Source organism: Lutjanus erythropterus, chromosome 21 (assembly GCF_056507025.1).
Source record: "Lutjanus erythropterus isolate fLutEry1 chromosome 21, fLutEry1.hap2, whole genome shotgun sequence".
Taxonomy (NCBI): domain Eukaryota; kingdom Metazoa; phylum Chordata; class Actinopteri; order Lutjaniformes; family Lutjanidae; genus Lutjanus; species Lutjanus erythropterus.
The window spans coordinates 872,247-1,127,500 of record NC_139337.1 but is presented as its reverse complement, the minus strand read 5'-3'; the positions used below and the strand labels follow the sequence as shown (position 1 = coordinate 1,127,500).

General features: G+C 39.7%; 6 protein-coding genes, 1 long non-coding RNA gene and 2 pseudogenes across 12 annotated transcripts; 4 read left to right on the top strand and 5 right to left on the bottom strand.

Annotated features, from left to right (window-relative positions):
* Positions 1 to 11,719: 11,719 nt before the first annotated feature.
* pde1ca (phosphodiesterase 1C, calmodulin-dependent a) lies at positions 11,720 to 86,673 on the top strand. Its single transcript, XM_084747640.1, has 17 exons — positions 11,720 to 11,804; positions 18,342 to 18,392; positions 18,527 to 18,686; positions 21,093 to 21,206; positions 23,561 to 23,743; positions 30,793 to 30,859; positions 35,485 to 35,601; positions 37,304 to 37,444; positions 38,287 to 38,387; positions 40,666 to 40,794; positions 42,877 to 42,978; positions 44,037 to 44,157; positions 53,024 to 53,105; positions 67,967 to 68,087; positions 79,243 to 79,406; positions 85,495 to 85,764; positions 86,210 to 86,673. The coding sequence occupies exons 1-17, from the start codon at positions 11,720 to 11,722 to the stop codon at positions 86,368 to 86,370; spliced, it is 2,169 nt and encodes a 722-aa protein (XP_084603766.1). The 3' UTR covers positions 86,371 to 86,673.
* A 4,818-nt stretch (positions 86,674 to 91,491) lies between these two features.
* Positions 91,492 to 94,425, top strand: LOC146307166 (E3 SUMO-protein ligase ZBED1-like). Its single transcript, XM_084747464.1, has 4 exons — positions 91,492 to 92,359; positions 92,521 to 93,028; positions 93,231 to 93,417; positions 93,588 to 94,425. The coding sequence occupies exons 1-4, from the start codon at positions 91,756 to 91,758 to the stop codon at positions 94,056 to 94,058; spliced, it is 1,770 nt and encodes a 589-aa protein (XP_084603590.1). The 5' UTR covers positions 91,492 to 91,755; the 3' UTR covers positions 94,059 to 94,425.
* A 2,659-nt stretch (positions 94,426 to 97,084) lies between these two features.
* On the bottom strand, positions 97,085 to 102,020 carry ppp1r17 (protein phosphatase 1 regulatory subunit 17). Its single transcript, XM_084747479.1, has 4 exons — positions 101,713 to 102,020; positions 100,558 to 100,648; positions 99,771 to 99,929; positions 97,085 to 97,239 (listed from the first exon to the last, which is right to left on the bottom strand). The coding sequence occupies exons 2-4, from the start codon at positions 100,625 to 100,627 to the stop codon at positions 97,169 to 97,171; spliced, it is 300 nt and encodes a 99-aa protein (XP_084603605.1). The 5' UTR covers positions 100,628 to 100,648; positions 101,713 to 102,020; the 3' UTR covers positions 97,085 to 97,168.
* Positions 102,021 to 103,211: 1,191 nt separating this feature from the next.
* itprid1 (ITPR interacting domain containing 1) lies at positions 103,212 to 146,639 on the bottom strand. 5 transcript variants are annotated; one of them, XM_084747507.1, is made up of 17 exons: positions 146,507 to 146,639; positions 145,880 to 146,027; positions 142,900 to 142,951; positions 142,642 to 142,679; positions 137,584 to 137,637; positions 134,122 to 134,170; positions 131,770 to 131,847; positions 131,413 to 131,615; positions 130,023 to 130,540; positions 125,851 to 125,911; positions 121,706 to 121,818; positions 119,167 to 121,590; positions 109,918 to 110,045; positions 109,294 to 109,405; positions 105,539 to 105,814; positions 105,196 to 105,246; positions 103,212 to 103,666 (listed from the first exon to the last, which is right to left on the bottom strand). In XM_084747507.1, exons 2-16 carry the CDS (start codon positions 145,989 to 145,991, stop codon positions 105,199 to 105,201), a joined length of 4,266 nt encoding a protein of 1,421 aa, XP_084603633.1. In that variant the 5' UTR covers positions 145,992 to 146,027; positions 146,507 to 146,639; the 3' UTR covers positions 103,212 to 103,666; positions 105,196 to 105,198. The 5 variants fall into 5 exon arrangements, with proteins under 5 accessions (XP_084603633.1, XP_084603634.1, XP_084603635.1 ...); XM_084747508.1 differs by having other exon boundaries at positions 105,539 to 105,769; XM_084747509.1 differs by having other exon boundaries at positions 105,539 to 105,694.
* Positions 146,640 to 184,437: 37,798 nt separating this feature from the next.
* LOC146307163 (uncharacterized) lies at positions 184,438 to 186,810 on the bottom strand. Its single transcript, XR_014772763.1, has 2 exons — positions 186,537 to 186,810; positions 184,438 to 184,908 (listed from the first exon to the last, which is right to left on the bottom strand). It is a non-coding gene; the product is annotated as an uncharacterized LOC146307163 (long non-coding RNA).
* A 2,929-nt stretch (positions 186,811 to 189,739) lies between these two features.
* neurod6a (neuronal differentiation 6a) lies at positions 189,740 to 193,708 on the top strand. 2 transcript variants are annotated; one of them, XR_014772762.1, is made up of 3 exons: positions 189,740 to 189,964; positions 190,280 to 191,384; positions 193,338 to 193,708. XR_014772762.1 is itself a non-coding variant. In XM_084747724.1 (2 exons), the coding sequence occupies exon 2, from the start codon at positions 190,286 to 190,288 to the stop codon at positions 191,222 to 191,224; it is 939 nt and encodes a 312-aa protein (XP_084603850.1). In that variant the 5' UTR covers positions 189,740 to 189,964; positions 190,280 to 190,285; the 3' UTR covers positions 191,225 to 191,475. The 2 variants fall into 2 exon arrangements, 1 of the variants encoding a protein (XP_084603850.1); XM_084747724.1 differs by lacking the exon at positions 193,338 to 193,708 and having other exon boundaries at positions 190,280 to 191,475.
* Positions 193,709 to 231,077: 37,369 nt separating this feature from the next.
* On the bottom strand, positions 231,078 to 235,972 carry LOC146307161 (uncharacterized). The gene is made up of 9 exons (XM_084710376.1): positions 235,904 to 235,972; positions 235,574 to 235,708; positions 235,291 to 235,425; positions 234,634 to 234,702; positions 234,440 to 234,534; positions 232,968 to 233,094; positions 232,575 to 232,692; positions 231,611 to 231,687; positions 231,078 to 231,188 (listed from the first exon to the last, which is right to left on the bottom strand). Exons 1-9 carry the CDS (start codon positions 235,970 to 235,972, stop codon positions 231,078 to 231,080), a joined length of 936 nt encoding a protein of 311 aa, XP_084566502.1.
* Positions 235,973 to 240,575: 4,603 nt separating this feature from the next.
* On the bottom strand, positions 240,576 to 247,911 carry LOC146307160 (uncharacterized; annotated as a pseudogene).
* A 1,613-nt stretch (positions 247,912 to 249,524) lies between these two features.
* On the top strand, positions 249,525 to 250,785 carry LOC146307159 (uncharacterized; annotated as a pseudogene).
* The last annotated feature ends 4,469 nt before the right edge of the window (positions 250,786 to 255,254 follow it).

Genomic DNA, 255,254 nt, shown 5'->3' with positions numbered 1-255,254 from the left:
AAACTGAAGCTCAAGGATCAGTACCGACTGTTTGTGACCCAACTGCAGAGATGGGAGTGGTAAGTTTCATCATGTTTATGCTGCTTTTCTATGCATTTAGCTGTTCGATCCTGGTGTTAGCATCACTGTTAATAGGGGTAGCATCTACTGTATGCTCACGCTGGAGTATAATATTGAGGGAGAGTTGAGATAATCTGTGTGAACGTTAAGCCTCATATGAAGCCAGTTAACTAAACAGAATAGTAAGTTGGATGCTGGTGACTGTTTTTCATGTCAGTTTTTGTGTGACCTTATACTGCCAGGTTTGTGTTATCGGCTCTGTTATGGACGCCTCCTCTCTCCTCTGCCTGAGGGGTGTACTACGAAGTGAGATTAATGGGTTAGTGAGCTATGTTGAGTGTAAAGCCAGACTTTTCAGTGTCATTGAACTGGCTCTCTTTTAACCTGGCTAGATCACCATGGTAACTGATGTTGAAATCATAACCTGGTTGGGAGCAGGTTATGTTCAGAGTTTCAGATTGGCTATAAAAGCTCCACCCTTTCACTGTTAAACTCCTTTAAACTTCACTGGAAATGGCGTCACCATTTGTGGACAAACGTACGGAGCCCCTCTGGTGACATTGGATGAAAAAAAAAAAAAAATGCGTGGCCACGTATTAGTATCTCGTGGCCACGAGATAATAACGCGTGGCCACAAGATAGTTAATGCGCGGCCACGAGATAATTAATGCGTGGTCGCGAGATAGTTAATGCGTGGTCACGAGATAGTCATTGTAGTCATCCCATGCAGACTGTTGGTTTTATCATGGACAAGTTTGATTTCATTTCATTTTATTTTAATATAGGAATGAATTACAATGACATACTTCAGTCACTTGTGGCAAGGCATGGAGTAATTCTTAGCAAGAGACTCGGAGCCCCTATGGTGACATTGGATGAAAAAAAAATAATGCGTGGCCACGCATTATTTTTTTTTCATCCAATGTCACCAGAGGGGCTCCGTACAAATGTGCTGGATTAGTAAGAGGATAATAAGAGGATCACTACAGAGGGAGCGAGTCTTCCATGATCGCGCTGACCCGCTGGCTTTTCCTGATGATATTCTCTCTCAGCTATATAGATTCTCAGCTGAGGGAATACGATACATATGCGTGCTGATTGAGCTAAACATCAGGAATGCCACAAAGAGAAGCTGTGCACTTACAGTAGGCCAAACGGTGTGCGTGGCATTACGTTTTTTTGCCATGGGGACCTACATGCATTCATGTATGGTTCTACAAAATAGCCGGTAGTATACATTACTGTTTCCCTATATGAAGCAGTATGACGTCTACTCACGTGATGTCATTTAATATATAAATTGTATTCCTTAGTAGGATTCCCCAGGGTCCTAGGTGCAATCGATTGCACCCACATCCCCATCACAGGACCCTTGGGAGAACATGAGGGTGATTATGTGAACAGGAAATCCTTTCACAGTATCAAAGTCCAGGTGAATTACTTGGTACTCATTTTTGTTAGGTGATTGGTGGCACATATGCACATTGCATGCAGGTACACTAATAGTGCCGTACAGTAGTATGAACATTTGTCAGAAATATTCACTTGTAGCACACTTTATTATAGTTCTTTATAACATCTAATAAGCCTTATGAGTTCTTTTTAAAAAGAGATCACTAGTACCTTCATTTCACTGCTTTCATTGTGAAATTAGCCTGAAATGCATGTTGCAGGTGACTTGTGACCACCACCTAATGGTCACAAGTGTTGAGACAAGGTGGCCCGGATCTGTACATGATTCCAGAACTTTCAGAGTCTTTGCTGGGTCACCAGTTTGAGCAAGGTATGGCAAATATTCTAGAATCATTCTATTCTTGATTAATCATTAACAATGATGAAGTGATCTCCTCTCTCTTTGCTCCAGCAAGACCATTGTGTCCCTGTCAACTAGAAATCAGATGTAGACAGACATTGATATAGATATTTTCACACCTAAAAGCCACAAAACAGGCATTTAGTACCTTACCACCAAAGCCTCTATACATACCCTGAACATACAAATTAAGCTGGGAGCTGCCGGCACAGGGATCTGATTGGATGCTCCCTTCGATCCCTTCCATGATTGGGCACCCCTCATTGTTAGAGAGGTGGAGCTCGTCCCCCTCCAATATTCCTCATTTCATTTTTTTCCCTGTTTGCTTAAGGTAGTATTGCAAATTTAAAATGTGACACAGCATATTATCCACACACTGTAAAGAAAAAAATGAAGCAGTTACATACCGCTTTGCATGATCTTTTTATGCTTGACTTTGATTTGCTGCCAAGTCCGTTTAATTGTGCTGGTACCACAGCTAATAAATAAAATATTCATTTATCTATTGATATTTATCACAGATGATAATCAATCAAAAAATGACTTCACTTTATTTAATGTTTTAGACTTCTACCATGTTCAGCAGTGAGAAATGAACCACTTGGTCTTAGAATAAGTGTTATCTTACACGTTGACACAGTCAGCAATTTTCTGTCAGCATTCCTTTCTTGCCTTATTTGCAGCAACAGCGCTTAGACCAGCCAAAACCTGGTCGAAGCGCAAAGTCTGTGGTCTTTCAGCATAAGATAGCACCCGGCAGGCTTGGCCGGAACACACACACGTCTTTACAATCACAAAACACAGTTATTTATGGTCATTCTCTTCCTCACACGGGAATGTGGATTAGTTAAGTGTTATTTGAGCATATTTTTATAATTAAAAGCGTTCGCGTGTGTCTCGTGCTTGGCTGAGGCGCACACACATCTCCACAATCACAGAACACTTTTCATCAATGTTAAACAGCCGTGCGTGCATGCATCTTTAAAGTTAAACTCACTAATGAGGAAAAGAATTATAATTATAAAGCCTAATAAATCTAAATAGACCTGCAAAGTGAGCATGGCCGCGATCACAGCTGTCAGATAGTCTTTATGGGATGAGTCAGCATGACAGCTGGAGCAGCTGTAGTGTTTGTGTCTGCCTGTTTGTTATGATCCAGAAACACAATGATTGAACAATTATGATCAAGACACTATATTTGACCACAGGACTCCAGCCCAACAGAGAAAAAAGTTATGTTGCTTCTGTCAGAGCTGGTTGGATATATCTGTGCACACTCCAAACTTCAGAACAGAACAACTTGTTTCACAGCGGGACAGAGGAGCAAAGGATGAGAGGAGGAGATGAGGATTAGGTGGGAGAGGAGAAGAAGGAGGATCACAGACCTCCGTTTAACTGCTCCTCCACCTGGCTCAGGTGTGCCAGCAGAACCGGGAAGCTTCGTGGCTGGACTGGATCAGTTTGCCTCCCCTCTCTACTACACCATATCTCTCCCCCTCTCCTCAGCCAGTGAAATTAATAATGATGATGATGCTAATAATTAATGATAAAATACAACACAATTTCAAGTTGTTTCAGTGTAAAACATAACCAGTTACATATCTGCATGACATTTGCAGTTCATATTTATGGTATTGGTTTTTGCATGCGTTACTGTAAAGTAAACTATTTCAGCGTGAAGCTGTTTTGGAGACGTCCTGCTGTCTCCATATATTGCGTGCTCTTGCACATTCTCTTCTCGAACCAGGAGATCTGTCTCCTTGCTTTGAAAATCTTTTCTCATTGTTTCCTCCTGGTAAATCCGCCGTCATGCTGACACCGCTTGTGATGCTGGCGCACCTGCCTCTTAAAATGTGATGAGAGCTGACTTTCTGATTGGTTTATTGCATGTTCGGCCTAAACTATGTGAATTAATGAGATCACTTGGGCACGTCTGATAGGTGTATCCTGCTTTGCGCTGGTGGCACAAAGGGTGGGGCAGGGTGAAATATCACTCCCACCCCTAGCACAAGACGGCAAAGGTGGATTTGGACACGCCTTGAATAAATTAAATCCATTGCGCCTCCCACTTGCTTTCGATCAGCACAAGACACGACCCTATGGCACAAGCACGTTTTACTCCAATGCGCTGAGCACAAGATAGCAAACGCGCCCGGCCACACCTTCATTTTGCCTTCATGTTTAGACCTCCCGCCCACAGCGGCACAGACCCAGCGCAAGCACGTTTGCTATCTTACCTACATGGCAAAAATGGCACTTGTGCTGGCATAAGATAGAAAAATCACTTGCGCTGGCGGCGCAATGGCTTTGCGCTGGGTGTAAGATAGGGCCCTGAGTGTCTGTGATCTTTGACCCCTCAGGCAGCACTGCATTAAAAACTGCATTAATAGACCAAATAATTGTATAAAGCATATTACATGGGTTCAGGAGAGTCATGGTTTAGATTTTTTTCATAGTCACTTCCTGTTTTATTCTGGTGTGTCTTCCCTTGTGTGTCTTTGATGTTTTTACTTCATGTCTTTGTCTGTTTTCCCGCTCTTTTTTGATCACTGATTATTTTCACCTGTCCTTCACTGCCCCCACCTGTGTCTGGTTATCCTCACTTTCCCTAGTGTATTTAACCCTGTGTTCTTTTCTCCTTTGTTGCTGGTTCTTACTTACTTGTTGGTTTTGCTTTGTCCTTTTTTGCTCCTGGTATTGTGTTTGCTTGTGTTTTTTAGTTCTCTCTTGAATGGATTTTTTCCCGCTGCCTGGATTGAGGACTCTCTTGCGTTATTCATGTAAGATTTTGTTGGTTTTTGTTTATTAAATATCTTTTGAACTGCTCCCCTCTGTCTGCGTGGTCTGCATTTGGGTCCAACCCTGACAGTTCCTGAACTTGTAACAAGGAGCACATGAGAAAATGGTTGTTAGTCAACACAGTTTGTCACTGTATCTACAAATGCAAGTTAAGACTCTACCATGCAAAGAGAAAGACATATTTTAACAACATTCAGAAACACTGCAGACTTCTCTGGGCCTGAGCTCGTCATCTCCCAACTCAAATCCCAATTAATCTAGACTCAAAATACTTTGAGTATCAATCAGTCCAGCATCATTTATTATCAAAGCTATTTTTCTTCCCTCTCTTTAACATAATTATATGTAGGAAACCTGTCAGACGATTATTATATTGTATCTGTCTCTTAACTATGGAGCCCATTTCTGCCACTGAAAGAAAAAATATCCCCATAAAAAAAGTCAGTTATCAAATAATAAGTAATAATTATGAGCTAACACATTGAAATTATGAGATAACAATTCATAATTGTGAAGTAAAAAAGTCAATTATGGGAAAAAATCAAAATTATGTGATGAAAAGTTGAAATTATAAGATAAACAAATCTAAATGATGAGATAAAACATCATAACTATGAGATAGAAATATCAAAATAGTGAAATACAGGTTAAAATAATGAGATAAGTCATAATTTCAACCTAGCATGTGGATATTGAGATTCCATACTTATCTCTGGAGGATGCTTTCTTGCTCTTGCTTCCACCACGTCATTATCTAAGTATCTATAGCCTTATTGACCATTGTTGTTTCTCAACCTTGATGATATGTAGATGATGAAGGAACCTCGCTGACACTGGCTTACTTGTATAAAATAGGTTTATTACAAAAAGACCAGTTATCATACAGGTACCATGGTTTGCCTAGGAGATGACTTAAAGCCAGGATGAGTCTCTCTCCCAGAACTGTGGTTTCGACCAACCTTTATAGGAGTATGCATACATCTCTTTAACATAGAATTGAATTAAACAACAGGGCTTCTCTTAGCATATGGTTTCTGTCAATTCCAGAGCATCTCTTTCTCCAAACAAAGGAATTACAGATATATTGCCCCCTGTAAACAGGACCCCTATAAACCTACGACTGAACCCTCTACTATACCTAATTCACTTCCACCCTTTTAACCTTTAACCTTTTAACATTCCAACATGGTCACACATATACTTAATCTTAACTTCTTCTAAGATACACATCTATACATGCACAACTAATGAAACAACAGATTCTTCACCGTAATGAGGGCTGTACTCATCTCATATTCTTTTCCACCCTATCAGGTATCCATCCTCTCATTTAACTTTGTGGTCCTTTATAATTTGACCCTGCTGAAGGCTACAATGGCCATGAGACATCTATTGTGACTCAATCAAGCATACTGTTGGTTTCCTGGAATCATTCATCCCTGACAACAGTCCTCAGCATCTTCGCTTCCAATCAGCTCTGTTGAGGATCTATATTATTTCAGTATGATTTCTCATGTAATTTTTTTTGTTATCTAGTCTAGAGCAGATTTCAACCCTGTATTGTTCAAAATAGGTTTGTACTATGTTTGTGAAGTGATACTAACAGCTGATGCCTTACACATTTCTAAATTGTATGAAATACACCCTGTGGAAGAAGATATTTTATTTACTTCTATTTTTTTATTTTATTTTGTATGGTTCTGTTGAGTAAATTTGAGTGTGTCTGCTGAGAGTCAGCCTTTTACATTTATTAGCATTGCATGACATTGGCAATGTCCGAAACTTAATGTTTTACAGTGTACCAGGCATGCTGCATACAGTTGCAATGATAGTAGTAGTAGTCTTTATTTATAGAAAGATTATCACTATTGTCATAATAATGCATAGTGTCAAAAAAGATTAACCACGCATGAATCTCTAGTCACACAGATGATTTTTTTGTATGCAAATTTTAAGATGAGATGCGTCTTTAAAGGCGCAATTGCTACAGCGTCAGCAGAATATTAATTTGGTTGCTGTTTTGGGAGGCTGCTGTGGTTTGCTCTCAGGTCCACCAGACACTTGGCATTGGTGTGATGTGCCTTTCTCCCATACGATATATTTCTTTAGTACAGTACTGACCTTTTTATCATCATCTGCTCAGCTAAAAGGTGTATATAGGCCAGTGTATGTGGCTTTTCATTTCAATTTTTTATGTATATTTTATTTAGATTTTTATTTATCACTTGCTCTTCTGTTCTGATTTTGACTTTTGAGTTATTATAATGAGTGAATTTCTCAATATGTGATCAATAAATTCTTCAGTAATCATTTTACTGTAAATCCTGTTGAAATGCAGGTTTATGTCTAGTAACTCTCATTCTCAGTATGGACCAACTTAATATCTTATTTTTGTTTAGGACATGGAATTGTCATTGGTAACTTTTGGAATGTTTTAAGAGATGATACAGTGGGTTGGGCTGCTTTTTTCTTTCAATGAGGGAAGGAGATCAGAGGGCAAAGGTCTCAGAGTCTGGTTCACTATTAAATAGGGATGCACCAATGCCACTTATTTTCAGACTGAGTAAAAGTACTTACATTTGGGTACTTACTAATGCCATTAAAGTTCTTACAATAACTTTTAAAATATTTTATTTTCATTAGATGCTCACTTTCTAAATGTAACAAATCACTGTTGCTGTTTCCTGCCACAAGAGTTACCACAGATACACATTACATTTTTGAGCTATTTATAGTAAGTAAGTTACTTAGCTATTAAACTGTGCAGTTTATTGTGCACATGATATATTTCAGTATAATAATTTCACAACATGATTATGCACTTGCAGAATTAAGTTTACTGTTACAAATGGTGTTATATATGATAATTATTTTATTATCATTTACAGCACTTTAACCAGTATTTTATGTACTGTGTGTTTGCATGTGGAGTATTTAAGTTTCTTCTTCATGCCCCTCTTGTTTAAGAGCTGATTAGTTCCTACCTGTCGCTGATTAGTTCCTACCTGTCATTGATTAGGGGGGACAGGTATGAGTGTGGTTCCATGTGTGCAACGGTTTTGTATACTGTGCTGTGAACCTCAAAGAGTGAAGTTGGGTGCACTTGTGTGTGCTGTCAGGCTGTTTGGTGAACAGTAAGTACACAAAGAAAAGTTGTAGCAGCTTATTACAAAGAAAAGAGGGTTACAGACTGGTGGCAGCAGCGTTTTTTCTTCTTCAGATTAATTACTCAAGGCATTCAACTAGTTTACACCCGCCAGGACTTATTGGACAGCAGCTGGCTGTGGTCTACAGCTGCACTCTATGCAGTTATTTCAGTTTTACATGGACTTACATGGATTTTTACGAACAGTTTCCAAAGTTACTGCGGTCATTAGTGGATGATGGTGAGGACAATGAATCTCTCACTGATAATGACAACATGGCCAAAAAAGAGGAATCAGCAAACTCCTTGAACTCTGCGTCGCGTTGGTTCTTTAGATGTTTGCTTGTGTCGAGCGGCTATTTTTCGTGACGTGGTATCGGGTGTAGGGTATTGGAGTAGTTTTATGAGTACGAGTGCGAGTACGTGAGGACAGTATCGGACCGATACCCGATGCTGGTATCGATATCGGTGCATCCCTACTATCTCTACTAACATCACTAAATGTAATGTTTGGAAAAGGTCAGTTCTTTGGTGGTTATTATCTCCCCTTTATAGAAGGAGGGACATGCATTTACCCTGTCAAGGAAAAATATTTGTAGGGTCAAGATTTTAAAAAAAGCTCTTAAATGTCTTAAATGTAGGTGAGTTTCAACATATTTCACCACTAAAATTAAAGCATTTTTCTTTAGTAAATGGTACATGGACAATATATTGCATATATAGTACTTTTCTCCCTCAACAGACAAAGTGTTTTGCAGTTTTGTCTCTCTCTTTCCCATTCACACAGCGATGGTAGCAGGGCTGCTGTGTCAGGCACTGAGCTGCCCTACAGAAGCAACTCAGGTTTCAGTGTCTTGCTCAAGGACATTTGGAGAACAGGAAATCTCCCAAACAATCGAAGTGAATGGTGACCAGTTTTTAAAGAAAGAAACAACTAAAAAGAAACATAAAATGCCTCCATACAGCTTGTTTGGCATGATCCAAGTCTCCTAAAGCCCCAGCATGTGGTTCGGAGATTCACATCTCACACACCCAGTTCAGATTATGTGTACGCAGTGGCGTGTCCAGGACATTTTTACTGGGGTGGCCAAGGTGTACCATAGAGCTAGTGTGGGGTGGCTGTGGCATAGCAAACCTTAATGAATGGCAGGTGATCAAAATGTGTAATACAGATGTTACTATATATACTATATTACTTCAACCACTGCACAGCTGAATCATAATTACATTTCAAAACATACATTGTAATCTTCAGCAATTAATGAACAGTGCCATGCTCACCACCACCATCTACCATTCCATTAAATTTTCTATTCAAATGCCACCCATCACAGTCTCTGGGAAGCTGTGATTATTTTATCATGTCTATTTTAATAATCAGCAATTATGTTCAGGATAGGCTACACATTGTCCTGGAGCCACTTCCTTATAGTGGAATAAAGCCCTCATCTCTTCTCAAGTTAGTATAGCAAAATCCATCTGCTTTAACATGAAGTATACTGTATAATCATGAAAAATGATATATGTCAAACTAATGATTCAGTTTTCTGATTTTCATTTGAGCTATTCTATCTCCTGGCTGGGAAAAATATAATGCAGATCAAACATCTTAATTTACAGGACCCCAAATATCAAGTGGTTTATTTTCATGCAACAATCAATATTTTCTAATGGTTTATATATTAACACAGTAAAGACATTGCAAGTCAAAACATTAAGGGCATTAGAATGCAATTTGCTTTGCATATTGCTCTGTCTATGCATTAAACGTCCAATAAAGAAAACTGAAATTGAACATGCAGCCCAGTTGACAGAGAAAAAGAAACATTTGAGGCAGCGGAAAATTCTGCAAACCACAGGTGTAAATGACCCCCATTCACTGTGGTTAAATTAGGTAGAGTTTTATTTTGAAGTGTATTTGTTATGTTCTTATGTTGCTATTTCCAGTGAAAAAGGAAGTTTTCTTTTGAAAGGTCACTGAGCACATGTAGCGATACGAGAGTTAAAGACTGTAAACAGTGTTGGGATGGAAAGGAGCATGGGGAGAGAAACAAGTGATAACAAAGTCATAAACATAAACGGGAGAGTAAGCTGTTAAAAGGAGTTTAGCTCCAGTCGAGAGTGGCAACAAGTTATGTTAATTACATTTATGTGTCCAAAAATTTCAAGTTTATTGTATGTATTTTCAATTTTATATTGCTAAAAGAGTCCCATATTATTTGTTATGCAAGCTAATGTGCTATTTGTCTTGTGTTTGTTGTTAGTCTTCAGACTAGCCAGTCAGACTAGGAAGCTAATAATGGTATGGTGTAGTTAACGTTTGCCCTATGTACACAAACTGCTGTACTGCTGCATGCTACATAAAGTTTTCATACATTCAGAAGAAAAGTCAACTTAACTACACATTAACATTTCTCTCAATTGATAGATGTCCGTACTTTAATCCATCACAACGACCAGTGCAACATGGCATGTAGTATCAAATTACTCTCAGTGAAAAACTTTGCGCCACTCCACAGCTCTCATTGGTCAAAACTATGCTGACCGGAAATCAGTAGCTGGAAATGGCAAACTGACTGAATCAGTAGATCAGCGTTTGTGTCCTGTATGGCCGTATGGGTTGATGGACTTGACCAACTACAAATCAGAGTAGGGAATGCTCTAGGAGTGGCCACTGGAGTGGCCAGTGAGATTCTGGGGGTGGCTGTGGCCACCCCTGGCCACCCCTCTAGCCACGCCCCTGTGTGTACGCATATGTGAATAGGCTCTACAGTGAGGATTCAGGCTAAAACCATGGTGCAAATTACATCTTTCAAGTCAGCTTGGTATGTTAGGACTTTAGGAGGCTTGATTACACCAGACAAGCAGTATGGAGGTGTTTTATGTTTGTTTTTTTGTTATTTCTTTTTATTTGAAAACTGGTCACAATTCTGCAGTGCTGTTTTCCTATAAATCTCCAGCAGTATTTTGTGGACTAAAAAACTAAACCCAACCTTCAATTGGTGTGAGGGTGAGTAGATGATCACTGATATTTTATTTTTCTGTGAAATATCCCTTTAAAATTGAACTGATTTAGTTTGTACATCAGATTGGACTGCTAGAATTGGGAACCAACCCAACCCTAGTACAGATAGAGTGTGTGTTCATGGTGCATAAACAGCTAAATATACATATGAGTTTTGTGTGTGTTTTTGTCACAATTTTGTCACAAGAATTCATAGTTTTTAGAGAATCAGAGCAGTGTGTGTATGTGTGTACACATGTATACATACACACACGTATACAGTATATAAATATATGTATATTTATATACAAATATGTGTGTGTATACATATATATATATATATATATACACACACATACAAGCACATAAGATCCAATTATATACACAAATGATAAGATACACATAAAAATTAAAGGAGACAGATGAATGGAAATACATTGAGTTCTATTGAGAGACTAGGGGAGGTAGGCAGAGAGGTGGGGGTTTAATAAGGGGGCTGTGAAGCAAGAGACCAACGAATGTCCATATAGCAGACCACAGGGGAGAAAGAGACATATCTGCTGCTGAGTCAGGTGTGAATGATAGAGGTAAGAGAGAAGCAGAAGAGAGACAGAGGGAGGGAGCTGCTATTGTGAGTGCTCCTGCAGGATCACAGTGGCCTTGAGGGATGAAGAGCACGGAGGAGGAGGGGGGAGGACGCCAGCATTCCTCCTGAACACGTCTGCTGGAAGCTCTGCAACACCTCTAGCCTCCAGCGGGGCTGAAAGCACTGCCAGGGTTACAGCCACTCAGGGGCGAACAGCCTCTGGGTTCCTTCCTCTCCTGGGAAACAGTTCTCTGTTCTCCACACTCATCCACTGACTGACTGACAGCAGAGGAGTGCACATCAAGAGTCACTATGACAGAAGCAACATCTAAAAAGCAGGGATTTAAAAAGTGTCGGAGTGCCACTTTCAGTATTGATGGTTTCAGCTTCACCATTGGTAAGAGACTCTTTTTTACAATGTGGTATGATGTGTGTGTGTATGTGTGTATGTGTGTGTGTGAGAGAGAGAGAGAGAGAGAGGGAGAGAGGTTTCGCTTTGTGCTATTGTGTGTTGCTGAACAGATGGTGTTCTTTACTTAAGGTTATTGTATTATTATAGTATGGTGTAGAAAGCCCACCCATTTCAACTAGATAAAAGGGATTGCAACATAAAAGACATATATGCAACGAAAAAAAACAAAAAAAAAAATCTGTCTATCTCAGCCTTATGGTGGCTAGTGTGAGGTTGGTAAAAACATATCAGCAGCACATTTCACTACAGGTTGATTGGATTGGCAGCTGACAAACTCATTTTTTTATACAAAGCTTGCTTACTGTTTAATAACAGAATCTTATAAGAGATTCACTCTCAGTTGAACTACTTTTAAGCAAGAAGTGAAGGTGAATAGATCTGAACTGTTCTGATGATGATTAATAGTCAGGATTTTTACATAGCATGCCCTTCCCTTCATTGTTTGTCCATTACTTACTAGCTATTTTTAATCGATTTATTCAAATGGTCAAATATTGAAATTGATTGAACCATAGCCTGATAAATCTATTGTTCTAGTCTAGTTCTGGCATTGAATTCAAGGGAATTCACCAGGCTGGCATTGTCTCTTTCAGGTTTTTATAGACACACTGTCAAGACTCAAGTATAGACCAATTCCAATGTCACAAAATTCTTAGACTGGATCTTGTCCGAGGAACCTCACAGGGATGTGGAGCTATCCCTAGATGAAGACCAAAACAAAGACATGCAGCACTGATATGCCTTCTCAACCAAATTTCCTTTTGTTTGGCATTAGTAATCTGTGCTAGTTGGACTGGCCTAGCCACTGGCCGTGTGTACATTTTGTCCTTTAGATCTCTACCAACAGCACTGTAGCATTTGTTCCAAGGAAGTACTGGATTGCTTGGCCTATGTGATGATTGAACTTGTGGATCAATCATCATCACTACCTGACCAACCATGAGGAGTGTTGTGAAACAATGCCATTTCTATCCTCTCTGTAGTGTTGGCAGGGAGCCCCAAGTGGTTCTAAAAACTGAGCAGCAAGGTTTTGGCTGTCTCCACTGTCACTTGCGGATCTGACAAGAGGGACTGCACAGTCTCACCACCCCACTAACAAGAGGTTTTACGGTGACAGAGTAATAGGAGAACACATATAGGTATACCCTCCACCTCAATGAGCACAGTGGGAGGCACCTCTGCTTGTGTTACAAACTTAAGACAATTCAATCTGTTCCCAGGATTTTATACAGTTCTTACTTGGCTACCAAAGTTTGGAACAGCCAGGTGGATGGCTATCTACTGTTTTGCCAAATGAGCAATAACTTGTCTCAACTTCTTTTCCCCACCTCTGAATTTTGTGACCTGGTATGAATATAACTCAGAAGGGGACCTTCATCTGAGGGTAGTCTGGCTATCCAGGCATACACATTAGGCTTGGGCATAAAGGTATCAAGGTATACCAGGGTATTAAGAAATCCAGACAATATGTTATATGTTATATGTATATATATATATATATATACATAGATCTCATAAAGACAGATGCTCCTCTTTCTATTAAACTGATTAGGAGATGTAGTTGTTGTGTAGTTGTATTGGTGTAATGAATAGTAGTGTGCAGCACGTGCCACCAGAGGTTAATCTCTCAGTAGCTGAGCTGACAAACATGCTGTCTGGGGGATAAAGTTATAAGACTCACTAGTGTAAAAGAAAAATGCCCTTGCTCAGTCCTTAAGTAGTTTGGATTTAATCCTGATGATAAAGGTAAACCACTGATTGGTCAGAGTAGAGTGTAACTAGCAAGCACAAGAGAGCAAGTGGTAGAGTGACAGTGAATGCATGCTGAGCCATTTTTGTAGGCAGTGTTTTGTAGAGTTTAGACTTGTAATCTTGAATGAGGAGCTTCATTATAGGGTGAGTGGGATGGAGTACAACTGGATGCACAGCGGACTCAACACTTCAACTCACCTACCTAAGCTGACCCCCTACTCTGACCAGCTCTGTAGTCTTATCAAACTCTGGAACTAGGATGAGGATATGGCTGCGTGATGACACAGGTTGACAAGTTTTGAGCAGAGTATTCGTCAATGAAACTATCCTCCTGAGTTTGTGGGAAAATTCTGGCCGTATAATAACAGACTGCAGAGGGTCAGTAGTCATTTCAAGCTACCCTGCTCACCTGATGCACTATCAACTCAGGAGTTCACTTGTTCACGGTTGGAATTTCGCAGCTCTGTTATGGCTGTCATAGTGGTAATTCCAGTGGTCATGGGTTTCCTCAGCTCTGTAGTGTCATTCACATAACAGGAAGGTGGCCCCGACTGGCCAGACACTAGGAGGGTGCAGCAAGAGATAGTGTCGATAGGACTATCAATTAGCCCATGCCAGTTCGACTGTGCTTCCTGGTCCCTACAAAGACCTTGAACCTACATGACTTTGATTGCAGCTGGTGAAAGACAGCTATGGAGTGAGTCCAATACACAGTCTGCCTGATGGGTAGGTAGGTAATGTTCCTTCTCCAACCCCCAAAAACTCTCTTCCATCTTCTCTAACATGACAACTATATGACACCCACCATCTCCAATTCTTACTTCTCCTTCACCCTTCTCCCGATCACCTTTGCTTTTCTCACCCACCTCAATACCTCTTTGACAACTGGTTCATTTTTAACACTCTAAAAGCAGTTGAACCCTAGAGTTGAACCCTCTTTTAAAGAAACCCAAACTCAGCTCTAGACCTCTTCCATTCCTTTCCAGAACACTCAAGTGTTCTGTCTTCTTCAACTTTCTCCATATCTCCACCTGAACATCCTCCTTGATCCCCATCAGTCTGGGTTGAAGGCTAGCCATTCAACTGGTGCTGCCCTCCTTGCCATCACACAGTAACTCAACGTTGCTAGAACTGATTAAACAATTATAACCCTGCTGAACCTTTCAGCAGCGTTTGACAAAGTGAATCACCAGATTGTCCTCTCCCGGAACTGGGAAAATCAGGCTCTGCACTCTCCATCTTCACATCCTACCTCAGAACTGTGCTTATAGGGAAAGCTAGACATAATCTGTGTCTGAACCAACCTCACTACAGGGGTCCCTTAAGGTTCTGTTCTGATCCCCCTATTTTTTTCTATTTGCACCAAGTCACTTGACTCTGTTATTTGCTCACATATATTTTACTACCACACAGCACATAGGTGACACTCAATTAATTCTGTGTTTCCGATGGTCTGAAACACAGGTGGCAGCACGAACATCTCTGTGTCTTGCTGAACCTCGACAAGACAGAGCTGCTCTTCCATGGAAGTCATCTTCTGTCCATGATCTCTCCATTACTATTCAGAACTCTATGGTATCTCTGTGATTTTGTTGAGAGGCAGCAGGAAGTAGAAAACTGACTGGCAATCCAAACCAAAGGTTGTTGTTGTCCTGGCTTCCAAACAGTGGGACAATCTCTGCATTGATACCTGGATAGCAAAAACTCTAATCATCTTCTGTGGCAGAGTGAAAACTTTTGGGGTGTATTCAAATGGTGTAATACACTTATTGTCAAATTAAGAGTGAAAATGTTGAATCCTGTTATTTGCTTTGTATTATTATGTAGTTTAATCAAAGATGAAAGCTTGGGCATCTTTTTCACATTGCAGAAACAGAAACTCAGAGATCTTTTGTATTTCTTCAACTTGAGAACAAAAAATGTGACATCTAGCCCAGTGCTAGCACCACTATTGTGATTAATTGGCTCATTAACAATAGCTGCAGACTAACAAGCTCAGTGATAAAGTCCACCCAAGAGGGAGCAGTTAAAGTCCATGGTGCTTTTTCCATGATGCCCAAAGGACATTCCCACAACACCCAGCAGCCAGGACAACAACCTCCATCTCAACGTCAGCAAAAGAAAGGAGATGAATGTATAACACAGGAAGCAACAGGGAGAGGGACATTCTCCAATTACCATCAATTGCAAAACAACAGAGTCAGCAGTTTTATGCTCCTTGGGGTTCACGTCAGTGAGGACCTGACCTGGACTCACCACTTTTGACAATATAGAACTTGGTGTTACGGTGTAGAGCAGTGTTTCCCAATCCTGGTCCTCAGGGATCCTTGTCCTCTATGTTTTAGGTCAGGCATGTCCAAACTGTTCCATAAAGGGCCGAGTGGCTGCAGGTTTTCATTCCTACCAAGCCGGAGCACACCAGGCTCAACTCATTTAATCACCTGATGTCAGTCTTCAAACAGCTGATTAGTCGAATCAGGTGTGCTGTAGACTGGTTGGATCAAAAACCTGCAGCCACTCGGCCCTTTATGGAACAGTTTGGACATGCCTGTTTTAGGTGTTTCTCTGCTCCAACACACCTGATTCAAATGGTCAGCTTATCATCAAGACTCTGCAGAAGCCTGATTACAGCCTGATCATTTGAATCAGGTGTGTTGCAGCAGGGAAACATCTAAAACATGCAGGGCAGGGGTCCCTGAGGACCAGGATTGGGAAACTCTGGTGTAGAGAACTGCTCATTGATCCTTTTGTAGGGACTTTTTAACAGGGGTCCTGATTGTGCCTTTGTAGGCATCCATGATGTTACCATAACACTTGTCAACAACATGTTATTTCTTGTTTGGTAGATGTGGGTGAACATGTTAGTGAGAGGAGTATCTGCTTTGGTGGCTTTCAGATTTAGTGGAAAAGAAACATCACACACAGATGTTGGTGAATTCCCTTGAATTCAAGCAGTTGCAAGCTGTACATTAACTGACCATTTTGGTATTAGCAAAGCACTTGGAACCAGGCTAGATAAAATATAAAACAAGGGCCAGTACCATAATCTGTGTAGTGGACTGAGTCACTAGGCCTGAAAAGTGAAGCCAATGCTGTAGTGCCTGAAACCTCCATTCTTTCTAATTGCCAGCAACTCCAGTGGTTTCAAAAAGAGGTTAGATTGTTTCTACCCCATGTCAAAATGAGCCTACTTCTCACTTGATTTATGACCTCAGTAAACATTTTCCTGAGTTTATTGTCTCAATCGCTAGTTTCAAGTCTTAATCAATACAGCATGATGTTCATTTTGTAACATGGTTCCATTTAGAGTAAAAAAAATCATAAAGTAGAATATGCTTTAGGGCAGAGTTTGACAAGTCATCTTTTACTACATTATCTATTTCTCACCTCAAATGTTTTCAGGAACATGTTTTAGAGACTGTTAAGTTATAATATGAGACACTTTGTGACCAGGAAGGCCACTATTATGTTGTGCTGAAAGTAAGCACCACCTAAGTCACAGTATGCCATTCACTTCTAACCTCTCATTGATACTACACATGTTCTGGTTGCAAAAAACCAAGATGACAGCCCCCAGTATGCTTAACTCGATGCTTCAGAAAGGTAGTCTACAAACCAGTGGGTGATGCATCGTCATTACAATCCACAGTGACCCATGTGAGTCGTCTTTGATCAAACATCCTGCCACTGTTAATTCTTAGATGTGCATGGTATGCTAGCAGATTGTTAGAATGATCATCTGCTGCTCAAGAGGATGTCTGTATACATTATATTTTTAACAGAAAAAAAAATATTGCGAATCAGGTACTGAATCAGTCTGTATTCATATTTGTTGAACAGAAGGCCATGTACTTTTACAGTGTGTGTGTTTACTGACTGCTGTCTCTATGGGAACCAGAAGAGATAGGAAATGACTGTGACATCATTTTTACTGGAGCAAATAAATGTGCATGTGTGTGTTGTCAGTTGTTAGGGTGCTGAGCTCAGGGAGTCATTATCACTAATGAAGTGGCCTCTGTCACAGACCGTAATTTGGCTGCACTTTATTTACTCCCTCCCTGCCTGATTCCAGCCGCACTCCCATCCCCCGCATGCACACACACACACACACACACACACACACACACACACACACACACACACACACACACACACACACACACACACACACACACACACACACCTTCACATGCATGCACACATGCTTATTAATCCTTCACTCTTTCTGGGTGTCCTCCCATTAAAAATTGGAAAGGTTATGTATTTTCATGGGTCACAGATTTTTTTTGTATTAATCCTGATGTAGGACAGATTTACTTTTACTTATTATTGTTTTGCATGTATGTGCAATATGATTTGGATCTGTAGTATCTTTTGTGCCCACCAGACTACCAAGGGTACTGAATTAACCACATTAACCCTTATAGGATTTGTGGTTATAGTTTGGGACTGAAGCTGCACTCTCCAACTTTACTTGTTGGTAATTTCAAACAGTCAAATCAGTGTTTCCAGGTAGTCTGTATGATCTGACTTTTCACAGTTAAGGCAATACAGAGGAAAATTTCTTTTTTTTACAGCAACCATTTTGTTGGGAAATAATAGGGTAAACTGGTGTTACCAATGATATTAATTCCTAAGGTTCCTTTCCATCTGACCTATACTACCAATAAGAGTGTAAAATTAAAGAAATTCTGATTCTTCCCTTTACAGTTGCCAATGAGGCAGGGGAAAGCAACCGCCGTCCACTGGCCCGCTTTACACGTAAGTTCTCCAAAGTTGACCATTTTCAAGTTCAACACTGGAAGTTCTTCATGAGGTAGATGTGATGTGGTGGTGTGGTTTAAGATACATGGAGATGCAAACAAAGGATGTGTTTTTATGTGAAAAATGTCCAGGCTCACGGTCCCAGAATGCACTATGCACCGCCATCACAGCCTGCACCGGCATCACTGAACACAAAGGAATTCTGATGGACCCACGCAGTTCTGAGGAGATCCTGGCCGATGAGCTGCCAACCCCTGATGAACCTGATGCCATGGAGAAGACTGCTATCAGGTCACACATGTACACACAAACAACAAACAAACAGAAATTTATAAAGAAACACAAAGTGATCTGTGTTTCTGCTAACTTTTATTCATGGCTGCAGTTACAGTTGAAATGTCTTTAGGGCTTTTCACACTGCATACACTTAGCCCAGGGATATCCTTAGCCTTGGGCTAAGATTTAACTCTGTGATAACTGGGCCCCCACACCCACAGGCATTTTCAGTTAACCTGGCTGATTATGTTCTTCTGATCTTTTAGCCATGTTTCAAACTGGCAGCTTTTAGCTCTGGGTTTTGTTTATTTTCAGGGGATAACCCTGTGCACCCTGCTCTGGAGCAGGGCCAGCTAGCCCTAGGCTAACGTTGGAGCTCTTTTTGGAACGTGCCAGGATTTTGTCAGTGTTAAAGCTCTTTTAGCCTGGGGCTAATACCTCCCCTTAGTCTGGGGCTAAATGCAGTGTGAAAATGTGTGTTTAGTGAAAGGCAGCAGATCACAGAGTTCACTGTCAATCATCTCTGATGGCAGCATCAACTTGTAGGAGAAAAAACAAGCAGCCTGAGCTGACCAATCCCAGTTCTTGTCGTCGCTGTAGCCTCAACATGTAGCCACATTTCTGAGGAAAAGCATGTCAGCTACAGTTCTTCTACAGTTTAGGGTAGAGTAAGAGTAGAGTTACATGCATTTGTCAAATGTCATGATTCCAATGTAAAGAATTTCATTGTTTTCTGAGAGCGGTGCTAGAGGAAAGGCCAGGGCCATCACTTACGGCTTGAGTCCACTGGGCATGACTGTATCACAGCCACCTGAGTTGATTGCGACAATTCTACACAATACTTGTGATTCCACCAGACTAGGGCTGCAACTAATGATTATTTTCATTATTGAATGATTGGCCAAGTATTTTCTTGATTAATCGATTAGTTGTTCGGTCTATAAAATGTCAGAAAATGGTGCAAAAAATTCATCAGAGTTTCCCAGAGCACAAGATGACATCCTCAGATGTTTGTGTCCACACCCCAAAGGTTTTCAGTTTATTGTCATAGAGTAGTAAAGAAACCAGAAAGTATTCACATTGAAGAAGCTAAAATCAGAGAATTTTTACATTTTTTATTAAAAATGACTCTAACCAAATCATCAATTATCAGAATGGTTGGTGATTAATTTAATAATTGATTATTTGATGAATGATTGTAGTTTTCTCTATTTATTTCATCCCAGAAGGATGACACATCAAGCATACAGTTAATTATTTGAATTCAGAGTAGAACAGGATAAAACAAAAACAATTAAAACAATATATGCAGTTTACATATATACATATGCATTTTAAGTCCAGTCTGAGTGAGCATCCAAGCTCTCCTCCTTGTTTTCAGCATTAAAACTGAAAATATAATGCTTACAAGAGAATAGGTAGCAAAGTTTGAAGGAGCTACCAGCTGCGACATCAACGTGCACCACCATTGCCATTATTAGAATATGAGATTCTCTATCTCATATGTAAAGTTGTTGTTTTACTTTTATGGTGGCAATAGAGAATTCATGAAGTGGCCAAAGAACAAAGTGGACAGAAAAGATGTGCTCATTGTAGTCAGTGTCAGGAGGTCATCAATGATGATACATGATCCATCTTCTGGATTCCAAAAATATCCACAGCCAAATTACTGTAAACTGTCTGGTAGCTGTGAAGATCAAAATGTTAGACACATGGACTGACATCAGTCTGTGGCTGTTTGGGTCTACACCTGTGTGTAGTCATGGAATTATAAAACAGCTTCGTATTTGTCTTTGTGGTGAAATGAAGTGTGTTAGATACAACATCAGAACATTTGGCTTTGTTTCACTGCTTTGGCATCAACATTGCACCTTCACACTGTCGGCACTGACACTGAGTCTCCCTTGAGGTGCACACATTCAACTGCCAAGTTTGTTTTAATTAATCCCAAATTATGTGTGGGAAGTGGCTTCGGGATACAGATTTTAGACGTGAGTATTCAGAGCAATTAGTGCCACTTTAAAGGATAATAAAAACCATGGCTTCAAGCTCAAAATCAATATCTTTCTGTCCCACTGTTACTACAGTTTCTTATAATGTCCATATCCATTGCAGTAATTGAAAAATATCTATTATTCCTTGTCTATTATTGATTAAAGCTGCATTTTAAATATCACCCTGAATTTATGGACAAATTAGTGTATTCAGCAACACCTGTAACAGATTATTGTGAATTCTCAGATTAAGAACTCAAGATGAGAAAGTGATGGATGAGAGATCAAAGGTGGAGGTCGGTGTGAGGGACAGGTGTAATGCTTTTCTTCTCTCCCTCACTTCCAATTCTACAACCCACATCAAGCATGTGTCAGTGTTTAGATGAAGTGCTGATGCAGATGTTGATGTTTTAGCTTTGTGTTGCAGATTACGATGTCTCGTAAAGCAGCTGGAGAGGGGTGAGGCATCTGTGGTGGACCTGAAGAAGAACCTGGAGTACGCCGCCTCAGTCCTTGAATCTTTGTACATTGAGGAAACCAGGCAAGGAGCTCTCGGTTCAATTTGAAGTACTATACCTAAACATATTGTGTGATACCAAAAGTTCACATTTGTTTCACAAAGATTGAGAAAATCAGCTTTTTCATCCTGCTTGGTCCTGTAATGACTGGTCATGGAACTTTTGAACAGTGGTGCAAAAAGTATTGAGATTTTTTACTAAAATTCCTTCAAAATGTTAGATCTTAGATAAAATAAACACATACAATTTAATGTAAGTACTCATCATGCAGGATGGCTCCTTTGATCCATCCATCCATCCATCCATCTTCAACCGCTTATCTGAAGTCAGATTGCAGAGGTAACAGCTCTGGCGGGGGACCCCAGACTTCCCTTTCCCTGGCCACATTAACCAGCTCTGACTGGGGGATCCTGAGGCATTCCCTGGCCAAGATGAAGATATAATCCTCAGTCTGCCCTGTGGCTTCCTCCCAGGTGGATGTGCCTGGAACAACAGTCAGTCAATCTAATCAATCAAATTGTACTTGCATTGTTCAATATCACAAATCACAATTTGCCTCAAGGGGTTTTAAAATCTGTACAGTGTGTGATACCCCCTGTACTATAAACCCTCGAAAGAGTAAGGACCCCCCCTCAGAGGACGGATCCCCCTCCCAGGATGGACAGATGTGCAACAGATGTTGTGTGCACAGAACAGCATAATCACATAATAATAATAAACAATAATACATTAAACATTGTACAAAATATGTTCAGTCCATAGCTTCAGCACTAAATAAAATGTATGAGACATCTAAAGAATATTGGTGGATTAACTTCATCTTCCTCATTAGCTTCCACTTTAATTGGTGTTATGATGCAGTATTACTACACAGGAGTGGAAATACCTGGACAAAGTAAAATACTATGTTGTTGTTCAGTTACAAAATACTATACATAACTGCAAAATGTTTTGTGATTATTAGATCCACTGTGATCTGTAAGTTTAAATGAACATTTAATGACAGGAGACTCACGGAATGTGGAAAAATTGAGATGTTGAAATTGCTGAAATTTTTCAGCAGACAGAGACATCCCTTTTGTAACTGGACATTTTCAGAATGTAGTTTAAACACTAAAAAATGGAAAAATTTGGAGGTGTTATTAATTTGAAGGTTATGCAAAGGTTTTACTGGTCCAGTCCACATGAGATCAAATTGGGCTGTATACCATTTTTCCATCACAGGAACTTTCCCCAGGGATAAGGAACCTTTGGAGGAATTCAATGCATTTTCACCACAGAAACCGAGGTCTAAATGAAGACATATTAGCCAAAAGTTCCAGCTTGGGGGTTAGCATTTTTCAAAAGAACAGGAACTTTATGGGTGGGAAAAAAGTTCCAGGCCTTTTGAGCATTTATACTGAGAAAGAAATTCATATGGTGTCATCGCTGTTGTGTGATTACACACAAACATGACTTTTTAAAACAGCTGTCACTTTTTCATACAACAGTAGACTAATTTGCCTAACCTTCATGGATCTTTCTGCCATGGTGAAAATGCAGATAACAACAGGCTGAAGGAACCTTTCAGTTCCTGGGACTAAAAGTTCTCGCAACTTAACTAAAACATTGAGGGATAGTGGCAACATTCAAGATGCACTTGGGACTACCACAGTCCTCCACACATATTTGGGACACAAGACTAGAGGGGAGACCAGAAGAAGACCTATATTGAATTATAAAGATTGAGACTCATTAAGACTTGTTTTACACTTAAAACTATCGCTGACCTAAAGCTCTTGTCAGTATTGATGACACTGTGTTCATGACTTCTGACACATAACTGTATAAAAACAAAACCACATCATCAGTCGTGCTTTTAAAAAAAATTACAAGAGCAGGTCTTACTCTGTCACATGCTCTCAGGGTTTTAACAACTTCAGTGCACAAATACTGTGTTCTCTACATTCAAAAACAGTCATGAGTATCATCTGAATACAGTATTAATTCCAAGACCGCTGACAAGTCTAAACCTGTTTGTTATATAAACCAAAAGAAACTTCTACAAACCAAAGGAAATGTTGCTTAATCTAATCAATTGTATCGCATTAGAATTATGTTTGATGTTTGTGAATCATGTGGATTTGCTATGACAGCATGTAGTAGTTTTAACAACTTAATACAAATTGGCATCCTATTTTTTTTTTTTCACTTCTTAATGGTTTTGCAGATCAAGACAGAAAGCATCTACTTTACGGTAGGTTAAATCATCAACAACACCAGTGGAGAGAAACAGCGTTAAGTCAGATTATCATTTGTATGTTCATACAAAAAATAGCCCTCACCAACCGTACACTGTATGACTGTTGGGTGTTTGTGAATGTGCGTCTCCCTGCAGGCGGCTGGTTGATGCAGACGATGAGCTGAGTGACATCCAGTCAGACTCGGTGCCATCAGAGGTTCGTGACTGGCTGGCTTCCACTTTTACCCGGCAGAGGGGCCTAATGCTGCGGCGTAATGAAGACAAGCCTCGTTTCCGCAGCATCGTCCACGCAGTGCAGGCTGGCATCTTTGTGGAGAGGTTTGGTTTGTTTGGTTTAATTCAGTTTGTCATTATTGTTCCGGTTACTTGATGTAATAGTCCTGTGGGATTGTTGGTCCTTAAAGGGACAGTTCATCCCAAAATCAAAAATACATTTTTCCCCTCTTAGCTGTATTATTATTTATCCATCTAGATTTTTTTGGTGTGCATTGCAGAGTTTTGGAGATATTGGCTAGAGAGATGCATTAGAAAAATTCAACACCAGTCCCTCTTTCCAGAAATCATGACCTGATTACTCAAGGTAATCCATACACCTTGTTGTTAGCAGTTTCATGTAGGAACCACTTTCTCTCTCTAATAGAATCTAACAGATCTACTACTCTAATCTACCACTACCTTCCTACTAAAAAGAAAGTAGTTCCTATGTGAAACTGCTCACAACAAGGTATGTGGATTATTTTGAGTAACTGGGTCATGATTTCTGGAAAGAGACATTGCTGTTGAGTTCTCAAATGTATAATTTTGGTGCTTTGCCATTTAGTCCCATTATACTGGGGAGAAGGCAGGCATCTCTATGGCTGATATCTCCAAAACTTTACAACTCACACCAAAGTCGTCTAGACGGATAAATAAGAGGAAAAGTAGGCATTTTTGATTTTGGGGCAAACTGGCCCTTTAATAATGATTTATTAAATTATATTAATAATCTAGTTTTCACATTAATTTAATGTACAATTATTCAATTATACCTTGATGTGTTTGGACAAATTAATATAATTTTCAATAGTTAAAAACAGTTTACATACATGACAGGGTTCCATTCACATCCAGTGTTTGTTATTTTGTGACTTAAGTGTTTTTGTAACAAGTTCAACGAGGAGGAGGACTCAACAGCAAACAGCACAAGGGAACCAGCTCTATAAAGTTTTAATGAAATTGAACAAATGAAACACAGGCTTACACTGAATCAGGGAGGTAAAATCCAAAGACCAAACAGAACAGAATCCACAAAAGGCAAACTCAAAAAACAGTCCTGGGGGAAAAAACACAGAAGAAAACTTGGGGGGAAGACAAGGGCTGGCTGATGTGGAAACACACAAACAAACTGACAAAGTCACAGAGAAACACAGGGACTAAAAAGGCTGAACTAAGGAGACACAGGTGGGAAAACAGGTGAAACACATGACAATCAAAAGGGCGGGAAAACAGACAAAGACAGGAAGAGAAAACAACAAAGACACAAGGGAGAACCAAGCCTACAAAATAAAACAGGAAGTGTCCAACAAAATCCAAAACCATGACAGTTTTAAAGGGTTAAAGTCCAGATTCACCAAAATTACACAATAACAGAAATGCATGATATAACTAAAGTTTCTTGTTAGAAAAGTCTATCTGACAGCAATGTGAAACAGTGACAATATTCTAAAGACAGCATACAGAGCCTATAAAAAGTTTTCACCCCCCTTGGATGTTTTCTGTTTTTATTGCTTTTACAAAGGGAATCATAGTCGATATAATTTGACTTTTCTGACACAAAAATGTACAAAAAAAAATCTCTTTAATGTCAAAGTGAAAACAAATTTCTAAAAAGTAATGTCAATTAATTAAAAATATAATGTAAAATAAGTGATTGCATAAATATTCCCCCCTTTAAAGTGAATGACTAAATCAACAGTGGTCCAGCTAGCTGGTGCTTGTTGTCTCACAGTTGGAAATGGAGATCACCTGAGTGCAGTGGTAGATTGTAGTAAAGACATCTGTGTTTGGAAGGTCTGATCACTGGTTCATCAGTATTCCTGGCTGCAATTACACCATAAAAACAAAAGAACACTCAAAGCAACTCTGAGAAAAGGTTTTTGAAAAGTATAAGTCAGGGGATGGATACAAAAAAAATTCCATGTCACTGAACATCCCGTTCAGTTCAGTTAAATCTATCATTAAGAAATGGAAGGAATATAGCATGTGAAAATGTGCCTAGAGAAGGAGACTTCAGTCAGACAACTCACATTTTAGAAGGTTTTTATTCAGCAGCAGAACATGACTTGAGTTTGGCGTCTAGGCTCCGGCTTCATCACTCCCTGCAGGTTAAGTTACATAGAGATAAAAGGGGACCACCCAGCAACCACCCGATATGCAAGAAAGATTTAGGTTTCAGGCAGATACAAATATTTATTGTTAAGTGTTATGCGAGCTCATGAGCTTTTGTGCAGTCAGGCTCTTGAGCACCATGGCTTGAAGGGAATATATTACCTAGAGAGACTGCTATGTATGGCTATTCCCCCCAACAATACGCAAAGATGGATGAATATGCTATACCCAGCTACCAACTGATATGCAAGAGATTTAGGTATTGAGCAAATACAATGGTTTGATGGTTAGGGGGGGCAGAAACTCATGAGCTTGTGCAGACAAAAGTCATTTGGAGTCTGGCATAGCAGGTAAACGGGGGATTATCAGCGGACCAGGGACTTTAGGGTTGACGTAAGCAGGTGGAGCGCTGAAGTTGTAGCCGTGCCAGTTCCTTGGGAGTGAAGGGGAATAGCACTCAGGTAAGGATGCAGCTCAGGTAGGGATCACACAGCAAGGTGAGAACCATAATCTCATCATGGGTTTGCCACCATCAGCGATGAAAAGGGATGTCAACCAAAGCGTCAGGGATCGACAACGAAGGAATTTCATCATGGAAGAGAAAGGAGAGAAAGTGGTGTCTTTGCAAAGATAACTGAATGCCTAAGCAAGATCTATCAGACCTGAAGTGTTTGAGGAAATTCAGTACAAGTGCTCTTCTAAAGTAAAACAGAGTAGGTGACATCATGGTGAGGGTTAAAGGAGAGAAACTATAACCACCAAACCTGAGAAACCCATAGAAGCCATCAACAGAACTGCTTCCAGCATAGTCTCAGTATAGTGAGAAACAACCTTTACTTGAGCTGGACACCAACTAAGCACCAGTGGAATAGTGAGAAGGAGTCTTATCGTTACCTGAAGGGAGCCACTAGCATGGCTTGATATTTTGCAATAGAAGATGCCAGATTTAAATTAAATACAATAAATGCACAACCGTACAGATGTCTACAGGTAGAGGACTGTGGAGGAGGTTGGTGCAGAAAGATAGTAGAAAACCCTAACTGAATCAGAGGCTTAACTGCACATCTAAATCAAATCTCATGCATTTGGATGCAACAGATCCTACACCGGCTTCAATGTGCTTAGTCTAGAGTCACCTGATTAAACTTCAGGAGTATAAACTGTGTCCTGTAGTCCTACACATTATTTAAAGCATGAGAGCATAGCTACTCTAGTTCATTACGAGGGATGAAAGAGCTTGTTTAAAGAAGTTGTTCAAGACATGATATTGGCATATTGGCATTTAGAGCTGCCTTAATTATTTTCTTTAAGCTGTAGCTATATTGAATCAGACACACACCTATTTATTTCCCCAGTAAAATAGTGACTATATAGGTGCGTTCGAGATGAGCCAGGCCTGCGCAGAACTGATCAGCAGCGGTTGGCGCACAATGCATGCTGGTTAGATTTGTGGCCGACTTGATCCCGACTTGATCCCAACTTGCTCTGACGTCATGCACACGTAGGCAACGATAACCTCACGAGATCGAGGCGGCCGCAGTTTGTAGAGCCAGGCGCCGCAGCTGCCCTCCACCGACTGCAAACGCCTGGCTGTCACCTGATCGACAAGCTGACAGGCTCTGATTGGCTCTTAATTTTGACAACAAAAGAAAATGTTCTTTAGAAAATTAGTATATGTATGTATATATATATATCTTATCAAAAGAACAGTTTAGTGTTTTACAGATGCGTCAAAAGGAGGATCTCTTCTATTTTAACTTCAATCAATGATCAAGAATGCACTTTATTTCTTCAGCTATGGGCATGATCTGCAGACTACAGGTAACCTACAGGTGATCTAACAGGATGTTCGCGTCTCCTCCTCTAGTCTCTCGTAAGTCTGTTGAAAACTGTCCGACTTGACTGAAGTTTTTTTGTCTCCTCCCCCTGCTGCGGCCTCCTAATCTCGTCTACTCTTCAGGCGAGGCGAAGTTCATCTCGAACGCACCTAATATCAATACATTAAACAGGAATATTTTCCTTGTTCCCTTCTTTATAGTTAATATATGAAATAAGGACAGAACAGATTACCTGTTAAAATTTGATCCCTGAGGAAACAGGAATTGTCGCTGCAGAGGGCAGGAGCCGAGAACCCTTGGTGGAGTTGGAACTACAGTTCCCAGAGTCCTTTGGGGTGTGACGTCAGCAGGAATAGGGCGTCTTGGCCAATGTCAAAGGTTGCAGATGGTGACCCGGATTGTTTACATTCCAGCAGAATAGTTTGCTTTGTTTCAAGGAATTAGATTTGACATTCCTGATGCTGAGTGCTGATATGGACTCGAGAAGACAGGACAGGAAGGCTGACTCAGCGGAGGTACCGGGTTCTGTTCGTGTCGGCCTTTAGGGAAAACTGCAGGAGTGGGAGAAGCTGCATGGGAGGCTATTTGGGAAGCGGCTTGTTCTTGCTGGGGCTTCCCCGTTTCCTTGGGAGGAGCACTGTCGGAGTTTCCTTGAGTCTGGAGGTAATTAAAGTGCTCCTCTTGCTGAGACCAGGTGGAAGTGTAAAGCTGTGGGAAAGTTCTGCAGAACGTCATGTTCAGGCCATTCAGTCGGTCGGTAGCGGCAGGTGCGAGAGCTCCGACGTGGATGGAGATTATCCAAATTGTGTCTGAAGAGCCTCGGCTGACTGAGCTGGTGTTCAGGGAAAGACAACTTCTTTCCATGAAGGCCGAGACCCACACTCTGATGAATGAGAACGTAGCGACAACAGCAGGTAAAATGATAATCGCGTGAACAACAGTAGCCAATTACCAATACGCTGAGACGATGGTTAAAAGACCAGGCAGTGACAGTGTGCAGGGCAGCAATGTATTCAGGCAGAGAGAGAAATAAGAGGTTTAGCAGTTTAAATAGCCCGCCAGATTTAAAGGGTGCGTTCGGTATGTACTATCGAGAGTGAGGTATGTCACCTGTGATTGGCGATGCAGCTCGAGTTGTCTGCCTGAACTAGCTACCAGGCATTAGTGACGGAGACCACCAAGACGCCTATGACTACTTTAAAGGAGCTTTAAAGGTTCAGCAGCTGAGATGGAAGGAACTCTACATACAGCTGTTTCTTGGAGTTCTTCACCAGTTAAGGCATATGGGAGAGTGCGAGAGAGAAAGCCACTGTTGAAGTAAGGTCATTAAATCTGGGCTAGAGTTCACCCAAAGGCATTGTGGGAGACTCCATGGTCAAGTGGACGAAGGTTCTTTGGTCTGATTAGACCAAAATGGAGCTTTTGGCCATCAGACTAGATGCTATGTTTGGCGGACACTAAACACTGCACACACCATCCCCACTGTGAAGCATGGTGGTGGCAGCATCATGCTATGGGGATGCTTCTCACCAGCAGGCCTGGGAAGGCTTGTAAAGATAGAGGGTAAAATAAATGTAGAAAAATGTATGGACAGCCTGGAGGACAATCTGATTTAGTCTGCAAGAGAACTACGACTTGGGAGAAGATTTATTTTCCAGCAAGACAATGACCTGAAGCAGACAGCAAAAACTACACAGAAATGGTTTAAAGACAACAAGGTGAATGTTCTGGAGCGGCCAAGTCAAAGCCCAGACCTCAATCCAACAGAGCATTTGAGGCTGGACTTGAAAAGGGTTGCTTATGCCCGATCTATATGCAATCTGACAGAGCTTGAGCAGTTTTGCAACAAAGAATGGAGTAAAATTACAGTGTCCAGATGTGCAAGCCTGATTGAGACCTATCCACACAGACTCAGTGCTATGATTGCAGCCAAAGGTGTATCTACTAAATACTGACTTAAAAGGGGTGAAAATTTATGCAGTTGTAGCACCTGAGAAAAATATATTTTTTTTATTAGTGCATCCCCTATTATTTTATTTAACATTTAATTCAGGAATAGGCATGTATTTATAGTTCCTTTGTCTAATTAGTTGTAATTGAACTTGCTAGCAGGGAGCAGAGTGAAATTGTGTGTGGTTAATGACTGCCAGTCCAGTAGTAGAAGAAGCATAAGTTTTCAGTTGTTAGACGTTTGTCAGAGGTGTGTGTGTGCCCGGTGCTACATCGTGACTTGCATGTTTTACCTATCCTGCCGGTGAAGAATAAAAGTGTACTCTTTCTACACCCCGTCATTGTCATGTGAGTGGTGTAACACAGTCACTTATTTTACCATATATTTTTTTATTTAATTGACACTGCTTTGTAGAAATCTGTTTTCACTTTGACATTAAAGAGTTTTTGCACATTCTTTTTGTCAAAAAGCCAAATTATATTGACCATGATAGCATTTTATAAAAGCAGTAAGAAGGAAAAACATCCAAGGGGGTGAATATATTTTATAGGCACTGCACACTACATGTATTGAAATGTCATGTATCTAAAATAGAGCTTGAGATCTGTGCCCAAATCTGACAGGTTTTGGTCTTGTTGTTTTCTTATGTTGGGTTTAGGCTGTGTTGTTATTATTATTAACATTATTAATACTATTATTAGTAGCTGTTGTAGTAATAGTATTTTTTGTCATTAAACTGTCTAATTTGTTGAGGCCAATTCAAATTTGGACAGAATTTTGTCAGGCTTGGGCCATGTCGCGCTCAACTTTAAAACTCTGAAGTTCTGCTGCTGACCCTGTTCACAGAAGTACATTGTTAGTGCCATACAGTGGTACTCTGTGGCTGATTTTGAGGTCAAAGGTCACTGTCCCTGACAAATGTGTTTTATATATTTTGGGGGGCTTTTTATGCCTTTGATGGAGACTTACTGGAAAATATCCACTGGAATGTCAACATGTTAACATAGTGATAACTTCCATTTTGCCAAAAAATACACTTAACATACTTATTAAATTCCCTCAAAGTCTTCTCTACATACATTATATGAGTCTGGACAGACATGGATATGAACTGTAACTTGACTGGTTGTGGGAGGCTTACAAACACAAGGCAGTAATTGTAGTTTTGACATTGTGTTGATGTGTGTGTGTTTGTTATATCTCTGTGACAGGATGTACAGACGAACTTCCAACATGGCTGGTCTCAATTATCCACCAAATGTCATCACTGTGCTCAAGGTATGTAAATGTGTATGCATGTACACCGATCAGGCATAACATTATAGGTGAAGTCAATAACACTGATTATCTCTTCATCATTTTGTCCTCAAAGTTGATGTGTTAAAATAAGGAAAGATGGGCAAGTGTAAGAATTTGAGCGAGTTTGACAAGGGACAAATTGTGATGGCTAGACAACTGGGTCAGAGTATCTCCACACTGCAGCTCTTGTGGGGTGTTCCTGGTCTGCAGTGGTCAGTATCTATCAGGGCTCCAGACTAACTTTTTTTACTAGGAGCACAGTGGCCCCTAACTTAAAATTTTAGGAGCGCAAGCAGAAAATTTAGGGGTGCACACCAAAATCGACTTGCAAAGTAAATACTCACATTTCCTCTCATTTTCACTGTATTATATTATATCACAGTGTTTCCCCTAGCTTTTTTTGCTTTGGGAGGGGGGGGTGCCTGGGCTGGAATGAGCGTGGTCGTCATTGGGGTCCTTGCAGGACACTCTCGCCAAAGGACCCCATTACCATGATTACAGAGCAATTGGACCTGAATCCATCTATCATCCATCCATAAGGCGCAGTGTTATGGGTGGGCCTAACAAGCCTCGGCCCACCCACTTATACAACTGGCCCACCTCAAATGACTGGAAGAACGTACATTTTCTTAACTTTTATTTTGAATTATTAAAATCAGGATTTTTATACACCCTTAAGACAAAAAAAGTTTCCATTTGACAAAAAGACAACATTTATTCAACTAGTATCACATGTGAGGTCTGGACCAATCACAATGGACCATAATTCGTCGCACCAGATATGTTATGCTTGCGCATGCACCTCACACTATGGCAGTTGTTCAGCAGAAATGATGACCGGTGTACTGAGGAAAGCTTATTATCAAAATGGCTTTTTCATCAAAACTAGAACGTCTATAAAATATAGACAATACAGGAGGTAGAGCTGAATGTTGCTGCCTGACTTGATTGTCTTCAGATTACCTTCACAGCACAGATAGTTAAGTTTATGAATGAACAGCGCATCGCAGTGCGCTCTCTCTCCTGTTAAAAGTCATTGTAGCTCGCTTTGTTTCTCTCTCTCTTTACAATCAATCTAAAGAGTAATCCAGCCAGATCAAATGAAAATGCGTTAAAAGGAATAAAGTGACAGTTTTCTTAACGAACTGATATACTGATCTCCATGATCCACAGTGAAAACATAGATAAGGAGATATCCTGTGCCATCTGAAATAAATATAAACTACCGACTGAAACTGTTAAAAAGATTTTAAAAGTGTCATAATCAGCTGGAAGTGCTAGTTGCCATCCACAGTATAATACCAGTGATTTTTGTTAAAGTGAGATTATCAGTTGGAAACAGTGTTAACTTTTGTAATTAAAAGGCCCAACCAAAGTTACCGTGGGCCACCCAAAATTAAAATCCTGGCGCCGTGCTGCCATTCATCCATCCATCCATCCATCCATCCATCCATCCATCCATCCATCCATCCATCCATCTTCATTAATCAATTCACTCACCAAGTTCGGTCTTGTACAGCCATGCGGAGTATCTACAGTCTGACAGCCATGCTGGATCAAAGCCAGACTGATGGTGGTGACCCATCTGCAGCTTTTTACTGTGTGCTTCGGTGGGAGGGCTGGAACAGGTGTGTTTGGGTCTAGTCGTGGCGACGTTAACAGGGGCAGGAGATCAGCAAGCGCTGTGGTCAGGGCTGGGAGAGATGCTCTCATTTTGGCTAACACTGGCCGCAGAGCTACCTGTGCTTCCCGCCTCGCCACGTACGGTTCGTTTAAAAAACGCCGATATTTTTGCTTGGCGGGGCGAACAGCTGGGGAAGCTCTGGTCATCCATTTACAACTTTTGTTTGTTTGTTGTTGTTTTTTACCGTAACAGTCGGAAACTCTCTCTCCTCTGCTCTCTGAGTGTGGGTGGGTGCATCTGTACCAGTGCATCAGTGTGTGCTGTGAGAGAGGAGTGAGGGCGGAGAAATGCACAGAGGAGAGGAGAAATGCATTGTAATGAATATAATCAAACGATAGCAATGCAAACCAGCTCATTTGTGCATTACTGTCAACTACTGGGCTGGAGTGTGGAGCAGAAGTTTGTCAGCAACAAAAAATATTCAATAAAAAAAAAATCAATTGGCAAATTTACTGGTCGCACATGCACGAGTAGATGAAAAATTTACTCGCACTGTCTCAAATTTTAGTTGTAGTCTGGAGCCCTGTCTATCAAAAGTGGTCCAAAGAAGGAACAGTGGTGAACCAACGACAGGGTCATGGGCGGCCAAGGCTCACTGATGCACATGGGGAGTGAAGGCTGGTCCATGTGGTCCGATCCAACATACGAGCTATTGTTGCTCAAATTGCTGAAGAAGTTAATGCTGGTTCTGACAGAAAGGTGTCAGAATACACAGTGCATCACAGTTTATGGGGCTGCATAGCTGCAGGGCAGTCAGGGGGGCCATGCTGACCCCTGTGCACCACTGAAAGCGCCAACAATGGGCATGTGAACATCGGAACTGGAGCAATGGAAGAAGGTGGCCTTGTCTGATGAATCAAGTTTTCTTTTACATCACGTGGATGGCCCGGTGCATGTATGTCGCTTACCTGGCGAACACATGGCATCAGGATGCACTATGGGAAGAAGGCAAGCCTGTGGAGGCAGTGTGATGCTTTGGGCAATGTTCTGCTGGGAAACCTCGGGTCCTGCCATCAATGTGGGTGTTAATTTGACACGTACCACCTACCTAAGCATTGTTGCAGACCATGTACACCCTTTCATGGAAACAGTATTCCCTGATGGCTGTGGCCTCTTTCATGTAGCTGAGTCAGTGATCTCTTTTAAATCCACTCTTAAAACATACGTTTATTGGAGAGCCTTTCCTGATTTTATTGTGATTTTGTTTTTGAACTGTTTTTATTTCTTGATTTTTTTTTATTAATGCCAGTTTACACTATATTATTTTTGTATTATCAGCCTTTCAAAACTGTCTGTTTTATTTTTGCTGCCTTTGTGAAGCACTTTTTGATGTGAATTTTTGAAAAGTGCTCTATAAACAAAGATTACTATTCTTATAGTATTATTATTAAATCTTGTCTAGTGAAGTTTTGTGGGATCACATGGAAGACAACAGAGAAGATGCGAGTGGACCAACTTCAAAACAAGTTGTCCCCATCAAACACACACGCACACACACACATACGCACAAACACACACACACACACACACACACACACACACACACACACACACACACACACACACACAAGAAAAGCCCAGGTTGAAAATGCAGATATTGAGTGAAACTAGTACAAAAATAAAACCAAAAAGAGCTTGAAACATTGCTGTTTTTAATAAATTAGTGAGCTATAGAGCTTTAACACAAAAATTCAGTGACTTAAAGATGCTGAGACAAAAGTGTTACAACTAGAGATGCACCGATCGACCAGCCAGAGACCAGAACCGTCCGGTTTTCAGCGTGACCGGCCCTGACCGGTGACCGGCTGGTCAGCATCATAAATCCGATTCTGCGCACGTCATTGTCACACATGTTCTGCACGATGGTCACGTCATGCACTCAGCAGACAAACTGGCTGTGATATCAACACAGCGCTGATAACAGCTACACACTCTGACACATGCTTGCTTGAAGCTGGTGTCAGCGACAGATTCCAAGAACAGGATAAAGAGAAGACAGACAGTCTACAACGAGACAGAGCAGCTGACAATGTCACAAAACAGCCGTTAACTTTGTAGTTTTTCAGGCTAATGTTAGCCAGCAGCAGACTGCTGTTCACAGAGGGACAGTTAAAATCTCACCTCCTGTTCTGGCTGAAGAATAAACAACCTGTGTTGATGGGTCTCCTCAAACATTTTCTGATCCAGACTCCTTTAACCTCTGCATCTGTTTTTCTCATGGCAAAGTTTTACGGCAGCAAACTGTTGCACCGTGTCTGTCTCCGGTTTGTTTACATCTGCTTCCATGGGAGATCACGCGAAACCTGCAAGATCTGCAAGATGTGATCAAGTTATCACATTCAGTTGATTCATAATCTTAATGTAAAACTATAATAAGCTCTGGCTATAACATGGAGGATTTTGGAGAAAATTTAAATAGTATTTAATGAATATTTAATAGTTGGTGTCTTATTATGAACATCCAATTTAACTTTTACAAGAAAAGTTGCAAAAATGTTTGTGAATGCTGTTAATTACAGTTCTTAGAAAGACTGAAAATCGGAATTGGACAAAATCGGAATCGGCAGGTCAGACCCTTATAAAAACCGGAAATCGGAATTGGCTAACTGAGTCTAATTAATTAATTATTTTAATGTTGGGAAATTGGAAATTGAGACCAGTTGTGCAGTTTTATTGTTTAACTTACTGCTAAGCAACCAAGGTGCACACACAATATGATGGCATCTGGATGCTTTTTGTGTAATTTATTTAAAAAAACAGATTTTAATTAAAAATACTGACAGGAACAGTCAGGTACCAGCAGCATTGTGTTTTTTAATTCTGCAAAGTTATTTCACATATAAATTGAAATGTCAGTCAAAATGACCTCTTTTTCTGATCTAATGTGCAAATGAAACTTGTTTGTGTGTACCTGTCATAGCATGTGGACACGTGGTCCTTCGATGTATTTGCCCTCAACGATGCGAGTGGAGACCACGCCCTGAAATTTGTCTTCTATGAGCTGCTCACCAGATATGACCTGATCAATCGTTTCAAGGTTTGCCAACAAACTTTCAGTTCCTTTATCAGTCACTTCAGACAAGATTTGATTGTGTGTCATGTATGTGCGTAAATGTCCTCAAATTAGGGTGTGCAGAAGTTCTTGTTTTGCAGAGACAGTCTCGCCTTTTGAAGGTCTGCTGCAAAGAGTGAAGCAGTAAGAGTGTAGAAGAGAGAGGATGAATAGAAGAGAAAAGAATTAGATTTTTTTAAGTACTTATTTATTTTATTACATATTATATGCATTAATAATCAGTAACATGCATATGTGACTTAATTTTCTTCTCACATTAAGGGGCATTAATGTGTGTTCTGCCATCTTGCAGTGCTGCCATTACTACGGTAGTATGTCGCATCCAGTGTGTGAAATACGGGGGGTTCCGGGGGGGTCCGACCCCCCCGATTAACCCATAAGACCCCCAAAAGCCTCAAAAGCAAAAATTGAAGGGGGTCTCAAATTTTGCCAAAAGAAATATTTCATTGTCACTAATGGTCACTAAAATGTATTTTTAAGCTCACCATGTCCAGTATTCAGAATTCAAAAAAAAAAAATACTCACAAATATTTTTTGCCAAATGGAGCCAGCCAGTCCTGTGCATGTATGCAAATTAGCCATGTGTGCACCAAACAGAAGAAAGACGTAACATTGAGAAGTCATACTGGTCATACTAAAAATGGCAAGCAAGCGAAAGCTAAACCAGAGTGTATCACGCGCACACTTTGGGTTCACATTCAAAAAGGTGGCACTCAGAGATGAAGATGCTGGTGCAGGTAGCACAGTGGGACCAGAACCAGAACAGAACAGAGGATCCTCTCCCACCCAGTGACTCCACAGAAGAACATGTTGAAGTTGAGGCCAAGTGCTCCGAAGACGCAGCAGGTGCTGAGGTAACATTAGCTGCTACTGCTGCTAGCACAAGTACCTTGCCACCTGGTTGGACAACGAAGCAGGTGGACTAATGGAAATACCGCAACCTTTGGCTTGACATTAAGGCAGGGAAATGTGTTCAATTATGTATCTGTCTGTCATATTTGCTGTAGATGGATGGTTAAATTATGTCACACGATCAGTTATACTGCAGGCTCTCATTTGCAAGTGCACTGATTGCGTGCCGATAGCTATACCTGACATTTATTCAGTCAATTGCTCTTGTATGTGCGCCAGATTGGTGCCAATTGTTGTTGTGTCTGCATTGTAATGCACAACTTTGCCTCTCCTTGTTATAAAACAACGTGCATCCATACAACTTTAGCCAATGCAACCTCCTATGTCAGTGTTGCTTTGCGAATACTATGGGATTATCAAAAATTGTTAAGCGTGTGCCTGTGTGCTGTCACGTAGGCTATAGACTGATTGTCTTGGCTTGCATCCATGAAATATTGCAATGTTATAGGCCTGCAGCAAATTTAGATCGGTATTGCGCAACAATCGGGAGATGGGGACCCCCCCGAATATTGACGGGTGTTTCGCACACTGGTCGCATCCATCACCTTTGATGTCTGCTGGTTGGGTCTAGAAGGGAACCTCAGATTTGTGAGACTCGCAAGATTTTTCATGGTTTCGGTAAAAATTTTCACAATCCCGAGATCTTGTGGGTCTGGGGTTCCCCTCCAGACACTATATCTTGTATTGTACCTTTTGTGAGTTTGCGAAGAATGCTGCAGTATTTGTGATTGTGCTTGTGTTTCATCTGTTTCAGGTCCCTGTTTCTGCTCTCATATCATTTGTGGACTCATTGGAGGTGGGCTACAGCAAACACAAGAACCCCTACCACAACCTGATGCATGCTGCTGATGTCACACAGACCATTCACTACCTGCTCCTCAAGACTGGCATGGTGGTAAGTCTTGTGTTGGCCAAAGAACTGATTGAGGCATGTAGACATGGTCAAGATGACCTGCTGAAGAACAAACCAAGAATCAGAATGGAGAAGAAAGGTTATTCAAGTGACTTTGAACATGGCATGGTTGTTAGTGCCAGACAGGCTGGTCTGCGTATTTCAGAAACTGCTGATCTACTGGGATTTTCACACACAACCATCTCTAGGGTTTACAGAGAATGGTCTGAAAAAGAGAAAATATCTAGTGAGCAGCAGTTCTCTGAGTGGAAATGCCTTGTTCTGATACCAGAGGTCAGAGGAGAATGACCAGACTGGTTCAAGATGATAGAAAGGCAACAGTAACTCAAATAACCACTCATTACAACCAAGGCATGCAGAACACCATCTCTGAATGCACAACATGTCGAACCTTGAAGCAGATGGGCTACAGCAGCAGAAGACCACACCAGGTACCACTCCTGTCAGCTAAGAACAGGAAACTGATTGGAAAAATGTTGTTTGGTCTGATAAATCTCAATTTCTGCTGCAACATTCAGTGATAAACAAAAATTTTTGGACTGTCCAAATTTGCTTTTTGGAAAACCAGGAAAACTGTGAGTGTGAAAAATGTGAGGGGTTTGAGGACGTGGTATTGATGCTGACTGGGCTGCCAGCAGCTTGGTTCTGGGTAGAGTTTGAGTTTTTGTGAACATGTGGGGCATGCAGGATGTGCTGTGTTCAGTCAGACAGGACTCTTTGGTTCTGAATTTTAGATTTTTGCCTTTAGTTTTTCTGCTCTAGCTTTTTTCACGATTCTGTCTTGTAAACAGCACTATCTCTCTTTCTATCTCTGTGTCTCTCAGCATTGGCTGACTGAGTTGGAGATCTTTGCCATCATATTTGCAGCTGCCATCCATGACTTTGAACATACAGGAACCACCAATAACTTCCACATTCAGACCAGGTAGTTTCTATGCAGCATCATGTTAAATCACTGCAGCTGCTGATACTGAATGTTTGATATTTTATTATTGTTTTCTTGCATTGCGGTTAATTTCATCGTCATTATTATTGTTATTGTTATTGTCATTATTATTATTATTATTATTATTATTATTATTATTGATTATTTTGAACTAGAGCTGCACGATATATCGTTTGAGCATCGTACGTACGTGTGCGCAATAGTCACATCGCAGGTCCTGCGATGTAGGAGGCAAACGAACTAAACGTGTTCTCATCTAATTTCAAGGGTACCTGACACACACTGCGCGCAGCGATCCACCAATCACAATCGTTCTTAATCAGTTTGCCAAGCGGACCACACCCCTGCATATGGAGTGAGTTGCTGGTAACAAAATTGAAAAACGAGCAACAAACAAGAGAAAATCGCCGAAAACGAAGACTTGGTGCCAAAAAGAAAAGCAACGTCAGTTATCTGGAATTATTTCGGCTACAAGAAGGATGATATTGACCAAACACGTGTTCTGTGTCGACAGTGCCTTGCACCTGTTGCCACAACGAGAGGTAACACAACCATTTACGTCGGCACCACACAGCTCAGTACGATGAATGCAAAGCCAGATCTGAATCGGACCACATGTGAGCATCATAGTTTTACTGTCCATGTTACTTTTGTATAAGTTATAATACCCGACATCTCAATGCAGAGTTGCAGTGAAAAGACAGGACAGATGCTGCTGTGTGCAGCGCATCTCTGTGAAGAGCGACTGATTTAAAAGCCGTCACATTGTCTTGAGTGAAATCCAGACCATAACTTTTTTCACTGATGTAAATATGCTATCACCAAAGAAACAGATCATAAAACTGTGATGTTAATTGAAACTTTGGTGATATCAGCTGTCTTAACTTCTACACAGCTCCTCTCTGCTCACCAGAGCAGCTCTGTCTCACCCTGTCTGTGACACAGTGTGTCTGCTGATTGATTGATTGATCATGACTTCTAACCAATCAGATGTGCTGAGCTGTAGGTGGGACATTGAGCCAGACTACAGAGCATAGTTGTGTATTATACTGTACAGTGTATAATGATCTAATATATGTATAGTATATACATAGTACAGCACTGTATAAGTAATATTATTACCATTATCATTACTATTATCATTATTATTACATTACATAACTATGGTGATAATTACAGACAGACAAAGATCAAAGACAAATGCATTTTTTAAATAATTTAACCCTAATGCCACCCCTTTTTTCTTTTTTGCTGATCTGAATCATGATCTGATCCATGACTCAAAACCGTGATACGATCTGAAAAAAAACAATCCTGTATTTTTTCAGATCGCAATATTAGGCATGCCACAATTCACTCAACTCACGATACAATTCGAATCATGATTCAGCGTTCACGATACAATTCGAATCACGATTCGAATCATGTACAACACAAAATTAATTTACAGGCAAATGACTTTTTTCTTTATTTTTATTATTTCTCTTACACAAATCCAGCCTTTTCCTTTTTAACAATACTGTAGTGTTTTCTCTTATGCTCTTTTCAATACAGTAGATTAGAACTAGCAGCAAATGACAAAAAAAATTGTATCAGTTCTCTTCTTTTTTTTTTTTTTTTACAATACTGTTTTTTTTTCTTATCCTCTTTATACCTGCATAGCAAATGACTGGAAAGTGGATTTTTTTTGTAGGGAACCATCTTCTTGCATAGTTTGCATATTGTGTTTGTCTTGTCTATTGTCTTTTCTCCTTTTTCATTTACTGTCTTTGGGAAGCCAAAATGTTTCCACACCTCGGACTTGAAATTGCTCAGTGCGAGTTCGACCCCCGCCATGACTCACGTTTTTCTTTTCTCTCGCTCGCTCTCTGCTCGCTGGCTGCTGCACTGTTTGTTTATAACCTGCATAGGCACGCTGCGCACCCCGACTTCCTGTTGTAGCTGGAGCGGCGCTAGCACGTCACACGTAGCGCCGCATATAGTGACGTTGAACAAGAACGTAGTTTAACTCGAGTGCGCCCTCTGCTGGCCTGGAGGCCACATCGCGATTCATGGTTTAATTAAATCGATTCGAATCATATTTTAAAAAAATCGGTTTGAATCAATTTTTTCAAAAATCACGACATGCCTACGCAATATATATCGCAGGGTAAAAAAAAATCGCAATGTCAGTTTTTTCCAATATCGTGCAGCCCTGTATCAAACTATACGTTTTTGAATAAAGCCTGATGATGAAAGTAGCTGTGTGGATTTGCAGGTCTGACACGGCCATGTTGTACAATGACCGAGCTGTTCTAGAGAACCACCATGTCAGCGCTGCCTTTCGTCTTCTACAGAATGATGATGAAATGAACATCCTCTCTAATCTGTCCAAAGATGACTGGAGGTGAGACGAGACAATCTCCATATTCTGTTTCCTTATTGGCTGAATATCAATCAGACTTAAGAGTCCCAATGGAGCTGCCACACCGAACAATCAAACTAATGTCCCTCAGCTGTAGGCTACAACAGTGCTTTGAGCTAAATGCTAACATCAACATGCCAACATGCTTGTATAGTGTCAAATGAAACACAAAGTACAGCTAAGGGTAACTTATTAAACCAGGAGAAAAAATAACACAGTTCTGTGCTCTTGAATTGGTCATTTCTTCTTTTCTGTCCAAGTACTTAATTGTTTTGGGTGTGAAACAGAAGCTTCCATTCTCTCACCAGTCAAACAAAGTTATGCCCAGTGAAATGTGTCCAGCAGCTGTAGGTTCACTGCTGCCTCCACACACAGGACAACATCTGAACGTCTGGATTTATTTCCACACAATCCATCTTTGCATAAAAGCTACACTTTGTGTGGATTAAATTGGTGGAGGTCTGCACCCACATACCTCCAAAATTACAGAACACCATCAGGTCTGTTGAGTTTAGCCTCTTTCACTGTGTTGAGTCTGTGATCACATGTCTGTTTATTATTACATATTGAACAGCTGTAACCCACAGCGGCAAGATTGACACAAATGTCTTCAGAGATAAGAATGGACACTGATTGTGTTCTTACCTCTCTGAAACAGGGCACAGTGACTGAGTGTATATGTGTAATATTAATGCTAATATTCATGCATTTGTCATTTTGTGATACATCATCATTTCTTTTTCCCTGAGTTACAGAGCCACAGTTTGATTTCAGAGGTGATTGAACAAAGAAAATGTCAGAGTGGAGTCCCAGAAGAGCTCAATACTGGAGCAACTTATCGCAAAACTTCCTTAACTCATAGGTGATGTTTTAGAGTAGCAGCTGGAGGCTCAGAGGGATCAGTTTTATCTGGATAATTGAGCCAGAGGCCTCTGGATGATGCAGTGCGATTTGATTCGATTTGATTTGATGTGATTCAATATGATACAATATGTGCTTTATATAGTTTTTCTGGGAAATTTGCACTGGTAAAAAACAGTCCTGACAGAGTTGATGGTGGACGGCTGCTTTATTCCAAAAGACTGGACGGGATACACTTGTAATCTTACAGTTTATCTCTCTGGGTGGCATTTTCTGGGAGCTGCTAAGGTACATCGTAAGCTGTAAGCTATCTTTTGCCACAATGCATGCATCGGTTGATCGCTTGTAAAGGCTCATAAATGACTTTTTAACATAACAAGTGTTGCCATAAGTGCTGTCACTATACTGCAGCTTTCCAGTTGAAAAGCATAATGTTGGTCTAATAAAGCTAAAACTGTGACAGGATGAACAAAGTGCATCATCAAGGGACAGCTTACAAGTGCATCAGACCGCCCCTCTAAAGGTAAACCTTTCTGAAGGTATGCCTTAGCTAAGAGGACCCTGGGAAACAGCTTGTAAGCTTAAGGGAGACCTTAAGATATAGCTTACAAGCACATAGTGCTAAGGAGGCTTTGGGAAATGGGGCCCTGGTGTGTAGAAAAGTAAAGCCTCATTCACACATGCAGCCTTTCCCACAAATGTTCCAGCATTTTCTCTGGTCATGTATGAATGAGAGCCAGAATCGATTTTCTGGGAAATTTGCACTGCTAATTTCCCACCTCAAGACCTAGTAACATTATAGGGAATCTGCTGAGAAGGCTGTGTTGTAAATGAAAGCAGGAACATTGCTGGGAAGGGCTTTGCCCCACAGAGCTGAGACAGAGCTTGTCTGATGCAAAAAACAACCAACATTAAACCAAAATCAAGGATTAAGTAATCCATGTACACAAAAATTGAAAGCACACTACTTATTACTGATTTGAACACAAATTATTAGAGTACATTGTTTTGTTAGTGATGTTTTCCAGGCTACATAGGAACCAACAAATATTGGACAACTTGCAATTCTGACCTGATGATGGTGTGAGTTAGAAAAGTTAAAATCCCTTCAGTTATTTCAGTTCATTTGAAGGAAAAGGAATGCACATGGCAATCCATATGATAGTTGTTGAGATATTAAATGCTAATTTGCTCTGATTTCAGAGAACTGCGGACTCTGGTGGTGGAGATGGTGTTGGCCACTGACATGTCGTGCCACTTCCAGCAGATCAAAGCCATGAAAAGCCTCCTGCAGCAGCCTGAGGTGTGAGTAATGGATTTCACTTTTGAGTCACTGTCAGTTCTGTAAACTGACAAAAAAGGCCTCTGGATGGATCTAACAGGATGTTAGCATCTCTTCCTGTTTATTCTCTGAAGTCTGCTGGAAACTGTCCGACTTGACTGAAACTTTTTCGTCACCACCTCCTGCTGCACCTGCCTGATCTCGTCTACTCTCCAGGCGATGCACACTTCATCTCAAATGAGCCTGCTGTTATCCTTTTCGGTCTGAAAAGGTGACGCATTTGTGAGTGGTTATGTTTTGTAGGTTAATGTTTTTATTGCATGAATGGTGCACAGTGGCACATATTTCAGCAGCATTTACCATATGATTTGGCAACTGTAGACCACAATTATTGATTTCAAATAGCTTATAATACACATGGTATTTTCCAGACAGTATTAAATATTATCAGTTAATACATTTTGCTCCATTTTAACTGCTTAAATGAAAAAAAAACACCAAAAATTCTTATTTTCCATATATTAAATGCAATGGGATTTCATTGAAGGGGGTTATCATAGGCTTGAATATGTCAGTGATGAGTGGCAACTTTCAGTTTGAGGCATTATTAATTTTTACAGTGTCAGATTAAAAACAAAACAAAACCTCACACTCACCACCTTTGGGATGAAAAATGGTCACCGTACAAAAACTGCCATAAAAATTTAATACATGAACTCATGTATTTGTACATCTGTTTTAATTGTGTTTCTGGGTAGCACATTGTACGTCCATCTGGAATGAAATGTGCAATATAATTAAAGTTTTGCTTGCTTGCATTTTAATAGCAAGTGTAAATGGGGTGTGACTGCCTGGCAGCTGACAGCAGCCTTGTTTTTACATGCCCTGAAGAGTCAGAACACGTAGCTATGAAGCCCATTTACTAAAGGCTTTTTAAATTTTTCAAAGCAGTGTGCCTTGGATATTTTTTTTAGTTATGACACATGTAAAGTGGCACTCCTCAGCCATTTACTCTCACTATAGATCGGAGCGGCATTGACAGCAGCCCAACAGTGACTGACTGACTGAACTGTCTTTGCAGGATTGACAAACCAAAGGCCTTATCCCTCATGCTGCACACTGCTGACATCAGCCACCCTGCCAAACGCTGGGACCTCCATCACCGCTGGACCACATCTCTGCTAGAGGAGTTCTTTAGACAGGTAGTCAAACCAAAACACTCCTCACCTATCTTTGCTGTACTGGCCTGGGGGCTGTTAATACACAAAAGTAGTGGGTTAGCAAGTTAACTTTGTTTGGCTGTTACACAGACTTCACCTATACTCTGAGGTCTGCACCGAGGATTAGATCAAATGGACTTGGTCTCTCTCTTTTTTTTTTTCTTTTTTTTTGCAACTCTGTTGATTGTGGTTTTCAACAAAAATTACCGTACTATATGATACATATGTAAACATTATATGCAGGAATAAGAAGAAAACACATGGGAACATAATAACAATTACAGAAAAAACAAAAAACAACCAACACAAGGAAAATAATAAAGAAACCAACAAACAAACAAAAAAGCAAGCTCCCTCCCCAAATAAAAATAATAAGTAAATAAATAAATAGATCTGATTAATTAATAGATAAATCAAAAAGACACAATTGGGTACATAGCTACCTAGGGTACATAGGTTATTTGGTATATACTCATAAAGACAGAGAAAACAGCAGTGCATAAAACTGTGCAAAGTGAGCATGGCTGACTTTTTTTTCTCTCCTTGTTTATGAAACAGTGGGCAGTTGGACTTTCTCTTTGATGTAGTTAAGAATGGGACTCCATACTTTATAGAAATTCTTTGTGGAGCCCCTCAATGACTACTGTATTTTTTCTAATTTCAGAAAGTGCAATAAATCTTTTATCTAGTGAGTAAAGGAAGATGGGTATGCATCTTTCCATTTAAGTAAAATTAGGCGTCTGGCAAGCAGGGTAGCGAAAGCGGCATAGTCCGCCTCAGACTTGGACAGTCTATGGGGGAGTATAGGGTGCCAACAGGGTCAGTTTTGTTCAGGGATTCTGTGATAGTTTTTAAGATGAGAGACCAAAATTCTTGAAGCTTAGCACATGACCAGAACATATGGCCATGAGTAGAGGGAGATAAATTGCAATGGTTACATGAGGGATTAACATCTGGGAAGTATTTAGACAATTTCTGTTTTGTCCAATAAGCACAATTCAGGATTTTGCACTGTATCACACCATGCCTGGCACATACAGAGGTTGTATGAACTCATTTCAGGACAGACTGCCATAGTTCCTATGTGATAGCTTCGACCATATCCAGTTCCCATTTGCCTTAATATGAGAGCGATTTGGCTGATGTGCCTGTGTGATCCTGTTATAAAGTATGGAAATTATACCTCTGAATGATGGAGGCCACTCTAAGAGTGCATTGCCTGTGTTGCATAGAGATAGGGCAGGAAACTTGGACAGGGTTTTATGAACAAAGTCAAGAGCCTGATAACGAAAGAAGTTGCTGGAGACTGAATTTAAGGCAAAGTTGTTCAGATGACAAAAACACGCCATCAGAATACAAATCCTTGAAGAATTTAATGCCTGTTTTCTGCCAGTTTGTGAATGTCTTATCTAGTAAGGAAGGTTTGAAAAAGTGATTTGAGTGCATGGGGGATTTCAAAGATAAGAACAACCATCCAAAATGGCGCCACATCTGTGTCCAAATTTTAATGGCTGACTTCATAACTTTGTTTTCGGTGCAGTCTGCTGCAGGGGTGACAACTGGGCCATAGACCAAGGCTGGCAGAAAAGAGGGTAGACATGATGAGGATTCTGGAGTATATCATGATGGTGCATCTGCACGAGGGTCTTCATAAAGCCAGTGCACAATGGCACAGATGTTAACTGCCCAGTAGTACGCTAAGAAGTCTGGTGCTGCCATTCCACCCTGAAGACATTTTGTCGTAAAGTCAAAGTCATCATAAATTTTGATGTCGTAAAGTGTTTCTTGCTATCTTGGGAATTTTACCATTTCAAATAAAAGAGGAAAGGATGGAGTTCAGCCTGTGAAAAATGATTCGGGTATGAATACTGGGATGGATTGAAATAGAGGAGTGAATTTAGGGAGAATATTCATTTGTATCAAATTGATGCGATCTGCAGTAGAGAGTGGTAGAGGCATCCAACGTTTAAGAGTGAGCTCTGTCTGACCTATAAGAGGAAGAAAGTTAGCTGTGAAAAGTTTAGAAAATTGTCTGTAATACAAACACCAAGATATGTAAACTTATGTGTTACCTTAAATGGAAGGGACAAGAATGAATACTGATGAGCAGCATCATTAATGGGAAACAATTTGCTTTTCTGTAAATCTATAAATCTATATATGTATAGCCTGAGAGGTTATGGAATTGGTCTAAAGTATGAAAAATATGTGGAATTTGCAGAATCAGTGATGTATAGCAGCAAATTGTCTGCATACAAATGAGGTTTTTGTTCATGGCCTTCTCTAATAATACCTGCTATTTGTGTATTTTGTCTGAGTTTAAGTGCAAGAGGTTCACTGGCAATGTTAAAAAGTAGAGGTGAGAGAGGACAGCGTTGTCTCGTGCTGTGACCTACCTTGAAATATCTAGAAGTATGATTAGTGCGTATTGAGGAGACTGGAGATGCATATAGTAGCTTGACCAATGTTATAAACTTCTCACCAACACCAAAGCTTTCAAGGGTATGGAACAAGTAGCTCCACTCAACCCTATCGAAAGCCTTTAGGGCATCTAGGGAGACTACTACTTCAGGAATAGGGGATTCCGATGGGTGATATATATCATTAAACAGTTGTCTCACACTGAAGAATGAAAACCTATTTTTAATGAAGCCAGTCTGATCGGACGATATAATATCCAGTAACACTTTCTCTAGGCAGCAGGCAAGAGTCTTTGCAATAATATTAGCATAGACATTTATTAGTGAAATTGGGCGGTAGGAACCACAACAATCAGGGTCTTTATCTTTCTTTAGGAGAAGAGAAATTTGGGCCTGACATAAAGTTTTTGGAAGAACTCAATTCAGGTGATTCAGTATACATGTTTAGAAGGAGTGGCGCAAGCTTCCCAGAGAATCTTTTCATCATCTCTCAACGCCTCATCTTTCAAACTCCACTGGGTAACCATCGGGGCCTGGACTCTTGCCACTTTGTTAGACTACAGCTGCCTCAGTCACCTCCTCTAGTGTTATTGGTCTATCAAGAATTTCTGTTATATCCATGGCCACTTTGGGCATAGAGAGGTTCTCAAAAAACTTGTGCAGGCTGTCTGCACTGGGCTTCTGCTCCAAGGTATAGAGAGAAGCATAGAAATTTTGAAATGCATCATTAATCTTCTGTGGATCACGAGTAAGGCCATTGCTAGTATTGATTTCTGAACTTAACCAGGATTTAGAAGACTGTCTGAGTTGGTGTGCCAAAAGTTTACTTGGTTTGTCACTATATTCATAGTATATATGTCTGGACTTGATAATCATTTCTTCAGCCTTGTAATTAGAGAGGTTGTCAAATTTCTTTATAAATGTCTGCAGAAGGAGATGTATATTTATTCTCCATCTTTAGAATGCGGTTGGTAAGATTAGAAAGAGTAGAAGTACGTTGATGTTTTTCATATGATACATAGGAAATTAACTGACCTCGCATGTACACTTTAAATGTTTCCCAAAGTGTACTATGACTTGTTTCAGATGATGTGTTTGTTTCAATGATAAAAATATATTTGTTTGGAAACAAATTCCACAAAGTTGACATCAGATGGTAAACGTGTGTTCAATCTCCAGGGTGGGCAGGAGGTAGACTTGCTTGTAAACTTCATGTCCATTACAAGGGGTGAGTGATCAGTAATTACTCTAGCCTGATAACTGCAGCTTAGAATGAATGGTAGTAACTCATTATCAGCAAGAAAGTAATCTATATGGGAGATAGTGATGGGAATTCCGGCTCTTTTTAGCGAGCTGGTTCTTTTGGCTCGGCTCCCTAAAAAGAGCCGGCTCTTTCGGCTCCCAAGTGGCTCCTAAGATTTTTTGTTGCTCAAATTAATTTATTACCCAAAATAATGTAAAATGAATTACTAATGTAAAAAACATACATTATATCAAATGTTGATTATTTATATGGCTTTATTTATACACTCAACATACTCAACATGGAGGAGAGTACTACAATATTAAGCAGAGTGCTTAATTTTGACAACAAACACCACATATTATATTAATTACTAATTTTCTGTGTAATTGTAATATTTAACACTGGATATATCAGTCTTCTGTTGTGCAATGAAGTTTTAATCTGTCAACAAGCAGATATTTTGTCTGATAATAATAAAGATTATATATATATGACTTATATATGACTTGGTTTTACAAGGCAGATAAAAGAACAGATGTTACATGTATCAGAAGGAGGATCTCTTCTATTTTAACCTCAATCAGTGATCAAGAACGCACTTTATTTCTTCAGCTTTGATCGTGGTCTGCAGACTACAGTTAACCTACAGGTGGTCTCTTCCTCTATTCTCTCTTGACTCTGTTGAAAACTGTCCAACTTGGCTGTAGATTTTCGTCTCCACTTCCTGCTGCGGCCGCCTGATCTCGTCTACTTTCCAGGCGAGGCGCAGTTCATCTCAAACGAGTGTATTTTCTCACCTTTCAAGCGTGTTGTCTCTGTCTGTAGCGCATGTTCTCTCTTGTCTCCCTCCCACTTGCTTATGTGCTCACTGTGTTGTGTGTCTATAACCCCTCCCCTCCCCCTTCTACTCAGTGTGGACACACACACATGCCACCAATCATGTGCGACTTTAACAGAAAAAAAGAGGAGAAAAAAACAAATCGGCTCCCAATCAAGAGCTGGTTCCCGTCGTTCACTTCAAAGAGCCGGCTCTAAGATCCGGATCGTTCGTGACCGACACATCACTAATGGGAGAGTGTATAGTGAACAGGGGAGGAAAAAGAATATCCATGAGTATTGGGGTTCAGACAGCGCCACACATCTGTAACAGCATAGTCTCTGAGAAATGTATAAATCACTTTTGTAGATCTAGAATTTGCAGTTGCTCTTAGAGGATGTGTCCAAATTTTGAAGACAGCAGTTCAGGTCCCCCAATAATGAGGTGGTATGAGTCAATATTAGGATTCTAAGGATTCTAAGGATTCTAGTGTGGCCAGCCATGTTCAGTGTGTTGTGTTGGAGGAACACAATCTGCGCACCTAAGCTATTGAGGTGATGTAGTACTTTGTGAGCTTACCAAGACCCCTAACATTCCAGCTAACTAATCTAACCAACATGCCCACTGCTCCAGGAGTCAGGTTGTGATTAGCCAAAGCCAGTCATAAGAAAGTGTAAGTAGCATTGACAACATCGGCACATATACAATTCCCTCCCTCCTGTACACCTCCCTGAACTTGGTGTAATCATATTCCCCATGTAACAGGTCTGTAGATTAATCACTGTCCCAGTTACCTGTGCAAAACTGTCAACACAGAAGCAAGATAAGGTAAATGTCATGTTAGACATAGAAAATGTGCAGTAAACAGACGTACACAGAGAAATTAAGTGGAGAGTAAAACTCATCACTTTAAAGTTAACTAGCCTGCCATAGCTGAAGAACATAATAGAAAACTTTAACAGCAAACAACTGTCCAACTGATAAAAGTGGCTGCTATAGCAACAGGTCAGAACATAAACAAAATAGCGGCTTAATTTGTCAACAACAGACATTATATGTCACTGGCGCCCTTTTGTTGAGTAGACATTAGCCTAGGTTACAGGATAGATCATGTTACCTTCCAAGTCGAGTTAAAGTTATTAATCTGTAACCTTCACAGTCTCTGGATCATGTGTCTCCGACAGCAGCTCTGCCACTGGTGTTGTCGGGGGGTAGTGGCACCCTGGAAGTTACATACTCCATTGCGAGTTGAGGGTTAGTGAATGAGCGGTCCTCTTCGCCAGGTAAAGTAATCTAGAACCTTGCTGGATGGTGGAAGCCAAAGCAGGTGCCTCGGATGTCATGGAGCCATTTACTCACATCCCCTAAGGCGGCTCACCTTTTGGCCACGATGGTAGACAGGTTGGGGAAGATGTATATGGCCTGTCCATTGTGAGAAAGAGAGCAGATCTGGTGCGCCTGGTGAAGGAGGAGTTCACAGATATGGAAATAGTGGACCCTGACCATAAAAAACTGAGGTGGTTGTTTAGGTTTCGGTTTAGCTTGTAAAGTCCTGTGGGCTCTATCAAGCAGGGGTTTCTCCTCCAGTTTGAATATTTTCTACAGGAGAGTGGATACAAATTCCATGGGTAAAGTGCCTTCTTGGTCCTCTGGTATGCCCACCTAGACGTATGTTATTTCTCCTCAGTCTGTTCTTGAGATCTTCACACTTGACTTGGAGGTCCTTAACATCAGATTGGAATTTAGAGACCACGGCCTCCAGAGCAGATACAGAGTCACTTGTTGCTGTAGCTGATGATTCTACCTCTTTCAGGCATCTGTCTTGCTCCTCAAGGGACTGCTGTAAGGTGGCCACTGATAAAGTTAGCTTGTCCCTGACAGCAGCAATGTATTCCTCTAACAGCCGTCTCTGTCTTACTGCGAATGTCACATTTCAAGTGTCTAGAGCCTTTGTAAATATAGCTACAGTTAATGTGTCATCCTCTTTAGCGTAGTCTGGCTTCAGCTGTAGCACTAGCACTAGCATTAGCATTGCCAGTAGCACCACAAGTGTTGGATGGTTTGTTGGTTGGGGGCTTCATGGTTTGTTCTTAAAATCAGTCAGTCTATAGTATGGCAGTTTGTCTTGAATAGGAATGATGTTTCATGAGAATTGGGAGTTGAAAATGTCTTTTTAAAGTCAAATTAGAGAATCACCCCATGGAGCTTACAAAAAGTTCGTCTACATCTCTCCTGTGCAACAGCACCCTCCCAGACTTGTTATCTCTGAGGAAGATCCAGGATCCCAGTATCATCATGAGTGCTATTTACAGTCAAGTGAAGAGTCATAATGAGCGCAGAATGGAAGTTTAATCATTTTGTGATTCATGATGAAAATTGCTGAGTATTTCTACCCCAACCAGATGTCCACTTTGACTCTGGGTATAAAAAAAAGGCTTCTGACATCAGCTACAGAGTTAACATTTAGGGCTCCATTTTACGCTAATCGAAAGCACAAGTGGAAAGCACGAGGTGCTATGGATTTAATTTATTCAAGGTGTGTCCAAATCCACCTTTTCAGTCTTGCACCAGGGGGGCAGGGTCATTTTGTATGTTATAGATCATAATTGTTTAATCCTTGTTTTTGTGGATCACAATAAACACACAGACACAGACACTCCAGCTGCTCCAGCTGTCATGCTGACTTCTCTGATAAAGACGATCTGACAGCTGTGATCCTGTCCTGTGCACACTTTGCAGGTCTGTTAAGCTTTATCAGGCTTTATAGTTATAAAACAATTTCTTTTTCCTTATTATTGAGTTTAACTTTAAAGACACACACATGGCTGTTAAACATAAATGAAAGGTGTTCTGTGGATGTAGAGACATGTGTGTGCACCTCAGCCAAGCACAAACACACACCTGCATGATTTTAACTTCAATATTTACAATTTATTGCTGAGAAAAAATATATTCAAAGGACACTTAATTAACCAACACTCCTGTGCGGAGAAAAGATTGTGAAGGCATGTGTGTGGTTCAGCCAAATGCACGGGGTGCTATCTTGTGCTGACAGACCGATTGCACCATGGACTTCGCACCTCGACCAGATTTTAGCTGGTCTAAAGCACAAATGGTTTTTACTCCAATGTGCTGAGCACAAGATAGCAAATGCACTGGGCCATGCCTTCGTTTTGCCTTCATTTTTAGACCTCCTGCCTCCCACCCTGGATTTGCTCTGGTGGCTGTTATTTGAGGCAGTTCTTGTTAGACCTTATCCAGTCATATCTTTTTCTGTAGTGTAAAGGTAATTAAGCACTACATGTTTGGTTGTAAGCTTATTATATCAAAAAGCAAAATTGAAAGTAAGTAAAAGAGAATGAAAGTATGTGTAAGTCATCATACTCACGCATGGACTTTCCAGATGAGATATTTTGTAATACCTGTTCAACAAGCTAAATTCCAGCCAATCAGTAACATCAAATTGCTGGAGAGACAGTGGAGAAAACCATGCTGATTTCAGTCACCTCAACTGGTCTTGTCCAGTTTTAAAAATGTACTGGCTATTTTTTTTTTTTTTTTTTATAGAAACTGAAAATGACCTGAAAATTGATCTAAAAATAAGCCATGAGTTTATTCTGTTTGGAAAAATGCCAAAGGGGATGGTTGAATCTGAATGCAAGTACCTCATTAAAATCCTGAGGACAACTGCTCTTAAACTTTAAACAAAATAACTGGCTCCAGAAACTTAGCCCAAATGTAGAGAAATGGATGGGCCTAGTGGAACAAGTAAAAGAAATGGAGCAGCTAACATATAAAATCAGAGGAAATCTTAGAATGGGACTGTGGGCCAAATGGGAGACCTACATAGAAAATAAGGGACAACCATAAGATAGAACCATAATGCGCCTCAGCTAAATAAAAAGCACAGTATCTGTAGACACTCTGATACCACTTTTTTATTTATTTATTTATTTTAAATTATACTTTAATTTTTTTCATCTTTTCCTCTCTTATCAACATCATAGTTTCCAAGCTAATTGTTAACCTTATTATTTTGACAATTTGTTGATGAGTTATGAGTTATTCATTCATTTAATTGTGATTGTTCAGTGAACTTCTGCCCTAAGTTTCTAGGGGACCTAGTCACCTTTAATTATTTCTAATATAATATTTGCTACCTTGTTGAGGGTTTCTGTATGAGTGTTTTTGTTTTGTTTTTGTTTCCCATTTATTTGTGTTTTTTTTATTCATTTTGTTTATTTCATTGTTTTTTGTTTAACAAATGTCACAATGGTACATTTTGGGGAATTTAAAAAAAAAAAAAGATTCTACAGAAGTGCCCTGTAAGCTGACAACACCTTGTGATGTTGGATTTGTTTTCAGGGTGATAAAGAAGCAGAGCTGGGTCTACCTTTCTCCCCTCTCTGTGACCGCAAATCCACCATGGTGGCCCAGTCTCAGATTGGTAAGCAACACAAAAACAATTACAACTGTAGTGGGGGGTACATGCTGTTTACATACCTTTTCAAATACAAAATAGTGTTTACTGACTTTTTCACAGTGGTCTTCCCACCTGTCATTGCGTGATTTTTAATATAAACATATACAGGTTTGCATATAAATATACTGTGATGTATATATATTAGTGCTGTCAATTAATCGCATGACTGTCTGTAGTTAATTGGGATTACTTGCAAATTAATCGCACATTTTTTATTTGTTCATAATTTACCTTAAAGGGATATTTTTCAAGTGTTTAAAATGTAATTCAAATGTAACTTTATTAAATAAAATATATTAACAAAAAAACAATGTCAGGTATTGGCACTGCATTTGACATAGAAAATATGCTCAAATAATAACATGACAAACCCAAGTCCATCCACAACATTCATATGTTTTGGATGGTGAAGATAATTTATAGGATTAGCTATTAACAATTTGTCTCAAAAGCAGTATCTTAAATAATAAGTTATCTCAAAACAATGATTTATTATCTCAAAATAATTTAGCATCTCAAAATAATGATTTAGTAATGACTAGTATATAAGTATAATCTCCATCCATCCATCCATTTTCTATAACCGCCTATTCCCGAAGGGTCGCGGGCTGCTGGAGCCTATCCCAGCTGACATTGGGCAAGAGGCGGGGTTCATCCTGAACAAGTCACCAGTTCATCGCAGGGCTGACACATAGAGACAGACGACCACTCACACTCACACTCACACCTACTAGAGTCACCAATTAACCTGTGGGAGGAAGCCAGAAAAAACCCACGCAGACACAAGGAGAACATGCAAACTCTGCACAGAAAGGCCCTGCCCCAGGGGATTAGAACTCAGGACCTTCTCACTGTGAGGTGGCAGTGCTAACCCAAGTATAATCTCCTCAGTGATTATTTTTAGATACTCATTATTTTGAAATATTAACTCAATATTTTGAAATACTTATTCATTATAATGAATTACAGGATTTTGCTTTTTTCCATCATTCTTCTATGGGATGTATTATATAGACTAGCCAGGGGCGGGAGTGATATTTTGCCCTGCCCCGCCCTTTGCCCCCCCCCCCACCAGCGCAAAGCAGGATATACCTATCAGGTGTGCCAAAGTGCCCTCATTAATTCACAGATGAGTTTAGGCCGAACATGCAATAAACCAATCAGAAAGTCAGCTCTCATCACCTTTAAGAGGCATCAGCAGCGCAAGCAGAGGCAGCATGACTGCGGATTTACCAGGAGGAAACAAAGAGAAAAGAATTTCAAAGGGAGGAGACAGATCTCCTGTTTCCAGGAGTGAAAGCGCGAAAGCACGCAATATATGGAGACAGCAGGACGTCTCCAAAACGGCTTCATGTGTAAATAATTTATTTTACATTAACGCCTGCAAAAACCAATACAATAAATGAACTGCAAATGTCATGCAGATATGTAACTGCTTATATTTTAACCTGAAGCACGTTGAAAGTATGTTGTATTTTATAATTAATTATTATCAATATCATCATCATTATTACCTCTGCTGGCTGAGGAGCGGGGAGAGAGATGGTGCGGTAGAGAGGGGAGGAGAACAGATCCCGTCTAGCCATGAAGGTTCCCGGTTCCCCTGGTCCACCTGAGCCAGGTGGAGGAGCAGATATGTGGCAGTCCGTGCTCCTCCTTCTCCTCTCCCACCTAATCCTCCTCCTCCCATCCTCGCTCCTCTGACCCACTGCGAAACAGTCAGAGAGTTTCTGAAGTTTGAAGTGCACAAAATTATGCATGAATATATCCAACCAGCTCTGACAGAAGCACACATAACTTTTTCTCTCCGGGTTGGGCTGGACTCGTCAAATATAGTGTCTTGTATATTTTATATGTTATAGATCATAATTGTTCAATCATTGTTTTTCTGGATCATAACAAACACGCAGACACAAACACTACAGCTGCTCCAGCTGTCATGCTGACTCATCTGATAAAGACGATCTGACAGCTGTGATCGCGGCCGTGCTCAGTTTGCAGGTCTGTTTAGATTTATTAGGCTTATAATTATATTTTTTTCCTTTATTAGTGAGTTTACACGAGATACACGTGTGCACAACTGTTTAACATTAATGAAAAGTGTTCTGTGATTGTGGAGACGTGTGCGCCTCAGCCAAGCACGAGACACACGCAAACGCTTATAACTTCAATATTTACAATTTATTGCTGATAGAAAACATGTTCAAATAACACTTAACTAATCCACACTCCTGTGTGAGGAAGAGAATGATCATAAATGAAGGTGTTTTGTGATTGTGAAGACGTGTGTGTGTTTTCGCCTGCCGGGTGCTATCTTGTGCTGAAAGACCACAGACTTTGTGCTTCGACCAAGTTTTAGCTGGCCTAAAACACAAGCAGGTTTTACCCCACTGCGCTGAGCACAAGATAGCAAATGCGCCGACCTCGCCTTCGTTTTGCCTTTATGTTTAGACCTCCCGCCCACAGCGGCACAGACCCAGCACAAGTGCATTTGCTATCTTACCCACATGGCAAAAATGGCACTTGCACCAGTGAAAGATAGCAAAATCACTTGCACTGGTGGCACAACAGCTTTGTGCTGGGTGTAAGATAGGGCCTACTGAGTTTAAGTCAGCAGCTGTTAGTTTGTTTCCACAGAGGGAATATATGACTGACAGTATGAACACACGTGTCCTTTTATGTTTATCAGGTGAAGTCAAATATGAGTGAAGTTTGTTTAGAAAATATTACTGCAATCACAATGCTGATTGAATTGAATTGAATTGAATTGAAATCTTTATTTGTCATTACACAAGTGCAACAAAATTACCTTTGGTTACAACCCGTCCCAGAGGACACAGAAACACAAAGACGGTACGAATAATTGACATGGGAGGACAGGGACAGGAGGACCACGATGCAGCTGATCCCGGCGCTCCGCTACTTAGATGAAAAATAAATGAAAACAGGAGGGGAGGAAGAGGGGGAAAAAAAGGCAAATCCCAAACTATGCACCTGTTGAGGGGGGACACAGTGTGAGATTTGGAATAAAAAAACACCTCAGCACAAGCAACAGTTAAGACATTATAACAGGACTTGGACACCTGCACATGTCGGTGTGGGGGAAGGGGGGGGGGGGCGGTCACAGTGCAGTCGCCCGGGGAGGGCTGCAGCTCTTACACAGAGCGCTGCCCTCAACCTTCGCCTACTACGCTGCATGGGGGAGGGAGGGGGTGAGGGGCCAAGGAAGGTGAGGGGCCAAGGAAGGCATCCAGGAGAGTGGAGAGATAAGCGTCCTTGAGAAGGCCGTTATGTGTGGGAGCCAATGGAGATAACAGTTTGTTTTGGGACGGGCTGACACTGGAATTTTCCTGTCTGCCCTTGAGTCTCTCTGAGTCTCCCGGTGGCTTGCTTCAATATGTCCGAATTGGTGGCCAGATTCAGCCGAGCCGAGCCGACAACTTCTCCAAGTTGGTACCCATCTCGCTAAGGAGCTCAGGAAACGCATCCAGTTTGCGATTGAGCTCACAAATCGCTTGAGTCTGTGTGCTGGCAGCCCTGCACATTCCCTCGTTCAAGGCGAGCAGCTTGTTAATTGCAATAAATCAGGAAGCTGCTAAGACCAATCAGCAGAAAGCCTGAAATCATAAATCCAATTATGTATGCGTCTTCAACATCCTCCACGGAAAGGACCGACAGACACACGATCCTCCTCTTCTCCCAGGAGTCCATCGTGTAACCGGCTGCGAACGTTCCGTCGGGGCAGGCGGGTTCTCCTTTACCCATCTTCATTGTGGAGAAAATTTGGTCGATTGCATTGAGAGACCAGCTGACCAGATCCATCATTTTGGTTTTGGAGAGAGAGAGAGAGAGGCTCCGAGAAAGTTTAGACAGAGACAGCACAGGACAGAGAGCAATAGCAGGGCAGATAAGGGCAGGGAGGGAGAGAGAGAAAAAGCGTCTGCCTTCCTCGAGTGCCAGAGAAGAATCTCTGTCAAGTGTCCTCTCCCTGGACACTTCCTCCAGGTCTTCCAGGAGGATCCCAAGGCGTTCCCAGGCCAGCCGAGTGACATAGTCACCCCAGCGTGTCCTGGGTCTTCCCCGAGGCCTCCTCCCAGTGGGGCATGCCCGGAACACCTCCCCAGGGAGGCGCCCAGGAGGCATCCGATACAGATGCCCGAGCCACCTCAGCTGGTTTCTCTCGATGTGGAGGAGCAGCGGTTCTACTCCTCACCCTATCTCTAAGGGAGTGCCCCACCCCCCTCATTTCAGCCGCTTGTATCCAAGATCTTGTTCCTTGAGACCTTACGGCCACAGCTCCGAAAGGCCGCGTCAACAATGGAGAACATGGTCCATTCGGACTCAATGTCTCCAACCTACCCCGGGATCTGGTCAAAGCTCTCCCGGAGGTGACAGTTGAAGACCCCTCTGACAGAGAGTTCCACCAGACGTTCCCAACAGACCCTCACAATACATTTGGGCCTGCCAAGTCTGTCCAGTTTCCTCCTCCGCCAGCGGATCCAACTCACCAGGTGGTGATCAGTTGACAGCTCAGCCCCTCTCTTCACCTGAGTGTCCAAGACACACGGCTGAAGGTCAGTTGACATGACTGCAAAGTCCATCATTGACCTCCAATCTAGGGTGTCCCCATGCCACGTGCACTGGTGGACACCCTTATGCTTGAGCATGGTGTTCGTTATAGACAAACTGTGACTAGCACAGAAATCCAATAACAGAACACCACTCAGGTTCAGATTGGGGGGGCCATTCCTCCCAATCACGTCCCTCCAGGTAACACTGTCACCACCCATGTGGGCGTTGAAGTCCCCCAGCAGAACGACAGAGTCCCCAGTCAGAGCACTTTCCAGCACCCCTCCCAAGGAAAGCCGGGTACTCTGCACTGCTGCTCAGCCCATAGTCCGAAACAACAGTGAGGCACCTATCCCCGACCTGAAGGCACAGGGCAATGACCCTCTCATTCACCAGGGAAAACTCCAACACATGGCAGCTGAGCTGGGGGGCTATAAGCAAGCCCACACCAGCCCGCTGCCTCTCACCATGGGCAACTCCAAAGTAGAAAAGAGTCCAGCCTCTCTCAAGGAGTTGGGTTCCAAAGCCTAGATTATGCGTGGAGGTGAGCCCAACTATCTCTAGCCGGTACCGCTCAACCTCCCACATTAGCACATTAGCAGTTAACACTTATTTGTGTTCACATTTTTTTATTTTAGCAATGGAACACTGTTTTTATTCATTTATTCATTCATTTACTTATGTATGCATCTATCCATCCATCCATCAGGCGCAGCGTTATTAAATTATTAAAATCAGGATTTTAATACACCAGTAAGACAAAAAAGTTTCCATTTGACAAAAAGACAACATTTATTTGGCTATTATCACATGTGAGGTCTGGACCATGTCTGCATGTCACAATATGGCGGTTGTTGAAATGATGACCGGTGTACTGAGGAAAGCTTATCATTGTTTTATTTTATACCTGCAAATGCATTTTTCATCAAAACTAGAACGTCTATAAAATGTAGACAATACAGGAGGTAGAGCTGAATGTTGCTGCCTGACTTGATGTCTTCAGATTACCTTCACAGCACAGATACTCAAGTTTATGAATGAACAGCGCATCACACCATGCTCTCTCTCCTGTTAAAAGTCATTGTAGCTCACCCATTATTCTGATCACTTCACTTCTTTTAGGAGTTTCATTTTCAATCTTGGTTTCCTGCTGTTCCAAATGAATTTCATTGCAATAGAATCCCATTTTGTGAATGTATTGGATTCAATATGTATTGGAAGTGATTTGAAAAGGAACAAAACTCTTGGTAAAATATTCATCTGTATATTTTTTTAACTCTTTCCCAGGGGAGAATGGAATTATAGACCATCTGTTTAAAATCATACTTAATTTAACTTATCAATTCTCCAAATTTTCTTGTATACAAATTACTTGAATTCTTTGTTATACATATTGCAATATGTTTAATCCTTTCCACATCCCAATGAAGTACATATCTGTGCTTGATTTAATCACAAATCGTACAACCCATAACCGTTACTTCTGATTTAGTGACATTCAGTGTACACCCTGAAATAGCTCTGAATTCTTCAATTACCTTCATTAGTTCTTCAATTGACTGTTCAGGCTTGGATAAATAAATTATTATATCATCTGCATACACTGAAAGTTTATGATTTTCTCCTGCTATTTTTATACCTTTTTTTTTGTTCCATCCATCCATGTTCAATACATCATGTAAAAATCAATGGAGATAATGGGTCCCCCTGTCTGGTACCTTTAAAAATTTTAAACATGTGGGGCATTACCCCATTAACTTTAATTCTAGCATTTGGCTGACATTATTTTCAACCATTTTATAAAAGTGGAATGAAAGCCAAAGTTTGTTAAATTCTCAAATACATAAGTCCAAAAGACCTTATCAAAGGCCTTCTCAGTGTCCAAGGTAATCATAGCCACAGGGAGATTCTGTTTCTGAGCTTCCTCCAAAATGTTTAATGTTCGTCTTACATTATCAACAAGCTGTCTCCAAGCAATAAACCCAGTTTGATCTGGATTTATCAGCTGTGGTAAAATTTTTCTTAATCTGGTAGCTAATATTGATGGTAGAAGCTTATAGTCTGTAGTTAGTAGTTTGATATTTACCTGGCTGATGTAAAACTGTTATAATTGCTGAATTCCATGTCACTGCCCATGTTTCATTGTCCAATGCCCAATTGAATGCTTGACATAGAAGTGGAACAAGGTCAAACTGGAATTCCGTGTAAAACTTGTTGGTATATCCATCATTTCCAGGTGACTTATGTAATTTAAGGTTTTTAATATGTTCATAAATCTCCTCCTCAGTTATTGCCTTTGTAAGAGTGATGTTCTGTTCTTCTGTGATGATGGGTAGGTCTAATTTTTGGAAAAATTGCATTAGCTTGTCTTTGTCAACATGGTTTTGGTCAGCATCATCGAGATCCTGGTAGAACTGTGCAAATTGATTTGCTATCTCCTTTCAGCCCTTTATTATTACCTTTGAATGTTTTTCCCTTAGTTGTGTAACTGATGCCTTCTTTTGCTATTTTTTAGGTTTATACCTTAGCTGATTTCGGTCCTCCATCGTATGTTCTTTGTCGCACAATAGAGAGTTATTTTTCTACTTCCATATTTAAGTACTCATTTATTGCTGCCTTTGCCTCTTTAGGGTGCTTAAATACAGAGGCTCCTCCAAAAGATTTGTGAACTTTTTCTAAGTTCTTAATTTTCCTCTCAAGTGACTTTCTTGCATTTTCTTTCTGTTTTTTCCTAAAAGAGGCATAGGCTATTATTTCCCCCCTTAAAACAACCTTTGCCTCTTCCCATAGTATTACTGGATTAACTGTGTAATCCTTTTAATTTTATTTTGAAGTCATTTTCTATCAGGAGGGTTATTAAATATTCAGATATTTGCCCCTTTCTCTTTACTGCCCTTTAGCATCATTTGTAAGGGAGCATGGTCTGATAGATAAATTTGGCTGATTTTAATGCTATTGACCAAAGATAGATCTCTTGCAAGCATAAAGAAATAAGTCCTGAATAATTGCCTGTAATTGATGAAAAATATGTGTAGTCTTCTTGATATGGGTTTAAGGTCCGCCATACATCCACTCTTCTAATATCTTTAGAAAATTTCCTCATGAAGAGTGCTTGTTTTTGGGCCTTGTGTTTTGTACTACTTTGTGAATCCATTTTTTCACTCATTAATAAATTAAAATCTCTTCCTACTACAAGTATCCCTTTACTTTGCTCAGTTACTACATCAAAAATGTTCTCAATTGTACCTGGACCTTCCTTAGGAGGGTTGTATATGTTTAATAGTGTAATATAGTCTCCATCTATCTTCCTTACTACATGAACATATCTAATAATAATAATAATAATTCATTATACTTATATAGCGCTTTTCAAAATACTCAGACGCTTGACAAAAAAAGAAAAGAGAAAGGAAGAAACAACATACAATAATATAGCAAACAACAAAAAGAAAAACAAACAAGCAAAGGATGAGGAGATGAAACTGTCAGTGATTGAAAGTAGTGTTGAACAGGTGAGTCTTGAACGATTTTTTGAATATGGGGAGAGAGGGCGAGTCTCGGATGGCTTTGGGGAGTGAGTTCCAGAGCGATGGAGAAGGCCCTGTCCCCCCAGGATTTGTGCTTAGTCCGGATGGGTGGGGACAGGAGGTTAGCATCACCAGAGCGGAGTGTGTCGGTGAAGGAGTTCAGACAGTTAGGGTGGGGCCAGGATATTTAGGACTTTGTATGTGATTAGGAGGATTTTGAAATTAATTCTCTAGGTGCGGGTATGGGTATCTCTAATTCACAGGTGCGGGTATGGGTGAGTAGTCGGGCAGCAGAGTTCTGGATGTACTGGAGCTTATTGAGAGTTTTTGATGGTGAGCCATAGAGGAGACTGTTGCAGTCGTCCAGACGGGAAGTGATGAAGGCATGGATCAGGGTTTCTGCAGTTGTGGAGGAGAGGGATGGACAGAGACGGGCGATGTTCTTGAGGTGAAAGAAAGCTGTTTTGGTGATTTGTTTGATGTGCTGGTTGAAGGAGAGGGTTTGATCAAAAATGACGCCAAGATTACGGATGTGAGGGGAGGTTGGTACTGAGGAGCCGTCAATGTTGAGAGTGAAGTTATGGGTGGATTTGGTGAGTGCTTTTGGACCAATGATGATTATTTCGGATTTGTCCCAGTTTAGTTTGAGGAAATTGATTTGAAACCAGGATTTTATTTCAGTGATGCAGTTAGACAGAGTAGAGTGGGTGGCAGTGGAGATTGTCTTGGTGGAGATGAGGAGCTGGATATTACCAGCAAAGCAGTGGAACTGGAGACCATGGCGGCAGATAATGTGACCAATGGGGAACAGATACAGAATGAAGAGGAAGGGGCTGAGAACTGAACCTTGGGGGACACCTTGGGGGAGGGGAGCAGTGGGGGATTTGCAGTTGTTGATGGAGATGAATTGAAGTCTGCCAGAGAGATGACTTAAACCAGTTTAGGGCAGTGCCAGTGGTGTTGTAGACTGTTTCAAGTCAGGTGAGAAGGATGGAGTGGTTGATGGTGTCGAAGGCAGCGCTGAGGTCGAGGAGGATGAGGATGTTGAGGTTTCCGGCATCAGAGGAGAGAAGGAGGTCGTTAGTAATTTTAAGGAGAGCAGTTTCAGTACTGTGGTTTGATTGGAATCTGGATTGAAATTTTTCATACATGTTATTGGCAGAGAGGTGGCTTTTCAGTTGAGAGGCAACAGCATGTTCCAGTACTTTTGACAGGAAGGGTAGGTTGGAGATTGGCCTAAAGTTATTGGGGATGTCAGGGTTAAGTCCAGTTTTTTTTTTTTAAATCGGGGTGACAGCAGCAATTTTGAGAGATGGTGGGACAACACCAGTAGACAGGGAGGAGTTTATTGTTGTGGTGATTAGTGGGGAAAGAGCAGGAAAACAGGCCTTGACAAGACATGAGGGGATGGGGTCCATGGTGCAGGTGGCAGGTTTCATTCCAGTAATGAGCTTGAAGAGCTCTGTAGGGGAGACTGGAGAGAACTGAGACAATGGTTGGCAGGATAAGGGGGAGCAGGTGAACCGCAGTGGTGGTTAAGTTGCTGTAGATGTCGTCTATTTTGGTTTGGAAGAATGAGAGGAAGGAGGTGCATTTGTCGGCTGTAAATGACTGAGAACTGTTGTCCAGAGGGTTGAGGAGTTTGTTGATTGTGGAGAAAAGTGCTTTTGGGTTTCCAGAGCCAGAGTGAATCAGTTGAGAATAGCAGGTGGTTCGGGCAGAGGAAAGGGCATCTTTGTATCGCTGCAGATGGTCCTTGAAAGGTTCGAGATGAACTGTGAAACCTTTTTTATTGCAGGGTCTGTCGAGTTGCCGGGCACGAGTTTTCATCACACGGAGTTCGGGGGTGTACCGGGGGCAGAGTGGTTGAAGGAGACTGTTTTGGTTTTGAGGGGTGCAAGCTGGTCGAGGCATGAGGAGAGAGTGAGATTGTAGTAGTCTGTGAAGTCTGAAGGGCTGTGGAGGTCAATGAAGTGAGATGTGGATATTTTTTCAGAGAGGGAGGATGAGAGGAAGGTACGGGAAACAGAATTGAGATTACAGAAGGTGATCGTGCGTTTTTGCTTTGGCGGTGGGGTGGGAATGTCAATGGTCATGGTAATGGCTAAGTGGTCAGAGATGGTGAGGTCGGAGCCAGAGAGATGATACAAGGTGAGTCCAGTGGAGCAAACAAGGTCCAGAATGTGACCACGGTTATGAGTGGGAAAATTGACATGTTGAATGAAATTAAAGCAGTTGTGTATTTCAATGAAGTCGGTGGTTGTAGTGGAGTCTGAGGAGTTAATGTGGATATTGAAGTCGCCAAGGAGGAGGATTGAGGGAGAGGAAGAACAGAGCTGGGCCAGAAAGTCGGAAAAGTCAGAGAGGAATGATGGGTGAGGTTTGGGGGGTGGTAGACGATTGCCATAACTAACTGTGTGTGACCAGAGAGTTTAAGTACCAAGATGTTCAAATGAAGGAGCAGGTTAAATGGAGATGGGACAGGTTTTGATTTCCTGCCTGTGTTTCAGTGAGTCAGAGGAAGTCCACTTTGTTATCAAGAATGAATTCATTTAGAATGTGGCTTTTATTATTGAGGGACCGGGTATTGAACAGAGTGAGCTTCATATTGCTTTGCATGGCATGAGTTGACTGAGGAGCTTTTTCCAGGGCTTGCAGACAATGAGCACGTACATGTGTAGTGTTGTGATGACATAGACAATGAGTAGCAGGGTGCTCAGTTGACCAGAGAGTGGGGATGGAGTGACCTGACTGAAAGTAAACAAACTTGCGACCAGAGCCTCTGTGGATGTATCTGGGTCATCGTAGAAGTTCAAGGAGGTGGAGTACTTCAGTGCCATGCTGGTCGGGAATGAGTGTAGAGCCTGGAGAAGCTGGCCGGCAGCCATGGGCTAGCTGACCAGAGTGTCCAAGACAACAGGGTAATCCAGAGCATGGCATGTGAGGAGGACTGGATGATGAAGATGGGCAGCTTGAGAATTTGTTAGTGAGAGGAGAAGGCTTGCAGGCGGAGAAGGCAGCCAGGTAGCTGGTAGCGCCAGCAGTTGGCAACTTTCATGCAGCTTGATGGCTGCAACAGTGGCTACCAGGGAGCTAGCTAGCCAGCCACCCGCAGCGAGCAGGGAGCTAGCCAGCTTTCCAAGGCAACCCACCGAGGAGCAGTCCAAGCCTGCAAAAGGCCAACCACGACAGGTCAGGTGGTGAGATGTCCAGAAGTGGGTTGCAAACAGCAGTGGAAGAGCTTGGTCAGATAAAGCCGGGAAGATCGATTAAAGAGCAGAGGAGAGCTGACAGAGCAGCAGAACAAAGTCAGTGTTTCAGGTGTGTTAACAGGCAAGTAAACACCGTCTTTAATAATGACTGCCAGGTCCTAAGAGCAGCTTGATGGAGTGTTTACATATAGTTAAGTGTTCCAAACCTCTTTTCAAACCTTTTTTTTCTCTTGTAATTTGAGGGGAAATGACAATAGCATTAAGATCACCACCAAACAATACAAACAAAATAGATGCAAGGATCCTCATGACCAAGAGAGAGCACTTGTGAAATTCCATTTAATCTTCAATGTGTGCCCTTATTTCTACATCTAGTAATGTGCTAATAAAACAAAAATATTGGATAAAATTACCAAACCTTCTTCTATTACTACTTCTAATGATGTCCTTTTCAGAGTCAAATCAGTACCAGACTGTCAGTTTGTAGAGGATCCCAGTTTAGGCTTTTTCCCTCCCAAATAGAGCTGCAATGTCCTTAATAATTGGACGCTTCAGTTTGTTCATGGACCTTATGTCCCACAGAGCTGATCGACCCAGTCCATGCAGTTCTTTTCGGACCAGTTCTGTTTCAGACACCCTACAGTTTATTCCATATCCACATAGGCCATCTGCAGCTTCCCAGGCTGAGTTAAACACCACCACTCCAGTCTCAAGGAAAACTTTCAGCTTGCTTGGATAGAGTGACTGGAACCGAATTTCCTTCTGTCTCAGTTGTTTTTTTAATCTCAATATATTCTTTCTTTCTGTTCTGCAATGCAGTGGAGTGGTCATGATCAAAAAAGATCTGCTTCTCTCTGAACTCGATTTTCTTCTTTCTCAGTGCTCCATGTAGGACACTTTCTTTAGTTTGAAAGCTCGAAAATTTCACAATTGATCTGGGGGGGGGGGTCGGTCAGGTTCATCGGTTTCTTCTGGAGTGACCTGTGGGCTCTTTCTGTCCCCAGATCGGGTGAAGGATGCAGATTTAAAAGTCCTTTGATAAATGGGTCAATAAATTTGAGCATGTCTACGCTCTCAGTTTCCTCTCTCACTCTATATATTCTCAAGTTGATGCGTCTCTCTCTATTTTCCAGGTCTTGACATGGTCTTGTAGATACTGATTACTTTGCAGAATGAATGATAACAATCTCTCTGCAACAGCGCTCCGGTCCTCTGCTGTGCTTCTCCGAAATTCAGTGCCTTCAAGTCTGCTGTCAGGATTTTTAACCATTTCATTCAGCGTCATCACTTTCTCTTCCAGTCACTCAAATCCATGCTTCATCTCATCACGGACTGACTTCATTTCTGATTTCAACTTTGAGTTTAAAGTTCAACAGTGTCTTCACTTCAGCAAGTTCCATGGCTGCAGTCATATTGCAGTCTTTTTGTCACTGCTGTTGTCTAGTAGTCACTTTACTCATACATGTTGTCTTTCTCTAAGCTCACCCACACATATTATTTTCCAAAGTAGGGTACTTCACGTTATTTGTTATAATGCATCAAATTGTTTGTTTGTTTAAGGTGTAGAGAGCATGACTTGTCCTTCCTGCTTGCCACTTGACCCAGAAGTCATCTTTATGTTCTTAGCCAGCAAAGTGAACCTCCAAGCAAGATTGCAGGAAAATAGATACATTAGTTAAATCAACATTTGACAAGTTAAATACGTGAGATGTGCCAGTAGCTACTGACTGTTTTACTGTATACAGTAGCTGTACATAAAGAGCTGACAGGAAATCCTCATGTTCTTAGCTAGGAAAGTGAAGTATATGCCACGATCTTGGGCAAATAAATAAGAAATTAAATGCACGTTTGACAAGTTTAATATATGAGACACAAGATTGCGGGCAAATTTGAGTTAAATCCACATTTAACTTAAAAACACAAGATTTGCTTGTGATATACAACATGAGAAATATGAAAAACTTTGAATTAACTTACAGTGACAGGTGCCAGTGAGGAGAATTTTTTCTGCCAGCTCCGACTTAGCAAAAGCACACTGAACTGGGACTCTGATTGGCCAAAGCAGTGTTTGGATTGGTAAGAAATGGAGAGGAGGTGTCTTTTGATTGGCAAAAAATGGACGGTCAGTTGTTTGATTGGAGAGAAATGGACAAAAATGGAGTGTGGTCTTAGTAAAGTGTTATACTGGTGTGCAGATTTGAGACTTAAAAACATTTATTCCAGTATAGTAATTAATTACCTGTTTAAAAATGTCAGTAACACACATTTATAACAATATTAAAGTAATGTAACTTGATTACTTTCCAGTTAGATTACCTCAGTGTGAAATATGGTGTGATTGTTTAGCCTAATGTAATGTTTATTCAATTTGTTTTGGCCACAACTCAAAGATAGTCAGTTTACTGTCAGAGAGGAGTGAAGAAACCAGAAAATATTCACATTTAAAAAGCTGAAATCAGAGAATTTTGATATTTTTCTTTGTTTAAAAATGACTTAATTAGTTACTGACTTAACTTCAGGTTAAGTTAAAATTAATTTAACAGTTGATTGATTGATTGATTGATTGATTGATTGATTGATTGGATTAATCGTTGCAACTCTTAGTGTTTGATGTTTGTTGTTAGGTGTATTCATTTGTCTAGCTGTTCCTTTCTTGTTGTGCACAATTTTTATTGATTGATTGATTAAAGATAAAAAAAAGGCAAAAATGTCCACCCAGTGAAGCATTCTTTCAGTAGAATTGGCAGCTGTGTGTGCACTATGCATGCCAGTATATCATTCTTTATTTTAAACTTGTAATCTCACTAATAATCCCCATTTTTTCCTAAATGTATCTGTAATCTGATTACATGTTTTTTTATCTGTGACTGTAATGGAGTACAGTTACTTTCTTTTGTATCCAGATTAAAATACATTACATGTTACATGTAATCCTTTACTCTCCAAGCCTGCTGGTGTGATACAGCATTCACTCTAATATAAATTCTAACAACATTACTGTGAATGCTGTTTATTTCCCTGAAATGAAAACACAAAAATTGCAATGACGGTGTATTAGTGTTTTCATGATACTGGAATTTCTAATTTTGATACAATACCTTAAAACAAATCACTATTCAATACCATATATATATGATGTAATATACAATAATATCTATATCAGCACTGTGGTGCAGCGGTAAGGACTTTCGCCTCACATGTTCTCCCTCTGCCTGTGCGTTTCCTCTGGGTGCTCCAGTTTCCCCCACCATCAAAAAACCTGTGCATATGTTAGGTCAATTCTTCAGTCATCCCACTGACCAAACTGCTGCTGGCTCACAACAGGAGTTGGTCCCTGAATGCTGCACAAAAGCCGCCCACTACACCTAAAATGCAGGGACTGAATTTGACTGTATAATTGTACTCTGTATGATTGTATGATCACAGTAAGGTTGGCCTCATGATTTTCTGTTCTTGACAAAGAACAAGTAGAAGGTGTACAGTGAAATTTAATCTGTCGTGTTTGTGTTTCCTGCAGGATTCATTGATTTCATTGTGGAGCCAACGTTCACTGTGTTGACAGAGATGATTGAGAGGATTCTGACACCGCTCATCGAGGAGGCATCCCGCTCTGGACTGGCTAACTTCAGACGCTCTAGGTGACACACACAAGACCCTCACGTCCTGTTTTTGACACACCTGACACTGATATCATCATTAAAAAAAGACACATCTGTGATCTGAGATGTTTCTATGATGATGATGTTTCTGTGATGTTTACGACTTGATCACAGTCATTATATGATTTTGCTCAGTTATAAAACTGTATTATCGGTCGTAACACAACAGCATATTCCCATGCCCTGCCACTATAAACCTTAACAATAACATTCACATATCCTGCGTGGAAAAGTCAGACTGGACTGAGCCAGTTACTTTATTAAGTCTTTCCCTGCCAGCTTTTTTTAATCAAGTTGTCAGCCAGCACCAACATTTTTGACAAAATTCACTGATTTTTTCAACACCCACAGAATATTCAGTTCTCTGAATATGTTAACATGAAATACATCAAAAGAATGAACAGAACTTCTAGTTTAAGTTTTGATTGAGCTTCATTCATTCTTTTGTTATAAGCACTTGAATGTTGGTTGGTTGTATCAAAAACTGAGAAAATAGTGTTTTTGTGAACATCTTCACAGGTGACTTCACTTAACTCAGTTTATTTTAGCTCTTTTCAGGACTGTGGGTGTTTGACACTCTTGTTGCAGTCATTTATATGGGAATAATTACACCTTTAACATTCTTAATGGTGCATGGAGTTTGGTTTGACTTTACTGTATGAAAAATAGTATATACTTCATACCTTAGTTTGCAGTTTGTAGCATGGAACTGCAACATATCAAAAATTCTTGTAGATTGCTTTGACATTTACGTATTCTTAACTGTTTAGCTGACATTTTTGAGACCAACATTTATGATCCTGACACATCAAAACACACTGGTCATATTTTAACACTAAATTCAACAAGGAGTAATATGTATAAACCTGTGGGTTCCCAACCTGACCACTTAAGTGTGTATTTTGGATTGTTTCCATGTACTTATTCAGCATAAGTTCATTTATTTGTCTCCCTTAGGATTAATTGGTCTCATGTAAAGGGAAGATGCTACATCAAACCAGAAAATACAGTACAAAAAAGTAATAAATAACAACAAAAACAACACTCCCTCTCCATTACTTACAACTATGGAAGCTCATTTATGCAAAACTCACTTTTCAATTGCTTTAGCACCTGTATTGGGGAATCTTGGTGTCTACCAACCCACAAAATGTGAAATCAAACAACCCAGTCATTTTTTTTGTGGTCTGCTTGCATCTGAATACACAGGATTCAACACGCTGTTCAAGATTTGTTCGGCTTCTTACGTAATTTGCCAGCTCAGAATGCTCCTAATTTGAATATCTCCACCCACGCTTGACAACCACCTTCACGAACGTCCACTATTCATTTTCGTTGCAAGCATCAGGTAACCAGACCAGAGGGCACAAGTTATGTCTAGGCGAAATAACCATGGAAACTGCTCTGTTGTTGGCTGCACCAAGCAGCGCAACTTGCTACATTTGCTTCCAGCCTCAGTGGACAGAAGAGCTGAGTGGATACATTTGGCTCGTTAACGCTTCATTTCATGAACACACTTCATTTAAACTCGACAGAAAAACATGTAAAACTCACCTAAACCATCTTTGTTAGTCTGTCCACTCTTCCAACAATCACCACAACTCTGGTTTGGTCAAAATAATAAAAAAAAAAAAGAGCGTAAAGAGTCTGACTCTGCAGGCTGTTTTCCTCTCACTCATCATCCAGCTCAGAACACTCATGGTCAGCTGAGTGGGTGTACTTCGCCACTGAGTGAGAGCGTGGTGCAGAGCAGAGGCTGTCACTCTGCAAACTATTACATTACCAAATAAAATGACAAATATCACTCTAAAAATTGGGCAAGAAAAAGCTATCAGCGATGAATTCAGCCCATCATTGACAGACAATATAGTCGTCCAATCGCCCAACCCTAATCTTATCAACACTCTAAAATAACGTGAGAGTATGGATGTCCATAGTTAGTCTTTGGAGAGATTTGCATGAAAAATATGATTTGCCATTAAGCCATTTCCCCCCCCTCCCCTCTCCATTGTCGAGAAAACATTTGTGTGCATGACCTACAGCCTTTGAGCCTGAGTTTTTCTGTGGTAACATAAACAGATTCATGATGTGAACGTTACTTGCATTTATTTGCCATTTGCCAAAAACATAGTTTTGGATTACTGGTACATCAGTAACGCAGTACACATTCAAGTCACTTGTTGTAGGTTGTGAGTGATTTTACCACCACAATCAAAGACTGTATGACAGAGTCTGACTCTGGTTCAAACATGTATGGTTGAACTGATGTGTCCTCTCCGACAGCCATGTTTCACCCAGGGCCGACGCTCAACAGTTGTCATGGCAACGTGATGCAATACTCGTGTTGGCACACCCCACTTAAGAAGTGGGTGGAATTAGCAGTGGCTCATTTGCATTTAAAGGAACAGGCACTGAAACCGGCTGTTCTGAAACAGGGCTGTTTTCATAAGGTGAGAGGGGCTCTGGTGCCTGATACCTGAGGTACTTTGACCAAAGCATGGCACAGACATTGCCTTGAGACCTCAGGGACTTGTATTAACTTGTGGAAAAGGGGCATAATATCTCCTTTAAGTTGAAATTATAATTTTTTATTTACTCAGTTTTGACTCATTTATCTCATAATTATGACTTACCATGGGGATATTTTTTCTTTCATTGGCAGAAATGTGCTTCCATAAACAACAGATTGGCAGTTGGTGGGACTGCAGTTGTCTAAAAGGTATCCTGTGTTTCTGTCTGTCTCAACTACTTGCCCATTAATGAGTTAAACTGAAAGAGGAATGAATGAATGTTTGTACGATTGTCCTCCCAGAGATCATTAATTCAAACAAATTCAAAATTTCATACATGAGAAGTGTCAGATAGAATACTTATTGGCCTTCCTAATGGTGAACTGCTCAAAAAAATCCTGGGGTTGTGGCCTGGTGGTTCAGATGGTGGAGTATTGACCCCAGTAAAATATATATTTTTTAAAGATCCTTTGGGTTGAGGGCTGCGAGCCTTCCCAAAATCTTCCATGCTGTCTTGGCCAGACTGAAAATCTGAGATTTAGATTTGACTGTTAGGTTTCCAAACCAGCTGGTGATACTTTAACGTAAAATTAATAATTGATATTTATTGTCATAAAAAATTAATTAACACTGCTGCCAAAATAAAGATTAGCACTCTCTGGAGGCTGAGGCATTCTTACTGTTCTGTTTTTGGGATCCTTTCCTTTCCAGGATGGATGGGAGACCAGAGATCATGATGTATAATGTGCTGTATATTTATTTGTTTTACAACCTGCTACACAGTAGATTTTCAGCATTTTCCTGTTTTTCATTATAGGAAACTGTGATCTTTCACCCATAAGAGGGCATATCTTTGGCACCCTTGGCTCAATGACATATTGCTAGTCTGATGTATGATTTTACTGGTCTGATTTGAGATCAGATTGTGCTGTATGTGACCAATGGACTAAAATGAGTCTGATACCCATGGATTAGAGGCTACTGGTGTGAGCCTTCTACAGTTCTCAAACAGATATTGCGAACTCATCAATTAGTCAAAGTTAAAAAGCTTAGTTCTCAAAAAGCTGTCACTCACTTGGTGTGGGATTTTGGATGGATTCTTGGGTAGGTTATAGCTGTTTTTCTTCAGCACTGCTTTCAGGGAGGCACTTTTTGCTCTAATGGTTAATTTATATCTGTTATATGCTGCCATCACTGTCAGTATTTTTGGATCAAGTATGAATCCAGCGTTCCTACATACTTTGGGACTTCACTTGGAATTTTGTCTGAGAGTTCAGTTGTCACAGCAAACTGCTGGAAACTTCATTCCTCACTCATATCTGAGTCAAATTTTTGTGTACTGTGTTATTGTCACAAACCAGAGAGAATCCACAAGAGTGTGCTGGTGCGTACTGGCTTGATACGTGAAACATGAAAGGTAGGATGGATTCTTCGAAGGGTCCAGGGCAACTGTAAATGAACAGCAGAGGGATTAACAATTTTTTGACAGTGGAAATGGGCCAACGAGCCTGGGAGTCAACTTTCTGGAGACAGTCCGGAGGGGCAGGTTCCTGGACGACAACCAGACTCGTTGGCCTATCTGGTATCGGGGGGCAGCGGAGCGGTGACGGTCTGCCTGATCTTTTTGACAGGCTGAAGACCGCAGGAGTTGGGCACAAGCTTGTTGCCAGGTCTGGTGACATCTATGGACATAAGCTGGGCAGAAGGCACAAGTGTCTCCTCCTCTTGTGAGGGGAACAACGGGGGTTGATACCCAAAACAGACTTGAAATGGAGAGAGCCCCGTAGAGGAGACAGGTAGGGAATTGTGAGCATACTTCACCCAGGGAAGAACTTGACTCCAGGAGGATGGGTTGTGGCTGACAATGCAGCGGAGGGTGGTCTCAAGGTGCTGATTGGCCTTCTCCGTTTGACCACTGGTCTGTGGATGGAAGCCAGACGACAGGTCCACCGTAGCACCTATGAGAGTACAGAAGGCTTTCCAAAAACGAGAGATAAATTGAGGACAATTGGGTGTAGATGGCCAGCCAGAGGATGATTGGACGGCTTTCCCTGGGCGCAGTTGGGACAGGCAGCTACATACTCCAACACGTCCCTCTGCATTTGGGGCCACCAAAACCTCTGTCGAAGATTAGCCAAGGTGCGCTGGATCCCCGGGTGACAGGCAAGTTTGGATGCATGAGCCCACTGAAGAACCTGGGAGCGGACAGACACAGGGACAAACAGCCTCCCACTAGGCTCATTACCTGGAGATGGATGTTGACGGAGGGCCTCCAGTACCTCTTGCTCTATGGAAAACTGTGCAGTGGCAATGAGACACTGGCTTGGCAGGATAGTGTCGGGTTCAGAGGGTTCCCCCTCCTTGACAAACTGGTGTGACAAGGCATCTGGCTTCACATTTTTGGAAGTTGAACTGAGAGAAGAAAAGTGCCCACCTTGCTTGTCTGGAGTTGAGACGCTTAGCTGTCTTGATGTACTCCAGGATTTTATGGTCAGTCCATACCAGGAATGTTTTTTCCGCCCCCTCCAACCAGTGTCACCACTCTTCCAATGCCATCTTGACAGCCAACAGCTCCCAATTGCCGACATCATAATTTCTTTCTGTGGGAGACAGACGAGAGAGAAGAAAGCACAGGGTTGTAGCTTATCATCACTGGGGGGGCACTGATACAGGACTGCACCCAATCCCACGTCTGAGGCATCTACTTTAACCACAAACTGGAGCTGAGGATCAGGCATGACCAGGATGGGAGCAGAGGTGAAGGTCTTAAGTTTGCAAAAGGCCTCCTCTGCAGCAGCCGACCAGGAAAAGGAGGTAAGAGCAGTTAGTGGGGCAGCAACAGAACTATAACTGTGTATGAACCTCCTATAGAAGTTAGCAAACCCTGGGACTCTTTGAAGCTCCTTCTGGGTTGTGGGCCGGGGTGCTGCAGGACCCACCTCACGTGCTACACATGCTCCTGGGGGGACTTGGAGAATATCAAAATATCATCCAGGTACACATAGACAAAGCTATTAACCATGTCCCGCAACACATCATTCACCAGGGCCTGAATGACAGCAGGGGGGTTGTCAAGCCAAACAGCATTACCAGGTATTCATAGTGCTCACTGGGTGTATTGAAGGCCGTCTTCCACTCGTCTCCCTCACGTATGCGCACCAGGTGATAAGCGTTGCAGAGGTCCAGTTTGGAGAAGATGGTGGCTCCCTGCAAGTTTTCAAAAGCTGAAGAGATTAGTGGCAATGGGTAACAATTCTTAACAGTAATGTCGTTTAGTCCCTAGTAGTCAATGCAAGGCCAAAGAGACTTGTCCTTCTTCTCCACAAAGAAGAACCCTGCACCTGCTGGAGAGGAAGATGGCCAAATAATGCCTGCAGAGAGAGCCTCGTTAATGTACTTGTTCATGGCCTCCATTTCAGGTGCTGTCAGTGAGTAGAGCCTACCTTTAGGTGATGATTTTCCAGGCAGCAGCTCAATAGTACAGTGGTATGGCCAGTGTGGAGGGAGCGTGGTGGCACGTGACTTGCTGAATACAGGTTTGAGGTCCAAATATTCGACTGGCACTGCCGACAGGTCCAGATATTCCTCCAGAGGTTCCACCAGTTCCCAGTCTCTGGGTAAAGATGCCCAGCTGTCTGACCAGCGCTGTGTCAATCATGCTCTCATCTGCACCAGAGTCCAGTAAAATGGCAACCTCCAGCCGCTGATCTCTCCACTGAAGGGTGGCGGTTAATAGAGAGCATTTGACGGGAGATTCGGACAAGGGGTATCTGTGGATAGACAACTGAGGGCGCCTCTCCTTCTGCCTCTGTGTTAGCCTGCTATCAATGCAAATGGCTAGGTCAATGAGTGAGTCTAGCGTGGCAGGCAATTCACATGTGGCTAGCTCATCCTTTATAGTTTCAGAGAGTCCATTCAAAAAGGCATTGAACTGGGCATCCACATTCCAAGAACACTTAGCAGCTAATGTGCAAAAATCAATGGCGTAATCAGAGACTGACCTCCTTCCTTGGCGTGCCTGCAGAAGAACTCGTGCTGCCTCTCTGCCACTGACAGACCTGTCGAACACCTTCTTCATCTCCTGAGTGAAACTATCCAAGGAGGTACAGACAGGTGTATTGGCTTCCCACACCGAAGTTCCCCACTACCTCACTCTCCCATCCATGAGAGTGATTATGTAGGCAACTTGGGAGCGATTAGATGGGAATGTGTATGGTTGCAGTTCAAACACAAGGGAACAATGAAATAAAAAGGAATGGCAAAGGCCGGGCTCACTGGTGTAGTGACTGGGGGAGGCAAACGTGGCTCATGGTTAGGGTGTGGTGCTGGTGGGACAGACAGCGGCGCTGGTGAAGGAATTGCTTGGCTGAGCGGGGCTGTGATCTGAAGCTGCTGCACTGAGACGAGAGGTACTCAACGCTGTTAGACAGTGCTTGCAGATTCTGCGTCACCGTTGCCATCTCCTGCCGTTGAGTGCTGAGAGCAGAGCCTTGCTTGTCCACCAGTACACAGAGGTGTTGGAATTCTACTGGATCCATTCCTGGCCAGATCGTAAGAATCCACATGCAGAATCACAAGGCAGAGGCAGGAATAAGGCAAAAACTGAAATTTTACTGAGTCTTCTCAGTGGAACAGAGTACAGTCTGTAGCAGGAGTCAAAGCCAAAAATCAAAGTGATCAGGCGGAGGTACAGAGGCAACAGGCAAAAACACAAACCAGGTAAACAGGCACAGGTCATAAATCCATTAGGCAAAACAAGAAACAGGCATGAAAATCACTCACCTTTGGCGAAATTCGCCGTTTGGAATCCAAAATAGGTGACCTACGTGAATTGTGTTGATCTGATGAAAAAATATTTTTTTTGGGGGGGGGGGGGGGGGGAATATGGATGGGACATGGAGTGAATTAGGATTAGGACTTTGGTTTTATACATGAGAGCAGCGCTGAGCCATAGTGAGCTGCGAACGTGTGCACACGCCTGAAGGGAGCCTTGAATTCAACAAGACATTCCCCTACTAGCACTACAGCATTGAAATATTAGCGCAAATGTGGGGGAGAATACTGCTACCTGATTGGTTTGTGCTGACCTGAGGACAGACGACAGTTACAACTCATTCGCCAATTTGGGCGGACGCTGAGGGGACTGCCTTGAGAGGCTAAAGGTAACGTTGACTGATGCAGGGCAAAGCTGAAACGTGGCTAAACAGCGAAAGCGGGCCATGGAGACACTGGTCCAGGCAAAGAAGAAGAAGTGACAGACTTGAGTACTATCTTAATTGATTATCTTGTTTCGCCACTGAACACTGTATGAAAGCTGTGCTGTTGCACATTTCATTGGAGAAGTTGCTAGTCTCATTTCTTATACAGCATAGTTGTCGGTCTTATTTCTTATAACGCATAATGTGAATATTAGGGGTGTAATGATTCACTCATGCGTCCGATGCATCAGACTTAGATACGAGTGCATCGGTTCAGGCGGCCCTGCATCGGTAAAAAGCTGAACATGAATCAGAAACAAATTGATGCAGCACTAGCATATCGATACATCTCATTGGGATGCACATACGTTTAATTTTTCCTCCATCTTCTCTCTCCTCCTGTCTCTGCCTGCACTGCTGTCGCTGGACGCCTGCTGCCGCGCTCCAAAACAAGCGCTCCCTCCTCCCTCTCCTGTGTCTCCTCTTCATTTACTTAAAACAGACGGCACTGAAAACAGCGACAGAAGTGACATTGTACTGCGTCGCATCACCAAACTTTCATAATGCTTAAGTGTAGAATAAGTTTGGGTTTTATAAGAAAGATGAGAAACACTGCTGCATATCATTTATGTAAAATGTGTCTGACAGCAGAGAACAGAGACACGAGTCTGACCCACAGAGACGTCATGTCACTGTGAGAACAGGTAACATGGAGCATCACTGTTCCTCCACACTAATCAAACCCCAGCACTCTTCATAAGAAACACAGCAGCAGATCATCTTACTGCAGAAATACTGGTATTTTAAACAGTTTTAAAGTTTCTCATTTATCTCATCTCATTTACACATGAGACTCCTAATAAGATATAACCATCACTGTAATGTCTCTCTCTCTCTGTCTCTACTGTTACTATATTTAGTAAAACTATCAGGATTTTTTGGCAACTAGCAGCACTCGAACCGAATCATTGGCCATTTAAAGATTTATAAAATATATCATATCATTGAACATATATCGAGATACGTATCGAATCGTCTCAGTCAGTGAGATACACACCCCTAATGAATATGTATAGATACTTTATTATACATTCATACTGTCCTGTAAGTCTGCTTGATTTTTCTCTCAAAGTGCACCAGATTGATGCTTTTAAATATAAAATGTCCAAATTTTTTTTTCAGGGGAGCGTGCCCCCGGACCCCCATAGAGGGGTTGTATCCGTCTCACCTTTTGCACCCCTGACCTGTTTTCATGCCTGAAGAAAACAGGCAGGATACGAAGCAGGCATGAGCACAAACAATGATCTGGCAAAGAACAGGGGAAACTGACTGGTATAAATACTGAGGGGAGAACGAGCAGATAGGAAACAGGTGTGTGGTGGCTGAGCAGGCTGGTCACAGATTGGCACACAGACAGTCAATGCAGGGGGAGAGCAATGAGGTGTGGACAGAGTACTGGCTGGAAAAGCTAGCAGAGGCTGACTGGAGGATGAGCAGAGGGGTGTGAGCAGGAGGAGCAGCAGGACGGTGGGGCTAAGAAGCTCCAGCAGAGTCCATGACAGTTATAGTGTCTGTCTTTGTCACACAAACCTCTGATATTATTATTAGTATTATTTGGACACTAGATGTTAGTGTGGTGCCATGAGATGAGGAATAAACAACATGTCACTTTAGAAGGATATTCTTTCTATGATGAAACAGTTTACAGTTATAAATGACCACTTTTTATACTACTTGTAGGAGTCATGAAAAGTCAGGATAATTCAAATACTGCATGTAGTAGTATAAATAGCATACAGTATACACATAGATGCTATACATTTTAAAAACCTGTGTACGTCGCCATCACAATACTCTCTAGAACAGTCATTCCCAAACACTGGGTTGGGACCCACAGGTGGGTCACAGGAGATTTTATTTGGGTCGCCAAATTAATAAAAGACACAAGCAGAAATTTTAGTAGTATCTTAATGATCTTCTTATAATTCTGTAGTCTAAAATGTTTTATATCGTTTTCGGGATTAGAGGAAATAAAACCAATTTAGCCTAAATGCATTTATTTCTTATTGATGAACTTTTTTTTTCAGTATTTACCTGTGTATGTTTGCATTAACATGCATGAAGATTAATGCTTCAAATAATTTATTGCCAATCAATCTGTCCATTATATTCAAAATGTATTGATCAGTTGTTGGTGAAAAATGATGAAAAATATCAATCTGGCAATATTTTTTCCACTAGTCAATGAGTTGTTTCATAAAATGTAAGAAAATATTGATCAGTGTTACTTATTGTGTCCACAACTCAAAGATATTCAGTTTATTGTCAGAGAGGTGTAAAGAAACTAGAAAATAATCACATTGAAGAAACTCAAATCAGAGAATTTTGACCTTTTTTCTTTAAAAATTATTCAAATGGATTAATTGATATTGAAATAGTTGTTTAATTTAATAATTAGTCAGTCAGCTCAAGTCAAGATAATATAAGGTAATGCAAAACACAGAAGAAAAAATGGTGAGGAACATTGATTTATGCACAAATTCAGTCTTACCAACATTTATTAATAAGTTCTATTATGGATTGGGTTGTGATGGTTTGTCATTCTTTGAAAGTGGGTCCTCAGGAAAAAAGTTTGTGAAACACTGCTTTAGAGGATAAGACACAGAGATGAGAGTTAAGAGTAGAGAGTGAAAGTGTCTTTATGAGGTTAGGGTGATGCTTCGATTTCCAGGCCCTATAATTTCATGGTATATACATGGTAATTACCAAGTTATATATTTGAAATTTCTTAGAAAATTCATCACAAATGACCTTCAAATTACCCCCAAATTTCATGGTTATGGGGGTAATTTACAGGTAAATTCAGAGGAATTTCAAACAAACTGAAGCCAGAGTAGCACCCAGCTCCTCGGAGACAGTCTGTCACATGTTTGATCCTCACACAGTCCCACAGTTTTGACAGCTGCTCTACAATGGGATCCCATCCCACAATTATAAAATTCTCTGTTTTCCTCTGATATTCTTTTTTTGTATTTGGCATCCATAGCTAACCCACTTAAGACTAGCTACTGGCAAAGTCTAGAGGGAAAGGCACCAATCCATATATGTAGACTATGATAAACATTTTAATTAACAAAATATGAAAACATTTTTATAAATCAGTGTATAGATCACACATTTTTACAGTTTGAGAATGTAAGAATCTTTGACCTACAGCAATGATAAATGAAATAATAAATCAAAATGTTAAAATAGCTGTTATGTCATTTCCATAACATTTTTTGACAAAGCCACAGGGAGCCACAGGAGAGGAGCAAAAGAACCGCATGCAGCTCCCAAGCTTCAGGTTGCAGACCCATGATATGACTGAATGAATGTGTGTGTATGTGTTTGTGATGAACACACGCATGTCTCCACTGTCCACAGTGTCAACAGTATTAGTGGCAGTGATGGGAAGCATTCCAGTGTGAAGAGTACGGGCTCAGAGGGCAGCTGCTCTTTGACCACTGTCGACTTCAAGAGCTTCAAGGGCACATGGAACCAAGAGATCCATCACAACAAGGAGGCGTGGAAGATCCAGGCAACCAAAGGTAGCCACACTGACCTCTTCATATCACTCACTCTGTATTTTCAAAGACACATCTGAGAAATCGCTCCAGCTTCTTTGCAGATTACCTGTGAGTGGACATCCTGTGACCTGCACAAACGTTAGTGGCACTATTTTTTCCCACAGTAGCTCAACACACATGCACCACAAATGACCCTTCGCTAAGCCCCACCCTCCTTAGTTAGGTGCTACACCTGTCAAGCTTTCCATTCTTGCACTGCACATATCCAGTTTACAGTGATGATGTTGGCATATTTTACGTTGAAATTGGGTGTAATTGTTGAACCATGAGGTCTTTGATTCCACAGAGAAGTAAAGAAAAGCAGCTTCTTTTCTAGCTGATGTGGATTTTGATAGCTACAATGTGTAAAAAAAAGTTATGAGATAAAAAGTCACAATTTCACATTTTATCTCATAATTTTTTTTTTGTTTCAGTGGCAGAAATGGGCTTCCACAGTTCATTCATCAAAGTATGACATTTAATAAGACAAGTGCTTAGAGAGAGAGGACCCGTGTCCCAACCATCTGTGCTGAGTGCAGGGAGGATGTACCATGTAAGCTAACTCAAACTCTGAAGTTTTAAAATAAAATAAAAGGTTGTGCCAACCTATATTTTTTAGTTGAGATAACTACTGTTCTTCTTGAATGTTTGCGAAACTCAAAAACAATTGCATTTTAAAAGCAGAGAGCTCTGGCTATATGTAATTATTTAGGTGCTTGAAGTGTAAATGGTTTTAACTGAAAATATTAAAATTTTAACCAAGTTTACTCAATAATGTTTGTAAATAATTTTTTTAGGTTTAAAATTGAATGATTCAAGTTCATGTAAAGAAGAAAAGTAAATTATCTCAACTAAAGCTGAGTGAAGGTGACTGTGGCTCAGTGGTGGAGCAGGGTCATCCACCAGTCAGAAGACTGGCAGTTCAGTCTCCAATTCCGTCAAGCCTGCATGCCAAAGTATCCTTGGGCAAGACCCTGATCCTTTCACTGTTCCTGAAGGCATAGACCTCTGTGTGTGAACGAGTTAGATTTTGAGGAGCAGAGATTTTTTGCATTGGTGCCTCTGCCATTAGTGTGAGAACTGCTGAGTGTGGCATGTAGTGTAAAACACTTCATGAGGTTGGAACTAGAAACATGCTTTATAAATGTAGTCCATTCACCATTTAAACCTTTTCAAAACTGAAGAATTTGAGTTGAGCTTAAAGCTCAAAACTGTATAACAACCTTTTCAATTTTACAGTTTAGTTATAATGTGAAGATAACAGAGGGGTCACAGCAGTAGCAACAGAAAATACATACTAGAACTGAACTAAAGAATAGCATTAATGAAATAGTGCATTTACAGATTAAATGATCCCTCATATTCAAAGATAAATTGATCTCTGCTCTGATTCACTTTACATCATTCAAGAAGCTTGCATGCTCTTATTGTATAAACAGGAATAAATGGTCACAAACCGTCTAGATTTTCATTTTATTGATGGAATGTGGATCTAGCAAATGTCACACTGATTGACAGGTCCAAAAATGCAGCAAATGCATGATTTGTATAAAGATTGTTTTATAATAAATACCTGTGCTTTAATTTTAACTGTGACAGTTTGCATGGGGTTGAACCTACAGAGAGTCTGCAGCTCCTCTCAGCCTTATGGAGCTTTCTTCAGGTTCAGCTCATTGTGAAGCTTTCCAATCCACACATTTATTGTCAAAGTACAATGACTGTTGAACATATTAGAGCATTTATCAGCAAACATGATACTAAAAGTGTACATGTTACTGAATGATTTACATAAATTTATACATGGCTACACAGATCAATTATACAATCACTTCCTGAACAGATTTCATGATCTGCAAATGATTTATTTGCAGTTTAGCTTTTTAAACCACATACCTTTAATCATAAAATCCTGTGGTTCATTCATTTGCTTTCACACCCCAAACGAACCCCTAAATATTTTGCTTGTCAGTGGACTGAGACCCCCCTTTTCAAGCAGTCTCAGTTGTTTGGTGCACACCAGCATTTGATTAACAGCCTTCACAGCAGCCCAAACAAACTTTACTAACTGGGTGAACATACAAGACTTAGCTATTACTGCTTTACAGTTACTACAAAGAGTTTTTAACTGGTTATGAAACAGTCTTAATTCAGTGCTGATGCCTCTGTACGAGCTGTGTAAGTTAACACGTTTCCCACACCTTTTCTAAAGTCAAATTAGAGCGTTTTCAAGCTCCAGCAACTTATAGCTGTGGTAAATGACATATTTATATACATAAACATGTTCAAAATGTTTAAATCAGATGTTATTGTGTTATAAAAAAAACAAAATTGACAAAATTCTAAAACATAAAACAAGTTTCAGCTTTCAAAATGTGACACCTGTCTCTACTTGACATCTAGAGTGGCAGCAGTTAATCAGTTATTAATTGATTATTACATTAATTACCAACTATTTTGATAATTGATTAGTTGGTGAGAATATTTGTTTAAGGAAAAAAAGTCTAAATTCTCTGATTGCAGCTTTCTAAATATTAATATTTTCTGGTTTCTTTACTCCTCTCTGACAGTAAACTGAATCTCTTTGAGTCGTGGACAAAACAATTTTGAAGATGAATTTGAAGACGTCATCTTGGGCTTTGGGAAATACTAATCAACATTTTTCACCATTTTCTGAGATTTTATGATTAAAGAAAGACTTCAACTGTGTCTTCAAATATCCAAATTCTCTGATTTCACCTTTTGTGAACGTAATGCAATTACAATTTCAAGCAGTTTCAAGTATTTTCTCCAAAATCCAAGCACTTTTCAAACCTTAAAAGCACTACCTGAAAATTCTAGCATTTTCAAAGATTTCCAGCACCTGTTAGAACCCTGTGACAAGGCCTTTGCCAAGAAGATTTGCTGTTCCTAGGTATTTGTTCTTACTGCCTGCCACCGGGTTGGATTCTCTGTGAAGTCAGATGATATGAACATTTTCCCAGACAAAGTTCCAGTGAGTAGCACGTTAGCCAGTTACAGTGTAGCATTTAAAGTGTAACTTGCAGGTTCAATTTCTTAATATATGTAACCTTTTGCAAAATGACAATTTTAAAACTTAATTTAAGATTTTTTGGACATAAGGGCAAAATTTCAGATGAAACGGTGGTGAATTTGAGCAAGGTTCTTAAAAACACTTTTTTTTCTTTTTCCTTTTTTTTTTTCAAATGTTGCACCAGATTACATATGAAGAAAGTGGCTGTGCCTGAGTCTGCCTCTGACCAATGTGCAGAAGTTGGTGATATTGAGTCTGAGCGGTCATCTTTCAGTGAGTTGGTATTTTTAAGCTGGTTTTACAGTGCATTTCACTTTCAGTGACCATGTCAAGCCATTGTGTGTGCCATGTGTGCACTGACAGGAGAAGACTAGGCACCAGCTTTTGCTCCTGGGTGCGTTTCATGCAGGTGAAGAGGTGAGACTTCACTGCTGCCTCTGTAACTAGAACAGCAGTCATGTACAGCGCTTATTTTGGACAGGATGATTATGTCCCCAGCAATTTGCTCAAATCCAGGTTGGGAGCCAGAGGTGTGTGAGACTGATAGCTGGTGCAGTTTCCTTGAAACACACTGTTTCATCACCTCCAGCAGCAGCAGCAGCATCAGGTTCTGGCACAAAGGGATTCAGACAGAATACTACTGTAAATACTTATTATTAGGCAGAAGCCTTTTTTTTTCTTTTTTTTTGTGGTCATTTAATTTGTCATTCAATTATACTTTGTTTTTCAGGGAAATTAGAGTTAATTTAGAGTGTTTTGTTTGTTATTTTGGCCTTTTTCTCCCTCTGAGGAAAAATAAAAACTGCTTCATTTGAACTTGGCTTACTTGGTGTTGCTGGCTTTTGTTGGAGTGGGAAGATTCGGGGCGCACCTATTCATGTTGCATCAAGGGTTCCCCCACTCCAGGGCATAACATGGTTTGGACTTCTGTCCAGAACGTCTGTTCTTTGTTTCATCGTTCGTCGTTGTGTCCGGTAAGTTTGATTGATTTTCTTCCTCGTTGTCTCTATTTGCTGGTTGGCAGTTTTTTCTTTTGTGGGGGTGACGAATATGATTATTAATATGCAACAAAAATGATTTGATTCTGATAGCCAGTGCTTTTGATGTGATTGTGCTCCTAAACATTAAGAAGCAGGAGTTGAAACAGCTTCTGCATAAAAAGCTAAGTGAAAGGGGTTTGTTTGGTGGGCCAGCCCCTGCAGAGGGAGCCGAGCTCGGTGCTGTGTCTGCTATTCTTGCCCCACTCCATACCCTCCCAGTTCAACCTGGCATGATGGCAGAGGAGCTCAGACTAAGTCTAACTAAAATTTAGGAAATATGAAAAAACTGCCACCCAAACATATGTAGAGTTTACGAGGGAGAAAAGTGCTTTGTTTGATTAATGGTGTCAGACCAGTAAGGTTCAAACCTTTGATAACTTGCGTGAGCTCATGTTGATGGAAGAATTTGAGAATCAACTTCTTGAGAAGATTGTGATTTACTTGAATGAGCAGAAAACTGTGTGTCTCACTGACACTGCTGTGCTAGCTGATGAATTCACTTTGATGCACAACAATGTTTTCTCTCCACTTGTTCATTGTGATCCTGTCCCTGCTGGCCGAAAAATTAGAGCCCCTAAAAGTAACCGCTGCAACCCTGTTGCTGCCTCTGCTGCTACTGAAACCCATGAGTGTTTTTACTGTCACAAGCAGGGACATCTAATTGGCTCCTGTCCCACCCTTAAAAGAAAAGAGCAAACGAAAATTGTCAAAACTCCAATTCCAATTGGTTTAATCCAAACTAAATCTCCCTCCATACAAAGCATGAATTTGGCAGAACCCAAAAAAGACCAAATTGATGCTGGTTTCAGACCATTTATTTTGAATGGCTCTGTTTCACTGGTGGGAGATAAAGAGCCTGTGCCTGTCACTATCCTGCAGGATACTGGCGCAAAACAATTGCTTATTCATGGCGACGTTCTCTCTTTCTCAGCTGAGAAAGGGGTTAGATGTTTTAGCATCGGGAGTTAAAATGAGTGTGGTGCACACACCTTTGCATTTTGTGCATCTGACTTCCAGTTGTGTGTCAGGCAAAATTCAAAGTTGCCTTAAGGCCACAGCTACCAATAGCTGGGGTTGAGTTGATTCTCGGAAATGATTTGGCTGGTGGAAAAGTTTTCCCATTGCCCGTGGTAATTGAAAATCTGTGTGTAGATGTGTGTTTCTGACCTGGTTGGGCCAGACGTGTTGCCCCTGTTCTCTGTGTGTGCTGTGACCTGTGCTGGATCTTAGTGACTCTGATCACTAAGTTCCTCTGATCCAGCAAGCCCACTATCAGAGCCTAAAGAAAACGCACCTGTTTCTGTTGTGCTTCAGCCTGATGATGAAAACCTTACACTTTCAGTAAACAAAGAATAACTGATTGCAGCTCAGAAATCTTATGTTACCTTGTCCCATTGTTTTTCTTTGATGAAAAATCCCAAATGTGAAAAGTCTGTCTGTCCTACCGCCTTGATGAAGTTGTCCTAATGCGCCACTGGTCTCCTGGCTCTGGTCTTACGCACAAGTCTGTGTGCCAGATTGTAGTTCCACAGCCGTTCGATTCTCATCACCTGAGTTTGGCTCATGACCATTGCATGTCCGGCCTAAGAAAACGTACAGTCGTGCCCTCTGTTTTTTGTCCACAGGGGGCTCCAAAATCAACACAATATGAAAAGATCCTTGTAGCAGCTTTAGTGATAAAAATAGTGAAATGACAAAAGACAAGGCAGATGTGGCAGATATTCAATATGACCTCGTCAGCTGTTGTCATATCTTGCACCTTGTACAGTAGCTGTGGAATGGAGGGATAGTGCCTAGGCTCAAACATGAACATAGAGGTACAAATGAGCAGCAGCTTTATCACTCTGCTCTTCTGGCTCAGCACATCCTGGTACCCTCATTCTTCTGACTGTCTGACTCATTCAGTGTGTGCTACACCAGGTGATAATTATATATGTGTGTGTGTGTGTGTGTGTGTGTGTGTGTGTGTGTGTGTGTGTGTGTGTGTGTGTACTGGTAGACCTGGAGGAAAAGAAGGAGGCAGAGGAGGGAGTCCATGGTAAGGAGACAGAGTCAGTGAGGACTGCTGACAGACCCAACACCAAACAGGAGGACATGAAGACAGATGTCGAGGGACAGGAGGAGGTGGAGAACAGGAGGCAGCAGGAGGAGCAACAGACAAAAGAGGAGGAGGGAGGGGCTGCAGGCACCCAGCTGGGATCAGGTCCAGACCGCACAGATAAGAAGTCTGACAGCCACATGGAGATGCAGCAGCAGCAGTGTCAGAATGGTACGCACCCCAGCATGTGTAATTGGGAACAGTTACATGTGTGTGTACAGTGTGAATGTAACTAAGTACATTGGCTCATGTCCTGCTCTTAGGTACAATTTTAACTACATTTAGGTACATGAGAAATGTGTTTGATCAGCTGTTTTAGTCAGAAACTTTATCCATAGCCGACCTATCAAACTTTACTTTTCCAACCCATCAAACGATCTATCAAACTTTACTTTTCTAAAGATTTTAAAGATGGCGTGTGCAAACAAGTGTCCTTGTCAACATATATATATGTTTCACCATTTCACTGTTGAGTATAATGTTGTGTATTTGAGATTTTGTAGGTTTTTGGAAATCTGCTTAAGTTGCAAGAAGCTATTACAGTTAAATCAGAGACAGCTCTAAACTTAGACTAGAATGTGATGTCATGCTAAGTTAAGTGTTGCTGTCTCTGCAGGGCCTCAGCCTGACTGCCCTCTGATCCATTACTGCAAGAGGCCCAGCTACTGTGCCAGCTCCCACCGGCTGGCCAGGTCGAAGATCACTGACATACGGCCCATTGATGCAAGGGGAAAAGCCAGAAGACTGCAGCGTATCTCCTTGCGTCGCAGAAAGTGACCTTACAGTATGGAGTGTGATGACATGATCACATGATGATCAGTCTTTGTTTATATTTGCATATTGCAGCGTTGTATTCCATCTGATCTTCTGCTTTAGTTTAATCTGCTGTGATGTCTCTCCCCTTTAACATTGCCAAGGCCTCCTTTGTGTGGACCCCACAGATTTTAAATCTCTTCTCTTTTTTGTGTCTTTATCTATAAATTCTTACTTTTAATTTTATTATTATTTAAGTGTCCATTGATAAAAATGTTTAGTAGTTTTATGGTTATACTGGGGTGGCACGGTGGTGCAGTGGTTAGCACTGCCGCCTCACAGCAAGAGTTCGATCCCCCAGCTCCCCGGCTGGGGCAGGGCCTTTCTGTGCGGAGTTTGTATGTTCTCCCCGTGTCTGCGTGGGTTCTCTCCGGGTTCTCCGGCTTCCTCCCACAGTCCAAAGACATGCATGCTAGGTTAATTGTTGACTCTAAATTGGTGTGAATGTAGCTGTGAATGTGAGTGTGAGTGGTTGTCTGTCTATGAGTCAGTCCTGTGATGAACTGGCGACTTGTCCAGGGTGAACCCCGCCTCTCACCCAATATCAGCTGGGATAGACTCCAGCAGCCTGCGACCCTTACTGAATAAGTGGTTACAGAAAATGAATGAATGAATGGTTATACTGTATATCTATAGGCTTCTGCATTGCATCTGCTGGTTTGTTTTTACATTAGTGACATGTTTTTACATTGTGTGTTTGTTATGTTTAGAGTTGACAAGACAATGTCAATGCACTGCTGAAATGTCCCTCCTATTTTTCACTAATCTTTGTCATTTTAACTCCACAGTGTTACCAGTAAGACCTATGTAGTGTTGCCAGGTTTGTGTGCTTTCTGCCAGTTGTGGACTGTTTTAATGAAGAGTGAAAGAGTGGGGCGTGCCTGACATGATGATCTGGTAACCTGTTGTATTGCAAATTGTAGCTGCAACACTGTCAGTACTCTGCAAAAAGAAAGGGAAAGAAATGTTGAATAAAGTAAAGCTGCAAAGCCTTTTTGAGTTTGCTCAGCTAATTGCTGTCCCAGCCATAAGTTTGTCAAACTTAACACTATTACCGTTCACATCTATTCATGTAGTTAAATTGAGAAAACTTTACGTTGGATGAACTAGAATATTTTCTTAAACTTAACATTACTATACATAAGTATATCTGTATAGTGTAAAAGTAAAACTTTTAACGTAAGTCAACACAAAAATTATCCCTTTGTTGAGGAAATTCAAAAAGGCATATTTTTTAGCTGTTTGCCTTATTTTTTGAAGTTTTCTAAACTTTTCTTTTTGTACAGTGTAGTAGTAGCATCTATAGAGTGATGAATAGTGGTTTGAAGAGGGTAGTATTATACTTCAAACATTCCTGACAGCTTAACTGTTCTATAATCAATACAAGCATTTATTATCGTTGACATTAATGACATTTAAAATTGATAGAACTATTGTATAGGTCATTGTTTTATGGAAGTTGGAGGGTAAATACTCCACAGCTTGTCCAACCAAGCAGGTTGCTCCTGCTCTATTTTTGAGGAGAAAGAGAGAGATCAAAATAAAAAAGAGTGATTGGTTGAAATAAACCTTTACCAAATTTCAGTATAATTTATTAAGTTTCTCTCTTCTTTGAAAAAATTCTGTATTTCAAATTCTGATTAAAATGATTAAACAGTAAGACCTGCACAGCAGGTAGAGGGGATGAGCCTGTGGGAAGTTTTAGCAGAGGAGAACAAGCTGCTGCTGTATCTGTCTACTTATTTTTTCATGCTTAGCTCTGATTGGCCAAAACATGTAAAATGATTATTTTAACCAATCACGGCCTACGATTATGACATTGCGGTAGTCTAATGATTAATTCCAAATGTTATATTCAATTCTGTACCACTGTATTGTATGTGAGTGTGACAAACTGCTATTTAACATCCTAGAAAAGAAATATTAATTTGCTAAATACAAACTACATTTAGCCTTAAACCTACTGACCCCAGAGATTGACTGTTTGTCATATATCACAGATCCTTTATTTAAATTATCATTCATATATATCGTTCCAGTTTTTCATGACTGAGTCAATGACTTTGTTCCTAATGCTTTGATATCACTGTTTTCTGTTTCTGTTTTATTTTTTTAACTGTCTCTACAAGAAATGCCCGTTTTTTTCTCTGTCATTTGCCTGAGGAAGATCTAGAAGATCGAAACATTGCCTTAAAAGAGACTCTCCTTAAAGAGAATTAAATGATTTATTTGGAACCTACACAGTGTGCAGATCTTTCTCCTTTGTACCCTAATTTTCATGCAATCCAAATGAGTTTATGTTTGCCATGGATCCTTATTTAAATGATCACACACTATCAGGGGGACACAGACACAAATAAACTTTCCTAAAATAATAAGTATAATTTTTTTTTCTTCAGATAGCATTTTGATTTGAGAAGATCTTTTGATAAATGGTTGTTTCTTAGTTATTTTTAAGTTAGTAGTCCTTGGATGTTACATATGTTGGTAGGATGAGATCACTACAAAAATACAATTTTCCTTTATCAGATATAGTTTATTTCATTAAGCAGCAAGCTACATGCATTAGCCGCTTTTGGTAGTATACAAAACTTTTATATCTACATGTGCTCAGGAATTCACATGAATAAAAAAATGTCAACTTAAAATGCATAATTTCAATGACCAATGACGTTTGAGTACCTTACCAATCTCAACACATCATCAGGTTGAGACAAATGTGTTTTGCCACTTTTAGACAACCCTGCACCAATAAAAGCTTCAGAGCATGTGGGCAGGAAACATAACATGTTACTGAATATGTTACATTTGGATTCATAATGGCAGCCAGTGATGCTGAGCTTAGTGTGTATGGTGTATTGAGGTGAATTCCTGTAACATCACAGTTTATTTTCTCTGGGCTGGACCCTCAGTGGGACTGAAGTGGCGTGCAGCTGCACTACATTTACCTGGGAATGGATACCGATATGGGTGACAAACTCATGCACAGACTGGCCAACATAAAAGACATAACTTTTCTCCTGTAGAGAAATCTGTAGACATTTAAAGACAACTCTGGACAAATATCTTGTTGGAAATATATTTACTTGGAATGATTTTTCTGTTCATTTCCCCTGGTCACTTGTTTTATATTGATTTCAAAGTCTTTAGTTATAATTGTTACTAATTGAACACTGTCCCGCTGATGAGCTGTTATTCTAAAACCATGGTCATTAAAGAGATAGTTCACCCAAAAACGAAAATTCAATCATTATCTACTCACCCTCATGCTGACTGAAGGTCAGGTTTACATTTACATTTACATTTACATTTATGCATTTAGCAGACGCCTTTATCCAAAGCGACTTACAAAAAGAGGATTAACAATCAAGCTACATAGAAGAGGCCCTAGAAGAGTATCACTAGATCAGGACAGGAGATGCTCTCTGAAGAGCTGGGTCTTCAGGAGCTTTTTGAAGGCAGAGAGGGACGCCCCTGCTCTGGTAGCGCTTGGTAGGTCATTCCACCAGCGTGGCACAACGCATGAAAAGAGTCTGGATTGTCTTGTGCGAGGTGCTGGGACAGCCAGGCGGCTTTCCTTTGATGACCGGAGTTGCAGAGGGGTAACATGAGCTTTAATGAGAGCATTTAAGTAGGTAGGTGCAGAACCTTTGAGTACTTTGTAGGCTAGCATTAGTGATTTGAATTTGATGCGGGCAGCCAGGGGTAGCCAATGTAGCTCAATGAACAGAGGGGTGGCATGTGCCCTTTTAGGCTGATTGTAGACCAGACGCGCTGCCGCATTCTGGATCATATGTAGCGGTTTCGCAGCACAGGCCGGGAGGCCTGTTAGAAGTGCATTGCAGTAGTCGAGGCGAGAGATAACCATGGTTTGTATTAGCAGTTGGGCAGGTTTACCCAGATAGCACGCATACGTCTCCCCGACGTCGGCCTCAGATCGTGCATCAGCATTCTACTCCTGATGTCTGTAAATGCATCTGAGAAGCATCGGCCCATAGCAGGGACATGGTTTGCCAGAGGGCGGGATTATGCGCGCCATTTCAAAGTCGGCGATAGGTCAGCTATGGATCGATACATTGCACGTTATCCAGTTGGTGCCAACGGAACTGAGAGCAAGTGTTGGTAAGGTAAGCTCACTTAAAGTAAATATATAAAAAATAGCTGTTTTATAAATATGACATTCAGGGTTAGCAAGATAAGTCGGGATTTAGCAACAAAAGTTGTTAAGCCCTGACTGAGTATGTTAGCACAGGTGAAGAGCCCAGATGCTGACTCCTAACAGGCTAGCTAGCTAGCTTAGCAAACGTTAGTTGCTTATAAGTCACAGACCTGACCAGCAAATGTATCAACTAACTTAATTTATCCATTGCTAGGTAGCTATAGTCTAAGTCTTTCCAGCACATGAACAATCTCCATCTGAGCAACAAATCAGTGTTGAGTTTGGGAAAGGGTCAGGTAACGTTAGTTAGCGTTAGCCATTAGCTAGTAGCTGGTGGGCTTCTGTGTTTTTACAGCTGCGGAGCTAACTTTAGCGGTTAACTGGCAGCTATCGAAGGGAAGCTCTACTCTGCTCTATTTGTAAATATGGCTCAGTGTAACATTTTCTCATAGTTCAGTAGTGGTTATGGGCTATTGTTGGTGTGTTTACACTGTAAGTGAAGTTAATATCCACTTCATGTAGGTGTATCTGAGTTTAGTGCAGCGTCTCTGGAAAACACAACAGACTCCAGTTGTTTTTGTCATGTCCCTCCAGTCACACAAAATTAGGAAGCTATTTTGATGGTGAAGCATATTGTTTTTTTGTTGTCATATTGCCATATTCCTATCACATTATAAGTAGGATAGTGACATATTTGCTGATAGAATGATTCGACCTGAATAAATAAAGGTCATAGAAGCTGTAGAGAGCCTACGCTGTGCAGCTTTGATTCATCGTCCAAACATCCTCTGGAGAGCATTTTTGACCAAATGCCGACGTCTCTGCGACATCTTCCCAATGAGCAAACGCTTGTAGTGGTAAAATATATGCTGAACTATATTTTATTCCTTATAGTCAGTTCTCATGATTTGTACTTGTCCTTGAACTAGTGGTGGGCCGTTATCGGCGTTAACGTGCTGCGATAATGTGAGACTCTTATCGAGCGATATAAAAAATACCGCCGTTAATCTATTATCAAAATTGGGTTTGGAGCTGGGTCCTATAATAAGCAAACTGATGACTTTCACCATGATATTTTAGCGCGGATGTATACATAGCCGAATTGCACTGTAGGGGGCGAGAACTAGTTTTTGAACCTCTACGCGCCTGTGAATTACCCGAACTACCACACCAAACGTGATAGTCTTATCATGGATGCAGCCACGAAGCCGCAAGGCTTGCTTCAGGGAAAATTCATTTTTAAGAAGCTTCCCGATGGTGGCATTGACAAGACTAAGGTTGTGTGCACCTTATGCAATGCAGAACTGGTTTACTGTAGGAGTTCTTCCAGTCTCAAATACCACCTGAACGCAAAGCATCCCTTTGCTAATGCTGCGGATGCCGGTTCAAGCACTGATAAAACGCCGACAAAGAGTAGCCGCCAAACTTCTTTGTTTGAATGCACCCGAGGCAAGCCTGTCAGCACAGCTTTATCAGAGAAGCTAACTAATCTTCTCGCCCAGTGGATTGCCACTAGCTGCCGATCCATTAGCATGGTTGAGGACGAAGGGCTCGAGCTCGTTCTTCAGGCGGCCACAGGTGACCCATCTTATAAACTACCTGCGAGGCGAACTATCGTTAGGAGAATACATGACCTATACACCGCAGAGAAAGCCGCAAAGGACGCGAAGATGGTAGAGGCCAGGTGTGTTGCACTGACGGGGGACCATTGGACATCTGTAAACAACGACAACTACCTCGGCGTTACTGTGCACCTCATTGATGCCAGCTGGGAACTTCACTCCTTCGCCTTAGGTAAGTAACGTTATGCCATTTTAAATGACATTATTTAGCAATTGCTTAGCCTGTAATTGCGACGACATCACGAATTATCAACACGTTCTGTTTGCTTCTTGATTGCTATGGGTTTACTACTAGAAATGAACTTATTCTGATGTACTTTGTCTGTCCGTTAGGTGTGATGAAAACAGAGGAGCGTCACTTTGCAGAAGCGTGTGCTAGGCAGTTTCTCGAGGTCGCTAATCAGTGGGGGATCGCTGACAAAATCTGCACAATTGGAACAGACAGCGCTCCTAATATGATGGCTGCAGGAAGGATACTGCCTTTCGATCATTTGCCGTGTGTTGCCCATGTTGTACAGAGAGCAATTGTAATGTCACTTCGAGAAGGGGGCTTTGATGCAGCACTTGCCAAGTGCCGTAAAATGGTGGGGCATTTCAAACACAGTCCAGCCAACACAGACGAGCTGAAAGCCCAGCAAGCCTCGCTTGGACAAGATCAGGAGGCACTCGTACAAGATGTTCCGACACGGTGGAATTCCACCCTCGAGATGATCAAGCGCGTGGGGCGCAACAGAGACGCACTGCACACAACGCTGTCTCAACAGCAGCACCATCTGGCCCTCCCAACAAGTGCTGAATATGAGAGGTTGGCGAAGCTAGAGAAACTGCTGGAGCCTTGCAGGTATGGTTTACAAAGATAGCATGTTCATTAATTGCCGTACAATTTATTTTAAATGTCATTCACTTTTTATTTAAGAAACTCATGCCCTTAAATATCATCTGATTAAGGACTTGAAAACAATCTGCGTTAAATGAACCAGTCATTTTACTTATTTCTCTCTCTCTCTCTCTCTCTCACTCTCTTTCTCTTTCTCTCTCTGTAGGTACATCACTGAGCTCCTTGGTGGGGATAAGTATGTATCCTGCTCTGTGGTTCTACCTGCCCTGTGCCACCTCCAGCACGAGATGAAGATCTCAGATGAGGATCCAGCCTATATTGTGCGATTCAAGGCTGCCTTCACCAAGGACCTCAGTCAGCGGAGGGAGAAATTAAACCTGGAGTGGCTTAAGGTATGGCAGAATGACCAGAAGATAATGGCATTGTTTAACTATTAGGCCTATAGACTGTTAAGCCACTAGATCAGTCAATGAATAGATGAATGACTCATGAAGAAATATGGAGGCTGGATTTGGAAAGTGAATTTTTTTAATCTTTTTTTTTTTTTTTTAATTCCTCAAAGGTGGCGACTGCTCTAGATCCACGGTTTAAAGACCTCAAGTGCTTGCCCAGAGCAGACAGGGAGGCAGTGTGGGCGAAGCTACTTGAGTTGGTGAAGGGAGAAGAATCTGCTGTGCAGCCACTCGGGGAGGAGAACACTGCGCCACCCAAGAAGAAAGCAGTGCTAGTGCTGGGATCAGACTCTGAATCAGATGAAGAAACACCAGCTGACAATACTGTGGAGAGGTACAAGGTAGAGCCCAGTGCCAGTCTAGATCAGTGTCCACTGAAGTGGTGGTCGGAGCACACTGCTGTTTATGGTAAGATGGCCCACATTGCCCGTAAATACTTGGGGACTCCTGCCACAACTGTCCCATGCGAGAGACTTTTTTCCTTAGCAGGCCATATTGTGCAGAAGAGGAGATCTAGTTTGTCACCAGAAAATGTGAACAAGCTGGTCTGCCTGAGTGACTGGTGGAAGAAGGAGAAGTAGAGCTTGGACTCATTAACAAAAAGCTACTGACTGTAAACAGTTCTTCAAGCCGTCTAACTATTTGTAGGCTTACAATTCAAATTTTCATGTTCAACTGAATAAACAGTTTAACACAAGTACATCTTATTGAATATGTTGTTTTTTTCATCACCAAGTATCAAAGTAGAACAGCTTTCTCAAGCAGTCAGTGATGCATTTTGCAAACTGATGCATTTTGGCTCCTGTTCTAATGCATCCCCTGGCTTAAGAAACCCGTTCTCAAAGACTTACTTTTGGTCAGTACTTAGGTATTTCGCATTCTGAACGAGCCATTTTAATCTAGATTAATCTAGATTAATTTCAAGATTTCAGTGAGATTAATCTAGATTAAAAAAATTAATCTATGCCCACCACTACCTTGAACACACAGATGCTTCTTCGGAAGAACAACATCTGATATCACAAGAACATCCTGACCCCTTTGATAAGCACTTCATAATCATCCTGTCTCAACCCTTCTTTGTTTTCCTTATTCCTTAAGACAGAGGTACACTTGTGATTCTCTGTCAGTTCCTTTTACACTGTGTGACTGTGTACTGATCCTGTGCAAAGCTCTATTAAAACACCACAAAGACAGTCTTGGTCTTCGTGCCTGTTTTCATTTTCAGATTTTCCACCACACGCTCTCCATACGATGTTACGGCGATGCAACTTCATTCATCATGCCAACGTTGGCAAGACGTATGCATGCTGTCTGGGTAGTTTTGTAGTCCACAAAACACACTAGAGTTTCTTGACTTAAGGAGTCTTGGATTACACCACACAAATAGTATGGAGGCATTTTATGTTTTTTCCAGTTGTTTTTTTACATTTGATAACTGGTCACCATTCACTTCAATTGTTTGGGAAAATAAACCCGACCCTCAGTTGGCATGAGGGTGAATAGATAATGATTGAAATGTTATTTTGGGGGAACTATCCCTTTAATCTGCTACTGGAACCTCCATTCTTCTTCCAGCCTTCCACCACATGTTGAACCTGCTGCTGGGATTTGCTCCCAGTTAGCCACAAATGTATTCATTCAGTTCAATCTGAAATACAAATATGCTTTTTTCTTCCTTCAAAAACACAATTCAAGGCAAGCAAATGTGCAAACACAAACGCAAACAAACATTTTTCAATAACACACAAAAAAAAAACCCTAATGAAAAAAAAAAAAAATACAAAAGATATACAAAAGGATTAGGGTGAGTGAGTTCCAACACTGATGTTGGCTGACAAGATCTGTCTCTCAATCACTGTTTCATGAGACTGAGGTCAAGACTAGGGCCAGTACCAGTACCCTGAAAGTGATACCTTTACCAGTGGGATACTTCATTCAATACCTTTTTTCAAAGGTTCTTCTTTATGAAGAATGTGATGATTTGCTGCAAGCAAAACCAAATAAAAAGGATTTTTTTCTAGATCTGGGCACCAAAAGAATTGAATCCAGATATAGATAAGTTTCAATATTACTTGGTACCTGGGTTATTTTATTCAATAGCTTAAAGGTATTGAGTGCTGATGCCCAGCTCTAGTCAGGATTGAGGTCAGGCAGTTGTACTACACCAAACTGGGAAAACCATTTCTTTATGGAGTTGCCTTTCCTTACAGAGACAATGTTGAAACAGCAGAAGGCCAAATATATAATTATCTAAGATATCCCTGCAGGCAGGAGCCTTCAGAATTCACTACATTAGAGCTACGAGGCCTAAACCAAGACGAAATAATACAGACCCAGACAACAACAACAACAAAAACACTACAGCGGTGTCCAGGTACCTTTGGTTCTGTTGTGTGGCTTTCAGTTCCACTGTGTTTACCAGGGTTCCACAGTCACCATCAGAGTGAATCTGATACTCTGCACTGCCCTTGTATGTCAGTTCAGGGCTTGAACACTTTGAGGTGTAGTAACTACAAATTACCAGGAGTCCCTCTGTCAGTCTGAAATTCCTCATAAATACTTTACTCCACCACAGAAGTACCTTTCACAACTTCAGTCTAAGATGAATGGGTGTGGGATGAACCAATGATTGCTGTTATGTGAGTGACTAGAATGGACTTCTTTTACGTTCAACACTGGCTGGGGTCTCTGTTTAAACTTTGTTAATCCACGTGTGCTGAAAATGGCAATATCGTACACAGGCTTGGGGAGTAACAGATAACATGTAATGGGATTATGTAATCTGGATACAAAAAAAGACAACTGTATTCCATCAGAAAGTGTAATCAGACTATAGATTTGTTAAGTAAAAATGAGGATTATTAGTAATATTGCAATTTTAAGATAAAGAACAATATGCTACCATACACAGCTGCCAATTCATTATCATGGTCTCTATTGAAAATGCTTCACTGGCTGGAAATTCCACCATTATTTGTCTTTAAATCAGTCAATCAATCAATCAATCAATTGCACACAACAAAGGAAGAAACAGCTTGACAAACTAATAAATCTAACAATGAACATAAAACACTTACAGTATAGCTACAACTATTGATCTATCATTAATCAACAATTAATTAATTAATTAATTAATTAATTAATTAATTTAATCTGCATCTATTTTGATAATTGATAAATCATTAAAAGTAATGTTTTAATTTAAATAAAGTAAAAATTCTCTGATATCACTCTCTTAAATTTAAATATTTTCGGGCTTCTTTACTCATCTCTGACAGTAAACTGAATATTTTTGAGGATGTGATCTTGGACTTTGAGAAACACTGATCAACAATTTATCACATTTTATGGACAAAATATCTAATTGATTAATGGAGAAGATGGTTGACAGATTAATCAGTAATCAAGATAATCATTTCGGGAAAGACATATGGAGAACACTGGTGTACATGTGTTAAGCCAGTTGTGAATTCAGTGTTAACAATTAGATGTGTGTTTGTCCAGTGCACTAAAGTACCCACTGATGTCAAAAATCAGTCTGTTTTCATTCATAGTTCCTTTGCAGTGAGGAGAACAGAAAAAGAGCAGCAGAGAAAAATGAAGCTCAAATGTTTGGTCAAAGTAACATTTAATAAGACTTGTGAACATATAAACATATATCGACAAAAACAAAAATGAAGAAAAGGCTTTAATCCTTCACATCCTTTTCCTCATCCTCTAAGTGGACCATCTGCTTCTCGGCCTTCAGCAGTCTCACTCCTTAAGAGAAGCAAGACAGAGTTTAGATCAACAAACCAGTGCACTGTGATGTTTGCTTGGAGAGACATCCTGTTTTTCAAGGTGAATGCAACAGGAGGCAGCTGAGGACAACATAAGAGCCCTTACTCAATCCTGGGTGAAAGGGTCAGGTGGATATACCAATAAGATGTAACAGGCATTGTTTTCTATTCACTTACAAAACCCTAAATGGACACTCAAATGGACCATCATATATCACTTCCTTATTGAGATCATTCAATAGTCATTATTCAGCTCATTGAAGCAAATGGTGAATGCAATGTATCACTGAATATGGAAAAAATACTTCATTTTTTGTGCTGTGAACAGCTGGAACACATCACAACAAACATTCAAACTGAACATGCTCAGGGCCGTCTCTAAACCTTTTTGACTGGGGTGGCACAAGTGTGGCTTATGCAGGGGTGGCATGAAGTATGTGTATGTAGACCAAAGTGCACTTTTTGGACTGGCATCTTATGCTTCTCTACTTTGATTAGTATTTTCAAGTTTGTTATATTCCTCTTGAAAATGTTACTTTAAAAAGTAAAAAGTCCTACCAATCACAGTACAAGAGGGTGGCATCTTTACTTTTATTCTTTAAAGGGATAGTTCACCCCAAAATGAAATCTACTCACCCTCATGCTGATTGAAGGTCAGGTTTAGTTTTGTAGTCCACAAAACACTGCTGGAGTTTCACAGGAAAACAGTTTTCAAATGTAAAAAATCAACAGAATAAAAACATAAAATGCAACCATACTGCTCGTCTGGTATAATTTAAATTTCCTTAAGTCCCAACTTGCCAAGTTGGCTAAAAATGTTATTTACACCATGTTTTTAACCTGAACCTTCACTGTAGATCCTTAACTTGGAGCACTGTTCATGTGCACACTGTCTTAACTGTGGGTGTGTGTGGTGTGACGTATGCAAACACCATGTCAGGACTTTAGGAGAGTTAGATTATGCCAGATGAGCAGTATGGAGGCATTTTATGTTTTTTCAGTTGTTTTTTACATTTCAAAACTAGTCACTATTCACTTCACTTGTTTGGAAAATTCTGCAACACTGTTTCTGTTGTCTGTGAAACTTTTCAGACTAACAAAATAAACCCAGCCTTCAATCAGCATGAGGGTGAGTAGATGATGACCAAATTTTCATTTTTGGGTGAACTATCCATTCAAGTCCTCAAAAATAAAATATACCTCCATTCTACCACTGTCTTCAGCATTCCACCATAAAATAGTTTTATTTTTATTATTTATTATTTATTATTTATTATTTACTCATCCATTTGCTGTGTATAGTGTTTTATACACATTATTCATTCATTATGTGTTTTAAAATGATCAATAAAGTAAATTAACCTTAAATAAAGTAGCAAACATACAAAAGAAAACAAGACACATTTATATATTCTCATCAAAGAGTTGGTTCAAACTAATATACCTCCCCTCACTGGACCGATAGCCAATCATACCTGAAGATAATGGGATGGCATTTGGGGTGGCCAGTCAGATTTTAGGGGTGGCCAGTGCCTTCCTAGCTGTTATCAACCAGTTCCACCCATAGATCTCATGATGGTAACTGAACTAGGGATGTCCCGATACAACTTTTTCATATATGATACGATACCAATATTGCAGCCTTGAATATTGGCCGATACCAATATCGATACGATACGATATTAGCACATATCATACATACTTTTATTACTTATTTTGTAGTGTGGAATGTTAGAAAAGGCTTGATCAAGTGATGTTACTCAAACAGAGAACAATAATCAGCAATCAGAGTCACCTATGGATAGAAGTGCTGGAGCAGAAAATGGACTGTTTATCAGAGCGCTTATATCTAAGATTTTAGATGCAGTCTGATAAAATCCAATATTCGTTTTTTGGCTGATATCGGACCGATATCTGATATCAATATCGGATCGGGACACCCCTAAACTGAACCATTGTCATGAACTACTGACAACAGTGAGTGATGCTGATTTAAGATTATTTTGTCTCATTACAGTACAAGATCAAAACTTTTTTTATCCTCACAAATGACTTGTTCATCCATGAAGATGTTTCTGTAATGTTAACACAGCATTTATTCCAACTCAAACCACACTCTTTGCCTAAATATGATAAATTAACATTTTTGTAATTGTAATCTATGGTTTGGAAGGCATTGAAAATTATTGTTCTGCCGGTGATGTGAGGTCATAAAAAGTTCATATGTGTGGTTTGTATATGATGACAACAGAGAGGTCTTTAAAAAACATCACAAAAATATGATTTCTACAATCCAAACAAAACTCACACTTCTTAAATATGCACAGTTCATTGATTCTGATGGTTTTTAACATTTTCTCTGCTTAAGTCCCAGATATTGGGGGGGAGGAGCTGACTTTCTGAATTATAATGAGTAACTTCAGATAGAAGAAATATCTGTTTCCATCACATTATTTGTGCTTTCCTGAATAACATATTTGTATTTTGGTTTATCCCCAGCAGGGTGCTGACCTGGTATATGTGGAGGGGAGTTGAGGATGGGTGTGTCTTTTCTGCGAGGTTTCTTCAGTCGGTCTTCATCCTGATTCTCCACACAGAGAGCCTCCTCCACCTCTTCATCATCCTTCACCTCTGACTCCCTGTCCACCAAGCTGTCAAGCACCTCTTGGTCTGTCACACAGCCAGAGAAATGGTTATATTATCAACAACCTTCACCATACCTGTTTCCATAGAGACACATTTGTACAAAAGACCTTCAGTAACAGCTCAGTTCAGTTACACAGTCACACCTTTTACATGTGGATGAAACATGATGCACATAGTTACAGACTTCTGTCCAGACAGCAGTCTTGTCCAACAGATAATACTTTCTGGTTTACTAATCTATGTACCTTAATGTTCCACGAAGGTTTCAGAGGTATACCTTAGCAAAAGAACTTGTCTTTGAGTGTCTCCCAGACTATCCCTTGGCAGGTGCCCTTAAGAAGAACTATTAAAATTCATTGTAAGCTGTAGGCTCTTTTACTGCAGTGCATGCAATATATGAAATCAGTTGAAATAAAATTTTAAAAATTCAAACTGCAGCACCAGCACTTTTCAACCTAAACATAAAGACTAATGTACAGTTCAAACAAGCAGCTCATAAAAATAAAGAAAATCATTAGTTTTGATTATTTGATTATTATTTCCTTTGTGCCAGTATGTTTCATTCTGAAGCACAATTATCATTATCATATTATTATTATTGTTGTTGTTTTATTATTATTATTGTTGTTATTATAAAAAGCTCTGTGCTTACAGTGTGTGCTCTCCTGCGTCATTAGTCGATGTTCAGACTCCAGGGTCGTCCTCACACAGCCAGTCGTCATCTTGGAGGTCCTCTGGGCTTTCTACACAGATCACATAACACACACGCACACACGCACACACGCACACACACACACACACACACACACACACACACACACACACACACACACACACGCACATTCACAATCCATTATTCATTAGTGGACCTTATGGCACCAACAAAGGATAGAGCACTTCAGTCCTCTGTGTGTGTGTGTGTGTGTATGTGTGTGTGTGTGTGTGTGTGTGTGTGTGTGTGTGTGTGTGTGTGACACATCTGTTTCATGTTTAGAGAAAACTGCATCAACACAAGCTTTGATCAAACATAATCAAACATACAAACACTAATCTTTACCCTCTAGATCTTCATACAGAGGCTATAGCTTTTAAACAATTTATACTAAGTAAGAAAATATAATATCCATGTGTATGTATATGTACATATATATGCATTTTCCAGACAAGAATGACAGATGCACAAAAGGTGAGCTGTGTCTCCTGAAATTACATTTGTAAATTGTTTTTGTAGTTATGTTGTGGTGTCCTGCACTTAGTATGTTGGTACTAACACCAAAGCAACACTATGGCAACAAACACACTACCACTAAGGTTAAGGCTAGAGAAAATCACTATTTCAGTTAAATTTTAATAAATAATTTAATTTCGCAAGTGACTGCTGACTTTTAAACAACGCTGTACTTTCTATGACTGGAGAGTGTGATTGCAGCAAAGTGTCAGTGCCAGAAGACAAATGAAATTTGTTGTCACTGAACATTTTACAGTCTAACATTTTCTGTAACTTTCCAGGTACATTAATGAACAACACTTCTTCATTATGAAATTGAAAATTGTATTATTTTTTATGTATTTCGGTCAGCATCACAGTTCCCTAAAAGTTTGCTGTTGCACATTTGTTGTATATTAATGTCATTTCTAGGAGACAGGGAAAAATTGAAGATCTAAAAAGAAACAAAAGCGGTGATGAATTTAACTGAAAATAAATAACAGAAAAGAAAACAAAAGAAAACAAACCATAAAACCTAATGGAAGAAAAGAGAATAGAGCAAAATCAAGCTTGATAAATAAAGAATCAGTGTGTTCTTACCTCAGTCTCAGCAGTGTCACACAGACAGACGGAGCAGTGTGACTCTGGTTATGAAGCTTCGAGGAGGAGCATCCTTTCTCCTCTGCATCCATTATCTGCCACAGATACTCCCCAACCCCCACCAGCTGTTGGAGCTAGAGTTACAATTTTGACTGAGAGGCAGAGGAAGTCGTTATTTAACACTTGATGTACTGTTTCCTTTGGAATATACAAAAATCTCATATATTGTCATTTGCTTTCTATGTGACTCTCTTTTGAGCAGATTCTAAGTAGTAGTAATACACATAAGTGCCATTTACGACCTACAGGTAGTGGGTTTTATGACCCCCCCCAAAGTTGAAGTTTGGAGTTCAGCAACCCCCCCCCCCCCCCGCCCCCAATCAAAAAACATGCAGCTGTAAAATAGCCATATATTAAAAATTTAGCATTTGAAAGGACAATAAATGAAGTCATAACAAATACTATATTATTCTTAATATTTAATTTACATGATGTAGTGCTGTGTGTGTTTTGTTGCCTTTATGTCACACACTGACCACTTTCATTAAATTAGCAAGCACAAAGCACCATAAATTCAAACACCTCTGATCATTAACACTTGTGCAAGCAACTTGTGTCTCTCCCATCATCTCCCTACCAGCCTTGTGTGGAAATACATGTCTCCATTGTGTTTAAAGGCGGTTTTGATCCCTTGAGGCTGCTGTAGTTGGTCAGTGTGGAGTGTTGAAGCCAGAGTTACAGACTGAGTTAAAGTCAGCAGATATTAGTTTGTTTCCACAAACACAAGGTGGCGCCAGTAGGATGACATCAGATTTAATTTCATATTCTCAAGTTTATATAACCATATATTCAAACTTCATTATGAAGTATATATGTATATATATATATATATATATATATATATATATATATATATATATATATATATATATACATATGTATATACGTATGTGTGTAAAACAGACTAATTACAGACCGAGTTAAAGTCAGCAGATATTAGTTTGTTTCCACAAACACAAGGTGGCGCCAGTAGGATGACATCAGATTTAATTTCATATTCTCAAGTTTATATATCCATATATTCAAACTTCATATATATATATATACATGTGTGTGTGTGTGTGTGTGTGTGTGTGTGTGTGTGTGTGTGTGTGTGTTGTGTGTGTGTGTGTGTGTGTGTGTGTGTGTGTGTGTGTAAAACCTGATTGGTTGCTCCTGGTCACCAGAAGCAGCAGACTGTCTGTGTTCATGTTCTCTCTATAGCAGCTCTATTATATAAGCTCTTTTCCCTACAATCCTATGATGAAACACTCCTCATGGCCTCATGGTCCAATCAAGCTGCAGCCTTTTGAAGTCTTGATGAGGGATTGTACTCTGGTAATTAGCACATCCTGCTCTGAAGTGTGTGCTGTTCTTTTTGGAGCAATTGTTCCAAAGCTCCTTTGCAGCACAGCACAACCGCCTTCATGTGTTTTACACAATAAAACAACAAAAACATGTTTCACTGTTCAAAGCTTTATTGTAGTGGTATTATTCATAGGAAGCATTGTGCATTCACTGAGCAGAGGTGTGGTGTGTACACTAATAACATCTTCATTAAGTAACTAATTCTGAGGTTCATATTAACATATTTTACCTTGTAATTAAGCTGTTTAAATAGCATTAAAAACAGCCTATCCTATGCTGTTACAGTTGCTCTCATCTCAGGTCCTAAGATTATACATTTGTCTTGCATGTCATGCAGCTTGTAGTGGTCCTAGCCTCAGCACCACTAAAAAGCCAGTTTTACTACTGAGTCAAATGTTAAATATAACCACAAAATGTGATAAATACCCACGAAAGGCTTTTAAAACATAAAAATAAAAGATAAAAGATAAAGCACATGCTGCAGTGAACTGAAGAGTTCAATTTCTTATCAGTCAGATGCAGTCCCATGCAGCAACACATGCAACACCTGAAACACACAAAGAAGCACAAATCCAAAAATTAACACAAAAGCAAATAATCCACAACTATACACTCACTGAAGGTATGAATAAATCATTATTATCATTATTAGTGTAAACCTAGTTACTAAACATACTACATTTTTGGGTTATTTTAATTATTTAAGTTTATTATACTATTTATGTTGCTTATTAAATGGATAGTTAACCCAAAAATGAAAGTTGAGCCATTATCTACTCACCCTCATGTCAATTGAAGGTCAGGTTTAGTTTTGTAGTCCATAAAACACCGCTAACCAGGTTTCAAATGTAAAAAACAACTGAATAAAAGCATAAAGTGCCTCTACAAAGCCCCAACATGCCAAGTTGACTCAAAAAAATGTTTATATCATGTTTTTAGCCTGAGCCATGGTCATGTGCACATGCACACAGTCTGAACTGGTTGTGTGTGGTGTGACGGTGTGCAAACGGCATGCTGGGACTTTAAGAGACTTGGATTATGAGCAGTATGGAGGCATTTTATGTTTCTTTTCCAGTTGTTTTTTACGTTTGAAAACTGGTCACCATTCACTTCCATTGTTCGGGAGATTCTGCGACACTGTTTTCCTGTGAAACTCTTGCAGTGTTTTGTGGACTAGAAAAATAAACCCGACCCTCAATTGGGATGACTAGATAATAACTACATTTTCATCTATGGAAGTATTACATACATGAGTGGTTAATTATAATTATTTCATAATTATTCATAGCACTTTAACAATTATTTAGTTGATATATTTATGTGTAAAAGTAAAAACAGCCTCAAGGCAATATTGGTAGAGTGTGAATCTGCTGGTAACCCCAAAGATTGATGTTGGGTGCACACTGTCTCGCCATGTGGTATGAATTATATAATTGCTAAAGCTCGACAAGGATGTGGAGGCCATTAATTCCTGATAAAGAATACCTCATCAGACATCATTCTGCACATGGTCACCAGCCAAAGAACAACAATCAACAACAAGTGACAGGCCATTTGTACTGTCAGCTGCTGCTGGAAGTTGAGAGTTGAACAGTGAATGGGATGTGAGATGACTGATCATGTGATAGTGGGTGAGAGAAATATAGATTTAAACAAAGTTACATGAATGTGATTTATGTAAGTGAAATAATCAAATTTAGAATTTTCTGATGCTATCACAAGTTCTGGTCTGTTCTGTTCTGTACACTGATGAAGGATGGGTCTACATTTATTTATGGCAAAACTTTTGAAAGTGGAAATGAGGCTTGTACACAGTTTCACACTGACAGAGATTTATAACACAGGACCATTGTGTGTGCAAGGCTTTATAATTCTTTATCATTCTGACTAGAAAATTCATACTTGCAATGAATCTCTGTTTTTGTACATAAACAGAGTTTTAGTTGTGACCTTGCACTATAATGTGGTGCTCCCTTGTTTCAGATACACATGCTTTAATATATATATTAGGTTAGGTAAAAAAAAATAGAGCCTTTGGTCATGAGTTTTTATGAGAAGCAGTTGTTGCTAACTCACCTTTTATTCCAACGAGTCTGTGTTCACAGAATGACGCAAAGAATCCTTCAACTGGAAAACAAAACACACAGGATTCAGCATTTACAATGCAGTATGAATACATCTGATCTCATGTAAATACATTGATTGATCAAACAGCATATTCTGCATATACTGTGCTCAGCAATGAAACATCTTTTCTGTTTTGCAATTCACCTGAATATTTAATTAATATTTATATATTTTAAAAGCTCAAGGAATGTGAATTTAACTTTTAAAAAGATGTCATCTGTGTGAAGTGTTACAGGCAGCAGGAAACAATAGTCAACCGCTCACTCTACAGGTCAGAATGAGATGATCTTACTCTCTGCAGGAAGCTCACTATGTCCAGCTTGTCTGCCTTGGTGGGAGCACAGCCCAGACCCTCACACATGCTCTCAGATCCAGGAGGTGACTGTCTGGGGGAGTCCACATTCCAGGTGCTCCAGATGTGGCCGTTCTGCACATCAGCCAGAGGAATCTGTGGCAGCAGACAGCACTGAGTGGATACTGTCCTGTTGGAGGCGGGGCTAACTCCAGGAAGAAAGACTCTGAGCTGAGAGCAGAGCAGAGACTGCTCATCTAAGAGTCTGTGCATTTTCTACTCAAACACAAGGAAAACATACAGTAAAACAAATCATTAACAACACTACTTATACACAACACAAAAATGGAAAATAAATTGAATATCATTCTAAAACACCAAAAGAAAGTTAGCAACAAAAAGTCATTACAAAAATGCAAAGCTCTGGTGTACTGGTATAACCTGACATGTCAGATGATTCCACAGAACCATCTGAAAAATCATCCTTAGAAACTGTTTGGAAAAGGGCAGGCACTTTAAAAAAAAACACTTGGCAGGTAATTGGATGAACCATCGATCACATATGAAGCTCAGCATAAGTTCAGTCAGGAAGACCTTCTATTACACTGCCTTCATTCATAACTTTCCTTTACTCCGTCTCTCCCCTCCTATTCCCTCTAATCAGCTGTTTGTGGGCGTTCACCTTCGTCTTTACTATCCAATCAGATTTTGCCACGGTCGCGATAGCCAGTCAATTTGCTGCTGCCAAAACTTTAAATCGCCTCTGTCTTTGCTCCATCAGTTGTCATTCAGTCAGTCGCGCGACCCTCCTCCACCCCTCTCTCCTCCAGTCATTGGACCCAGGTAGCCAGAAGATGTTCACCTTGATCCTCCTCCTCCTCCCCTCTCTCCTCCAGTCTTCAGGTCCAGGCAGCAGGAGTCCGGAGCCACTTCACCTCACCAGTCTCTGCTTCGCACTTCTTCACCACCACCAGTGTCTAGACGCCGGGGGGGTTCTCTTCACTACAGCTTCATCACCCCCATATATATATATATACAAATTGTTTCACCTCAATGGGGTCTAACCGCCAAAGACTGTTCATGTTTCATATATCATGCACGTGCCATTAAAACAATTCTCTTTTACTCTTAGTCTCTCCTGATTGAACTAACACAGGCTAACGTCAACAGGTCAAATCAAACTCTTGCTGAAGCTGGGTGGGAGAAGAGCGAAAACATCTTCTCCATGGAGAAAATTCTTCAGAGCTGGTCATTGTTCTTCTTTCAATGACAAAAAACTCTCCAGTTCTGATGCTTTCACAGTATCTATACTAATCTCTTCAGAGTCGTGTCCATGGAAGCCTCTTGCTGTTGTCACACCTAAAACCATGCCTGTAGCTGCTAGTAGTCCCTCCTAGGATGCTGAGTGGCTGCACCACTTTGAAGCAGACACAAACAGAACTTAAACCTAGCTAGATGGTTTCTCACATGATTTTGTGATCTTGCAAATCCAGGTGCTTTGCAAGGTAAATTCTGGTGGTTGAGTGGTTCAGACCCTCACCATCCATGTCCCTTTCTCTGTCTCTGTGTTCCTTGTCGCTCTGTTATGTACCATCAAAGAAAGACAATATGGAACAAATTCCAACATGTTCATCGCTGTCAGCCACAATTTTTTGGATAAAAAATTTCAAAATTTCAATTTTGCGATTTTGAGAATAATGAACATTAACTTTGCTCCGATCAGTTTTCATATCAGCAGCACAACCTGAAACATTCTTATCAACACGACAACACACTTCAGGTCTAGTGAGGCCTTTTGGTCATTCCACTCACTTTCCCCAAGTAGCACCCTCAAGAAAACATGTCAGGCCACAAGGAAACCCTTAAACTTTACATGTCTAACTCCAGTCCTTAGTGTGTTCTGCTCAACGCTACTGTTTGTGGGGTCTAATGAATATGGTCACCTCAAAGGCCTCATAGTCAGTAAAATGATACATTATTTAATAACTGACAATAATTTATCACATTTTAATTATTATAGTTTACAGGATTAGTCAGGTATCATCAGTGCATATTGTGCCCAAGACTCAGTGTGTGGGTGTGACTAAGTGTGTGTGTGTGTCAGGCACGTGCAGAGGGGGGGGCGGAGGGTGCTGTAGCACCTGCCCCTTTGACCCTTGATGCCCAAAGTGCCCTTCTGTCAAAGTGTTTTTTGTTTGTTTGTTTTTTGTAAGTGTGTGTGTAAAAGTCTGTCTGTGTGGCCCAAAATAATAAATAAAACAAAATAATAATAATTCAGATCTACCCTCGGTTGGTCACGTGATCCACATAGATGTGCCCTCACTGCCCAGATGTGCCCTGTAGCTGCTAAGCAACGGATCGCCCTCTACAGTTCGGCACGCGTGTGATCCGCGGACCACATGTGAGCATCATAGTTTTATTGTCACTATTACTTTTGTATAAGTTATAATATGAGAAATCTCAATGCAGAGTTGCAGTGAAAAGACAGATGGTGCTGTGTGCAGCTCATCTCTGTGAAGAGCGACTGATTTAAACGCCGTCACATCGCCTTGAGTGAAATCCAGACCATAATTTTTTTCACTGATGTAAATATGCTATCACCAAAGAAACAGATCATAAAACTGTGATGTTCATTGAAACTTTGGTGATGTCATGTCTTAACTTCTACACAGCTCTTCTCTGCTCACTGGTGCAGCTCTGTCTCACCCCATCTGTGACACAGTGTGTCTGCTGATCGATCATGACTTCTAACCAATCAGATGTGCTGCTGTAGGCGGGACATTGAGCCAGACTACAGAGTGTAGTTGTGTAATATACTGTACAGTGTATAATGATCTAATATATGTATAGTGTATACATAGTACAGCACTGTATTAGTTTGAAGTTTTTAATATTATTACCATTATCATTACTATTATCATTATTATTACATTACATAACTATGGTGATAATTACAGACAGACAAAGATCAAAGACAAGTGCGTTTTTAAAATAATTTAACCCCAATCCCACCACTTTTTTATTTTTTGCTGATCTGAAAAATGATCCGATCCGTGACTCAAAACCGTGATACGATCCGTGAGCATCCTGCGTGTGTGCGTCTGACTCTGCACACACCTCGCATAAGTTATAGCCGCTAGTTAACCACACACAGTGTGCTGAGAGGAAAAAGTATGTCAGGCTTCTTTTTGTTTCTATATGTTTCTTTTGTCATGGGCAAAGTGCATTAGAGATCTGTATCATTTTAATGTCAAGTGAGTTGCAGTGTTTTTCCTATGTTTCTAGAGGCAATGAGGCATGGGCTGTTATTTCTCTAAAACTATGCAATGTACATGCATATTCACATAATTTTGGACTATTACAGTATAAATACAACAACAATAACAATAATAATTAGAAGAATTTGAATTGTGATTTTCTCAACCTCTCATTTAAACACATCAGTACTTGTTTCTAACATTTGTATATATACACACAAATTCAATATAATATGCATAAATATAAAATATATAACTTTTATAACCTTGCTGTCTTGTGCAAAGCGGATAGTCAAACTGAATAAAAGCACAAATACATTTAAATACATGATTCCTATATCATTTAATTCTTTTTTTACTTTATTTTTAGCACTACAAATAATAAAGGGCAGGTTATGAACCAGCACCATGGAGCAAATTCGTGGCCCCCTTTTAACTTTGAGCACCTGCCCCACCAAAGGTCTCTGCACAGCGCTGGTGTGTGTGTGTGTGTATTACCATTTTCAAGCTATCATCATAGTGATGGGCCAGTTCATTCAACTGCATCTCCAGCTCTGCAGCCTCCTGTTTCACTGCTCGCCTCAGTTCCTCGATGTCCCGAACCTTCTCCCTACATACACACAGACAAACAGATGGTTCAGTAAAGGAAAGAGCAGACTGGCTCTTCCTAAAGGTGATTTAATAAACACCAGTTTTAAAGGGTAAGATAAGACAGTGACTCCCAAATTTTTTCTGGTCTGCCCTGCTTTCAGAAGCCAGAAGTTTGCACCCTTATAAGAAAATATAAAAAAATATAGGAACAATATACACAATATGAACAATAGAAGACTCAACAAATGAAGTTTTATAACAAGATTCAGGAACAAAGACCACACCTCAGACGGATTCATTTCCGTACTTGGAGTACTTAAACACACCTCATCCGTTTCCTCACCCTTTGACTCTGTTTCCACATCCCTCCCTCCCCGACCCCCTCTTTTTCTTCTCTCTTTACTTGAATACACGAACCGGGGGGGGGGGGGGGGACAACTTCATAAACTGAAGAACACTAACACCCAAGTGTAAACTAAAGCCAAATATAGCATTGTAAACTGCTGGAGCTTTGTGAAGTCCAGTGTGTACCTGTCCTGGTCAGAGAGAGAACTGTAAACTGCAGCCTGGTCTTCAGAGAGCTGCTCCTCCATGTTGCTGAGCACAGAGCAGAACTGCTGCAGACACAGCATCATCTTCTCCAGTTCATCCAGAGAGTACTGTGGAGCAGTGCAACAGTTCACTTTTAGCCACAATTGCAAAGACATTCCAAAATACAAAAAAATCAAGATCTAGACCTGCACTGTAAAAAGCAACATAGTAAAAATTTTATTTTTTATTAATGAAAAGTTTTAGATTTTTCTGTTGATAAACTGTAGACAAGTTCAAGTAAAACGTAAAATAATGGAAAAATAACTGTAAATGTAATCAACATCAGGTTTTCAATCATTTCACATCTATGAATTGGATTTTGTCTCACATTAAAACTAGTTTTTCCTGCATTAAAACAATGTACTTTAATTTAACAGATATTTATCGTGATTTAATAAAAACATTCTTGCTATCATAATTTATTTACACTGTAAATGTACACTTCTTACAACAGATATAAATGATTTTATTTAACAGTCAGTGAAACTTAATTAAAACTTTGAATACATGACTTATAATGATATATTTTATACTTCTTTAACTACTAACTAACTAAACTAACTACTTAAAGGATCAGTGTGGAAGATTTAGTGGCATCCAATGGTAAACTTGCAAATTGCAAACATGTCACCTCACTCTCCCCTTCCAAGCATGGAGGGGAACCTATGCTAGCCATGAAACTTGTGCAAAGTGGTGCATGAGCCAGTGGTGCCAGTCTTTGGTTTTCCTATTACAGGCTATTACCACATTCTGTACAAGGAACAAACTGAACCTTAGTCCAGCACTCAGTTGATTTGGTTTTCATTTGGTTCAGTTTGAGTCTATTTACAGTATCTCTCATTGTATACGTGTGGTGGGCAGTCCTCCCCTAGCGCAGGTTAATGGGCCCTATCTTATGCCTGGCGCAAAGCCATTGCACCGCCAGCGCAAGTGATTTTGCTATCTTACGCCAGCGCAAGTGCCATTTTTGCCATGTGGGTAAGATAGCAAACGCACTTGCGCTGGGTCTGTGCTGCTGTGGGCGGGAGGTCTAAGCATGAAGGCAAAACCAAGGCGTGGCTGGGCGCGTTTGCTATCTTGTGCTCAGCGCATTGGGGTAAAACGTGCTTGTGCCTTAGGGTCGTGTCTTGTGCTGATCGAAAGCAAGCGGGAGGCGCATTGGATTTAATTTATTCAAGGCGTGTCCAAATCCACCTTTGCCGTCTTGTGCCAGGGGCAGGAGTGATATTTTGCCCTGCCCCGCCCTTTGCGCCACCAGCGCAAAGCAGGATACACCTATCAGATGTGCCCAGGTGCCTTCATTAATTCACAGGCGAGTTTAGGCCAAACATGCAATAAACCAATCAGAAAGTCAGCTCTCATCACCTTTTAAGAGGCAGGTGCCCAGCAGCGCAAGCAGAGGCAGCATGATGGCGGATTTACCAGGAGGAAACAAAGAGAAAAGATTTACAAAGCAAGAAGACAGATCTCCTGGTTTGAGAAGAGAATGTGCAAGAGCACGCAATATATGGAGACAGCAGGACGTCTCCAAAACAGCTTCACACTGAAATAGTTTACAGAAATGCCTGCAAAAACCAATACAATAAATATGAACTGCAAATGTCATGCAGATATGTAACTGGTTATGTTTTACACTGAAACACCTTGAAATTGTGTTGTATTTTATAATTTATTATTAGCATCATCATCGTTATTAATTTTACTGGCTGAGGAGAGGGGGAGAGAGATGGTGCAGTAGAGAGGGGAGGCAAACAGATCCAGTCTCAAATTGTTTCTAACCACGAAGCCACGAAGCTTCCCGGTTCCGCTGGCACACCTGAGCCAGGTGGAAGAGCAGATACGCGGCTGTCTGTGCTCCTCCTTCTTCTTCTCCTCTCCCACCTAATCCTCATCTCCTCCTCTCATCCTCGCTCCTCTGTCCCGCTGCGAAACAAGTTGTTCTGTTCTGAAGTTTGGAGTGTGCACAGATATATCCAACCAGCTCTGATAGAAGCACACATAACTTTTTTCTCTGTTGGGCTGGAGTCCTGTGGTCAAATATAGTGTCTTGATCATAATTGTTCAATCATTGTTTTTCTGGATCATAACAAACAGACAGACACAAACACTACAGCTGCTCCAGCTGTCATGCTGACTCATCTGATAAAGACGATCAGACAGGTGTGATCGCGGCCGTGCTCCCTTCGCAGGTCTATTTAGATTTATTAGGCTTTAAAATTATAATTATTTTCCTCTTTAGTGAGTTTATCTTTAAAGACACATGCGCACACGGCTGTTTAACATTGATGAAAAGTGTTCTGTGATTGTGGAGACGTGTGTGCGCCTCAGCCAAGCGCGAGACATGCGAACGCTTTTAATTTCAATATTTACATTTTATTGCTGATAGAAAAAAAAAATGTTAGAATAACACTTAACTAATCCACACTCCCGTGGGAGGAAGAGAATGACCATAAATAACTGTGTTTTGTGATTGTGAAGACGTGTGTGTGTTTTGGTCAAGCCCGCCGGGTGCTATCTTGTGCTGAAAGACCACAGACTTTGCGCTTCGACCAGGTTTTGGCTGGTCTAAAGCGCAAGCGCGTTTTACTCCAGTGTGCTGAGCACAAGATAGCAAACGCGCCCGGCCACGCCTTGGTTTTGCCTTCATGCTTAGACCTCCCACCTACAGCAGCACAGACCCAGCGCAAGTGCGTTTGCTATCTTACCCACATGGCAAAAATGGTACTTGCGCTGTCGTAAGATAGCAAAATCACTTGCGCTGGCGGCGCAATGGCTTTGCGCCGGGCGTTAGATAGGGCCCATTAACCTGCACTAGGGGAGGACTGCCCACCACAGGTATACAATGAGAGATACTGTAAATAGACTTAAGAAAGATAGCAAAATCACTTGCGCTGGCAACGCAATGGCTCCACAATCACCAAACACCTAAATTTACATGAGTCTTTATTCTCCACAGGAGTGTCGATTAGTGAAGTGTCCTTTGAACATATCTACCGGCAATAAAGTGTAAATATTGAAGTTAATAGTGCAGGTATGTGTGTGTCTTGCCCTTGGCTGAGGTGCGCACACTCATCTCTACAATCACCAAACACCTTTCATTTATGTTTAAAAGTCGTGCACGCGCGTGTGTCTTTGAAGTTAATCTCACTAATAAGTATAACAGTACTATTATTATAATTATAAAGCCCAATAAATCTCAGCAGACCTGCAAACAGGATCACAGCTGTCAGATCGTCTTTATCAGATAAGTCAGCATGACAGGTGGAGCAGCTGTAGTGTTTATGTCTGCGTGTTTGTTATGATCCAGAAAAACAATGTTTAATCAATTATGATCTATAACATATAAAATATACAAGACACTATATTTGACCGCACGAGTCCGGCCCAACCTGAGAGAAAAAGTTACGTGTGCTTCTATCATAGCTGGTTGGATATATCCGTGCGTAATTTTGCGCACTTCAAACTTAAGAAACTCTCTCTGATTATTTCGCAGCGAGTCAGAGGAGCGAGGAAGGGAGGAGGAGATGAGGATTAGGTGGGAGAGGAGAAGAAGGAGGAGCACGGACAGCCACGTATCTGCTCCACCTGGCTCAGGTGGGCCAGTGGAACCAGGAAGCTTCGCGGCTGGACTGGATCTGTTCTCCTCCACTCTCTACTGCACCATCTCTCTCCCCGCTCCTCAGCCAGCAGAGTTAATGATGATCATGATGAAAATAATTAATGATAAAATACAGCATACTTTCAACATGCTTCAAGGTTAAAATATAAGCAGTTACATATCTGCATGACATTTGCGGTTCATTTATTGTATTGTTTTTTGCAGGCGTTAATGTATATATCGCGTTTTCACTTCTCGAACCAGGAGATCTGTCTCCTGGCTTTGAAAATCTTTTCTCTTTGTTTCCTCCTGGTAAATCCGCCGTCATGCTGCCTCTGCTTTCGCTGCTGGCACACCTCTCTCTCAAAGGTGATGAGAGCTGACTTTCTGATTGGTTTATTGCATGTTCGGCCTAAACTCGCCTGTGAATTAATGAGGGCACTTGGGCATGTCTGATAGGTGTATTCCGCTTTGCGCTGGTGGCGCAAAGGGCGGGGCAGGGCAAAATATCACTCCCACCCCTGGCAAAGGTGGATTTGGACACGCCTTGAATAAATTAAATCCCTTGCGCCTTGCTTGCTTGTGTTGTGTAAGGGGGTGAATGCAGCCTTGGCCTGACTCCTCCAGCCAGTTCCCTAATCAAGGCCAGGCTATATAAAGCACCTATTGGCTTTTGTTCTCCTCCTAGCCTCCTGCTCTGTCACTGCTGTGGTTGTTAATGATGAGTGTCCCAGGTATGTGCCAAAAGAAACACTTTTCATGCACACTCACTGCATATTATAGTTAGCTACTCTTTGCTTTAGCAGTTGTATGATGTGTGGCTGGATGTGCGTGGAATCAATTTGTCCTCCTGCCCATTTGAGTTGAGCTAAAGACCCATACCAGAGGTAGTGAGTAGGCTAACTTAAAAATATATTTTAGAGTACAGTATGGTGAGCTGGGCTAATTCTGGTTTTCCAGCTCTTTTAGGTTCACCTGCTTTTGAGCTACTGCTGTTTTTGCCCATTGGTTCACCCATTATTGCATTCTGATAAACTTGGTAGTTATTATTATAGTTTTTTTCTCTCAGAAGGAGACTGCCATATTGTTGGGAGGCTCAGTACCCATGGTGAGGTCCTTTCACTTTTTGCATATGAATAAATGAGACACAATATAGACTACAGCATTTTTACTATGAGGCTTACTGTGTTACACTTGTGGTGAGTAGTGGTAGCACCCCAGGCACTCCTCAGTGTGGTATGACTCTCTACAAGTGGCCTCCACTTAGTTCTTCTAGTTTTGGTTGCTTTATGTTGGACTGAGTTATATATACTTTAATATTCACTTATGATTTTAGAATTAATATGAAGGCCTTTTTAAATTGTTAATTGTAATAAAGTACTAATTCTATACCATCCTGTCTAAGTCAATACCATCATAAATACAACGCTCCACTTTCTATTAAACTGATGGGGAGATGCTGCATTGTAGTGTGCAGCTTACACCACCAGGGGTCAGTCTCTGCACAGCAGAGCACCTAAACAGACAAGCATTCATAAGCTTTCATAAAAAGAACAAACATGTCGTTTTGGGGATAAAGTAACAGGACTTATTAGTTGAAAAGAAGAAAAATGCCTCTGCCCCTGTTCTGGATTATATTGGACTCAAGTCTTGATGAGAAAGGTAAACTAACAAGCACTGCAAAATTTGCAATTTAGGTTTGAGTTTGTCAGTGAATAAAGGCTGTGTCTTCTCAAAACTGAAGTGCAGCTCCCATATATGTGTGTGTTGTTTCCCAGCTGTGGGAAAAGTGAAGCTATGACAATCAGGTCTGCCTATGTTGGGAGGATTAAGTACAGTGGAGCACAAAGTAGCTGAAAAAGCTTTGCACAAATATTTACTAATACCATATACCTTGGTAAAATGTCAGGAACGTATGAATGTATGAAAAAAAGGATACTGCTCAAGCCTATTAAAAATGAAACATTTTGCCTTACTATCTACTTTGCAACATTCTTCAAATATTTCCCTAGGTGGCATTGTTCGACTTCTCCCATATTCTCCCCCTATTGCCCTCCTGGCCACATACAGGTAGCAACAGAAGTACTTTTTTTCATCTCATTTTAGCTTATGTTTTTTATTATAACAGATTCATTTATTATTTTTCTATTGAATAGCAACATTGTTGTACTTTATGTATACCTGACCCTCAAGAACTCCCTGTTCTCTGTCAGATAAATTTAATCCTTAAGGAAAGTTTTGTGCCCAATTATATCATAAGAATAACAATAGAATGTTAAACATAATATGTGAAAAAAAAAAAAAAAAAAAAGTAAATGCAAAAATGGTGCCTAATAGAATAACAAAGTAAAAAGTACTCTTGGAAATGTAACTGTAACTAGTACTGGCAGTGATATTAAGAATAAAGTTATATTGCACAATTATTTAATGAAAGTAACATTGATGATGAAAAGTAATACCATAAAGACATTTATAATGTAATAAAGGTTCAAGACTTCTAATGTTAAAATCGCTTTCATTTTTGATTTTTATGTATACAACTGAGGCTCCACTGAAATATTTCAGTGCAAGAGAGATCCATTTCCTGTGTTTCAATCGTCACACAGTTAATTTAGTGTCATTAATGAATATTAATGAATTACACTGAATTAAAGAGAAAAACAGGAGCATGGAGAGTAGAAGAAAGAGTGAAGAGAGAGCCCCACAGGCTCCACATGCAAATAAGACATTCATGTGGTAATATGATCCCAGCTTTGAAAGGCCACCATCTCAACAACTATGGTAACATGACAACAAATGTACTGTCTTTGTTAAAGTGCACACATCGTGACTCAGTGGAACATGGACTCCTCCTCACTGCTCACTCCTGTTTCTAACATTAATGAATACAAAAAAATCAAGATTAGTCTGAAGAAGCAGCTTCAGTGACCAACATGAAGTAGATGGGCTTTGTTGTTCATATCATTATTTCTATGCAGGACTTATTTTAATTCAGCTGTTTTGAGTCAACTCCAATATACATTACATAAAGTGAGTCAGAACAGGAATAAAACATCATTTGTTATTAATATAATGAACATCAGTTAGAGATTGTGAGGATGATATAAAGCACAGTGTCCTGCTACAGGTGACAGCTATGTTACAGTCATTTTAAAGATCTTTTCACAGCTGAGATTGTCATTAAGCTGTAGAAGCTTGCAAACACATTTTTAGAGTTTTTATCACAAATTAATCCTGCAGTGGCGGCTGAACTCATCTGGTTTAAAACAGGTTGAATGACCTCAACAATCTGTTATTTATGACAGCCTAATTAGTAAAATACAATAGAGATAGACAGTAGACAATGGACAATATTGGAATAGTGAAACACATCAATAATACTCCTACAGTTCATTTGTATACTTATCTACTTTTCCTCTCTTTTCTTTACTTTAGACTGTATTAACTGTGTTATAATAATAATAATAATAATAATAACAATAATAATAATAATAATAATAATAATAATAATAATAATAATAATAATAATAATTATTATTATTATTATTATTATTATTATTATTATTATTATTACATGAATGTCTTGGTTGATCATCCATTTGTTTATATATTTATTTTTAATTGCGATAATTTTCATCATTATTATTTCTTAATCTTAATTTAGGTATTTTTATTTATGTATGTATCTATTTACTATTACTATTTATAGTATCATCATTACAGTTCACATATTTTTCCTTTTTCCTTTGTTTTCCTTTCTTCATAATACTCCTGCATTATTATGAATTTTATTGCTTCTGTCATTATTATTGATGATATTATTATTGTTGTTATTACTGTCATAATTTCTATTATGAAACTCTCAATAAACACAATTGTGAAAAGAAGTTAAAATTTTTGCCCACATAAGTAATTTGAATAGAATATATTCACAAATTCATGTATTGCTCATATTTATTACTACAACAGTTCATTTGCCATGGTAGCACAACACTTTTTGCCATACCATCTAATGTGTTAAAGTATAATGTCAGTAGGGAGTGCTCAGCTTTGCACATGTAAATCCATTACCTAAATTCCACAAAATCCTAAATTTTGTGGGACAGAAATGTGTTGTGTGTCTTGATTTAACTGCATTTTACCTTTTTCAATACTCTCTGATAAAAAAAAAAAAAAAGTAATCCTGACAGCATTATTCTGTTGTGATTTAAATAGGAAAAATCTGTTAAGTATCCTGACATGCCTGTTTGTCTTCATCGTACTCTTGTCTGCTTTTACAACAGTCAAGTCTAATTGAAATAAAGTTAAATAAATAAATAAAATAAAATAAAATAAAATAAAACCATTCAAGAAAACTAGACCACATTTATATGTAACTTTCATTTAGGTGCAGATGGGTATTGTTTGGATCATTGTGATGACAGACAAAATTGTGCTCTATTATGCAAGGAAAACATGTCAAACATGGTGACATCCAGAAAAATTAATTCAACTAAAAAGAGTCATCACAATAGTCATCTCAAAAATTTTCCAATCGCAAGATCCAAACAGCATGTGACCTTGTTTTGGTACGGTTAGTTTTCCTACCTGATGTGAAGCATTCTAGAGACCACCTTTTCAAGTGGACCTAGGCATGGATTAACAAACTGTGCCTGGCTACGGTGCACACACTAATCAAACAAACTGGACTTTGGGATGAAGTGTGCTTGGATCTGGACCTGGGTCCCTGATGTGAAAGCCCCCTCAGGCCCAACCGACTTATTAGTGAACCTGAATGCAACCAAAATGTGACACACTGGGAAGCTATCAATGTTTAATATTAGGGTTGGGCAGTATCTATTTTTTCTCACCTTCATACTTTCCTGACAATTTGCCGTGGTATACGGTATCATGACTGTATTTGTGTAAAACTTGTGTTGAATGACTCAGCTCCACTGCAGACTATACTCCCTCAGTGTAGGCAGAGCAGATTATCCCTGCAGTTGGGAAACAACACATACTCACACTCTGGAGCTCTGCTTGAGGTTTCAAAAGTTGCAGCCTTTATTCACTGACAGGCTGTAACATACACCATACATTTACAGTGCTGCTACTGTACATTTACTGCCAGACCTGCAACTGCACAACTCACCTTTTTACTCAGTGTGCATTCACTGTCACTCTTTGCCAGCAGTAATCAGTAAACAGTAATCAGTCTGCTACTTCCCCTCTCTTGCACACACATACAGGCTTCCTTTATCATCAGGAGTACATCCAAACTACTCCAAGGGGTAAGGCATTTTTCTTTCTTACTGGTTAGTAAAGTCCCTCACATGCCATGTTTGTCAGCGCAGCTGCACTGTCTTGTCAACCCATAGACCGGACTGACCTCTGGTGGCACATACTGTACACTACATACAGCATCTCCATATCAATTTAACAGACAGAGGTGCATCTGTATTTTAGTTGAAAATTGTACTGCAGAATTTCTTAAAATACTGTTTTAGTATCAAACCTTTATACGGCCCAGTGCCATTTGATATGATTTGTGCATCTGACTTAATACACAGAGTAAAATAAGGAGACATTGTGGAGAGTGAGGTGTTACTCACAGGAATGTTTCCCACAGTCTGTTGCTTGTTGTAACTCTTCTCAGTACAGCAGGTACACTGATGGTCACAGGCGTAGTAACATGCCATGGTGGCTGACTGATCACTCTCCCAGAGCTTCTCCTCATCTTCATTCCTGTCCATCTCTTGCTCCTCATCAGGCCATAGCCCTTTATTCACAGAGACTGACCCAGGATGGTATTCTCTAGCTACTCCTGGGAGACAGTCATGTGACTGTTCATCATTACACAGCAGAGGGACGGATGGAGATGACGAAAAGATCAGTGTAGGTTTTTGTGTTGTTTCTAAGGCACTCATGGACACAGTTACTTTGTTTGGGACTATATGAAGAGGCCCATGTGATAATTTCTTGGTGAGAGCGTTTCGTTGAATCTGCAGGTCTGTCCAAGACTGGACAGCACGGAAAGGGGTGGAAGTGTCCAAAGGAGGAACACTAGGAAGGAGGATGGGTTTTGAGTCAGTTATGTAGGGAATATCCTTCCTCTGGACAATATGAGAAGATGGAGATGAAGACATCTGGACAGAAACAGAACGGGTTGATGGCTTGAGGATTGTAGGCCAGGATGGGAAGGGGCGTAGGGTTGAGGAGGAGGGTGGGTCTGAGGAGACAGGTGCATTTGTGGAGGTCTGGTCAGGGGCAACTGTTGTTGAGGATGACAAAGGCACAGCTCTGCCTGTTGATGAAAATGAATCTAGGGCTGGGCCTACAGGCAACATGAAATTCTCAGGAGATTCATCTGAGGCTTCACGGCTGCCTGACTCTCCAAGCACAGGAGTTGAATTGGAAACCTGAATGGGTTCTGCCCAGTAGACCTGCCCCTCAGTATCAAGCTGCTGAAAAAAGGCATCCAAATCTCCATTTTCACCATCCGAGCCGTCCACTGAGGTTTGAAATACCAGATCTAAGCTGTCAATCTCGATTAGATCCTTTGGTTCAGCTTCAGTTGTGCTCTGTGCCTCTGGAAAGTCATCATGTAAAACTAAAGAACTTCTGGGTGATTCACTTTCTGTGCTGTTCATTTCAATTTGACAGACTTCTCTTAACTCTTCTGGCTCTGTTACAGTTGAAAGCTCAAGTGCATTACAGTGCAGGATCGGTGGATCTATTTCTGTTTGGATACATAAGTCCTCAGAGACTAATCTGGAACCTTCTGACAGAGCGGCAGAACTTTCTGTATCTGAGCTGTAAACAACAGCCTCTCCAGTCTGCATAATGTCAGTATGTTTCTCACCCTCTACTTCTCCCTTTCCACTCACCTGAAGAGTATCCCCTGAATCCAACGAGAGGTGATCCATCTTAACATGAATAACATCTTGGACAGCAGAGGCTGGAGTAGAGTCTGTGCTACCATCATGTGAAAACGATCTGTCCTGTTGGGAGATGGACTGCTTTGTCAGGTCTGGAATTCTTCCAACAGCTGGAACTATGAGACCATTTGGCACAGGCGATTGGGATGACAAGGAAGACTCACAAACTGGAATAGAAGTATCAGGAGACAGGCAGGCCAGTGTGGCACAACCCTCTTTTAACTTTGAGTCCAGAAAGAGACTGTCCTTCTCCAACTGAGAGGAGAGAGTGGAGAGTGTTTCTTCCTCTTGTATTGTATTAAGCAGGGCTGTTCCTGGGAAAAGGGAATCTTTCTGATTGTTTTCTGGACTCTGTGAGAAGGACTCAGTTAGTGGGGGAGACACTAAAGGGGATGAACCATGATTATACAGAGTGGAATAGGGAGGTAAACAGGGGGGAGAGGGAGGCGGAGATGATAAGCCATCATCATGTGGAGCCACCTCAGTCCATTCTGGCTGTGTGTTCCCTGGACTCCCAGAGGAGTCAGACTGTGCAGGAGATGTAACAATTGAGGCAGACAATGGGTGATCCAAATTTGGAGAGGGAGAAACAGATGAGGCAGGAGGTAAAAAGGTAGAGCATGCTGTGTCTTCAGAGTCATGAGGAAGAGTAGAGAGGTGAGGGGCTGGAGCATCCTTCTCTTCACTTTTGATCTCCTCTGACCCTCCAATCAATGAGCCAAGTTCCATGGGAGAAGATGTAGGGGAGAGAGAGGTAAAAGAGGAAATTGAAGGGGGAGTTGGAGATTGGAGGTGAGTTACATTCTGTAACTCAGGTGAGGAAGAGCAAGAAGGTGGGTGCTTGCATACAAATGGAGCAGGTGGAGATTGCTCCTTATCTGGTGGCTTCTCCAACTCTGAAATTTGTGGGTTAGATTTTGAGACAGGAGACAGGGGAGAGACAAGGAGTAATGAATGTTGTGGTGAAGGATAGGGAGAGGAAAGGAGAGATTTATCAACACCAGTAGAAGTCAGAGATGAAGGGGTGTGAGAAATCAGGGAGCCTGGCCTCTCGCTGCTCTGGCTGTCAGTGCTCCCTCCTGACAAGCCCGACAGAGCCTGCAATCGGAGAGACAATGCAGACAGTCAAACATCCATACAGCAATTTACATCAAACTTCCAAAAAGTTGGGGGCTTGTGAGATAAGTAAATGTGCATCAGTAAGTGAAGAGACCTTGATGACATCGGATCTTGGTGACGTCTGCTGAGAAAGGGAGGGGATGAAGAGCTCCTCCAGAAAACCACTGCTGTCTGACTGGCAGCTGTTGGTCCGCATTACACCCTGCACTGCTCACACACACAAGGGAGGAGAGGGAAAAGAAAGGGAAGGCCGTGCATTATAATCATAACTTAACAACACCCAGTGTATCAGCCCAAAATGACAATTTGTGCCTAAAATATCTATCTAAGGCGTGCCCAAAGTAAACTGTAAACTATCTGAAGCGATTTGGAGAACATGCATGGTTCTGATCTCTTTTGAAAGGAAACACTTTGACTAAGCCAAGTTTTTGTCCCCAGTAGTTAGACTCACTTGTAAGTGCTAGTGGCACTGAACAACAGAAGTTTGAACACACTGAAGTCAAAGGTTTTTATTTCCACTTGAATTTTTTTTTCAAACAGGTGCCTGCAGTTGACTAAAATTGTGATTTATTAGCTGGAAAACACAATCACAGTGTTTGTGGAAACCACAGCATTTAGAGTTACTTAGTCCCAAGTTCAAATATGGTAACAGTACTACAGACAATGAATTTTGAAAGACTATTTTACACTGCATGCAGCAGCAATATGTATGCAAGTCTGATGCAGCACATCAAGCTGCATGTTATTTACAGTGAACCTGTTCAGAACCAATAAGAACTGATTGATCATATATCAAACAACTGCATCACAAGCTGGTTCTGCAGGGCGTAGAGATCTTTATGTTTCTCCATCTTGAGAATCAGTCTTTCCTCATACACTTCTCAACTGAATTAACTCAACTAAGTGATGACAAATGGGATGTGCTGTGAGTAGTGTGCATTTGGTTGATAGGATGTTTGTGGGTGGTTGCTAAGCATCGCACACAGGGGACAACCTGATGAGGGAATCCCAAAGTCATGGCTGAAAAAAGGTGAATGATATCAGGCATCCAATCGACTCAATGTACAACAGTTATATTTTTTCATATTCAACCTGTACCTTCAAAAATAAGACAGGAAGGGTATATATTCATGTATATTCCCAGCCAGGAAAAATACAGGAAACACACATATGATTTAAAACAATCAGATAATGTGTAGGACATCATTAGCAATTTTATGTGTTTAAACACTATTTTGTATGCTGCAGCAAGCTTGCAGCAGACAGCAAAAACTGAACTTTATATTTGCTGCATGCTGCAAGCCTGCTGCAGCCCCAGTGTGCTTCATTCACATCTGGTGTAAAACACGCAATCTGCTACCATTCTAATTAACGTATTTTGGCAACTGCGGATGCTGCACAGAAGATGTACAACAGTCGTGCTGCAAATGTGCTGCATGTGATATAAAATAGTAAGGTTATATTTGGAGATTGGACTGAAAATGCATCGACTGGACCTTTTCCAGTGTAACAGGACTGTTTTTGTCAGAATATTATTCATCAGTGGGTAACTACAAAACTTCAGTGTTGGTGGATCAATGTGATGGAATAGTGTGTTTTGGACTGAATATGGACTGGATCGATTAGACCAGGGGTATTCAACTAAAATTCAAAGAGGTCCAGTTAGAGAAAATTTCCTAAAGCAAAGGTCCGGAACATCATAATGTCTAACTTGTGTTATGATTTAGAGTGATATATACTGAAGTATTGTCGTAGTTGTATCAACATCTACATCAGGGGTGTCAAACTCATTTTGGTTCAGGGGCCACATACAGCCCAATTTGATCTCAAGTGGGCCGGACCAGTAAAATTAAAGCATAATCTATAGATTATTCTGCCGATTAATCGAGTAATCAGATAAGAAATATTGCGTGTTCTGCATTTTTTTCTATTACATTACATTTGCTTTATTTAAGAACAATGGTAATATACAAAAGAGAAGAGAAGATAAGAAGATAGATTTACTTTTACTGTTTTTACTTTACTTTCGACTTTTTTTTCCAAGGTTAAAGTAAAGGTAGTAATGTCTGCAGAAACCACAAACAGAAGATGGAACTAACTCTTTTAACAGAAACAGTCACCAGAATGTTTTGTTCACATGTTAAAATCACAACATTTTTCTTCTGGAGCAGGACGCTCCCAGACCCCCAGAGGACAGGGGACTGGTTTACCAACATGCCACCTTTTTCTCCTCTTATGAGTTTGCAGGTCTGTATTTAGTCATCAAAAAATACCGATAAGAATACCATTAAAGTACAACAACAGCAATAAAAATGTTGATTTTTCAAAAAAGGAAACAATAACATGCAAAATATTTAAATTGTAATTGAGTAAAAACACTAATACCACAATGTAAAAATATTTAAATAAAGAATGTGAGTATTTTTTCCATCACAGCAGGTCAGTGAATAGTGTTTCAGTGACTCTCTGTGGATCAGTGAATAGTGTTTTATTTATGGCGGCCCGCCACATTAAAAACATCGGCACCACGACATGATTTTCTATTTTTGGAGCTGCGCACCTTTTTCGGTCGTGTCTAGAAACTCTCGCAAGATTTGTGTTCGTTATTTCTACTAAAATAATCAAACTCGCACGATCTTTCGCAGGTCTAGGGTTCCCATCTAGACACAACCGTCTCTGTCTCTCTGTCTAACTAATGACAGCAGACTGTCTGTAAACAGCATGATGTTACACTCTGCAGTGTTTCACACAAAGACTTTATTTGTGTGGACACCCAGGTTTGGTTTGTCACCAATTTTGGCATTTTTATCTTTTTAATCAGTCCAAGAGGACGACGGTATCAGTGATTGATTAGTGATCAGTCTGCCCTCCTCTCCTCCCTCACCTGTTCACTCTGCTATGAGAAGATCTGAAAGTTTCTCACAGACAAACAGACTCTCCCGTTTTACATATAGGCCTCCTTATACAGTTGTTTAATTGTATAAGTGCATCTGGTTGGTGTCGATGTCATTAACCATCACTTTAGTTTCTGTTGTAATAAACTCCGTCATTAACAACAGTCTCCTCCACACGCAGCTTCTCTGCAGTTGGTCTGTGCGTTTCCTGATCCGCTAAACCAGCGCCGGAAAGACTAGAAAAGTTGTGGCACTTAAAATAGAAGCGTCTCGTCAAAATTTAAAATCTCTTAATAATTTATTGGTTGTAAGTCTGGGTCCGTATAGGACGGCGTGTGGATCCGGACTCGGACCGCGGTCCGCCTGTTAGGGACCCCTGGACTAGACCTTTGCCAGTGTAATGTTTTTGTTGGAATGTTACTGATTGATGGGTTACTATGAGTCTTCAGATGTGAGTTGCCCTAATCGTATAACTGTGCTTGTTTTGTGGCATTGATTTTACCCGCTGTTGTGTTTGTATCTGGAAATGGTTGTTGTCAGTGGAAACACAAGAATCTCAGCTTTGTAATAGTATGTCACATGAGTATACATTTTTGCAAAAATGTTTTATAACCCCCTGTCAAAGCCCAGGGGGGTTAAAGCAACAGACCATCATCTTTCAAAGAGGCACATGAGAGCATATCAGTTTCATGTCTGTGTGGCCAGAACAGAGATAGACCCGGGGTGTGTTTAACCTAGAGACTGGTAACAGGAGGAAACTGCAGGCCTTATCTTATTCTGGCAGTACTGCTCAAAATCTCTGTCTTTCAAGATGGCTCCTAATGTCTATAATGCTCCACTACAGGCTCTTTCATACTGTTATTTGTTCACTACAAAAATCATCACATGATTAAGACAGACAGAATAGAAAATGCACGACTGGTGAAATTCACCTCCCTTAACATCCTGCCCTGACAGAAAACAAGTGACATGCAGCATAATCAGCAATAATCTCAATATGAAAATGTCAAAAGCTTTTAATGACTTTGCATTTTCTGCATCATGGTAGACTGTCCCATGATATTGATACTGAATGCAAATGAATCCATAAATGTATGTGGCCATGAACTGCATATCTAAAACTGACACACTCCAAAACCAAATAAGCTGCTTGTGTTTGAAAAGCTTTATACAACTATTGTAATGAAAATGTTTGACTTTAAAGTATGTATCACAATGAAAATTCTGTTCAGAATCAGAATCAGAAATACTTTATTGATCCCGGGAGGGAAATTGTTAATTGTTAAACAATTTTAATGTTAAATAATGTTATAAATGTTAAGTAATTATATACTTTATGACCCACCTAAATTTACTGCTCCGCCTGTGTAGCTCCCTGTGATGCTATTTTCATCAAAACTGTGGATCTGGAATGAGATATGAAATACAACAACATTAATAAACTTTGCAGTGGGTAGTAATATGACCACAGGCAGCAGGCAAAATATTAGAACATGCATCTTCCTTAAGTGGACACACTTTTCACTGGCAACAGTCCATTCTAATGCAGGAAGTGATGAAGTGAGGAGGTAAAAAAAAAGCTTTTCATACTGTGAGTTTTTTGATATTTTACCAAGACCACCACCCTCTCCTCTGCTTAACTCTTTCACACTTGCAGTGTAACCCCACAGGAGCTGCATGTGTGAACACACGTCTAAATCAGTTGGACAGTTAACCATTCTAGCTCCCTTGTCAAAAGTCTTTTTTACAGGGCGAGAGTGGACATGTTTTCTGATTGCCTATTGTATTTATGTTTTTATTCCTCACATTAGACTTCCACACAGTCAAAGAAAGCAAAAATCTGCTCATAGTTAAGTTATAAAATCCTAGCACACCACTGAGCATCTCTCCTGCCTGTCTGAGACTTGGATTGTAAAGTTTGCTTTAAGTTTACTTTAGCCTGCCATGCTGTTACTCCTGGATTGTTCTGTGTATGATGAAATAATTTTAAAAAAGTGCATTGTCCTGACTAACAAAATGTGAGTCACATCTTCTCAACTTATGATTTAAATGACTTTCAAGGGGAAGCTCTGATGCAGTGTAGATATAATCACAAAAACAGTGATCATTAGGGATGAGTCCTCCTCCTCCTGCATCACTCCTGCAGGAATCTGTAACCTGTGGCTCCAGAGCCATGCAGTTCTTCCAGAGCCTCCCTGTGGCTTTGGAAAAAAAAAAAAAAAAAAAAAAAAAAAATATATATATATATATATATATATATATATATATATATATACATATAAGAAGATTGCCAACACCCTGAAACTGAACTGCAGCACGGTGGCCAAGACCATACAGCGGTTTAACAGGACAGGTCCCACTCAGAACAGGCCTCACCATGGTCAACCAAAGAAGTTGAGTGCACGTGCTCAGCGTCATATCCAGAGGTTGTCTTTGGAAAATAGACATATAAGTGCTGCCAGCATTGTTGCAGAGGTTGAAGGGATGGGGGGTCAGCCTGTCAGTGCTCAGACCATACACTGCACACTGCATCATATTGGTCTGCATGGCTGTCATCCCAGAAGGAAGCCTCTTCTAAAGATGATGCACATGAAAGCCCACAAATAGTTTGCTAAAGACAAGCAGACTAAGGACATGGATTACTGGAACCATGTCCTGTGGTCTGATGAGACCAAGATAAACTTATTTGGTTCAGATGGCATCAAGCGTGTGTGGCAGCAACCAGGTGAGGAGTACAAAGACAAGTGTGTCTTGCCTACAGTCAAGCATGGTGGTGGGAGTGTCATGGTCTGGGGCTGCATGAGTGCTGCCGGCACTGGGGAGCTACAGTTAATTGATGGAACCATGAATGCCAACATGTACTGTGACATACTGAAGCGATGATCCCCTCCCTTCGGAAACTGGGCCGCAGGGCAGTATTCCAACATGTTAACGACCCCAAACACACCTCCAAGACGACCACTGCCTTGCTAAAGAAGCTGAGGGTAAAGGTGATGGACTGGCCAAGCATGTCTCCAGACCTAAACCCTATTGAGCACCTGTGGGGAATCCTCAAACAGCAGGTGGAGGAGCGCAATGTCTCTAACATCCACCAACCCTGTGATGTCATCATGGAGGAGTGGAAGAGGAGTCCAGCAACAATCTGTGAAGCTCTGGTGAACTCCATGCCCAAGAGGGTTAAGGCAGTGCTGGAAAATAATGGTAGCCACACACAATATTGACACTTTGAGCCCAATTTGGACATTTTCACCTAGGGGTGTACTCACTTTTGTTGCCAGCGGTTTAGACATTAATGGCTGTGTGTTGAGTTATTTTGAGGGGACAGTAAATTTACACTGTTATACAAGCTGTACATTGACTACTTTACATTGTATCAAAGTGTCATTTCTTCAGTGTCCCATGAAAAGATAAATATTTGCAGAAATGTGAGGGGTGTACTCACTTTTGTGAGGTACTGTATATAAAATATATAGATTTCATTTCATTTCATTTTCAAGTATCATTGTTGTAGGTCATGTGTCGAACTCAAGGCCTGCGGGCCACATCTGGCCCGCGATTCAATTATATATGGCCCGCAAGATAATTTCACATGTCTATTATGAATGGCCTGTTGGTAAATAACACTCCCACCACTCATACTACAAGTCCCACAATGCACTGTGTCAGCTGCCGCGCAACTCGAGAAATAAATCAGCTTGCAATCGCGAAGACGCGAGCTTCTGTCAAACAACAATGTAAACAGGCTTGTCTGTTTAAGCAACTGACTCAGTGCAAAGAAACAGAAGTATTTGAGGAGGGAGATGAACTGCAGCTCCACCTGAAACCAGGTAAAAATAAGGCTGACCCACAGCAGAGAGAGAGAGCGAGCGTGTCAATATGGACAGATGTGTCGACTTGATATAAAAAACTTTTTATGATCATGACTCATAATATTAATGTACACTTCTGTGGTGCGCGATTTTTTTTACTCCAAGTCTGATGTGTGTACTTTTAAGTACTTAATTGCTGCATTATTGTAAATCACGATGAAGAGTCCAGACTCTGTCTCTCCTCTTCATCTCCTCAGTGTGTGTCAGTGTGCAGTTTAACCTTTACCTAAAATACTGCTGGTTCTGTGGTGCCATAGAAGCTACAGTTGACTTTTCTATTGAAGTTTTCAGTGCGTTTTGGCCTTAATGTTAAATTGAGCAGGTCAATATGTTCATCTGTACCTGATGGGCTAATGGGTTTGTAATATTATTATATGAGTCTAAAAAGATAAGGAAGTAGAATAATAATAAAGAACAGAACAGAAGAACAACAGTGAGAATGCTTATAAGCATTCCCACTAATTATCTCAACTAAAAATTATAGGTTGACAACACTTTCAAAAGTTTATTTCAAAGCTCAAGAGTTGAAGTTGGGCTCAAAACTCAAAAATCTATTGCAGTACCTTGCCTTGAAATGTTGGGCTGTCTCAACTGTTTTTTAAAGTGATTAATACAACTAAAATTTGCGTCATACCCTACATCTATGGCATGGTGCCTTTTCTTCTACATTCTGATGGTGGTTAGTCATCTTGAGTCTTCATAAGTTAGCTATGGATACCAAATTAAAAAAGAAAAAAAAAAAAGAAACGTTGTCCAGGAAAAAAATAATTTAATAATTGCCATTCCAGACAGATTTTTTGCCCTTTTTGGTCAAAAATGTCTCTTTTGATCATATAGTTTGTAGACCCCTGCTCGACCACCACTCGCCTAAATCAAACAGAGTATTTCCAACATGCGAGGACACATCTTGACACAGACGCACAGAAAGGGCAAATCCAGACAATCTCTAGACCTGATTCTGAGGACATAGTTTCAGTGTTTTGAGATGCTTTAACAGAACCATAAAATATAAGTCATGCTTTAGTGACAGGAGTGAATACTGAAGGTAAAACATCTGAAAAACATTGATTGAGAATGTTGTCACAGTCATTTGGTGAGGCTCATGTCCTACAAACACGTAGTCTGACTCACTGGATGTACTGTAGGTATATGCCTGCATTGTAGGCATCACAGCATCCATTATCTGCATCTTTAAAGTCCCAAGTAAATAATAATAATGATAATATAATAACTGTAAGTTTTTGTTTAGTGTCTAATTAAAAATACAATTTCTAGTTTTTCTCCAATTTGATACAAAGTGCAGTTTGTTATGTTTTATTAGGGTCATGTTGTGTTTGTTTAATGTCTGATAGATATGTAATTTCTAGTGTTTTGTCTAACAATACTTAACTTAATACAAAGTACAGCTTGTTACATCTTAGTAGTGTTGTGTAAAATAAAGTGTGACCCTATTTTGCACGGCACTGTTGTTGCATCCTGGCCCTACCTAAGATAACTGTGATTGGTTTGGAAAAAAACAAACAAGACAGAGAGTTTTTAATAGCAGAATCTAAAGCAGAATGGTAACATGTGGGGTCATACAACCCTGTCCTGATCTAATAGTGTTAATGTTGCTTTGATGAAGTACTGCAGTTGCAGCTGGACTTGCCTCTTCCATTTCAAATGATTCCTTGAGCTGCCCTGGGCTCTTCTTCCTCTGTAAAAACATGTGGGCTGTCAGGGGCTGACCTTCTCTCAGGGGGAAGGGTCTAAGTGCTCCTTCCTGGGCTGTCAAAGAAGTCTGGGGATGGGCCTGAGGGTCTCGACCAGCTCCTTGCTCCTCTGCCAGAGGACTTAGACCTGCAACCTCCTGAAGTCCAGGTTCACCACTTTTTAAGAGGCCTCTTTTATCTCCAAGGCTAGACGGAGCTTGCAGTGATTCAGGTGCAGTGCAGGGAGGAGAGGTGGCAGTAAGTGTGGTTACATCCTGGGTTTTATTGTTGTGGATTTGACTGAGTGACTTCTTTGATGCTCGTCTGAACAGCATGCCCACACGCCTCCTTCTCTCTCGGGCCTCAGGAGGCAGCTCTTTCCCCTGGTCTTCTCTGAGAGGGGAGGAGAAAGACCCGACCAGAGAGGAGAATGCTGTAGTTACCTGCTGGAGAACCTCCAGCTGTCGAAAACGATCTGAAGGACACCGAGGACAAGAAAGAGGACAACGTTATCCACTGATATTACACCAGATCTGACATTTCTAATGCCATAATTATAATCCAACATCTAGGGCCCCATCTTACACTATCTAAGGCCCAAGCTGAAAGTGCACAGCACAAGCTATTTAATTTATTAAAGGTGTGCCCAAATCCAGTTTTTCTGTCTTGCGCCAGGGGCACAGAGGAATCCAGCGCTGTCCCATCCCTTGCACCAAGAGCGTACAGTGGGATACACCTGTCAGCTGTGCCCAAGTATCCTGGTTAATTCATGTATGAGTTTAGGCTACTGAAGATAAAGTTGCAACATGTCAAAAAGAAATGGTCAAACTGCAGGAATTTGCTTGGCAGCACAGTGTTACTTTGATTAGCAAACAATTAGGCTGCAAGTAGAGTCACTCAGTGCACTGTGGCTGGTTTAGTTTATCTAGAGATAATACAGATTTCTGCCTCCATCAACCAATGGATTGTTTGAAGAGTAGGTAGAATTTCAGTCCTCCATGATTTTTTCCACAGGTCTACAAATCTACATGGGAAGAAACAAGTAGTTGTGCTCTCAAAAATGTGTTGTTTTGACTAAATACATGAATTCAGTCAATCTGAGCATGACTTGTGGTTCCTCGCACTTGCACCTGGCTCCATATACTTTTGATCTGGGTCTGTTCTTTCCTTTTAGTCAATATCCCTGAAGCCTGCTTCCAAAATTTTGTAGAACAAGGAAGGATAAAAAGAGTGAATCATACCAATATTAGGATGGCACAATAAAACATTGTCATATATGTAACACTTGTTGGAAATGCTTGTCTACACCTACACACCATGGATCGTACTGTTAAGAGTAAGACTTACTGCTGACATCTGGATTCTCAAGGTCCAGCCGGTTCTTCTGGGCCTCCAGGAACACCTGGAGGTTTATTCCCCTTGCCTGAGACTGATGATTGATGAATCGAGCTGGGATGCGTCCAGAGAGGTCAGGTTCATCACAGCCAAAGCCCAGATCCAAGAGCACCTCCTCCGGGTCATCATTCCACAGGTTGAGTATGTCCATCACACTGCCAACAGCAGAAGAGCCAATGGAGCCAAGTCCATGACACTACTGTACACAGACAAATAGTTTCATCTGAAGTGTGTGTGTGTGTGTGTGTGTGTGTGTGTGTGTGTGTGTGTGTGTGTGTGTGTGTGTGTGTGTGTGAGGCTGTGTCTAACCTGAGTGGTCCAGAGTGACCTGAAGTTGCTGAGCTAAAGCTGTTCCACCTGCTGAGAGCTGGACTTGACCTGCTCCACCTGAACAGGTACAATACACAACCAAGTGTTCATGGCTCTGGCATGTATTTATTTATGGCTTGCTGACAAGCCAACAATGAATTGATGCTATTAACAACAACAAACAACAAAGCCTGATATATTTTATTTCTATGTGCCATAGAGTTGCAGCATCTTTGTGCTGCCCCTAATTAATTTACCACTGAAAATACTTCCTAACAAACACACATTGTATAAACACATTGTTTAATCAGTCAAATTTCAAAACTGTGAGATTTTAATTAAGATGTACCTTCAATACATAACAGAAAAATGCATATATATACTGAATAACAGCTGTTGTATACTCACATCTTGCTGCTGGTCTTATTGATGAGAACACTGTCTAACCTGCTCTCCTTGATGTTTTATGGTTCTCCCCTCTGCTCTCAGCTGATTCATATTTTCTGCACAGCTGTCAAGCACTGTAATAACTTTCCTCTGGTGCTTTTGCTTTCTATGCAAACTGTGCTGCGTGCTGTGCAGAGGGCCAGGTGAGGCTTATTTGCCTGGTAAATATGACTTGTAGTTACGTGTCTAACTATCTGTTCAGGTCCACAAGTTGTTATCACAGCCTGAACCAAATGCCAGTCAAAGACACACTGCGGTAGTAGAGGATCATGTCATAGTGTTTAATTAACCACAGAACATTTTCTGTGAAGCTAATATAGATAACACGTCACAGGAACAGCTATTGAAGCTTCTTCTAATCACTCTGTCCATTTTGCATAAAGTTATCAGGTCCTCTCAACATAATGCTGCTTTCTGTTGCCACATTATAGTTCATGTCTTTATGACAGCTCACTTTATGCTTCAAGTGTATGTTATGTAATATGTGTCTCTTGCTCCTCTTGCTCTCTCTCTCGCTCTCTCTCTCTGTCTCTCTCTCACACACACACTCTTATATCAGCCCTTTTAAGTAGCTTTTGCGTTGTGCTGCATTCCATTTATCTGCCTCTCAGACACTAAATCACCATAACAAATAAATAACAAAGACAACTATTTATAATTATAACAGCAAACTATAAGCAGAGACCAAGACCATGACAACATGCAACATAGCCAAGCCAAGAAAAGCTCATTTTACTCAGAAGGATCAACAGGTACATAATGTTGAGGAAGTTTGTCAACAAATGAAATGAAATCAAATAAATGAGTACACTTCTGAATTATTTTTAAGAATACATGTTTGAATATTTGTATTTGCTCAGGGTTTGATGAAGTCTGTCAATGAACACTATACCTGCCTATAAACACAGACAGTGAGCAGATATTGAGCTGTTATAAACATATGATGGCAAGTCTTAACTATACACAAACACTCTGTCCACTGTGTGGTTAGAGCAGACACTGTTCATAACACCTTCAAACCTTTCGTGCAGAACAGGGTTATGACATACTTGCCAACTCTCCTGATTTTCCCAGGAGCCTAATAGTTTTCATTGTCCTCTCCTCATTTCCTCCCAGGATCAAAGTTCTCCCTGCATTTTTCCTATTTATGACAAATTTTTACACCATTTCTGGTACTGCACAGTGTGTATAAGCCCTATGACTCGTATGACTCACTCTGTACTCTTCTGAGAACTTAAAAGTAAAATTAAAGTAAAGTATTTGACATAAAATTGCTGTTGTCTGATTGTGCTCTGATAGATGCTCCTACCTTAGGTTTGTATGATATGAAGTGAACTAGCAGCAGCAGCAAAAGAAAAAGTATACTTACAGGGTTAAAATAATAATTTGTTCTTTCAGCATGAATATATTCAGTCCAGCTCAGCATGGGTTACTAAACACAGCAGAAGTTTGTCTCTAATAAGGTTCTTTGTGTTACAACATTAACCTCAGCTAAACCTTTCACATTCTGCCAAAAACAAAGCATGCAATTGAATATTTGTGATGGATGCAGGAAATGTCAAGAGTTTCAGGGGCCTCTGAAATACTGCCGTCTTCACAAAATAAATCTGTGTTTGTGTGTTGCAGCCAAAATAAATTTCATCTTTCAGTATTTCCAACCTAGAATCAAAAGTTTCAGATTCTATCCAAGATTTAAACTGAAGCATTAGACGACTTAAGTCAGATCAGTTTCACTTTCAGTCACTGGCATAAAGTAACCACACACATTGGATATCTAACAGTTGTTTCAGAATGAATTCCAGCAATGTGCTGTGTGATTGAGGTCAGCCTCACTTTACGCTGCTGCCTGTGTGGCTCTGTATGTTTGAGAGGAGATAAGAACAAGAAGAAGAGAGGTGTCCTTACCGCAGAAACTCCTGGACCGTTCTCACTCCCTGGTTACCATATAAAGACGCTGCAGGGGAGAAAAGTCATGTTATCTGCATGGGGAGCAAACAGGGCATGATGAGCCATAAATGACACAAGAAGAGAGGGGAACTCCAGGAAAGGAGGATGGCAGAACACAGGGAAACATCTCCCCGATTTTGTGTGTGTGAACGTCAGTACATCCTGTCCAGGTCTGGTGTCAAGGCTCCTCAAGCTATATTAGGAAAGTGTTTCTCTCTGTCTCTCGCCCTCCCTCCCTCTGTCTCTTCTTTTTTCCTCCAGAGGGTGTTTGGGTTTTGGCAGTCGCCTCTACCTCCCTCTCCCAGACTGGGACTCCATTTGACACTGGCACGGTGTCAAGAACAAAGTTGTTCTCCCTCTCTATTGCTATACCTTGTGTTTTTTTAAATGCACACATTACTGACAAAAAACTACCCTTATATCCACTTAACCTGCGGGCATTTGGGTGAGAAATGTATCTGTTTCTTATAAACACCAAATCAAAAAAAGAAGAAAGAGTGCTTTGAAATTTCACGTCATTTGCCCTTACATAAGAGCAGACACAGACGCAAAGGTAGGGTGGAGAAGACAAGGCTGTACTCAGACTCACACTGTGAAGGTACTGCAGGCATTTGTGTAAACTGATGTGTAGCAGGTTGAATTTGATCTGTTGAATTTACAGAGGAAATGTTGGCAGTGAAAATGGCTTTGTTGAAATTGGGAACCACTTAGCCTCTTGTTTAAAGCTGTTTGAAGCGGCACAGACAGTGTAATCAGCAGAGCTTTTTACTTCATTCTTCAGTAGAATGAAACATTTTTTAAGTGGATGTTGCTGCTGTATCACCTACATACAAGATCCCATCCAGGCATATTTTAAGACATGGATATGCACTGCCTGGAATAATATTGTGTCTGATATGATTTTCCTCATAAGACTGAACAACATGAAAAATCCAGAAGCTATGAAAATGCAAGTAAATAAACGATAAAAAGTCCCAGCAGAGGATGTAGCTCCTGTGCCGGCTCCGGAAGTCTAACCTGCTTCAGGAGCTCCTGATATAGTTCTACACTGCAATCATCCAGGCTGTTCTCTGTTCATTCATCACTGTCTGGTTTGGATCGACAGTCAGGACCACAGACAAAATCAATCAGGGAACCCTTAGCCTATCATCTGACAATGGTTAAGCCTCTGGTGGTAACAGCCAGTGTTACAGCATACCCATAGGATATCCAGAATTCCTTTTCCATGTGACATTCACACAAGCAACTAATGTTTAAACAGATATCAGCATATAATTTAAATGCTGATAAAAAGCTAATACAAAAGCTAAATCATTGTCAGTTGATAGCTGATGGGTTTTGGGATTGCACTTTGGCCAATGCATTCTGCCTCTTTTGCTCTCCACTTGAGCTGTTTATCTGCATGCAAGTCCACTCAAACATAACTTGTAAGTACTATTCGGAATACTCACAGAAATAAGAACACTTCAATACCAAAATCTTGTCCCTTGCTTTACAGAGATTAGGCAATGGCCAGAAAATGTCATTGAAGAACACTGGACACAGCCTGTTCCCACCTCTCCCCTCTCATAGGCACTACAGAGCATTGTACATCAAAACAACCAGACACAAAAACAGTCCTCCCACAGGCCATCACTCTAATGAATAACCCTCTAACACCAAAACATCCAGGTCCTTACATTATACAGCAGATACATTTGTACAGTTTAAAATGCATCATTTTTAACATGTATATCATCATTCACTGTAACTGTCAATATAAATCCTGCATGTTGTATATACTGTATATTAACATGTATACATGCATATGTACACATGCTGTTTACATTCCTTCAGATGTAAATCCAAAAAATGGACCCCAGGAACTGTATGTGGTCACCTGCAGTCACATGACAAAACAACCGGATGGTAGTTTCATTGTAGCTCAGACCTCAGAACTATTTTACTCCACCAGCATCCCAACTCATCACATACTGACAAAATGTCACCGCCCCTCTGCATCTAATATTGAGGCAAAAAAGAACGTTTGGCTGCTGTATCTGAGGCAGTAAGAAAGCCATTTTTAACACATGATTGATGCTGTGAAATAGTGTCACTTGACACAAGTCATGTATCACTGAAGTCCTTGTGCTTGTTTGAGCCATCCATCCATCCACCCCACCATGTGTGGACTTTCTGCCTCTTTATACTACGTCAGCAGCCCCAGATGTTTTATACAGAACCAGATTAGTTTACATTGACGTTGCTTAAAAAACCTTGTTCCTTAGTTTCAGCCGCAAAACTTATACTGACTGTGTCTGGATGAGTTGCCGAGGGATGGTGACATTTGTCTGTATTTGACAAGTTGAGGGTGAGACTGGGCTGGTATGTCCACATTCCAACCAAAGGTCCAAATACAATGACCATGCCTACACAAATGTTCCTAACTGCCTTCCTTGTCCTCATTCTGGTCAATCTGACTGTATTTTCTGGCGTCTCCTGCCTGCCTACACCAAGCTGATAAAAAGGGTCAAATCATCAGTTAAAACAGTTTAAGTGTGGAAAGATGAAGGCACAACAGCTGTGCAGGACTGTTTTGAGTGCACAGGCTGCCAGATGTTCAGGGATGCTGGCACCCAGAAGAACTACATCTATCCAGTGCCAAAAGAGCTGCCATTCAGTCAGGTGACAAGGAATCTTACAGCACCACCAGAGCAAGACTGACAGCTGGATCAATGAAGCAAACTGTAGACACCAGCAGAGACTGGAGAGAGACCTCAACACCAAACAGGCTACAAAAGAAAGAGTGACCTATCATGTGTGAGGCCACATCTCCTCAGCAAAGAGTCAACTGTAAAGTCTACTACACATCCAGAGGAGGTGCCTCTGTCAATAGTGAGGATGTGAGAAAAAACTCTCTGAGCTGCTCAGACTAAGGTCTTCTGTACTCATTGTCTTCAACACTCCCTGTATGTGCTGAAGGAATACCAAAGAACTCTGAGGTTCTCCAGATTCATTCACAGGCTTAGAGTGAGACAATGCTTGTGAGCCTGTTAGCCTGTGGATACTATCCCTGGCTGCCTGCAGAGTTTGACACTGTAGTTTGGTGATAGGTGACAACTTTTAATGTCAGTACATGTTAATATTTTAAGATGCATATTGCTTCATCCTCACTTCCTCAATACCCGTATGTGTCCTGCCCTGGTGTTGTCAGAAAGTTGCAACAATACTGTGCAACAATATTGATAAACTTGAAAAACTCCATACATTCAGTTGTCTGGACGCATGTATACTGAGGCAATACAACATTCTCACTTCCCCACACCACCCAGCACCCTTCTCAGTGTAAATACACAAGACCACATGGCTTGTTTCCAAAATGACAGTGTGTTTGCAAGAGAGTGCCAAAGCACCCTAAAGTCCAAGATACGAAGCTATTACCTTCAACACCCAGGGCCAGGTCATCGTCACTGCTGGGGTTCCTCCTGAGAGGCTCTGTAGGGGACACAGAACACACCAAATTGAAAACCAGAAAATACTATGACAGATATTTATAATGCATGTGCTGAATTATTGGTGGGAGAAATGAGGAGAAGATAAGATGACATAAACCATGATAGAAATAAGCGCCAATAAGAATAGCAAGTAAGAAAAAAAATAATGGAGGTATATAAAACCAAAACAAGAAAAGAATGCAAAATAGAAATTATACAAGAGCATTTGGAGACAAAATGACAGATAAATTGACAAGCACTGGGGATGCACAAGCCAGTGCCCACAGGCCCAGATAGATGAAGACGATCATGTCAGGAAGGGGATCTGGTCTAAAAAGCCTATGCCAAATCAAATACATGGATCCATATTGGGTACTGACTCTTTTAACTGAAACAGTCATTTTGTTAACATGTTAAAATCATAACATTTTTCTTCTGGAGCAGGACGCTCCCAGACCCCCAGGGGACAGGGGACTGGCCACCTTTGCCACCTTTTTCTCCTCTTAGGAGTTTGCAGGTCTGTATTTAGTCATCAAAAAATACCAATAAGAATACCATTAAAGTACAACAACAGCAATAAAAATGTTGATTTTTCAAAAAAGGAAACAATAACATGCAAAATATTTAAATTGTAATTAAGTAAAAACACTAATACCACAATGTAAAAATACCTAAGTAAAGAATCTGAGTATTTTTTCCATCACAGCAGGTCAGTGATCCGTGTTTCAGTGACTCTCTGTGGATCAGTGAATATGGCGGCCGCCACATTAAACCACGACATGATTTTCTATTTTTTGAACTGTGCACCTTTTTTGGTCGTGTCTAGAAGGTAACTCTTTATTTGCACAACTCTTGCGAGATTTGTGTTTGTTATTTCCACTAAAATAATCAAACTCGCGTGATCTTTCACAGGTCTAGGGTTCCCATCTAGACACGACCGTCTCTGTCTCTCTGTCTAACTAATGACAGCAGACTGTCTGTAAACAGCATGATGTTTCACTCTGCAGTGTTTCACACAAAGACTTTATTTGTGTGGACATCCAGGTTTGGTTTGTCACCAACATTGGCATTTTCATTTTTTTAATCAGTCTGAGAGGACGACGGTATCAGTGATTGATTAGTGATCAGTCTGCCCTCCTCTCCTCCCTCACCTGTTCACTCTGCTGTGAGAAGATCTGAAAGTTTCTCACAGAGAAACACAGACTCTCCTGTTTTACATATAGGCCTCCTTATACAGTTGTTTAATTTTATAAGTGCATCTGGTTGGTGTCGATGTCATTAACCATCATGTTAGTTTCTGTTGTAATAAACTCCGTCATTAACAACAGTCTCCTCCACACGCAGCTTCTCTGCAGTTGGTCTGTGCGTTTCCTGATCCGCTAAACCAGCGCCGGAAAGACTAGAAAAGTTGTGGCACTTAAAATAGAAGCGTCTCGTCAAAATTTAAAATCTCTTAATAATTTATTGGTTGTAAGTCTGGGTCCGTATAGGACGGGGTGTGGATCCGGACTCGGACCGCGGTCCGCCTGTTAGGGACCCCTGCTCTATGTGATTTGCCACCACTTGTAATGGGCACCACTGGTGGCTGTCAATGAGGTGGGCCGGTACAAAAGTGGCAGTCTTTCCACAAGGTCTTCCTTTTGCGCCCCCGTCATCACCGGCGCGTCACTTCTGGGTAAGAGGTTGTTTGGCCCAACAGGTATGGCTGGCCTCACAGCTTGTGTTACTGTGCTTACGGCATTATTGTTGTAGGGCAGCTGCTTGTGTGCGACTCTGTGCCTCCTGTGTGTGCTGCTGCGTTTGTTTGGCTGTAGTAAGTGGCCTGCTCTCTCTTTGTGGCATCGTTGATGCTATCAGGTGGCTAATGTTAGTGTGGTTGCAGGTAAACGCTGGTGGCTGCTGGGAGCCGTCCACCCCCCCCCCCCACCCCCCCACCCCCCCACCCCGTCTGTGCTGCTAAGTAGATATGTATGCATATCATAGCATCATTTTTGTAGTGTGTGTAGCATTACTGATAGTACTTTTCTTCATTAGGTGCTACCATAACCAGCTCACTGGGGCCGCTGCCGTTTTGTCTCCGCTGCTGCTTGTCTCTGCTGCTGTTTGGTCTCCACAACATCTGCTGTTTGTCTCGCCGCTTACGGCACACTGCACCCTTCAGGACTTTCACAGTTGTGCTTCCACTAAATAGACATTTTTGCTGTTCTGGCTCCATGTCCCATTTTTGGCCACACGCTACGGGCCGGGGCACAATACTTTTTACCGGGGTTTGGTCCCTTCTTTTACATAGACTGAGTGTGTGAAAGTGTGGGTTATTTTTTGTTATTTTTGGATTATTCATAGGAGTTTATTTGTATATTTTGATTTTGTTTGCTTGTATAATTTACAATTTAATTAGGTTAATTTGAGAGATTTTCTGTAGGTAATGGTTTGGGTTCTGTTCTTTTCTTTAGCCTTGTTCTTTTTGTTTACATTTGTTTAAATTGTTCTAACTGGGCAGTTATTGTTTGAAGTATTTTGTTAAGTTTATTCTTGTGAATTGTTTGATTTTTGTTAGGTTTTGACTCATTGATTTCTTGTTTTGTTTTGTTGCAACCCCCGCCAATTTGTTTTATTTCCCCCCCTTTTCAGTTGCCGGAGGCCGGTGGCAGCGGTGCTGGTGTTTTGGTGGTGGTATACCCCCCCGTCCTGTCTGCTGTGTCCCTGGAAGTGGGTTTGTTCACTGAGACTGTCTGCCACGTGTGCCCGATGATTTAAATTGATTCCCTTACTTTGTTCTTTCGGTGGATCCCTCCCCTGCACTAGCTCTCACCCATCCACTAGGCCTCAGACCTGATTAGGGTTCCCCCCCCTTCCTGTGTGAATGTTTAGTGTTGTTTTAGAAGAATGATTACCGTATTTTCCGGACTATAAGTTGCACTTTTTTTCATAGTTTGGCTGGTCCTGCGACTTATACTCAGGTGCGACTTGTATAAATTAAAATATATAATTTGACATGTTCCTAAATGTTATTTCACACTGACCGACATGACCAAGGAGTAAACATTACCTACAGCAGCAAGAGGGCACTCTAGGCTTGTGACAACTACCGGTATCTGCTACGAATGTACCACTGAAAATTTATTTAAACATTAACTTAAAGACAACTGAGAAAGACTTAACACAAATGCCCCCCAAAAGAAAATCATATTCTGCAGATTACAAGCTACAAGTAGTGAAATATGCAGCCGAAAACGGTAATCGAGCAGCAGAAAGAAAGTTTGGACTGAGCAAGAAACTTGTGAGGGACTGGCGAAAAGCAGAGGTTACTCTTACTGCAATGAAGAAAACAAAGAAAGCTAACCACAGAACACTGTTCCATTTTCAGTCAGTCCATCTCAAATAAGCTCAGGTCCAGTGAAGTCAGTGGTGTCTCTGGATGTTGATATGTTACTTTTGCTTTGTATGTAGAGGCAGTGACTAATGGTATTCCAAAGTGTTCCCAAACACATTTAGTAATATTCTTTATACAACCATGTTGTTTTTTAATGATTGCCCTCTGAGGGATTGAGGTCACAGATGTTCAGTGTTGGTTTTCAGCCTTGCCTCTTCCATGCAGAGTTATCTAGATTCTCTGGATCTTTTCATGATATAATGGATTGAAATGCCTAAACTCCTGCTTGTTTCTCACAATTAAGATTCTTGAGAAGAAATGAGATTCTTATTTTGAGCTTCAATTTGATATACAGCTAGATAGATAGTGATTAGTCATGTTTATCATTCTGTACAACCTACCATCACTGTGGTCTGGGCAACTTTCTGTAATAAAACACAGAATTGTATAAAGTTCCGTTTGGCCACAAACAAATCCAGCACAATGAACAATCAGGCTGAGTGACAGACAGCCGAGCAGGGCTGCTCTACTTGAAGGTGAGGGGGGCAGAGCAGGTAGGGGCACGAGGAGCAATTTGTTGTTCCCATGGTTTTCTCAACCAGCATTTGCATGCTGTTTGAATGGGCTGACCTCACGGCAGGGTGGGGGATGTGTGTAGTTAGATAATGCACACTAAACAACACACCCAACAACATGTGGTGTGGTCTGTGATTTTACACTTCCAGATTCATTTACACTCTTATTAATCCAGAGAGGAGCTTTCCTATGGAAAGGAAATGTGAAAGTATAAGACACTCCTCAGCCAATTATACTGTAGGTATAATTGTCCATTAAAAACTTTAAAAAAATTCTTTCAAGATGTTTTGGATAAGAATATAAGGGATATGAAAAAATAAACACTAAAGTTTGCTTTAATTGTGCCTGAAAAGTTGAGCCTGTTCAGGCCCAATGCTGACAAAATTGTTTGAAACCAACCCAAACCCAACCCTCATTGGAAAGTTCAGAACCAGAACCCGAATCAGAACCAGAACCCGACTACAGCCTGACATTTTTCTTCACAAGCTTCCCTCTATGTACCAAACAGTAGGAGTTTTCAGTGACAAGGACAATACATGCAGGAAATTGGAATTGGCAGCAACTACATTGGGGAGAATAAAAAAAAAAGAAAGAAAGAGATATAGTACAGCCAAAAACCTGACTTGAGCCCATGAAATATGTGTGAAATAAGGTCTGACCCAACCTGAACCCATTTGGGTTTGGGTTTGGGTACAGATCTCAAGCTCTATAACTGTGTATTTCACTGCACAGCAGTTACTGTATGTTTGTATGTTCGCTTACTCACTAAACACCTCTATGACAATACATGCAGCCTCAGCATTCATTTTCTTCTCAACAGTTGAGAAGCTGGCTGAGCTCTCTGACAGACAAAATTTGACTATAACTCTTCACCTTCTTCCACTCCAGTCACTGAAAAGCTCACCGACTACAACAGAATTGTTCTGAATCAAGCATTGTACTCACCACCATGTACTACTGAGTCACACAAAGAAGACGACAATAACAAACACAAAAAAGGCGACAAACACGTCCTCAGTTAAAACAGAGAGAGAGACGGATTTCCATTAGTCGTACCTGCAGCTTCCCGCTGTGGCTCATGCTTTGCATCTTCCCTGCAAACACAGGTCACATTTTATTAGAAGGAGGGACAAGTACAAGAAAGTGTGCACACACACACACAACACACAAAACAAAGCATTCAAGCAGAAGATAAATTCATTGCACAATTGTAAAATGGAGTATTATTGGAAGGCAAAGTAAAGCTTTACAATGTTGAGCCTTTTTGTAAAAATCATTTGTAAAAATATGTAAAAATCATATCTTGATACTTACACAGTGACTGTGCTGGTGAGCCATTTCCTGACACTGTCCCTCCTCGAACTTCCTGTGGTCAACATGATGCATTACATTATAATGAGGCCTGTGACGAGCAACCACTGATGCAAACACATGAAGTGACACAAGCAGGAAACTTCCACTGAGAGCTGGTTAATTAGCTAGTTACTAAAACATTTAATCACCCCTCAGATAGTTACCTGCATGTGATATGTGAGATTTGTCCTGGGTTGGTGTCTCATTTTAGAATTGGGGTTTTTTTTTTTTTGTTTTTTGTTTTGGATAACTCTTTACAAGGTTCATTTATTCATTATTCTAGAACAGCAGGTTTTATAATGAAATCCAATTAAGTATCGTCATTCTACTCACAACACAAAAAGAATTAATGAATATTAAGTCATAAGTTTTTTTATGTGTAAAAATACTCTTGTGTGGTGTTTAAGTAGTGGATATTTTTATGTGTTTATTCTCCTTGTTTTGGTAATTTATTTATAAAACAAAACCTGTCTACAAACTTGTAAATCAGAAGGATAGAATGTTATACATTAGGTCAGAAGTCAAAAAAAGAATTTTAAAAATAAGATCCGAGTTGTAATTAAAGCTGCAAGCAGCATTGGATGAGCCCTCACGCATCTGTGCAAGCCAGGACATGCGACAACTATGACTAAAGCAGCTGATTGGCATGTACATGTCCTCAGTCCGGGACTCTGATCAAACATGAAATTTGGGGTGGATTGGATAATTTCCACAGAAGTTATGGCAAGTTCCTGTGCTATGGTGAAAAATCAAGTGCTGGAAGCATTGTGATCATCAAAATTTGATTGTTACAGCATTATCAACTTCATAAGGCTTTTCTGACCACATTTGAATTTTACATAGTCAACCTTTTAGAAGGAACACAAAGTCTAAAGTCTAAAGCATGTCATTTCCTGTTGCCAGCAGGTGGTGCTATGAATATGACTGAATATTGTCATGGAGATGTGTTCAGGGCAGGACTCTTATCAAACGTGGAGTTTTGTGCAGATTGGACCATTGGATCAAAGTTCTAGCAATTTTCTGTTTCATGGCAAAACATCAAAATTCGACGCCATGGCTACGCCCTTCAACAATAGCTAAATCTTTAGTACTGGCATACACTGTCAATCTGATTTGTTCTGCAGGATGAGTTTGTTAAAATACAGCATGTGGAAAAATGCTAAAAAATCCATATTGGTCAATTTGGAAAACCCAAATTGGCCAACTTAATTCAAAATGATCAACTTCCTGTTGGGTTTAGACTATGTCCCCGAGAGACTTTTTTGTTTGTCTAGCCATGACATGTTTGCACAGGTTTTTGTGCATGTCGGTGTGATTTGGCAGTCCAGTTTTCAAGGTCTATCAAGCATGTGTAGCCCCTCAAAAATGCGACATAAGAGGACCAAGACAAAGAACAAGAAGAAAAAAATAATAATATAATAATATAATATATAATATAATAATAAAATCCAAAACAGTCCTCGCACTATTGCTTGGGCCCTAATGAACCACAATTTTCATAAAAAGAAACTAGTATAACAATGGTGACACGACGATGATGAAAATAATGTCACTCTGAAATGCTGTCATATAATGTCAAGTATTGCCTTTGTTAAAGATTCTATATACGAGACTGAGAACAGTAATATTGCAGTAAAGAACTATTTGCTATATAAGGACATAGTGGAGTAATGGTGTCCTTAGCAGAGAATGAAGTCACACTCCCCCTGTGTGTGTTTGAATCTGTTTTCTGTTTTGGATGCATGTCAGTGCACACGAGCTGCACAGTTAAATAGCTCCAGCTCGACTCTGACCTGGATAATTGCAATTTCTTATTACCAGGCTGCCCCAGTAAGTCTCTAAAGACACTCCAGTTGGTACAGAATTCTGCAGCAAGTGTGCTGACAAGAACTCAGAGATGGAGGAAAAGTGATCATATTCATATTTCTCTGAATTATATATGGATATATAATATAATAGAATATAACAGAATTCAAATCATTCTCCTTGCATACAAATCACTTAATTCCACAGTCTCAGTACACCATTACCCCAGTAGAACACTGATATTATGAATTTGTTCTGGAAATGTTGCAATCACTAGACACTGCCAAATGTCATGTATAGCACTTTTAAGACGTTTACTTGTGCTGCAGAATACTTCAGAGCAGGTTTAGGGAGCAACAGATAACATTTAACAGGATTATGTAATCTGGATACAAAAAATAGCTATATTCCATTACTGTTACAGATAAAAAAAAGACATAATCAGATTACATATACATTTAGTGAAAATGGGAATTATTAGTGGAATTATAATGTTAAAATATAGAACAATATACTACCATGTGGTACTGTGTACCCCAGTACACACACAGCTGCCAATTCATTATCATGGTTCCTTTACTCCTCTCTGACAGTAAACTAAATATATCTTACTTGTGGACAAAACAAGACATTTGAGGATCTTCTGATCAACATTTATCACCACTTTCTGACATTTTATGAAACAAACAACTAATCAATTAATTGAGAAAATTGCTGATCAAAAAAAGACAGATTTATCAATAATGAAAATAATAGCCTAAAAACACTATATTAGGCTAAACAGTTTCACCATGCTTTATATTGAGCTAATCCAAAAGTAATATAATCAAGTTACATCACTTAAATATTGTGATACTTACATTGCTGTAAGTAAGTAGTAACTATCACAATACATTTTTAAAGTAAGCCTCACAAATCTGCTTCAGAGGATGTTATAATCTCTCCCTCCCTATAATCATCCAGTAATGCTTTCATTAAAATGGACATAACTGCAATAAACTTTTATTTCACATTAACTTGACATTCATAGTAGGTGATTTAATAAATGGCAAGATCACTGGTAAAAAAAAAAAAAAAACTGTTTAATTTCAGTTTATGTCCTGGGATGACAAAGTACATTTTCAATGCCTCTTACCATGAGTCTCCTGGTCCTTAGCTGCGATGGACTCAGGTAGGTCCATGTGGGTCCAGTGGACTCTGGATACTGCCAGTTTGGCCCTCTTAGCCACAACTCCTTCAGACGCCATGGAAGGAAACTTGAATGGTGGGGCCACAGATGCTATCTTCCTTGCACAGATAGTGTATTGATTATGAATGTGAACACCATGTACATGAGATATATGCCAAAGTGCATGTGTGCATGTATTTGTTCCGTGTTGTTTTTTTCTTCTTCTTTTCTGGTTATTTTAATAAGTGATTTGTATAAATGCATTGATGCATCAATATTCTTTTCGTGGGTCTTGTACTGAATCCTCAGATATATATACTATTTATTTGTTCTTATTTATTTATTCTTGGAATGTCAGTTTATTTCACCACAGTAAGTGAATGACAGAAATGTATGAAATGAATAGATGAGCTATGTACATTCAAATTTTGTCATGATTTGTTTACATTAATATAACCTCCAAAGTGAATGAAGAAAAAACAATAAAAACTTAACTAAATTAAAAAACAAAACAAAAAAAACCTCACCAAATCATGTGCAACTCATGAACAAAAACAGCAGAAAAGCATGGACACATACACACACATCACTTACCTGCGTAAGCTGACTGAGGCAGATGATTGGTGGTGTTACTTGGTCCTGGTCCCAGCAGTGAGCAGCCTGTGTGAAGATGCAGCAGACTGAGTTGAAATTCCTGGAGCTCACAGGCGGAGCAACACATACAGCAGCTCTCATTCAGCTCCTGTCCTGCTCAGTAAACATGTTGGAAAAAAGGAGGGACATGCAAATGACTTGGTCAGACTTCTGAGCCCTACAAGGAAATATTGCTTCCTGACTGACTTGTTGATGCCTTCTATCATTTCCTACTCATCTTTTATCAGTTCCTGTCTGCCTGTGGCCAGAGGAGAAAGAGTCCTAATGTTCCTAGAATAGTACCTTTAAATACAACATTCCTAACACACGTGGTTGTTCTAGAGAAAATAGTTACTATTTTTTTCTGAAGTTATTCTTAGTCCATATCACTACTCATTTAATAGCTTCTAATGCTGTCTGAAATGCTGAATATTATCAGAATCAGAATCTGAATCAGAATTCCAAATACTTTATTGATCCCCAGGGGGAAATTGTTAGTATATCAGATGTGCCTATTCGAGAATAGAAATAAAGATAAAAATATGTAATAATATGTAACTAACAAATATATATATACAGGAGTGGTATACATAATAGTGTAAAACATCAGTAATGCCGAAGATGGGAGATAAGTGTGTTAGGATACCTGTATTATAATAAGAGTACAGGTTGATTTAAATGCACAGTATAAATAAATAAATAAATGCAGTAATGCACCACTGAATAATTATTATTGCACAGAGTATTAATCAGTTGAAATGATTGCATATATAATCATATTGTATAAATATAGGATAGAGTAGTTTTATTTTATTTTCGTATTGTTACAGCTGCTCTCATCAGTGTTTTGTTCTGTTTATTATTTCCATAACAGAGTCTTCTCTGTTGCAATAACACTGTTCTTTCTAACCCGAACAATGTTTTTGTGTGTGTATTTATATCTTCATGCAAACCATGTGGCTTTTATGATGTACACTGTGTCACAGACACAGGCTTATTGTCACTGACACATCTGACATGTCTCTCTGATGCTTTCTGTTTACTTTGACAGGCACTGAGAATTGGTCCGATAATTTGCAGGGTGGGTGCACACTGTCAGGGCCAAATAAAACCTCTAGGGCCTGAAGCAGAGGAAAGTTTGAGGCCAGAAACCTCTTGATAAACAACCTCATATAGACTGTGACATTTGGGAGCAGAAACTTAAATTATCAAACCATAAATTTCCTTCAAACCCTCACAGTTTAGAACAGATGCCTGGACAGGTTATGTCTGCAGAGTAACTCTGCTGCAGGCAGCAGGCATCTGCGGGGAGGATGAGCTGATAGCTGATATCTTTACAATGCAAATTGTTCCTCTTTCAATTCTTTTATGACATGAAGTGTATGTCTTAAAAAGAAGTAAAGAGAAGCAATGATGAGAAAATAGAAAACATATCTGTGATGTACTAAATGTTTTTGTAACTGCTGTTTTTTTTTTTTTTACCACTATGAGGCGCCAAGACATTACAAATACTACAGACAGTGGCTATACAGAGGCAATCCAATATTTTCTACTCTCTTTTTGTCATATATATTGGCTTAAATTGTTATTTGCAAAACCACAATCCACAAGTGAACAGATGAAAACCTGAGCACTACTGCTGCTAATCAGTTCACATTAATGTCACAGACCACTCAGGTTCACTTCACCAACGATGAACACATATTTACATACATGACATGGTTCTCATTAGAAATACTGTAGACCACAGGCAGGGATGGGCAGCATTTTAAAGGAATAGTTCACCCAAAAATGAAAATTCAGTCATTATCTACTCAGCCTTGTGCTGATTGAAGGTTTCATTCTTTAGTCCACAAAACACTGCTGGAGTTTCACAGGAAAACAGTGTTGCAGAATCTCCCAAACAATGGACGTGAATGGTGACCAGTTTTCAAATGTAAAGAACAACTGTCAAAAAAAAAAAAAAAAAAAAACATAAAATGCCTCCATATTGCTTGTCTGGTGTAATCCAAGTTTCCCATAGTAAGTTGACTAAAAAATGTTATTTACACCATGTTTTTAGCCTGAATCTTCTCTGTAAATCCTTAGCTTGGAGACACGTTCACACTGTCTGAACTCTGTGTGTGTGGTGTAACAGTGTGCAAACGACATGTTGGGACTTTCCACTGAATTATCAGAATCCATCAGACAGACATGTATATTCTATAAATACCTATGAAATGTTATGTTATGTAATAAAACAGAATTAGAAATTACATGGACGTCATTTTGTGGTAAGTTTTCTATATCATTTATAGAAAAATAAAATTTCTGTTCACAGTACATGTTACCAGTGGTGTAGTTTAGGGTAAACCCAAGTAAACTGAGTTTGTCACCGCTCTGAAATGAGGCTAGAGTTTATTCATCTATTTTCAGATCAACTGGATCAATCAATGAGGAGAAAACATTTTACCCACCTCTGTATTTACTGCTACGACCCTGCATGTAACACAATGCTTCACAAATAAATTTACTATACAAGTGTGTATGAAGGTAGACTGAAATGTCTGTATCCTTTTTCTGGATACTAAAAACTGAAATTTGAGTCTGAAAAACTCTACACAACAGCATTCATAGACAAATCTTACATTCTCTACTAGCTGACTGCTGGTGTGTATCACACAACTCAAACTTTAGACTTCAGACTAAACAGTATAATTGAGTAGTCAGTGTCAAAGAAATATCTTCAGGGTTGACTGTCATGGTGAAAAAACATCTTAACTCATTTTGGTGGCATCGGTCAATTTACTGACACAAAAACTAAATTTTGAAACATGAATGAAATGTTTTGGGTGAGTTACTACCTTTTGCATACATGCAATAGAGTTTTGATGTCCCATTACAGATCAGAGAATGTTAAGACTGTTTCAAAAAATTAGTCAAAATGATTGAGTGTGTCAGTCTAACTCCAGAATTCAGTTGTACATACAGTAGTTCTCAGTCTTTTCACATTTTCAGCTACTATTTTCTAACATGAATATTGTTCTTAGAAGAAAAACTCCCTTTGTCCTTTACACAGATGTTAAATTATACCCAGCCTCAGCTAAATGCAAGTGAATCATGTGATGTGTTCAGCAACACTCATTGTGAAGTACGATTAATCACATTAAATTGTTTTATCTCCGTTCAAGTTAGCCAAGGGCTAGACCAGAAGTTAGCAAGCTCAGTGTGCTGGTGCTGAAAATGTGATAATATCAGTTTGCATAGACTTTTTTTTTTTTTAATTACAATTTACTTCTATTTTAATTAAATATGTCATATTTACACATAGAATATTATATGTTACTTTTGCTGAGCAAGTATTTGTAATTTGTAACAAAATACTTTTTGATGTATTTGTGCGCATCTCTTAACCACAGGCATCATGTAGGCATCATGACGGCAGCAGCACTTTAATTGCTTGACATGACCACGACCTTACAACACTCTGACTTCAACATTACATCAAAAGCCACAAAGGCAAGGCAATTTTATTTATATAGCACCATTCATACACAAAGCAATTCAAGGTGCTTTACAGAACTTGAAAATGCATTAAAATAGAAACATTAAAAGAACATTAAAATTGCGTCTGAGATCATTAAAAACAAAAGCTAACAGCAGGACAATAAATAGTTTAAAACATTACAGAAAATGCATTTAAAGAAAGAAGCAAACATAAAACAAAAGCAACAGCAGACAAATATAAAAACAATAGCTATAGATTATCCTAAAAATATGTAACGTATCCACTTCACTGGTAGGCTGCAGTAAACAGTAATGTTTTAAGCCCTGATTTAAATAAGCCGACAGTTTCAGCTGACCTCAGGTATTCTGGAAGTTTGTTCCACAGGTGGGGAGCACAGAAACTAAAGGCTGCTTCACCTTGTTTGGTTCTGATCCTGGGAACACTGAGTAAACCTGTTCCAGATGGTCTGAGGGGTGCTTCATAACGTACAAGGAAATCAGAGATGTATTTAGGCTTGAGACCATTTAGTCCTTTGTAAACAAGTAACAAGATTTTAAAGTCTATCCTTTGAGACACAGGAAGCCAGTGCAGTGATTTAAGCACTGGTGTAATGTGCTCCACTCTCTTGGTGTTGGTGAGGATTCTGGCAGCAGCGTTCTGGACAAACTGCAGTTGTCTGAGTGATTTTTTACTTAGACCTCTGAAGACACCGTTACAATATTCCAGCCTGCTGAAAATGAAAGCATGAACAGGTTTTTCTCTATCTTCTCCAGACAGAAATCCTTTAATTCTTGCTATGTTTTTAAGGCGGTAGTAGGCTGATTTAGTAATTGTCTTTATGTGACTGTTGAAATTTAGGTCTGAGTCCAGAATGACACCAAGATTTCTGGCTTGATTTTTAGGTTTTAGTGTCATGGATTCAAGATGAGCACTCACTTTTGATCTTTGTTCTTTACGGCCAAAAACAACTATCTCAGTTTTGTCTGTGTTTAGTTGTAGGAAATTCATGATTTCATCAATGCACTTATTTTACAGATGTAGGGGACTGTAGTCATCTGGTGACACTGTTATATAAGGTTGTGTGTCATCAGCATAAGTATGGTAGGAGATGTTGTGATATTCCATAATCTGAGCAAGAGGGAGCATGTAGATGTTGAACAGAAGAGGCCCAAGGATGGACCCTTGAGGAACTCCACATGTCATTTTTGTTCGCACAGATTCATAATTACCAAGTGACACAAAGAAATCCCTGTCTTGTAAATAAGATTTAAACCAATTTAGCACAGTGCCAGAAAGTCCCACCCACTTTTCTATTCTGTCGAGCAGAATCTTATGGTCGACTGTGTTGAATGCAGCACTGAGGTCCAGTAATACCAGAACCAAAATTTTTGATGCATCACTGCTCAGATGAAACTTTTACAAGTGCAGTCTCAGTGCTGTGATGTGCTCGAAACCTAGACTGAAAGACATTAAAGAAATTGTTGTGCACCAAGAAGGCATTAAGTTGCTGAAAAACAACCTTTTCAATGATCTTTCCTAAAAAAGGTAGGTTTGAATGGGCCTGTAGTTATTTATTACTGAGACATCCAGGTTAGGCTTTTTTAAAAGAGGTTTAATGACTTCAGTCTTCAGGGCTGTTGGAAAAAGGCCTGACTGAAGAGAATAGTTGACTATCTGAAGTATATCTGATGCTATGCAGTTAAAAACATCTTTAAAAAAGCTTGTAGGCAGAGTGTCGAGGCAGCAGGTAGTGGACCTAAGATTTCTGACTATGTCTGTCAAAGTTGCACAATCTAAGGGGTGAAAAATTGCTAAATTAACTGGAGCACTGTTATAAGGCACAGGTGAAATAGCCACTGTGTTGGAGTTACAGACTGTCTTATCTTTAAAATTTTGTCTGTAAGAAAAGAGACATAATCATTGCATGCCTTGGTGGACAGCAGTTCAGTAGGGACTGACGCTGAGGAGTTAGTCAGTCTGTCAACAACAGTGAATATGTTGTTATTTTTGTTGATAATCTCAGAGAAAAAGGACTGCCTTGCCCTTTTTATCTCCAAGTTATAGATGTGCAGACTTTCCTTATAGATGTCATAATGAACCTGGAGTTTGTTTTTTTGCCACCTGCGTCCTGCTTTTCTACATTCTCTTTTATTGAGCTTTTATCGGTGTGGCATTCCTCCATGGTGCTTTTTTCTTACCAGAGACAACTTTGACCTTCATAGGAGCAAGAATGTCCATAATATTCATAGCTTTAGAGCTAAAACTATGAACCAGATCATTGACAGAGACTGAGGGCAGAGCTGGTGTGGGTGTAAAATTCTGGGTGAATAGTGTACAGGTGTCTTCATTGATATAGCGTTTTCTGATTACCTCTGTTGTAATTTTACTGGTGTCAGCGGTGATGGCCATTTTAAAGAAAACACAGTAATGATCAGAAAAGGCAACATCAGTCACCACAACCTCAGAAATGTTGAGCCCTTTGGAAATAATTAGATCTAAAATATGTCCCTTATTGTGTGTTGGATCTGTTACATGATGAAAAAGTCCAAAGTTGTCCAGGATGTAGAAAAGTTCTTTGCAATATTACAACACAGTTAAAATCAATACACACAACAGACAATAGTCTAGAAAAGTCATCAACAAAGTGTGCACTATGTTTTGGTGGCCTGTAATTGGTTACTAATACTGTTCGATAGGAGGATCTCAACTGCAGTGCTACATATTCAAAAGACTCAAACTTCCCATATGACAACTGTTTGCACTGGTAAACATCCTTGAATAAAGTGGCTACTCCACCTCCTTTCCTAAGTTCTCTAACTGAGCTGATTCAATAAGAACTGCACTGCACTGTTGTTTTCATTTAACCAAGTTTCAGTTAAAAACATAAAATCAAGGTTTTTGTTGATAATAAAATCATTAATTAATAGTGACTTGCCAGCCGGAGACCTGATATTTAATAAAGCAAAGTTTAGTGTACTAATGCTATTGTCTGACAGTCTTTGGCTGACACATAACTGGAGTCAGATTAGGTAACGTAGCTGTGCGTTTTGAATACACATTGTTTTTCCTGATGCTAGTCAAAACAGGAATGACAGACCTTGGAGATGCCTCTGGCTGATACTTTTCAATTTCAAGATGTGTTTGACCATGCCACCGGCTATTTAAGATTGCTGGTATGTTTAAGGAAGTGGCATGGGGTCTGTCTCATCTCTGACAAACAGCTGGGTGATTGGGTCTGGGGCTGCTATTTAAGAGTTGGTCAATTTGACTGAGCTTCAGCGTGGCGGCTTTAACTAACTCCTTGATTGGTGAGCGTGGTGGAGGAGGGGAAGGTTGACGCCGGCTCCATGGTGGTTGCGGTGGTGGTGGGGAGGATTGACGCTGGCTCTGTGGTGGTTGTGGTGGAGGGCAGGAGGGGGGTTGTTGGAATCCTGACTGGGACAGGGACATCCTCTGAATGCCTTGGGTGATGTGGAGCAAAGGGTCAGGTGAAGGGGGAGAGATGCAGGTTATCTGTCTCTGTGCCCCATACTTGTCATTGGCTCTTATTTGTCCATTCTTGTTTTGGTTTGGCAAACCACTTACAGACTGAAACTGGTTTTGCTCAAGAATATCCCTGTATTTAGCACCATCCATATTTTCCTCAATTCTGACCAGTCCCAGTCCCTGCTGCTGAAAAACATTCCCACAGCATGATGCTGCCACCACCATGTGTCACTGTGGGGATGGTGTTCTTGGGGTAATAAGATGTGTTGGGTTTGCGCCTGACATAGCGTTTTCCTTGGTGGCCAAACAGTTCAGTTTTAGTGTCATCTAACCAGAGCACCTTCCTCCATACATTTGGGGAGTCTCCCACATGCCTTTTGGCAAACTCAAAACATTCTTTCTTATTTTTTTATCTTTAAGTAATGGCTTTTTTCTGGTCACTCTTCCATAAAGCCCAGCTCTGTGGAGTGTACGGCTTATTGTGGTCCTATGGACAGATACTCCAGTCTCTGCTGTGGAACTCTGCAGCTGTTTTAGGGTTACCTTTGGTCTCTGTGTTGCCTCTCTGGCTAATGCCCTCCTTGCCTGGTCCGTGAGTTTTGGTGGCCAGCCCTCTCTTGGCAGGTTTGTTGTGGTACCATGTTCTTTTCATTTGATGATGAGACTTTGATATTTTTTTATAACCCCATCCTGACTTGTACTTCTCAACAACTTTGTCCCTGACTTGTTTGGAGAGCTCTTTTGTCTTCATGGTGTTTTTTTTTTTTTTTTTGTGGTGCCTCTTTCTTAGTGGTGTTGTAGCCTCTGGGGCCTTTGAGAAAAGGTGTATATATACTGACAGATCATGTGACACTTAGATTGCACACAGGTGGACTTTATTTCACTAATTATGTGACTTCTGAAGGTAACTGGTTGCACCAGAACTTTTTAGGGGCTTCATAGCAAGGGGGGTCAATTTTCAGTTTTTCATAAAAAAATAATAATATTATATATATATATTTTTCTTATTTCACTTCACCAACTTAGACTATTTGGTGCAGATCCATTACATAAAATTCAGATTAAAAAACATTGAATTTACAGATTGTAATGTAACAAAATATGTAAAAAGCCAAGGCGGGTGAATACTTTTGCAAGGCATTGTATGTGATGGGTCAGTCAATATCTTCTGAGCTTGCCTAGAAGAGACTGCTCATAAATTGACTGGAGGGGATGGTATTTGTTTCTTCCCATCACCTTAAAGGTTAAAGGTCCACTTGAGGTTTCTCAGAACAGATCATTCATTCATCATATATAGCAGTGAACTGTTTCTGTCACAGATAAGTAGGTACAAGAATACATTGGGGGGTGGAAGAAAGAAAAAGAAAACAAACAAACAAATAACAACAGCTGTACAGTACAGTAAATGCATCATACAAGTCATTGGCACTCAGAAAAGGAATTGAATTGAAATTAAAAAATTTGAATCAGGTTAGATTATTAGCTCATGTGCCAAATTTGAGCTAAATTTGAGACTGCTGGGAAGGGCAAGTTCTCCACATAGTCAATAAAGGAAAACCAAGTTCTGTTATATGTGTTATAAATGAATGCTCTAGCATTTGATTGACATAAGTCAGTAACAAAGTGTTGTTATGAGCTGCAGAGGGTAGACCAAATATTACCATTTGTGGATTAGGATCTATTGTTTTATTGCAGATATATGAATACACTTCAAATATTGAGGTCCATAAACTGTTTAGTGTGTTACATGACCAAAACATATGGGCCATAGTTACTGGTGACTGATGACATCTCAGACAACTGTCATCAGATACTGAAAATATTTTTGACAATTTAGCCTTACTAAAGTAGAGATTATGAAAAGCTTTAACTGTAGCAAACAGCAGCAAATGAAAATGGATGATGAGTAAATGCGATTTATGCTGAGATCCCAGATGGTGTCAGGGATGGTCATCTCTAGGTCTTGTTCCCTTTGTCCTCCTTTATCTTGGTCAAAGTCGTAGGACTGATGTGTTGAATTATGTCATATAAGTCTTGAAATGCGACCTTTAAGGTTTGAGTTGGGCTTAAAACAATCTTGTAAAGGCTTGTTGCAGAGTCTTGTAAAGACGCCTACATTGGAACCAAATTCTTATAGTCTTCTGAACCGTTTCTGAACAGTTACAGTAGAATATATTCAAACCCACAAGTCTGTGCAATCATATCCTGCACCACATTAATTTATACAAACTGATTTTGTGCAAATCTATAATGTGCCTCAAACCTTAAGCCCATGTTCATCCTCCTGCCATTTGTGCTTTAATACTGCCATCTAGAGGGCATTTCAGCAAACACACTGACGAATGATAATGTACAAGCTATAATATTTTTAATAAGTAACCAGTAGCCTACAAAATCATATTATTTCTACAGCCCACTTCAATCAGTCTTCTTCTTCTTCTTCTTCTTCTTCTTCTTCTTATTATTATTATTATTATTATTATTATTATTATTATTATTAACACTACATAATAAGTGCACATTCTGAAAGTTCAAAAGCAAAACAACAAGTGTAATCAGAAGACACATATGTACACCATTCTTCCTCAAATTAATTTTTGAACATATACAGTATACCCATTTCCCCCATATCTTACTGTAAGAGACACAGTTCTACAAGACAAATCTCACATACTCGTATTGTCACTGTTCAGGAGAAACCACCCATCTCCAATTATGGAGGTCCTGGAGCCCTTGACAGAACTGGACTTTTCCCCCACTGAGACAATTGTTCCATGTCTTAAGATGAATAACCACACACACAGAGACACACACACAAAACCACTGGATCATCTGATTGCCACAAGGCTGTTACAAAAGCTGTCTCTCCTGGGCTACAATCAGTTGACATTTTAATGTTCTCACAGGATAACCATGACATACATACACATACATCCTGAAATACATACCTACTTAAATACATGAATGCATACAGTATATTAGAAGTAATTAGAATTCAGTATTGTATACTGAAGAATTATATTGTATACAAGCTACATTTTTTTCAGATGTAAATAGTGCAGATGTAAATAATGTCACTGTGAATCAATATTATTTCAGTAATGCTTGAGATTATGGCCCACAACATACTGCATACTTACTCTCAGTACATTATACTTACCCTGGAATAACAGAATAGGTACTCAGTAGTTAAAGACAACAGTTATTATTATTATTATTATTATTATTATTATTATTATGCCTCCACCCGCCGAAGGTGCCGGGCCGGAGGCGTACTGTTCTCCGGTTGTCCGGCCATACGTGAGTCCGTGTGTCCGTCCGTCTGTCACAGATTTTTGTTTGCATGATAACTTTTGAACAGGTGGACGGATTTGCACCAAATCTTATGTGCTAAGACTCTATAATAGGTACATGAACTGATTAAATTTTGGAGGCCAACGCTTTCAAGATGGCCGCAAAATGACCGCCTGACAGACCTGTCTCTAAAAACACACTTATGCCAATAACTTGGTCAATTTTAAAGCTTTTTTATATTTGACTTTGATATATTTTTGAATAACTATGTTGGATACTATTAGGTAATAAAGATAATAGCTCTTTCCTCTTTCCGTATCAATAGAGCCATAATTCTCAAACTCCTGAGACACAGGAGATGGGATTACATATTTTATTGTATTTTGTTATGTTTATTTATTTATATCTACTTTTTACTTATAAGGGAGTAACAATTCAAGAGTTTACAAAGAAATTATACTGAAGGTATTTATTTATTTATTTATTCATTCATTCTTTCATGTATTTATTTAAAAAATCATCATTACATCCTTTTTCAGCTCATTTATATTCTTTTTTATTATCAGCAATATTAGAATTTTTATTACTTCTGTTACTGTCAATGCTATTATCATTAATATTATTGTTGTTACTGCCATAATCATTTCTATTATCATTATATACTGTGTCATGTCTACCATGAAACTCTCTTTCTCTTTCATTTTGTGAAAATCCTGAATTGTTACTCCCTTATTCCATTTGGTAATCTAAAGTGATACCATCATTTCAAGCCCAGTTCAGTCAATAGTCTTCTATTTCTTAACCTCAGTAGGTTGAGTGGGGAATTGTTTCCTCTCCCCTGTAATAATGGTGGCCACACAAAATATTGACACTTTGAGCCCAATTTGGACATTTTCACCTAGGGGTGTACTCACTTTTTTGCCAGCAGTTTAGACATTAATGGCTGTGTGTTGAGTTATTTTGAGGGGACAGTAAATTTACACTGTTATACAAGCTGTACACTGACTACTTTACATTGTATCAAAGTGTCATTTCTTCAGTGTTGTCCGTGTCATCAGGGAAGAAAAAAATCCATTAATGTAAAAATCTGTTCATTCAGTATATTCAGGTAGTGAGCTAACCTCATTTTTTGGCACATAACGTTTCTGAACCTCGACCTGAGCAACTGAAGCAACCCCAGATCAACACTGCCCCCACAGGTACAGTAGGCAGTAGGCATTATGGGAGCATCACTTCATCCACCTTTCTTCTTACCCTGATGCCCCCATCACTCTGGAACAGGGTAAATCTGGACTCATTAGGCCACATGACCTTCTTCCATTGTTCCACAGTCCAATCTTTATGCTCCCCAGCAAACTGAAGCCTTTTTTTCAATTATCCTCACTGATAAGTGGTTTTCTTCAGGTTACACAGCTGTTTAGTCCCAATCAATGGCTTCTCTTCACATTGTGTGTGTGGAAATGCTCTTACTTTCACTATTAAACACTGTTAGAACATTATTTGAGTTCTACTGTAAACTTTTTTATGATTTGATTTCATCAAATGTTTAAGTGATTTCTCATCACCATCATTCATTTTTTTCCTGACCACATTTCTTCCTGGAAGATGGTGGTTCTCCACTACCCTTCCAGGTTTTAATAATACATTGAACATTGAACTTGATCATCTTGACCTTGAATCAGAGTCATCCTGTCCTGAGCTGTGTACATCCCATAATGCCAGTTTGTAGCCCTTCCAGTCACAATGATTTCTATTGCTCCTCTATAAAAGAAGGTTGTGCCCCTCCCTTTATTCTCAATGTATCAGCTGTTTTCCCTTACCTGTGTTTCTAGTCATCTGTCTGTGTGTTCGTCTGGGCGTGGCACTCCTGGCACTTCTCAGTCCTGCTGCCAATCAAACTGTATGTCCAGACAGTTTGTGCGATTTCTAAACTTTACATGACTTTGAAATTGCTATATAGTCTTTCTTTACTTCCCACACATCCTGCAGGAACCTTGCTTATAGAGGCTGAAAATGAGGACAAAATGTAAATGTGTTCCACTTCTGCACAGTTGTGTCTGCATACTGCTATTCACACCAGCTCATACTGTGACTTGATAAAGGACTGACTTTGTATGAATTCAGTCCCTAAACTTAATCCCTGCTTCAGATTGTTTGAGACTGAGGCCAAAGGCTTCTCAAAGGAGGCTGTCATGTGCACAGCTTGTATGTGGGTGGCATGTACAGACACCCAAGGGAGTCGGGAGGGGAGTGGGAAGGGTGCAGGGGGGCTGAGTCCATGACTAATCAGCACCCTGAGCAGGCTGCCAGATGGGCCTTTTGGATCATCTGTGGCTCAGGAAGGCAGTCAGTGGCCAACCAATCAGAGCAAAGAACAACAAAGGGAAACCTGTGGACATTTTGCTTTTATTACATAATTTTTTTTGTTTTACTGAAAAAATCATTTTTTATTTAACAAATTAAATGATTAAAATAGGGTAACAGTTACTTTAAGGATTGGATTAGAAATTAGGATGATATTAATGGTTTTGCATGTTATAGGTCTTAATTTGACATCACTGTATTGAGCCATTTCTGAGCATGCTGTATTATTTTCAGATTTCAGATGATCATTTTCAAGTTTCTTCCTTTTGGAAAGCTGTTGTGTGGGAGAAAATATATAATTTACATTTGTAATTACTTAGATGGTGCTTCTATTCTTCATGTATCATGTCAAATGAAAATTATTACAATTAAATTTTGTGTGTGTGTGTGTGTGTGTGTGTGTGTGTGTGTGTGTGTGTGTGTGTGTGTGTTATTGGTAATATACATGATATCCATGTCTCTTACACTGTCTTCAAAGGAAGTGCAGCATGAGCAGCACATCAGAGTATGAGATGTTGTCATATGGTACCCTCACCGCCTGCTTGCTAGGGCTGTGGGTACATATGCATGTACTTTGGCAATCTCTAGCAAACACCACATCAACACACTATGCCTTATAGTCTGATAGAAAACTAGATGTGTGTATAGGTATGCATTTTAAGTGAAGCACACTTTTGGTGCGCTGCACCAATACCTAACGCACAATTTCTATCAAGACAGCTTGTTCTGTTTTTACCGCTCTGGAGGTAAAATGTGAAAATCGTGAGTTCTGATCCTCTGCTTGAGACACCTAGAAAAATTAAAGATTGTGTCAAGGAGAAGGGTGTTTCTTCTAAAGACATTATACATGTTAGAAAATAGTAGCTGAAAAGGTGAAAACACTGATGTACTACTGAATTACAGAATTAAGGGCCATCCACACTAAAAACCATAACTATAACTATAAAAAATATAGTTCTGAAATTGCTCTGATTGGATGGTCCACACCACAACTATAAAGCTACTGTCCAGACTCCATGACCCACTTGAGTTAGAATGGTTTTAGAACTATATATTTTTTTTGCAGTAATTAAGTAGTTAATATTTCTTTACACAATCTTAAAAGTGTATAATGTTGGTCCATCTAGATCCACCATGTGCAAAGTTTTGTTTGTCATTCAAAATATCCATGCAAGCCATAAGTCATAATTACATTCACTGCATCTAGATTTTTTATGGCCAGTGCATTTGCTGATATTCCTGAAATTAAAGAAGCACGTGAACTCATATCTTTCTTAGTATAAATTGTAGGTTAGGCATAGTGGTGTGTAGGCTTTTGCTGCAGCGCACCAAACATATACATGTGCTGCAAAGAGCCATTTTTGGCCAAAATACTTTTAAAAAAATCTGTCTGGAGCTGCAACTATTACATTTTCTCTTTTCCCTTAAGACTTTTCTAATTTTTTTTTCAATTTGAATCAGAATCAAAATCAGAAATACTTTATTGAGCCCAGGAATATAGAAATTAAGAAATATTCTGTAGAGATAAGGCTTTTAAGAAATAAAAATAAAATATTAGAAAACATGCATTGTGCATTAAACTATATAAAACAATAGAAAATATACAACTAAGAGGTGTAAAAATATGTAAACATATACACTTGTATGTAAGTGGTGTACAACAATATATACAGCAGTGGTATACATAAGAGTATTAGTTGATTTAAATGCTCATATAAATAAATAATGTAGTGGTGATGCCAGTTTAGTCCTTGTATTGTACTACTGAATCATTATTATTATTGCACAGAATATTAATAGTTGAAATTATTGCACATAACCATATTGAAATGACAGTATTGCACATATGTTAGATGAAATAAAAATAATATTCTTCTGATGAAGATTCTTATGATGAGCTTCTGATGATGACATGATATAAATGACTAAGAGTAGCTTCTAACAGTGCTGATGAAGTCCAGGTCAGTTTATATACCAGACACTGAGGGAAGAGTTGTAGAGTTTGATGGCCACAGGTAGGAATGACTTTCTGTGGTGCTCTGTGGTGCATTTAGGAGGAATCAGTCTCCCACTGAATGTGCTCCTGTGTTTAACCAGCATGTCATGGAGTGAGTGGGAGACATTGTCCAAGATGACATGCAGCTGAGACAGTATCTTCCTCTCTGACACTGTCATCAAAGAGTCCAGCTCCATCCCCACAACATCACTGGCCTTGCGGATCTGTTTGCTGAGTCTATTGGCATCAGCCACCCTCAGCCTGCTACCCCAGCATGCAACAGCATAGAGGATAGAGCTGACCACCACAGACTCTGGCCATGACTCTGGCCCTTCCTGTAGAGAGCTTCAGTGTTATTTGCCCAGTCCAGTTTGTAGTCCTCTACAGTGTCCACACTGACCCCCTGGATGGAAACAGGGGTCACCGGTGTATTGGACCTCTTCAGATCCACAACCAGTTCCTTAGTCCTTGCCACATTGAGCTGCAGATGGTTCTGCTCACACCATGTGACATAATTGTCCACAGCAGCACTGTACTCATCCTCATCACCTTTGCTGATACATCCAACTATGGCAGAGTCATCAGAAAAGTTCTGAAGATGAAAGGTCTCTGTGCAATAGCTGAAGTCCATGGTGAATAGGGTGAAGAGGAAGGGAGAGAGAACAGTCCCCTGCGGGGCCCTGGTGTTGCTGACGTTCTCCTCCTCTGTTGTTGTTGTTCCTGAAGCCAGTGATGGTCCTCATTCCACTCCAGACCTCTCTCATGTTCTGCTGGAGTTTCCACTCCAGCTTCCTCCTGTATTTCTCCTTAGCCTCCTTGATCTTCACCTTCAGTTCCCCCTGTATTGTTCTCACCTGGTGAGGTGCACCAGGTTGGGGTCTGACTTACCCAGGGGGGGAAGAGGGGAGCAGCTGTATGCACCCTTGCATTAGCATACAGCAAGTCCAGGGTTCTCAAGGTGATGTGATTGAAGTCACTGGAGATGACAATGAATGCAATGTGTTGAGTCTGGAGATGGACTATGGTGGAGTGAATGACGTCACATGCTGATGTCGGGTTGGCAGAGGGAGGGATGTAAACAGTCACAATAATGGCATGTGAAAACTCCCTTGGCAAATAATATGGCCTGAGTCCAACAGCCAACAGTTCAAAATCCAGGCAACAGATACTCTCCTTGTCTGTGAAGATTCTCAGTCATCCAGATCATGGTATTCGTAGCAAGGGTTATCACTGGCAACTGGACTTGTTCTTGTTCTAGAGTTCTTGAAGACGTTTCGCTTCTCATCCAAGAAGCTTCTTCATTTTGACTGACTGGTTGAGAGTTCAGGTATTAACCCTATGTGGGGTCGTTAACACCTAGAGGGGCATGTGACTCATGAGCCCACCCTTCCATTGTGTGAACTGTCAGGATCACCTCTGTGAATAAAAGTCATTAAGGTTCCTGCCATCATGTGAGTCATTAGAGTCATATGACTGTAGGTTGGTATCCAACTGCCTGGGAAGTGCATTGTATGTGGCAGATAGATTGTGTCTTAGACCTCATCCTCTGTTGAGGAATGGCCGCTCCAGGTTAACAAAAATGGCCTCTTTTACTCCTCTCTCAAACTATCTGTCTTCCCTGGCCAAAGTGCGAAAATTGCTAATCTTCAAAGGAGAGTCCCTTAGCTTTAAGATGTAGATGGAGGAACCAGCTCTCCTTTGTTGTGCCATGCCCTTATGCAGCAATTGTTTCGTTTCCCCAATGTACAGGTCTGAGCTCTCCTCACTACACTGGACTGCATACACAACATTCTCCAGCTTGTGTCTGGGTGTTCTGTCCTTGGGGTGGACAAACTTTTGCCTCAGGGTGTTGCTGGGCTTGAAATGCACAGGGATGTGATATTTGTTCAAAATCCTCCTGAGTTTTTTGGAAATGCCTGCAATGTAAGGAATAACAATGTTTTTCCTTTTGATGTTGTTTTCTTCTCTCTCAGACCTGTTTCTTTTGTTGGTTTTGATGAACGAACCACTCGCCAGGGAGCGTTCGTTCCTCACATTTAATGCACCAGAATAAGATATAGAGTTTAAAGTCATAGTTCACCCAAAAATGAAATTTCACTCAATATCTACTCATCCCTGTGCTGATGTGAGGATGGGTGAAGATCTCTAGTTCACAAAACACTCCCAGAGCTTCAGCAGAAAACAGCGTTGCAGCCAAATCCAGTACAGTTGAAGTGAACAGTGACTTAATTTAAAATGTAAAAAAAGAACACAAAAAAACCCTCACAAAATGTCTCCATACTGCTCATGTGGTGTAATCCAAGTGTCTGTAAGCCGTGACATTAAAATTTGACCCAAAAAGACGTCATTTACACCATGTTTTTAGCCTAAATGGTGTAAATGGTGTCTTTTTGGGTCAAATTTTAATGTTGTGGTTTTTTTATGGACACTTGGATTACACCACATGAGCAGTATGGAGATATTTTGTGTTTTTTTTGTGTTCTTTTTTTACATTTTAAAACTGGTCACCATTCATTTCAATTGTACTGGATTTGGCTGCAACGCTGTTTTCCGCTGAAGCTCCAGGAGTGTTTTATGAACTGGAGATCTTCATCCATCCTCACATCAGCACAGGGGTGAGTAGATATTGAGTGAAATTTCATTTTTGGCTGAACTATCGCTTTAAGGAACATGAGACCATCCATCCATCCATTTTCTGTAACTGCTTATTCCTGAAGGGTTGCGGGGGGCTGGAGCCTATCCCAGCTGACATTGGACAAGAGACGTTGTACAACCCTGGACAAGTCACCAGTTCGGAACATGAGACATCACACCAAAATCAAACAGCACCAGAAACATCAGAGCAGTCTGTTGATCAGACAGCTTGTAATGAGTATAGTGAGGACAGAGTATTCATTGTGTATTAAAACAGAATTAGCCTGTAATTCTATTGGGACTTCCAGTGGTGCTGCTCACCTGCGATCCTTTTCTCTAGGTCCAACCAGCTCAAGCCTCATTCATATAGCATCTTTATGCATTATCAACTATGTTTTGATGGTTTTTGCTGATTGATACATAGTTTGAAGTTCTTTCAAGCACAAATACCCAACATTTACCAGTTCCAGCTTGTCAGTTAAAATTATAATAAATTGATATTTTACATGGGTTTTGGGCTGTTGATTGGAACTAGCACAAACTATCTGAGAATGTCATGCTGGTCTTTATGGGAAGCATGATGATAGAAACGTGATGATAGAAGTGATATTGTCATTGGTCTGTGTTACTGGTCACCTGCTCTGCCTGCCCAGTCAGCCAGCTCAGTAGTTTTTCATTCAACCCAACTCCATGCTCCTCTTCCTGCCAGCCACTCCCTCCTAATCAGCCATCTCCTTTCACCTGTACACAGGCTGCTGCTCATCTCCAGTCAAGCCAGTATTTAAACCCCTGCTTCTCAGTCGCTAACCCTACCATGCCTACCGTGCCTGCCTCTGACTCACCAGCCTCATCTGAATCTGGAAAACTTGCCACAGCCTTCTGTCCCTGACCAAGAGCTCTGCCTTAGTGTTTCTGATTTCTGTTTGCCTGTCCTGATGGCTGTTCAGCATGTCCCTCACCTGTGATTTCCTGTGGAGAGACTCTGCTCACCCCACCTCTGCAGTCTCCACCATTGTGTGAGCGCCTCTTGGGTTTCTCCTTGTCTCTGCTGGTTCTGCAACTCTCTGCCTGGCATCAACCTGATGGTGCGTTCATCTGGATTGTTCACTCCTGGCTATCGATATCCGTACCATACATATCTATCCATATATCTATCCATACTATCCACATCAATACCATATCGATACCATCTTTACAATGTCTCTGCCTGCTCCAATACAGTACCATTGCACACAAATTAACTTTACTATGTGTTAGAGTGTGCATTTTCACCCTGAACTCTCCTGCAGTTGGGCTCCCTAATCCAGACCCACTGTGTTTGCCTCGAGGCACAGCAGGTCCTAGACCACAAGATTGAACCAAACTATTACCACTTATCTGCTTATACCGGTTTCTGTTAAAGCCTACAATAAAGGACCAACAATACCTATTGTACTGTGTGCTGCATTTGGGTCCAGAACTCCCCTGTTACAGATTTAAGTGCTGGGTTGAATGTTTGACAGGCTGACATTGGCATCCCTAGAGCCATACTATATCATGGCCAGTCTGGCTCACTAGATGCACACCGTGGGTGTAAGTCTGGCTATTGGTCACTTGCTCCAAGCGGCATTGCAACATCCGCTATGTTTTCAAAGTCCCCGGGAAATGAGAACAACCTCCTAGTTGCAACCTACATGCTGAAAACAGCAAATTAGTGCCTGGCAGGGCCGTGCAGAGACCTTTGGAGGGGCAGGTGCTCAAAGTTAAAAGGGGGCCACGAATTTGCTCCATGGTGCTGATTCATAATCTGCCCTTTATTATTTGTAGTGCTAATAATAAAGTAAAAAATAGGGGTGCTCCCATAGCTCAGTTGTCACCCCATGTACTGAGGGTATTGGTCCTCTGCAGTGCTCGCTGGTTCGATTCCCACCTGTGACTCGTTTACTGCATGTCATTCCTCCTCTCTCTACCCCCTTTCCTGTCATATCTTCAGCTGTACCTATCTAAAAGGCAAAAAGCCCAAAAAATAATCTTTAAAAAAAAAATAATAATAATAAAGTAAAAAAGAATTAAATGATATAGAAATCATGTATTTAAATGTATTTGTGCTTTTATTCAGTTTGACTATCCAGTTTGCACAAGACAGCAAGGTTATAATAGTTATATATTTTATATTCATGCATATTATATTGAATTTGTGTGTATATATACAAATGTTATAAACAAGTACTGATATGTTTAAATGAGAGGTTGAGAAAGTCACAATTCAAATTCTTCTAATTATTATTGTTATTGTTGTTGTATTTATACTGTAATAGTCCAAAATTATGTGAATATGCATGTACATTGCATAGTTTTAGTGAAATAACAGCCTATGCCTCATTGCCTCTAGAAACATAGGAAAAACACTGCAACTCACTTGACAGTAAAATGATACAGATCTCTAATGCACTTTGCCCATGACAAAAGAAACATATAGAAACAAAAAGAAGCCTGACATACTTTTTCCCCTCAGCATGCTGTGTGTGCAGAGTGAGACACACAGGATGCTCACGGATTGTATCACGGTTTTGAGTAACGGATTGGATAATTTTTCAGATCAGCAAAAAAGAAAAAAATGGTGGGATTAGGGTTAAATTATTTTAAAAATGCACTTGTCTCTAATCTTTGTCTGTCTGTAATTATCACCATAGTTATGTAATGTAATAATAATGATAATAGTAATAATAATGGTAATAATATTAAAAACTTCAAACTTATACAGTGCTGTATGTACATATATTAGATCATTATACACTGTACAGTAGAAAAAATAGAAGGTTGAAACAAAACAAATCCTTGAAATTTCAGGGCTGCAATAATTTAATTACAAAAAACTTCACTCATACTGTACAGTTATGTGTACCACCCATATCTGTCTGTTTGGTAACAAGACTACTTCAAACTCCTATATAAAAAAAACTCCTATGCTTTCACTCAAAATTCATTTAGTGACCACATTTTCCAAATTCATGAACCATGCTGAAATATATAGAGAATTTTAGCAGAATATTTACAATAAAATGAATTATAATCCTTCCAATCACAGCAGATAGCAACTTCTTCCTAAAACCTAGATGTCCTATTCAACTATTTTATTCTCATCGACATCCACAGTTTTTAATAAAGCCACTGGTGGCACCATCCACAGAAAGCTGTACTTCAGCAGCAGCAGGAGCCACCAGTAAACCACAGACATAAGATACTTAAGGTGAAACTACAGGTGTAAACCTTAATATAACACATAATCAGAGCCAGTCAGCCCTATATACACACCACGAAAGTCGCATAGTGCCCTATGAGGTATGCAAGGTCTCCGCCTCCCCCCTCATGTCAAAGCATGTGTCAGTGTTTACACCTTTAATTAGAGAATGAAGCAGAACTAAAGACAAAATAACAGTGAACAGGGTGAACAGTAATCAGGTAAATTTGTTTCCTCCTCGACATATTTTATATCATTCATTCACAGTAACGTTAAAATGATGAAATGAAATGATGAAATGAGCTGCTTTGTAACTTTGTGTCTGACAAAAAGAGTCAGAAAATGAAATAAAACTATTGATCACATTTGATCAGCACCAATGTGCAACAGCATTTATAATCTGTAACTCAGAAAAGATAACCGCATTGCGCGTGAACATGCGTTAATATGTGCATGCACACTTTCCTGCAGCAGCCTCTGTGGAGACCAGTCAGTCAGTCTGTCTGCCTGTCTGTCCAGACAAGATATGAATGTGGTGTTACTCCTCTGAGGTGACCAAGAGTGTAAAAAGTATTCAGATACTTTACTGAAGCAAAAGTACTAATATCACACCACAAAAATACTTCACTACAAGTAAAAGTCCTGCATTCACAAAACCTTACTGAAGTAAAAGTATGGCAATATTATCAGATAAATATACTATATAAGTATTCATGTTGCGGTAAAATGTTCCCTGTCAGTGTTATTATGTCTGATGTTTCTGGATTAATGTTATTGATTGAATGTCACTGCTGTTTACTGCTGTATATGTTTAAGGTTGAGCTCATTTTAGCTACTTTAGGCCACTGTGGCTAGTTTAACCTACAGTAATGCATCATGGTCTGTAAGACCATTTAATGTGTAGCATCACTGTCCTGTGAGAACCATGTATCTCTAAAAAGTCAGAAAACAGACTTTTTTCAATTTTGTGGATTAAAAAGTTCAGTATTTGCCTCTGGGATGTAGTGTAGAAATGTCAGAGTGAGACCTCCTGTTGATTTTACATGCTTTGTTTGAGTTGATGTTTTATTCCAATGCACGTTTTTAATTATTTATATTGCTGGATTTATTGATGAGTTTAATCTATATTTATATCTATATTTGGAGTTATTGTTGTTATCAGTTTCTATATTATTGCATGGTTTTATGGTTTTATTTTTGTATTGCATGCATATGGAGACTTTAGATTGGCATGCTATGTGGACTAAGGAGGTAAGGAACTGATTAACTGACCACTCCCCTCAAGACTCATGATTGGCCAGCACATGTCAGTGTTGTCTTTTTAAGGTGCTTGGACACAGGTATCAGGAGGGACATGAAGAGGGAAGCAAGGCGGCACAGAGAAACATGAGCAGGACTAGAGGAGGACAACACACGGGGCTCAGAGGCGGAACACAGAGCAGAGGCGACCGGACAGAGGATCGGCATAGGCGGAATGCAGAGCAGAAAAGCTGCAAAGACGAGACAGCGGGTCGGCGCGTGGACGCGGAGCAACAGAGACTTGGTCAACGCCTTCACAGAGATAAGTAAAGTAGTGATGGGAATTCCGGCTCTTTTTAGCGAGCTGGTTCTTTTGGCTCGGCTCCCTAAAAAGAGCCAGCAAGTGGTTCCTCAGATTTTTTGTTGCTCAAATTAATTTATTACCCAAAATATTGTAAAATGAAATACTAATGTGAAAAACATACATTATATCAAATGTTTATTATTTATATGGCTTTATTTATACACTCAATATACTCAACATGGAGGAGAGTACTACAATATTAAGCAGAGTGCTTAATTTTGACAACAAACACCACATATTATATTAATTACTAATTTTCTGTGTAATTGTAATATTTAACACTGGATATATTAGTCTTCTGTTGTGCAATGAAGTTTTAATCTGTCAACAAGCAGATACTTTGTCTGATAATAATAAAGATTATATATATGACTTATCTCTTCTATTTTAACTTCAATCAGCGATCAAGAACGCATTTTATTTCTTGAGCTATGATCGTGGTCTGCAGACTACAGGTAACCTATTCTCTCTTAACTCTGTTGAAAACTGTCCAACTTGACTGTAGATTTTCATCTCCACTTCCTGCTGCGGCCGCCTGATCTCATCTACTTTCCAGGCGAGGCGCAGTTCATCTCAAACAAGTGTATTTTCTCACCTTTCAAGCGTGTTGTCTCTGTCTGTAGCGCATGTTCTCTCTCGTCTCCCTCCCACTTGCTTATGTGCTCACTGTGTTGTGTCTATAACCCCCCCCCCTCCCCCTTCTACTCAGTGTGGACCAGAGGTTGCGCTAGACTTTTTCATTGTCTGTCATTTTGACTGACAGGGTCATAAAAATCCCGTCATAATCTATTTTTACCTGTCACTTTAATTTTTAAAATGATAATAATTACATATTCAATAGCATTTACTTTTCATTCATTTTTAATTAATATTCAGTCCGAACAAGCTGAACAGAGAATCCACACCGTACCTCTTTTATCAACACCATCATCGTTATTGGGCTTTTTGAAGAAACTTCAGCTGCTGACACTCAGCTGCTGTGACACTAGGGTGCGTTCGAGATGATCCAGGCCTGCGCAGAATTGATCAGAGGTGATCGCCGCATAGTGCATGCTGGTTAGATTTGTGTCCCGACTTGATCCCGACTTGCACATGTGGGCAACAATAACCTCATGAGATCGAGGCGGCTGCAGTTTGTAGTGCCAGATGTCGCAGCTGCTCTCCACCGACTGCAAACGCCTGGCTGTCACCTGATTGACAACCTGACAGGCTCTGATTGGCTCATAATTTTGACAACAAACACCACGTGTTGTATAAAATACTAATTTTCTGTGTAATTGTAATATTTAATGCTGGACATATCAGTCTTCTGTTGTGCAATGAAGTTTGAATCTGTCAGCAAGCAGATATTTAGTGTCTGATAATAATAAAGGTTATATATATGATTTATCAAAAGAACAGTTTAGTGCTTTACAAGGCAGATAAAAGAACAGATGTTACATGTGTCAAAAGGAAGATCTCTTCTATTTTAACTTCAATCAACGATCAAGAACGCACTGTATTTCTTCAGCTATGATCATGATCTGCAGACTACAGGTAACCTACAGGCGATCTAACAGGATGTTCGTGTCTCTTCCTCTACTCTCTCGTAAGTCTGTTGAAAACTGTCCGACTTGACTGCAGCTTTTTGTCTCCACCTCCTGCTGTGGCCGCCTGATCTCGTCTACTCTCCAGGCGAGGCGCAGTTCATCTCAAACGAACCTAATAGCTAATTAATATGCTCACTCGCCACCAAGTGGTCAGGAGTCTGAATTGCAACCTGTCAAAATGACAGATGACCTTCAGATTTTTCCGTCACCGTTTTAAAAAACCAGTCAACGACGGAAAATATTCGGTTAACGCGACCCCTGGTGTGGACACACACACGCCACGAATCATGTGCGACTTTAACAGAAAAAAAGAGGAGAAAAAAACAAATCGGCTCCCAACCAAGAGCCGGTTCCCGTCGTTCACTTCAAAGAGCCGGCTCTAAGATCCGGATCGTTCGCGACCGACACATCACTATTTATCAGTTCCTGTCTGCCTGTGGCCAGAGGAGAAAGAGTCCTAATGTTCCTAGAATAGTACCTTTAAATACAACATTCCTAATCTCCTCAACTCCTAGATCTGCCCCTGCAGTAGACTTAAGCCAATCACAGGTAATAAACCAATAGGAGACCGTGTGTTCCTCTTGGTTGTTCTACTGGTGCAGCTGCACATGCATGTTCCTGCAGTGAGACCCTGAATCAATACAGTGTTTCCCCTATAGTGTATTTGGCAGGGCGCCCCGCCCTCCAAATAGACGCCCTTGCCCTGCCAACAGAACCCCCACACAGAAATTCAAGTTGTAGATTCTTTTTAAATTTCATTTTTTAATTTATATTTTAAAAGGGCCTATAACAGGTGTTCATTTTATCAAATAAAAAAAGCTAACTCTAATTTCTGCGATTTCAGTGTCTAATGTGTTGCTATCGTTTCATTATATTCATTACAATGCATTTCTCCTCTCCTCTGTGACGGGCAGGTCTCCCCCCTCACTCCTCTCCCACAGCATACACCCATAAACCGGTACAGACACACCCACCCACACTCAGAGAGCGGAGGACAGAGAGTTTCCGACTGTCACGGTAAAAAACAACAACAAACAGACAAAAGTTGTAAATGGACGACCGAAGGTTCCCCAACTGTTCGCCCCGCCAAGCAAAAATATCGGCGTTTTTTAAACAAACCGTACGTGGCGAGGCGGGAAGCACAGATAGCTCTGCGGCCAGTGTTAGCCAAAATGAGAGCATCTCTCCCAGCCCCAACCACAGCGCTTGCCGATCTCCTGCCCCTGTTAACGTCGCCACGACTAGACCCAAACACACCTGTTCAGCCCTCCCACCGAAGCACACAGTAAAAAGCTGCAGACGGGTCACCACCGTCAGTCTGGCTTTGATCCTGCATGGCTGTCAGATTGTAGATACGCATGGCTGTACAAGAGCGATCTTGGTGAGTGAATTGATTAATGAAGATGGATAGATGGATGGATGGATGGCACGGCACCAGGATTTTAATTTTGGGTGGCCCACGGTAACTTCGGTTAGGCCTTTTAATTACAAAAGATCTCAAGTAGATCAGTATATCAATCCATTAAGAAAACTGTCATTTTATTCCTTTTAATGCATTTTCATTTGATCTGGCTGGATTACTCTTTAAATTGATTGTAGGGAGAGAGAGAAACGAAGTGATCAGAATGATGGGTGAGCTGCAATGACTTTCAACAGGAGAGAGAGAGATGGTGGGCCCAAGCCTGTTATAACGCTGCGCCTGATGGATGGGTGGATGGATAGATGCATAAATAAATAAGTAAATATTCCGTTGCTAAAATAAAAAAAATGTGAACACAAATCACTGTTAACTGTTCATTCAGGTCCAAATGCTCTGTAATCATGGTAAAGGGGTCGAGAGGGTCCACGTTCATTCCAGCCCAGGCACCCGCCACCCCGGCCAAAGCAAAAAAGCTAGGGGAAACACTGCAATAGGTACGTTCGAGATGAACTGCGCCTCGCCTTGTCTTTATTTTCACTCCTGCTTCTCAACCCCTCTGCAGCAGCGATCCATGAGGAAACAGACCCACTGACAGCACTATTTACAGTAAGCTCCTTTGGCTGGAGGGGATCAGGATGGAGAAAACATAACTAACCTAACTCACGGCCTTGAGATGAGACTCAACAACTGTTTTTCTAGGCTTTCTACCTACTGCATCTTTAAGTAGTTCTTATCATTCAGATGTTTGTTCAAGTGTTCATTTTTCAGATCTGTTTGTTTTTAATTAGTTATTCAGTGCAATAAAAAGGCACTTTCTTGTCATGATTGACAGCTGAGCTCTGCTCATTTTTGTATTAGCCAGCTGTAGGCCTATGAGTGGGAACTCCCTAATGTGGCTCTATCTTCCTCCTGCACACCCTGGCTCCAAATGATGTGACCAGTGCAAGATGGCAGCACTCATTTTTGGGATATTTTGGTGTTACTTTTTTACAGTGGGAGGAGGTGGAGACAAGGCAGCCATCTTTTTTCACAGTCTATGGGCTCTGTTCAATGTGAAGCATTGTCATCTGGGTCTGCATGTCTACACATCTTCTCCCTCTGTTCTGTCCTACAAACTGTGTGTGTGTGTGTGTGTGTGTGTGTGTGTGTGTGTGTGTGTGCGTGTGTGTGTGTGTGCGCCCTGTGAGTAGCAAGCTGTGACACCACTATGCTGAGAGCTGAGATCTGCCCTACCCACATGCTCCTTAGTGTGACGTGCACCATTAAGCAGTTCTATTAGAAAACAAGACCAAAGAATCATCACTTCAGGATGTTTGTGTGTGTATTTAATAATAGTGCCATGACATTTATTAATACAGCACTTGAGATACAAGTTTACCAAGTGGATAATGCAAAGATGTAAAAACAAGAATAGCAAAGCATGAATTGTGTGTGCGTGTGTGTGCATGTGTATGTGGCAGAGGTGATTGAATAGCTCTTTATACACTAATTATTTTCAGCATGGTGGGGATTGGTGCTGGTTGAGCAGTTCTCGCATTTGAATCTAAAGACCGGGAGTCCAGCCAAAGCAATATCTCACACTGTGCCTCCCATTTGTATGATGGCTGGGTATAGAGAGGGGATCCTCATTTAGACAATTAGATTGTCCTCAGAACAGGGCTTTGATTGTACATGATTACAAGAGTTGCTTGGCGCAGCAGCTGGGGTCCACATCAGCCATAACCTAACTTGACACCATCACGGCTCATGCCTTTACAGCCAACAAGTGACTTGAAGCTTTTTTCCTTCTCGTCCATATTAAGACTGTCAAATGCTGACTGTGCTGATACCCTGTATGTACCCTGTCCGTGGGTATACGTGGCACCAACACTCGAGATCAGACCAAGGTCAGAAAAAGACGTTTTTTCTTTTTCTTTTTAGAATATTTTATTTTCAAGTTCAAGAACAACGTAACTTAATCCCACTAAAAACTCAGTGATAAAATACACAATTAACAAAAGTCAATGAGGTGAAAGAATAATAGCATGAACTAACTACATAAAATAGGAAATAATAATAAAAAATAATAGTAATAAAGTAGAATACAAAATAAATGAATTTAAAAAAGCAACATAATCAAATACTGTTATATTGTGACACACTTGTCACTAAAATATCTCAACTATTGTACCAGAGCATTAGTATTAGCCTACAATGGAGCCGGGTCAGAGGTTACAGCAAACCCTGACTAAAGTGTGTCATGTTTCTTAGGAGATAGAGTCCTGAATCCAGTGGGATCTGTGTATCCATAATTGTGAATATGTCACATATATCATACCAAAATGATGTAACTTTAGTACAATACCAAGTTGACTTAAAAGACGTAATTTACCCCATGTTTTTAGCCTGAATCTTTACTGAAGATCAGGAGTGTCAAACATACAGACCAAAACTGGCTGGCCAGAGGGTCCAGTCTGGCCCGCGGGATGACTTTGCAAAGTGTGAATATTACAGGGAAGACATTAATTTTAGGGTTGAAACCATTCCTGGAGTAATTTGAGTAGGGAGCCAGATGCACTTATAAAATTAAACAACTGTATAAGGAGGCCTATACATAAAACAGGAGAGTCTGTGTTTCTCTGTGAGAAACTTTCAGACCTTCTCACAGCAGAGTGAACAGGTGAGGGAGGAGAGGAGGACAGACTGATCACTAATCAATCAGTCACCTCTTGGACTGATTAAAAAAATAAAAATGACAAAGTTGGTCACAGATCTAACCTGGGTGTCCACACAAATAAACTCTGTGTGAAACACTGCAGAGTGTAACATCGTGCTGTTTACAGACAGTCTGCTGTCATTAGTTTGACAGAGAGACAGAGAGGGTTGTGGCTAGAAGGGAACCCTAGACCTGCAAAAGATCGCATGAGTTTGATTATTTTTGTAGAAATAACGAACACAAATCTCGCAAGAGTTGTGCAAATAAAAGTTACCTTCTAGACACGACCAAAAAAGGTGCGCATCTCCAAAAATAGAAAATTATGTCATGGTGTTTTAATGTGGCGGCTGCCATAAATAAAACACTATTCACTGATCACTGACCTGCTGTGATGGAAAAAATACTCACATTCTTTATCTAAGTAAAAGCACTAATACCACAATGTCAAAATACCTAATTACAGTTTAAAAATCTTGCCTGGTATTGTTTCCATTTTTGAAAAATCAGCATTTTTATTGCTGTTGTTGTACTTTAATGGTATTCTTATTGGTATTTTTTGATGACTAAATACAGACCTGCAAACTCATAGGAGGAGAAAAAGGTGGCATGTTGGTAAACCAGTCCTCTGTCCTCTGGGGGTCTGGGAGCATCCTGCTCCAGAAGAAAAATGTTGTGATTTTAACATGTGAACAAAACATTCTGGTGACTGTTTCTGTTAAAAGAGTTAGTTCCATCTTCTGTTTGTGGTTTCTGCAGACATTACTACCTTTACTTTTACCTTTGTGCTTGAAAAAAAAGTAGAAAGTAAAGTAAAAACAGTAAAAGGAAATCTACATTCAAAGTAAAGTTACTTTACTAAGTATTTTTACTTTAGTAATTTATAGTTGTTCATTTAATAGACCTGTCTTATATTCTCTTTTGTATATTACCATTGTTCTTAAATAAAGCAAACGTAATGTAATCGAAACAAATGCAGAACACGCAATATTTCTGATCTGATTACTTGATTAATCACCAGACTAATTGATAGATTATGCTTAGATTTTACTGGTCAGACTCAGTTGAGATCAAATTGGGCTGTATGTGGCCTCTGAACCAAAATGAGTTTGACACCCCTGATGTAGATCCATGGAGCCACATTCACGTGCATGTGCACACCAGCGACGTGATCAGCATGTTGGGGCTTTATGAGACTTGGATTACACCAGGCGAGCAGTATGGAGGCATTTTATGTTTTGGTTTTTTTTTGGTTTTGTTGTTGTGGTTGTTGTTGTTTGTTTTTTGTTTCTTTTGTTTGTTTGTTTGTTTGTTTGTTTTTTGGGGGGGGGGTTCCATTTGAAATAATTCATTTGAATTGTTTGGGAGATTCTGCAATGCTGTTTTACAGTGAAACTCCAGTAGACTAAAAAACTCAACCAATCCTTCAGTCATCATGAGGGTGAGCAGATAATGAAAGAATTTTAATGTTGGTACTTACTGGTTTTAAGATTTTTATAATGTAGTAATACAGATTTATTCTGTCCATCCCATTCACTGAAAATAGTGTAGGAGTGTACATAGGTTTCGATTCATTCTCTTGTTTTGTTTATGCATTTATTTTCTGATTCTGATTTCTGATTGTATTATTATTTGGGGCTATATAAGACGGTGTTTGAGATAGTTTGCGGTTTAAGTCACAATTAAAAATGAAATCAGACTTCAGTAACAAACTGACAGGTCTCAGAGACTCTGATGCTCCAGAGAGTTCCAGATTCATCTAATTACCATTGTCTTGAAACGCCTATGCTGCCACTGATAGCAGGGAATGTGAGCCCAGCCACATGGTGTGAACGCCATGTGGTGTCATTTACAGAATGGCCTCCCATCACTTTGTCTTTAACAGCAGAGAATGTGATAATGAAGTCAGTGCATGCAGGACTGCTAACAGCAGGCTGAAAGTTGCTCTCTCTCCCTTCACAGCTTTCTTCAGGGTCAGTGGGTTGGGGCCTTTTTTTACCCACAATATGAGCACAGGGGCTAGTTACAGCTTTGCATTTATGTGTATGTGTGTGTTAAATTTATTTATGTGATATGATATGGTGCGTCCTCTTTGTCTACTATCTGCCGCACAATGATTTATTGCCCAAATAAGCCCAGAAAACTAATTAACAGAGTAATTAATTAAGGTTAATTTGCATATTTGCATTTGCAATTAGTGCAGTGAAGTGATTAGTTTGAGATGAAGAGTCAGATGTTGGTGTGTGTAGTGGACCAGAAAGACCCACACTAGCTGAGGAATTCAGGGAACTGTGTGCACTATGGCAGCTCTGTCTGTATGGATACTGAGAGGTACGTGGGTGTATTTGGGGGTGCAAATAACATGGAGCTTAACTGTGTTTCTTCTTCTTCTTGTAAGTGGGTGTGTTCACTATGTTTGTTGGTCATCAGTGTGTAAACACACAAACAAATCGCCTCAGGTCCAGCACAAACAGGTAGAAACCAGGTAATAAACTTGTTCTGTAATGGCTCACATGCTAAATTCAGCAAAATGTGCGATATGTATGTAGTATGATGAGCAATGCAAATATGCTTAAAAACTTACATTTGTTGATTTCAGTTAAATTTATTTAAAACAATAACTTTCTTTTTAAATATGTGATTTTTTAACAGTTATGTACAATAGAATATATTTTTTGTGGACAGTAATTTCTATATAAATTACAAAATAGATTGAATCCTTTTGTATACATTCATTAATATCAAGACTCATCTACTTCCATAGAACAACTGAAAGGCTTTTTTAATGTGACAACAGTGGGTGTGCTGCTTTATATAGCTGCATTTGTTTCTAATAATGTCTATGAAACACATTTTTGTATGGCCACATTAAATTCATTATTTTTTCTTAACTATTTTTAGATAGATTAAATAGGTTAGCTATTTATTAAGGTCTTTATTACTACCATTTTTAAGCCTTTTTTTCTTTGTTCTACTTACTGTATATGTTCATCTGGTGGTGAGCTGCTACACTTACAGGGATAAACAAAGCTGTATTGACATTTAAAGGACCAGTGTGTAGAATTTAGTACCATCTAGCAATGAGCCTGCAGGTTAAAAACATGCAACACTATCCAGAGCCATTGTTTGGTTTATCCGTTCTGGCTTACCTTCCTTGCTGTGCACATACAGTATACCTCTGGGAGGAGCAGAAAATAAGGAGTGGCTGGAGTAAAATACAACATACCGCTCACACTATGTGGAGGTATTTTACTCCCTCATCTTCCACTTTGCACCAAAGCACTCTGGGTTCTCCTTGCTTTGGATGGAACTAATGGGCCTTATCTATTGGCACAAGTCAAACCATGCTGCACCGACTTTCATTTCCATTAACCTTTTTAATTGTGCCAAGCAACAAGTGGCACTGATGAACCATCTCCATCTCTGGAGTGGAGCCAGACCAGTATGCCAGACCAAAGCCAGCTACAATGAAATCTCATCCACGCCCATAACAACCCCTGTTCTCAACCTCAAACAAGTGTGTGTTGAGACTTAACTCATGTGTAACAGGAAAGCAGCTCTCTCAGCTCTTAGGGCTTTTGTAGCTTTTTATTGAGTCTCTGTGCTTTGAAGTTTAGTTTCTCTCCTGCATTGCTGTTCGCACTTTCAGGTATCTGTTTTCTTTTACGTTTAAGGAGAAGTTCACCAAACATTACTTAGTCTATTAGTCTATAGCTGATTGAGGGTCAGGCTTAGGTTTTTAGTCCACAAAATACTGTTGGACCTTCACAGGAAAACAGTGTTGCAACAGTTGAAGAGACTGATTACCAGTTTTCAGACAGAAAAACCAACTGAAAACAAACAACATAAAATGCTTCCATGCTGGCATAATCCAAGTTTCTTAAAGTCCCAACATGCCATTTACTTGCATGTACACAGCATTACACCACACACACCCAATTCATTTAGATGGTGTGCATAATCACGTGAATGTGGCTCCAAGCTCAGGATTTACAGTGAAGATTCAAGCTAAAAACATGGTCTTTCAAGTCAACTTGGCATGACGGGACTTCATAAGACACCAGAGAAGCCTCTGGTGTAATTCAAGTCATCAAAAAGATGTTTTCCTGTGAAACTCCAGCACTGTTTTGTGGACTAAAAAACTGAACCTGACCTTTAATCAGCATGAGGGGGAGTAGATAATGACTGAATTTCTATCCCTTTAAGTTACTGGAGAAGAAAACATTTTCTGATTTTACGGCTTCATAATAAAAAGCTTTTAAAAACAAATAATAGGGGACTTTTATTGTGAAGAATTTATTTTAATTTTTTCTTTTTTCAGATTGCCTGGGGCCTTTGTATGCCTTTATTTTGATATGAGAAGAAAGGGGAGAGTGAAAATGAGAGGGTGTCATGCAGCAAAGGGCCACAGGCTGGAACATGAAGTGTATTATCTAACAACTGAGCTGCAGGGCAGACAAGCTTTACAATTTCTACATGTTGTTTTCTACTTCTGGGTTTATTCACATATGTACAACTTGTGAACTACATAAACTGCTTTTTCTACAGGCTTCTCTTGGTACCCTGGCATTTCAACCATCATGATAGCTGAGAGATCCCAGTGAACAACAGCCAGGATTTCAACATTGATTTTTAGTTAAAAACTGGTTGATATTTGGTCTGAACATCAAAGACCTCTCCACTCTCTTTTCAAGCAGCTAAAATGTGGTCATAACACCATAAATTTGTCTTAGAAGTTTGATCATTTGTTCAGTTGTTAGGTTGAAAGAGAGCTGTTACTAATTAGTGTGAATGAATTTCTCAAAAGTCATATTTCACTGGTAGCTGTAATGTGGTCTACACGAAGACATCCATAATTTCATAATGTAAAATAAAGTAATTAAGCTTCTTCTTGTAGCCTAACACACATATACAAATACTTTGGGGCTTAGGTTATAGCTTTGACTATTACATATTATATGGTAAGTTATGTTCACCAGGACATATTATAACAAGCAACAAAGATGTTTGAGTGAACAAGAGTATGTGGTGGATGAGTGAGTTAAATACAGGCTAAATACAGTTAAATACGTCACTTGTGTTTTAGTCCTACATGTGCCAATTTTCATTTCTGATTTAACTGAGAACTTTGGATGTAATTTCTTAGTAGGGCTGCACAATTAATTGAAATTTTATTGAAATCATAATATGGCTTTCTGCAATTTTCAAATCACAGGAGGTGCACTGGCAAAATGTGTGTCAAAAATATGTGAGGTAGATGCATCAGATTCTACAAACTTTTAAAAAAACATCTTCACTTGGTACAGATTCCTGAAAAAAACACACCATAGACATTTTAACATGTTTTTCAATCAAAATAAGAACAATGATGTAAAAATGATCATTACCTCGCAAATCATATCACAATTGCAATATCAGTCAAAAATAATCGCAATTAGATATTTTTTCAAAATCATTCAGCCCTATTTCTTAGTGAGGCTTCAAAGTGACCATAGGCTCTTAGAATCACACATCATAGAAGATAGAAAATGTCACCATTGTGAATCCTGGTGAAAATATATCTAAATGTGAGTCTTCAATCAATGTCAATAGTCTGTGAAAAAATGTTCACTTTTGAAACTATTCTGAACATCTTTTCACTAATGACGATGGTGTTTTTTAAAAAATGTCTAATAGCTCAACAAGTTAAAGCTAGGTGGTAGCTATTAGTAGCTGTGTTTGTCTGATGTTTAAGCTAATGTTAACTAAATGGATGTGTCACCCTTCTCTTCTATGAATAACATCCACCCTCACTGCATGTGCAGCTGTGCTTGTTGCAGCTGCATCTTCCACTTCAGTATCTTTTCAAATACCTGGCCATAAAGTCCCTCACACCCCTGCTATCATTTTTCTCCTCTTTTCTGAGCATCTAAATACTGATGGCAGGACATTCTGAAAGTTTACTGGAGAGGGCAAGGGGCTGGCTACATGTTAAACTTTTCACCTTACAGTATTGTGACAAACCAAACCCTTTTTTGCAATATAGGAAGGGGAAAGTAAAAAATGTTCTGATCATATATCAAGGAAATCACAGTCACTAATACTATATACATTTTTCAAAAATATCAATGACAAAATTATTCCAGCTGATCATTTAAATGTGAGAGGAACCTTTTGGAGCTTTGACCCTGGGCCTGGGACACCTGACTTGGTGTTCTCCTGGTGTTAGCATATGCACAGTGGTTTCTAGTGTTAAATGGGTCAATAAGGACTGTTTTTAGGTTAAGGGCCTCCTGATGTGCCTGCCCAGCAGCAGACAACCTGCCTGTCAGCTGTGTAGCTCTGTGTCTGTAGATCAACTTTGGATTTCTAAATGCAAGGCATTTGCTAGATCAGCAGTGAGTACAGCCACTAACAAACTTACAGCCCTTACATTTTTTCAAGGACACACCTTACCAGAAATGATGTTCTGCCCCTATTTACCTCACATGATGTCTCCACCCCACAGGGCAACCCTGAAGAATTTAGGTTGGTTCTTACAAAGCAGGTTAAAAAAAACTTGTAATTGTTTACACCTAAGTTTAGCAATGAAAGCTGGGAAATTGTCCTCAGTCTTTAATTTCTAGATTGTGAGTTTAGTGTAGCAGTATTACCCCAGGATAGGAACGCAGGGGCTTTTCAGACTGTATAAGTCGTAACCACGGGATAAACCCCACAAATACACTGTTAATACAGGGTTAAACAAAGCCCAGGGCTATATGTTTGACACTGCCCTTCTTCTAGCTCTGGGTTAAAGCCTCTTTACCCACACAGGTGTTTTGCAAGAATCTGGCTGATGATCTTCTTGTAATCTTTTAGCACTGTTTCACACTGGCTGCTTTTAGCCCTGGGTTTAGTCAATTATCAGGGGATAACTCTGCAAACTCAGGACTAACCCTGCTCCAGGGTTAGTCAGCCAAATGCCAGCTAGACTAAAGGGTTAGCCCACTATGGAATGTTCCAGGATTTTGCCAGTGTGAAAGCTCTTTTATCCCTATAGGCTAACAGTTCCTTTAAAGGGGACATATTATGCAAAATGCACTTTTTCAAGGTTTTCCAGTGAAAATATGTGTCCCTGGCCAGTGGCGGGGCAAGGGTCCTTGGGGGCCCCAAGCAAGAAATTTATGGGGCCCCCACCCCATACGTGCACACCGAAAAAATGTGTTTTTTTGCACACAATTTCTGGGACATTTGATATGTATACTGGTAAAACTTTGAGAACCCCTAATCTAATAGAAGAGATTAGCAGTTCTCAAAGTGAGGTCCAGGGACCAACTGAAGTCCTTGAAAGCCCTGGCTTATCAATAATTGTTGTTGTAAATAATCTGACACCAACAAGATATAAAATATGAACTTTTAATACAAAAATACAAAACTGAAGCTATCAAGAATAAAATGTAAAATAAGTTGACATGAATAATAAATAAATAATATATAAATATATATATATATATATATATATATATATATATATATATATATATATATACATAATGAACTTACAGTTTTCATCATCAGGAATGTGAGGGGGAACATTATCCTTCCCTGGATTTGTAGGTTTTAAAAAAGTTAATAATGATCCTGAGGAGAGATAAGAGTGAAACATATATTCATACAGAAGTTCAACATGTATTAAGTGCACATATCATATGTACTGCCCAACACAAATTTCCCCCTCTGGGCACTCTCAAGTTTATCTCATCATTATGCAAAGCTTTTCATACAAGGTGTACTTTAGTATTATTATCATCATTATTACTATTATTATTAGACTGTCTGCCTCACAAGACTTTTTGTTATTTTCTGCTGGTTGAGACTGGAGTAGCACATCAACTCCTGCTAGCTAGCTTCAATGTTGTTGTGTCCTGTTAAGCATTCGTCATAGCTTAGTTGTTAGCTTATTAGTCCTTATGGAGTCCGTGACAACAGTCAGTAAGTAGATCATAACAATGCACTTACCACTATCTCTCTTTCTTTTTTCCTCCTTTTCCTTCCTCTGCTTTTTCTTTTCTGCCCCACTGGGATAAGTCCTCTTCATCTTGTCTTTCTCAAGCAAAAAACACTCTGTGGCCATAAACAAACAAACCTCGTTGCTGGCGCTGATTGACGCATACAGCGCTGAAGGCAGATAGGGCCGTGCGGGGGGCCCCCAAGGGGGTTTGCTACGTCGTCGTTTCATAATTGCATCGTAAATGCCCATTGTTGTCGTTTCTGTGCAGAACATGTATTAGCACTTGGCGACACGCATGGAGGCGCGTGCATGCGCCGGGCCGTGAGATGTGCGCGGCCCGGTGAGCGTCTCCCCTGCCGCGGCCGCTTCGAAGCTCGCTCTGCCGGAGCCGCTGGCGGAGCGAGGCTGCCGGCGATTGGCCGCTGCGCGCCGCACCGCATGCGGCTGCTGGTGGGGGCTTTTAGGGGGCCCCAGGCAAATGCCTGGTTTGCCTGTTGGCACGCCCCGCCCCTGTCCCCGGCCTGCCTTCAGACTCCCCTGATATGAGAACAATCCGCTCTCTCCCTCTCTTGCTTGCTCCACCTTTCAGTGAATGTAGGCCAAAACGCTCCGTTTAGCGCCTCCTCTGAGCCGGAGACACTCCCTGTGCTGCCTGTCTGTGCCGCCCACTGAAAACCTACGAGTCCGCCTCCCGCTCGCCATCGTTTTCTCCGGGAACGCTACACAGGCAAACTGAGATGTTGAAGGCACAAGGAAAGCACAAGTCCTCTGTTGTTGGCTGCAGGAACGAGCACAAATGTCTGCATTTACTCCCGTCGTCTGACCCACAGAAGACCCAGTGGATTAATTTATTAATTTTATTTTTAAGTAAAATGTCCTCACAACACCGGTAAAGTGTTGCGTGTGTGTGCTGGTGCTAACCATTTTACTTCGGACTGCTTCTTCATCGACGGTCGGTACAAAGCAGGATTTACTTCAAAACTGAAGCTCAAGGATGGATCAGTACCGACTGTGGCATAACTGCAGACATGGCAGCGGTAAGTTTTATCATCTTTATGCTGCTTTACCGTGTATTTAGCCGCTCATCCTGCCGTTAGCATCGCGGCTAATATGTGTAGCATCTACTGTGTGCTGGAGTATAATTTTGAGGGAGAGTCAAGATAATCTGTGTGAACGTTAAGCCTCATATGAAGCCAGTTAACTAAATAGAATAGTAAGTTGGATGCTGGTGACTGTTTTTCATGTCAGTTTTTGTGTGACTTCATGCTGCTGGGTTTGTGTTATCGGCTCTGTTGTTATGGACGCTTCCTCTCTCCTCTGCCTGCTGTGTAACTTAGATTAGCATCAAGCTGCTAACTGTCTCATACCTGAAATGTGTAGCGACCTGCTGCAAAATCAAGCCGAGAAACTTGAATTCAGACTAAATCAGGCGTTGTGATTAGCGCAGGTATGCAGTTGTGTTTATCTGTGCTTAGAATGTAAGAACCAAAATAATCAGAAAATAAGTTTAATTTCTCCAGTTCAACAGCTTCCTCACCAACATCACCCCCTCCTCTATTCAGTGTTTACGGTGCTTCAACACTGATGCGCTAAAGGACGACAGTACGGTAACAGTAGTCCTGCATTACATTACATTACAAACAACAGATGGGGTGCAGGACATGCAGGAGGGGGAGAGGGACACGTCCATAATGACGACTGTTTTGCTTTGATATCAATACAATTCATAAAATCATGTGACTACTTACTTTTTACTCACAAAAACGGCATAGTAACAATGACCAAGTCACACTCATCAGCTGTTATTATAAATATATTAGGCAATAGCAGTGTATGATTGCATATATTGTCTCAGTGGCATTTGAAAGACTCTTGGTGTTTCCATTTCTTGGAATGCTGTGCAGGTAAATGAAAGTGTGGTTACATTTAATTTGTAAAAAATATTTACTGTTCATTATTTACATCTTTGATTTTCTCTGTACTGCTGTACTTTCAGACTCTGCCTGGCTGTCATGTATTACAGTGAACCTGCTGACAAACCACACATCACATCTGGTGGAGACCAACTCTTCAAAGTGCACTTCCCAAAGACCATGAGAGGAGCCTGTAGAACAAAACCAGAGAAGACTGACCCCATGTTTTGTAAGTGTTACATTCTTTTATTTGTAACTAAAATTAAGTCATGTACATGTTGTATTTACTGTATCACTGTAACAGTTGTTGTAAAGGTTTCAACAAAAAAAAAGAAATAAAATAGAAAATTAATAACTTATATAAATACACACATAAACATAATGCACTGACTTTTTTGAAGTTAAAACAAAATCTTTCTGCAATATTGCACAGGATATGTGGCCGACTTAATGGACCCCATCTTTGAGAAAGTGTTTCCGGACCCGGTGCCAGACAGGGATGAAGATCCAGAGGACATGAGTCCACAGTATGAGGAGCCAGACAAGGAGAAGGTCATCGCCAGCTGTGTGTCCTGGTTCAACTAAGAGGAGGTCTGAATCCAACATAGAGGCCCTGGGCGTCAGGAAACGTGGTGCCAATCCTAAGAACCAGACAGGCTTTGACAAGGAGTGACGAGGAAACCTATAGGCTGATACCTGTAACGAATGAAACATATGGAAAAGATGTCCAGTTAACAGTTTAGCCTTAAACATCAATCTTTGATGTGTCAAAGTTGTTTTTTTTTTTTCAAATGGATTCAGTGAATCTTTCAGTTTACTGTCATGGATGATAGGTACATCATTTGACATGTTATACGATGTGATATATGCGATTCAATAAATGCCTCACAGTATGTGTAAAACTTGTCTCTTGTGAAGTCATGTTTAATATGAACAGTATCTGTTTATTTTGGGGTGTGCATCTCCATTCATGGTGTTTAGTGAACATTGTAATGTTATGCCAACTTAAGTAATGTAAAGCAAACTGTAAAAAATCTGACATATTTATCTTCATAAATACAACTAACAATATTGTGAACATCTTTTCTGTCAGTGTCGTGAAATAAACCCTGACAGGATGATGCAGGACCCTGACACAAAACAGAGGGTCTTACTTCATCCTGAAGAGGTTTATTTTACAATACTGACCTGCTCACTGTACATTATCCTGCTCAATATACAATGACTTATCACAATCAGATATACTTTATTGATCCCAGGAGGGAAATTGGTAGTGTTACAGTTGAACTCATTCAAGGAAGACTGGAATATAAGTATATACATATATTTCTACAAATATAAGCATATAGAATATAGAAATTAAGATAAAAATATTCTGTAGAGATAAAGCTTTTAAGAAATAAAAATAAAATATTAGTTAACATGTGCATTGTGAATTAAACTATATACAACAGTAGAAAAAAAACTAAGACGTGTAAGAATATGTAAACATGCATTTGTATGTAAGTGATGTACAACAATATATACAGCAGTGGTACACATACTAGTGTAAAACAGTATGCTGAAGATAGGGACAAGTGTTATAGGATACATGTATTATAATAAGAGCATTGGTTGATTTAAATGCTCATATAAATAAATTCATCCAGAGTCTATTCTAAGATTTGTTGTGAGCATATCCACAAAATTTAGAAAAATGTAAATATTTCAACAAAATATTAGGCCTATGAAATTCAAACCTGAAAGACATTAGACAAGCTGTGATGGATGAGCAGGAAGCTTTGGCAAATTTCAAATACATAATATAGGAACGGGTAAATTGTTGCACATTATGTGGAGACGGAGCACAGTGTAGTTTACAAACCACTGCACACAGCCTTGACGTCTGAAAACTGATGATAAAATGATAATAAATTATACAGACAGACTGAAATTTTTTATATATACTAAAACAAGTTCAGTATTATGATAAAAAAAAATGTGGCTACATAAAGGACTATTTTGATAGTCATCTCTGCAGAGAATATTGGAAAACAAAGATAATTATTGTCAGCAATCGTCAAAATATGGTAGTAATTGGGACACCTGTAACACTTGTAGAGGTCCTTTGTCCACAGAGTATTAACGTGTCTCACCGGAGACATGACGGTAAACTATATTCACAAATTATAATGTCGCTTATTCGCCAAAATTTCCCTCAATAATGAACAAGCGGAGTGAGTTACAGTTAGCATTAGCTACCGAGCTAGTTACATTTTAACGTTGTACCAATACACACATCGACTAACTGTAAAGTATCAAGACACACAAAGTTGTAGACTTACCATTCAGACACGTCCGGCAACATCCGCAGTGTTTGAATTTCTGCAGGAGCCTCCTCTGGATCAAAATTAGATGTTTAAAATCTACCGCGTCTGACAACAGCCATGTCCGTCATGGTGTTCAGCGTAAACATAGCAGCCAGGACCGGCTGATTCAAGCCACGCCCACCTCCAGAGAGGGGCGCGACAAGTCGCAGCTCATTTGCATTTAAAGCTACAGGCACAGAAACAGCTCGTTTTGAGAGAGGCTGAAATAGAGAGGTATAAAGACACGCTGATCTGCATGATCCAAGGGGTGTTTTATGAAACAAACTTCGAAAGCATGTTTTGAGGACCTCTGAGACCTATAAAAACTTATCAGAAAGGGGCATAATATGAGACCTTTAACTTGGGGCTAACTGTTCTCTTAACCTGGGGCTGAGTGCAGTTTGAAGTTGCTGTTTGTTAGAAAAATACTTAAGTAAAATTACAAAGTATTCTTTTCAGAAACTACTTAGAGCAGGGGTGTCAAACGTACCACCCACAGGCCAAAACTGGCCCGCCAGAGGGTCCAGTCCAGCTCGCGGGATGACTTTGCAAAGTGTAAAAATTACAGAGAAGACATTAATTTTAGGTTTGAAACCATTCCTGGAGTAATTCGAGCAATTTGATTACTAAAATCAGTTTAAATCCGAACAACTGTACAGCACACACTGTTTCAGATGTGGGGGTTATCAAAGACCAGAGTATTGATGAGCACCGACATTTAAATTTTGATGTAATTTATTATCACACGGCTGCAGCATCTCTCCTATCTGCGTCAATGCGGCTCCTCCATACACACACGTACAGTACAGACACACACAGAGGAGGTCAGTGTGATTCTCTGACTCTGTCTGTATCTGATCTGTTGACTTTCTTCATCAGCAGGATGTTTTATAAAGACAAAAAGACAAAACCTAACTCACATTCTGGGTTTTTCCCTACATATTAATCCATCCTCGATTCAGTTTTCACAGCAGCAGAGAAACTGCGTGTGGAGGAGACTGTTGTTAATGACAGAGTTTATTACAACAGAAACTAACGTGATGGTTAATGACATCGACACCAACCTGATACACTTATAAAATTAAACAACTGTATAAGGAGGCCTATACGTAAAACAGACCTTCTCACAGCAGAGTGAACAGATGAGGGAGGAGAGGAGGGCAGACTGATCACTAATCAATCAATCACCTCTCGAACTGATTAAAAAAATAAAAATGCCAAAATTGGTGACAAACCAAACCTGGGTGTCCACACAAATAAAGTCTTTGTGTGAAACACTACAGAGTGTAACATCGTGCTGTTTACAGACAGTCAGCTGTCATTAGTTTGACAGAGAGACAGAGAGGGTCGTGTCTAGAAGGGAACCCTAGACCCGTGAAAGATCGCGCGAGTTTGATGATTATTTTAGTAGAAATAACGGACACAAATCTTGCGAGAGTTGTGCAAATAAAGAGTTATCTTCTAGACACGACCGAAAAAGGTGCGGTGTTTTTAATGTGGTGGCTGCCATAAATAAAACACTATTCACTGATCCACAGAGAGTCACTGAAACACTGACCTGCTGTGATGGAAAAAATACTCACACTCTTTACTTAGGTAAAAACACTACCACAATGTAAAAATACCTAATTACAGTTTAAAAATCTTGCATGTTCTTGTTTCCATTTTTGAAAAATCAACATTTTTATTGCTGTTGTTGTACTTTAATGGTATTCTTATTGGTATTTTTTGATGACTAAATATAGACCTGCAAACTCATAAGAGGAGAAAAAGGTGACATGTTGGTAAACCAGTCCCCTGTCCTCTGGGGGTCTGGGAGCGTCCTGCTCCAGAAGAAAAATGTTGTGATTTTAAAATGTTAACAAAACATTCTGGTGACTGTTTTAGTTAAAAGAGTTAGTTCCATCTTCTCTTTGTGGTTTTGGCAGACATTACCTTGGAAAAAAAAGTAAAAAGTAAAGTAAAAACAGTAAAAGTAAGATTACTTTACTGAGTATTTTTACTTTAGTAATTTATAGTTGTTCATTTAATAGACCTGTCTTATCTTCTCTTTTGTATATTACCATTGTTCTTAAATAAAGCAAACGTAATGTAATAGAAAAAAATGCAGAACACGCAATATTTCTTATCTGATTACTCAATTAATCGGCAGAATAATCGATAGATTATGCTTTAATTTTACTGGCCCGACCCACGTGAAATCAAATTGAGCTGTATGTGGCCTCTGAACCAAAATGAGTTTGACACCCCTGACTTAGAATATTAGTTATTTTTTAACCAATGCATTACACCCCATGGATGATGAACAAACACAGGATTTTCACCAGGAGATCAGGCATCTACCACTGTTGCAGTTTTGTGAGGGTTTTTTGTCCATATGTCCTGGTTCTTACTGGTCTGTTTGTAATCAGATTACCCAATTGGCTACAAAAATGCAGATGAATGAAGATGATTAAATTACATTGTCTAACACACACTTAGGTAAAAGTATACCACTCAAAAAAGGAAAAGTACCTAAAAAGTACTAAATTACAGTAATTTGAGTATTTGTAATTAGTGACTCTCACCCCTTCCAAACAGCAGTCTGAAATGAAACATAATTCAGTATCATAACACAAAAGAATAGTTCCTTTTTGTCACTAATTCTGCTACACTTATGGAGACTGACACCATAAAGTTTACCTGTCATGATTCTCAGTTTTTTGAGTGAAATGTGTTGTACAGGTGTTTTTATTTTGTCCACCCTTTATGGTGAGAGGATTTCATGGCTACGTGTGGACTGCTCACTGGTTCAGAAGACTCCTTTAGTGTTTTCCTGGATAGTGTTATATGTTCTATGCACACTGACAGCACAGTGAGCTGATGAACCAATCCACCAGTATCATCACTGCACAGGACTGTGTGCCTGCATGAGCTGCATCATCCACACTTTGATCCAACTCAAATCTGTCTCCTGGGAATACACTGGCATTGGATCCCTTCACAGAAGCCAGACTGGGAGGACTGGGAGACAGGCATGGGGGAGACAGAGAAAGAGGGAGAGAGAGAGAGAGAGCCACAGGGAGAGAAAGAGAGCATCCCTGGAGAGTTAACCCACCCAGTGACGACAGCAGCAGATGGCATCAGTGTCTTTACTGCTGGAAGAAGAAGAGAGACAGAAGAGAGGAGAGGAAGGAGGGACAAGGAGGAGGAGGAGGACTGATATTTGCTGCTGAAAGCTAAATGCTGTCTGGAAGCTACAGGAAGATGCTCTCTGAAATGTAACAGCAGAACTGGGTGAGAAGCTCGTCTGTCCACTGACAGAAGGACGTGTACATTCAAATGGACCACGATTTGTCTCATTTCTGTATGAGGTTGACTCGTCTCACTGAAGAATGGTGATAGACTACTAATAATAAAAAGAGGTGGGCTGCTTCTGTTCAGTACAGTTTATATTGTTCTAAACTGTCTACATTTTATGGATTTACGAAATTTCTATCCAATTTATTGTCTCAGAATCATTGATTTATTGTCTTAGGTGCTCAATGCTATGTGCTTTTATGTCACAATATGTTATGTATTATAGGTTGTATATAAATATATAATATATTCATTAATTCATTTTTGTGTGAACCCGGATACTCACACACACATAATATGTATGTATGCGTACGTGTGTATGAGTGGTTGTTAGAGCCTGTCTAATATTAATTTATCTTTCCCCCAACAACCTGCTGCAGGACGACATGCTGGCTTCGCCGTTTGATGAGCCGTCCTCCAACCAGACCAGCTGTCCCTTCAGGACCAGCTGGGCCGCCAAACACTCAGTGAAGCTGGTGAAGCCGGATCCCGGCAGAGCCCTGGAGGACAGGCTGGAGTCCGACAGAGAGGATGAAGGGAGGGGTGGCGAGGAGGAGGAAGAAGAGGAAGACGAGGGACCAGCGGCCGCTCTGAGAATAAGGGGTTCTCATAAAAAGAAGCTGAGCCAGGCCCGGGTGGATCGGGTCCGGCTGCGGCGCATCGAGGCCAACGCGCGCGAGCGGAACCGGATGCACGGCCTTAACAACGCGCTGGACAGCCTGAGGAAGGTAGTTCCCTGCTACTCCAAGACCCAGAAGCTGTCCAAGATAGAGACTCTCCGCCTGGCCAAGAACTACATTTGGGCCCTCAGTGAGATCTTGAGGACCGGAAAGAGGCCGGACCTGCTCACGTTCGTGCAGACTCTGTGTAAGGGTCTGTCCCAGCCCACCACCAACCTGGTGGCCAGCTGTCTGCAGCTCACCGCCCGCAGTTTCATGTCGGAGCCCGGCGGGGACTCGTTCCCCCTATACCCGGCCTACCAGCACCACCACGGGCCTGATGTGGTGGGCTCCAGCTCGGCCGACAGCGGTAGGCCCTTGCGGTCCTTCGGCTCCGTTTGTGGCCCTTACGATGCTCTGTACGACAGCCCGTCTCCAGGCTGCTCTAGCCCTCTGGACGCAGGGCCTCTCAGCCCGCCCATCAACTTCAACGGGATTTTCTCCCTTAAACACGAGGAGCCGGCGGAGTACCGCAGCTGCCACTACGGCCTCCGCTATTGCTCCATCAGCCAGGGGCCCTCCGCACAACTGGGCCCATATGACATCCACCTGCGGGGCCAGTTTTATCAGGTGCAGGAGAAATTAAACAAGCCTTTCCACAATTAATGACCGTAGAGATGTTGGTGAAGAATATTTAGAGTGTACAGCTACATGTTGGAGCATCTGATGCGCAAGCTGCATTTCTATTCATTCAGTGTTAATTGTCTGGGGACCACGCGCCTATTGTCGAAGAATGCTGTGGCCCTGGAAGGACAACACGTGTGTGGTAGGCTACACACACACACGCGCGCGCACACACACACACACACACACACACACACACACACACACACACACACACACACACACGTGGGTGCGTAGTAAGTAATATTAAATATTTGGTTTGTTTGTGGTCGGTAGTTGAAGAACGCTGGTATTGGTATTTATAACTGACCGCAGCGCAGTAAGAGCAAACAAGCCCTGCAGGGATCTATGCAACACACTGCGCACCAGTCATGTCTGAATGTAAAGAGGATCAAAACACGAAACGCGTTCTATATGCATTTCTCATCATTATCACTATTGTTATTGTTTATTTATTTATCATCATTTAACGTTATTTATATAACGAATAATCCGTATTTGTTTTTCTTTTTCGGTGTCTGGTTTTGTGATTTTGTGTCAAGTACTGAGTGAAACTTTGATTGAGAATATGTAAATAACTCTACAGATTATATGTTTGTATATAAGGGAGAGCTGGAATTATTCCCGAATGAGCGCTGTATGGATCTATACTCCCACAAGCTCACACTGGTTTAGATACCTACTGTAATAATGTCGCGCTCCACTCAGGCCTTGAAATGATCGGGAGTAACCTTTAGTATTAAATAAAACAAAATAAGCCATTTTTCCTGCAGTCACAGCGAATGTTTCAACATGTTTGGTTGTTTGCTGCAGTCGGCCGACGCACCTACTGCTGAATATGTGACATGATTTCATCGGATCTATTCCGCCCGCAGTGTGCTGCTTCTCTGTCTCTCCTCTACTGAATGTATCGCCTTTATCTGAAAATGCATAACAGACATGATAACGCAACAGTCCGCGTGTTTTTCTGTAACCTTGGCCTGTCATTGGCAGATTGTTATCAGCTGGATTTTTGGGGGATGATCTGTTCTCTGCTCTGCACTCCTGCTTCATTCAGCTTTGTTTTACACAACAAATAAAACACAAATTAAAACGAATTATTAAGGTTTGCTGTTTTTCTAATTTCTATTAAGTGTGCAGTCTGAAACAATTTCTAATTTTCAGTTTTATAATTTCACACAGGTGATGAAAAGTACTTCTATAGTTTTACAGTTTATATGTGAGATTGTTATTAAATAGCAGTCTGAACAGGATTTTATGCCTTTAAATTGTAATGAACAGAAAATTCAAATGCAGTACTTAGATGCTGATTTCACTGTAAAACTCAAGAGAAAAAAGTAAAATCTGCAGGAAAAATCAGTCATGATATATTTAAACAGAGCTGCTTGTTCAGTATTTTTCAGTGAACTTGAATGGGATGCAGTGTAAGCAAAAACTGCATGTAAATCCTAATGAAAGAATCAGTTTAATAAGCAGCTGTGGTCATGCAAAGTTTTTGCTTAAACGTAGGGGAAATTTGTCTGAGTTGTTCCTAAAAACATTCAGATAAAATAAAGAAATACAGGCAGAGGGCTGTAGGCTGTCTGCAGACACCAACATACACTTCTAGTGGGCCAAAAGCGATGATCCACTAGTATATAACAACTTTTAAAACTGTACAATTTACTAAATTAGTTTGAATAGCATAGCTGCTCTTTTTTCTTTTGGTGGTGAAAAATGTTAATCAATGTTTCCCAATGTCCAAGATGACATTCTAAAATGTCTTGTTTTGTCCACAACCCAAAGATATTCAGTTTCCTGTCAGAAAGAAGAAACCAGAAAATATTCACATTTGAAAAGCTGAAGTCGTCTTTTTTAAATGACTGAAAACAATTAATCAATTATCAAAAGAGTTGACAATTAATTTAATTGTCAATTAATTGATTAACCATTGCAGCTCCAGCTGAATCAGTAAAACTGTACAATTTACGGGTTGTTCTATAATGTTTACTTTCTCACTGTATTTTCTCCAAAATCAGTTTGAAAACCACAGCTGCTTGTTTTTTCCTTTTTTCACCATTTCCTTTTTTTTCTCTTTTCTCTTTTTTGATGTCAGACACAGTGAAGGATTATGGCTGAATGGAACTCTTTCAAAGCACACTGGTTTATCTTCATACTGGATTGGCACTGAGTTAAACTGTATCTACATTTAAAAATAAATACAATTAGAGCACTCATAAAATTCAAACCAGTGCACTGTTCACAGTGTTTTCTTTTACCAGCCTGTGGTTTCAGCACACTAGCCTATTCTTCAGACAGTAGTATTTAAAGAGAACACTAACTTCTAAAAACCATATCTGTGATGTACCTGGCTGTGTCTGATGATGGTTGATGACGTGGTGAGAAGGTGTGGCCAGCAGAGTACTTTTTCACTCTGCTCTCACCTGAATCCTCACTGTGACAACAGGATGATAGTTAACATTTTCACTCTTCACACCTTTAATATCTCACTTATGCCAACATTAGATGTGAGGTGTCAGCCTCTCAATAGACAAATGGAATAAACACACTCTATGAAATAAAGGCTGCTCTGTGCCACCTGCGCTGATCTTTTTTTGATCACCCACCCCACCCATATATTCTCTTAAGGCGGAAATATACTTGCTTTTAACTACACATATAACATACGCACCCTTATGCATCCCTACGCTTCATGGCTGCCTCGCGTATCCTGTGTCCATTTGGAGTGATGGTTGTGCACGTCCTCAGAAATTAACGCTACGCATACGTGAACGCAAACGCATGGTTAAACAGCAAGTATATCTCCCCCTTACACCAGGGGTCTGCAACCTGAGGCTCCAGAGACACATGCAGCTCTTTATCCCCTCTCCAGTGGCTCCCCGTGAATTTAACAAAAAAATATGTAAATGAATAACAGCTTCTTTTCACATTTTGATTTGTTGTAGGTCTACACTGTAAAAACAGTGAAAAAAAAACAACAGTAAAAACAACAAAACTCCAAATTTCAAGGCAATGTATTGCAATAGATTTTTGACTCAAATTCACAAGTTCTGAGAATCGAGAAAGTTTTACTAAACTACAAATCTTTTGTTGAGATAATTAACTTTTCTTCTTTGGATGAACTTAAATCTTTCAGTTTTCGAAACCCCAGTTGGGCTCAAAACTCAAAAGTCTATTACAGCGCCTTGCCTTGAAATGTTGAGTTGTCTCAACTATTTTTTGCAGTGTAAATTGATTCTTAAATTCTGTATCTGTAAAATTATGTAGCCTATACACCAAAAATATTTTGTCTGCCAGAATGTGCATCAGCCTACATCTAAGGCTTGGTAACTTTTCCTTTAGATTTTGACAGTGGCTAGTGGTGTTGAGTTTCCGTAAGCTGCTATGGATACCAAGTTAAAAAAAGAAAAGTCCCCAGGGGGAAAAGTGAATTTGATAGTTGCAGCTCCAGACAGAATTTTTCCTGTTTTTGGCCAAAAATGTCTGTTTTGATCGTACAGGGTGCAGACCCCTGTCTTACACTGTTACATGCCTGACCGTCAAGGTCCATGCATTCAAAGAATGAATGAAGTTTATCATCTCAGTGGCTCTCATGTTTATCTTCAGATTCATGTGTTACGGTCAAAATCAGCAGAGGTTGAGATATCCTGATGAACACCTTATGGTATGGGTCTTATTTCAACAAAACTGGATCAAGGCAACTTGATACCATCTTTCATCAGACCCTTTCTTTCTTACAAAAACCCTTATCTTTCAAACTCTGCTGCTTCAGTTTTTAAGACACGTTCTGTTCAGTACAGTATTCTACTACAGTTATCTGACAGCTTTAGTTTTTTTTTTAGTTCCCTTTTAGCATACAATTTTTCATACTCTTCCCAACCAGTTAAAACCATGTAACATACGACATGTACATCTTCAAATGTCTTCAAATATCAAACCTGCAACAGGAACCTCATTTGCCAAACACAACCATACAACTGTTGTTCAATCATGTTTCCATCATTTAAAGAACATCTTGAAGATCAGGTCATTTCTCTGTCAGCATGATGTGTAGAAGGTTGTCCATGCTTTTACTTTGTCTGAGTCGGAGGCTGTTTTAGCCTCTCTTCGCTGGTTACCAGTTAGTTTTAGAATTGATTCTAAGATTTTACTGATCACCTTTAAAACTCTTCATGGTTTAGCACTGTATGGTTTTACGCTAGACAAGCAGTATGGAGGCATTTTATGTTTTAATTATGTTGTTTTTTTATGTCTGAAAACTGGTCACCATTAACTTCCATTATTTGGGAGATTGTGCAACACTGTTTTTTCTGTGAAACTTAAGAAGTGCTTTGTGGATTTTCATTTTTGGGTGAACAACTCAAGCTGAACGCCTCACCCTTTTATGAACCTTTAATGTCCTTCTCTGTTTCCTGGACTGATTGTGGTTACGTCAGACCTGGACATGTGACTCATTGGACTACCCCAGGTAAGATATGTGAGTTCAGAAATGATCAACGTGAATTTAAAGTAAGTCCAGCAGTTTCAGTGAAGTGCAGGTGATGGGGCTGAATGTGACTGAATTAACCCTTTGTTTATGTACCAGTGGTGGAAAAAGCATTTTAAGCTTTTAGTCCTTAACTCATACCAAACAGTGAAAATGATCAAGTATAAGTAAAATACAACCTGGGGGTCCAGACCCCCGTTAAGGGTCATCAAAGCTTCACGCCCTCTTAATTTTGAGGGGTGTAAGAGGACTTTTTTTTTTTAAAATACAGGGGGCCTATATATCAGCATTCCATTTTTTTTAAGTTTTATTATTTAAGCTGTTAGTTAGCTTTCAGTTTATTCAATGAAAGAAAAAGGCTCTTTTGAAGAAAAAGTTCATTAACCACTGATTTAGGCTACCTAAATATGTTTTACATTGTTTTACTACTGATATTTTTGCATATTACTGCTGTAGATATTGAAGGTTGAACTCATTTTAAGAATATAATGTTGCATCATGGTCAAGATCATCATATGTTTGCAGTGTGGCTGTCCTGTCACACTCTGAGTAAACTATACCAAAAAGGTACAGTACATTAAATAGACAGTTCACAAAAATTACAAAAATATCTAGTCACCCTCATGCTGATTGAAGGTCAAGTTTAGGTTTTTAGTCCACAAAACACTGCTGGAGGTTCACAGGAAAACAGTGTTGCAGAATCTCCCAAACAATAGAAATGAATGGTGACCAGTTTTCAAATATAAACAACAACTAAAAAACAAAAAATGCAAACTACTACTACTGCATCCATAATGCTCGTCTGGTGTAATCCAAGTTTCCTAAAGTCTCAACATGCTGTTTGCACACCATCACACCACACACACCCTGTTCAGACAGTGTGCATGTGAACAGGATCTACAGCAAAGATTTTGGGTAAAAACATGGCGTGAATGGTGTCTTTCAAGTCAAATTGGCATGTCAGCACTTTAGAGGATTTGGATTACAAAAGACAGGCAGTATGGAGGCATTTCATGCTTTTTTTTCTGTTGCTTTTTTTTTTTTAAAACTGGCCACCATTCACATATAAGGTTTGAGATTCAGATATAGTAACATTGTTTTCCTGTGAAACTCCAGCAGTGTTTTATGAATTTTTGGGTGAAAGCAACCCTTTAATGTTTTGTGTCAGCAAAAATATTTTATATGTAGGCTTTTGGAGATAGCTTGATTATTTTACAGTAAATTTTTTGCACAATAACGTCTATATTTAATTCAGCACTTCTGATGAAAAATATAGGCCTAAAGATTTAATAACACAAAGGCTTCTTGGACTTTCACACTTCTTGTGTTGAACCGTTTCTCACTGTGTATTGATTTTGTCAAGTCTGACCTGATGTTGTCTTCCAAACAGAAAATCCTTCATCCAATTAAAAACTGTCCCTCCAACACCGACCTTATTTGACTAGCCAGAATGAGACATGGAACAACTTACAAACTGACTCATAAGACCAATAAACATTAACAGGGGAGGAAATAATAGACCACAACTAAAATTCAACACAAAGAAACCCTGATCTGCCCACCCCCATGATGTCAGAGTTCTTGGTATGGTCCGTGGCATGACTGTCTGCATAAAACAGGTTTCGCCCTCAGGGCCATTTTGTTTGCCAGACTCAGACCAGGAAGTGAGCTCAGCAGCCAGGTAACTCAAAGACAAAAGCCGTTTCTCAATACCAAGTATGCCAAGTTCGGACTCACGGACTTGGCAGTTCGGACTTAGCAAGTTCAATTTGGGAGTACAGTCTCCAGGATGGGAGGACATAGGACGGTCATTCTGATATTGGGACAGTAGCACACTTGATGATGTCACCATCTCAGCTTGTCTTGGCTTACCCACTTCTTTATTTTTCACCATTAATGTATATTTGAAATAAAACGAAATGTGATATAAAACACAACCCTGTATCTTTTGGTTTAAATGCATAGAAAATGAATTATATCTCGTTTTACTACTACAGAGATATCAGAGCCAGTGGCAGATTTCAGAAGGTCATGCTGGAATAATGTTTTTAGCGGGGTAACATGAATGCTAACAGCCCGGTCATCTTGCTAGCTGGTGAGGTATGCTGGCCGTCCCGTTAGCAGGACGACACATCTCCGAAAACTTTGGAGCAAATTTTAAACTATGCACTATCGTGATGAATCGACCATAGTTTTTAAGTTTTAATGTCTACATTCTCACATAAAATAATCTTAAAATTACATTCTGTGATGCTAAAACAGTAGTATTTCAACACTTGTAACTTAAAGTTGTGGGTCTTCTCCTCTACCATTGTTGCTACGAAATGCATTCTGGGATACATGGCTGCCCCAAGTCCACACAAGTCACCACCCGATGCATCCTCAATAAAATTGGCGGGGCAAGAACACATCCAGGTATTTGACTGTACTTGGCGAGATGCAGACTTTTGAATTGGAACAGTACTTGGACTGAGACTGATGACGTTTCTCAAGTACACAAGAACACAAGTACAGAGAAGAATGCATATTGAGAAATGGCTAAAGAGAAATTAATGCATTTAACTTACAAAAGCAAGTAGCCACAAGACAAATGTGCTTCATCTAGAGAACAGTGAATTGTCTAATAATAATATAATTTGCCTGAACAAAACAAACTATGTGTTGTATGAAATTTAAGTGAATGCATGTTAAAGTAACTGAGCATGTGGTAATAATGTGGAAAACTGTGTGAACCATTCAACCTTTCATTGTAAGGCTGTGGGCATCACAGTCCACCAAGCTAACACTAATGCGATCTAGTACAGTAGTCCCACAAAGTCTCCCTCACACAGGAAGCACACTCCTCAGTCAGGCACAACGGTTGGTACTCCTCCTCACACACTGAACCTTTCTGTGCTTGTGCTCTCTCCTCAGACCACCATGGCTGATTAGAATTGAATTCTACCACTGAACTTCAGATTTGAGGAGAATCAAGGTAAACCACCAGCAAACAAATCCACCTTTGATCAGTGCCACCAAGACAAGGGATAAAATGGTATATTGGTATCAATGTATATAAGCTGATAAATAACGGATATTGTATCTGATTTGACAGATTATGTCAAAGCATTTAATTAGAATTGTCAGAAAAAAGCTGCAGAAAAGCTAAAGTATATTTGTAAAGTATGTGGTGTCATAGGGGGGAGATACATCCCCTCCTAGTGGCTACAGCAAGGACTATAAAATATCATGGCATTAAAGAACTACAAAACCCATCGTCAGGAGGGCTGTTGGGACAAGCGCTGCTGCCCAGCTGAATCAGATAAGCTGATTGCCCCAGTAAGGGTGCAGAGACTGCATTGAGCAGTGTGTGTGAAAGGGAGGTAGCTCTGAGACATACAGAGAGGAGCAGTCCTTTGGTTTTGTTAGACAGAAGACAATGAACATCAGTTTTGATTTAAATATCTGTTTCGGTTTTGTTTCTCTTCTGAGAATAAGTTGTCCTGTTATGAGAAGACTCAACACTTTGATTTTAAGTTGGAAACCAAAGCCTGGCTGTCTTCATTCTCTGCATCCACACCTCAAAAGCTCCAAGAGAAAAGCTCCTGACCACTCAAGATACCACTTGTTTTTTGATGAAATTTACTTGAAAAACGTACTTAACATTTGAAGAGTCACAATTTTGTTTTCTGTTGTAAAAATTACATCAGTTGAATTCAGTTTGGTCAGAGTTGTGGAATATTAAATCATCTTTGCTCACTACATCTTGTTTCTTACTCTCAGGTGTTATATTGAATATAACCTACAGGCTGTATTCATCGACCATTAGAGGCAAATAATTATCATTTATCATATCATTTATAAAAAGAAATCCGTATCGAACTTATCGTGCAGGTGTCTGGAGGAGATGGCGGCTGCAACGTGACAAAGCTCCCATGCCAAACCCTAAAAATCATGGTTAAAATGAAGAAATGAGGACGAAAACAAAATATGCAAAGGAATAGTCTGAAGAAGAATGCATGTATGCTCAGGACCAATAACAAAGTCTAATAAATCAAAGCCAAAAGACAAAAAGAAGTCAAAGGTGGTGACTGCTATGGCATAGAAAAGCCAGATTAATCGGTTGTTTGCATACTTGAAAGATGCGCTGACAAAAGAAATCAAAGAACTCAGAGATTATCTTAAAAGCTTTCAAGAGGATATAGACATACAGACTATTATGGAACAAACAGCTGATTTGCATAAGGATATGGAGAAAACAAAGTGTGGGGACCAACTGGAGACTCATGTTAGTGAGCTGGATGACACCAAGTATATACAGTAAGACAGCCAGAGATATGAAAACTCGGATACAGGAGCTTGGAGAGCAGATGGAACATTTAGAAAGTAAGTCAAGGCAAAATGATCTCTGTATCACAATGTTGAAGAAAAAAGTGAAGGCAGTAACATGACAGCTTTCCTCCAGAATCTAACTGCTGAAACTCTGAACTTGTCCAGCAAGCTCAATATTAGACAAGCACACAGTATACATAAGGAAAAGCTAAAATCCACAAGAACATTATTGCAGCATTCCTAAACTTTGACACAAAGAAGCGAGTGCTCAAAGCAGCATGAGACATGAAGGACGTATGGTACAAAGGCGCACAGATTTATTTTGATCACAACTACACTTTTAAAACAAGACAGCGGAGAGCTCTGTACAGACCAGTGTAGGAATATTACACATCCTGACACCTGCAAAACTCAAAGTTTTCAATGAAGACGGGACATCTACAATGTATTCCAATACAGTGGAGGCAGCCAGAGACCTGGAGCAGAGAGGCCTATACAAAGCGAGCACAGAGGGACATCACTCACCTGCAGGTCTGCAGTAGACGCATGGGAAGAAAAATGGCTCACTATCACTGGCATGAATGAACAACCAGAGTCTTCAAAGCAACTGAAATCGACTAACAGGTACTAAGACACTAGTATTTAGGTTTACATAAAAGAGGCCAAATATAAGGACAAAGGGAGAGTAAGGAGAGAAATGTTGAGCTTTTCCATTGTGTATTATTATTATTATTTTCTTCATATAATGCCTCCTCTGCCCTTCCTGATTGGCTCTCAAGCTAAATTGAAGTTTATTGGAGAGCTTGAATGCATGTATGAGAGTGAGTGGGAGGCTGTATGTGTGGTTGGGTACGTGTTGGGAGAAGTGGCATGTATGAATGGAAAACTTGAGATTGGGAATAGCTCATGACAGGTAGAAGGCAGAGATGGGGAATAATAAAGGCAGGCTAATGATTTAAGTGAATTTTCTCTCTTCTACTGGTTTCACCCCCTTTATGTTTGTTTTTTCTCTCTCATTAATGGAAGATATAGCATAGGTAAATAGGGGATTAACATAGTAAACAAGTAGAGGCTGGACATTTTAATACCTGTTAGGCCTCAAGCATCTTTTGGTTAAGTGATTTAAGATACAGAAATGGGCCCAGAATGTATGATGGAAATAACTGAAATCTCAATGACAAAATATAAGGGAATTACAAAATGGGAGGAGACCTGAATCTTACATTAAATCTCAGACTGGACTCAGACTGAGCACAGAGAGCAGACAAAGCATCAATAGTTCTAAGGGGGACAGTCTCAGAGCTTGGATTAGTAAATATATGGAGGATGTTGATTCCATCCAGAAAAGCATATACTTATTATTCAGGTAGATTCTCAATTTACAGCAGATTGGATTTTTTTTCCTTTTTTTTTTTTTTTTTTTGTCAAAAAAGATGCAGAGTTAGTTGAAACAAGCTTAATAAATACAAGGTACTTATCAGACCATGTCACAGTGGCAATAAATATGAATCTTAACATAAAGGAAGGGGAACATATGGTAGTTATACATCTCATTTTGCGAGACAAAATATTTATAGGAAAAATAAATACTCCTCCTACAGAATTCATCATAATGGCTTCAAGATTGATGTGTCCCATCCAGATTACTTTGTGATCAAAAATTATTAAAAGATTTATCTAGTGTTGAAGAATTTTGATGTCTTGCCATGAAACAGGAAATTACTACAACTTTAGTATAAATGCTCGGATTACAGTTACATGACAATACTTAGTCATAGTCATAGCGCCACTTACTGGCAACAATAAATTACATGTTTTAGATTCTGACATGCTCCTCCCAACAGGTTGACCATATCAAATTCAAATGTGGTCAGAAAAGCCTTAAGACGTTGACAATGCTGTATTATGATGATTTTGACATTTCATGAAATGGCGCTGTCCTGACGCCACATCGAACTTGGCTTAGCTTGTGCAGAGGTGCAAGGGCCCATTCAATGCTGTTTACAGCTTTAATTTTTCTTTGGTGGATCAACATGACAATGTCTGGAGAAGATCTTCAACAGTTAAGAAAACATCTTACGTATACTTCCAACTGAGCTACAGGTGACTGTCCTCCTGTCAAAGAATATATATAAACCAAATACACACTGTACACGGTTGGAACTGTTTACATCATATAATACAGATGTTACCTCAGACATATGGCCAGCCACTGCTCTGGGTCAATCAGCTCTCTGAAATGACTCCTCTGCTTCTTCAAGTTTGGTGCCAGCTGTTGCAGCAGAGTTGAAATACTTCATGAAGCTGCCGTGGGACAGTTTCAGCTCCTGCACCAAGTAGTGAACCTACCCAGATATGTTGTTTTTTCTTCTTTTCATTTCAAGTAAAAGGAGCATCATCACTGATGTAGACTGCCACCATTGCGTGACTTTTTAAAGAAGTTTAATAGTTTATTTGCAATATTGTGTTATACTTTATGTGAATAATCAAGCATTTTGTAATTTGCCACAGACTTATTCATTTCCTGCTGTGACTTTGTATTGCTGGTGGTGTGTAAAGCCCTTTATTAGTACTATCATTATAGTTAGATCCATTTTTTTTTAAGAGATCCAAAAAATACCTTCTTTTTTTTTTTTACCAATTCAGCTGAATGATCCTTTCCTTCCAATAAGCACTTTTTGATAAAACCACAAAAAGACCCCGTTGTTGGTCTTTGTGTGATTATATCTGCATGTGTATACAAACACACTGTGTTCTCTGTCACAATTTTCAAAACCCTGCCACAAGTCCCGTGTCGCAGATGGTGTGGGACAGAATCTCCTCCATTAAATTCTAAATAATCTGCTTTTGGATGAGGAGGGTGCTCTGAGCCTGGTGGAAGGATTCTAGTTTTAATTAGAGGGTTTAAGATGCTAAGCCCCTTAGAACAGTGGCCCTCAAGAGAGCTGGGTGCAGGTGATGCTCCAAAAGTGAAGTTGCACTGTGGCAACAGCCAACAAGTCATCTGCATTTTAGAATGGAGTCACTTTGGCGTTGATCCTGTTCTCCTCAGCCCCTGAGGAACTCCCCCTATTTCTGTGTTTGGCACTGTCCCGCATTTTGTCTTGGCAAGGATTTCAACTGTTCGGCTGTCCTGTAAAGGTTTAGTGAAAAACACTGGGAAATGACAAGGGTGTGTGTATGACTATGCTGTATGGTTTTAGAAAAGTAAAATCAGAAGAAAGCTATTTCAAGCCTATTTAAAAAATGAATTATAATTATAGTGGATGCTTATTAAGTTAAAGTAAATCACTAACATGTTCATACATTTATTTATTACCCCCACCAGGGATCATGTGATGGCTTCTTTGTGCGTGTGTATGTAATCAATAGATCTGCATCTTGTCCAGAGCTAATAACAAACATTACTGGACCGACTATACTTTGTGTGCATATTCAAGACTGTATGCTGAAGGAGCCCTGGGATTCACTATTTTGAAAAAATCCTGATTTTTTTTTTTTTTTTAGCAGTTTTTCGGTTTTATGTTTTTATTGCCATGGGCATTATGTTTTCAGGTCATCCCATCTCCCATAGAGAATAGCATATCTCAAGAACATCTCAAGGGAATTTTTTCAAACGTATTTCAATTATACACGGATGAATGATTAGATTATAGTGATCAGAGGTCACTGTGACCTCACTTAACACATTTTTGACCATATCTTAAGAAGTGATACACTAATTAAAGGGATAGTCTACGCAAAAATGAAAAGTCAAGTCAATTTCTACTCACCATCATGTTGATTGAAGGTCAGGATTAGTTTTTCAGTCCATAAAACATTGCTGGAGTTTCACAGGAAAACAGCATTGCAGAATCTCCCAAATAATGGAGGTGAATGATGACCAGTATTCAAACATAAAAACAGAACAGGAAAAAAAAAAAAAAAAAAAACATAAAATGCCTCCAACCTGCTCCTCTGGTGTAATCCAAGTCTATTAATGCACCAGTATGCCAAGTTGGCTAAAAAATGTTATTTACACCATGTTTTTACCCTGAATATTCATTGTAGATCCTTAGCTTGGAGCCACACTCAAGTGCACATGCTAACTGTGTATGTGTGTGATGTGACAGTGTGCAAACGGCATGTCAGGACTTTAGGAGATTTGGATTACACCAGATGATGAGCAGTATGGACCCATTTTATGTTTTTTTTTCCCCCAGTTGTTTTTTACACTTTTTCACCATTCACTTAACATTGTTTGGGAGATTCTGCAACACTGTTTTCCTGTGAATCTCGAGCAGTGTTTTGTGGACTAACAAAATAAATCTGACTCTCTGTCGGCATGAGGGTGACTAGATAATGACTGAATTTTCAGTTTTGGGCAAACTATCCCTTTAAGACTAAATTACGCACAAAATGACATTTTGTGTCCCTAAGGTCAACTTCACTGTGACATAATAATCTTTAGAAATCTATCAGTCTTCTGTCCTCCTCTGTAAAAATAGTCTCTGAATGAAGTGTTTCTCTCTGGAAATTATTCACTGGAATTGGGAGAATTTCCATTTTTCCAAAAACTACACTTGGTACCTTTTATTAAATTCTCTCGAAGTTACAAGTCAATATACTACAGGTAGTTTCATATTAAATTCCTGCAAAGTCTTCTTTACAGATATTATATGAGTCTGGACTGACAAGGATGTAAACTGTAACTTGTCTGGTTCATGGAGACATCCAACTGTGACTGCTCTGTTTTATACAACCATTGACAGCTGACTTTTCACTTTTCTAACTGGCAGCTATGGGGCACAAATGATCAACAACTGCTTCAATTTGAAATCTTTCAGCCCCAGGCAACGTATGTGGGGGCCATATTTGTGTTGGCAGAACTTTGCAAATCTCTGCTGGTTGCATCTGGTAGTTGTGGTGGCATTGCAGTAGGTGTTTCATCATCTGTTGCCTGGCAAGGATCTGCACTCTACTGAATGACCTGTTCTAGTTGACTTTATGTTTGCAATATTTGGAATTTGTAGGCTTGTACTAATTTTCTACCCCATCAGGGTCATAAGACTCCAAGCCAACTATCAACCATGCAACACTCTAGTACTGACAGCTGATCAGCTGAAGGAGCTTCAGTATTGGATGTAACATTCAGCAACAGGGGCTGCTGTCCGAACACACGGTAAATCACAACCAGTCTGACACATTTTCCACTTCTGTTGCCTCAGCAAAGGACAGCAAAATCTTCTATCATAGATTTCAGTGTCCATCCAAAGGACTATACTCCAACAAGTGCACTTGTGCCTCGTGGAATAAGAACAACTGAGCTCATCTATCTAGAAGCCCATTAGCTATGAATAATAAATATCAGTTCATACATATGAAATATGTATGAACTGATCTTATCTGGACAAATTACATGGAGTTTGTCTGTTCTTGACTCAAGCTAATCAGGGCCACATTAAGAGCTATTTGGAATGGCTTGTCATACAATGAGGCCATTTATATTACCAGCTAATCCTGACATCCACTAAGTGCTAATGACCTCATCAAAATCCCTAAAAATACCATTAGTGTCTTCCTCCCCATTTACCATAAAATGAGGTATTTAAGTTTGAAGTCATACTTAGAATATACATATTAATTAGGTGGAGTACATTATGTATTGATAACATGGCCAGAAAATGACAAAGGCATGAATTCAGACTGGAAATATTCTATATTTTGTCCAAAGAATCTCATGAAAAGAGCAAACCCATCTCTGTGTTATGTGTGCTATGTGTCTGTCTCTTAGAGCCACAGACGGGGTAGGAAAGTCAGACAGCACTCAGTCCTAAAACAAGACTGTCTACTTGAGATACCCAACCCATTATGAGAACCAATCCACATCACCCAACCTGCAAAAATATGCGTTAATCAGGAACCTAAACCCAAACTGACCTCCAAATTGCCAACTTTATGTATTATAGAAGCACAATTAGAAGATTGGGGATCATGCCATGCATGGCGCTCTCCAAGGGACTAATCGTGCTGCTGGGAGCAGCTGTCACACTGTGTTCTTTCTCCCCTGCCCACAGAAGTGGGAAGATGGGTTGCATAATGCAGCATATTTATCATCATCTTTTTTTTTTAATTTATATTTTCATATCAAGATAGATTAACAACAAAAGGACAACAAATAATTACACAACAACCACTATAATAACAAAGACAACAACAATAACAAACATGACCACAAAAGGTATAAAATAATACAGTAACATATTATGAGACACCATATAACATAAAAGGGGTATACAGTATTATGCCCTATAATTGATAAATTAAGTCATATATCTTAAAAAGTACATGCCATGAATATGGAAAACCAGAAATTCAGAAATATTTCCCATAAGGCTCCTCAGTATCAGTCTAACAGAGTTTCAAATATACCATGCAGAAACAATTCCAAATTTGGTCCTACTTCAAAAAGTTGTCACTAATCATATTAGCTACCCGTTCCATACCAAGAAGACTGGAGAACTCAAGCCACCATGCTTCTGTTGAGAAACATGCTGGCTTACAAATTGTCCAATTCAACAATATCATTCTTTTAGTAGCCAATAAGGCTAAGCCTACTATTTTCCAGTCTTCTCTTGACTTAATTTGTGCAGTCTGACATCCCAACAAGCAATCCAGAGGACATGGGGAAAGACTTATATTCATTATTACTGAGATTGAATGACACATTTCCGTCCAAAAAGACTTGACTGCCGGGCAGTACCATAACATATGAATAAAAGTTCCCAAATACCCACAACCATGCCAACAAAGATCAGAAGAGCTAGAATCTATTTTTTTCATTCTAGATGGTGTGATGTAAGCTCTAGGAAGGATCTTTAATTGTATAATTTTGACTCTAACAGACTTAGAAATCACCATGAGGTACCTCCATATTTTTCGCCACTCTTCAGGCGTCAATAAGACCCCCAGATCTTATTCTTATTCCCTAATCTTATTATGAGACTGAGCCTGGGTGTTGGGATTCGGGGAGGAGTAGATCAGCATCTTATACAGACTTGAAACAGTACCTCTATTCAATGCTGCAGACTTGAATTGTCTACCTGTCTCCTGATCATAATCAAAAATATTCTTTGGGGAGTTTTGAGAATATTTTCTTTAACTGCACATACTGTAAAAAGGCGTTTGTGTCCAAATTATATTTCCTTCTGAGTTCCTCAAAAGACAACATCTCCCCATTCTGAATAATTCGTGAAATTTCTGTAATGTTCTGTTGCTGCCAAATGTGGTTAGACAGTGGTTTTCCCTGCAGCTTTAAAAATTGCATTGTGCCAAATTGGACAAGATACTAACACAGTTCTAGCAATTCCCATTCTTTTCTAATTTTGTTTAATAATATCACAAGAGAACTTAATAATGCCGTTATCTGATTTAGTAGGTGGAACTGGATGATACCATAGTGATGATAATGAGACTGATTTATTCTTCTCCTTCAAAATATACTCCTCCAACCAATCCCAACTACGTTTGACTCTGTCTTTTCTGTAGCCCCAAATTAGGGGATATGTGGCATTAAATGCAAGATAATATAGGTATATATCTGGGATTCCAAGACCTCCTCTGTTTCTCGGCATTGACAGTTTCCTCTGATTGATCCAAGCCTTCCACAAGAAGGAAGAAAACATTCTGTTTATATTGTCAAACCAACTTTTGGGTATAAACAGTGAAATTGAAGAGATCAGAAAAATTAGTCTTGGAAGAATGTTCATCTTCAACACCTCAGCTCTGCCCCATAAGGACAGAGGTAGGATGGACCATCATCCAAGATCTTCTTTGATAGAGTGTTATAAAGATTGTGCATTCAAAGCAAATATTTTGTCAATGGGTGCTCTGATTGTTACTCCCAAATACCTCATCCCATCTGCTTTCCAAATAAAAGGAGCTGATCCAAGACTGGATTTGTATGTACAATGATTTAAAGGTATTGCTTCACTTTTGGTCCAATTTATTTTATAGCCTGAAAACTTCCCGAATGATTTAATTATTTCTAATACTTTTGGTATAGATTGTGATGGGTTGGACAAGGTCAACAAAATGTCATCCGCATACATGTTTAATTTGAAATCTTGGTCACCAATTACAACACCCATGATATCTTTGTCTGTTCAAATTGCAAACGCTAGTGGCTCTAAAGCTAAAATAAACAATAATAGAGATGATAATAATAATATTAATAATATAATATTTATCATCATCTAATTGTGTTTACCTTGCATACACAGCATAATAAAATCCCAGACATAACATGTGGCATAACACAGAATACTCCTTCTCAAGTTGTACTTTATTATATTCCAGTTATTGTATATTATTCTTAATTGTATAGTATTCTTGATTTGTACATAATTCTTTTGTTTAACTTTTGTAACTTATACATTTTGTTTAACTTATAAACTTGAATGAACAAATTGTTCCAAACAGTGTTTATAATTTTGAATATCAGCAAAACAAGTAAGCCCTCATTAGAGACATGAACTCTGTCCCTTTCTTTTCTCACTCTGTTGCATACACACACATACAGTAACTGATGCATACACATTTTCTCTAAAATAACATACCATAAATTCTCAAATAGTGCAAACATATGATAATCTTACAGAATAAGATGCACTGCTGTAAATTAAACTACCCAACAATGGGACTGGGCGATATGGACAAAATCAAATGTACCTTAATATTCCAACAATATTGTAGGGATAACTACTGGTGCTTTCACAAATATTAATACAATGAGATAATCAGCAGTAACGTGGATATAAGGACTACGTGGGTAAAGGTATATCACTTTACTTGCAGCTTTTAAAAACAGGAAGACACTTATTATACATGTATTATACCTTTATTACCTTATTGCCCAGCCCTAGCCTGCATGTGATGATCTATGTGTGAACTATTGCACAGTCATTTACCATTTTGTGTGTAACATGTGCCCTATGCTTGTGATCCTAGCAAGGACCTGTGGCAACTGTATGAATTCTGAAATTCTTAACTTAAGAAAATATTTCACCCAAAAATGAAAATTCTGTCACTCACTCTCATGCCAATTGAGGGTCTGTTTTATTTTGTCTTTCTGTAAAAGAATGGCATTTCACAGGAAAACAGCATTGCAGAATCGCCCAAACAATGGAAGTGAATGGTGACCAATTTTCAAATGTAAAAAACAACTGGAAAAAGAAATAATAAAAAATGCCTCCAAACTGCTCATCTGGTGTAATACAACTCACCTAAAGTCCGAACAAGCGATTTACACACCATCACACCTTATACACCCAGTTCTGACAGTGACTCTAAGCTAAGAATCTACAGCGAAGATTCAGGCTAATACATGATGTAAAAAACATTTTTTATGTTTATATTCTGTTCGTTTTTACGTTTGAAAACTGGTCACCATTCACTTCCATTGTTTGGGAGATTCTGCAATGCTGTTTTCCTGTGAAACTCCAGCAGTGTTTTGTGGACCCAAAATACTAAACCTGACCTTCAATCAGCATGAGGGTGAGTAGATAAGGACTGAATTTGTGTTTTTCAGTGAACTATCCCTTTAAGTTACAAAGCCAAAAATTGTCTTAGGAGGAGGCCAACAAAGCATGTGACTTTGATAGATTAGACATTTTTCGTTTATTTGTAGTTTCATTTTTGGTGTCCAAACCAAACCTGGACCATAGTGGTGACAGAAAAAAAAAACAATTTTCACTGAGATTAAACTATATTGATACTATCATCAGACTCTGGGTAAGATGCGTCTAGATAAAGACCTCACAGTTGTGGATGTAGTAGAGCAGAATGAACAGACCAATGTGTTGGTGGGGCCCCTCCTCCTCTCCTTCGTTCCACTGTTCTCCCCGCCAGAGATTCCTGTCCATGGCCAGACTTGGCACCGAGTTTGGAAGCCACACCAAAAAGCATTTAACCTTGATATTTTGGGAAATTGTCAGACATTACTTGTCAGGCCAGAAGTTCGCTTATGAGGCAGTATTCCTCACTGTGTCTGAAAATGTCTTTTCTGAGGTAAAACACAATATGGAAACATGACATTTTAATTGGAATGGAGGTCATATCTATGTGAGAGTATAGGTGCAGCTGTAACTATGCATTAATTTGTAGGGAGGGGTGATGTGTATGTGTGTTTGTCTCTTGGTACCACACATTTCCAAATGGACACACACGCTAACTTTGCAGCCCAAAGACCAAATGGTTTGTTGGCAGTCAACCTACATCTATGATCTTGAGCTTACTGTGAGAGAATACACCACATGGAAGAACTGCTTGAAACACTAGTGGAGCTCTGCTGTGTATCACACAAGAACGGGAGCAGATTTACTGCCGAGCAGGTTTTCATGCAAGAGATTAGCCTTGGTATCTTCATGCATGGTAATATACATGTAAGAGAAGAGAAGTACAATCATAAATGTAGACAATAAAATAAAAATAAAAATTACAGGTCCGGGGCACCCCTATAAACACATCTTTAATTATATTCATCATTAATATACCTTCACCAGGGACTCCAATTCAACACTGGATTCAATGTCCTTGTAAAATGCTTCAGATAAGTCTAGTATACAGTAGCCTGATAGGTGTTCAGCCTACAACAAGACTAAAACATATGGGTGAGGTCCACCTTTCTGTGTGACAACGATCACATATTTTATCTGCATTAGGGTAGATCTTGGACAGTGTGTGCTTATCATAATGAGTTCGATGGAGAACCTTAAATTGAATTAATCCAAGGCGAGCACATAAGATTTAGTCACTGACCCTTTCCAAAGTTTCCCTTCCCAAGTTCTTCTCCATAAAGTGTAGTATTTGCACACAGTACAACACCTGTGCCTATGTAGTGCTTTGGGGGCATTACCTATGCCAACAATTGACTATGTCTCTGCAGTTTATGATACTTAGCCCTTTTCATACACAGAGCTGGCCTGGCTTGACTTGGTTTGACTCAGCCCATCAGCCCAACACGGCAGGGGTTTGCATTTCCATGACAAGGCTACTAACAAGGCTACTCACTTGAAGGTGTGTCTTTTAATTGAAGATAAGCTTGAGGAGGCTCAAGCCGAGCAGCTGTAAAGCAGTTGATAAACCATTCATATACATCTATGGGATAAACACACTGTTTCCTTAAATTCTTCACAATAAAAGTCCTCTGTTGTTTTGTTATTGGCTGTGTCCCACTCTAGAGTAGGTCCACATTGGGTGCAGCTCAGCTCAGCTTGACACAATAAAAGTGTTAATGAAAATGCTAAAAAAAACACGGCAGTTTGACTTAGCATGGCCAAAGGCACCAGTGGGATACATCAATCAGTGTATGTTTGGGTGGTTAAGAATGTTTAATGCATCTGGAGTTGACTTCTCTTATTTTTTCTCGTAACAGTAAATCAAGTGAAGAGACAGTATAAGAGGATATTGCTGCATGGGGCATACTGAGTCATATGAGGAGATTATACCTTAATCTACAACCTGATTACAGAAAATTAGGGATGCTGTGTGAATAGTAAAAAAAAAGAAAAGAAGAATGAGTGAATCAGAGATGAGAATCGGAATATATATATATATATATATATATATATATATATATATATATATATGAATACATAATGGAATGCCATTGAGGAAATTATTATAATATATAATATGAAGTTTGAATATATGGAATGATTGAAACTTGAATATACTGAATGAAATTAATGTTGCAGAAAGAATATTATGCATAATTCTTGAAGGAATTTAAGTCTCTTGGGGAGATGTCAAATGAAATAACAGTTCAGATAGGGGTGCATATGGTACATGGTATGGATCTCAGACATCTGCATCTCAGACAGGAAGGCTGAGGTAAGTAATGAAAATGTAAATAAATGTATGGGGATGGAGGATGATTCACAGTAAAAATACATGACCTCTATTTAGTACATGCTACAATTAGAAGTTACAAACATGATTATTAAAGTGTAAGGAAAATGTAAAATAAAGGTACAACATATAAGCTGCTCAGCTGACTCATTTGCAGGAGCTAGGATTTAGCTGAATGGCTATGTCTCGAATGCTGTCTGTAACTATTAGAACACTATACAACCACAGAACACAACTTGGTTTAGTGGACTATGGAAGTTTCACCAACTTTTTAAATGATGATCTTGATCGTCTTATTACTGAGGTCCTTCAACAAACCCCTGAGACCTACATCACTGGTAGTCTGAGAAGGAGAGGAATCAGAGTTCAGTGATGGAGACTGTGAGAGCGTTTAAGACTAATAGATCCATTGGCAAGAGCCTTAAGAGGACAAAGGGAAATTCAACGGAGGGTCTACAATGTCCCTGTCCCAAATCAAGTGTAGTATGTGCTGTTCTCTAAATTTAATTGACATTTCATCATTACTACCTTGCTTGTCAGTAAATCAGGTCATAATGAATGATATTTTGGAGGACAAAAATGAAATTAAATTTGAGTAATTAATAATTTCTAATAATTCATGAAATTTCATCAAAATACAATGAATGAAAGAACATATAATAATATTAAGACTAATTTTAAACCTTTTTCAGTAACACTATATAGTAAAGGTACATGAATTATCATGAATCATGAGTTCTTACATGGCCTCATGCCTGAAAAAGCATGAATTTATTCACTTAGTACTTACTAAATAAGGAATGTACAAGAATTAACAGTACCTAATCAATTACTTAATGCACAAACCTAATGATAATTAGTGCAAAAACAGTTATTTTAATCATCATGATTTCTGAGTAATTAATGATGTTTATGTCTTCTTCAGAGGTAAATCTGCAATTAAAGGGACAGGACAAAAAAACTGACCAGTCACACCAGCACACATTTATTCTGTTGAATAAATATAATTAAATAAAGTGGTGACCTGTTCATCTTAACACTGATAAATAACATTATGATTAATGGTGGTATAATTGTGAAATCAAAGCTCATTTTGTCATTTCTTGCTCATGCACACATGACATATATGCATGACATATATGCATGAAAACTAAATTACTAATCATTGAAACCGAGACAAAAATTATTATCACAATTGCATTTGTATTTTTTTTTCAAATGAATAATTCCCAAATATTCAGAAGGGCCACAAACCTGATGAAGTCATGAAAAAGTCGTGCTTAGTTAATCATGATTACAACACACTTATTGCTCTGACTGGTCAGTTTTTTGGCACATCACTTTAGTTCCAGACTTGCCACTGAAGAAGACATAAACATCATTAATAACAAGGAAATCATGATAATTGAAAAGTCGTTGCATTAAATGACACTTGACATACTATTAATGAGTGTACATGGCATTGCTGACAGTTGATGTCATACGACATGAATACATTCTGCTCTTTTATACTTTACTACATGTATGAATTCATGATAAATTATGCTCCCTTACTATAAAGTATTAATAATTTTTCTATTTCTTTTTATTTGCATCATGTTACATTCTTTTATTTATTTTTTATTTACTTCATTTATCAAACACTTATATCAATGATCTCTGGATCAGGTGATCAAATCCCAACAAACCATATGTGGGACAAAGAGTGCTGAGAGGTAGTTCAAAATTTGGAGTCCAAATTGTGATTTGAGAGCCAATCAAAATGTGAGACATTATAAAAATGAATTAAAATAAAAATGGTGTGCAGATCCAACATAAAGTGGGACACCTGGCCACCCTATCTCTGGGATTGTAACTTTTTTAATCAATAAGCAGAAACAAGCAAACTGATAGAAAAAGGAGGTACAACAAAATCAAACAATTTAAAGGGACAATTCACCCCAAAATCAAAAATACATTTTTCCTCCTACCTGTAGTGCTAGTCAGGTTGCTTTTGTGTGAGTTGCCTAGTAGATGACACTCAAGGAACTAGGTGACACTTAGCTTGTAGTGCTCAAAAAGCTGAAAACATACATTTAGAAAAACTCAACAGTAATGTTTCTTTCCCAGAATCGTGACCCGGTTACTCAAGCTAATTCACAGACCTTTTTGTGAACTGTTTAACAAGGGATTACAAAATAGTTCTGGCATGAAACTGCTCACAACAAGGTCAGTAGATTATCTTGAGTACGATCTTTCTGGAAAGAGACATTAATATTGAGTTTTTAATAATATGTTTTTTGCTCTTTGAGCACCACAGGCTGACTGTCATCTAGTCTTACGTTTCAGTGAAAGCAGAAATCTCTATGGCCAATATCTCACACCAAAGCTTTACAGGTAAGAGTTTACTAGTAGTAGTCTACTACTACTATTAATAATAACATTATTATTATCATTATTGTTATATTATCATTATTGTTATATTTCTACTACTAGTAATAATATTTCTTCTTATTCCAGGTATACTGACACAAACCACAAGTTAAATCCATGGGGATTTGTGTTTCATGGAGGAGTTGATGGCAATAGTCACTGCATTACCTACCTGAGATGTTGCACAGACAATAGAGCATCAACTTCTTTGCAACTTTTCCAGGGTGCTGTGGATCAGTTTGGACTCCCACAACATGTCAGGGGAGATGCTGGTAGTGAGAACATTGATTGTGCATGGTTTATGATTGAGAACCGAGGGGCAAACAGAGATAGTTTTATGGCTGGATGTAGTGTTCATAATCAAAGAATTGAAAGATTGTGGGGAGAACTAAACAGGGTGGTATCAACATACTTTAAAGACCTTTTCCTCTTTATGGAAAATGCTGGAATTTTTGATAGCACCGACTCACTTCACATTAGGGGTCTTCACCATGTTTACCTCCCAAGAATAAACAGATCTGTGGATGAGTTTGTACACCAGTGGAACCACCACAGCTTGAGGACAATGAAAAGTCACTCCCCACTACAACTGTGGACAGTTGGAATGCTCCAACTTCCTCAACATCAAAGACCATTCAATCATATGCCTGTGCAGCCCCCTTATGATCACCATCAGTGGGATGTTGAGTTAAGGGCAGTTAACCCCTTCAATGATAATGGAAACCATGGGACTGAACTTTTTCTGACAGCATGTAATCTGCTTCAAAGAAATCCTTGAATAGCTAAGTTATTATGTTGCTCTTCATCATACAGAAGTCATTGTGGTGTCAGACAAACATGCTTCATTATGTTATATTAGACGCTAAGTAATTTAGAGAATCACAAAATATAAAGTGTTATTTTGTAAAATTACACATCATTACACATAAAGTACAACTGTATTGATTAAACCCTTGTGATTAAAATGAAAACTGCATTTTTAAAGTTCTTAAATAAATATATTTTGTGTACAGTTTTTAATCTATCTAATGATAAAAAAAACAAAATAATATGACATTGAAAGTCTGGGATACACACATCCTGCCCCAATAGACACTTAAAGGCTAATAAGCCAACATATACAAAGAAGGAACATAGAACATTTATTTATTTATCAGAGGGCCATACCACAACCTAAAGAGAGGGAACAATCTGCCATAGCAATTGGGTTTGATAACACTGACAAAAAGACAGAGAACAAATTGACAAATGACAGAGGATGGTCACTCATGTTGGAGGACAGGTTGACTACAATGCAGAAAGTGTCTCATGTTTATCAACTTAAAAAAAAAAAAAAAAGTTCACTCACTGTATATGATTGAATCTGAAACACAAAACATGACTTAAAATATATCCACAAATGTAAGGCAAGGCAAGGCAATATTTATTTATATAGCACCATTCATACACAAGGCAATTCAAGGTACAGAACTTGAAAATGCATTAAAATAAAAACTTTAAAAGAACATTAAAATTGCATTTGAGATCATTAAAAACAAAAGCTAAAGGCAGGACAATAAATAGTTTAAAACATTACAGAAAATGCATTTAAAGAGCAAACATAAAACAAAAGCAACAGCAGACAAATATAAATCAATAGCTACAGATTATCCTAAAAATATGTAACGTATCCACTTTACTGGTAAGTTGCAGTAAACAGTAATGTTTTAAGCCCTGATTTAAATGAGCCGACAGTTTCAGCTGACCTCAGGTATTCTGGAAGTTTGTTCCACAGGTGGGGAGCAGAGAAACTAAAGGCTGCTTCACCTTGTTTAGTTCTGATCCTGGGAACACTGAGTAAACCTGTTCCAGATGATCTGAGAGGTCTTGGTGCTTCATAACGTATAAGCAAATCAGAGATGTATTTAGGCCTGAGACCATTTAGTGCTTTGTAGACAAGTAACAAGATTTTAAAGTCTATCCTTTGACACACAGGAAGCCAGTGTAGTGATTTAAGCACTGGTGTAATGTGCTCCACTCTCTTGGTGTTGGTGAGGATTCTGGCAGCAGCGTTCTGGACAAGCTGCAGTTGTCTGGTTGATTTTTTACTCAGACCTCTGAAGACACCATTACAATATTCCAGCCTGCTGAAAATAAAAGCATGAACAAGTTTTTCTGTATCTTCTCCAGACAGAAATCCTTTAATTCTTGCTATGTTTTTAAGGTGGTAGTAGGCTGATTTAGTAATTGTCTTAGGTCCTTTAGGTCTGAGTCCAGAATGACACCAAGATTTCTGGCTTGATTTTTAGGTTTTGGTGCCATGGATTCAAAGTGAGCACTCACTTTTGATCTTTGTTCAAGAACTTAGATTGTTTTACTGTATATTTTTTCATGTCCTTGTAAGAGTAAATGTTGAATTTTTGTCTTGCAAATAACAAAATTAAATAACAGTCATTATTTGAAAATAACAACAGCAACAAAAAAAAACCATCCTCATAATTCAAGCTCTACAACCCCTCCATTACAGGCTCGGGTATTACTTAACTGGAGAATTTTTGATACTACTTGGTACTGGGTTATTTCAATTGATACCTTTAAGGTATTGAGCACTGATACCCAGCCCTAAAATATTACCTCTCACACTCTTCCAAACCCTGGAGAATTGTGTATGGCAAAATCCATGTCAGATTTGAAAGAAGTGTATACTGCATGTACTGGTATGTGAAGAATGTTTCCACAAGCATTGGCCACTGGAATCATCAACGTCATTTTCAACTGTAAAACATAAAAAGCAAGTAAGAATTAAATGATGACTTCTACTGGTATTTTCTAGGCCTGTCCCAGACTAAGATTTTCTTTTGTTGAATCAGATTTGCTTCTATATGAGCGTGTTTTACCAGTTACACTCATGGTTTAATACCCTTCTTTATCATCTTTTCACACAGTCAGAGAAATTAAAAGAGTGTGTCCACCTACAGTTCAGTTATAAAATCACTGGATCTGCAGAAAAGATTTATTTGGACCAAACCAGAGTTGGTGATTGTTGGGCCAGTGGAAAAATGAAACAAAGATGTTTTGTTGATTTTTATCTACTTTCTATAAAGTTTGAATAAAGCTGTTGATGATGCAGAAAAGTTTGGTAAGAATAATATAATAACTGTTTCTGGTTAAACAAAGTGCATATTGCTCTTTAAACTAAGGTCTCTCACTGTCATAATCCTTTCAATATTGTTTCAGACACTGACAATAACAATCTGAGCCTGTCAGTAACAAAAACAAACACAAAAAACTGGGAAGCAAACAAGCATCAGCTTCCCTGTATGCTCTGCGGGTGCATCTTGATGAAGTGTCTGACAGCACGTGACAGCTTGTACTCAGCATCTGTATCACTCTTCTCTGCTTCCATCACAGTTAGTTTTGTGGTGATTTAGAGACTCGGTTTGTCAAGTTTACAGCCTGTTATGCTGTTTCATTGCTTTGTGTTCAATGATGCAAATAAAAAACAAGAGCTGAAACTTGCTTACCAACCACTCGTTTATCTTGTCTCTTCAGTCAACCAACAGTGCATGTGGTCCTGAGGACATTTTTTGTGCACCAGCTAATATAAAATATATTTGATTCCCTTAAATTCCTCATTGAAATCTACTCCCTGTGCAATTTTGTAGCTTATGTCTGTTTTGCCCTGTAACTGTGACTGACAAAGGAAAAAAAACAAATGTGTGGCTAGAAGAAACTCAGTGAACAACGGGGACCTACTGATTTGAGTCTATCAGGGGGCAGCCCTAACATTTTCATAGAATAATTAAGTATTATACCACTGCATAAATGTAAAAGTCATAGTAAAAGAGGTAAATAGTTACATTTCCTTAAACCACCATTAAGCATTTTCTTAAGTTGAAATTACACTTTAATTTTAAAAGGTTGCTGAAAATGTCATAGACAAAGTTCACAACAATGTGGTCAATATACTGATTAATTTAGCAGCAAATAAAAGATAAAAATATAAAAAGAGTTGATAAGAGCCTTACTGAACCCAGGCTAATCTTGTCTTAGTCAGCTGGATACATAAGTAGGATATTATTTGTACAGAACCAGGGCCGTGCAGAGACCTTAAAAGGGGGCCACGAATTTGCTCCATGGTGCTGATTCATAATCTGCCCTTTATTATTTGTAGTGCTAATAATAAAGTAAAAAATAGGGGTGCTCCCATAGCTCAGTTGGTAGAGTGTCACCCCATGTACTGAGGGTATTGGTCCTCTGCAGTGCTCGCTGGTTCGATTCCCACCTGTGACTTGTTTGCTGCATGTCATTCCCCCTCTCTCTACCCCCTTTCCTGTCATATCTTCAGCTGTACCTATCTAAAAGGCAAAAAGTCCCAAAAATAATCTTTAAAAGAAAATAATAATAATAAAGTAAAAAATAATTAAATGATATAGAAATCATGTATTTAAATGTATTTGTGCTTTTATTCAGTTTGACTATCCAGTTTGCACAAGACAGCAAGGTTATAAAAGTTATATATTTTATATTTATGCATATTGTATTGAATTTGTGTGTATATATACAAATGTTAGAAACAAGTACTGATATGTTTAAATGAGAGGTTGAGAAAGTCACAATTCAAACTCTTCTAATTATTATTGTTATTGTTGTTGTATTTATACTGTAATAGTCCAAAATTATGTGAATATGCATGTACATTGCATAGTTTTAGTGAAATAACAGCCCATGCCTCATTGCCTCTAGAAACATAGGAAAAATACTGCAACTCACTTGACAGTAAAATGATACATCTCTCTAATGTACTTTGCCCACGACAAAAGAAACATATAGAAACAAAAAGAAGCCTGACATACTTTTTCCCCTCAGCACGCTGTGTGTGGTTAACTATACTATAACTATAACTTATACGAGGTGTGTGCAGAGTGAGACACACAGGATGCTCACGGATTGTATCACGGTTTTGAGTAACGGATCGGATAATTTTTCAGATCAGCAAAAAAGAAAAAAATGGTGGGATTAGGGTTAAATTATTTTAAAAATGCACTTGTGTCTAATCTTTGTCTGTCTGTAATTATCACCATAGTTATGTAATGTAATAATAATGATAATAGTAATAATAATGGTAATAATATTAAAAATTTCAAACTTATACAGTGCTGTATGTACATATATTAGATCATTATACACTGTACAGTATAATACACAACTACGCTCTGTAGTCTGGCTCAATGTCCTGCCTACAGCACAGCACATCTGATTGGTTAGAAGTCATGATCAATCAGCAGACACACTGTGCCACAGACGGGGTGAGACAGAGCTGCACCGGCGAGCAGAGAGGAGCTGTGTAGAAGTTAAGACATGACATCACCAAAGTTTCAATGAACATCACAGTTTTCTGATCTGTTTCTTTGGTGATAGCATAGTTACATCAGTGAAAAAAGTTATGGTCTTGATTTCACTCAAGGCGATGTGACGGCTTTTAAATCAGTCGTTCTTCACAGAGATGCGCTGCACACAGCAGCATCTGTCCTGTCTGTTCACTGCAACTCTGCATTGAGATTTCTGGTATTATAACTTATACAAAAGTAACAGTGACAGTAAAACTATGATGCTCACATGTGGTTCGCGGATCACATGCATGCCGAACCGTATAGGGCGATCTGTACGGGTCACGGATCAACTGCGATCAGTTGCTTAGCAGCGCTTAGCTACAGGGCACATCGGGGCAGGTCAGGGCAGTGAGGGCAGTGAGGGCACATCTACGTGGATCATGTGACCAACCGAGGGTAGATCTGAATTTTTATTATTTTCTTTTATTTATTATTTTGGGCCACACAGACAGACTTTCTCACACACACACACACACACACTTGCATTAAACAAACAAACAAAAAAACACTTTGACAAAAGGGCACTTTGGGCATCAAGGGGCAAAGGGGCAGGTGCTCCAGCACCCTCCGCTCCCCCCTTTGCACGTGCCAGTTTGACACCCCTGACATAAACCATTTACAGTTACCACACAATCACACCTGAAACCCCAGTGCACCCACTACAACCCCCCCTCTATACAGAACAGAATGAGGTATAAACAAAAAATAATTATTGAATAGAATATTTGGTATAGAAGATCAATGCATATTAACACATAGAAAATAGAAAATGTACGAAATAATAAAACATAACACAGAGCTTTGGCTCTGCTGTCTGGTAATTAATCAGTAAATTGACCTTTAAAGGCATAATATACAACAATTTCCTTAAAAAAATGTGTATATATATATATATATACATATATATACATATATATATATATATATATATATATATATATATATATATATATACATATTATAACATGAATAGAATCCCCTTCAGTCATTATTAATGACTCATTAAAAGTGTGTGACTTACGGTATCAGAAGAGACCATGTCATCTGCCTACATTTCCTTATGTCTATGCTTATGCTTATGCTTTAACAAACAGCTCAGACAAATCCTATTGGTTCTACCTTTAAAGTGAATATTTAATCAATCATCAGTGTCAATCCATTACTTTCCATCTTGCATTTATCCACAGTTGTAACTAATGGTGTACTGTAACTATGGACAATTACTGTACTAATTTGAGGTACTTATGCTTTACTTGGTTATCCAACTTTACTTTAATTATACTTCTATTCCACTACATCCCAGAAGCAAATACTGTAATTGTTAATCAAGTACAGTCAGAAAGCTGAAAACAAGCAATTTTTCTGAGTTTTTAGAAAGATATGGTTCTCACTAGACAGTGATGCTACAGACATATGATGATCTTATAGAATATGATGCATTGCTGTAGATTAGACTATCTAGCAGTATTTAAAGTAGTTAAATGAGCTCAGCCTTAACCATCTACAGCAGTAAAATGTGACATTAATGTTCAGGCAGACAACTCGAGCTGCACCGCAATAACACGTGACTTGCCTCACACTCTGCAGTACACACCAAACGCACCGTTCCGATCTGGCAGTCAATTTAAATCACAAAAACTTCCCATCTCTCCTTCTGTCCATCAAGGCAACTGCTGCTTTGCATCAGCGTCTGCATGTTCATTCAGCCCCAGCATCCACCTGCAGGCTCTGACAGGCAGTCCAAGATATTTGTTCAACACTCCTCAATATCTCTACGTAAATCAGTCGTAGAGCAGTGATGAGGTTGGAGCTTGGATGCCAAACTCTAACTATATTCTGCTGCTGCAATATCGATGATGGTCAAGGACTGAAACATTTGCTGCTGTCTTTATTCACCATATTTTTTTGTGCTGAGAGCACTTTGTTTGAACACTCATGTCTTAATTAAACAGACTATTTTTGCATTCATCTCAGCCTGTGGGTGATTTTGTGGCTTTCTGGCTCAGCCAAACTGGTGTGCAGGTATCTCTTTTGTTGTTCATTAAATATTGCCTCCATTACTGATGTGCCCAGGATTTGCTTACTTGATGCCCCTAATAGGCGCAGTTTCACAGAACTCTGACAAATCTGCTGCTGCGATAAACATTCTTAAACCTGAGCTGTCTGACTGAAATGCTGCTGTAATATTAATCTGAAATATCAGATATAGGATAGGAACCATTTTACTGTACAAGGATAACATCTGCTTTAAATAAACTTTTAATAATACTAATACTTTACTTAAGAATTATTTTGAATTATTTTTGTAGTAGTATATTATAACTGTGTGGTATTAGAACTTGTACTTAGTGTAATGATGATGCGGCAGCAGTATTGCGGTTGTTGTGCCAGTCTGTTGTGTTGTGTTGTGTTCCGGTCAATCTACGTTCCTACCCTCACCTATGGTCATGAACTTTGGGTCATGACCGAAAGAACAAGATCTCGGATACAAGCGGTTGAAATGAGTTTCCTCCGCAGGGTGGCGGGGCACTCCCTTAGAGATAGGTTGAGGAGCTCTGTCACCCGGGAGGAGCTCGGAGTAGAGACGCTGCTCCTCCACGTCGAGAGGAGTCAGCTGAGGTGGCTCGGGCATCTATATCGGATGCCTCCTGGGCGCCTCCCTGGGGAGGTGTTCCGGGCATGCCCCACTGGGAGGAGGCCCCGGGGAAGACCCAGGACACGCTGGAGTGACTATGTCACTCGGCTGGCCTGGGAACGCCTTGGGATCCCTCCGGAAGACCTGGAGGAAGTGTCCAGGGAGAGGGAAGTCTGGGTGTCCCTGCTCAGACTGCTGCCCCCGCGACCCGGCCCCGGATAAGCAGAGGACAATGGATGGATGGATATTGGGTATTATTAAGATACAAATATATTACAAATATTAATAATAATATATTAAGTTAACACAGACAGTTGCATTACCACAGGACAAAGAACTTCCTCTAATGGTTTAATAACTGGGATGTTGTCAAATAAACAGTGCAAAGATGAGTTTTTGTTTACAAACATTACAGGGTGTGTTTACTAAACAGCTTTAGTAGCTGGTCAAAAGAGTGCAGTCAACAGTTGTAATCAACATTAATTTTGTATAGTTTGTAAATTCTTTTTGATTCAATCATGAAATACCATGTCAGAGTTGCATCCATTTTTTTATTTTTCATATCATATTAATATATTATATATAATCTCTTATGGTTTAGACCAGAATAATCACTCTTGCAAGATTTTTCACATGTCAGTTTTCTGCCTCCTAATTGTGCACACATCTCTGTGATGGCATTGCACTGAAACCTTTCTATTAGTAAGTGTGTAAAAAAAAAAAGGGACATAATCATTTAGTAAATTAAGTCAATCAGTTCTAACACAAATTTGTATTGTAAAGCAGGCCTGCTGTCATAAAGCTCAGGCCGTGGAAATACTGTATGAAAAGAGACAAAGAAAATGCAAAAGATGAACCTGTAGGATATGCTGGATGGACTATTGCCAAATGTGCTGGGTTGGGTGGGACCATGCGACACTGCAGAGGTGTAACTGGCAGAGAAACCATGCGTGTGACCACCAGCACTGTCACTGGGACCAATCAGCGAGCCATGGGTGTTCGTACTGCAGATGGAAGAGGGTCTACTGGACAAGCTGGGAATATCATCAGTTGTGATGACAGCAGCACTGGTGGGCACAGTGAGGGTGTCACCTGAGATCGAAGGTGCATCTGTGCAAATATTTTGGCTGGCAACACACCAAATAACATCATCAGCGGTGGAGGCTGAAGGAGCTGTACTGGAGAGGGACTGCACCTCAATAGTGGATATGGCTGCGTCCATTTCTGTGGAAGTGACAGGCACACTACCAATGACTGCAAGAACATGGAAGAACAGTGCATTAACATTTAACTGCTCTGTAACATTTATAGTTTATGTAAGTGAGTATCAGAACACATTTTGGACTTGCACAATGCACAAATTATGAGTTAGATTATGTATTTTATTCCACCCAAAGTATTACTTAAAATACATTTAAATTTGTTAAAAAAAAAAAAAAAAAAAAAAAACATAACATAACTAAGTTGTGTAGACAAAACAAACACAGAACCATCATTTTAATTTTCTTTATATAGTAGATGCATGGAGATAAAAAATATTTACCATAGTTGTCCTGTATTTCACAGGTGGTTGTATGACTACTGTCTCCACCAGAATGTGGAGAAAAAAACCTGTTGATTCAAGCAGATAAATACAACATACTTCACTGATCCAATACACTATACTGACAATAAAACAATGTAACAATTTTTGTTTTAGGTCAGAGTATACTACAAGTAACAGTGCTTGAAGGACCACTTCACCCCAAAATCAAAATACATATTTCCCCCTGGCCTGTAGTGCTGTTATCCATCCAAATAATTTTGGTGTGAGTTGCAGAATTTTGGAGATATCTGCTGTACAGATGTCTGACTTCTCTCCAGTACAGTATAACTAGATAACACTCAGCTGGTGGAGCTCAAAGAGCAAAATAAATAAATAAATAAATAAATAAATAAATAAATACATTTGATGAACTCAAAACCAGTGTCTCTTTCCAGAAATAATGGCCTGGCTACTCAAGATAACTCACAGACCTTGTGAGCAGTTTCATATAGGAGCTATTTTCTTTCTATTAGTCATAATCAGAGTATACTGATGAGTCTAACAGATGATATAACTAAATGGCACTTCCAAAAATTCATGACCCAATTACTCAAGATAATCCACAGACCTTGTTGTGAGCAATTTCATGTAGTAACTATTTTCTTTTGATAATATAAGCTACTGGAACTACTTTCTTCCTGTAGATGAATCTTTGTCCAATAGCAAGAAAGTAGTTCTTACATTTAACTGCTAACAACAAGGTATGCGGAATTTTTTGAGGAACAGGGTTATGATTTTTGGAAAGAGACATTGCTGATGATTTTTTCAAATGTATTGTCAGTGCTTTCAGCACCACAAGCCAAGTGCCATTTAATCCAATTATACTGGAGGGAAGGCAGACATCTCTACAGCCAATATCTGCAAAACTCTGAAACTCACACCAAAAAATCTAGATGGATACATAGCACTACAGGCTAAAGGACAAACTTGTATTTTTGATTTGGAGTGAACTGTCCCTAAAGACATCCAGTATAAAATTCAATATCACCATTGTTACTGTAATATACATTTTTTAAATTCTTTATCACTACTTACAGATTCTTTCTCCTCACTCCTCGCTTTTTCAAAAGATCTCCACTCAAGGTCTGTTTCGAGGTCAGGGATGGCTCTACTGATTTGTTGTGGCATGGAAACAAAATTTGTAACCTGAGGGAATGAAAAGCACATATACAATATTCTTGTATACATATGTGTGTGTGTGTGTGTGTGTGTGTGTGTGTGTGTGTGTGTGTGTGTGTGTGTGTGTGTGTCAGCCAGATTGCTGTATAAATCATATAAACACATTTTTTTCTGAAGCCATATAACTGTAAATCATATACTGTTGTAAATTGTAATATTAGCCCAAATGAGATGAAATCCATACTTTATTCGAATGATTTGTCATTTATTTTCCATAACAAATTACTTTGTAATATTCAGGAAATTAGAATTAAAATGTTTCTCATGTATAAAGAAAAATGGTCAGTTGATATATGTAGAAACCAAAACTGTGAACTTGCTGTCTTATAAATAACGCAAAACTTGAGTTGTGCTTTAGTAAGAGGATGTTTTTTTGTGGCAGATGTTATTTTTCAGGCCTGTGAGAGAACATTTTGTTTGAGACTGAGCAATGAAATGGACAGTAATTTTGTCCACTGCAACTAGTGATGTGTCGGTCGCGAACGATCCGGATCTTAGAGCTCTTAGGGCTCTTTGAAGTGAACGACGGAACCGGCTCTTGATTGGGAGCCAATTTGTTTTTTTCTCCTCTTTTTTTCTGTTGAAGTCGCACATGATTGGTGGCGTGTGTGTGTCCACACTGAGTAGAAGGGGGAGGGGAGGGGTTATAGACACAACACAGTGAGCACATAAGCAAGTGGGAGGGAGACGAGAGAGAACATGCGCTACAGACAGAGACAACACGCTTGAAAGGAGAAAAAATACACTCGTTTGAGATGAACTGCGCCTCGCCTGGAAAGTAGACGAGATCAGGCGGCCGCAGCAGGAAGTGGAGACGAAAATCTACAGTCAAGTTGGACAGTTTTCAACAGAGTTAAGAGAGAATAGGTTAGCTGTAGTCTGCAGACCACGATCATAGCTGAAGAAATACAGTGCGTTCTTGATCGCTGATTGAAGTTAAAATAGAAGAGATCCCCCTTCTGATACATGTAACATCTGTTCTTTTATCTGCCTTGTAAAACCAAGTCATATATAAGTCATATATATAATCTTTATTATTATCAGACAAAATATCTGCTTGTTGACAGATTAAAACTTCATTGCACAACAGAAGACTAATATATCCAGTGTTAAATATTACAATTACACAGAAAATTAGTAATTAATATAATATGTGGTGTTTGTTGTCAACATTAAGCACTCTGCTTAATATTGTAGTACTCTCCTCCATGTTGAGTATATTGAGTGTATAAATAAAGCCATATAAATAATAAACATTTGATATAATGTATGTTTTTTACAGTAATTCATTTTACATTATTTTGGGTAATAAATTAATTTGAGCAACAAAAAATCTGAGGAGCCACTTGGGAGCTGAAAGAGCCGGCTCCTTTTAGGGAGCCGAGCCAAAGGAACCAGCTCGCTAAAAAGAGCCGGAATTCCCATCACTAGTCTGAAAAGGTGAAGCATAAGCCTGTAAGGTTTGTATTGCACAGCGCGAAGTAGCGCGCATTTCAGCGGCATTTCAAGTACGATTTGGCGATTGTAGACTGTGATTAACGTCTTGAAATGGCTCTTAATACACACAGTATTTTTTTCGGATAGCGTTTAACATTATAAATTAATAAATTCTGCCTTGTGTTTTCTTAGTGACTATTCTAAATTAAATTTTGTATCTAATCAACAGAGAATTTAGTTGCCAGGAACATCCCTAGTGCACATGCTCAAGCCAGCACTTGGTGTTGGTGTGTGCAGCGGTGAAATGGGTCCCTGCTGGATCACTTTCCCGCATCGCACGTTCTGGACGTTGTTTGGGCTATTCACCGGTATGGCGGTATATGAAAAATTCATATCATAAGGAAAATAAAGACCGGTTTTCGGTACGAACCGGTATACCGCCCAGCCCTATAATAATATTACAAACCCATCAGCCCATCAGGTACAGATGAGCATATTGACCTGCTTAATTTAACATTAAGGCCAAAACACACTGAAAGCTTCAATAGAAAAGTCAACTGTAGCTTCTATGGTGCACTGCAGGCTTCAGATTTAAAATATAACATCACAGAACCAGCAGTATTTTAGGAAAAGGTTAAACTGCACACTGACACACACTGAGGAGATGAAGAAGAGAGAAGGAGTCTGGACTCTTCATCATGACTTACAACAGCCGCATCGCCAGACAGATTTCACTGGGGTGCCCCAGTATTGATCTGCAGTGCCCCAGTAAAAATTTCACCAATAAAAAAAAAATCACTTCAGAGTTTTAAGTCTACATACCATAGAATACAGCGCACATACTACTTAGTATGGTAATTCATTGCTACTGTATTCACTCCACATAAACAATGCGCACATGGCTAATTAATATGGTAATTTATTCACGTGTAGGGACTTCGGCTGATAATACTTCCGTCAACTCCAGAGCGAGAGAGAGCGAGAGAGAGAGAGAGGCAGGCGATGAGAATCACTGCCTGAGGTAGGTAACTTTAGCCGACAACAACTTGTTAAATATATTATTTTGATTTTGACTTGACGCCAACTGTAACTCCTAGATGGATATCAGAAAGTTATTCGCCTGCAGCAGGGATAAAGCAGCAAGGAATGAGAGAGGTAAGTGAAGTCCTAGCTAGCTAGGCAACATAAGTCTGTCTTAAGTTAATGCTAAGTTAGCTAACGTTATTCCTTGTATCAAGACGACCATATTAATTTGCTGTAGGAGCTGTGGGCGGAATTTCCAGTGAGTTTCTTCAGCATGAAACATAATTTTGGTTATGGTCTGCTGGTTCTGCTCAGGACCTCTGCATCAATGATGATTTTGAGTAAGCTTGTGTTAGTTGACAGATATAGCCTGGTGCAGTGGTTCTCAAATGGTCCATCTTCAGGAAGAAAAAGATTTTTCCCTGTCATCAAGTCTTGAGCCAAATTTTCAAACCATTCAAGTTTAATTAAGTTCAATTTGCAGATGTTTACTGAAATAAATATTTCAAAGAGATTCATTGCTCTTCCTTTTTGCTTTTATCAGTAATGGTTTACAAGTCTAGAGTAAAGTGCACAAGTCCAAATGCATTACCGCAGTATATTTCAGGTGGTTAATCAAAGATCTAGACAACAACATAGTCTGATATGATTGAATAGTTTAAAGAACTATTTATGTTTTTTTATGATAAATAAGTGCTGAATATGTTTTTTTTCTTGCGCACTTTGCGCTCTCATGAATTCTTTGTGCCCCAGGTGTGCCCCAGTACAGTATTAGGTCTAGTGACGCCCCTGACTTACAATAATGTACACAAATCAGACTTGGAGTAAAAAAATCGCGCACCACAGAAGTGTACATTAATATTATGATTCATGATCATAAAAAGTTTTTTTTTATCTCTCTCTCTCTCTCTCTCTCTCTCTCTCTCTCTCTGTGAGTGTGTGCTGAGAGTGACTGGGCGAGTGTCTCGGAGAGCGTTTGTGAAAGTGTGTAAGTTTTTCAACCCTTTTTGCTCGTTTTTCTTCCACAGTGTGTTGTTCTATGAGTTTATTAATCACTTCTCTGTCAGCAGAGTTGTGTTTGTTGTTTATTTGTTAAGTGTTTGTTGTTTGTTTGGTGGCGGCTGCCGCTGCAGCCACGAAACCGGGCATGGCGGTGCGCGGCGTCTCCGGGCTGGAGAGGCTGACTCGCCGACACGCCGTCAAACTTTCTCCGGCTGTCGGTGTGTCGGTGGAGGAGTGCAGCTCAGCTGTGGGTGCAGTTGTGGGTTATGGCAGCATTAAATCTGCCTCCAGGATGAACAGTGCTGTGGTCATTTTTCTGGATTGCACTGATAAAGTGAACCAGATTGTTGAAAGCGGAGTCGTGATTCAGGGGACACTGACTCCCGTGTTTCCTCTTGTTAACCCCGCTAAAAAAGTTGTCATTTCCAATGTGCCCCCTTTTCTGAGAAATGAGATGTTGGAGACGGAGTTGGCCCGACACGGACAGCTGGTGTCTCCGATTAAAATGATCCCTCTCGGCTGTAAATCTCCGCACCTCAAACATGTCGTGTCCTTCAGAAGACAGGTGTTCATGATCTTCAAGAACAACGAGGAACTGAACTTAGCTCTCAGTTTCCGCATTGATGATTTTGGTTATACTGTTCATGTAACTTCTGACACGTTAAAATGTTTTGGATGTGGGGGGGCACTTGGTCCGCTCGTGTCCAGAGAGAACGACTGACCGACAGGCTGCGTCCGCGGCGGAGCCGCCGGTCAGACCGCAGCGCACAGAGACACACACAGAGAGACACACAGCGATACACAGAACGACACACAGAACGACACACAAAACACACAACACAGAACATGACACACAGGACTGCAGTCAAGCCAGCCTCCACTTCGAAAAACACGGTCAATCTAGCCCCCCACTTGTTTTATGGTGCGCATATATACCACACATTACCGTAAGGGAGCATCGATGACTGATTTCAGAATAAAAGTAACCTTCCTTTGGGCGCGATAATTCAGACTTGATACTACACCACCTCAGAGTGGCTCTCACACAGTTTCAGGGAAGTCTGATGTAGAATTTCAAAATTAAAGCCCTGAGAAAAGGCCAATATTTTCACTATTATTACCTAAATTCAGATTGATATTAAAAATAAACTACCTGTTTCCACAGACCAGTTATGATTCAGACGGATAGTACACCACCTCAGAGTGGCTCTCACACAGTTTCAGGGAAGTCTGATATAGAATTTCAAAATTAAAGCCCTGAGAAAAGGCCAATATTTTCACTATTATTACCTAAATTCAGATTGATATTAAAAATAAACTACCTGTTTCCACAGACCAGTTATGATTCAGACGGATAGTACAACACCTCAGAGTGGCTCTCACACAATTTCAGGGAAGTCTGATGTAGAATTTCAAAATAAAAGACCTGAGAAAAGGCCAATATTTTCACTATTATTACCTAAATTCAGATTGATATTAAAAATAAACTACCTGTTTCCACAGACCAGTTATGATCCAGAGTGATAGTACACCACCTTAGAGTGGCTCTCACACAATTTCAGGGAAGTCTGATGTAGAATTTCAAAATAAAAGACCTGAGAACAGGCCAATATTTTCTCTATTATTACCCAAATTCAGATGAATATTAAAAATAAACTACCTGTTTCCACAGACAAATTTCAATGCAGACTGATAGTACACCACCTCAGAGTGGCTCTCACACAATTTCAGGGAAGTCTGATGTAGAATTTCAAAATTAAAGCCCTGAGAAAAGGCCAATATTTTCACTATTATTACCTAAATTCAGATGAATATTAAAAATAAACTACCTGTTTCCACAGACCAGTTATGATTCAGATGGATAGTACACCACCTCATAGTGGCTCTCACACAATTTCAGGGAAGTCTGATGTAGAATTTCAAAATAAAAGCCCTGAGAAAAGGCCAATATTTTCACTATTATTACCTAAATTCAGATTGATATTAAAAATAAACTACCTGTTTCCACAGACCAGTTATGATTCAGATTGATAGTACACCCCCTCAGAGTGGCTCTCACACAATTTCAGGGAAGTCTGATGTAGAATTTCAAAATTAAAGCCCTGAGAAAAGTCCAATATTTTCTCTATTATTACCCAAATTCATAGAATATTAAAAATAAACTACCTGTTTCCACAGACCAGTTATGATTCAGACTGATAGTACACCACCTCAGAGTGGCTCTCACACAATTTCAGGGAAGTCTGATGTAGAACTTCAAAATTAAAGCCCTGAGAAAAGTCCAATATTTTCTCTATTATTACCCAAATTCATAGAATATTAAAAATAAACTACCTGTTTCCACAGACCAGTATATATATATATATATATCCTTATAAAAGAAATAAAGAAACAAATCCTCAGCAATTCACAGCATTGTACCTGAAAACAGTCTCTATGTACCAAAATGTTAGCCAATAAACCCTATGGCATTTTCATGCAATGGTAACTTTTGATCCAAAGTTTTAAGCGCACAAGCAACATAGCCAGCTGTCTGCCCTGGCCTGCTCCAGGGCTGTGGTGTCCATGTTGAGGCACTGCTCGTGGAACCACCTTTGACACACGTCACATTGAATCTACAAAATGAAAAGATGGTTATCTCAAAAATGATTCTCATGTTACTCTCACAAATATAGACCTGTCAGTATTTATGTTGAAATTTTGCCCATAATGTAACTACACTTTCTGTATTCTTTCTGCAGGCTAGCAGTGCAGCCAAACACTAAAATCACACTTAATATTTTTATTTAAACAATATATATAAAAAGTAAAAAGTACTTCACTGTCAACATGTTGGTGTCTCTAAATACTCAGTTTCACAATCTTTCCTGCTTTTGAACTCCCTTTCGCTTACAGAATACAGCATAAACAAATACAAATGTTACTATCTCATAGTTTAAAGGCAATGGAACTAATATATCATAATCAGTCTTTAGTCTTCCAATCCATCCAACCCAACCATGAAAAAAACAAAACAAAACTAAACAAAAAAAATCACCCAATTTATTACTGGAGGCCCAGATCCAGGAGGCTTTCTTGTTGAACACATGGCACAGTTACTTGTTGAATCGAACACTAAAACATAAGGACAAATAAAATTACATTCATAACAACATCAGCTATTTGGTGTAAAATACACTATCAGGCCATATACAGTATTGACAGAACAACTAGCTTACAACACTTTAAGAAAGTACTGCACAGCATTTCGAGTTGTTTCGGCAAACATTTAAATCAGATCTAAAACAGTGCATTATGTTCCGTGACATTAACAATGTGGGTAAGCTCTATTCAGTTTTTCAAAAAGAGTATGTTTGTGGAGATCCTATACCTTCAGCCTTCCATCCCCTCAGCCAGATCATCTGGTTGTTCTGTTGCTGCTCTGATGCCCTGCTCTGTTTTACCTTAGACTCTCTTCACCACTCCCCAGCTAATCACCTGTTCTCTTGGCATGCTTACATCATAGATCACTTACTATATATGCACACCTATGTGTTGTTACAAGTTAGAAGGGTGATTCACCTGTGTGTAATTTCAGCCTTTTTGAACATGTTATACTGCCTGTTCTGTGGATTTTTTTTTCTTTGAGGCTCCCATTTTCTTGTTACATTTGCCTCGATTGTTTGGTTTCTCTTGCTTTCACCTATACTATATACTGTCTTTTGTCATTTGCTTACTTAAATTTTTTATTAAAATTCATATTTTTTAATCCTAATATTGTTGTTTTTCTGTTTTTAAGTTCACATATTTCAGTATGAAATTAAGCTCTGTGCTGAGACAGAATATTTCAGTCATTTACAGATCCTTGTGTGTAAACTTTTAGACCTATTATTTCATGAAGATGGCCTTTTAAAAAAATTCTTGAACTTACATGTCAGTTAAAGTTACCAGACATTGTTATGTCATGATGAAGATGCATTTAGGTTAATATTCCTCTAGACCACAAACACTTTCCTACAAACCTGATGCTTCCAGTATCTGAAGAGCCATTGCTTTTCTCTCATTTCCCATTTCCTTTCTTGATGTCCCAAACCTGATGACAGGAACAGCTGGGAAGGCCTTCATCACTGCCTTTGCCATCTAGACAAATATATATAACACAAATATTCAAAACAAATATTCGAAACATATGTGTCTGACTGCTGCACAGTGCAGCTGCTCTAAGGCATAACTTCATTAACCAAATCAACTATTTTTCAATCATTTAGAGCTACACTTGTATCTGATTATTATGTTGAAAATATACAGCAATTGCATAGGTACATGAACTTCAATTATAGAGGACAACTATGAGCCAACCCAGTAGAGAATCACATGACATATTGAGGTATTTAATCACACCTGGAACCACTTACCATTATGACAATGACCCCACAGCTACTGCCATCCTGCTGGATCGGATGAGCCAGAACTCCCCCTTTCCATTTTTTGTCAACCCACTCAGTTCGGCCAAGGCTTGTCCTCCTCATTTTCAGGTATTCACTGTATGATATTTATGATAAAAATAATAAATCTGGAATAAATCATAGACAGTTTGCTATATATGTTCCAAATTGTTCCAAAACATACTCCTACTAATATTAAATTAGGATTTAACATTGAATGCAGGCAAATGATTTTCTCAAAATCTTAACTTCTTCCCTAAGTCCAGGCCGAGGCAAGTTGTTTGCTCTTGTCCCCCATCCGACGATAATAATAGATCATCAGTTACCTACTGAACAACTCTGAATGTGAACAAATGCATTATTTTGCAGCAGGACAAACTATTATTTTTAATAACTACACAACATCTAAATTTATTAAGTCAAGGACCTTTCATACTGGTGGTTGATATGTTCTCTGTTAACCTAACTGGCTCCAACTACAGTCATTGAATCTGGGGACAAATTGTATCTCATGTTATATTTCATGTTGAGCTCTTTTGGCCTGATGTTATTTGGAGAAATGCTTAAGCTGGATGTAGGTAGGGTCCTCTTTTACCCAGTGGTAAAACAGGACAAAAGCGAACAACACATGAACAATGGCAACTATTCACAATAAGTGTACACCACTACACAATAATGTGGAAACCAGTGTAACAATTGCTCACTCCTCCACAAACGCACCCAAGAGCAAATTGGTCATGATGGGCTAAGAAGCATCCCACAGATACAAGCACACAAATGAAAATGAGGAAGACCAAGGTGATGCCCTTTATACAACAGTTAGTTCCATCCAAGTGATTTGACTGGACAAGAGACATTCATGGGTACTGTTCTAGAGTACATCACTGGGACTTTTAACTGCATGTATCCCTCTGTTTTACAGGTGTTCTAATAGCTGTTAGCCTACATTAATGTTACAGTGACTAACAGAGACTGTAGAGACAGGGAGACAGGAGGTGTTTTGTATATAATTCAGGGATTATTACTGTGGGATCGATGTCACACACTTTTTAATCTGACAAAGTTCTCAGAGTAGGATACATGAAAAGCAGTCTGAACAGCTTTTTTGATCAGTTAATCAGGGACAATACCTGTTCTTATATGCTTACGTGCTACCATTGTTATTAAATGATTTGAATAAAAATACACATGAATGATCATTTAATCAGATCATTTATAGCTTTCTGAACAGATTTCAGATCAGCTGATGGATTTATTAGTAGTTCAGCTTTTGAAATCATGCTAAAATCAGACATCTCCTATCATAAAATCATGTGGTTGATGCATTTACATTCAGACCTCAAACAATCTACACCAGAGTCTGCTTGGAAGCAACAATCTCGGTCCGTTTGTTTGGTTCATGTCTCATGGACATAATGTTGATTATTCAAATGAATAAGTACCTAATTCTTTGTGCTGCAAGGCTGGAATCTGCTTCCTCTGTGGAACTTCTTGCAGGATCCACCAGATATACTGTCTCGTTGACTGCATTTATGTACTGAAAATGATAAGACAGTAATGAAACAAATATTGATTAAATCTTTAGAAAACATAATAGACAATCTGAATGAAATACAGTTAGAGGTCGCCTACTAACCAGAAACTTCCAGTTCACATTGTTAATATTTACAAAGGACACTATGCCCTGGTATTTGTCAAAGTTCACCTGTGAAAGAACAAACATACTAATTAGATTTGCATTTTGAACAATGTTTAAATCTGTTTTTCTATATATTGTGCATGAAGAATAACAAATAACTGGTCTATTTAATTTGTGCTTTGTCCTCTGAAGGGTTTTGACATTAGTTTATCCCTCCAAGGCACTGCCTTGGCACCCCAGAAAAGATCTCTTCACTCACTGCCCAATAAATGGGTATCATTTGATCAGGTGGTATCAGAATGCCCTCCTCTCCCTATATAACCTCTGCATCTGCACAGATCGTTTCCCTTTTTCATTCAGCCACCTTGAGTTACTTATGGATCTGCCACAACCTCTTGTCACTCTGTGGTGTCACATTTTGTTCACCAGCACAAGATAGCAGTGCTTGAGTCTGTGCTGTTTCAGCTTCCTTTTTCTACAGTTGGAGGAAATGGAGATGTGGTTTCCATCTTCTTAATTTACAGTCAATGGGGTAACCCAATAGTGAAGCCCGTTAGAGGGATATGCACATACTCATAGAACTGGAGTTACATCCAGGCAATTACTATATTAAATATATTCTTAATTCTATTCTGTACGTATGAAATTATGTACCTTGGCCAATCTGAGGCGGGCAAGCTGCAACCTATCACCAGACAGAATCACACCCGCTGTGTAATGGTTGAGCACGTAGATGGTATTCCCCATCTTGAGCTCTTGCACAGCAATGTGAAACTGTGCTTCAATAATCTAAATCAGGGGGTTGGAGACATAACTGAACATAACTGTTCTGTTCCATTCCTTGACATAATAACAACAAAATGCTCTAACACTATGATTAATAATTGATTTCTCATTTCAACTACAGCTTTAAAAGTATAAAGCTGTAAAACTATACCTTGCCTGTTAGCCATTGGTGAGGTCGAAGCATTCGAAGCTCGCTGTGGTGAATGATGACTGAGTTTCCCCTTATTTGGGAGGGGAGCACAGACACTACAACCTCTGTGTCTCTTTTCTTCCACAAGAAGGTGAGCTGCAGGTCATGAATGTAAACCAAAGACAACAAATATGGTTACACTGAAAGTAAATTTTGCTTCTTTTTTTTCTAATATATGTTTGTCCTTGTGTATCATCATCCATAAAACAGCATTTGTTGGTTATTGGTGTCAATTATAATTATTGTTTAATTGCTGTTAGGAATAATATTGTCAATGATATTTAATCATACCTCTTGTTCTGCTGGAGTCTGAAGACCTGTTTGGGAAATCTTCAGAATCTTAAGACACGCTTTTTCCATTTCCCTGACAGTTGCTACGTCAATGCTGACTAGGTGAACTGTCAGGGGTGTATCTGGTGATCTTCGTTGTGTATGATACTCTTTTACAGTCTGAACAATGGTCTCACAGCAAGGTTTCAATGGGAAATTGTAAATACCTGAGCTCAGGGCTGGAATGGCACCAGAATTAAATTTGTACTTTTCCACTGATTGGAAGATGTTCCATACTGTGTGTTGAAGTTTTTTCTCTGCAGTGGCAACCGTGGGTTTTGACGGGCTTGGAGTAAGGCATGGGCCCACTGCATGGATTATTTTTTTGCAGTGTAGGTTGCCAGCATCCGTAACAACTGTATCGCCAGTTTTCAAAAGACCAAACTGAGCGTTGTACTGGTTGCATTCAGTCTGAATATCTGGCCCTCCAGCTTCACTCAGGGCGAGTGCAAGACCACCAGAATGCATTAGTTTGGCATTGGCAGCATTGACCACAGCATCAACGGTAGTAGTAAAGTAGTGAGGTCAGCCCTCCATACACACACTTCCATATTTTGAGAAAGATGAATGGAGAGCCTCCTTTCCTGATGCTGTGGGCTTTGGGCAGCTTGTGCTTCTGGTGATTGCCATGGCTCCTCAGAAGTCTTACTTTGTGTTCCAAGGCGACCCTCAGCTACAGAGGAATCAACCTATTGATAGTGTTGATAAAACATATGATCAATTCAACTCTTTGATGGTGCTTCCTTTTTCTGCACACACAGACACACACAATTTCTCTAATCATTCTCTAATCACAAGGTTGCATAAAATTAAAATTGTATCCTTTTATTAAACAATGTCTTCAAATATATTTAAGCTTGGGTTCACAAAGCTGTGATGACTCAGTGCTAACAGGGTGTAGGGTTTTTAAAGTCTGAGACTGTGGGCCAACTGCTATAAACTTTTATAGCACCAAATGAGGACCAGAGCTTTTTTTCTGCACCTGCAATGTGTGTTTGGGGAGAGTTACATGGAATAAAAAAGGCATGGATGCGAGGAGGGATTGCTGATGGAGCTGCAGCTCCACCCGAAACCAGGTAAAAGAGAAAAAAATAAAAGGTGGGAGGAAGAGTAAGAGGGAGAGAGCATGTTAATATGAACAGGTGTGCCTACTTGATATGATTGTATGATCATATAATAATGCATAATGCTCCTCCTCTTCTTCTTCTTACACACCCCTACTCTCCCTCATCCTCTTCTTTTATTACATTAATGCTAAGAAATAAATAGATGCGTAATAGCAACCTTTTCCTAAAATACTGCTAACTCTGTGGTGTTGGATTTTAAATCTGAAGCCTGCAGTGCACCATAGAAGCTTCAACTGCATGCATCAATTGAAGCTTTTAGTGCATTTTGGCCATTATTCATGAAGTTGTGTGCACAATAAACAGAAAAAGTTGCTTGTGTCCCCCTGCTGATTTTGGTATTTTGTTTCTTGTTTTTTTGCTCTGATTAATAATTGCATTCTTTGATTTTGAAACAGTAACAGTAACATGATTTTCAGAGACATCCTTAAATTGGCTTCCCAGAACTGCACTTCCATGATATGTTTTAGAAGCTGTGCGGACCAGATAAAAGGGCTCCCCTGAAAGCCACTGTGTAATTCGAACCCTGATTATTATTATCATTATTATTATTTTATTTATTTAATTATATGACTCTGTGAATGTGGGAAAAGAGCGAAAATTCCCCCAAACAACTGTATCTCTGTAATCAAATCACGACACATTTAGATTGTTCTAAGTGATCTTTGGATAAATTATGTAATTTGGTTTAACTTCCATTCACTGAGCCTCCCCTGAAACTGTTTGAAGCCCCCCTTAGGAGGCCTGACTCCCACTATGAAATCCTTTTACTGAGTGCCAATTTAGTGAGCCAGCATATGATTGAGGGACCTACATGTGAATCTGTGGTGGCTGTTCCATCTCACTTTCATATTAAACTCCAGATTCGTCCACCAAACACAGCATATAAGCATAGATGACAGCATTATCTGTGCAACACTCACAAAGTGCCACTAGTTGCCATACAGCTCATATCTTTCTAATAGTTGCAATTCTGAACCTCACAGATACTTGCTATAGGGTCACACGTTTAATGCAGTACTGGAGTTCTGAATGAAAAGTATGTTATCAAGAGTCAAAGTATTTAAATGGAATGATTAAGTGCATTCATTTAATGCCACATCTTTGAGCTGCAATAAATGTCCAACAGTGGACTGCAGGCTATAACCTGAGAACCTTTGCACTAAAGTAATGGATACTGGAAAAGGTTCTTTGCCACGTTATCTGTATAATTCATTAAAAAAAAACTGCAGAAAATATCTTTGTAAATTGTCACTCCCTTTCCTGTTGCAAACTTTGTGAATAACAGTTCATTTCAAAATCATGATAGTTTGTCATTTGATTACAAAATTGCCAATTTAACATTTTTTGGTAATGTATAATTTAATTTATGGAGCTATTTATGTATTTATTTTTTATTTGTTTATTTATTTTGGACAAAAGTGGGTTAGAATTTTTTAGTCTTCACTCATAACTCTTCGTTAGGTATGCCAGCTTTACATTTACCTGTACCTTCTTGGCTGATCTTTTGAAGGGGAATGGCTTGCGGATTGCTGTTACGTATCTCCCCCTTTTTTTCTGCTGCCGTTCCTTCCATTTTTCTTCTTCCACTCTGAAGCTCTGCAGAAACATGTAATAGGTATTGATGAAAGTAGAAACTGTGAATTTACATTGCTTTGCAGAGTGGGTGTACACTAAGAGAGAAAGAGAGAGACAGAACAAATGTACGTCACATGACAACACTTGTGTTTATAGACCAAATATTATAAGGATTGTAGAATTTTTAGTGCAAGCATTTTGAGGTTAATCTACTTGGCGATTTTTTGCCAAATATCACACCCATCCAAACATTGTTGAGACAGGTTGTCATACAGTCTGAATTATGTTTTTGGTATGAGTGTGTGTTTGTTTACATTATTTTGTTCCCCACTCTTTATTTTTCGTAGAGATGTCAGTGCATTGATTCCCAGTATACTGATTCTGAATTTTTATTTTCCTATGATAATGCACTGTTTGACTTAAAAAAAAAAATCTAAAACAAATGCACACTATATTACCAATTTGATCCTATTAATTGTGAAATCTCAAATCTGTAAATCAAAAACCGCCTTAGATTGGCCAAAAAACATTTTTTCATTTTTGAAAAAGAAGTAAAAAAAATTATATTAATCTGATTACATATTCTAAAAATAAGGAAGATATCAAAACATTTGAACATTATGAATTAATAAATGATTTTTGTCTGTTCTGATCCCTCTGCATTCATTTTTTGTATGTTAGCATTTGTTTTTCAATAAAATGCTTTTAAAAACATTTTATTGAAAAACAGAAATGGTTACATACAAAAACTAATTAATTAATTAATTAATTAATTACTGTTTGAAGTAAAAAAAAAAAAAAAGGGTAATAAAAGAAAATATCTACAAAAGGGATAATGACAGAAACTCACTTGCACTTTGAAAAGTTCACAAAGACAGTTTCAGAAAGTTACTATAATAGCTGGACGCCATGTGCTGCAGCGAACAGTGTCCTGTCACACACACACACACACACACACACACACACACACACACACACACAGACTGCCTGTGCATGGCAAGGAAGAGGGAGATGCCATTTAACTTTGCTTTTGTCATGAGCCAAGAAATAAGCGATAAGATAAAACAATTTTATCAGAATGTCAAGATGGGAAACACACTGACTGAGAACAGTTTGGACTGAATTTTAGGACCACCTGAAACCAAACAATTGGGACAAAGGAAGCGTAACTTGACTCCAGCAAGACTCTCATGATTTTACTCAAGACATTGATAATTTGTCTGTAACAAAGAGAATACAAAGTCATCAGGTGTAAGACCACCATTACTGGACTATTGGGCCAAGAGGCAATTATTTCTTACTTTTACTTGTGCTTCTCCTGAAACAAACTGAGAATTAAGTCATTTTTTTATGAAATTATTGCAATTATTTCTCATTTGGTCATGTCACAACTGATTTTTTCAAAGTTTTTGTAAGATGTACTTCTCAGAAAGACAGAATACTGATAAAGGTGATCTAACAAAATTGTTTACATATTAAAATCATTTCATTACCACTTTAAAGTCCTTGGCATTTGGTGACAATTTGTTTGTGAGTGTCAATGTTTCATCAATGGAGCTCTGAGGCACTGCGGTAGGGATTTGTGACTAATATAGGAACATTTTCAGCCAATTGTGGCCTCTACATGCCAAACTGAGTAATGGGCCACGTGAAGGACAGGTTACATGTGTTCATTTTTTATAAATTTGGACTTTCCATTGCATAGAAACATCACTTGATGGATACTGCAGCCTTCAGCTTGTTCCACAGCTCCACAGATGCTGCCAGCTTTAGTATATATCAGACTTACAGACTCCTAGATTTTGCAAGAAGGGAAAATATGGTTCAAAATCTTTAAGGAAATAATTATTTACAATTAATTATTGTATCAAGAATGTGACAATTGACCATAGCCACTCAAAGTTTAGCCTATCACATCTTCTATGACATGATTAGTAGAATGTGCAAACCTTTCTACGGAAAATCCTTTTGGAGTCTTCATACTCCTTTAGCAGAGCAGTGTGGGTAAGTTGGCATCGTGCCACAAAGTCATCCAATCTGGTGAGCATGCCTGGACGGAAACGAATATGTTTCAGGTCCCATTGGCTCTTCTCCGTGATGCCCTGTGTCTTGTTGTCCTCTGTTATGTTCTGAGAAAGGAATAACAAATTTGGATATATCAATCATTTAAATTTGCTGTCAAATACAGTATCATGTATATGAAAAACTTCCAGTTAGAGTTAATAAATTTCAATTACTTGTCTTTTAATGTTTCTCAGGGCATTGTATCGCTTTGAGTAGTCCTGATATGGTTGTCCAGTGCCATGCCGTCCAAGGTCACCTACGTATTGAAATAATGATGCTGTGTATTTTTATTTGCAGAAAATACATTTCAGTATATTTCAGAAATTCTGGAAGCAGGTTTCTTGCTTAAATAAATATAACTAACCTAGCATTATCCCGGTCCACAGTCCAGCATAGGGAAGCAGGTACTTGGCGATGTGCTCCATTAGGCCTTTACAGTAATAAAGGTTGGGATCCCCATCCTTATCCAGTGGAGCTTTGGAAATCACTCCCCTGTAGCGTCTCCCAAAGTTGTTGTTTCCTTTGAGTTCCTAAAGGTCATAGTAAAAATGTGATTAGTGATGTGTTTCAAAAAATTTGAATTCCCCTAGCACAAATACAGACCACCCACTGACCACAGTGAGTAACAGTCTTGCCTCCAGAATAAAAAACAAACAAAAAAGACTGAATTGTAAGACATTTCTAGTTTGATCCTTTAACATTTAATCTGCCCCATACCCTGAAAACAGATCATTGTCTAGTGTCTCAGTAATAGACTCTTTTAGCACCTATGTCCTGTCAGACCTGTACTTAGCTAAACATAAATGCATGGGCAGAAGTAACAAATTACCTGAACTCTTATTACTGTAACTGTTATTTGTTGGATACCTGTATTTTGAGTATTTCTAAAAATAGGTCATCTTACTTTTAATTAAGTACTTTTTATAACAAGCATTGTACCTGTGAAAATAAGGAATTATAAAAATTGAACAAGCAAATCAGTAGCTGAAGCAGAGAAGGAGCTGCTGGTGTGTATGCAGCTGTAGAAGAGCAGAGGTCCATGTCCAGAGTGGTGACACCATGCTCTTTTTTGACACTCTGGAAAACATATATATGAAAAATGTGTGTTTCACTTGCCGAGTGTCAGGGGTTCCTAGGGGTGCAGTCGCAAGTGGGACTACCAATTTATGAACAATCCAAAAATGCACAATAATGCACTGAAATTATGAAGTATGTCATTGTGGGTTAGGATTCACATTATTTTATGTGAAAATAGTTTTTAAAAAAAGGGCAGCATCTACCTTAAGGGGAAAATCCACCATTTTTACTGTGGATGTTTTGTCAGTGTTGACAGTAAACGGTGTCAGTTGTAGCAATTAATTCCTCATTTGTGCTATACTGACAGAGAAAGCTGAGTTCTGCTGCTTCTGGAGCCAGGCAGAGCCTATATGTACCAGTATGTATTTCACGTGAGCTTCTGACATACTATGTTGCGCACGCACACACACACGGTGTTGCGTTGGACCAGCCAGCAGTAATTTCTACATTTCCTACACAGCTGAGGAACCTTGACCTGAGTGAGATGTCTGAGTCAACTGACAATCGTGACAATTTCTGTCACAGTCTTGACTATAGAGCCTCTTCCGGCTCTGTTTGAGTGTAGTGGGACACAGAGGCTGAGTGAGCTACTTATTTTATTAGGATGAGACCTGCCTGTGCTTAAATATATGTGTTTGTGGATGAATGCGCTGTGGGGTTTATACTGTTTGCACATCTGTGTTGTTGCTTTAGTGATGTTTTGTGATGCTGTTAAAGTAGCAGTAATTACATTTAATTCTACTGAGAATATACAGAGAAACACTTCTGTATTTTTATAGTTAATAATTAGTGTTATGCACAGGCTGTAAACTCTGTCTATACAAGTGGAATTTAGTAATTTCATGTTTGGTTTGAACATCAGGGCTCGGGGCATGATGTTGTTCAACTACATTTAATGCAATCACAACCTTAAGGTGTTCTTTAATATGACAGTGCCATCATACTCCTCCAGATTTTTCCACACTTTTCACAGTGGTTTTACTTGACTATAACATTCTATATTTTTTTCCGACTATGTGTAAATTAACATGTAAATGTCCTGACTTTATTTACCAGAAAGGGCATTTACCTTTAAGTCCTCAGCACTAAGGTGGGACTTGGTAGTCTCATCCAATTGAAAGCCCGAGTTTTTCAGCCATGACTGCAGGTTGTTGAAGTGCTTTTCAACATTAGCCCCACTGGATGGACTTGAAAACACAACTGCAGCACTTTGAACCATGTCATCTAGGTCCTCCAAAGAACTTGCAGTTGTGAGCAGACCAAAAATGTGCATGGCCAGGTGGTAGTGGTTTGGAGCACTGCAGGATGTAAAACATGAATTAGTTTCAATATTTTAATGTAATGTAGTGAAATATGTACATGTAACCTGACATTGTTAAACTATATTATACTATGTGTGTCATAAGCCTATGTAACTTTTATGTAAGACATGCAGGTCTAGTAGAAACTTATAGAGTACAACATAACTGGTTACATTTTACAGGCAGCACTACAGTAAGGAATCCTAAGGGAACTCTGCCAAGAAAGTTGCAATGTTAGTGTGTCTTCATGGGGAAGGCCAGTTCCCACCAGTAGTCTAAAGATGATTTGGTTACCACTCTGTTCTTTGCATAAATTTAGGTATATAATAAAGTCAAGACTTTATGTTGACACACTTTGAGAAAGACTGTCCACTTGCGGTTTCAAGTTTCTCCCATACACATAATGAGGGCAGGTTCATCCCTTCTCAACTGTGTAAGAACTTGTTCTGACACTTAAAACTCTTACTATGACTGGAGTCTTATCAAATGTTTGTTTTTATTTACTGTATGTAGGCTACAAAAATTGTGTAGTAATAATAGGTTATGCTTACTATTTTCTGCACATTTCCTTGGCATTTTTCATTATGTGGCTCAGGCAGCGATGGAGGATGGGCTCTTCAAAATCTGCCTTTGTTGCTGTTCCACTGGCGATTTTGTAGTAGTGGTTAATGGTATCATGCAGGGGTTTTTTTTGCAAATGACAAACATATTGCCTGCATTAATACCATTGAACCATCACACATCATCATGATGGGTGCCCGTATGCCTCTTTGTCCATAGCACCTTGCAACATCAGTCTGAAATGCCTCAAGAAAATACAACACTGAGGCTATGGTGTGGTCACAAGTGAGGTAGGTGGCAACTGGCAAAGGAGAAGACTTTTTGGTAGGATTTCTTACCACAGGTTCATATACATAGAAAGGAGAAGAGCCTTTCTCCTTTTTTTTAATGCTGCCTGTAGCATCCAAGTAGACAATATCCTCCCGGCATCACTCTTGGTAGATTTCTATGCTCCTGACAGACCACAATAGAACACCTTTTGGGTGCAGAAGGACTTTCTGGAGGACCTCATCAGGAGTGTTCTTTTTATTTTCAATCATTATTTGTAGGCTCAGTATTTCATTGCTGTGCAGATGACTTTTTTGTCGTACCTCCCTCTCCCTCCTCTACCTAGCTCTTGGCCTATTGTATTTCTCTCCTCTGCTCATACAGGTCGTCTTTTCAGTTCGGTTCTATTATGGATACTTTCCCCACCTTGAAAGTTGACTGTTGCCTTCAGGCCTTCAGTGACTGGGCAGTCTTCAAACCTGCAGTACCCCACACACCAGAATTCCGGGCTTGCTTTAGTGGAGTCTGGAACCCTCAGCCTGTGCCTCTTAAATCCAATTGAGCAATATGGGTGGATGGTCCTCACTCCTTTAGCTATAATATTTGTCCACTGCAGTCCTTTAAATCCTCTGTGTTTTCTTTTTTTTTAACACAGCCCACTCTTTGCAGGAAATGAAAAAGTAGGATGGATTTTGGGGCAATTTGATCCGTATGAAACCATCATCGTCAGACGTGTTGCTCCTGGTCTCCTAAAAATGCACAATGTTATTGCTGTGCTGTAAACTATTATTTATTCAAAATTTTCTTCTTCTGTTACACAGTACATTAATAACATGTTATATACAGTTTGTAATTTGGACTGTAAAAAATGCAATTACTTGGTCTACACCAAAAACACATATAATACAATCTTTTAAAATAATCTATACAATATAAGTATACATGAGAAATGTCATACAGATGTCCAGATACATAATTATAGTATAAAGTAACGTACAATGCTGTACAGAACACAGCTATGAAAAAGATTAACTTTATATACCCTTCATAAAATAAGATGTGTCATTTCATTGTAATAAAAGCATATTAAAATCTAGGTAGCTTCAGTTCAACAAAAATAAACAAACACTGATTTGTCAGTTCTGGCAATTAATAAACATTTAATATTAAAATAGATAACACTAAACAAATTGTTAAATGATAATAACTAGTAATGTAATTAACATAATTAAAACAGATTTTTAGGGTTGATGACAGTATTTCCCTAATCATTTTCACAATTCATATTATTTTTATTTGGTTATGAATATCTTTTAGGGTCACCATAATAATGGTGTTGATGACAGTGGGCATTGTTACCCCAATATTTTTATCAACAATTATTTACAGCTAGCCTTGTGTGTTATGAGGGTAGATTATTTCAAGTATTAAAAACATGACTTGTAGTCAGTAAAACATATTGTTGTTTGTATATACTGTGCCTAATAATTAGAAAGGTACATGTGCAATGCAACAGGTGTAAGCACGGTAAATTGACTTCCTCTATATAGCACTTTTGTCAGAACTGCTTTACAATGTGTGCCTCACATTCATCTATACAAACATGCAGATTCATATGCATACTGGTGGCTACCATGCACTTTGCTAACGATCATCCAGTGCAATTTGGGGTTCTGTGTCTTACTCAAGGATGCTTTGAGAAACAGAGGAGCCAGGGATTGAAACTGGGACATTTCAATTACCAGATGAAGTCTATTTGCTCCCAAAACATACCCAACATATTTTAACGAAATCACACAAATTGATGACTAACTTGCTCTGGAGATTGATGCACATCTTTTTGTATCTCGCCTTCACTGTCCCGGGCCAGGAAGGGGGATGAGGATGGCTCTGACTGGAGCTTTGAGAAAAAGAAAACACACATACTGTATATGAGCATTTAAAGTTCAGGAATACTTAAACTCCATGAAATGTGAATGCACACATTGATGACTAACTTGCTCTGGAGATTGATGCACATCTTTTTGTATCTCGCCTTCACTGTCCCGGGCCAGGAGGGGGGATGAGGATGGCTCTGACTGGAGCTTTGAGAAAAAGAAAACACATACGCATACTGACACACAAAAGACACACACTCACACCTACAATCCCATCAAGACCTAACTTGCTGTTATATGTGACAAAACTGACCCGTACTTGTGTTATTCATGTTGTTCTGTCATAGTGTTTTGTTTCATAACCTGTTCTGTCCCTAGTCTTGCAATAAAAAAGAGGAAAAGAAAATGTTACCAATATTTGATATTTTGTACTACAAAAAATACCAACCTGCAGTGGTGACTGATGCCCATTTCCAGCGACTGCTAAAGGAAAAAACAAAAAAAAATGTATATTGTAATCTATAAAAGTCATAAATCAAGTTTTGAATATCTGATAGTTAAATGAATGAGTACACACCTTCATACATCCATATGCCTTGTAAATTCTGTACCGATTATTTTTATTGTTGGGAATCCCAAGTGTGTTGCATACTTGACCCCAGAAGCCATCCATATGTGATGCATTCCCTTCAAGTTTAACACCACTCTTTTGCAGGTCTTCAATGTTTTGCAAAATGTCCTCTAGCTCGACTTGTTTAGATGTATTCTATTGTGGAAAGATGCATAATTAATGATCAGTAACATAGTTGGACAAGACATGGTTCATAATTGATTGATTAACTTACTCACCCCAAATAACCTGAATGAGTACACTCTGTATAAAATGAAAAAGAGGAGGATGTTAAGAGACAGAATTCACATCTTTGATATATATCCTGCTCAAAAAGATATGTGAGTGACTTGATATAAAAAAAAATCTGATCATGAATCATAATATTACGGCACAATTAAGTCTGATGTGTGTACTTTTAAATACTTAATTACTGCACATCGATTAATTATACCTAGGAGGGGAGAGAGGTGGCACGCAGAGAGGAGGGAGGGAGGAGGAGCATGGCGAAGTGTTGACTGATATAAAAACTTTTTTGATGATAAATACTGATGTTACTGTTGAGTTCGGTGGTTTATTCACTAGAGACAAAATATTTGTCTCTGCAATAAACTGACGCTCGTCTCCTCCACGAAATACCTGTCACTGCGCATGATAAATCACTATGACGTGTTCAGGAGGTGTCTCGCCCCCCATCTTCTCGATGTGTCGGAGTTTAGTTTGCTGACAGCTGTGGTCTAAAACATCCTCACTGATGTAAATTATAAAGGCTGCCTCAATACAAAAACATTAGTGTCGCGCACCATTCAGTAATTATTTAGACTGACCTTTAAAAAAGTGACGAGTTTTCCCCTCAGAGAACGATATTCATTAAATACATAAACTATCATTAACAATAATAATACTAAAGATATTAAAAGAAACACATAAATAGTAATCCTTTCCGTTGTTTGAAATCTGAAGCGCACCATAGAAGCTTCAATTGATGCACTTCCGTCAATTGAAGCTGTTCTTGCTTTTTGGCCTTAAGCCTTGGTGTGGATGACTGGCTAATTAACATTAACAACATTTAAAATCTGCATAGTTAGGGTTATTAACCTAACAAGTAAAAAAGTAAGGAATATCTGGACAAACAATTAGTAAAAGCCATGACAAAATGTTAAAACATTACATCACCGTGACAATTTCATCATAAACCTTAAACTACCATCCCAACTCTGACAAAAAGTGAAGATAACAATGTTAATGTTAAAAAAAGAACCATTATTATTTTCCATTACATTTTTGTGAAAACCACAGGGAGCCTGGAGAGGGACAGAAGAGTAGCATGCAGCTCTGGAGTCCAGGGCTTGGCCTATGTAGTAAACATCTTTGCTAACGACTTAGCAAGTTGACATATTATGACATCCAACATTTTTAATGTTAATGAAAAAAATATCATTAAGTGATAAGGCTAAGAGTCTTATTAATTTACTAAAGAGCGTGCTTACCCTTGCCGTTTCTTCGACATTTTGCCAAGTTGACCAGTAACAAACGCGCACACGCCCCTCTATTGGTAAAACACGTACACGGCCATTGGCTCAGCCACTGGGCATTTGTGCATCACATGCTGGCTGCACCAAAACAGCTTAATCATGGATGTAAGGGGAGTGTCATAAACACCATCAACTTGTTAACTCGCAGGTAGAGCATGCTCGCAAGAGAGTATATGTGAATATAGAGAGAAGTGACAATGTGACGTATCAAACTTCCTTTGATTACAAAGCGTGATGTTTTACAGTAATTCTGTATATTGGTGAAGTAGACTTGAGTCTCTGTGAGATACAGACATAGAGCATTACAATTTGTCAAAATAATGAGTAAGAGTCTAAAATAATTATTTATTATATCAAAATATTGAGTTTGTATGTCAAAAATTAAAATAATGACAAACTCTATCGCATATAAGTCCTTGTTTTGGGATACTGAGTCAGTATTTGAAGATACTAAGTTATTATTTTCAGAAAAATTCTCATTATGTTATAGTGAAGACACAGGGCAATAATAATAATGTAATAATAATAATAATAATGTACAATGCACATTTTTTTAAATTTTATTTTATTTTTTATTTCTTCAAGTTTTATCTCTACATAATATTTCTATCTTAATTGTTACATTCTATATGCTTATATACATACATACACACACATACCCATACACACACTTATATTCTAGTCGTTCTTGAGTGGGTGCAACACTAACAATTTCCCTCCCAGGATCAATAAAGTATTTCTGATTCTGATTTTTGTAGACAAATATATATTTAATGGTAGGGGCCCACTCATCTTAGCTTGCAATAAAATTTGCCAGAGGTAAAATACCACAATTTCCATCCTGTCAGATGGTGAACTAAAATGTAAACACAGAGAGCCAATGGCTCTACTGAGACTGAGTCTCCAGCAGCAGACGAAGGTTTGACTCCCACCTGCAGACTTTTTCTGCATGTCAACTGCTCACTTTCTCCCCCTTTCCCATCCTCACTTTTGCTCTCAATGGAAGACATAAAGGTCATTATTCTTAAGATGATGAAATTATCAAACAATAAACATGTAATTAAAACATGTATATTAATCACTTTCGCTAACAGAATAGAACAAAGAATGCTTTCATGAAAAAAGTGTTTCATTTACGAAAGATGTGTTTATTCCTTCGTTTAACACTTGGAGCTGTGTTTTGTACATTTGGGTGTTTTAAGGCTTAAAAGATAAGACACAACTGGTCAGCATACGGTGTGTTTTCGCCTGGAAGGCTCTATGGAAATCTGGCACCCTATTGAACGAAGTTAAATTGAATGAATGTTCAGACATCAGAATGAACGCGTTCACAGTAACATCCATCAGGCAGAAATACTGTACGTTCAGTTCAGGTTCGCCCAAAATATGAACGAGTTCACGAACTATCGTTCATTGAACGTGTTCAGGCACAACACTGACAGTAAGTTTACTTTATACAGTGACATTTTATCTTACTCAATTTTGTGTTTTGCATTACTATATTTTTTCCACATAGGACTGCAAGACAACTTCACAGGATTGGCAGAGGGCCCTTTTCACACCACAACAGTAGGAGGCTAATGGAACCATGGTTGTAGAAAACAATACCATAAGACTAAGGGAGATAAAGAGTGCCATTATAGAGGACAACAGCATCTTTGAAAACATCCAAACAGTCAGCATCTCAACCACTGACAGGGTGCTGAAAAGACACCAAATGAATATGAAGCAGCTGTACACTGTTCCATTTGAAAGAAATGGTGAAAGAGTGAACGAGCTGCACTACCAGTATGTACAGGTAAAACATGTATGAGCATGCAGTAAGTGTACCTCACAGTAAACAGTACAGCATCATATACTGATATACAGTACAGTAAGTGTGACCTTTACACATTTGCTATGGCTGTAGAAGATGCAATATGTGCTGTATACATTTGATGCAACTGTATCTTGTCCAAAATGAAAATGCATGTAATTCATAAAACTCATTTTGTGTCTTTTGGATATAGCGTATAATGGAACTGGAAGCAAGTGAACCATCGCACAACTTCATCTACATGGATGAGGCTGACTTCAACCTAACGGAACGCAGAAGGCGTGGTCGAAATGTCATCGGCCACAGAGCTACAGTTGATGTGCCAGGCCAACGGGGTGGGAACATAACCATGGGTGCTGCTATCTCTGAGAATGGTGTGTTAACGTATATTCCCATTATTGGGCTGTACAATACAGAACATCTTGTCACCTTTTTAGACACTCTCTACAGGGAATCTCATCCCTGAACAAGAGAGGGGTCAGATTGGAGATGACTTGCCAAAGTACGTGATAGTTTTGGACAATGTCAGTTTCCATCGCTACAACATCATCAGGCAATGGTTTGCGATCCACAACAGGATGCTGATGGAGTTCCTCTCACCCTACTCCCCATTCCTTAACCCCATTGAGGAATTTTTCTCAGCATGGAGATGGAAAGTATATGATCGCCAGCCACATACACAGATGACCCTTCTGGCTGCCATGGATGCAGCGTGTGATGACATCACAGCAGATGCCTGCAGAGGCTGGATAAGACACTCTAAAAGATTGTTTCCATGCTGCATCGCAAGAGAAGATATTTGCTGTGATGTGGATGAGAATTTGTGGCTCAACAGACAGGAACATCAGGAGGTGTAGGAAGACTGCACTGTAATTCCTACAGCATTGCATGTACAGTTTTCCCTAAGGAGATTGTCCTATGTTCACATTTCTACTGTTGTTTTTTTGTTTTTTTCTTTGTGCTATGGAGGCCTGTCTTTTCCTTTCTGTATCACAATGACATGCTCTGTCAACAAATTACAGTACAAACAGTAAAAGTGTAAATGTGAATCTTGTTCAGTCTCCTCTAGTCAATCTCCCACATACACTAAGGTTTAACTTACAATTTACAATAATTGTCATCAAAACTTTAGTCATAGTTTACATAAGAACATCCCTCTAGAGTACACTCTTATATTGACAACATGACTAAGCAATTTGACTGTCTTATCCGTACACAATGACACAAGGACTTGTCATTCTGATGGCACTGACATGTTCATTGACACAGATATTTACTTTTGAGAGATGAACTAAGGATTTTGAGCAAGAGACTGGCTTTTGCAGGTAATCCATGGTGTTTTGCTATTTGTACAAATTGTTTTGAGAAATGCGCTTACTGTTTTGCAAATGTCGAGGATGATTCAAGAAATGTACCAAAGTGACTGAGAAAAACTGTAAGAAATGATGATGGTATGTCATCAGAGACGAATGAAACAGGTTGAAACACTCTATTTCAGGCTGGAATAACTATGCCTGTTTCACGTTAAAGAGTTGAAATTAATGCTGAATTTTTGCTATGACTTAATGACTTAATGTCTGTTAATGAGTTTTTGCAACAGCCAATCACAGCACAACAGGATTTTTCAACAGTCAATCACAACACGGGAGTTTGAAAACAGCCAATCAAGAAACAGGGGAGTTTTTACAACAATCACAGCACGTGTTCTTTCCGATGACCAATCATTACAAAGGGCATTTTTACAATAGCCAATCACAGCACAGATGGTTTTTACAAGCACCAGTCACAGCACAGGTGGATTTTACAATAGCCAGTAACAACAGAGTGGGGATGTTCCAACAGTCAGTCACAGCACAGGGGATTTTTAAACAGCCAATGACAATAATAATAATAACTAGAACTGCAAGCAGTTATGAACGGGGGCCAAGCCTTCCCGCGCGATCCCGGTCCCCGCGGCCCTCGGAACCCGCCGCCGCGGGCTCCTAGGGACGCGGGGCTCGGGGCGATCGCGGGGACGTGCGCCGTCGTCCGAGCTGCGGTATTCATGACCGATAATTAGGTAACTTTGCTGTCGGCCTCAGGAGGGAACACACATCATGCGCAGCGAATTTAGGACGACTCCGAGCAACTTTTGGGAAACCTGATGTTTTTGGGTTTGTAGCGCCCCCTATTGGCCGATCCGCACCAAATTTGGCACAGCGTCTGTGGATGACCTCTGGAACGAGCGTGTTAGGTTTGAAGTCAAAAGACTTTAGTTTGACCTAAATATGACACAACATGCGTTTTTTGAGCTAGCCAAAAAAATCGTTCGGTTATAATTAGCGCATTTTTTGGTGTGCAACAATTCTTTTGATAACTTTTTGTCAGACACGTTTAGACATCGTATGTGCAAAGTTTGGCGCAGATGGCGCTTAAACTGTAGGAGGAGTTCGAAAAAGTAGGTTTTGGACATGTGGCGACTTAGCGACGGCAATTTGCGGCAAAAGTGGGCGTGGCCTACGTCAGAAAATCCAGCGCTTTTCAGGGAACAAGGCAATGTGAGATTTTTCAATGTCTCATTTAAAATGTGGAAGTTATAGGCAAAAATGGAGGGATCCCACATCATGCACAGCGAATTTAATACAAATCTGAGCAACTTGATGTTTTTGGGTTTGTAGCGCCCCCTATCGGCCGATCCGTACCGAATTTGGCACAGAGGCTGCGGATGACCTCTGGAACGAGCGTCTTAAGTTTGAAGTCAAAAGACTGTAGTTTGACCGAAATATGACACAACATGTGTTTTTTAAGCTAGCCAAAAAATTGTTCGGTTATAATTAGCGCATTTTTTGTCGTGCAACAATTCTTTTGATAACTTTAGATCAGACACGTCTAGACATCGTATGTGCAAAGTTTGGCGCAGATAGCGCTTAAACTGTAGGAGGAGTTCGAAAAAGTAGGTTTCGGACACGCGGCGACTTAGCGACGGGAATTTTCAGCGAAAGTGGGCGGGGCCTACGTCAGAAAATCCAGCGCTATTCGGGGAATACGGCAATGTAAGATTTTTCAACGTGTCATTTAAAATGTGGAAGTTATAGGCCAAAATGCGTTATAGCGCCCCCTAGTGGAGCACAAACGCGATTTTCGGTAGGCGGGATCTGAGTCCTATTCTACATGTACCCATAAAATTTCAAAACCCTAAGTATTATACTTTGGCAGAAACTAATTTTTTTTGTTTATCTTGTAATAAGTCCCGCCCACATTGACCTGTCATGACCCCCTTGAAGTTATGGCCTCAGGGCTGGCCCTACATCGTACGGACCAAATTTGGTAGAAATCGGTGCAGCCGTTCTAGAGATATAAACTTCCCATATCTCTAGCGCCCCCTAGGAGCCAACATTTGCCAAATTCAGCTCATAGGCTCCCAGTCTCATGCCAACCAAGGATCTCTGATTTGGTGTCGATAGCATTTACTTTGACCGAGATATGCAAGATTTTCCATTTTTACGGCTAGCTACGAAAATTTGTTCGTTAATAATTCGCGGAATTTTCAACGCAAAAATAATGTTTTGATAACTTTAGCTCAAGAGGAGCAGAAGAGTGTCCGGGCCAATTTTCGTGCAGATCGAACAAAATCCGTAGGAGTAGTTGGAAAAAGGTGGTTTGCCAGTTTTCGCGATTTTGCGAAAAAATTATTTAGGCGGAAGTGGGCGTGGCCAATTACAAAGTGACTCAGCTCCATTCAAGGAATTGGGGGATATAAGGTTTTTGAATATGCGACATACGGTGTGGGAGTTATAGGCCAAAACGCGTTGTCCTTGCTTATAGCGCCCCCTGCAGGCGGACGTGTGCAGTTTTTTGCGTCTGAGGTACGTGCGGGGGTGTGGGCCAGCCCTCCAAATTGCACCGCCCTACCATGCACGGTTTAGCCTGCAGTATGAGTTTTATCAACGGAAGAATAAAAATAGAGGAAAAAAATAATAATAATAAAAATCAGAACAATTACAATAGGGTTCCCAGCACCGCTGGTCCTGGGAACCGCGTATGCCTTGCATTCGCGGTCCCCAGGCCCCGCGGGCTTGGCCCCCTAATAATAATTATAATAATAATAGAAAAAAAAACAGGCAGATTTATAACAGCCACTCACATCACAAGGGTATTTTATAACAGCCATTCAAAAAACAAGGGAGATTTACAACAGTCAATCACCACACAGGGAATTTTACAACAGCCTTTTTTTTTTTTTTTTTACAATAGCCAACCATAGCACAGGTGGTTTTTACAACAGCCAATCACAGCACAGGTATTTTTTTTTTTTTTACAACAGCCAGTTAAAACACAGGATGCTTTTCCAATAGCCAAGTAAAAACAAGGGAGTCTTAAAACAGAAAATCAAGACACAGGGGGATTTTACAACAACCAATGACAGTACAGGGGGATTTCACAGTAGCCAACCACAACACAGGTGGTTTTTTATAACATATATAATAGCTGTAATTAGGCAGAAATACATAAATGAGTAATGCAAAAAAACATACAATAATAAGAATGCTAAAATAATTAGGTTTGTAAGAAATCTATGAGGGATTGCCAGATGGGTTCGGGGTCTATGTTTGTGTTTTGGGAGGAGGTGGATACAATTTCTATTAAACACTTACTTTCTGTCTGCATGGGTTGCCTGCAGGTATTGTCTCTCAGACAGAGGACCACTGTTCACCTTGCTTGTCTGAAAAGCCTTTTTTCCACTATGGGAGCCACAACCAGCATTTCCTCAGGTAACCATGCCCACATCAATGACCAAACAGAAAGAGTGAAACAGGAGAAGGAGACCACACTCTGCTGCAACACCTCTTCTGATCCATCATGACCACCTCCCTTATTTCCTCCACTAGACTGCCAACTTGCTGTTTCCTTTGTGCAAGTCAACATGCACTTCTGCTTCAATATCTGCAGACAAGCCAGGACCATTCTGCTGCACTCCTCCACCAGAATCCCAAAAATTGGGTGGCCCACTGCTTTACCCCAGCTTCTAGTTACACCCCTGTCCAAAAGAAAGAGACTCCATCTCAACGACAAATATCAGTTAGTCAATGAACTCCCTTTCTTCAAATCCTAGTCTCTTACTCTGTGTCTGTGCATTTAGGTTAATTTAACCAATCTTCTCTCTTAAAAAAAAGGAATGAACAAAAGTGTTTTTTAAATAGCAGTGCAAGTGACTAATGACAGGAACATGTGAAAAACCATTGCAGGAGAGATTTTCTCTGCAAGACGAATGGATTTCACCAGAATAATTAACTTAATTAACAAATTTGCATGCATATTCATCAAGCCATTGAAGTCATTCCAGCAGCAACTTGATGAACACTGCTCTAATAAAGATCTCATTTAAATCTTGCCATTCACCACCATTTGTAAATGAAGATGGCATGAACTGGAAAAAAAGAGAGAGAAAGAGAAATTAAGAGAGAAACTGGTCAGCCAGTGTCTACGTTCACAGATTACCTTAAATACAGAAATATTTTGTTA

Excerpts from the sequence above, each read along its gene's own strand:
- pde1ca (XM_084747640.1), top strand. The coding sequence starts at position 11,720 with ATGACAGAAGCAACATCTAAAAAGCAGGGATTTAAAAAGTGTCGGAGT. Across the intron at positions 38,388-40,665 it reads AACTTCCACATTCAGACCAG|GTCTGACACGGCCATGTTGT; the intron begins GTAGTTTCTATG and ends GTGGATTTGCAG. Across the intron at positions 40,795-42,876 it reads CTGTCCAAAGATGACTGGAG|AGAACTGCGGACTCTGGTGG; the intron begins GTGAGACGAGAC and ends CTCTGATTTCAG.
- LOC146307161 (XM_084710376.1), bottom strand. The coding sequence starts at position 235,972 with ATGGAAAAAGCGTGTCTTAAGATTCTGAAGATTTCCCAAACAGGTCTT. Across the intron at positions 235,426-235,573 it reads ACCAATGGCTAACAGGCAAG|ATTATTGAAGCACAGTTTCA; the intron begins GTATAGTTTTAC and ends CCCCTGATTTAG. Across the intron at positions 231,688-232,574 it reads TCAGATACTGGAAGCATCAG|TGTTCGATTCAACAAGTAAC; the intron begins GTTTGTAGGAAA and ends CTTATGTTTTAG.
- neurod6a (XM_084747724.1), top strand. The coding sequence starts at position 190,286 with ATGCTGGCTTCGCCGTTTGATGAGCCGTCCTCCAACCAGACCAGCTGT.
- ppp1r17 (XM_084747479.1), bottom strand. The coding sequence starts at position 100,627 with ATGACGACTGGCTGTGTGAGGACGACCCTGGAGTCTGAACATCGACTA. Across the intron at positions 99,930-100,557 it reads GACGCAGGAGAGCACACACT|ACCAAGAGGTGCTTGACAGC; the intron begins GTAAGCACAGAG and ends GCTGTGTGACAG. Across the intron at positions 97,240-99,770 it reads CTCCCCTCCACATATACCAG|GAGTGAGACTGCTGAAGGCC; the intron begins GTCAGCACCCTG and ends GCTTCTCTTAAG.
- LOC146307166 (XM_084747464.1), top strand. The coding sequence starts at position 91,756 with ATGGATGCAGCCACGAAGCCGCAAGGCTTGCTTCAGGGAAAATTCATT. Across the intron at positions 93,029-93,230 it reads AAACTGCTGGAGCCTTGCAG|GTACATCACTGAGCTCCTTG; the intron begins GTATGGTTTACA and ends CTCTCTCTGTAG. Across the intron at positions 93,418-93,587 it reads TAAACCTGGAGTGGCTTAAG|GTGGCGACTGCTCTAGATCC; the intron begins GTATGGCAGAAT and ends AATTCCTCAAAG.
- itprid1 (XM_084747507.1), bottom strand. The coding sequence starts at position 145,991 with ATGGCGTCTGAAGGAGTTGTGGCTAAGAGGGCCAAACTGGCAGTATCC. Across the intron at positions 131,616-131,769 it reads GGTCACTCTGGACCACTCAG|TGTGATGGACATACTCAACC; the intron begins GTTAGACACAGC and ends TGCTGTTGGCAG. Across the intron at positions 130,541-131,412 it reads TGAGAATCCAGATGTCAGCA|ATCGTTTTCGACAGCTGGAG; the intron begins GTAAGTCTTACT and ends GGTGTCCTTCAG.